The sequence below is a fragment of the Ammospiza nelsoni genome, chromosome 28, assembly GCF_027579445.1.
Source record: "Ammospiza nelsoni isolate bAmmNel1 chromosome 28, bAmmNel1.pri, whole genome shotgun sequence".
Taxonomy (NCBI): Eukaryota; Metazoa; Chordata; class Aves; order Passeriformes; family Passerellidae; genus Ammospiza; species Ammospiza nelsoni.
The window spans coordinates 2,593,821-2,841,635 of record NC_080660.1 but is presented as its reverse complement, the minus strand read 5'-3'; the positions used below and the strand labels follow the sequence as shown (position 1 = coordinate 2,841,635).

The 247,815-nt window shown below is 60.8% G+C and overlaps 24 protein-coding genes across 32 annotated transcripts; 12 read left to right on the top strand and 12 right to left on the bottom strand.

Moving 5' to 3' along the window:
* The first annotated feature begins 9,514 nt into the window (after positions 1–9,514).
* On the top strand, positions 9,515–20,979 carry LOC132084925 (death-associated protein kinase 2-like). 4 transcript variants are annotated; one of them, XM_059490219.1, is made up of 14 exons: positions 9,820–9,933; positions 10,022–10,057; positions 10,182–10,277; positions 15,048–15,151; positions 15,756–15,968; positions 16,957–17,095; positions 18,224–18,353; positions 18,450–18,498; positions 18,623–18,649; positions 18,756–18,908; positions 20,038–20,083; positions 20,192–20,281; positions 20,376–20,441; positions 20,730–20,979. In XM_059490219.1, the coding sequence occupies exons 5-14, from the start codon at positions 15,829–15,831 to the stop codon at positions 20,808–20,810; spliced, it is 921 nt and encodes a 306-aa protein (XP_059346202.1). In that variant the 5' UTR covers positions 9,820–9,933; positions 10,022–10,057; positions 10,182–10,277; positions 15,048–15,151; positions 15,756–15,828; the 3' UTR covers positions 20,811–20,979. The 4 variants fall into 4 exon arrangements, with proteins under 4 accessions (XP_059346201.1, XP_059346202.1, XP_059346199.1 ...); XM_059490218.1 differs by lacking the exon at positions 9,820–9,933 and adding an exon at positions 9,515–9,705 and having other exon boundaries at positions 9,934–10,039; positions 20,192–20,441; positions 20,730–20,969; XM_059490216.1 differs by having other exon boundaries at positions 20,192–20,441; positions 20,730–20,969.
* A 552-nt stretch (positions 20,980–21,531) lies between these two features.
* Positions 21,532–33,774, top strand: INSRR (insulin receptor related receptor). The gene is made up of 22 exons (XM_059490104.1): positions 21,532–21,625; positions 23,282–23,833; positions 25,332–25,644; positions 25,742–25,884; positions 26,023–26,167; positions 26,251–26,465; positions 26,535–26,661; positions 26,760–26,998; positions 27,086–27,253; positions 27,360–27,549; positions 27,674–27,715; positions 27,812–28,077; positions 28,190–28,326; positions 28,781–28,946; positions 30,097–30,205; positions 30,313–30,383; positions 31,032–31,261; positions 31,340–31,450; positions 31,558–31,717; positions 33,049–33,178; positions 33,254–33,388; positions 33,504–33,774. Exons 1-22 carry the CDS (start codon positions 21,532–21,534, stop codon positions 33,772–33,774), a joined length of 4,014 nt encoding a protein of 1,337 aa, XP_059346087.1.
* Positions 33,775–35,796: 2,022 nt separating this feature from the next.
* Positions 35,797–48,943, top strand: NTRK1 (neurotrophic receptor tyrosine kinase 1). Its single transcript, XM_059490107.1, has 17 exons — positions 35,797–35,984; positions 37,846–37,920; positions 39,198–39,269; positions 39,673–39,741; positions 40,012–40,166; positions 40,250–40,398; positions 40,513–40,639; positions 40,721–41,050; positions 41,249–41,266; positions 41,403–41,461; positions 42,102–42,204; positions 42,552–42,698; positions 42,789–42,919; positions 42,992–43,164; positions 46,247–46,487; positions 46,844–47,002; positions 48,562–48,943. Exons 1-17 carry the CDS (start codon positions 35,797–35,799, stop codon positions 48,745–48,747), a joined length of 2,382 nt encoding a protein of 793 aa, XP_059346090.1. The 3' UTR covers positions 48,748–48,943.
* A 5,405-nt stretch (positions 48,944–54,348) lies between these two features.
* On the top strand, positions 54,349–71,359 carry PEAR1 (platelet endothelial aggregation receptor 1). Its single transcript, XM_059490106.1, is given in 23 exon segments — positions 54,349–54,419; positions 56,349–56,441; positions 56,530–56,634; positions 58,108–58,208; positions 58,307–58,399; positions 59,599–59,845; positions 59,926–60,040; positions 60,116–60,252; positions 60,950–61,162; positions 64,069–64,243; positions 64,867–64,987; positions 66,151–66,314; positions 66,406–66,508; positions 67,281–67,427; positions 67,508–67,636; positions 68,262–68,390; positions 68,932–69,147; positions 69,236–69,348; positions 69,438–69,549; positions 69,684–69,743; positions 70,397–70,585; positions 71,207–71,304; positions 71,306–71,359. Coding segments are annotated over 22 exon segments (2,913 nt in total). The 5' UTR covers positions 54,349–54,419; position 56,349.
* A 4,704-nt stretch (positions 71,360–76,063) lies between these two features.
* Positions 76,064–80,106, bottom strand: DCST1 (DC-STAMP domain containing 1). Its single transcript, XM_059490070.1, has 14 exons — positions 80,052–80,106; positions 79,795–79,923; positions 79,574–79,713; positions 79,306–79,477; positions 79,049–79,192; positions 78,827–78,948; positions 78,594–78,748; positions 78,228–78,327; positions 78,039–78,134; positions 77,838–77,964; positions 77,606–77,722; positions 77,365–77,507; positions 76,398–76,511; positions 76,064–76,315 (listed from the first exon to the last, which is right to left on the bottom strand). The coding sequence occupies exons 1-14, from the start codon at positions 80,104–80,106 to the stop codon at positions 76,064–76,066; spliced, it is 1,866 nt and encodes a 621-aa protein (XP_059346053.1).
* A 157-nt stretch (positions 80,107–80,263) lies between these two features.
* On the bottom strand, positions 80,264–90,588 carry DCST2 (DC-STAMP domain containing 2). Its single transcript, XM_059490069.1, has 17 exons — positions 90,270–90,588; positions 88,737–88,907; positions 88,529–88,630; positions 88,235–88,432; positions 88,066–88,131; positions 87,336–87,549; positions 87,100–87,257; positions 86,854–87,018; positions 86,606–86,773; positions 86,409–86,509; positions 86,194–86,324; positions 85,985–86,100; positions 85,822–85,915; positions 85,513–85,722; positions 83,253–83,410; positions 83,054–83,179; positions 80,264–80,289 (listed from the first exon to the last, which is right to left on the bottom strand). Exons 1-17 carry the CDS (start codon positions 90,586–90,588, stop codon positions 80,264–80,266), a joined length of 2,523 nt encoding a protein of 840 aa, XP_059346052.1.
* A 3,075-nt stretch (positions 90,589–93,663) lies between these two features.
* Positions 93,664–101,790, top strand: ADAM15 (ADAM metallopeptidase domain 15). The gene is made up of 25 exons (XM_059490495.1): positions 93,664–93,876; positions 94,842–94,960; positions 95,617–95,693; positions 95,973–96,051; positions 96,158–96,234; positions 96,327–96,486; positions 96,557–96,619; positions 96,700–96,768; positions 96,866–97,035; positions 97,109–97,193; positions 97,261–97,409; positions 97,493–97,670; positions 97,816–97,908; positions 98,036–98,231; positions 98,305–98,413; positions 98,485–98,635; positions 98,704–98,781; positions 98,864–98,975; positions 99,069–99,207; positions 99,815–99,868; positions 100,124–100,232; positions 100,482–100,550; positions 100,740–100,811; positions 100,917–101,038; positions 101,651–101,790. Exons 1-25 carry the CDS (start codon positions 93,804–93,806, stop codon positions 101,676–101,678), a joined length of 2,631 nt encoding a protein of 876 aa, XP_059346478.1. The 5' UTR covers positions 93,664–93,803; the 3' UTR covers positions 101,679–101,790.
* Positions 101,791–104,131: 2,341 nt separating this feature from the next.
* Positions 104,132–108,041, top strand: EFNA4 (ephrin A4). The gene is made up of 5 exons (XM_059490068.1): positions 104,132–104,238; positions 106,208–106,500; positions 107,642–107,710; positions 107,825–107,884; positions 107,953–108,041. Exons 1-5 carry the CDS (start codon positions 104,132–104,134, stop codon positions 108,039–108,041), a joined length of 618 nt encoding a protein of 205 aa, XP_059346051.1.
* Positions 108,042–119,423: 11,382 nt separating this feature from the next.
* On the top strand, positions 119,424–130,318 carry EFNA3 (ephrin A3). The gene is made up of 5 exons (XM_059490512.1): positions 119,424–119,557; positions 126,295–126,584; positions 129,208–129,273; positions 129,406–129,483; positions 129,628–130,318. Exons 1-5 carry the CDS (start codon positions 119,445–119,447, stop codon positions 129,747–129,749), a joined length of 669 nt encoding a protein of 222 aa, XP_059346495.1. The 5' UTR covers positions 119,424–119,444; the 3' UTR covers positions 129,750–130,318.
* Positions 130,319–135,835: 5,517 nt separating this feature from the next.
* On the top strand, positions 135,836–138,973 carry EFNA1 (ephrin A1). Its single transcript, XM_059490513.1, has 5 exons — positions 135,836–135,947; positions 137,143–137,438; positions 137,525–137,590; positions 137,845–137,895; positions 138,197–138,973. The coding sequence occupies exons 1-5, from the start codon at positions 135,847–135,849 to the stop codon at positions 138,313–138,315; spliced, it is 633 nt and encodes a 210-aa protein (XP_059346496.1). The 5' UTR covers positions 135,836–135,846; the 3' UTR covers positions 138,316–138,973.
* Positions 138,974–140,338: 1,365 nt separating this feature from the next.
* Positions 140,339–142,878, top strand: SLC50A1 (solute carrier family 50 member 1). Of its 2 annotated transcripts, XM_059490508.1 has the most exons (6): positions 140,339–140,451; positions 141,047–141,124; positions 141,214–141,337; positions 141,411–141,569; positions 141,635–141,754; positions 142,546–142,878. In XM_059490508.1, the coding sequence occupies exons 1-6, from the start codon at positions 140,387–140,389 to the stop codon at positions 142,645–142,647; spliced, it is 648 nt and encodes a 215-aa protein (XP_059346491.1). In that variant the 5' UTR covers positions 140,339–140,386; the 3' UTR covers positions 142,648–142,878. The 2 variants fall into 2 exon arrangements, with proteins under 2 accessions (XP_059346491.1, XP_059346490.1); XM_059490507.1 differs by having other exon boundaries at positions 141,635–142,751.
* Positions 142,879–147,647: 4,769 nt separating this feature from the next.
* DPM3 (dolichyl-phosphate mannosyltransferase subunit 3, regulatory) lies at positions 147,648–148,419 on the bottom strand. The gene is made up of 2 exons (XM_059490515.1): positions 148,193–148,419; positions 147,648–147,956 (listed from the first exon to the last, which is right to left on the bottom strand). The coding sequence occupies exon 2, from the start codon at positions 147,948–147,950 to the stop codon at positions 147,663–147,665; it is 288 nt and encodes a 95-aa protein (XP_059346498.1). The 5' UTR covers positions 147,951–147,956; positions 148,193–148,419; the 3' UTR covers positions 147,648–147,662.
* A 438-nt stretch (positions 148,420–148,857) lies between these two features.
* KRTCAP2 (keratinocyte associated protein 2) lies at positions 148,858–152,648 on the bottom strand. The gene is made up of 5 exons (XM_059490514.1): positions 152,573–152,648; positions 151,658–151,812; positions 150,255–150,318; positions 150,006–150,072; positions 148,858–149,062 (listed from the first exon to the last, which is right to left on the bottom strand). The coding sequence occupies exons 1-5, from the start codon at positions 152,574–152,576 to the stop codon at positions 148,942–148,944; spliced, it is 411 nt and encodes a 136-aa protein (XP_059346497.1). The 5' UTR covers positions 152,577–152,648; the 3' UTR covers positions 148,858–148,941.
* A 534-nt stretch (positions 152,649–153,182) lies between these two features.
* Positions 153,183–162,631, top strand: TRIM46 (tripartite motif containing 46). 2 transcript variants are annotated; one of them, XM_059490497.1, is made up of 10 exons: positions 153,183–153,245; positions 155,134–155,389; positions 156,464–156,807; positions 157,287–157,430; positions 157,552–157,647; positions 157,771–158,024; positions 158,118–158,239; positions 160,311–160,610; positions 161,542–161,839; positions 162,171–162,631. In XM_059490497.1, exons 1-10 carry the CDS (start codon positions 153,183–153,185, stop codon positions 162,544–162,546), a joined length of 2,253 nt encoding a protein of 750 aa, XP_059346480.1. In that variant the 3' UTR covers positions 162,547–162,631. The 2 variants fall into 2 exon arrangements, with proteins under 2 accessions (XP_059346480.1, XP_059346479.1); XM_059490496.1 differs by having other exon boundaries at positions 153,183–153,303; positions 155,090–155,389.
* A 2,770-nt stretch (positions 162,632–165,401) lies between these two features.
* Positions 165,402–170,588, bottom strand: MUC1 (mucin 1, cell surface associated). The gene is made up of 7 exons (XM_059490506.1): positions 170,460–170,588; positions 169,215–169,819; positions 168,893–168,966; positions 168,651–168,793; positions 168,271–168,389; positions 168,042–168,188; positions 165,402–165,906 (listed from the first exon to the last, which is right to left on the bottom strand). Exons 1-7 carry the CDS (start codon positions 170,500–170,502, stop codon positions 165,832–165,834), a joined length of 1,206 nt encoding a protein of 401 aa, XP_059346489.1. The 5' UTR covers positions 170,503–170,588; the 3' UTR covers positions 165,402–165,831.
* A 3,939-nt stretch (positions 170,589–174,527) lies between these two features.
* Positions 174,528–181,808, bottom strand: THBS3 (thrombospondin 3). Its single transcript, XM_059490493.1, has 23 exons — positions 181,728–181,808; positions 180,837–181,043; positions 180,454–180,710; positions 180,260–180,362; positions 180,021–180,047; positions 179,678–179,760; positions 179,544–179,595; positions 179,310–179,458; positions 179,024–179,164; positions 178,804–178,881; positions 178,570–178,722; positions 178,359–178,469; positions 178,150–178,257; positions 177,767–177,926; positions 177,562–177,680; positions 177,401–177,453; positions 177,057–177,250; positions 176,805–176,983; positions 176,651–176,699; positions 176,329–176,525; positions 176,081–176,253; positions 174,955–175,094; positions 174,528–174,801 (listed from the first exon to the last, which is right to left on the bottom strand). The coding sequence occupies exons 1-23, from the start codon at positions 181,804–181,806 to the stop codon at positions 174,743–174,745; spliced, it is 2,871 nt and encodes a 956-aa protein (XP_059346476.1). The 5' UTR covers positions 181,807–181,808; the 3' UTR covers positions 174,528–174,742.
* A 1,092-nt stretch (positions 181,809–182,900) lies between these two features.
* MTX1 (metaxin 1) lies at positions 182,901–186,194 on the top strand. Its single transcript, XM_059490511.1, has 8 exons — positions 182,901–183,001; positions 183,085–183,154; positions 184,231–184,310; positions 184,439–184,531; positions 184,804–184,986; positions 185,226–185,302; positions 185,544–185,698; positions 185,816–186,194. The coding sequence occupies exons 1-8, from the start codon at positions 182,921–182,923 to the stop codon at positions 186,040–186,042; spliced, it is 966 nt and encodes a 321-aa protein (XP_059346494.1). The 5' UTR covers positions 182,901–182,920; the 3' UTR covers positions 186,043–186,194.
* Positions 186,195–187,623: 1,429 nt separating this feature from the next.
* On the bottom strand, positions 187,624–191,524 carry LOC132085128 (lysosomal acid glucosylceramidase-like). Its single transcript, XM_059490501.1, has 11 exons — positions 191,478–191,524; positions 190,476–190,584; positions 190,159–190,350; positions 189,939–190,085; positions 189,699–189,832; positions 189,034–189,206; positions 188,702–188,939; positions 188,396–188,620; positions 188,143–188,306; positions 187,937–188,062; positions 187,624–187,856 (listed from the first exon to the last, which is right to left on the bottom strand). The coding sequence occupies exons 2-11, from the start codon at positions 190,540–190,542 to the stop codon at positions 187,748–187,750; spliced, it is 1,575 nt and encodes a 524-aa protein (XP_059346484.1). The 5' UTR covers positions 190,543–190,584; positions 191,478–191,524; the 3' UTR covers positions 187,624–187,747.
* Positions 191,525–194,459: 2,935 nt separating this feature from the next.
* Positions 194,460–198,927, bottom strand: LOC132085127 (lysosomal acid glucosylceramidase-like). Its single transcript, XM_059490500.1, has 10 exons — positions 198,904–198,927; positions 198,476–198,586; positions 198,108–198,299; positions 197,887–198,033; positions 197,629–197,762; positions 197,120–197,292; positions 196,785–197,019; positions 195,909–196,133; positions 195,008–195,171; positions 194,460–194,930 (listed from the first exon to the last, which is right to left on the bottom strand). The coding sequence occupies exons 2-10, from the start codon at positions 198,537–198,539 to the stop codon at positions 194,627–194,629; spliced, it is 1,638 nt and encodes a 545-aa protein (XP_059346483.1). The 5' UTR covers positions 198,540–198,586; positions 198,904–198,927; the 3' UTR covers positions 194,460–194,626.
* A 3,543-nt stretch (positions 198,928–202,470) lies between these two features.
* LOC132085129 (lysosomal acid glucosylceramidase-like) lies at positions 202,471–206,589 on the bottom strand. Its single transcript, XM_059490502.1, has 10 exons — positions 206,280–206,589; positions 205,838–206,029; positions 205,617–205,763; positions 205,403–205,536; positions 205,150–205,322; positions 204,829–205,066; positions 204,500–204,724; positions 204,264–204,427; positions 204,019–204,144; positions 202,471–202,793 (listed from the first exon to the last, which is right to left on the bottom strand). Exons 1-10 carry the CDS (start codon positions 206,344–206,346, stop codon positions 202,691–202,693), a joined length of 1,569 nt encoding a protein of 522 aa, XP_059346485.1. The 5' UTR covers positions 206,347–206,589; the 3' UTR covers positions 202,471–202,690.
* Positions 206,590–207,406: 817 nt separating this feature from the next.
* On the bottom strand, positions 207,407–213,379 carry ENTREP3 (endosomal transmembrane epsin interactor 3). 2 transcript variants are annotated; one of them, XM_059490498.1, is made up of 12 exons: positions 213,031–213,379; positions 212,409–212,465; positions 212,195–212,305; positions 211,935–212,060; positions 211,732–211,839; positions 211,428–211,588; positions 211,231–211,330; positions 211,063–211,147; positions 210,405–210,986; positions 210,100–210,168; positions 208,968–209,218; positions 207,407–207,817 (listed from the first exon to the last, which is right to left on the bottom strand). In XM_059490498.1, the coding sequence occupies exons 1-12, from the start codon at positions 213,247–213,249 to the stop codon at positions 207,647–207,649; spliced, it is 2,040 nt and encodes a 679-aa protein (XP_059346481.1). In that variant the 5' UTR covers positions 213,250–213,379; the 3' UTR covers positions 207,407–207,646. The 2 variants fall into 2 exon arrangements, with proteins under 2 accessions (XP_059346481.1, XP_059346482.1); XM_059490499.1 differs by having other exon boundaries at positions 210,100–210,165.
* Positions 213,380–214,030: 651 nt separating this feature from the next.
* SCAMP3 (secretory carrier membrane protein 3) lies at positions 214,031–217,916 on the bottom strand. The gene is made up of 8 exons (XM_059490509.1): positions 217,763–217,916; positions 217,527–217,646; positions 217,330–217,450; positions 217,125–217,253; positions 216,830–216,989; positions 216,613–216,714; positions 216,414–216,531; positions 214,031–215,311 (listed from the first exon to the last, which is right to left on the bottom strand). The coding sequence occupies exons 1-8, from the start codon at positions 217,877–217,879 to the stop codon at positions 215,165–215,167; spliced, it is 1,014 nt and encodes a 337-aa protein (XP_059346492.1). The 5' UTR covers positions 217,880–217,916; the 3' UTR covers positions 214,031–215,164.
* A 2,427-nt stretch (positions 217,917–220,343) lies between these two features.
* CLK2 (CDC like kinase 2) lies at positions 220,344–236,710 on the bottom strand. Of its 3 annotated transcripts, none has more exons than XM_059490503.1 (13): positions 236,536–236,710; positions 232,533–232,702; positions 226,830–227,067; positions 225,120–225,216; positions 224,706–224,772; positions 224,162–224,278; positions 223,807–223,973; positions 223,324–223,418; positions 222,939–223,068; positions 222,231–222,313; positions 221,940–222,019; positions 221,713–221,803; positions 220,344–221,023 (listed from the first exon to the last, which is right to left on the bottom strand). In XM_059490503.1, the coding sequence occupies exons 2-13, from the start codon at positions 232,700–232,702 to the stop codon at positions 220,841–220,843; spliced, it is 1,518 nt and encodes a 505-aa protein (XP_059346486.1). In that variant the 5' UTR covers positions 236,536–236,710; the 3' UTR covers positions 220,344–220,840. The 3 variants fall into 3 exon arrangements, with proteins under 3 accessions (XP_059346486.1, XP_059346487.1, XP_059346488.1); XM_059490504.1 differs by having other exon boundaries at positions 225,120–225,213; XM_059490505.1 differs by lacking the exons at positions 225,120–225,216; positions 232,533–232,702; positions 236,536–236,710 and having other exon boundaries at positions 226,830–226,964.
* Positions 236,711–237,484: 774 nt separating this feature from the next.
* Positions 237,485–246,671, top strand: HCN3 (hyperpolarization activated cyclic nucleotide gated potassium channel 3). The gene is made up of 8 exons (XM_059490494.1): positions 237,485–237,795; positions 240,174–240,603; positions 240,732–240,893; positions 241,698–241,916; positions 242,269–242,415; positions 243,672–243,912; positions 244,860–245,024; positions 245,554–246,671. Exons 1-8 carry the CDS (start codon positions 237,485–237,487, stop codon positions 246,669–246,671), a joined length of 2,793 nt encoding a protein of 930 aa, XP_059346477.1.
* The last annotated feature ends 1,144 nt before the right edge of the window (positions 246,672–247,815 follow it).

Genomic DNA, 247,815 nt, shown 5'->3' with positions numbered 1-247,815 from the left:
AGGATCTCTCTGAGGATCTCTCAGGATCTCTCAGAGTCTGTTAGGGTCTCTCAGGGTCTCTCAGGGTCTCTTAGGGTCTGTTAGGATCTCTGAGGATCTCTGAGGATCTCTCAGGGTCTCTTAGGGTCTGTTAGGATCTCTGAGGATCTCTCAGGGTCTCTTAGGGTCTGTTAGGATCTCTGAGGATCTCTCAGGGTCTCTTAGGGTCTGTTAGGATCTCTGAGGATCTCTCAGGATCTCTCAGGGTCTGTTAGGATCTCCCAGGACCTCTCAGGGTCTCTCAGGATCTCTCAAAGGATCCCAGGATCTCTCAGGGTCTCCCAGGCTCTCTCAGGGTCTGTTAGGATCTCTGAGGATCTCTCAGAATCTCTCAGGGTCTGTTAGGATCTCTGAGGATCTCTGAGGATCTCTCAGGGTCTCTCAGGGTCTGTTAGGATCTCTGAGGATCTCTCAGAATCTCTCAGGGTCTGTTAGGATCTCTGAGGATCTCTGAGGATCTCTGAGGGTCTCTCAGGGTCTGTTAGGATCTCTGAGGATCTCTGAGGGTCTCTCAGGGTCTGTTAGGATCTCTGAGGATCTCTGAGGATCTCCCAGGCCCTCGCAGGCCCTCGCAGGGTCAGCACTCACCCGCGGGCAGGGCAGGGCCGCGCTGAGGAGCTCTCGGTAGGGGCTCACCGGGGCCGTGCTGTGGTGCTGCAGCAGCTGGGCCAGCTCGGGGTGGGCGCTGCGCTCGCCCAGGATCACGTAGCGCCCGTCGGGCTGCTGGTCCAGGACAAAGTGCCGGCAGCGATCCCTGCCCCTGGCGGGACATGGCACGGCGTGGCACGGCATGGCACGGCATGGCACGGGCACAGCCAACGGGAGGGGAGAGAGCATGGTGTGGCACGGCAGGGCATGGCACGGCATGGCACAGTATGGCATGACATGACACGGCACGGCATGCACAGCATGGCACGGCACAGAATGCCACAGCACGGCATGGCACGGCATGGCGTGGGCACAGCCGTCAGGAGGGGAGAGAGCATGGCATGGCACGGCATTGGCACAGCACGGCATGGTATGGCATGGCACAGCATGGTATGGCATGGCACAGCACGGCATGGCACGGCATGGGCACAGCCGCCAGGAGGGGAGAGAGCATGGCACGTCACGGCATTGGCACAGCATGGCATGGTATGGCATGGCACAGCATGGTATGGCATGGCATGGCACGACATGCATGGCACAGCATGGCACAGAATGGCATTGCAGGGCAGGGCACAGCACAGCAGGGCATGGCATGGCACGGCACAGCATAACACAGCATGGCACAGTATGGCATGACATGACATGGCACGGCATGCACAGCATGGCACGGCACAGAATGCCACAGCACGGCATGGCATGGCATGGCATGGCATGGAATGCCATGGTATGGCATGGCATGGGCACAGCCGCCAGGAGGGGAGAGAGCATGGCATGGCACAGCACAGCACAGCATGGCACGGCATGGCACGACATGCACAGCATGGCACATGGCATTGCAAGGCATGGCACAGCAGGGTATGGCTAGGCACGGCACAGCATAACACAGCACGGCACAGAATGGCATGGCACAGAATGGCATGGCATGGCATGGAACGCCACAGTGCTGCACGGCATGGCATGGCCACAGCCACTGGGAGGGGACAGAGCATGGCATGGCACGGCATGGCACAGCACAGAATGCCACGGCACAGCATGGCACGGCACAGCATTGCATGGCACATGACAGCACACCATGGCACAGCATGGCATGGAATGGCACGGCACGGCATGGCATGGCACACCATGGCACGGCATGGCATGGCACAGCACAGAATGCCATGGCACAGCATGGCACGGCACAGCACAGCATTGCATGGCACATGACAGCACACCACGGCACAGCATGGCACGGCACAGCACAGCATTGCATGGCACAGCACGACATGACAGCACACCATGGCACGGCATGGCATGGCATTGCATAGCATGGCACGGCACAGCATTGCATGGCATGGCATGGCATGGGCACAGCCACTGGGAGGGGACAGAGTTCAGCATGGCATGGCACGGAATGGAACAGCACGGCGTGGCACAGCATGGCATGCATGGCATGGTATGGAATGGCACAGCATTGCATGCATGGCACAGAATGGCATTGCAGGGCACAGCATGGCATGCATGGCGTGGCACAGCACGGAATTGTATGGCATGGCACGTGGGCATAGCTGCCAGGAGGGGAGAGAGCATGGCACGGCATGGCACAGAATGGCACGGCATGGGCATAGCCACCAGGAGGGAGGAGAGCATGGCATGGTATGGCACAACACGACATGGGCACAGAGGCAGGGAGGGGACAGAGCAAGGCCTGGCACGCCATGGCATAGCATGGCATTGTATGGCATGGCACAGCATGGCATGGCCACAGCCACCGGGAGGGGACAGAGCATGGCATGGCATGGCACAGCACAGCATGGCATGGCACAACATGACAGCACGGCATGGCACACCATGGCACGGCATGGCATGCATGGCATGGCACAGCACGGCATGGTATGGCATGGCATAGCATGGCCTGGCACAGCACGGCATGGCATGGCATGGCACAGCATGGCACGTTATGGTATGGCATGGCATGGCATGGGTATAGCTACTGGGAGGGAAGAGAGCATGGCATGGCACAGCACAGCATGGCATGACATGGAACAGCACAGCATGAATATGGCACGGCACGGCACGGGCACAGCAGCAGGGAGGGCCCTGAGCTGGCTGCCCTCCCTCAGCCCAGCCGTGGCTTTGCTCACCTGTAGGACAGGATGGAATGCGCAGCGTGGCATGGCACAGCATGGCACAGCACGGCACGGCATGGCACCGCACAGCACAGCATGGCACAGCATGGGCACAGCACAGGAGCAGGGAGGGCCCTGAGCTGGCTGCCCTCCCTCAGCCCAGCCGTGGCTTTGCTCACCTGTAGGACAGGATGGAACGCACAGCGCGGCATGGCACAGCATGGCACGGCATTGCACAGCATGGCACAGCACGGCATGGCACAGCATGGGCACAGCACAGGAGCAGGGAGAGCCCTGAGCTGGCTGCCCCTCCCCAGCCCAGCCGTGGCTTTGCCCACCTGTAGGACAGGATGGAACGCACAGCGCGGCATGGCACAGCATGGCACAGCATGGCACAGCATGGCACGGCACGGGCACAGCAGCCAGGAGGGCCCTGCGCTGGCCACTCCACGCTCTGCCACAGCTTTGCTCACCTGTAGGACAGGATGGAACGCACAGCGCGGCATGGCACGGCACAGCATGGTGTGGAATGGCACAGCATGGTATGCATGGCACAGAATGGCATTGCAGGGCACGGCAGGGCACAGCATGGCACGGCACGGGCACAGCAGCCAGGAGGGCCCTGCGCTGGCCACTCCCCGCTCTGCCACAGCTTTGCTCACCTGTAGGACAGCACGAAGCCCACGGTGCTCTCGCTGAAGCGCACCAGGAAGCAGCCCAGGGGCTGATCCTGCAGCAGCTCCTCTGCCTCCCTGCAGGAACGACACAACGACCCCGAGCCATCCAACCTCATCCCCTCGCTGCCATCCTGCTCCCTGTCTGGGGGCCCGGGGAGGGGACACCGAGCTGAACACGCCGCCCTGCCCTCCCCGGGCTCACCTGCGGCTGATGAAGCCGTGGAACCACGAGGGCAGCTCCCCCTCGGGGCCCAGCCTGCGCGCCTGGGTCTGCTCGAACCACAGCCTGGTGCGGGCACGCAGCGCCGCCCTCTCCTCATCCTCGGGCAGGGACGGCGCTGCTGGGGCTGCCCAGAAACCTGGGGGGACCTGGGAGAGCGTCGGGAGCTCGGGTGAGGACACACAGCAAGGACGTTCTGCTCACAATGTGTCAGGAGCCAGGACATCCCTCTGGCCGGCCTGGGGGGCTGCAACCCCTGCCAGGGGGCACAGGGACCCTGGCACAGAGCCCAGAATGCCCCTGTGTGGGTTTGATTATGACCCATGGAGCAAGTTAACAACCTTAGATGAAGATCAGCGAGCCACAACAGTTTAAGTAAAATAATAGTGAAGTTATCGTAAGGTGAAAAAATAGATTTTAGGGTTTTCAGAATGGGGGTTCAGGAGGCAAGATGGAGGGAACTGGGTGTGTTCAGCCTTTCTGCTTCTTCTTCTTGGCCTCCATCTTCTGCTGTGATGGTGGCACTTTTAGATTGGTTTAGAGTGGAAGCTCACTGTCTAACACAGGTGTTGGAAAGTAATTGTAAATATTGTACAGGTAGTTTTTTGTATAAAGACATAACACTGCCCAGGGGCAGGCAGAGTGCCTGGAACTGTCCTGCTGGAGGGACTTCGGCAGGGCAGGAGAAAATTTTTTATAGATAAGACACAATAAACAACCTTGAGACCGAGAACTGAAGAGCCCTGACTCCTTCAAGCGCTGGGCTGGGAAAAGAAACTTTCCCACTTTTCTTGGGGCCACTCTGAGCAGCAGAGACCCTGACACCAGTGCAGCCCCCTGAGGGTGAGGGAGCACTGGGAGGGTGAGCTGGGTTCGTGTCCACCCTGGTGTGCCCATGTCCTACCCTGCCGTGTTTACTGTCCCCATGTCCTACCCTGCCGTGTCTGCTGGGCCGTCCTGGGGGCTGCTCTGAAGCCCCCTGGGCCTGCCTGGGGGTGCTGCTGGATCCTGCCTTGGCTCTGGCTGTGCTGTCCTCACCGAGGGGCTTGAAGGTGCTGAAGAGGGGCCGGTCCTCGTCCATGGAGTGCCCTGTGCCAGGGAGAGGGGAGAGGAAAAGGCTCAGGGCAGGGGGGTCTCCTTTGGGGAGAGCACTCCAAGACACCCCCACAGTCACCATCAGCTTCACCTTGTGCTCCCCAAGCTCAGGCTCAGCACCCTGATCCTCCCCAGGCTGCAAAATTGGGGGGACAGTGACCCTGGCACCCCAGAGGAGAAAGGGGGACACTGATGTAGGTGGGGAGGAGCTCAGGAGGGAGCACATGAATTCTCCATCCCCTCTGAATCCTCAGTGTGTCAGCTCAGCCCTGGGAAGGGGTGGGAGAGGCTGAGCAGCTCCTGAGGGGCCTTGAGCTTGACCCTGAGCTGCCAACACGCAGCAAAACAACGTTAAGGCCCAGCAGAGGCTGGAGGGGGTGGAAGATGCTGGGGCTGGATGGATCTGGAGGCAAAGCTGTCAGAGGAGTGGGTCGAGGCTTTTCTGAGAGCAAGGGGATCCAACCCCCTTTTCTGACAGCGAGGGGACCCAGCCACCTTTTCAAGGGGACCCAGCAAAGGCACCCCTTTAAAAGCTCCACCTTTAACCCACAGCAGTGCCCAGCTCAGCCCTGCACCCCTGCAGGCAGGGGAAGGTGAGGAAGGTGTTGACAAAGAGAAACAAAACACCCCAAAACTGCGCTAACCCAGCTTGGGGAGTGCTGGGAAGGAGAATTTGGGGTCAGGTCCTGCCCAGGTCAGGCTGTTGGGGACAATGGCACTGTCCCCAGCTCGCTGTGCATCCCCCTGGGGCAGGATGTGCCTCTGAAACCCTGCAGTGCTGAGGTGGGAACGAGTCAGATCAGCCCTGAAACGGGCTGGGAGTTTTGCTCTGTGTGACAGTTCCGGGCTGAACTTCCCCCTTTGGAGAGGGTAAGATCTGGCAGGAAGGGCTGACGTGGCCAGGGGACCCCAATCCCTCTCTTTTCACCCCATTATTGTGCCTTTTGTCCTGCCTTTGGGCAGGGGGGCATCCCTGCACCTCTTGCTCAGGGTTCACTCCTTGGCTTTGCTGCAAACCTAACCCCAGGCCCCCAAACCCAACCCCAGCTCCCAACCCAAGGTCCTACCTGTGCTCAGTGTCCGTGGCTGGTGATGCAGGGGCAGGGGACAGGCAGGATGGGCAGGGGACAGGCAGGAGGACGAGCAGGGGACAAGCAGGATGGGCAGGACAGGCAGGGGGACGAGCAGAATGGGCAGGGGATGAGCAGGATGGGCAGGATAGGAAGGGAACAGGCAGGGGGACAGGCAGAACAGGCAGGGGACGAGCAGGGAACAGGCAGAGGATGAGCAAGATGGGCAGGACAGGAAGGGAACAGGCAGGGGGACAGGCAGAAAGGGCAGGGGATGGGCAGGGGTGGGCAGGAGGACAAGCAGGGGACAGGCAGGATGGGCAGAGGGACAGGCAGGACAGGAAGGGAACAGGCAGGGGACAGGCAGGAGATGGGCAGGACAGGAAGGGAACAGGCAGGGGGATGAGTAGGAACGGGCAGGGGGATGGGTAGGACAGGCAGGGGACAGGCAGGAGATGAGCAGGGGATGGGAAGGGGACAGGCAGGATGGGCAGGGGACAGGCAGGGGATGAGCAGAACAGGAAGGGAACAGGCAGGGAATGAGCAGGATGGGCAGGGGACAAGCTGGACGGGCAGGATGGGCAGGGGGATGGGCAGGGGACAGGCAGGGGACAAGCAGGATGGGCAGGGGACAAGCAGGGGACAGGCAGGAAGACAAGCAGGGGACAGGCAGGAGGACAGGCAGGGGGAGAAGCGGGATAAGAAGGACAGGAAGGGGATGGGCAGGGGACAGGCAGGAGGACAGGCAGGACAAGCAGGGGACAGGCAGGAGGATGGCAGGGGACAGGCAGGACAAGCAGGGGACAGGCAGGAGGACAAGCAGGACAGGCAGGGGGATGGCAGGGGACAGGCAGGACAAGCAGGGGACAGGCAGGGGGATGGCAGGGGACAGGCAGGACAAGCAGGGGACAGGCAGGAGGATGACAGGGGACAGGCAGGACAAGCAGGGGACAGGCAGGAGGATGACAGGGGACAGGCAGGACAAGCAGGGGACAGGCAGGGGGATGGCAGGGGACAGGCAGGGGGATGGCAGGGGACAGGCAGGACAAGCAGGGGACAGGCAGGAGCACGAGCAGGCTGAGGCAGCCCCGCCGCCCTGCCCTGCTCTGCCTCTGCTGCCGGCCACAGGCAGGAAGCAGCGACCAAAGCCGCAAGAGGCTTCATGTGATGGGGAAACGTCACAGGAAGGTGGCATGGTGGCCCTGCGGTGACAGGCAGGTGACAGCGGCAGCCTCGGCACAGGCTGGGCTGCGGCCAGGAGAGCACTGAGGCCACCTGGCCACCGGCAACGGTGTCATTGTCACTCTTGTCCTGTCTGCATCCTGGGACTTGCCACTGATGGGAACAGGGAGAGCAGAGCTCGGAGGGGACAGCAGGGATCAGAGGGGACAGCAGAACTCGGAGGGGACAGCAGGGATCAGAGGGGACAGCAGGCTCGGCGGGCCCAGGCTCACACCCTGAGCCCAGATTCTGTCCTGGCACGGTGCAATCCTGCACCATCCCCTTCCTCAGACTCTGTGTGCCAGAGCTGGGCCATTCTGGGCCGTTCTGGGCCATTCTGGGCCGTTCTGGGCCGTTCTGGGGGCATTAGCATCCAAGCTGCCAATGCTATGTCTGTGCCACCACGTGTCCTCTGCCACTCTTACCCAGCTGGTGCCAGGGCGAGGGCAGTGCCAGCCCCAGGGCAGTGCCAGCCCCGCTGCATCCCATGGATGGGGAATTACGGCAGGGATTAGGGCAGGGCCAGGCTCACCCATGGCACCATGACAGGGATGGGGGGGTGTTGTTTGTTGGGGGTTTATTTACAAATTATAAATTACAAATGGGATGGGACTGTTGAGGAGTTTGCTTTGAGCTGTTTTATTTTTTAGTATCATGGTTGCGATAATGGGAAGATGTCAGCAATTTACATTTTTGGCAGTAGACAAAGAACTCAATGCTACAACTCACTTTAAAAGTTTTTGACCAATCACACAAAGCAAAAGCACATTGACAGTAGTTCCATCCAACCACCATAAGCACACGTACCTCTGGTTAAAACAATGCTTTCTTATTTCCAATACAATGTCTGCTTGTGAGCCTTAAAACACAATGCACAGAGCTCCTTTATTAAGCTAAGAATTTCCTAATATAGGAAGCATAAAAGCATAAAAAAGTATAAAAGTATATCTTGCTAGATATACTTTTCTGTAGCTTAGGGAGTTATTTTAAACAAGGATTAATACACAAACCATTGTTCTATATTTGTCCTTACTTTCTACTTCTTGTATAATTTTTTTCCCCTGACAAATTTTATGGCTGCTGCTTAGCTCTAATCGCAGTTCTGCTGTTTCTGAGCCTGCCTTTTGCAGCTTCCCCAAACCCCTCAGATTTTAAGGATTAAAATCCTTAAAATTTAGGATTCCCACAGCTGAGCTGTGTGATGACTCCACAATCCCTGCCGTCCGTCTGTTAAAAACAGGTTAGAAACTGTTGTAAAATAGTTGATAGATCATTAAACATGTACTGTTAATTTTGTTATTATATTTTAAAAGAGGTTAAAAAGGTAGTTATAAGAAATATGGTACTCATGTTACCATAACACACCTCAGTGAAGTGCACCACGAGCCAGCCTGGACAGAACTGTAATGGCCAATCAAGGCCTTCAACCTTCGTGCAAATGAAGGGTGTCAAAAACTCCAGTCACTTGGTTTTAAAATTTGAAAAGTTTACTAGTAATAAAATGGTTATAAAAATAGTAATACAATTAGAGTAATAATAATTTGGACAATTTGAATTAGGACAATATGAGACAATAGAGACAAAGAGTTATGGATGTCCGGGTGCCTTTTTCTGGGCAAAATACGCCTGAAAAAGGATCCCCGTTAACAAAGGATTAACCCTTAAAAACAACAGCCTGCTGCATATTCATACATCTCTTCATGATGCATAAATTCCATTCAAATACAGGATTCTGTCTGGTCATCATAACTTCTTCCTCTGAATCCTGACAGCGCCTTTGAGGCGGGAAGAAGTTCGTTTCTTCTGGTAAGAGGGCAATAAATTCTCTTTCTCTGAAAGATTTAAGTGTCCTGTGGCTGCTATCTCACTGCAAGTCCTTTCTTTAAAAAAAGTATCGTTAAAATAGAAACACAGCATCGTTTCTATTTTAACACTTTTTATAACCTAAAACTCTATTTAACACACTACTTAAGATAATTAATACAGCATCACTTTCTAACACAACACATCTAATATCCATTTTAGTATTTGCAAAAAGCCAGTCATAAAATACATGCATTTTTCACAAGGATCCAAAAAGAAACCAATCCAAAGGGACTAAAAAACAATCCAAAGGGGCAAAAAACAGGATAAAAAGGGGATCTGTCCCAGGGAAGCTGTGCTGCTCCAGCTGCACAAGAAAACCCCAACAGCAGGGCTGCAGCATCCTCGATGGGAACACTCCTGCTTGGCCCACAAACCTCGTTGATTTAGGCCTTTTCTTTTTTATAAAAAATACTGAAATCACTTCAGTCCGGGAGCTTGCTCTCGTGTTTATCACGTCCCCAAAACCTTCAGGGCCTCCCACGTTTCTGTGGCTTCCTGTTTGCAATGCTCACCGGAACGGGGAAAGCGCGGCGTGAGAGGGGACAGCGGCTCATCCCGCCTTGTCCCGGCTGTTCCTCAGGTATCTGAGGCTGGAACCACCAGGAATTATTCCTAAAAGGCTTTTTCTGGCTGCTCTGCGCAGCTGGGGGGTTGTTTTCAAGAGGAATGCAAAGAGATCTCCTTGTCCTGAGCTGCTGTGGCCAAAGCCTGGCGCAGCTCCCGGGAATGCTGAGGCTGTGAGGAAGATCCTGGTGCTGAGGAAGGTCCTGGTGCTGAGGAAATCCTGGTACTGAGGAAGGTCCTGCACTGAGGAAGATCCTGGTGCTGAGGAAGAGCCTGGTGCTGAGGAAGAGCCTGGTGCTGAGGAAATCCTGGTACTGAGGAAATCCTGGTACTGAGGAAGGTCCTGGTGCTGAGGAAGGTCCTGGTGCTGAGGAAGATCCTGCACTGAGGAAGGTCCTGGTACTGAGAAAGGTCCTGCACTGAGGAAGGTCCTGGTGCTGAGGAAGGTCCTGGTGCTGAGGAAGATCCTGCACTGAGGAAGGTCCTGCACTGAGGAAGAGCCTGGTGCTGAGGAAGGTCCTGGTACTGAGGAAGGTCCTGGTACTGAGGAAGGTCCTGCACTGAGGAAGGTCCTGGTACTGAGGAAGGTCCTGGTGCTGAGGAAATCCTGGTGCTGAGGAAGGTCCCGGCACTGAGGAAGGTCCTGGTACTGAGGAAGGTCCTGGTGCTGAGGAAGGTCCTGGTGCTGAGGAAGGTCCCGGCACTGAGGAAGGTCCTGCACTGAGGAAGGTCCTGGCCCTGCCAGGGCTGCTGGAGAAGGCTGGAGCTGGAGGTGAGCAGTCCCAGCTCCCCATGACACACCCAGTTTGGGGGGCTGGGGGAGGTTGGGGTTCAACGGGGCTTTTTTGGGGTCCAATGGGACTTTTTGGGGTCCAAGGGGGCTTTTTGGGGTCCAACGGGGCTTTTTGGCAGTTGGATGCTGAGCTGGGAGCTCATTTTTGGGTTTTGCTGGTGAGTGGCAGCAGGACATGGGGGGACAGGACAGGACAGGACAGGACACTCTGCCCCCCCTCTACAGGAGCTCAACAGGCTGTGCCCACCCGTGCCTCAGTTTCCCTCCTTTTGAAAGCAGCTCAATGCCAGGGCATGCCTGGCAAGGCTCGGGGCAATGTGTCCCCGTGCCTTGTGTCCGTCCCCGGGGGACAAACGGACACGCTGTCCCCCCACGGACACGGCACAGAGCCAGGGGTGTTGGTCAGCAGCAGCTGCAGCCGCCCCCGGGCACGGACCCGCCCGGGATGGGGATGGGGCAGATCCGTGCCGTGCCAGGGCCGTGCCAGGGCCGTGCCAGGCCAGCAGAGCCCACCCAGGGGACAGGGGACAGGCAGAGGGGACAGGCAGGGTCCCCTGTGCGGGCTGGGCAGTGAGGAAGAGGAGCTGCTGGATGTGGAGGAAGGCTCGGGGAGGGTAAGGGGACACAGCTGGGCTGGGAGGGGGAGAGGCTGGGGGGGAGCTGGGCTTGGGGACCACCGAGTGTCCCTTAGGGCTTGGGGACTGTCCCTTAGGGTTTGGGGACCTCCAACTGTCCTTTGGGGTTTGGGGACTGTCCTTTGGGGTTTGGGAACTGTCCTTTAGGGTTTGGGGACTGTCCTTTCGGGTTTGGGGACTGTCCTTTGGGGTTTGGAGACTGTCCTTTGGGGTTTGGGAACTGTTCTTTAGGGTTTGGGGACTGTCCTTCGCGGTTTGGGGACGGTCCTTTGGGGTTTGGGGACTGTCCTTTAGGGTCTGGGGACTGTCCCTTAGGGTCTGGGGACCTCCAACTGTCCTTTAGGGTTTGGGAACTGTCCTTTGGGGTTTGGGGACTGTCCTTTAGGGTTTGGGGGACAGTCCTTTGGGGTTTGGGAACTGTCCTTTGGGGTTTGGGGACTGTCCTTTGGGGTTTAGGAACTGTCCTTTGGGGTTTGGGAACTGTCCTTTGGGGTTTGGGGACTGTCCTTTAGGGTTTGGGAACTGTCCTTTGGGGTTTGGGAACTGTCCTTTAGGGTTTGGGGACTGTCCTTTGGGGTTTGGGGACCTCCAACTGTCCTTTGGGGTTTGGGGACTGTCCTTTAGGGTTTGGGGATTGTCCTTGGGGGTTTAGGAACTGTCCTTTGGGGTTTGGTGACTGTCCTTTAGGGTTTCGGAACTGTCCTTTGGGGTTTGAGGACTGTCCTTTGGGGTTTAGGAACTGTTCTTTAGGGTTTGGGGACTGTCCTTTGGGGTTTGGGGACTGTCCTTTAGGGTTTGGGAACTGTCCTTTGGGGTTTGGGAACTGTCCTTTAGGGTTTGGGGACTGTCCTTTCGGGTTTGGGGAATGTCCTTTACGGTTTGGGGACTGTCCTTTGGGGTTTGGAAACTGTCCTTTAGGATTTGGGGGCCACCAACTGTCCCTTAGGGCTTGGGGACTGTCCTTACGGGTTTGGGGACCTCCAACTGTCCTTTAGGGTTTGGGGGCCATCGATTGTCCTTTAAATATATAAAAATAATATTTATTATATAAATAATTCAATATAACATAACATAGTGTAATATATAACCATATATTTACACTTATATATATATATTTATTATATATAGAATATTTATATATTTTTAGTGTAAAATTATATATAAAATAATTGCTATTATTCAACAATATCTATATTATCACTTGGACAAATAGGGGCTGTGGGATTTTAGAGCAGCAAACATTCGGCCATAGCACGAAGTAGCCACAAGTTCCTTGTTGCATGACAATATAAAACTTTCTAATTTAATGCCCATTTGCTACAAGGTTTATTTTGCTTTTCTAACTTATCCCCTTTATTCCCTTTTACTGCACTGTGGTTATTTTTAGTTAATGGGCTGCTGTTGCATGTATACACATATGCTTTGTTATAACTTTTAAACTTTTAACGTTATATAATCACATTGCTACACTATAGACTCTTCAACATCTTATCCAACACAGTTTCTCATTTACTTAAGGCATATTCTTACTCATAGAAACATGAATTTATGAATTTTCTCCTTAATGTCTGTGCACTTTATTTTTAACGTCAATTTTAAATTTAATTTTTAAATCAACTTTTAACTTTATATCATCACATTGCTATGGTGTAGACTCTTCACCATCTTATCGAGTTTCTTACTTAAATTAAATTCTTACTTATACCTATAAAAACATAAATTTTTGATTTTCTACTTAATATCTGTTTATTTTTACATCAATTTTTAACTTTTAATTTAATTTTACATCAACTTTTAACTCTATATAATCACATTGCTATACTGTAGGCTCTTCACCATCTTATCAATACAGTTTCTTCCTTAAATGATATTCTTACTTATAACTATAAAAACATAAGTTTATTATTTTTCTATTTAGTGTCTGTTTATTTTTACATCAATTTTTAACTTTTAATTTAATTTTTACACCAACTTTTAAATCTATATAATCACATTACTATACCATAAACTCTTCACCATCTTATCAATACAGTTTCTTACTTCAGCTTAAATTATATTCTTACTTATAACTATAAAAACATAAGTTTATTATTTTTCTACCTAATGTCTGTGCACTTTATTTTAACACCCATTTTTAACTTTTAATTTAATTTTTACATCAACTTTTAACTTTATATAATCACATTACTACACTGTAGACTCTTCATCTTATCAATACCGTTTCGTACTTAAATTATATTCTTACTTATTACTATAGAAACATAAGTTTATGGTTTTTCTTAATAATTTATGATTACAAGTTTATGATTTTTCCCTTTTTTTTTTTTTTTTTTGTACTTAATGCCTGTGTACTTTATTTTTACATCGGTTTTTGGGCTCCTGGGTGGGGATAATGGCAGGGAGGGGTCACTCACCCATTAATGTTGTCAGGAAAATTAATCCACAAACACCAGAGGTTTATGTCCAAAAATGAGACAGAGGAGTCCTGTAACTTTATTAGAATAAAGGCAGAGGCCCCTGGGGTCTCTCCAATTTTTTGGAGGACTCAGCCTCCTTTTTGTCCCAATTTCCCTCTTTCTTTTCCCATTTCTGAGGTATTTGAGAGGTACAACCCTCCTTATACCAATGATTCCCCTCTAATGTACAACCTTCCCTTTTAATTTTTAATTTTTATGGAATTTAGGGGTTTTCCCCATTGTTTCCTTCATCTTTCAATATCCAATTTCGTCTATCAGCAAAGTCTATTTTTAAAATCAAACCTCTAAAGTTTATTTTTAAAATCAAATCTCTTTTTCCATTCGTCAATCAGCGGAATCCTTCCTTTTATCTCTCAGTGCTGGTTTTATCTCCCAGCTCGTCTGTAAAGACAAATCCCTCACTCCTCTCAACGTCATGGGCAAAATAGACTCGACTTGGGGAAATTAATTGTGTTTATTACTAATCAAATCAGAGCAGGATAATGAAAAGCAAAACCTTAGCAACATCTTCCACCATGCCTCCCTCCCTCCTCAGGCTCTCCCTGCTTCTTCCAGAGGAGCAGGAGATGGGAATGGGGCCCCTTGTGCCCCTTCCCTTCCCTTCCCTTCCCTTCCCTTCCCTTCCCTTCCCTTCCCTTCCCTTCCCTTCCCTTCCCTTCCCTTCCCTTCCCTTCCCTTCCCTTCCCTTCCCTTCCCTTCCCTTCCCTTCCCTTCCCAAAACTTCCCAAAACTTCCCAAAACTTCCCTTCCCAAAACTTCCCAAAACTTCCCTTCCCTTCCCAAAACTTCCCAAAATTTCCCACAACTTCCCAAACCTTCCCCTCCCAAAACTTCCTAAAACTTCCCAAACCTTCCCTTCCCAAACCTTCCCTTCCCAAAACTTCCGAAAACTTCCCCTGCTGTGGGGGGGCGCTGCCAGGGAGTGGCTGAGCTCACCATGCTTTCATCTCTTATTAATCTGTTGTTTTTTTTTTTTAAACCCCAAATTTTGTGTTTTCTCTGCATTTTGCACCCCTTGCACACTGAGGGATGGGGAGGCTGCTGTGACCCCCCCCCCCCATCATTCCTGCTCCTGCCCCATTTCCAAACCCCCCTGAGCAGCTCCTGCAGGTCCTTCCCAAGGGCTGAAAGTCTCCAAATTTCCACCTGCTGGAAAATTCGGTGTAAACTGGGAGAGCTGGGCAGGGGCTGAGCTGTGACACAGCACTGGGGGTTCCCTTTGGGGGGTTCTGGGGGGATACTGGGGGTCCCTGGGAAGGGGCTGAGCTCTGACACAGCACTGGGAATTATTCTGGGAGCATCCTGGGGGTCCCTGGGGGGTTCTGGGGGTCCCTGGGAAGGGGCTGAGCCGTGACACAGCACTGGGGATTCCCTTTGGGGGGTTCTGGGGGGTCCTGGGGGGTTCTGGGGGTCCCTGGGAAGGGGCTGAGCTCAGATGAAGCACTGGGAGTTCCCTTTGGAGAATCCTGGGGGGTTCTGAGGGGTTCTGGGGGGGTTCTGGGGGTCCCTGGGCAGGGGCTGAGCTCTGACACAGCACTGGGAATTCTATTTGGAGTGTTCTGGGGGGTTCTGGGGGGTCCCTGCACCCCCAGGTGTGGCTCAGCCCCTGCCCAGGTGCTGCTGCTGTTCCCCCACAGGACGTGGCTGAGCCCAGGGAGGATGAGGAGGGCCAGGGCCTGGCAGGCACCACCAGTCCGGGCAGCGTGGAGGACACGTATGAGCTGCTGGAGAGGCTGGGCAGGTGAGGGGGGTACGGGCAGGTGAGGGGGATTTGGGTAAGTGAGCAGGAATTTGGGCAGGTGAGGGGATCTGGGAAGGTGAGGGGGGTCCAAACAGGTGAGTGGGATCTACCACAGATGAGCAGAAATCCAGGCAGGCTCAGTGGGATCTGGGCAAGTGAGCAGGAATTTGGGCAGGTGAGGGGGATCTGGGCAGGTGAACAGAATCCCCCCCAGGTGAGCAGGTTGCAGGCAGGTGAACACAGGGCAGGCAGGAATTTGGGCAGGTGAGGGGGGTCTGGGCAGGCGAGTGGGATCCAAACAGGTGAGGGGGATTCAGGCAGGTGAGTGGGATCTGGGAGGGTGAATGAGATTCAGACAGGTGAGTGGGATCCGGGCAGGTGAGTGGAATCCAGGCAGGTGAGCAGGTTGCAGGCAGGTGAATGGGATCCAGGCCGGTGAGTGGGGTCTCGGCAGGTGAGCACAGGGCAGGTGAGGATCCGGGCAGGTTCACTGCGGCACAGGCAGGATCCCAGCTCCATGGCAGCGCCAGGGATACCCGGATTTCTGGGTTCTCCCCCTGCCCGGTGCCAGCCCAGCCGTGCCCCAGCCCCGCTCTCTCCGCAGCGGCCACTTCGGCGTGGTCAGGCTGTGCCGGGAGCGCAGCACCGGCGCTTTCTACGCCGCCAAGTTCCTGAGGATGCGGCGGGGCCGGCCGGGGCTGGAGCGGGCTCAGGTGCAGCGGGAGGTCTCCATCCTCCGGCAGCTCCAGCACCCCAACATCCTGCGGCTCCACGAGCTCTTCAGCAGCGCGGCACAGGTGGTGCTCGTCCTGGAGCTGTGAGTGGGGTCCTGGAGGGTGGGACCCCCTTTTTGTGCCACGTGTTGGAGGTGGCCGAGCTCCCCTGTCCCCCAGGATTGTTATGAATATGAACGAGGCCAAACTTTCGCTGGAGAAAGAGGTTCTCGTTTGTTAAAATGGCTGCAAGGAACGGTGTCGCAGGCATCTTTTGTGAAAAATCCTTTCTTTAGGGTTTTTCCCCCTTCTGGGAAGCTGAGGCCCCAGAAGGGGTATGTAAACACTGGTTATCTGCTGCTGTGGAATGCAACAGGTGCACCTGTGATTGGCCCGTGTTGCATGTTTACAATTAAGGGCCAATCAAAGGCTGAGCTCCCTCTGGGACAGAATCAGAGAGAGCCCCTTTGTTTATTCATTCCTTTTCTATTTTTAGCATAGCAAGCTTCTGAGACTTTTCTCTCTATTCCTATTAGCATAGTCATACTGTAACATATATCATAAATTAATAAATCCAGCCTTCTGATCATGGAGTCGAGATTCTTGTCTATCTCTTTACCTCTGCAAGCCCGGTAACAGAATGGAGTACCCAGGATAAGCCTGAGGGCCCAAACAGCCAAAAACAAAACAGTGCGCTACCCCCAAGTGCACTGGGTTGTTCCCACAAAACAAGTTTCCAAAAAGAAGAACCCTGACCCAACTGAACTCCCCCCATTTATAGCCCACTTTGAGTCCAGGATTGGTCCATTTTGGATCTGCATGGTGAATGGTCCATTCCCAGGCTTCTCATTGGTCTTTAACACCGTTCATTCTGGACCAACTCTTTCTGCAGGGCTTCGAATGATTGCTCAGATCTTCCATCCAATCTCTCTTCAACCTCACCTTGCCCTGCCAGACTGCCCTTCCACCAAACCCTGGACCCTTCTCCTAGAACATTCTAATAATCCCCACTCTTAAGACAATTAACATAACATAATTCATACAATATAATTGAACTATACCCTAACTTAACATAACTTTTACCGATAACAGGATCAGGGGTGGGGAGCTCTTTGACTTCATTGCTGAGAAGGAGATGCTGTCGGAGGAGGAGGCCATCGAGTTCCTGGCGCAGATCCTGAGCGGGGTGGAATATCTGCACGCCCGCCTCATCGCTCACTTCGACCTCAAGGTGGGTATTGCCAGCAGGAGGGGATTATTTACAGACCACAGACGGGACAGGGCTGCTGTGGAACAGGCCTTGAGCTGTTTTATTTTCCAGCATCAGTTATGGCAATGGGAAGCTGCCAGCAGCTCACATCCCAGGCAGCACCCAAAGAACTCAATGTTACAACTCACTTTATAAGCTTCTTGACCAATCTCACAAAGCAAAAGCGCATTGACAGTAGTTCTATCTAATAATTATAACCACACGTACCTTTGGTTAAAACAATGCTTGCTTATTTAAAATACAACACCTGCTTATGAGCCTTAAAACACAACACACAGAGCTCCATTATTAAACTTGAAACTTCCTAATATCTCACTAAATATACTTTTCTACAGCTTAAGGAGTTATTCTAGACAAGTGTTAATACACAGACCGTTGTTTTATTTGTCCTCACTTTCTACTTCTTAGATAATTTTTCTGCTGACAAATCTATGTACAAATCATGGACAGGGCAGGACTGCTGGGAACAGCCCTTGAGCTGTTTTATTCTCCAGCATCACTCTCATCACATGGTTATAACAATGGGAAGGTGCCATCAGCTCACATCCCCAGCAGCAGACCAAGAACTTAATGTTACAGCTTAGTTTACAACTTTTTTTTTGACCAATCACACAAAGCAAAAACACTTTGACAGTATTTACATCTGTATAGTATATATTCTATATTGACAGCAGTTCCATCCAACCACTATAAGCACAGGTATCTTTGGTTAAAACAATGCTTGCTTATTTAAAATATAATACCTGCTTGTAAGCCTTAAAACACAATGCACAGAGCTCCATTATTAAGCTTTAACCTTCTTAATATCTTGCTAGATAAACTCTTCTGTAGCTTAGAGAGTTATTCTAGACACACATTAATATCATTGTTCTGTTTGTCCTTGCTTTTCTACAGTTTAAATAATTTTCCCGCTGACCTGTCTCATGGCTGCTGCTTAGCTCCAATCACAATTCTGCTGTCTCTGGGGCCTGCCTTTTGCAGCTTTCCCCAAAACCCTCTGATTTTGTGGATTCCCACACGTGGGGACCCCCCATCCTCACTCCCTGGAACCCCTGGGTCACCCCGCTGTGCCCTGCCCTGTTCCCACAGCCCGAGAACATCATGCTGCAGGACAAGGACGTCCCCAAGCCCCGGATCAAGATCATCGACTTCGGGCTGGCCCAGCAGCTGCAGGATGGCATCACCTACAGGAGCCTCTGTGGGACCCCCCAGTACATTGGTAGGGCGCTGGCACATCCCTGGGGGTCCCTGCACCCACCCACCCAGACATGCTCCCGTCCCCCTGATGTCCCACCCTGGCTCTGTTTGCCCCCAGCTCCTGAAGTGATCAATTATGAACCACTGAGCCCTGCGACCGACATGTGGTGAGGATCAGGACCTGGGGGGCAGCAGGCTGAGCTGGTGGGTGGGGAGAGGCCCCCCATGGGTGCCACAGGGCATGGGGGGCCCCAGGGAGGGCAGCACCTGACTCCTACCCCTTCATTTCAGGAGCATTGGAGTCATCACCTACATTCTGTGAGTATGGGGCAATGCTCTCTGTGGCTGGGGGAAGCTGAGGCACAGGGATGCTGTGGGTGCTGGTGCTGTCCTGGCACTCAGTGGCTCTGTTGTGTCCCCACAGGCTCAGTGGCCTGTCCCCCTTCCAGGGTGAGACGGATGCTGAGACGCTGTCCAACGTTGTGGCGGGTGCCTACGAGTTTGAGGAGCGCTGCTTCAGCCAGACCTCCGAGCTGGCCAAGGACTTCATCCGCCAGCTGCTGCTGAAGGAGCCACAGTGAGGCCCCATCGCCATCCCTTCCATCGCCTTCCCATCTCTGCCACCACCTACACCTCTGTTATTCCCACCTCCAAAATCTCCGTCCCCATCTTCATTGTTCCTATGGCCATCTCCATCCCATTCTGGTCTCATCTTCATCCCCATCCCCACCTCCATCATCCCCATCTCTCTTTCCATCTCCATCCCATTTCTGTGGTATCCCATCCCATCCCATCCCATCCCATCCCATCCCATCCCATCCCATCCCATCCATCATCTGCATCCCCAAGCCATCGTTATCTCATTCCATCTCTGTTTCCATCTCATTCTCATCCTCATCTCCATTCCCACCATCTCCACCTCCATCTGGTTCCCTTCTCCATCCCCACAAGCAAAATCCTGACGCTGAGCCTATCCCTGACCCTAGCCCTAACCCTAACCCTAACCCTGACCCTAACCCTAACCCTGACCCTAACCCTAACCCTAACCCTAACCCTAACCCTGACCCTGCTCCTAACCCTGACCCTAATTTGACCCTGACCCTAACCCTAACCTGTACCCTAACCCTAACCCTGATCCTAACTCTGACCCTAACCCTAACCCTGACCCTAAAACAAAACCTAACCCTAACCCTGACCCTGACCCTACTCCTAACCCTAACCCTAACTTGACCCTGACCCTAACCCTAACCCGTAACCTGACCCTAATCCCGATCCTAACTCTGAACCTGACCCTAACCCTGATCCTAACCCTGATCCTAACTCTGACCCTAACCCTAACCCTGACACTAAACCAAAACCTAACCTTAACCCTAACCCTAACCCTGACCCTGACTCTGATCCTGACCTTAACACTGACCCTGACCCTAAACCTAACCCTATGGCCTTGACCTTAACGTGACCCTGACCCTGACCTTAACCCTGACCCTAACTCTGACCCTGACCCTAAACCATAACCCTAACCCTGACCCTGACCCTAACCCTAAACCATAACTCTAACCCCAACCCTGACCCTAACCCTGGCCCTAACCATGACCCTGACCCTAACCCTAATCCTGACCCTAACACTGCCCCTGACCCCTCCCCACCCCCAATGTGGGTCTGTGGGACCAGGACCCCCGACCCCAACCCCTCCCCGTGTTCCGCAGGCGCCGCATGAGCGCAGCCGAGTGCCTGGTGCACCCCTGGATCAAGGTAAATGGCACGGGCAGGGGTGGGGGGCACGGTGACACCCTGGCAGCGGGATGGGCACACGGGGACAGTGACAGTGACAGTGGCAGTGCCACGTCCTTGTCCCCGCAGCCCCTGAGCAGGAAGCAGGCGCTGAGCCGCAGCCGTTCCTCCATCAACATGAGAAACTTCCGCAAGTTCAACGCCCGCAGGAAGTGGAAGGTGCCCGGTTGTGGGGTCCCAGCACCCCTGGGGAGCCCCCCAGATCTGGGCAGGGACCGCCGCCTCAGACCCCTCCCTCTGTGTCCCCCTGTAGCTCTCCTACAACACCGTGTCCGCCTGCAACCGCCTGTGCCGCCTGGGGAGGGAGGATGAGGAGCTGGTGAGCCCCCAGATCCCACCCAGCACGGCCTGGGGAGGGGGAAGAAGGGATGGGGGGGGGGGGGGTCTCTTTCAGTTTTTGGGGCAAGAAAGGATTTGGGGGGGTCTCCCTCCGTTTCTCTCTATGGCAGTGCCCCCTGTGCTGCAGACCCCCTGTTAGGGGCATCCCTCCCATTGCTGGGGCAGTGTGATGGGGGCATGGTGCAGGGTGGGGTGCTGTGCACTGAGGGGTGCCCTCTCCTCGGGGGGAAGCCCTGGGCGTGCCCTGCAGCCCCCCCTGTGCCTCCAGCGCCGCTGTGAGAGCGACCCCGAGGAGGAGAGGAGCCCCCAGACCGCTCTGCTGCGCCGGAGGAGAAGCAGCTGCTCCTGAGCTCTTCCAAAAAAGGCAGGAGGAGCCTTGGGGTGCCCACATCGCCCCATCCAAAGGGGCAGAGGCACTGCCAGCTCCAGTTCGGTGGTGTTGGGGGGTCACTGGGGCATCAGCACCCCGCTCCTGCCCTCCTCCCTGCTTTGTCCTAATGAGAAAAATAAATGCCACCTCCTCCTCCTCCTCCTCCTCCTCTTGTCCTGCTTCTCCTTCCCCTTGAGGGCGGCTCGTCACAGCCAGGCAGGTGCTGAGTGCCCGCAGCTTCCCCCCTCACTGCAGGGTTGCTCTTCTGTGGGGACCCCAAAAGTCTCCCGGCACCCCCGATTCACCCTGCCAGGCACAGTGACCCTTAAATTGTCCCTTCTGTGCTATTCCATGAGTTTCTGGCTGCTTTCCCGGTGTCCCCCCCCCCCCAACTGCCAGAACTACTCGGAACCTCCCGCTCCGGCTGGGGAAACTGAGGCACGAGGCAGCTCTTCCTTCCCACCCACTCGGGCGCGGGGGGGCCGCGCTGTTTCCCCCCCCCCCCCCCCCCCCTTCTCTATTTCCCAAACATGCCCTGGCCCTGGCCCTGAGAGTTGTCAGGCTAAATATTTTGTGTGCGGCAGCCGAAAACAAAAGTGAAGGGGCCGCAGGCTCCGGGCAGGGCTCCCCCCGTATCCCGGCGCTCCCCGGGCACCGGACACGGACACGGCGAGCGGGATCGGGACGGGCCCGTTCGAGGATGGGGCCGGGGGCGCTGCGTGCCCCGAGGCTGGGGGTGATGCTGCTGCTCCTCGGCCACCTCCCGGTGCCCCCCGTGTGGGCGCCCTCGGAAAGTGAGTGCTTTTGCTGGGGGGTTTCGGGGTGGGGGCAGCCTGTGCTCGGGGGTCTGCAAGGGATAAACCCCGAGGTAAAGCTTTTGGGGTGTTCCCTGTCTGGGTTTGCCCCACAATGATGCAGACACCCGGGTTTGGGCAGGAGGGGCAGAGAGTGGGAGCTCCCTACAGCTGGGGTGGGATGAAGGGAGGGGAGTGGAGTGGGGGGCTTGGGCAGAGATGGGACCCTCAGCCCCAGCGGGATGTGGGACATTGTCACAGCTCCCTGTGCAGCTGCTGGGGTGGGAAAGGTTGGGGAGGGGGCAGCCGTGGGTCCTGGGTCTCATGGCCGCAACAGGGGGTACAAGGAGGGTCTGTTGTTTGTCCTGCCTTCCCCTCTGCCTGCCACCCGTGCCTCAGTTTCCCCAGTCACCGAGGGGCTGTGGGAGCGATGGAGGAAGAGGATGAAGCACCCAAGGGACACAGGGTGCTGTGCCTGCTCCCACTGGGACCCCTACCCTCTGTCTGTGCTCCCACGGGACCCCCTCACCTTACAGGGGGACTTTGAAGGGTCAGGGAGGTGATGGTGGCACTGGGGACCCCCCTCCCCTTACAGGGGGATTTGCAGAGTCAGGGGGGTGATGGTGGCAGTGGGGTCAGTGCTGCAGGGGGACAGAGGGACCCTCAGAGGAGGGGACAGGGCTGGCAGTGAGGGGCTGAACATGGGGTGAGGGGCTACGGGCAGCTGCCAGAGCCATGGTCCCCTTGGGGTCATGGTGCCCACAGTTCATGGGTGACACCAAGAGGGGGAAATCCCCACTGGGCATGAGGTCACAAGGACATGGCCATGAGCCTGGGCTGGTAGCAGGCAGATGAGGGGTGAACCACGCACCTGATCCCTTCCAGGACCTGGCGCTGGTTTCTGGCTGGGGATGATGTCCATGAAGCTCTGTGCTTGGTCTGGCTCTTGCATCCCTGCCAGGATCAGTAAGCAGGAGGTGCTGGGGCTCCATTTCTGGGTGGAAAAGCCCCAGGACAGCCAATGTGGGGCTGGAGCAGTGCCACATGGACACCTGTGGTGGCCTTGTGTGCCCCATTACCTGTCTGGGCACGAGGGGGAGTTAACGGGGACAACTTTGCTGGAGCTGCCACTCATGTGGTAACAGTGAGTGAGGACATCCACGAGCACCCAGCAACTTGGGGAAGGAGAAAATCCATCTGCACCCCCAGACAGCTTCCCCCAGGGCTGGAACGTGATCCCTGCCCCATGTCAGCCTGCCAGGCCTCACTGGAGCTGCCACTCCCTGGGTAACCGTGAGTGGGGAGATCCGTGAGCACACAGCAACTTGGGGAAGGGGAAAAGCCATCTGCACCCCCAGACAGCTTCCCCCAGGGCTGGGATGTGATTGTGGGGCTGACAAGGGGCAGGGCAGCCTGCCAGGCCTCGTTAGCATCACTGCTGACGGACGTGCCATGCCCTGGAGAGCCGGCTGCTGCCAGAGCTGCTCACATCTCCAACTCCAGCCACGCTTGACAGGCAGCACCAGGATATTAAACCCGCCCTGAGCATCCCCTGGGGGATCCATGGGTGGGGGTTTGGGGGTGTGGTGGTGTGAGAGTGGGGGATCTGTCCCATCCTTGCTGCCACCCACGGGGTCCCCACTCTCGCCACCCCAGTCTGCGGCAGCATGGACATCCGCCACGACGTGTCCCAGCTGCGGAAGCTGGAGAACTGCTCCATCATCGAGGGCAACCTGCAGATCCTGCTGATGTTCACCACGGGCGCCGAGGACTTCCGCGGGCTCAGCTTCCCCCGGCTGCTGATGATCACGGAGTACCTGCTCCTGTTCCGCGTCTACGGGCTGGAGAGCCTGCGCGATCTCTTCCCCAACCTCTCGGTCATCCGCGGCACCAACCTCTTCTTCAGCTACGCCTTGGTCATCTTCGAGATGCCGCACCTGCGGGACGTGGGGCTGCACAGCCTGGGCCACATCCTGCGCGGCTCGGTGCGCATCGAGCGCAACCAGGAGCTCTGCCACCTCTCCACCATCGACTGGGGGCTGCTGCTGCCCGACGGCGGGGACGGCACCTACATCGTGGGCAATAAGTTGGCTGAAGAGTGTGCTGATGTCTGCCCCGGCATTCTGGACGTGGAGAAGCCGTGCGTGCAGACCAGTGTTAATGGACAGCTGGATTATCGCTGCTGGACCTCCAGCTACTGCCAGAAAGGTGGGTGGCGCTGCCACGGGGGTCTGGTTGTGCTGCTTTTTTGGGATGGTGCTGGTTTGTGGGGTAAACTGGGAGGGTGCTGGTGGTGTGGTTGTGGTTCCTCTGCTGCCGGGAGTGTGCTGTGCAGGCTGCACGGTGGGGTAACCAGATCCATGCTGTATCATCCTCCGAGGAGAGGCCAGCTCCTTGCTGCTGTGTTTTCCCAGTGCTGAGGTAAATACAGGCCCCTCCTGAGCTCGTTTTCTGTAAACAGGAGAGCTGGTAATGAAATATGTACTATAAACACAGATCCTTATCTGGGCTGCAAGCTCAGCTGTGGGCCTGGCCTGGCTGCACTCGGCAGAGGGGGTTCAGCATGGGCTGAGCCCCACCTTGTCCATCTGTCTGTCCTGCTGTCCCTCCATGCAACCCCTCATCCACCCATCAGCCCACCTGCCCGGCCAGCCTCACTCATCACATGGCTGTCCATCCGTCCATCCATCCATCCATCCATCCATCCATCCATCCATCCATCCATCCATCCATCCATCCATCCATTCATCCATCCCTTTGGTCACCCTTCCATCCGTGCTGCCATGCCTCCATCCACTCCTCCATCAACCCATCCCTACCTCCCTGTATCTCTGTATCCTTCCCTTGCTCCCTCCATTCTTGCATCCTCACATCCCAGCATCCCTCCTTCTGTCCCTGCATCCTTCCTTCTGTCCTTGCATCACATTCCTCCCTGCATCCCACCATCCCTCCCTCTGTCCCTGCATTCCTCCATCACTGCATCCATCCCCACATCCTTCCCTCCCTCCCTGCATCCCTTCATCCTTCCCTCCATCCCTCCCTCCCTCCATCACCGCATTCCTCCATCACTGCATCCATACCCACATCCCTCCCTCCCTGCATCCCTTCATCCCACCATCCCTCCCTCCATTCCCACATTCCTCCATAACTAAATCCATCTGCACATCCCTCCCTGCATCCCTTCATCCTTCCCTCCAACTCTGCATTCCTCCATCACCAAATCCATCCCCACATCCTTCCCTATATCACTTCATCCCACCATCCCACCATCCCACCATCCGTCCATCCCACCATCCATCCATCCATCCATCCATCCATCCATCCATCCATCCATCATCCATCCATCATCCATCCATCCATCCATCCCTCCATCCCCGCATTCCTCCATTCCCGCATTCCTCCATTCCTCCATCACTGAATCCATCCCCACATCCCCACATCCCCACATCCCCAAATCCCCACATCCCCTCATCCCTCCCTGCATCCCTCCATCCATCCATCCATCCATCCATCCATCCCACCATCCCACCATCCCACCATCCCTCCCTCCCTCCATTTCTCCACCCCACCCTCACTCCCCTTTTCCCCCACCCCTGGAGGATGCCACCAGCCCCCCAACCCCTTCCCCCTCTCTCCTCTCCCCCCAGTCCCAATCCCAATCCCTGCAGCCCATTCCCCATGCCCACATGCCCATCTCCCCTCTCAGTGTGCCCATGCGGGGCAGGCTCAGCATGCACAGCAGCGGGCGAGTGCTGCCACCCTGAGTGCCTGGGGGGCTGCAGCCGCCCCCACGACCGCCGGGCCTGCGTCGCCTGCCGCCACTTCCACTTCAACGGGCACTGCCTGCCCTCGTGCCCGCCCCGCACCTACGAGTACGAGGGCTGGCGCTGTGTCACGGCCGAGTACTGCGCCAGCCTGCGCAAGGTCTCCCACGACCCCCGCGACGCCTCCAAGTTCGTCATCCACCAGCGGCAGTGCCTGTCCGAGTGTCCCTCGGGCTACAGCAGGAATGAGAGCAGGTGGGGGTGTCCCCGGTGCCCTGGCACACCCCGGTGCCCTGGTGGGGCGGTGGCACGCTGGCCGGCTCTCATCCTGTCCCTATCGCCCTGCCCGCAGCATGTTCTGCCACAAGTGCGAGGGGCTGTGTCCCAAGGAGTGCAAGGTGGGCACCAAGACCATCGACTCGATGCAGGCAGCGCAGGAGCTGGGGGGCTGCACCCTCATCGAGGGCAACCTCATCCTCAACATCCGCCGGGGCTGTGAGTGCCAGAGCTGGCCCTGCCAGACCCACCCCGGGTGGGAGAGATGCTGGGGACGGCAGGGGGTGTTTTGCCTTGCAGGGTGAGTTAATGGGGAGGTGCTCCTCTCCATGAGCTCACACAGTGTGTCATTCCCAGATAACCTGGCCTCGGAGCTGCAGAGCAGCCTGGGGCTCATTGAGACCATCACGGGCTTCCTGAAGATCAAACATTCCTTTGCCCTCGTCTCCTTGTCCTTCTTCAAGAACCTAAAACTGATCCGTGGTGACTCCATGGTGGATGGGTGAGGATAGTGTGGGTTTGGGGGGGACATGTGGCCCTGAAGGTGCCCTCGCCCACTGCCTCCACCCACATCTCCTCCGCCAGGAATTACACCCTGTACGTCCTGGACAACCAGAACCTGCAGCAGCTCTGGGACTGGAGCCACCACATCCTCTCCATCCCCGTGGGCAAGATGTACTTTGCATTCAACCCCAAGTTGTGCCTGGCCGAGATCTATCGCATGGAGGAGGTGACGGGCACCAAGGGCCGGCAGAACAAGGCGGAGATCAACCCCCGCACCAATGGGGACAGGGCGTCCTGTGAGTACGGGGATGGGGACAAGCAGCAGTGCCACGAGCCTCTGCCTGAACCCTGCCTCCTCCCCACAGGCAAGACCCAGACCCTGCGCTTCATCTCCAACGTCACCGAGTCCGACCGCATCTTCCTCAAGTGGGAGCGGTACCGGCCCCCCGAGTACCGCGACCTCCTCAGCTTCATCGTCTACTACAAGGAGTCGTAAGTGCTCCTCTTGTCCCCGTGGTGGAGCGCTTGGGAATGCCCTTGTGGTGTCCTCTGTCCCTGCTGGACCCTCCCTGATGCCCGGTGTGGGACAGACCCTTCCAGAACGTGTCGGAGTACGTGGGGCAGGACGCCTGTGGGGCCCAGAGCTGGAACGTGCTGGACGTGGACCTGCCCCTGAGCAGCGAGCAGGAACCAGGGGTGACGCTGCTCAACCTCCGTCCCTGGACCCAGTACGCCATCTTTGTGCGCGCCATCACCCTCACCACGGCCGAGGAAGGGCGCAACTACGGGGCCCAGAGCGAGGTGGTTTACATCCGCACCATGCCGGCGGGTAAGGGGCTGGCACGGGGCTGGCGATGCCAATGGTGGACCCACCCCACCCCTACAGGAATGACTGACCACCCCTGTGTCCTCCCAGCCCCGACGGTGCCCCGGGATGTCATCTCCATGTCCAACTCTTCCTCCCACATCGTGGTGCGTTGGAAGCCGCCCACGCAACGCAACGGCAACATCATCTACTACCTGGTGCTGTGGCAGCAGCTGGCCGAGGACATGGAGCTCTACATCAACGATTACTGCCACAAAGGTGAGGCCAGGCCGGCCAGGGGCAGCACAGCAGCCGAGGACACCAGCAGAACAAGGGTGGTGCTGCTGAGCCAGGCGCTGCCAGCCCTGCCCGTTGCTGCCCACAGGCCTGAAGCTGCCCACCAGCAGCGCAGACACGCGTTTCGGGTTTGGGGACGGCCCCGAGGGGGAGCAGGATGCGGAGGAGAGGTGCTGCCCCTGCCGCCCCACTGACGGGCAGCTGCGCATGGAGGGCGAGGCCGAGTCCTTCCAGAAGAAGTTTGAGAACTTCCTCCACAATTCCATCACCATCCCCAGGTGCCATCTGGGGGGGTTCCCTGCTTTGGGGGGCTCCCTCAAGCTGGGTGCGTGGGTTTGCCTGGGTGGGGGGGTCCCGTGGCTGCTCCTGGCAGACCCTTTAACTGATTTCCCGCTGTCTCAGGCCTCCCTGGAAGGTGACATCCATCAATAAGAACCCACAGAGGTGAGCTGGGACCAGCCTGGGGGATCTCCCCTCCCCTAACAAATTTTGGGGGACAACCTCAGTACCTCAACTCCCCACCACATCCTGTCCCTGCAGGACCCCAAAGCAGCGCAGGGACGTGGTGGCCATCACACCTGCAGCCAACACCTCCTCAGTAGAGCCGCTGGCCCCGAGCCGCCCCGGAGGCGAGCCCAAGCCTGACTTCCAGATCTTTGAGGACAAGGTGGTGCGAGACCGGGCGGTGCTGTCGCGGCTGCGCCACTTCACCGAGTACCGCATCGACATCCACGCCTGCAACCACGCCGCGCACACCGTGGGCTGCAGCGCCGCCACCTTCGTCTTCGCCAGGACCATGCCCGAGCGTACGTGCCCAGCCCTCCAAACCCCACCCTGGCCATGCTGGGGTGTTGTTGAGATGAGGTTGGGGTCCAGGGGGTGCCCCCAGGAGCTGATTCCTTCCATGCCTCTCTGCAGTGCAAGCTGACAACATTCCTGGCAACGTGACGTGGGAGCCAGCTGGCAAGAACAGTGTCCTGCTGCGCTGGGAGGAACCCAGGAACCCCAATGGGCTCATCCTCAAGTATGAGATCAAGTACAGCCGGGAGACTGAGGTGAGAACCCCCTGTGGCATCCCCTGCCCAGCCCTGCCAGGTCTGGTTATAGGGGCACAGCACCCATTCTATCTCCATCTCCATCCCATCCCATCTCATGCCATGCCATTGATCTCACTCTATTCCATCCCACTGATCCCATTCCAATGATAACATGCCATGCCATCCCATTGATCCCATCCCATTGATCCTATCCCATTGATCCCATCCTATCCCCATCCCATGCCATCCCATCTCCATCCCATCCCCATCTCCATCTCCATCTCCATCTCCATCTCCATCTCCATCTCCATCTCCATCTCCATCTCCATCTCCATCTCCATCTCCATCATCTCCATCCCATCCCATCCCATCCCATCCCATCCCATCCCATCCCATCCCATCCCTCTCCCAAGCCTTACACATGGCTGGGGGGGATCAATCCCCTTTGCCACCCCCCTGTTGTCCCCTCCAGGAGGTCACCACTGTTGTCTGTGTCTCACGCCACCGCTACTCCAAGTATGGGGGTGTCCACCTGGCTCTGCTCCAGCCAGGGAATTACTCAGCCAAGGTCAGGGCCACCTCGCTGGCTGGCAACGGCTCCTGGACAGGGCTGGTCAAGTTTTACATCCTGGGGCCAGGTACCTGCAGGGGACACGGGGACATCAGCAGGGACCTTGGTGGGCAGGGAGGGGGCAGCTGTGGGGTCGGGGAGCTGGGGTTCACTGGGGAATTGGGCTGTGCTGCTGGGATGGACCTGTGGGGTCAGGGGATGATGCTGGAGGTGGGAGTTGTTGTTGCTGGACTGGGAAGCTGAGGGATTGAGGGATGATCCTGGCCTGAGACACTGGAGCATCACAGAGTCACAAAATCGTTTGGGTTGCAAGAGGCCTCCAAGTCCAAATGTTCCCTCAGCACTGCCAAGGCTGTCTCTGACTGATGTCCCCAAGTGCCACACCCACACCTCTGTCAAATCTCCTCAGCGACAAAATCTTCACCAGTGCCCTGCACAGCCTGCTCCAATTCTTTCCAGTTTTCCCCAATATCCAATCTAAACCTCCCTTGGCACAACCTGAGGCCACTTCCTCTGCTCCTCTCCCTGTTCCCTGGGAGCAGAGCCTCATCCTCCTGGCTGTCCCCTCCTGTCAGGAGCTGTGCAGAGCCACAAGATCCCCCCTGAGCCTCCTTTTCTCCAGGATGAGCCCCCCCATCTCTCTCAGGTGCTCCTGGTGCTCCAGACCCCTCCCCAATTCTGATCCTTCTCTGGTCACATTCCAGCCCCTCTTTCTTGTCTTGTGAGATCCAAACCTACCCCAGGATTTGAGGTCCCTCAGCAGTGCCCAGCACTCACTTTCTTCTCAGCTCTTCCTTGGGTACTAACGGATTTATAGAAACATTTTTTATTGTCTGTTATGGCAGATTCAGTTCTAGCTGGGTTTTGGCCCTTCTAACTTTCATTCTTGTCCTGAGCTCCCTCAGCTCCTCCTGAACTTTCCGCCCCCTCTTCCAAAGATCAGAACCTCTCCTTTCTCCCTGAGTTCCAGCCAAAAACCTCTGCTCAGCCAGGCTGGTCTTCTTCCCATCCTTCATCCAAGGATGCTGCTGGGTTGAGGAACTTGGGAGACTGGGGAGTTGGACACTGGGACAAAAAGGTTGAGGGATGCTCTGGGACCGGGATCTGAGCGTGCTGCTGTTCTGGGGAGCTGGAGGCTCCCCCTCTCCATCCTGGTGGTGGGACAGGTGTCCCATGTGATCTGGGGACCCTGATCCATGGGCACCTGCTCCTGGCAGCCGAGGAAGAGTCCAGCAGCTTCTATGTGCTGCTCACCGTCACGCCCGTGGTGCTCATGGTGCTCATCTCCTGCCTGGCCGTCTTTGTCTTCTTCTACAACAAGAAGAGGTAACGACCCCCCTGCCCCCCTTGGGGCTGGGCTGGGGTCTGGCCAAACCAGGCCTGGGCAGGGCTGGGGGGAGGCAGCAGCTCCAAGCCCTGCCCACCCCTGGCAGGAACCACGACGGGTACCCCAGCGGGACGCTCTACGCCTCCGTCAACCCCGAGTACTTCAGCGCCTCGGACAGTACGTGGGGACATGGGGACAGACAGGGGCCACCCCAAAGGGCCACCGAGCCCTTTTCTGTGCTGGGGTCACACTGGAGGGGATGGGGAAGGGATGGGGTGAGAATGGGATGCAATGGAGATGAGTGTGGGAGTGGGGATGGAGTGGAGATGATGGGAATGGAGATGGGGATGAGAATGGAGATGGGGATGGGAATGGGATGGCGATGAGAATGGGATGAAGATCAAGATAGGAATGGAGGTGGGAATGGTAATGGGATAGGGATGGGGACAGGGAGGATGATGGTGATGGAATGGAGATGATGGGATGGAGATGGAATGGGAATGGGAATGGGAATGGGAATGGGAATAGGAATGGGAACGGCAAGGGCATGGGGACAGGGAGGAGGATGGTGATGGAATGGGAATGGGAATGAGAATGGGATGAAGATCAAGATGGGGATGGGAAAGGGAATGGCAGGGGGATGGGGACAGGGAGGAAGATGGTGATGAGCTGGAGATGGGAATGAGAAATGGATGGAGATGAGGATGAGGATGGAGACAAGGATGAGAATGGGATGGAGATGGGAGTGGGGATAGGGACTAGGATGGTGATGCAGATGGGGTTGTCACAGTGATGGGGACGGGCCGATCCCCACTCACCCCACAGTGTACATGCCTGATGAGTGGGAGGTGTCCCGGGAGAAGATCACAGTGATCCGGGAGCTGGGACAGGGCTCCTTTGGGATGGTGTATGAGGGGGTGGCGCTGGGGCTGGTCACGGAGGGAGAGGAGACCAAGGTGGCCCTGAAGACAGTCAACGAGCTGGCCACCATGCGGGAGCGCATCGAGTTCCTCAACGAGGCCTCCGTCATGAAAGCCTTCAAGTGCCACCACGTGGTAGGTGGGCAGCTGAGGGGGAGGGAGGGGACACAGCGGGTCTGGCCACTGACACGCCAGCCCTCTTTGTCCCTGCAGGTCCGTCTGCTCGGCGTGGTATCCCAGGGCCAGCCAGCTTTGGTCATCATGGAGCTGATGACGCGTGGTGACCTGAAGAGCTACCTGCGCTCACTCAGGCCCGAAGCCGAGGTGAGGAGCTGGTCAGGTGCCAGGACAATGATGAAGGGACACTCACCCTGTGTCCAGGGGGGTCCTGGCGTGCCTCTGCTCCATCCCTGAGTGTGTGCACGGTGCAGAACAACCCCGGGCTGCCTCCACCATCGCTGAAGGACATGATCCAGATGGCGGGGGAGATCGCCGACGGCATGGCCTACCTCAGCGCCAACAAGTTCGTGCACCGGGACCTGGCTGCCCGCAACTGCATGGTGTCCGAGGACTTCACCGTCAAGATTGGAGGTGGGTGTTGGAAATGGGCAGAAAATTCTCAAATTTTGTGTCCAGTTCTGGGCCCCTCAGTTTGGGAAGGGTGTTGGGATGCTTGAGTGCGATCAGAAGAGGCAATGAGGTTGGAGAAGGGCTGGGAACACAAACCCTGTGAGGAACGACTGAGGGAGCTGGGGGTGCTCAGCCTGGAGAAAAGAAGACTCAGGGGTGACCTCATTACTCTCTATACCTTCTTGAAAAATGGTTGTAGTCAGGTGGGGTTGGGCTCTTTCTCCAGGAACTGACAGAACCAGCGGACACAGCCTTAAGGGTTGGATATCAGGAAAAAGTTTTTTACAGAAAGAGTGATAAAGTTCTGGAATGGCTGCCCAGGGAGGTGGTAGAGTCACCATCCCTGGGTGTGTTAAACAAAGCCTGGATGTGGCACTGAGTGCCATGGTCTGGTTGAGGTGTTGGGGCTGGGTTGGACTCGATGATCTTGAAGGTCTCTTCCAACCACTGAAGGAGCTGGGGGGGCTCAGCCTGGAGAAAAGGAGATTCAGAGGTGACCTTGTCACTCTCTAGAACTCCCTGAAAGGTGGCTGTGGCCAGGTGGGGTTGGGCTCTTTTCCAGGAACCAGTGGACACAGCCTTGAGCTTCACCAAGGGTTGGATATCAGGAAAAAGTTTCTCACGTAAAGAGTGATAAAGTTCTGGAATGTTCTGCCCAGGGAGGTGGTAGAGTCACCATCCCTGGATGTGTTTAAAACAAATCTGAATGTGGCACTGGGTGCCATGGTCTGGTTGAGGTGTTGGGGCTGGGTTGAACTCGATGATCTTGAAGGTCTCTTCCACCCCAGTGATTCTATGAATTCTATGAATTCTGTGAGAAGACTCGCATTGTGTGTATCTCTATACAAATCTTGAGATAAGATAAAATAGTAACTCAGAAATACCATGGAATAAGACAGACATTGTTGAGAGAAATATTGAACTAGAAACAAGTTCAAAAGATAGCCTTACAAAAAAGACTAGATACTTTAGAGAAATAAAATTATGAAAGATGCATTGTAGCAGGACCCACAAAGAGTAATTTTAGATGATTAGCTGTAAGGCATTTACAGCATGGTGTACCTAAAGCTGATAGGCCAAGAAACACTTAGAGTGTATTGTAATTAAGAAATCATTAGCTTCTGATTGTGATGGCATGAATTATAACATCTGTATTGTCTCACCCAAAATAGCATCAAAGTTTTTAAAACACCTCTCAGTTGCCCCATCCCTGGCTCAGCAAAGGGCAACAGTGGGTGAGCAGTGGCGGTGCCAGCCCTGTCTCCTTCCTCCTCCTCTTCCTCCTCTGCCAGATTTCGGCATGACCCGGGATATCTATGAGACGGATTATTACCGCAAGGGGGGCAAGGGGCTGCTCCCCGTGCGCTGGATGTCCCCCGAGGCGCTCAAGGACGGCATCTTCAACACCCAGTCTGACGTCTGGTGGGTGCTGGGCTGGTGGGCACAGCCGGGGGGGATTTGGGGATCCCCCAGGCTGAGCAGAGGTGCTCCGGGCAGGTCCTTCGGGGTGGTGCTGTGGGAGATCGCCACGCTGGCCGAGCAGCCCTACCAGGGCATGTCCAACGAGCAGGTGCTGCGCTTTGTCATGGACAACGGCGTCCTGGAGCGGCCCGAGAACTGCCCCGACGAGCTGTGAGTGCTGGGCACAGCCCCATCCTGCTGTGCAGGGCAAATCCTGCTCTCTGCCGCGCTGGGAGGGGGGCTGTGGGAGCCCCCCAAAGCCAGCGGGTGCCCCCTCTCTCCGCAGCCACGAGCTGATGTGCCTGTGCTGGCAGCAGAACCCCCGCCAGCGCCCCTCCTTCGTCCAGCTCCTGGAGCGCATCAAGGACCACATGGCGCCTGCTTTCCGCACCCTCTCCTTCTTCTACAGCGCCGAGAACGGCCATCACGGCTCGGGGGAGCCCTCCAGCACCGAGACAGATGCGTGCCCCGAGGAGGATGAGCCCCCCGCATCCCCCCTGCCCGCACGCAGGGACCGCAGCCCAGGGCAGCTCCCCAACGGGACAGCCCCGCTCTGACCCCGGGCTGTCCTCGGGCCCCGCTGGACTCTGCACCCCAAACCCTTCTCCAGCCACCCCCCGCTTGCTGGGACCCCCCCCCCCCCCGCATTATTTATTGCTTCCAAGGAGCGGGGGTGTCTTGGGAGGAGGGTGGCAGCAAGGCAAGGATGTTCCGTGGGATGCTTTTACCCCTGAAAATAAATTGGGGGTGCTCCGAGTCAGGGGGCTGCTGGTTGGGAGGAGAACACCCATTTTTCCTTTTTTTTTTTTTTTGGGGGGGGGGGGTGGGATAATGTGGGTATGGGAATGGGTAGCAGGGTTTGATATTTGGGGTCCCCCATCAATCTGCCCCGGTCGTTGCTCCCCTGGGCAGCAACCTCTGTGATCCCCACACCTTTTCCAGGTGGGGAAACTGAGTCACGGGACTCAGAGTAGCCCAGCTGAGGGGTGGGTGCCTTGGGAGGAGGGTGGCAGCAAGGCAAGGATGTTCCGTGGGTTGCATTTCCCCCTGAAAATAAATTGGGGGTGCTCGGATTTGGGGGGAGGGAGTGGGGGGCTGCTGGCTGGGAGGAGAACACCCATTTTTCCTTTTTTTTTGGGGGGGTTGGGATAATGTGGGTATGGGAATGGGTAGCAGGGTTTGATATTTGGGGTCCCCCCTCAATCTGCTCTCCGGGTCAGCAACCCCAGTGATCCCCACGCCTTTCCCACGTGGGGAAACTGAGTCACGGCACTCAGACAAGCCTGGGGTTGCCCTGATGTCTCTTCCCAGAGGCCATGCTGGCCCACGGGAGGGGCATCACTGCCCAATGTGAGCTCGAATAAAGCGGATGAAGCTCAGCTGCAGCAGTGCCTGCCTTGGGGGGGTCGCAGGGGGGCGGCACAAGGGGCTTCCCACTCCCCACCCCCCCAGCCGTATCTGCGTCCTGTGGCTTCGCCCTGCGGTGCCCAAACCGGGGGCGTTTCTAGAGAAAAACGTCAAAGCGGTGGAATTTAGGAGGATGTGGCAACAGCTCTGCCGGGAGCGGGGTGCTGGGGTGTCCAGTGGGGCCCTACGGGAGGTGACCCCAAAGGAATCGGGGTCCCCTGGGTGCCTCTGATGGGGATGAGCCTTGGGGGGAAAGGTGCGGGGCTGAGAATGTGCGGAACTCAGCGCTGGGATGAGCCGCCCCCGACGGGCTTCCCAGCGAGATCGGGGACAAAACAAGATCGGGTGGGGATGGGGAACCGTGTCCTGTCCTGTCCCACCTCGGGGAGGAGGATGAGGTGCGTCCTGGTCGGAGGGGACAGTTGGGGACAGGGCCACTGTGCCACCAAGCGTGTCCCCACCTCCAGCATCTCTGCACTTCCGAGGTGCTGGGGAGAGCTTGATCCAGGCAAAGCCACCACGCCTGGAGATTTGGGGGCTGTGACAGCTCGGGGGACAGTAGGTGGCCCTCGGGATGGTGATGAGTTCTGTCCCTTGTGCTGCAGCCCGCCCTGAGCCAGGTCCTGGAGCGGGTGTGGTGTGCGTGTGTAAACGGGAATTTTGGGGGTTTGGTGGGAATTTTGGGGGTTTAGCGGGATGGATCCGCTTGGTGGGGCTGGGGGTGCCGGTGTAGGGTGCCAGCGAGCAGGGAGGGTGGCGGCAGGGCATGGGCTGGGCACAGGCAGGGCACAGACAGGGAACGAGCAGAGAACGGGCAGGGAATGAGCAGGGCACGGGCATGGCACGGACAGGGAACGGGCAGGGCACAGACGGGCTCCATGGTCGGTGCCAGTGTGAGGAATTCCCCTCTCCCGGCTCGGAGCCTTCCCGGTGCCGGTGAATCACGGCCGGGGGTGTCGGGCCGGGCCGGGGGCGGTGCCGGTGCCGGCCCCTCCCGGGAGGCCGGTCCGTGTTGTTGCTTTTAAAGCCCCGCACGGCCCCGTGCTCGGGCTGCCGGGCAAGTGCGAGAGAGGGCGGCACCGGCAGCACCGGCAGCACCGGGACCAGAACCGGCACCGGGAGCCAGGACGGGCAGCACCGGCACCGGAGCCAGCACCGGCACCGGCCCCGCGATGCCGCCGCTGCCCGCCTGGCTCTGCCTGGCCGCGCTGCTCCTGCCGCTGTCCACGGCAGCCCCGGGCGCTGCCGGTGCCTGCCCCCGGCCCTGCCGCTGCCCCGGGGCCGGGATATTGCTCTGCCGGGAGCCCGACACCGTGAGCAGCCTGGCCCCGCTGCTGGGAAGCGGCGGCTTCACCGACGTGTGAGTGGGGCCGGGGGTCGGGGGATGGAGCTCAGACAGCGGGCAGAGCGATGGGACAGCGCGGTGGGGCTGGGAGGGACCAATCTGGGGGTGACACAGCTCAGGGAACAGGCGGAGGAGCTGGGGGTGACCGGGCTGGGGCTGGGGGTGACAGAGCTCGGGGAGCAGGCAGAGGAACTGGGGGTGACGAGGGTGAGGGATGCGGTGATGATGCTGAAGCAGCGATGGAGTTGGTGGTGACAGAGCTCGGGGACGGAGCTGATGGGGCTGGGAGTGATGGAGCTGATGGATTTGGGAGTGATGGAGGTGATGGGGCTGGGAGCGATGGGGGTGATGGGGCTGGGAGCGATGGGGGTGATGGGGCTGGGAGCGATGGAGGTGATGGGGCTGGGAGGGATGGAGGTGATGGGGCTGGGAGGGATGGAGGTGATGGATTTGGGAGTGATGGAGGTGATAGGCTGGGAGGGATGGAGGTGATGGATTTGGGAGTGATGGAGCTGATGGGGCTGAGGGTGATGGAGGTGATGGGGCTGGGAGTGACAGAGGTGATCGGTCGGGAGTGACGGATTTTGGGGAGCAGGCAGAGGGGCTGGGAGCGATGGGGATGGTGGTGGTTGTGGCTGGGGGCAGCAGAGCTGGTGGACCGGGTGGTGATGGGGATGATGGAGGTGATTTGCTCCGGGGCAGGAGCAGGGATGGCTGGATGGGCTGGGATCACTGGATGGGCTGGGATCGCTGTGGGGAGAGCAGCTGCTTGCTGGGAGGAACTGAGGGCTGCAAAATGGAGTGGGGGGGTACAACATCCCCCCAGGGACCAAGAGAGGGGCTGGGGGCAGCTCTTCACCCCCTTCTGTGGTGATGCCAACATGCTGAGGGTGCACCCACACTGTGCTGGGCAGGGCAGGGCTGTGGGGAGCCGCTTGCCCCCATCCTGTTGGAGCTGTTGCTGTGCCCTGGGGGTTGTGGGTGGGCATGCTGGGGGGGCACACCCCAAATTTGCTGCTTTGGGGCATCTACTCTCCTCCCACTCCTTCCCCTGCTGCAGGATGGGTGGTGGGGAGCAAGGGCTGGAGCCAGCAGAGACAGGAGGGTGCTGGGGTGACGGGGTGCTGCAGGACACCAAGGTGCCCCAATTGCTGGGGTACCCCCAGCCCAGAGCCCTGCCTGTGCCGCATTGCTGGGGCCTGGCTGCGGTGTCTCCGTGCCTCAGTTTCCCCACGTGCTGCGCCACAGGCGCTGCCAGCTCTTTGTTCGCTGGCTCGTGGGGTGGGGTGGCGTGGCTGGTGGTGGGGATGGTGGTCCTCGAGAGACCTCCAGCCATCCCAGCTGCTCTCATCCCATCCTCACCAAGGTTAAGGGCACCAAAACCCCCTTGGTGTGGATCTGAACCCCAATTTGCCAGCCCTGTGGTTTGGGGTTCACAGGGGCGGGGTGGGGCAGGGAAAAACCCTGCACCTGCTCCCAAAGGGGCTTTTCTTCATCTCCTGCCTGGAGAAAAGGGTGGGGGGACAGTGACAGGAGTGTCCCTGTCACAGTGCAGGACACCATGGGGACCCAAAGGATTAGGGGGCTGAGACCCAGCAAAATCATTCTGTGTGGGCTCCAGGTGGTGGCTGAGCCCTGACCCCGCACAGTTCACACTGACCGGGGGCTCAGCACCATTGGGATCACCCACTGCCATTCCCCCTTCTTCCCAGCTCAACCCAGGGGAAACTGAGGCACGGTGGGGCGGCTCAGCTCCATCCTTGTCCCCATTCCCGGCTGTGGGCACAGCCTGGGGAGTGGGAGAGCTCTCACCTCACTCTTTGGGGCATGAGGGGGTCGTGGGCTGCCACGCTGAGCCCCTTCCTTTGCCTTCCAGCGTCATTGAGAACCAGCCGGCGCTCAGGAGCCTGAGCCGAGCTGACACCAGGACACTGCGGGACCTCAGGAACCTGTGAGCACCTCGGGGTGGGGTCCCTGCACAAGGAAATGTGGGGAGTGGAGGGAGGCGATCCCCAGAGCTCCATCCCACTGCCAGGACTCACAGGGATGCTCCAAGAATGGAGAACCTGTGAGCACCCCTGGGGAAATGGGAAGAGAGAAGGGCTTTGGTGGATGGGGGGATCCCCAGAGCTCAATCCCATTGCCAGGAGTCACAGGGGACATTCCCAGAGCAGAGAACCCGTGAGCACCCCGGGATGGGGTCCCTGCACGGGGAAATGAGTGGGACGGAGTGGGGGATCCCCAGAGCTCAATCCCACTGCCAGGAGTTGCAGGGGATGCTCCCAGAGTGTGAGCACCCCGGGGATGGGGTCCCTGCATGGGGGAAATGAGTGGGACGGAGTGGGGGATCCCCAGAACTCAATCCCATTGCCCGGAGTTGCAGGGGACACTCCCAGAGCAGAGAACCCGTGAGCACCCCGGGGATGGGGTCCCTGCACAAGGAAATGTGGGGAGTGGACAGGAGGATCCCCAGAGCTCCATCCCACTGCAAGGAGTCACAGGGATGCTCCCAGAGCAGAGAACCTGTGAGCACCCCGGGGATGGGGTCCCTGCACAGGGAAATGAGTGGGATGGAGTGGGGGATCCCCAGAGCTCCATCCCATTGCCAGAATTCGCAGGGGATGCTCCAAGAATGGAGAACCTGTGAGCACCCTGGGGGAAATGGGAAGAGGAAAGGGCTGTGGTGGAATGGGGGATCCCCAGAGCTCAATCCCACTGCCAGGAGTTTCAGGGGATGCTCCCAGAGTGTGAGCACCCCGGGGATGGGGTCCCTGCATGGGGAAATGAGTGGGACGGAGTGGGGGATCCCCAGAGCTCAACCCCACTGCCAGAATTCGCAGGGGACATTCCCAGAGCAGAGAACCCGTGAGCACCCCGGGATGGGGTCCCTGCACAGGGAAATGAGAGGAGAGAAGGGCTGTGGTGGATGGGGGGATCTCCAGAGCTCCATCCCACTGCAAGGAGTCACAGGGATGCTCCCAGAGCAGAGAACCTGTGAGCACCCCGGGGATGGGGTCCCTGCACAGGGAAATGTGGGGAGTGGACAGGAGGATCCCCAGAGCTCAATCCCATTGCCAGAATTCGCAGGGGATGCTCCAAGAATGGAGAACCTGTGAATACCCCGGTGTGGGATCCCTGCACTGGGAAATGGGAAGAGGGAAGGGCCGGTGGAGGGGGAGGTCCCCAGAGCAGAGATTCTCCCAGGTGCTCACCCTCCCCTCCTTTCAGCACCATCTCCAGGTCGGGGCTGCAGCACATCTCTGCCGATGCCTTCCTGGACACCCCCAAGCTGAGCCACGTGTGAGTCTCCCCTTGCCCTTCCCCATCCCCTCCCTCCACACCGTGCCCCTGTTGGTGCCCCGGGGGCTGTGCCCGCTGCAGGGTGGCCTGTCCCCGTGCCCAGGCAGGATCGATGGTGTCCCATCACCGCCCCCGGGCACATCAGTTTCCCCACTGCTGCTGAGTGGGAAAACATCGATCTGGGCAGGAGAGCAGGCAGCTGCTGCCCCCCGGGAGCTCTGTGCTGCACCAGGAAGGGTGGGGTACCCCAAAAACGGATGGGGACCCTGTTCTGGGGTCCTGAGGGCTGGTGGCACGCCATGGCAGAGCTGGTTTTGCTTGGTCACGGTGTGACAGCCCCGGGGCCGCGCCGTGCCACCTCGGTTGGATGGGAAGGGGTGGCTGATGGGGGCTGTCCCAACAGGAATCTCTCCTCCAATGCTCTGCAAAGCCTTTCCTGGAAAACCTTCTGGCATCTGCCCCTGCAAGAGCTGTGAGTGATGAGAGAGAAGGGGGAGGTGGGTGTGGAGCATCTCCCATTGGGGATGTGCCCCTCCAGTGACACACACAGAGCTGGGGATGCAGTGAGATGCTCGGTGAGATGGTGGCTCTCACATCCACGGGTGTGGGGACAGGGTGGCACATGGGACATGTGTGACACAAAGCTGGAGGCTGGGAGTGCTCAAGTGCAGCCTTGGCTGGGACACACACGAACGTGTGGGGCCTGGAATCCTTTTGAGCTCTCTTCCCTGCTCCATCTCAGCATCGTGGTGGGAAATCCCTTCAGCTGCTCCTGTGGGCTCCGCTGGCTGCAGCTGTGGCACAACAGCAGCCGGGCCGAGCTGGGCAACCAGTCCCTGCTCTGCTGGGAGGGCAGCGTGCCCGTGGCCCTGGGCAGCCAGGCTCTCCACGCCTGTGGTACGTGCCTGGCCATGCCTTTGTCCCCTGTCCTGAGCCTGGGCACGCAGGGACACTCATGGCTCACCCTCCTGTCCCTGCAGACCCCCCGAGTGTCCACATCGAGCCCCCCGAGGTGGCGCTGAGCCAAGGGGACAGCGTCAACCTCACCTGCCACATCAGTGCCAGCCCAGCGGCCACCGCAGAGTGGGTGGTGACCGAGGTGGGACCCGAGCTGCTCGCTGTCACCAAGGCAAGCTCAGCCCCCCAGCATCCTCTGACTGGTGGGATGGGCACAGGGGGGATGCAGGAGCTGGTCAGGCTTGGGAGGTGGCATCTGCTCCAACACCCCTGGTGTTCCCCGCAGCTCTCGGACTGGGAGATCGTCCTGGAGATCAGCAACGTCTCCTCTCACCTCAACCACAAGGAGCTGCTGTGCCGGGCAGAGAACGCGGCGGGGCTGGCAGAGGACAGCGTGGTGCTGAACGTCACCTGTGAGGAGCCCAGAAGGGGCTGGGGGCTGGGGGCTGGGTGGGGGTCTGGCCCAGGAACCCACCCAGCCCTGTGTGTCCCAGTTCCCCCCGTGATCCTGCTGCTGGACACCGCCATCCCCCGGCATTTCTGGTGCATCCCCTTCTCCGTGGATGGCAACCCCGTCCCCGACATCCGCTGGCTCTTCAACAGCACCGCCCTGAACGAAGGGCCCTACATCCACACCCACATCATGGAGTACGAGCACAACTCCACCGTGCTCCACGGCTGCCTCCAGCTCAACCGTCCCACGCACGTCAACAACGGCAACTACACCCTGGTGGTGGAGAACGCCCTGGGCTGGGCCTCCCGCAGCGTCCAGGTGCGCTTCATGGACAACCCCTTCAGCTTCAGCCCCGAGGAGCCCATCCCAGGTAGGTGCCAGTGCCAGGGGTTGCATGGGGTGTCCCCCATCCTACCGAGGAGCCGTGTCACACCTGGTGGGCAGGATGGGTTGTACTCGGCTCTGCCTGCTGTCTACACTGGTGTGCCTCAGTTTCCCCCAAGGATGGGCTGCTCCCACCTGAGGGATAACGAGCGTTTCTCCTTTCTCTCCCTTTGGGCTGCTCCAGTGTCTCTGTCCCCACGGGGTGAGTGGCCAGGATTGCTGCCCCAGCTCCCCCAAACTGGGCATTCCACCCATCCTGGGGTGTCCAGGTCCTTCCAGGGCCATTTTTGGGGGGGATGAGGACCCCACACTCACCCTACACCTTCTCCCTGCCCCAGGCACCAGGAACAGCTCGCTGGAGGGGCCTGTGGAGACAACAGATGAGCACACGTTTGGGGTGAGGAGATGCTCTGCAGCGTGGGATAGGGGGACCAGGACACCTGCAAGAGGGTGGCACAAATCCACTGGGGACAGCCAAGCCAACACTCAGGGGATGTGGGTTATACAATGGGGATGAAGGACAGACTCTCAGTGCCTCAGTTTCCCCTGTGGCACCTCCTGGGGCCTGTCACCATCTCACAGTTTGCTCCCCATGCCATGGGGTGACAAAAGGGACCTGGTGGGACCTAGCCTGATATGTCCTTGCTGCCAGCAGGCCTTGGTGGCCAAACCAGCTCTCAGGGTCTGTGGGTTATACAATGGGGATGAAGGACAGATTCTCAGTGCCTCAGTTTCCCCTGGGGATTGTCACCATCTCATGGGGTTGTTCCCATCCCACGGGCTGAGAAAAGGGACCTGCTGGGACCTGCTCCTGATCTCTGTCCTTGCTGCCAGCAGGTCTTGGTGGCCAAACCAGCACTCAGGGATGTGGGTTATACAATGGGGATGAGGGACAGACTCTCAGTGCCTCAGTTTCCCCTGTGGCAGCCCCTGGGGTTTGTCACCATCTCACAGTTTGTTCCCCATGCCACGCGGTGACAAAAGGGACCTGGTGGGACCTGGTGGGACCTGGCCTGATCTGTCCTCGCTGCCAGCAGGTCTCGGTGGCCGTGGCCCTGGCTGTGTTCGCCTGCCTCTCCCTCTCTGTCATGCTCATCCTGCTCAACAAGTGCGGGCGCCGCTCCAAGTTCGGCATTAACCGTGAGTGCCCCCAGCCTGGCGACTCGATATTGGGGCTGTGACACGGGGACAGCCCCGTCCCCACGTCCCTGTGGCACCGGGCTCGGGTCACAGGTGTGGGAAGAGGGGCTGTGGGTGGGGGGACACCCGTGGAGAGGTGCTGGCTCCCCCGGGAGCGCGGGCAGCAGCTGCTAATTCACTCCTGGAATGGATTCAGCCTCTAAATGGTTTTGATCGGGCTGCCTGGCCCCCGGGGGCCGGGCGAGCAGGGGGATGCTCGGCAGAGCCTGGCACTGCCTGCACAGGCTGGGGGGAGGAGGAGGAGAGCTGGGGGACCCCCTGATGGGCCTTGTCCTTGTCCCCACAAGGCTCAGCCGTGCTGGCCCGAGAGGATGACCTGGCCATGTCCCTGCACTTCATGAACCTGGGCAGCAGCCCCCTCTCCTCGGCTGAGAGCAAGCTGGAGGGGCTCAAGAGCAACTTCATCGAGAACCCCCAGTATTTCTGCAACGCCTGTAAGGCTTGGGCTGGGCGCTGTGCTCCCCGAGCACCCCTCAATGCTCACAGCCGGGCTGGGGGGCACTGACGGGTGGGGGTCCCCCCAGGCGTGCACCACGTACAGAGGAGGGACATCGTGCTCAAGTGGGAGCTGGGCGAGGGCGCCTTCGGGAAGGTTTTCTTGGCCGAGTGCTACAACCTCCTCCCGGAGCAGGAGAAGATGCTGGTAGCCGTGAAGGTGAGGAAGGGGGCACGATGATGGGGTGAGGGGGTCCCTGGGGTGGGTGTCACTGATGCCGCGTCCCCGCAGGCGCTGAAGGAGGTGACGGAAAGCGCCCGCCTGGATTTCCAGCGCGAGGCCGAGCTGCTGACGGTGCTGCAGCACGAGCACATCGTCAAGTTCTACGGCGTGTGCACCGAGGGCGAGCCCCTCATCATGGTCTTCGAGTACATGAAGCACGGCGACCTCAACCGCTTCCTCAGGTGGGACAGGGTGGGGGACAGGAGCCCCCCATCTGCCTCCCCATCAGCGCAGCCAGCCTGCTCCCTGCTAATGCAGCCCTCCTTGCAATATTGATTAGATTAGCTGTCTGAGAGGCTTAAATAGAGAGAGATTGGCCATCAGCTGGAATAAGCAGAGACTTTTCGATTGCCCCCCCAGGTATTGCTGCTAGACGGGGGGGGCTGCCAGAGGCATCGCTTTAGTGGCCGCGCGAGGAGCTCTGAGACGTGGCTTTTATGATTATTGTTATGGGAGTTGGCATTAATGGTTCTGCCGAGCAGAGCTCCCCCAGCCCCCGGCCACGGCCGCCCCGGCCGGGCTGTCAGCAGCGCTCGGCATCAAAGGCACCGAGGGCTGGGCTCGCACGCCCCGCTGCACGCACGGTGCTGCTTTCACACCCTGCCCGTGTGCCCCGGCACACCGCCTTCCACCCTGAGACACAACCTTGCACCCCAACCCGCTGCCTTGCACCCCAGCACTCTGCCTGCTGCAGGGCCCCTGCGTGTGGACACTCGTGTGTGCCCTCCCCGTGTGTGCACAGGTGTGCGTGCCCTCTGTGCGTGTGTCGTCCCTGTGTGTGTGCACAGGTGTGAGTGCCCTCCCTGTGTGTGTGCACAGGTGTGCGTGCCCTCCTCTGTGCGTGTGTCGTCCCCGTGTGTGTGCACAGGTGTGAATGCCCTGCCCTGTGTGTGTGCCCTCCTTGTGTGCATGCACAGGTGTGTGTGACCTCTCCATGTGTGTGCACAGGTGAGAATGCCCTGCCCTGTGTGTGTGCACAGGTGTGAGTGCCCTCCCTGTGTGTGCATCCTCCCTGTGTGTGCACAGGTGTGTGTCCTTCCCATGTGTGTGCACAGGTGTGTGTGTCCTCCCTGTGCGTGTGCACAGGTGTGACTGCCCTCCCCACGTGTGTGTGTGTGCACAGGTGTGTGTGCCCTCCCCACATGTGTTCACAGGTGTGCCCTCCCTGTGTCTGTGCACACACGTGTACCCCTTCCCTATGTGCATGCACAGGTGTGTGTGCCCTCCCTGAGTGTGTGCACAGGTGTGTGTCCTTCCCCATGTGTGTGCACAGGTGTGCATGCCCTCCCCATGTGTGTGCACACGTGTGTGTGCCCTCCACTGTGCATGCACACATGTGTGCCCTCTCTGCGGGTGTGCACATGTGTGTGTGCCCTCCCTGTGCATGTGCACATGCATGTGTTCCCTCCCTGAGTGTGTACAGGTACGTGTGCCCTCCCCTGTGTGTGCACAGGTGTGCCCTCCCCGTGTCTGTGCACAGGTGTGTGTGCCCTCCCCGTGTCTGTGCACAGGTGTGTGTGCCCTCCCCATGTGTATGTGCACAGATGTGCCCTCCCTGTGCATGTGCACATGCATGTGTTCCCTCCCTGAGTGTGTACAGGTACGTGTGCCCTCCCTGAGTGTGTGCACACACGTGTGCCCTCCCCTGTGTGTGTGCACACACGTGTGCCCTCCCCTGTGTGTGCACAGCTGTGTGTGTATGTGCCCTCCCCTGTGCATGTGCACACACGTGTGCCCTCCCCTGTGCATGCACAGCCGTGTGTGCCCTCCTTGTGTGTGTTCCCTCCCTGTGTGTGTGCACAATTGCTTTATTAAGCTATTTTACACTAATCCCTACTAAATTACTTATTAAAAAGAAAAGAGAAATTTCTATGTGTTTCTATATATTTCTATATAGAAATATATTTCTCTATTTTTATATTTTATATATTTCAATATTTTATATATTTTGATATAATAGATATATTTGTATATATTTAAATATATATTTTTCTATATATTTTCTATATATTTATATATTTTTATATATTTATTTTTATATATTTCTCTACTATACTAAGGAAAAATCCATTACTGTCTCTAGACAGTCAGACACAGCTTTGAGTGACTGGCTAATCACTCAAAACAACTTTCCCCCATGTCTAATAACCAAATCTGTGGCCACAGATATATACAATATATAAAAATAGATATAAAATATATATAAATATATATTTTTCTATATATTTTTCTATATTTATTTTTATATATTTCTCTATTATACTATCTCCAGACAGTCAGACACAGCTTTGAGTGATTGACTAATCACTCAAACCAACTTTCCCCCATGTCCAATATCACTTTGGGTGTACAATCTCCATAACACATTCCACATGTGCAAAAACAGGAACAGTGAATAGAGATAATAATTGTTTCCTCTCCTTTTCTCTGTGTGGTGGTGGAGTCACCATCCCTGGATGTGTTTAAAACAAAGCCTGGATGGTGGCACTGGGTGCTGGGGTTTAGTTGAGGTGTTGGGGCTGATGATCTTGAAGGCCTCTTCCAACCCAGTGATTCTGTGCTTCTCACGGCCCTCCCAGGAAAAACGGGATTTTTTTTTGGAAAATTGAGAAGCTGTGCTCTCTCCCCACACTCCAATCAGCCCTTGTGCCCCACAGATCCCATGGCCCCAATGCCAAGATCCTGGAGCAGGGCATGGGGCAGCCATGGGGCTCTCTGCCTTCCCAGGAAAAATGGGAATTTTTTTGGAAAAATGGGAATTTTTTGGAAAATTGAGAAGCTGTGCTCTCTCCCCACGCCCCAATCAGCCCCTGTGCCCCACAGGTCCCACGGCCCCAGTGCTGAGATCCTGGAGCAGGGCTCACTGCCTTCCCAAGAAAAATGGGAATTTCTTGGAAAATTGAGAAGCTGTGCTCTCTCCCCACGCCCCAATCAGCCCCTGTGCCCCACAGATCCCATGGCCCCAATGCCAAGATCTTGGAGCAGGCCTTGCTGCCTTCCCTGGAAAAATGGGAATTTTTTTGGAAAACTGGGAATTTTTTTGAAAATTGAGAAGCTGTGCTCTCTCCCCATGCCCCAATCAGCCCCTGTGCCCCACAGATCCCATGGCCCCGATGCCAAGATCCTGGAGCAGGGCATGGGGCAGCCGCGGGGCTCTCTGCCTTCCCAGGAAAAATGGGAATTTTTTTGGAAAAATGGGATTTTTTGGAAAATTGAGAAGCTGTGCTCTCTCCCCACGCCCCAATCAGCCCCTGTGCCCCACAGGTCCCACGGCCCCGATGCCAAGATCCTGGAGCAGGGCCCGGGGCAGCCGCGGGGCCCGCTGGCGCTGGGGCACATGCTGCACATCGCCACGCAGATCGCCTCGGGCATGGTGTACCTGGCCTCCCTCCACTTCGTGCACCGGGACCTGGCCACCCGCAACTGCCTGGTGGGCCACGAGCTGGTGGTGAAAATCGGGGATTTTGGCATGTCCCGGGACATCTACAGCACCGACTATTACCGGGTGAGCTGCTCCTGCCTCCCCTTTGCTCTGGCTTGGGTTGGGAGGCCACACTCGATTTCCCTCGTGGCTGTTTTCTCCCACCCCTTCTCTTCACATCCATATTTAACCACGGAATGGGTTGGAAAGGATGCTTGGAAGCCATCCAGCTCAACCTGCAGGGATGCTTTCCAAAAGAACAGGTTGCTGGCTCCAAACCCTGACCTTGAGTATCTCCGGGGATGGGGCAGCCACAGCTTCTCGGGGCATCACCGCCCTCAGAGTAACAAATTTCTTCCTAACATCAAACCTGGGGATTGAGGGGTGAGGGAAGGGAAGCAGGAGGGTCCCTGCCGTGCTGACAGCCCTGCTGTGGGCAGGTGGGGGGCAGGACCATGCTGCCCATCCGCTGGATGCCTCCTGAGAGCATCCTGTACCGCAAATTCACCACCGAGAGCGACATCTGGAGCTTCGGCGTGGTGCTCTGGGAGATCTTCACCTACGGCAAGCAGCCCTGGTACCAACTGTCCAACACTGAGGTGAGCGAGCTGGGGGGCAAGGAGGATGGTGACAGCTCCTGGGGTACCCAGGGTGGGGCAAGGAGGATGGTGACACCCCCAGAGTGGGGCAAAGAGGATGGTGACACCCCCAAAGTGGGGCAAGGAGCATGGTAACAGCTCCTGGGGTACCCAGGGTGGGGCAAGGAGGATGGTGACACCCCCAAAGTGGGGCAAAGAGGATGGTGACACCCCCAAAGTGGGGCAAGGAGCATGGTAACAGCCCCAGAGCAGGGCAAGGAGGGTGGTAACAGCCCCAGAGCAGGGCAAGGAGGGTGGTAACAGCCCCCAGAGTGGGGTAGGGACGATGGTGACAGCCCCAGAGCAGGCAATGAGGATGGGAACAGCCCCTGGGGGTACCAGAGTGGGGCAAGGAGGACGGGAAGAGCCCCCCAGAGGTACCCAGAGCAGGACAAGAGGAGTAGCCAGAGTGGGGCATGGAGGATGGGACGGGAACAGTCCCTCTAGGGTACCCAGAGTGGTGCAGGGAGGAGGGTAACAGCCCCCTGAGGGTACCAGAGTGGGGCAAGGAGGATGGTAACAGCCCCTGGGGGTACCCAGAGCAGGGCAAGGAGGATGGTAACACCCCCAGAGTGGGGCAGGGACAACCGTAACACCCCCAGAGCAGGGCAGGGAGGATGGTAACAGCCCCCTGGGGTATCCAGGGCAGGGCAAGGAGGATGGTAGCAGCCCCCCGGGGGTACCCAGAGCAGGGGGGCTCATCTATAACAGCCCCCAGTGGTACTCAGAGCAAGGCAGGGAGGATGGTCACAGGCCCAGAGCAGGCAAGGAGGATGGTAACAGCCCCCTGGGATTACTCAGAGTGGGGAGAAGGAGATGGTAACAGCCCCTGGAGGTTCCCAGGGTGGGGCAGGGAGGATCTTCCAGACCCTGGGGATATCCAGAGTAGGGCAGGGGGGATGCTAACAGACTCTGGGGTACCCAGATTGGGGCAGGGAGGATGGTGACAGCCCCAGAGCAGGGCCAGGAGGATGGTGACAGCTCCAGAGCAGGGCAAGGAGGATGGTGACAGCCCCAGAGCAGGGCAAGGAGGATGGTGACAGCCCCAGAGCAGACAATGAGGATGGTGACAGCCCCAGAGCAGGGCAATGAGGATGGTGACAGCCCCAGAGCAGACAATGAGGATGGTGACAGCCCCAGAGCAGGGCAATGAGGATGGTGACAGCCCCAGAGCAGGCAATGAGGATGGTGACAGCCCCAGAGCAGGGCAATGAGGATGGTGACAGCCCCAGAGCAGACAATGAGGATGGTGACAGCCCCAGAGCAGGGCAATGAGGATGGTGACAGCCCCCCCAAGGGGCACCCGGAGCAGGGGCTCCCATCCCCACCCCTGTCCCCGCAGGCCATCGAGTGCATCACGCAGGGCAGGAAGGATGCTAACAGACTCTGGGGTACCCAGAGCAGGCAATGAGGATGGTAACAGCCCCCAGGGGTACCCAGATTGGGGCACGGAGGATGGTGACAGCCCCCCCAAGGGGCACCCGGAGCAGGGGCTCCCATCTCCACCCCTGTCCCCGCAGGCCATCGAGTGCATCACGCAGGGCCGGCAGCTGGAGCGGCCCCGCACGTGCCCCTCCGAGGTCTATGGCATCATGCAGAGCTGCTGGCACCGGGAGCCCCAGCAGCGCCAGCCCATCAAGGAGATCCACAGCCGCCTCCAGGCCCTCGTCAAGACACCCCCTGTGTACCTGGACATCCTGGGCTGAGCGGGCACCCCCTGGCACCCTCTGCTCCCTGCTGTCCCCCTGCCTGCCCTGCTGCCCGGGGCATGGCTTTGTCCCTCACAGCCCTGGACTGATGCCCCGAGGAGGGGGAGAAGCCTGAAATCTTATTTATAGCGCAAAATACCAGCTCACTCCCAGGAAAGGGGGGCTGGAGGGCTGTGGCACCCCTGTGTGGCTCCTTGGCACTCCCACAGCGCCAGGATGGAGGCTCTTGGCTCAGGGTGGGCAGAGCTGGGAGATCCCAGCATGTGGAGGAGCTGGAGGGGCTCAATTCTACCCCAGGGGCGTTGGGATTGCCCTGTGCCCACCTGCTCTGCAGCAAAACCAGTCACTAATAAACTGTGTCTCCCCTGCACTCCCCCTGTGTTCTCCGGGGTGGCATTTTTTGGGGAAAAGGGGGATTTTCACATCAGGGAAGCTGTCCTGGCTGGGCGAGAGGAGATGCTGTGCCAGGGATCCTCTCAGGGTGTGGATCAAGGCTCACACATGCCCGGGGTGCTGTGTTTGGTGCCCCCATCCCCAGCACACACAGGCATGGTTTGGGGCTGTGCCATGAGGATTATTTTGGGCAGAATCGAGGGATTTTATGCCACACCCTGGCCCAGGGAGCCTCCTTGCCTTGCTCTGCAGGTGGAGGATGGGACTTGGCAGCACAAACCCATCCCCCCAAAAGGGGCGACATCCCCCCTTCTGTGTGTCCTCTCCTCGGAACCAGGGGTTATCACATGCCCTGCAGCATCCACTCCATCACCCCCCCTCAGGCTCTGCAGCCGCCTTGGTAATGGTTGAGACCTGGATTTGACCATAATGGAGCTGAATTGATTCCATCTGGATAATTAGGCAGCGCAGGCAGGGCCCTGGCAGCTCCTTTGTTACCCCCTGTGACCCGAGATAAGCGGGAGGGAGGCGAGGTCGCGGGGGAAACTGAGGCACGGCGCGAGGTGGGAGCGGTCAGGGGGTCTGTGGTGGGGTCTGTGGTGGGGTTTGGGGCTGGCATGGCACCAGGCTGTGCCCAGTGCTGGTGTGGCACAGTGACAACTGGGGGAAATGGGAGCTGCCAGCCTTTAATTCAGCCCAGGTCAGGCCCCTCTGGTTCCCCTGGATCTTTGCTGCCCCGGGAAATGGGGACCTGGCCTGGGCAGCTCTGCTGGAGCTCAACCCTGCTGGCAAAGCCCCCCACGGCTTCCTTGGGGTCTCTAATCGCTGCCCACGCTGATTTATGGCCCTTTTTTCTCCCTCTTATCTAATTTGAGCAAGGAACTAGATTACAACCTTGAGCTTTTCCAGCCCCGTGCTGGAGATTGCCGCAGAGCAATGCCCCAAAAGGACCTTGTGTGGTGGTGACACCCCCTCTCCAAACAGGGTGGGCTTCCCTGTTTGTGTTTCTCAGATTCCTTCATGGCATGGCAATGCCTCAATCTCCCTCGTGGGCGTGGCCGTGCCTCAGTTTCCCCCTTAGCGCGGGCAGGGAAGAGTTAAGGGTTCACCCCGCGATCGATTTTATCCCCCCAGCCCCTCCCTGCTGCCGAAGTTTCTCCATTTCAGCGCTCCGGGGGGAGCGGTAATGGACTCTGGCAATGAGGTAATTAACGGCTCCGCTCCCTGGCGGGGCTGCCGCCCCAGCGGCACCGGGGCCTGGCCCTGCTCACCCCGTTTCGGCGGGGCTGGGGCTCCCCGGGCCCGATTCTGCTTCGTTCTGCATCGCCACTCGCATCCTGCCCTGCCTGTGCCACCCTGCCGTGCCCTGGTGCCACCAGCTCTGAGCATGGCAGGGTTGGGTTTGTGCTTTAGAATGTCCCCAAAAGCTCCTGAGGGCACCCCAAAAGGCTCAGTGATGTGTTTGGGGTCGCCTCCTGTCTGATTCTGCTTCGTTCTGCTGCTGGTGGTTGTCGCCACTCACATCCTGCCCTGCCTGTGCCACCCTCCTGCGCCCTGGTGCCACCAGCTCTGAGCATGGCAGGGTTGGGTTTGCCCTTCAGAGGGTCCCCAAAAGCTCCTAAAGGGACCCTAAGAGGCTCAGTGATGGGTTTGGGGTCCCCTCCTGCCCCATTCTGCATCGCCACTCACATCCTGCCCTGCCTGTGCCACTCTCCTGCGCCCTGGTGCCACCAGCTCTGAGCATGGCAGGGTTGGGTTTGCCCTTCAGAGGGCCCCAAAAGCTCCTAAAGGGACCCTAAGAGGCTCAGTGATGGGTTTGGGGTCCCCTCCTGCCTGATTCTGCTTCGTTCTGCATCACCATTCACATCCTGCAGTGCCTGTGCCACCCTCCTGCGCTCTGGTGCCACCAGCTCTGAGCATGGCAGGGTTGGGTTTGCCCTTCAGAGGGTCCCCAAAAGCTCCTGAACTGGGGTCCCAGTTCTGCTTTAAGAGGCTCAGTGATGGGTTTGGGGGAGCTGAGGATGCAGCTGGACCCCAGCCCTGGGAGCGATGGGCTCTGCACAGCCCCAACCACACCAAAGTGCACTCGGGGGTCTCGCTCCTCTCCTCCTCTGGGGGTCCGGGGGGGGCTGCAAAGGCATCTGAGCACTGAAGTGCCCCTGGAATGTCCCCGAGCAATATTTCCCCCCCTTGCCCTGGGGACGCCTTAAAAAGCCTTGGAAGGAGGGGTCACTTCCCCGGCAGATCCTCAGCTCCGGATGTCCCCAGCCCGTCCCATCTCCGATATCCTCTCCCAGCCCAGAGCCCCGCAGCCCCCCAGGTTCCCCATTCCCATCCCCGCTCCGGGAAGCGCCGTTTTGGGGGAGCCCCAGCTGCGGGTGGGCTCGATCCTAATGGAGACCCCCGGGCGAGGGGGGCGGGCAGCCGGGTCTCGCTGGGATGTGAAAATCGTTGGGAGTGATTAGAGCTGTTCCTGTAACGAGCAGAGCAATTAACGGCGCCTCGGGAGCCGCTAATGTGTGCTGGGGGTGGGGGGCGGCTGAGCTGCCCGTCCGGGGGTCCCGGGGTCGGGGGAGTACACGGGGATCTCGGCATGAGGGGAGGGGGTCAGGAATCCGGGATTTAATTGGGGTATTTGGGATGAAGAGGTGGGGGATGGCTGAGAATCCATCAGGGGGTGTGGGGGTGATCCCAGGATATGGGGGTGGGGTGTGCTCAGAGATCCTGGAATGCAGGGGAACACACGGCCAGGGATCCCAGGATATGGGGTGGTGTGTGGGGGTGATCCCAGGATATGGGGTGGTGTGTGGGGGTGATCCCAGGATATGGGGGTGGTGTGTGGGGGTGATCCCAGGATATGGGGTGGTGTGTGCTCAGAGATCCTGGGATGCAGGGGAACACACGGCCTGGGATCCTGGGGTGTCTGGGGTGAAGGGGTGACTCGTGCCTGCAGCTCTGGGATCCTCAAATGTGGAGATGCTGTGTGCCCGGGATGGGGGGACACTGTGCCCGGGATGGGGGGACACTGTGCCCGGAATGGGAGGGGGAGATGTGCACCTGAGATTTGGGGATACAGGGATGACGTGTCCCTGGGATGCAGGGATGCTGTGCAGGGACTGTGGGATGCAGGGATGATGTGTCCTTGGGATATTGGGGTAAAGGGATGATGTGTGCCTGGGATTGAGGGATGCTGTACCAGAGATGCTGGGATGCAGGAATGATATCCTGGGATGCTGGGATGATGTGTCCTTGGGATATTGGGGTGCAGGGACGACATCCTGGGATGCTGGAATGATGTGCCCAGGACATTGGGATGCAGGAATGATGTCCTGGGATGCAGGGATGATGTGCCCAGGACATTGGGATGCAGGGATGATGTCCTGGGATGCTGGGATGATGTGCCCAGGACATTGGGATGCAGGGATGATGTCCTGGGATGTTGGGATACAGGAATGACATCCTGGTATACAGGCTTTATGTGAACCTGGGATGCAGGGATGATGTGTCCTTGGGATATTGGGGTGCAGGGATGATGTCCTGGGATGTTGGGATAAAAGGATGATGTGTGCCTGGGATTGAGGGATGCTGTGCCCAGGATATTGGGATGCAGAGATGATGTCCCTGCGATGCAGGGATGCTGTCCTGGGTTGTTGGGACGCGGGGATGATGTCCTGGGATGCTGGGATGGTGTACCAGGGACATTGGAATGTTGGGGTGCTGTGCCTGGGGTGTTGGGGATGCAGGGATGATGTGTGCCCAGAATGTTGGGATGCATGGACTATGAGACCCTGGGATGCAGGGAGGATGTCCTGGGATGCAGGGAGGATGTGCCCAGGATGTTTGGATATCCTGGGATGGAGGGATGATGTCCTGGGATGCAGGGATGATGTACCAGGGATGCAGGGATGATGTCCTGGGATGCTGGGATGATGTCCTGGGATGTTGAGATGTTGGGATGATGTACCAGGGATGTTGGGATGCAGGGGCCATGTTACCCTGGAATACAGGGATGATGCTCTGGGATGCAGGGATGATGTGTTCTTGGGATATTGGGATGCAGGCATGGTGTCCTGGGATGTAGGGATGCTGTGCCCAGGGTGTTGGGATGCAGGGATGCAGCAATGATGTGTCCCCAGGATGTAGGGATGATATCCTGGGTTGTTGGGATGCAGGGACAATATCCTGGGATGCAGGGATGATGTACCCAGGACATTGGGATGCAGGGATGAAGTCCTGGGATGTTGGGATGCAGGAATAATATCCTGGGATACAGGGATTATGTGTCCCTGGGATGTAGGGATGATGTGCCTGGAGTGTTGGGATGCAGGGATGTTGTGTCTGGGATATAGGGATGATGTACCAGGGATGTTGGGATGCAAGGATGTGTGCCCAGATATTGGGATGTAGGGCCCACATGTCCCTGGGATGCAGGGATGACGTTCTTGGATGCAGGGATGATGTACCCAGGACATTGGGATGCAGGGATGAAGTCCTGGGACGTTGGGATGCAGGAATAATATCCCGGGATACAGGGATTATGTGTCCCTGGGATGTAGGGATGATGTGCCAGGGATATTGGAATGCAGGGATGACATCCTGGGATGCAGGGATGCCATGTTTGGAGTGTTGGGATGCAGGGATGTTGTCCCTGGGATACAGAGATGATGTCCTGGCATGCAGGGATGCTCTCCCCAGGGTGTTGGGGTGCAGGGAGGCTGTGCCCAGGGATGCAGGGATGATGTCCCTGGGGATGCAGGGATGCTGTCCCTGGGTTATTGGGGTGCAGGTGTGCTGTGCCCAGGTTGTTGGGCACCAGCCCCAGGCTCTGCCCTGCTGCCAGCCGCCGCTGCCCTGAAGCCAGAGGACACCCTGGTGCCCACATGCCCTCACCACAGAGCAGCTGCCCCTCGCTCAGGGGGTCCCTTCGCTTGCCCCAGCCCTGGGGGACAGCCCGGGTCAGGCCCTGGGGAAGGGGACACCCTGAGGGGCTGCACCAGGACGTCCCCATAGACCCCTCCCCATGCAGCGCTCTGTGAGAGCACTCCCGGCGCTGCTGCTCTGCCAAAACCCTCTGGTTTCTGGACAGAAGCGAAAAAAAAAAAAAAAGAAATTAAGGGGATTTTTTTTTTTATTTTTTTCCCTTTTCCGTAGTTGACTCCACGTCCAAACTTCCTGAGAGCAGCTCCAGCCCTCCCTCCGCTTCCGACGGCCGCGCTGCGCCATCCCGGCCGGCCAGGCCAGCCCTGCCCCTGCCCCTGCCACCGCGGCCCGGCCAGGTGAGTGCCACTGTCCCCACCGGGACACCCCGGGGCAGGGCTGGCTTGGGTGGGTGGCACCGTCCCACTGTCCCCTACCGGGCGCTGTGCGAGGGGACGGTCCCCATCGCGCTGGGGGACACGGGAGGGCGCAGGGACAGCGGGTGGGGAGCGGCACAGCGCTGCGACACCCCCTGGGTGACCCCAAAGCTGCCCCTGTCCCTTTGCCTGCCCCTGCCTCGCCCCCGTGCCCCTCTCGCCCTTCCCCAGCCCCATCCCTGCGGAGGAAACGCGTCAGCCCCCGGGCTGTGCGGAGGAAGCGCCGGGGCACAGATAGCGACATTGCGGGGGACAGCACAGTGTCCCCAGCAGGGACTGGGCAGGGCAGCTCCTCTGCCCTCACCCCACACGCTGCTTTCAGCCCCATCACCCGTGGGATGCTCCTCATCCCACCCGGAGGGCTCTTAGGGACACAGTGGGGAGGGAGTGCTGGGTCTGGGGGTGCTTTTTGGCGTTTTGGGGGGGCTCTTTCCCTCGGAGAGGAGCAGATGGGACGTGCCGGCCCCGTTTGGTGACTCCTTGCTTTTCCTGCCAGCATCTGCCCGTGGTTCCTGTTTTTCCCAGCAATGTGGGACCCCCGTGTTGCTGGAAGAGGGGGATGAGGATGGGGATGAACTCGGGGTTCCCCTGAGGATGAGGCTGGGGGTGAACTCGGGGTTCCTCCGAGGATGAGGCTGGGGATGAACTCGGGGTTCCCCCAAGGATGAGGATGAACTCGGGGTTCCTCCGAGGATGAGGCTGGGGGTGAACTCGGGGTTCCCCCAAGGATGAGGATGGGGGTGAACTCGGGGTTCCTCCGAGGATGAGGCTGGGGATGACCTCGGGGCTCCCCTGAGGATGAGCTCGGGGGTGAACTCGGGGTTCCCCTGAGGACGAAACTGGGGATAAACTCGGGGTTCCCCCGAGGATGAGGCTGGGCATGAACTCGGGGCTCCCCTGAGGATGAGCTCGGGGTTCCCCTGAGGATGAAGCTGGGGATAAACTCGGGATTCCCCTGAGGATGAGGATGGGGATAAACTCGGGGTTCCCGTGGCTCTTCCCCCTTGTCAGGGTCCATGGGAGGGAATTCTGGCAGCGGATGAGCAATTAATTCCTCCCTGCCGGGAGCAGAAGGGAAATGGGGGGAAACTTTCCCACTGACACTTTTTCCACCCCAAACCGGATGCTCTGGCCCCAAAACGCAGCGCGGGCTCTGCTGAGGGGGGAAGGACGAACCCAGGGAGCACCTTTGGGGTATCCAATGGCTGGAACAGCAAGGAAGCCCCGGTAAATCCAGCTGTGCTGACCAGGAAACCTCTGTTTCCTCCTTGGCACACGGCAGCGCTGCCCCGAAACGCTGATCCCGGTAAACATCACACCCGGCACGGCGGGCTCGGGGGTCGCCGACCCTCCCAGCCCGGCCCCGGGCTGGAAACGCTCCCAGAGCCGCCCCGGCAGAGCCAGACCCTCTGTGGGTTGAGCAAGAAGCTGCTGGATCCAGGAAAGTCAGCTGGGAATAAACACAGAGCGAGTTGAAGTGGGGCCATGCTGAGCCGTGCCAGGGATGGAGGCGCCGTGCCCGGCCCCACCCTGGCACCCCGGGCATGCCCCCCTTAGCATAGGGTGCCCGGCACAGGTCGGGGTGATGCTCCAGATGTGCCCCGAGGTGTCTCAGGATGCTGGGATGAGGCTGGAGGGGCCACCCAGGCTGCTGAGCGGCCGTGCCTCAGTTTCCCTTTGGCGCAGAGCAGCGCTGGGGGAGCAGCGGGGCTGTTTTTTGGGCTGGTTTTTGGGATGGAGGAATGCAAAGCCAGCCCTGCAGGGAGCTCGGACGTGGGGCTGGGCCCGGGGGCGGTGGGTGGGGAGCGGGAATGTGCGGAGGCTCGGGGTGCAGCCGCTCTCTCCGTGCAGGATGCTGCTGCGGGCCGCGGTGCTGGCGCTGCACGCCGCGCTCCTGGCTGCGCTCCGGCCCGGAGACCCCAATGTGTGCAGCTACTGGGAGAGGTAGGAGTGAGGGGACAGGGGAGGGGGACAGCGACAGCCCTGGGGTCTGCCAGAACCTGCAGTCACCCCGAATTCCCCCCACCCGCAGCTTCACGGCGCCGGTGAAGGAATCCTACGCCAAACCGCATGTGGTGCCCTCCAGCCAGCCCTGCCCCGGGGGGCTGGGGCTCCCCCTGCCCTGCCCGCAGCAAAGGTGGGAGCACCCCCAGAGCCCCTCGGGGACCGCAGGGTGTCCCCAGGGCCGTGGGGGGCTGGAGGGGACAAGGACAATGAGGCTGGAGGGGGACTGTCCCTCTGCAGGGTGTCCCCAGCGCCGTTGGGGGCTGGAAGGGACAAGGACAGTGAGGAGGTTGGAGGGGGAATGTCCCACTGCAGGGTGTCCCCAAGGCTATGGGGGCTAGACGGGGACAAGGACAGTGAGGGGGCTGGAGGGGGACTGTCCCAGTGCAGGATGTCCCCAGGGTCGTGGGGACAGGAGGACTGTCCCACTGCAGGGTGTCCCCAAGGCTATGAGGGGCTGGAGGGGGACTGTCCCATTGCAGGGTGTCCCCAGGGTCGTGGGGACAGGAGGACTGTCCCACTGCAGGGTGTCCCCAAGGCTATGAGGGGCTGGAGGGGGAATGTCCCACTGCAGGGTGTCCCTAGGCTTGTGGAGGAGCAGCGCCACCCCTGGGTGTCCCCAGAGCCATGGGGGCCTGGAGGGAGAATGTCCCAGTGCAGGATGTCCCCAGGGTCATGGGGGGCTGGAGGGGGACTGGAGGGAGGACTGTCCCAGCTCAGGGTGTCCCCCAGGCTATGAGGAGCTGGAGGAGGGCTGGAGGGGGGACTGGCCCATTGCAGGGTGTCCCCAGGGTCATGAGGGGCTGGAGGGGGGCTGGAGGGGAGAATGTCCCAGTGCAGGGTGTCCCCAGGGTCGTGGAGGGGCTGTCCCACCCCAGGGTGTCCCCAAGGACAGTGAAGGGGCTGGAGTGGGGCTGGGGAAGGGGCTGGAGTGGGGTTACCCCAATCTCAAGGGGCTGTCCCAATGTCAGTGTCCCCAAGCTCACGGAGGGGCTGCAGAGGGTCTGTCCCCAAGGCCGGGGCTGGAGAAGGGCAGTGCCAAGGGGCCACAGGGAGCTGAAGGGGGGTTATCCCAACACAGATGTCCCCAAGGCCCTGGGAGAACTGGAGAGGGGCTGGGGGGGCTGTCCCAGTGTAGGGTGTCCCCAAGGGCAGGGTGACAGGGGGTCTGGGAGGGCAGGCTGTCCCCAAGCCTTGGGTGGGGGGCTGTCCCCAAGGCCAGGGGGTCTGGGGGGGCTGTCCCAGTGCAGGCTGTCCCCAAGGCCAGGGGCACAGGGACACTGGGAGGGTTGTCCCAGTGCAGGATGTCCCCAAGCCCTGGATGGGGGACTGTCCCCAGGACCAGGGCGACAGGAGGGGACCAGAGGGGCTCTCCCAGTGCAGGCTGTCCCCAAGGCCAGAGGCACAGGGACACTGGGGGGCTGTCCCAGCTCAGGCTGTCCCCAAGGCCAGGGGCACAGGGACACTGGGGGGCTGTCCCAGCTCAGGCTCTCCCCAGTCCCTGGTATTAGGGCTGTCCCCAGGGCCAGGGGGCTGTCCCAGCTCAGGCTGTCCCCGGTCCCTGGCGCACAGGACAGCACTCTCACGGTGTCCCCTGGTGGCACAGGGTGCTGTACCGCACCGAGTACCGCCTGGCCGTGCGCACCGACTACCGGCGGCGCTACCAGTGCTGCCAGGGCTACTACGAGAGCCGCGACTCGTGTGTCCGTGAGTGGGGCCGGGGCTCGGGCGGGCCCTGGGGCGGTGTCCCCGCTGCGGGGTGTCCCCAGAGCTCCCTGGGGACGCTCCGTGCCGTGTCCCCCCAGCTCATTGCAGCCAGGAGTGCGTCCATGGGCGCTGCGTGGCTCCCGATCTGTGCCAGTGCGAGCCGGGCTGGCGCGGGCCCAGCTGCTCCAGCGGTGAGGGCACAGCTGGCTGGGCACTGCTGGGGTGGCACAGCTGGGGGGCACAGTTGGGTGGGCACAGCAGGGGTGGGCACGACTGGAGTTGGTGGGCACAGCTGGGGTGGTTGGGCACAGCTTGGGGGGCACAGCTGGAGTGAGTGGGCACGGCTGGGGTGGGTGGGCACAGCTGGGGTGGGCACTCTCAGCTGGGGGGGGCAGATGGGGCACTGGGCTCCTCTGTAGGGCTGGGCAGCAATGGTGGGGCACCCAAAGGGTTAATGGGGATGGGATTGGGGTGAGGAGTGCATGGAATGGGAATGGAAATGGGATGGAGATGGGGTGGTCTGGGAATGGTGTTGGGTGAGAAGAGAATGGGATGGGCATGGAGGATGGGATGGGATGGGATGGGATGGGATGGGATGGGATGGGATGGGATGGGATGGGATGGGGATGGAGAACGGGATGGGATGGGTTGACATGGGGATGGAGACTGGGATGGGTTGGGATGGGAATGGAGATTTGGATGGGGAGGAAAAGAGGATGGGAATGGGGTAGGGATGGATGGGAATGGGGTAGGGATGGATGGGAATAGGGTAGGAGTAGAGATGGAATGAGGATGGGATTGGAATGTGGATGAAGATAGGAAAGGGACATGATGGGAATGGACATAGAATGAGGATGGGGTGGGGAGGATGGCATGGCATGGCATGGCATGGCATGGCATGGCATGGGGACAACATGGGGACTGAATGGGCATGGATGGAGGGCTGGCAATGACATGGGATCGATGGGATGGGATGGGATGGGATGGGATGGGATGGAGATGGGATGGGATGGGATGGGATGGGATGGGATGGGATGGGATGGGATGGGATGGGATGGGATGGAGATGGGATGGGATGGGATTGATGGGATGGGATCAGTGGGATGGGATGGGATGGGATCAATGGGATGGGATGGGATGGGATGGGATGGGATTGATGGGATGGGATGGGATCAATGGGATGGGATGGGATGGGATGGGATGGGATGGGATGGGATGGGATGGGATGGGATGGGATCAATGGGATGGGATGGGATGGGATGGGACGGGACGGGATGGGACAGGACGGGACGGGACGGGACGGGACGGGATGGGATGGGATGGGATGGGATGGGATGGGCTGGAATGGGACAGGATGGAACGGGAAGAACCCCCGCTCTCCCCCATGCAGAGTGCGATGAGCATTCCTGGGGGCCCGACTGTGCACGGCGCTGCCCTTGCCACCACGGAGCCCCTTGTGACCCCCTGACCGGGCTCTGCTCCTGTCCCCCCGGCTTCACCGGCCCCCTGTGCAGCCAGCCGTGCCCACCTGGCACCTATGGGCAGAGCTGCCACCTGTCCTGCCCCTGCCACCACCAGGCTCCCTGCAACGCCTCCACCGGCGCCTGCCTCTGTCCCCCAGGGCTCAGCGGCCCCCTGTGAGTTGGGACCCTCCCTCTGTGCCCTCCCCTCCCCTGCCAGCCCCAGGCAGGGCCCTGCTCACCCCTGAACCCCACAGCTGCGAGGTGCCCTGCCCTGAGGGCATGTCCTGTGCCACCTCCTGTCCCTGCCAGAACGGGGGCATCTGCCACCCCTCCAGCAGCAGCACCTGCGTCTGCCCCCACGGATGGATGGTAGGTGGGCTGTGCCCCGCTCTGAACGCGCTCTCTGCCTCAGTTTCCCCCGCTGACCCCGGTGCTCTTTTGCAGGGGGAGATCTGCTCCGTGCCGTGCCCACCCGGGCGCTTCGGGCCCGGCTGCCAGGGCCGGTGTGGGTGCCACAATGGGGGGCACTGTGACCCCCTCGGGGGGCAGTGCCAGTGCAGCCCTGGCTACACCGGAGAGCAGTGAGCAGGGGAAAAATGGGGCAAAAATGGGGAAAAATGGGGGGGGGGGAAATGGGGGAAAATGGGCAAAAAATGGGGAAAAATTGGGGGAAATGGGGAAAAATGGGGGGAAAATGGGGGGAAATGGGGAAAATAGGGGAAAAATGGGGAGAAATGGGGGAAAATGGGGGGGAAATGAGGAAAAATCGGGGGAGAATGGGGGGAAAATTGGGAAATGGGGGGAAAATGGGGATAAAATGGGGAAATGGGGGGAAAATGGGGGAAAATGGGGAAAAATGGGGAAAATGGGGCTGGGGGTCTGAGGGGATGGGGGATGGAGGGGCCTCTGGATTGTGCGGGCACTGGGGGTACATTTTGGGGTGGGGAGGGGAATGAGGGGCTGGGGGCTTGGGGGTACAGGGGCTTGGAAGGCCGAGGGGATGGGGGCAGGGGGAGGGGACATTTGGGGACAGGGTGTTTTTGGGGTGGGGGCCATGGTCTGGGAGCAGGTGGAGATGGAGGTGCACGGGGAAGGGCATCAAAGGACAGGGCACATGGAGGGTGGGGATGTGGCACATGGGGACAGGGCCACCACAACCCCTTGCATGCGTGCCAGGCACCCCCAGTGTGGCAGGCAGCGACCTGGATGCCCTCAGCTCAGGGCTGGGGATACCCCAGCTCTTGGCGGGGCTGTGCCACCAGCTGTGCCCCCCCGCAGGTGCCAGGAGAGGTGCCCGGCGGGGCGGTACGGGCAGGACTGCCGGGAGAGCTGTGACTGTGCCAACGGTGGGCAGTGCTTCCACGTGGACGGGGGCTGCCTGTGCGAGGCCGGGTTCCAGGGCAGCCGCTGTGAGGAGCGGCACTGCCAGCCCGGCCTCTACGGGCTGCACTGCGAGAGCCGCTGCCTCTGCCACCCGCAGCACAGCCTCAGGTACTGCAGGGAGCCCGGCCTGGCATTTCCAGTCCATGCCGGTATTCCCATCCCAACCTGGTCTCTCCATCCCATCCCAACACCCCAATCCCACCCCAACATCCCCAGCCCACCCCGGCATCCCCAGCCTGTCCTGGTCTCTCCATCCCACCCTGGCGTTCCTATCACACCCTGGCACCCACATCCCACCCTGGCATCCCCAGCCCACCCCAAGACACCCACCCCAGCTCCCCCATCCCATCCTGGCACCCCAATCCCACCCCAGCATCTCCAGCCCACCCCAATATCCCAATCCCATCCCAACACCCCCTTCCTACCCCAACACCCCCATCCCACCCCAGTATCCCAATCCCATCCCATCCTGGCACTCCAATCCCACATGAACATTCCCATCCCACCCCAACATCCCTACCCCAACACCCCAATCCCACCCCAAAACCCCCATCTGATCCTGGCACCCCAATCCCACTTGAACATTCCTATCCCACCCCAACACCCCAATCCCACCCCAGCATCCCCATCTCACCCTGTCATTCCAACCCACCCAAACACCCCCATTCCATCCTGGCATGCCAGACCCACCCCAACACCCCAGTCCCATCCCGGCATCCCCATCCCATCCCATCCTGGCACCCCAATCCCACCCCAGCATCCCCATCCTGTCCTGGCACCCCGATTCCACCTCAACATCCCCATCCCACCCCAGCATCCAAATCCCATCCCATCCTGGCACTCCAATCCCACTCCAACACCCTCATGCCATCCTGGCATCCCCATCCCACGCTGTCATTCCAACCCACCCCAACAGCCCCATCCCATCCTGGCACCCCAATCCTACCCCAAAACCCCAATCCTACCCCATCCAAACACCCCCATCCCATCCTGGCACTCCAATCCCACCCAAACACCCCCATCACACCCCAGAATTTCCAGCCCACCTCAATACCCCCAGCCCACCCTGTCATTCCAGTCCACCCAAACACCCCCAGCCCATCCTGGCACCTGAATCCCACCCCAACACCCTAATACCACCCCAAAACCCTCATCCCACCCTGGCATCCCCATCCCATCCCAGCATCCCAATCCCACCCTGGCACCCCAACACCTCAATCCCACCCTGTCACCCCAATCCCACTCCAACACCCCAATCCCACCCATCTCCTCCCACCACCCTCCCCTCCCTCTCCCACCATCCTCATCCTCCCCTCCTTCCTCCCCCTATGACACCCCCACACCCTCACCCAGCCAGGCCTTGGCTGCATCCCCAGCAGCTCCACCTGAGGCATGAATTTCGTGCTCCCCCCTTTGCAAAGCCCTCCCCAGTACCAGCAGTGCCCTGTACTGGGAGCACTGGGGTTCTGAGCGTGCTCCATACTGGGAGCACTGGGGTTCTGAGCATGCACCGTACTGGGAGCACTGGGGTTCTGAGCGTGCCCCATACTGGGAGCACTGGTGTTCTGAGCGTGCTCCATACTGGCAGCACTGGGGTTCTGAGTGTGCCCCGTACTGGGAGCACTGGGGTTCTGAGCGTGCTCCATACTGGGAGCACTGGGGTTCTGAGCGTGCTCCATACTGGGAGCACTGGGGTTCTGAGTGTGCCCCGTACTGGGAGCACTGGTGTTCTGAGTGTGCTCCATACTGGGAGCACTGGGGTTCTGAGTGTGCACCAGTGTGCCCTGTACTGGGAGCACTGGGGTTCTGAGTGTGCACCAGTGTGCCCCGTACTGGGAGCACTGGGGTTCTGAGCGTGCCCCGTATTGGGAGCACTGGGGTTCTGAGTGTGCTCCATACTGGGAGCACTGGGGTTCTGAGCATGCACCGTACTGGGAGCACTGGGGTTCTGAGCGTGCCCCATACTGGGAGCACTGGTGTTCTGAGTGTGCCCCGTACTGGGAGCACTGGTGTTTGAGCATGCACCATACTGGGAGCACTGGCGTTCTGAGCCTGCTCCATACTGGGAGCCCTGGTGTTCTGAGTGTGCCCTGTACTGGGAGCACTGGGGTTCTGAGCGTGCACCATACTGGGAGCACTGGGGTTCTGACTGTGCACCATACTGGGAGCACTGGGGTTCTGAGCGTGCCCTGTACTGGGAGCACTGGTGTTCTGAGCGTGCTCCATACTGGCAGCACTGGGGTTCTGAGTGTGCCCCGTACTGGGAGCACTGGTGTTCTGAGCGTGCTCCATACTGGGAGCACTGGGGTTCTGAGCGTGCCCCGTACTGGGAGCACTGGTGTTCTGAGTGTGCTCCATACTGGGAGCACTGGGGTTCTGAGTGTGCACCAGTGTGCCCTGTACTGGGAGCACTGGGGTTCTGAGCGTGCCCCGTATTGGGAGCACTGGGGTTCTGAGTGTGCTCCATACTGGGAGCACTGGGGTTCTGAGTGTGCCCCGTACTGGGAGCACTGGTGTTCTGAGTGTGCCCTGTACTGGGAGCACTGGGGTTCTGAGTGTGCTCCATACTGGGAGCACTGGGGTTCTGAGTGTGCCCCGTACTGGGAGCACTGGGGTTCTGAGCGTGCACCATACTGGGAGCACTGGTGTTCTGAGCGTGCTCCATACTGGGAGCACTGGTGTTCTGAGCGTGCTCCATACTGGGAGCACTGGGGTTCTGAGCGTGCCCTGTACTGGGAGCACTGGTGTTCTGAGCGTGCTCCATACTGGGAGCACTGGGGTTCTGAACGTGCTCCATACTGGGAGCACTGGGGTTCTGAGCGTGCCCCGTACTGGGAGCACTGGGGTTCTGAGCATGCACCGTACTGGGAGCACTGGGGTTCTGAGCGTGCTCCATACTGGGAGCACTGGTGTCCTGAGCGTGCACCAGTGTGCCATGCTGGGAGCACTGGTGTCCTGAGCGTGCACCAGTGTGCCATGCTGGGAGCACTGGTGTTCTGAGCGTGCCCCCCCAGCTGCCACCCGATGCTCGGGGAGTGCCTCTGCCTGCCGGGCTGGGCTGGGCTCTACTGCAACGAGAGCTGCCCCCCGGGCTCCTTCGGGGCCGGCTGCCTGCACAGCTGCCTCTGCCTGCACGGGGGGGTCTGTGACGGGACCACCGGGCACTGCCACTGCCCCCCCGGCTACACGGTGAGGGGCTGGGGGAGAGAGGGGCTGGGGGCTGCTGGAGGGGTCTGGGGGCAATGGAGGGGTCTATGGGCAATGGGGGGGTCTGGATGGTTTGGAGAAGGGGTCTGGGTGGTGCTGGAGAGTTCTGGGGGCAATGGGGGAGTTTGGAGGGTGGGGGAGAGGTGGGTCTGGCTGCTGCTGGAGGGGTCACCTGGGCTCTGGAGAGTTCTGGGGGCAATGGAGGGGTCTGGATGGTTTGGAGGGTGGGCAAGCATGGGGGTCTGGGCATTCCTGGGAGAAATTTGGGGTCTGGGCAATCCTGGGGGAAAAAGGGGAGTCTGGGCATCTCTGGAGGAAATATGGAACTCTGGGCATCCCTGGGGAAAATATGGGGTCTGGGCATCCTCAGGGATGGGCTGGGGGTCTGGTTATCTCTGAGGGCAGTTTCAGGGTCTGGGCATCCTTTGGAGGGCAATTTGGGGGTCTGGGTGACCCTGGGGAAAGCTTGGTGTTCCCACGGGAGAATGGGGTTTTGGGGGTTGCCCACTTTCCCTACAGCACCAGCTTACCCCCAGACACGTGGGTGCTTTCCCAGCCCTGGCCAGGGCTCTGGTGTGTCCTGAACTCTTGTTCCCCACACCCAGGACGAGCACTGCTCCTCCCTGTGTCCCCCCAACACCTTTGGGGTGAACTGCTCGGGGCTCTGCTCCTGCCAGCACAGCCTGGCCTGCTCCCCTCTCGACGGCTCCTGCTTCTGCAAGGAAGGTGAGAACCCCTCCCTCTGTGCCCTCCCCTCCCCTGCCAGGGTCCTGCTCGCCCCCTGCCCTGAGGGGATGCCCTGTGCCACCCCCTGTCCCTGCCAGAACGGGGACATCTGCCACCCTCCAGCAGCAGCTGCTGCGTCCTGGTGCTCACCAGATCCTGGCGTGTCGGGGTCTTTAGCTGGTCAGGGTGACCCCGAGAAAAGGTCCAAAGTTTCTTTTCTCAGCCCAGCACTTGAAGAAGGAGTCAGGGCTCTTCAATTCTCGGTCTCAAGGTTGTTTATTTTATCTTATCTAGAAAAAATTTTCTCCTGCCCTGCCAAGGTCAGCTCAGCAAGACAGTCCAGGCACTCTGCCTGCCCCTCAGCAGTGTTATGTCTTTATACTAAAAACTACCTGTACAATGTTTACAATTACTTTCCAATACCTATCACCTGTGTTAGACAGTGAGCTTCTACTCTAAATCAATCCAAAAGTGCCACCATCACAGCAGAAGATGGAGGCTAAGAAAAAGAAGGAGAAAGGCTGGGCACACCCAGTTCCCTCCATCCTGCCCCCTGAACCCCCATTCTAAAAACCCCAAAAAAATCTATTTTTCACCCTGTGATAAATTCACTATCATTCTACTCAAACTCTTGTGGCTTGTAACTCCTCACACAAAGCTGGTAATTGTTTCCAGCCCTTAGGATGGTGTTAGTTTTTTATACTAAAAACTACGTGCATTTTATTTACAATTACTTCCCAATACCTATCACCTATGTTAGACAGTGAGCTTCTACTCTAAATCAATCCAAAAGTGCCACCATCACAGCAGAAGATGGAGGCCAAGAAAAAGAAGGAGAAAGGCTGGGCATGCCCAGATTCCTCCATCTTGCCTCCTGAACCCCCATACCAAAAACCCCAAAATCTACTTTTCCACCCCGTGATAGCTTCACTATTATTGTACTTAATTTGTCATGGCTTGCACATCTTCATCTAAGGTTGGTCATTTTCTCCATAGGTCATAATGAAACCCACAGGGGCATTTTGGGCATTTGGGTCCCTGAGCCCCCTGGCAGGGGTTGGAGCCACCCAGGACAGCCAGAGGGATGTCCTGGGTCCTGGCATTGAGGTGTCCCTGTCCCCATCCCCACACCCACCCCAGTGTCCCTTCATCCCACCCCACAGGCTGGCACGGACCTGACTGCTCCCTGCCCTGCCCCGCTGGCACTTGGGGTCCCGGCTGCAACCGGAGCTGTGACTGTGCCCATGGGGCACCCTGCGACCCCCAGAGCGGGACCTGCCACTGCCCCCCGGGCTGGCAGGGCCCTCAGTGCCTGCAGCCGTGCCCGGTGAGTGCTGCTGGCTGTGCTGCTGGTGCTGCTGGCACCGGGGTTGGTGCCACCAGCCCATGCTGAGTGCCAGCCTGTCCCTGTGCTGCAGAACGGGACGTTTGGCGCGGGCTGTGGGCAGCGCTGCGTCTGTGCCCACGCTGACGGATGTGACCCCGAGACAGGAGAGTGCCACTGCCAGCCTGGCTGGACAGGTAAAGGGGACACCAGGGCTGTTGGACCACCTTGGGGTTGGCTGGTACCAGTATGGGACTATTGGACCACCTTATGGTCCCAGTATGGGGCTGTTGGACCACCTTGTGATCCCAGTATGGAGTTTTGGACCACCTTGTGGTGTGGACTATTGGACAACCTTGGGGCTGTTGGACGACCTTGGGGCTGGCTGGTCCCAGTATGGGACTATTGGACCACCTTGTGGTTCCAGTATGGGGTATTGGACCACCCTGTGGCTGAATGGTCCCAGTATGGAGCTGTTGGACCACCTTGTGGCTGGCTAGTCCCAGTATGAATTTTTGGACCACCTTGTGGCTGACTGGTCCCATTATGGGATTACTGGACCACCCTGTGGCTGGTGGTCCCATTATGGGATTATTGGACCACCTTGTGGCTGACTGGTCCCAGTATGAATTTTTGGACCACCTTGGGGCTGACTGGTCCCAGTATGGCGCTATTGGACCACTTTATGGCTGGCTGGTACCAATATGGGGTTATTGGATCACCTTATGGCTGGCTGGACCCAGTATGGAGCTATTGAACCACCTTGTGGTCCCAGTATGGGGCTGTTGAACCACCTTGTGGCTGACTGGTCCCAGTATGAATTTTTGGACCTCCTTATGGGTGACTGGTCCCAGTAGGGTGCTGTTGGACCACCCTGTGGTCCCCATACAGGGTTATTGCACCATCCTCTCCTCAGGAGGAGCCCAGGGTGCCCTCAGCGCTGATTTCCCCTCTCCCCCCTCCCTGCAGGGCAGGAGTGCAAGCAGGGCTGTCCCCAGGGCTCCTGGGGCCGGGGCTGCCTCATGTCCTGTTCGTGCCGCAACGGAGCCTCCTGCTCGCCCCAGGACGGGTCCTGCACCTGCACCCCGGGGTTCCGCGGGCCCAGCTGCCAGCGCCGTGAGTCAGCACCCCACAAACTCCACCTTGTTGCTCCTGATCCTTCGGCATCCAGGCCAAGCTCGTTCCTCTGTCCCCAGCCTGTCCCGCCGGCCGCTACGGCAAGCGCTGCTCGCTGAGCTGCTCCTGCGCCAACGGCTCCTGGTGCCACCCCACCAACGGCTCCTGCCTCTGCAGCCCGGGCTGGCGGGGGCCCCGCTGTGCCCAGCGTGAGTGGGGGGTCAGGGGGAAGCAAGGTGCCCTTGGTTTGGGTTGGGGGAGCAAGAGAGAACTGCCCGTGGTCACCTGGGTGGTTCTGACCTGGGCAGTTCTGGTCTGGGCAGTAAGGAGCCATACAGGCCCCTGTGGATCTCCATGGTCCTGGCCACCTTGGGGCTGACTGGTCCCAGTATGGGGCTGTTGAACCACGTTGTGGTCCCAGTATGGGGTTATTGGACCACCTTGGGGCTGACTGGCCCCAGTATGGGGCTATTGTTCCACCTTGTGGTCCCAGTATGGGGCTGTTGGATCCCTCCAGTATGAGGCTATTGTTCCACCTTGTGATCCCAGTATGGGGTTACTGGACCACCTTGGGGCTGTCTGGTCCCACTATGGAGCTATTGGGTCACCCTGTGGCTGACTGGTCCCAGTATGGAGTTATTGGACCACCTTGGGGCTCATTGGTCCAAGTATTGGGTATTGGATCACCCTGTGGTCCCAGTTTGGGGTATTGTTCCACCTGGGCGCTGACTGGTCCCAGTATAGGGCTATTGTTCCACCCAGTGCTCCCAGTATGGGGCTGTTGTTCCACCCTGTGGTCCCAGTATGAGCTGTATGGTTCCGCTGTGTCCCCAGCCTGTCCCCCCGGCACCTTTGGGCTCCAGTGTGAGCAGCTCTGCCACTGTCCCCACAACGCCACCTGTGACCCCACCAACGGGACGTGTCCCTGCGCCCCAGGCACAACCGGGCCCCACTGTGAGGCTGGTGAGTGGGAGTAGGGCGGGGGTCCCCAGGGGTTATTGGACCACCCTGTGGCTGACTGGTCCCAGTATGGGGCTGTTGGACCACCTTGTGGTCCAAGTATGGGGCTATTGGGGCAATCCAATCCCATCCCATTGATCCCATTGATCCCATCCCATCTCATGCCATTGATCCCATTTATCCCATCCCATCCCATCCCATCCCATCCCATCCCATCCCATCCCATCCCATCCCATCCCATCCCATCCCATCGATCCCATGCCATTGATCCCATCCCAATCCCAATCCCAATCCCAATCCCAATCCCATCCCATCTCATCCCATCCCAATCCCAATCCCATCCCCAACCCAACCCATTGATCCCATGCCATCCCATGCCATGCCATGCCATGCCATGCCATGCCATGCCATGCCATCCCATCCCATCCCATCCCATCCCATCCCATTGATCCCATCCCATCCCCAACCCACCCCCAACCCTTTTCCCATCCCTGCCCCAGTTTATCCCTGCCCCACACTCAGGACTGACACTTGTCCCCACCAGGGCATCCTGACGTGCCCTACACCATGGAGCCAGCCCCCCCTGCAGCCTCCAGCCCCCTGGGCATGGTGCTGAGCCTGGTGGCCCTGGTGGTGCTGCTGGTGGCCGTGGTGGTCACAGCCCTGTGCTACCACCGCTGGCACAAGGACAAGGAGCGGCGGCACCTGGCCGTGGCTTACCGAGCAGGACAGACGGACACCTCTGACTACATGGTGCCAGGTCAGCATGGCGTGGTGGGGTTTGGCCCCAGCCCTGGTGGCTCTCTGGTGGCAGGCTGTCACCTCAGGCACCGCTCGTGTCCCTCCAGATGTGCCCCCCAGCCACCATGCCCACTACTACTCCAACCCCAGCTACCACACGCTGTCCCAGTGCCCGCTGCCAGCCCCCGGTGCCCAGGACAGAGCCAGCAGCTCCCTCAAGGTATGCCAGGCTGTGGCACAGCACAGCACAGTGTGGGGGCACCACTGCCACCTCCTTTGAGGCCAAGCCGTCCCCTTTTTGGGCTCCAGGTGCCTGGCACCCAGCTGTTCCCTGGCATGGAGAGACCCTACAGCCCCGAGGGCAATGCCACGCTGCCTCCTGACTGGAAACACCTTGGGGCATCAGCCCTGGGTACCAGGGGTAAGGAGGGGGTGGAGGGGCAGATCCACAGTGGGGTGGGCACCTGAGTCCCCTGGGAAGGGGCTGGGATGGGGTCACCTTCATGCTGGGGGGAAGATGAGGCAGAGAGGACCCCAAATCTGCCCCCTAAACAGGGAGGCAGCTGGACAGGAGCTACACCTACAGCCACGGCCTGAGGAAGGGGGACAGCAAAGGTGGGAGTGGGATGGAGAAAGGGATGGAACAGGGATGGGGTGGGGATGGGATAAACTGGGCCTGGGGCAGGGATGGGAAAAGGGTTGGGGATGGGGATGGGGTTGGGGTTGGGATTGGGATTGGGATGGAGTGGGATGGGATGGAGTTGGATGGGATCAGTGGGATAGGATGGGATGGATGGAATGGAATGGAATGGAATGGAATGGAATGGAATGGAATGGAATGGAATGGAATGGAATGGAATGGAATGGAATGGAATGGAATGGAATCAGTGGGGGTGGGATGAGATGGGGTGGGATCAGTAGGATGGGATCAATGGGATGGGATGGGATGGGATCAGTGGGATCAATGGGATGGGATGGGATGGGATCAATGGGATGGGATGGGATAGGATCAATGGGATGGGATGGAATGGGATCAATGGGATGGGATGGGATGGGGAAGTGACAGAATTTGCCGCGTTGTGGAAGGGACAGGGATGGGCTGGGATGGTGAAGAGTCAGGGATGGTTTGGGGATGGGCTGGAACAGGACTGGACTAGGGTGGGGATGGGGAAGGGACAGGGATGGGGCTGGGACTTTCCTGAGACACATCTGCTCCTTCTCCCCTGTGCTCCCTGCCATGGGGAGACCCCCAACTCCTTGTTCCCCAGAGCACCCCTGGGAGGGGCTGAGGGCCAGCGCCAGCTCCCTGGCCAGTGAGAACCCCTACGCCACCATCAAGGAGCTGCCCCCTGCCACTGCCAAGGCCCACGAGGCCAGCTACATGGAGATGAAATCCCCTGTGCAGAGGGAGATGTCCTACGCCGAGATCGGGCTCCTTGAGGAGCCACCACAGCAGGGTATGGCTGGGCATCCCCTCACCCTGGTGGCCCTGGTGGCCCTGGTGGTCAGTGGGGTCACAATCCCAGTGATGGGGAGTAGAGAGCCCCAGGAAGGGAACAGCCTTGGTGACAGCCCTGGGGGGACATGACCCTGGTGGCAGCAGCTCAGGGATGGGTTGGGGGTCTGGTTATCTCTGAGGGCAGTTTCAGGGTCTGGGCATCCTTTGGGGGCATCTTTGGGGGGCAATTTGGGGATCTGGGCAACCCTGTGGGAAAAAGGTGAGTCTGGGCATTCTGAGGGATGGGTTGGGGGTCTGGTTATCTCTGAGGGCAGTTTCAGGGTCTGGGCATCCTTTGAGGGCATCTTTGGGGGGCAACCTGGGGATCTGGGCAACTCTGGGGAGAGTTTGAGGTTCCTGTGGGAGAATGGGGGTTTGGGGGTTGTCCACTTCCCCTATAGCACCAGGTTCCCCCCAGACACATGAATGCTTTCCCCAGCCCTGAGCAAGGGTCCAGTGTGTGAATTCTTGGTCCCCACACACAGGACGAGCACTGCTCCTGTCCCCATGGGGACATCAGTGACCTTCATGACCCTGGGGGGGAACGTGTCCCCTTTTCAGCCTTCTCTTGTCCCCACAGAGAGCTGTCCTGAAGTGCCTGAGGGCCCCCCCAGCAGAGACCCCCCCAGCCACTACGACTCCCCCAAGAACAGCCACATCCCCAGCCACTATGATGTGCCCCCCCGTCCGCCACCACCCCCCGTCCCCACCGCTGCGCAGGAAGGACCGCTGAGGGACACAGAGGGACCAGCCACGAGGGGACAGGGTCCCTGTGGGGACTGGAGTTCCCTGGGACTGTTGCTGCTTCCCAGTGGGTGCTGAATAAAGGGTGTTTGGTGTGGATTTGGTGCTTGGTGTGGATTTGGTGTTTGGTGTTTGATGTTCAGCGTGGTGTTCACTGTATGGCTCTGGCACCGTGCTGGGAGGAAGGGGGAGACTGGTGGCGTCCCCAGGCTTGCTCTGGGTTCCCCCCAGCTCCCTCCAGGGTGTGCAGGAGGTGGGAACACAAAAGATTTTGGGTCCTACTCAAAGTATGGCAGTGCCAGGAGTCAGAGTGGGCTCACCTGTGGGGCTGCACGACTCCCACGCAAGGGAGAAGCCCTGAAGTGGCCCAGGAGGCAGAAGGAGCCATCTGGCCTGCAGAAAGGCTGGCAGAGCCCCCAGAGGGTGGTGCTTGCTTCCCAGTGGGTGCTGAATAAAGGGTGTTTGGTGTGGATTTGGTGCTTGGTGTGGATTTGGTGTTTGGTGTTTGATGTTCAGCGTGGTGGGCACTGTATGGCTCTGGCACCGTGCTGGGAGGAAGGGGGAGACTGGTGGCGTCCCCAGGCTTGCTCTGGGTTCCCCCCAGCTCCCTCCAGGGTGTGCAGGAGGTGGGAACACAAAAGATTTTGGGTCCTACTCAAAGTATGGCAGTGCCCATGGAACAGGGAAAGGCTGATGGAGCCCACGGTGTGCCAGGAGTCAGAGTGCCTGATGACACCCAGGCAGAGGAGAAGCTCTGAAGTGCCCCAGGAGGAAGAAAGAGCCATCTGACCTGCAGAAAGGCTGGCAGAGCCCCCAGAGCTCTGCTGATGGAGCCCACTGAGCATTCTGGGGGAGCAGGAGCTCCTGTGGGATGGACAGAGTGTGGGCACATCTGCAGCTGACTCAGAATAGAGCAGGGGCTTGTGTGGACATGGGGAAAGCCCAGCAGAAGCCACAGTGCTCCTGGGAGGGAGCAGGATCCACACTGCCCTGTGGAAACTCCATCAGATCCCAGTGTGGTCACTGGGAAGGAGCAGGAGCCTGCGTGGTGCCATGGAAAGTTCTGGGCACCTTGGGAGGGAGCAGAGGTCCCAGAAAGCTCAGCAAAGCCTGTCCCACATCCTGGGAAGGAGAACAATGCACAGCCCAGCTGGGCCTGCCATGGAGCAGCAGTGGGAGCAGGGACCTGCATTGTCCCACACCCAACAGGGTTCATCGGGAACTGGAGTGACAGGACAAGGAGGGAAAGGCTTCAGGCTAAAAGAGAGCAGGGTTAGGTTAGAAATCCTTCCCTGAGAGGGTGGGTGAAGGTTGCCACAGGCTGCCCAGAGAAGCTGTGGCTGCCCCTGGATCCCTGGAAGTGCCCAAGGCCAGGTTGGACAGGGCTTGGAGCAACCTGAGATATCAAATGATGTCCCTGCCATGGCAGCAGAAGGAATGAGATGAGCTTTAAGGGCCCTTCCAGCCCAAACCACCCCATGATTCCATGATTCTGTGACTCTGCCTTGGGAATGACTTGGCCCTGGGGTTTGAAGCAGGTTTCTCGGCCAGAAGTGCAATAATGAGACACCAAAGACTCGGGGAAATTCAGCTTGGCAAGTACAAGCTGTGAGCAGCAGGACTCGATGTTCTCCTGGAGAATGAAAGCTGTGGCTCAGCAGGCTGTGAAGATGACACTGCAGAATGCATCAGAGTCAGAAACACTGATTAAAGGAACAAGGGACATGTGGAATATTAAATTCACCAGTGGGGAATGCTGTGTCCACAGTGCTGCTGCTTCCATGGAAGGAGCCCAAGCCAAGGTGAACAAAAATGCTGAGAAAACCTTGGGGTTGTTCTGGTAATGGATGGAGTCCTAAACATGGGTGAAACTTGCAAAAACAAAAGGAAAGGGGGAAAGGAAAGGAAAGGAAAGGAAAGGAAAGGAAAGGAAAGGAAAGGAAAGGAAAGGAAAGGAAAGGAAAGGAAAGGAAAGGAAAGGAAAGGAAAGGAAAGGAAAGGAAAGGAAAGGAAAGGAAAGGAAAGGAAAGGAAAGGAAAGGAAAGGAAAGGAAAGGAAAGGAAAGGAAAGGAAAGGAAAGGGAAAAGGAAAGGGAAAAGGGAAAAGGGAAAGGAAAAGGAAAAGGGAAAGGAAAAGGAAAAGGGAAAGGAAAAGGAAAAGGAAAGGAAAAGGAAAAGGAAAAGGAAAAGGAAAAGGAAAAGGAAAAGGAAAAGGAAAAGGAAAAGGAAAAGGAAAAGGAAAAGGAAAAGGAAAAGGAAAAGGAAAAGAAGGGTTGTCCTGGTGTTGTGGCCTCTGGGGCTCCCAGGGTGGGGAAATGGCTGATGCAAACAGGAGTGATGTTGTCAGTGGGATTTATATCCATAAGGATTGGCGTTGGTGTTATTCATTGTAGAACTCCTCATTTGCTGTCTTCTATCTCATCCCTTCCTTCTGTTCAGGACGTAGCAGTCACCGAGCTGGAAGAATTCCCGGGAAGGAGACTGAGAGGCTGGGAGCCACGGGGGGGTGGTGTTGTCCCAGAACAGGTTCATTCACCCAGCGTGCGAGAGGCCGAGCCAAACTCAGGCGAGGTATTTGATTTATTTACTGCTCTGTGCACAGAGCGGGGCTGGGCAGCCCTGGCTGGGGACAGCAGAGAGGGGCTGGCAGATGAAATGGGAGCGCCTCAAACATTCGGCACTGGGAAGGGCAGAGGGGATGCGCTGGGGCCGGGTCTGCAGCTCTGCCCGAGGGAAAGGGAGAGCCGTGGGTGTGGTGGTGAAAGCTCAGATCTGCCCGGCCACAGCTCAGGGACTTTAAAGAGTCAGTTCAGGGGAAAGGGTGATCCCAGCAGCGCAGCACAGCCAGAGGAGTGAGGACATCACGGTCCAAGGTGCAAAGCTTTTACTTTCTTTTCTTCTTCTTTTCTTACTCTTTTCTTTTCTTTCTTTTCTTTTCTTTTCTTTTCTTTTCTTTTCTTTTCTTTTCTTTTCTTTTCTTTTCTTTCTATTTCTTTTCTTTTCTTTTCTTTTCTTTTCTATTCTTTTCTTTTCTCTTTTCTTCTTTTCTTTTCTTTTCTTTTCTTTTCTTTTCTTTTCTTTTCTTTTCTTTTCTTTCTTTATCTTTTCTTTTTCTTTTCTTTTCTTTTCTTTTCTTTTCTTTTTTCTTTTTCCTTCCTCCTTTCTTCCTTCCTTTCTCCCTCTCTTTCTTTCTCCCTTTCTCTCTCTCTTTCCACTCTTCTTTTCCCTCCCTCCCTCCCTCCCCTCCCTCCCTCCCTCCCTCCCTCCCTCCCTCCCTCCCTCCTCCCTCCCTCCCTCCCTCCCTCCTCCCCTCCCTCCCTCCCTCCCTCCCTCCCTCCCTCCCTTTTCCCTTTTCCCCCTTTCCTTTCCTTTCCTTTCCTTTCCTTTCCTTTCCTTTCCTTTCCTTTCCTTTCCTTTCCTTTCCTTTCCTTTCCTTTCCTTTCCTTTCCTTTTCCTTTCCTTTCCTTTCCTTTCCTTTCCTTTCCTTTCCTTTCCTTTCCTTTCCTTTCCTTTCCTTTCCTTTCCTTTCCTTTCCTTTCCTTTCCTTTCCTTTCCTTTCCTTTCCCTTTCCTTTCCTTTCCTTTCCTTTCCTTTCCCTTTCCTTTCCTTTCCTTTCCTTTCCTTCCCTTCCCTTCCCTTCCCTTCCCTTCCCCTTCCCAAAACTTCCCTTCCCAAAACTTCCCTTCCCAAAACTTCCCTTCCCAAAACTTCCCTTCCCAAAACTTCCCAAAACTTCCCAAAACTTCCCAAAACTTCCCTTCCCAAAACTTCCCTTCCCTTTTTTCCTTCCCTTTTTCCTTTCCTTTTGTTGTTTCCAAGTGCCACTCAGTGCCAAAGCCAAGTCACTTCACTTGTTGCCAATAACTACTGCTCTGTTTGCAAAGACCTCAGGATAACCATTATTATCCCTCTCATTACTGCACAGAGATGGAAAACAACCTCCTCCCTTTTCTCCCCTGCATGGGAGTGGGTCACAGCACATGGGAGGGGGCTGCCCCAGCCTCAGTGCCAGCCCCACAGGGCACCCCTGGGCAGGATCTGGGCCAGCATCCTCTACCAGGTGTGTGCCTGGGCACCCTGTGGGTGCCTGTCCCCGTGCCCAGGAGCAGAGTGGGGACCAGATGTGAAAGACCTGTCACAGACATCTTTTATGAAAAATCCTTTCTTTAGGATTTTTCCTCTTGAGAAGCTGAGATGAAAAAGGAACAAAATGTAAACACTGATTATCTGCTGCTGTGGAATGCAACAGGTGGATCTGTGATTGGTCTCATGTGGTTGTTTTTAATTAATGGCCAATCACAGCCAGATGGCTCAGACAGAGAGTCCAAGACACAAGCCTTTGTTATCATTCTTTCTTTTGCTATTCTTAGCTAGCCTTCTCATGAAACTTTTTTTTTCTGTTATTTTAGTATAGTTTTAATGTAATATATATCATAAATAATAAATCAAGTCTTCTGAAACATAGAGTCAGGTCTTCGCCTTTTCTCTTATCTAAGAACCCTGTGAACACCGTCACAGAGACCGAGAAATGTTAAATGCTATTAACTCAAAATTGACCTTTTCCAAGAGCAGCAGGTGCTCCACCTCCATCATTCAGTGCAGCAGAGACCCCACCTTGAGCATTCTCTGGCAGACACCAGACCCCACTTCACACCATGCACGCGGCGGATTAAAACATTTATTCCCAAGTACCTTCATCCCGCATATCCCTGCTCCTCCTCATCCTCGCTGCTCTCCTGCACGAGGTCGGGGTCTGGAGGCCCACAGGCGATGCAGGTGACCCCCATCACCCTCCAGCAGGACTCGCAGTACAGGGCAAAGCAGTCGGGTTGGGGCAGGGCTGGGTGCTGGGGGGTCTCGGGGGTCCCACACAAGGTGCATTTCTGGCGCAGGCAGCGGCGCAGCCAGGGCCAGCGCCGGCGGCACCACCGCAGCAGCACCGTCCCCTGCAGCGAGGACAGGTCTGTGTGGGCTCAAGGGACAGTGGCAACCCCACCTGGCAGCCCCGTGTCCCTGTCCCCCACTCACCAGCTCGGGAGGCAGCCGGGCTTGCCGGGCTACGCGGCCGCGCTGCAGGTGCAGGAAATGCTTCCTCTGGCGCAGGAGTTTGTTGTACAGGAACAGCACTCGAGCCTTCTCCCTCTGTGCCAGCAGAGACCCTGAGGGTCAGCAAAACCCACCCCAGAGCCACCCCCAGGCTGTGCCCAGCCCTCGGGATGCTCACCTTGGGGAGGTGGTGTTGTGGTGTGATTTCATGGTTTACCTCAGAACCCTGGGTCCCTCCCATGAAGATTCCTCTCAGGTGTGTCAATCACCTCTCCTTTCCCCATCCTGACCCCTCCCAGCACTGTCTGCCAATCCTGGAATTCCAGAAGGGCATCGAGTGATTGGCAGATTCAAAGGATGCCCTTTAACCCCCGGGGGGCATTGGGCCATCCAGGTGTCCTTTGTCCCTTTGTCCCTCCCCTCCTATACCTGGTTGGTGGCTCCCTACCCCTTCCCTGTCCCTCTCCCCAGGGTTCAAAGGAGCAGCAACCACGGGCTCAGGGAGTTCTGTTGGAGCTGGTGCTGCATTCAGAGGCCTGTGGGCCAGAAGAAAGCTCTGGATCCAAACCCTCCATCAGAACCAACTCCTTTCCTTCACCATCGTCTTAAAGTTTCTCTGCCAGAGATAAACCCAAGGAGCAGACCCTCCACAGGAGAAAGCTCCATCCCACTACCACCAGAGCTCCTGCAGGCCCGGAATTGTCTCTAGTGCCCAGCTGCAACATCTAGCTGGCCAAAAGTGTCTCTAGGGTGAAACACCACAGTTGCCACTTTTTGGTTCAGATACAGAGGCCAGACAAGCAAAGGCGCGTCCCGTCTGGCTATATTGATAATACCAATATTTTGTCACCCAAATGTGCTGCTGGTCCACCAGTAAGGACCGTGAGGGTCAGCAAAACCCCCCCCCCAGAGCCAGCCCCAGATTGTGCCCAGCCCTTATGCTGCTCACCTTGGGGAAGTAGAAGGCGGCGATGGCGCGGCGCAGGCGGAACGGGTACACCTGGGCCACGCAGAGCAGGGCCAGCAGGCCCAGGGGCAGGCAGGTGTTCAGGTACTGCTGCCTTGTCATCTCCGTGGGCCGTGGCAGGCAGACTGGGGACAGGGCACTGCTGTGAGCCCCCCCCAGGGCAGCCCCTGAACAGTTGTGGGGCTGGCTGGGGGGGAGTTTTCCATCCCTGGTAGGGGCTTACCCAGGTTGGAGGTCTCCATTTCAGACTCAAAGGAGGTGTTGAGGGCCCCGATGGTGCCCCGCAGCAGCTCTGCCATCAGGGATGTGCCCATCACATTCACGGACAAGTGGTGGCTGGCTGTGGGACGGGGGGATAGGGAGGCTGAGGAGGGGCTGGGAGGGCTGAGGGGGTCCCTGCATTGCTGAGGGGCATGGTGGGACCACGAGCTGGCCTTCCAGGGTTGTGAGCTCACCTTGGTAGGAATACTCGATGAAGGAATGATTCTGGATGACTCTGAGAATGGTGAAGATGAAGTGGTCCAGGCCACAGACAAAGAGGAGGAAGAGCAGGAGTGGGATGCACCTGAGCAGCTCCATCACCTGCAGGGAGCAGGGGAGCTGTCACAGCCTGCTGTCCCCAGCTCTGAACCCCCTGATTACCCCCAGCCCCTCACCATGTGCCGCCGCTCAGGCCGCTGCACGGCCAGTTTGCACGGGAAGACGAAAGACGGGACCTCCTCCTTGAGCAGGGGCAGCAACGTCTGTTTGTTCTGGATGAGGGGCAGGGGATGTCTCAGTGCAGCCTCTGGGACACCCCACTGGCGGTGACAGGGCTGCCCTGCACCCCTTTCCCCCTGCCCAACCTGCTCTCTGCGCCGGGTGTCGATTTGACGGAAATAGGTGGTGATGTAGCAGTTGTCAAAGCCGATTTTGCGACAGTACTGATTGGTGTAGTTGAAAGCCCTGGAGAGAGAGGATAGGTTTGGGGTGAAGGAGGCACTGGGTGAAGCCCCCAGGACCCCTCCCTTGTCTTCATGTCCCCTCCTAGACCTGCTTCCAAAGAAGGCCCCCACCTCTCTGCACCCCACAGCTGGCATAGGGGTGTCACCCCCAGCCCCTGTACCAGGTGTGACAATCCCAGAGGTGTCACCCTCAGCCCCTGTACCAGGTGTGACCATCCCAGGGGTGTCACCCTCAGCCCCTGTGCCCCTTTCCATCCCAAGGCTCACGAGATGAAGACGAAGAGGAAGGTGAAGGACAGCAGCAGGCGGAAGAAGGAGACAGCCAGGCCCAGGCGGGCGCCTTCCTGCCGCAGCTGCGAGGTCAGGTCCTCCCGCATCTGCGCCGCTACCTCGGTGCCCACCAGCATCTCCTGGTGCTCCTCCTGTGGCAGAGGGGTCAGGGGGCAGGGCAGGGCCATGGGCACAGGGGATGGGCACCCACAGGGTGCCCAGGCACCCACCTTGTAGGCAATGCTGGCGCTGAACTCCTGGCTGAGGCTGTTGACGGAGCCGTTCACCTGGTCGTACATGTGCCCGAAGTTGCCATCCACGGGGATCTTCTCCTTACACCAGTGGCTCATGACTGCACAGGTGGCACAGGGACAGTGGTGGCTGTGGCTGCCGTGCCAGGGGGCAGAACTGGATCTGCCCCTTCAAGGGAGTGTGGGGTCGGGGTCACCTACATTTGACCATGTGGCAGAGGAACCCAAACTGCATGGGCAGGCAGACGAGGTGGTTGAAGAGGGGCAACTTCACTCGTTTCATGCATTTCTTGTACATTTTCTGGAAGTGGGTTGTGCAGCGCAGCAGGCCCGTCTGGATCACAGCTGGAGAGCAGGAGGAGCCCTCAGCTGCCTGTGCAGCCCACTGCCCCAGCCTCCAACCCAGTGGGGACAGCAGTGGGATCTGGGGCAGCCGCCTCGCTTTCCACCCTGCTCACTTTCACAGCGAAGTTTGGTCTTTGTCTCGTAGAGCTCCTGGGTGCTGGACTCTTTGCCCGTCTCTGGGCGTTGCTTCAGGTCATAGCCATCATCACTGACCACCTGCTCGTTCAGCTCCATGAAGGCTTCGGAGATGTTGTGTGTCTCGGCGTTGAGTGTGTCCGCACTCTTCTACCAGGGCACACACACACACACACACAGACACAGGCAGAGGCTTGGTCCTGCTCCCCCAGCCCCCCCAGCACCCCTGCCCAGAGCCCTCCTCACCACCAGCTCCTCCATGACTTGGCGCATGGGGGCTGTAGATGCGTGCCACAGGAGTCCCGTGTGGTTGACCTGTAGCTCCACCACGCACTCCATCGAGCGCTTCGTCTCCATTAGGTTATACCAGAGGTTGGCCCCAGGTCCTGGTGGCAGCAGGGGTGGCTCAGAGCCCAGCAGCTCCCAGGAGCCCACTGGGGGACACAGGGATATGGGGGGGACCCTACCGTTGTAGATGGCAGCGAAGACAAAGGAGAGAACGTAGAGCCGACCCTCCTTGCCCAGGAACTTGGGCACCATGAGCATGTTGGCACAGCGGAAATGGGGGGACGTGGCCCAGCCCAGGGCAGTCACCCCTGTGCAGAGCAGAGAGCTGAGCCCACGGTCCCCACAGAGAACCCCCTGCTCTGGGGGTTCTGATGGTTCTCAGATGGGGCTTCTGATGGTCCCCATGCCCTCAGTCCCCTCCCTGTCCCATCCTCACCTATCAGCCACCAGGTAAGCTTCACCTTCAGCTTCTCTGATATGTCCAGAGGCATGATGAGGAAATGGCAGATCCCTGGAACACCCAACAATATTCCTCATTTTTCCTAACGTTCCTAATGTTCCAATTCTCCCATTCTTCTAATATGGCAAATTCTTCTTCAAAGACTTAAAAACTCACCAACAATTTGCCAATAGTTGGTAACAAAAACCTTATCTCATAAGGTTTGTCTCATAATCTGACAGGGAAAAATCCATCAGCTCAAAAGAGACACCCACAAATAATAATCACACATTACATAGATAATCTACTCATTACAGCACCAACAAACAAAAAAATACAAAAGACTTGTGACAGCATAATTACAGAACTTCAAAACACAAGATTAGAAGTCTCTACATCAAAAGTCCAAAAAAATCTCACCACAGAAATACTTAAAATTAAAAATCACAAAACAAACAATTAAGTCACAAAATATAAAATTCAAAAGCAATGTCAACAACTTACAAGATTTAAAAGAATTCAATTAGATCAGGCCAATTTTAGAGATCACTAATGATAAACTTACACCACTTTTCAACTTATTAAAAAGAAGCTGCAACATCAAATCTCCCAGAACCCTCACACCTAAAGGCCAAAAAGCCCTTAAGAAAATTACTAAAGCCCTTCAGCAAAAACAAGCACAACAATGTGCAATGCCACAACATGTACAAAATGTACAAAAATTTTTGTAGTGTACAAAATCAAAAATGGGATGGGACTGCTGTGGAATGCATCTTGAGCTGTTTACTTTCCAGCATCAGCCTCATTCCATGGTGATGACAAGGGGAAGCTGCCAGCAGCTCACATCCCCAGCAGCAGACCAAGAACTTAATGTCACAACTCACTTTAAAAATTTTTTGACCAATCTCACAAAGCAAAAGCACATTGACAGTAGTTCTATCCAACCACTATAATCACATGTACCTTTGGTTAAAACAATGCTTGCTTATTTAAAATACAACACCTGCTTGGAAGCCTTAAAACACAACACACAGAGCTCCATTACTAAGCTTAAAACTTCCTAATATCTCACTAGATATACTTTTCTGTAGCTTAGGGAGTTATTCTAGACAAGCGTTAATCCCTTTGGTTTTATTTGTCCTTACTTTGGAGATAAGTTGGGAAAATATAATTTATTATTATTCATTTATTTATAGTTTATTATTGATTTAAATGTCTATTCTATATATATTAATAATAGCATGTATTATTATTATTATTATTATTAGTAGTAGTAGTAGTAGTAGTAGTAGTAGTAGTAGTAGTAGTACTATATTTTTTGTCCTCAATTTTCTCCCAAAATTTTTCCCAAATTATCTCCAAATTAAGGACCATTGTTCTATTTGTCTTTACTTCCTACACCTCACACAACTTTTCTGCTGACAAACCTTTTGGCTACTGCTTAGCTCTAAATTGTTCTGTTGTCATGTCTGGAGGTGAGGAGATGAGTGTTGGGGGCTAGCAGTCCCAGTGTGTGGGAAATGGGTTAGAAAAATTTATAGAACATTTAAAATATAGAAAAAATTTAATAAAGTATAGATAGATGATAGATAGATATAGATATAGATATAGATATAGATATAGATATAGATATAGATATAGATATATGGATAGATAGATAGATAGATAGATAGATAGATAGATAGATAGATAGAGATATCTTGATATATTTATATATTTATATACAGATATATAGGTAGATAGAGATAGAGATAGAGTGATATAGAGATATACAGAGATATAGAGATATAGATAGATATAGATACAGATTTAGATAGATATATAGATATAGATATAGATATAGATATAGATATAGATATAGATATAGATATATAGATATAGCTATAGATATAAATATAGACATAGATATAGATATATGTATAGATAGATAGATAGATAGATAGATAGATAGATAGATAGATATAGATAGATAGAGATATCTTGATATATTTATATATTTATATACAGATATATAGGTAGATAGAGATAGAGAGAGATAGAGTGATATAGAGATATACAGAGATATAGAGACAGAGATATAGAGATATAGAGATATAGATAGATATAGATATAGATATAGATATAGATATAGATATAGATATAGATATATAGATATGGATATAGATATAGATATAGATATATAGATTTTTATATAGATGTAGATAGATAGATATAGGTACAGATACAGATATAGATACAGAAACCGATATAGATATAGATATAGATATATAGATATAGATATGGATATAGATATAGATATAGATATAGATATAGATATATAGATATATGGATATATAGACAGATAGATGATAGATAGATAGATAGATAGATAGATAGATATATCTTGATATATTTATATATTTATATACAGATATATAGGTAGATAGAGATAGAGATAGAGATAGAGATAGAGATAGAGATAGAGATAGAGATAGAGATAGAGATATAGAGATATAGAGATAGATAGAGTGATATAGAGATATACAGAGATATAGAGACAGAGATATAGAGATATAGAGATATAGATAGATATAGATACAGATTTAGATAGATATATAGATATATAGATATAGCTATAGATATAGATATAGATATATAGATTTTTATATAGATGTAGATAGATAGATATAGGTACAGATACAGATATAGATACAGAAATAGATATATATATAGACATAGATATAGATATAGATATAGATATAGATATAGATATAGATATAGATATAGATATATAGATATGGATATAGATATAGATATAGATATAGATATAGATATAGATATAGATATAGATATAGATATGTAGATAGATATAGGTACAGATACAGATATAGATATATACATATAGATATATGTATGTATAATCTATACAATATAGAAAATTTATAGCGGTTCTGCTGTCTCTAAGACCTGCCTTTTGCAGCTTTCCCAAACCCTGTGACTTCAGTGATTCCCCCACTCACCGAGGCCGAGGAACATCCCGAAGCCGGCTCCCAGGAAGGCTTTCCTGCAGCGGTACTGGTCGGGCCGGCTCCAGAGGAAGCGGCTGCACGGGCCGGGCAGGACCGAGAGCACCACTCGCTTCAGGGCTGGGAGGGGACACAGGTGTCAGCCCTGCCCTGCCACTGCCCTGCTGGGGACAGGAGAGGTGGCGGAGCTCACTCGTGTTGGGAGGTTTCTGAGCACGGGGTTCTGCTCCAGAATCGATGCCCGGGGGATGCTCCGATGGAGAGGGAACACGCTCGGGTGTTTCTACCACCACCACCTCCCGCAGCTCCCTGTCACGGCTCGCAGCTTCATCCTCGGAGTCAAAGGCGGGTCTGCAGGTGGGGAGAGGAGTGTTGAGGAGCAGCAGTCCAGGTGGGTGGGAAATGGATTTATAGAAAATTTTATAGAAAATTTATAATATAGAAAAAAATTCAATATAGAATATATTAATTATAATTAATTAATTAATATATATTAATTAATTATAATTAATATATTAATTCTAATTAATATACTAATATATATTAATAAATATATATAATATGTGTATATATATGTATATATATGTATGTATGTGTATATGTATGTATTCATGTATGTACGTATGTATGTATGTTATATATATCATATAAAATAACTATTTAAAATATTTATAGTACATATATGTATAATATATATAATATAGAAAAATTATAATATAGTAGAAAGTTTTATAGAAAATTTATAATCTAGAAAAAATTAAATCTAGAACGTATATATATGTATATATAAAATATATCGAAAATTCAAAATATAGAAATAGAATATAGAAAATTCTACAGAAAATTTATAATCTAGAAAAACTTAAATATAGGGTATATATAATGCAAAAAAATTTATAATATAGAAATATAGGAAATTTTAGTAAAATATTATATAGAAAAAATTAATATGGAATATATATAATACAGAAAATTTATAATGTAGAAATAGAATATACAAATTTTTATCAAAAACTTTAATAAAGAAAAATTAATATAGAATATATATAATATACATAATATATTATATATATAATATATAATATATATATTATATATATAATATATATAATATAGAATTTCATAATATAAAAATATAGAACATTTTATTAAAAATTTTAATATAGAAGATATAGGTATATATATGTATATATAATATAGAAATTTTTCAATATAGAAGTAGAATATAGAAAATTGTATCCAAAATTTCTATAGAAAATTATGTACAGAAAAAAACTGAAAAAAACTAAATTTTTTAAAATTATAGAACATTTTATAGATATTTATAGAAAATTTATAGAATTTTTTAATAGAAAATTATATATAGAAAATTTTAGCAGGTTTTTTAATTGTAGAAAATTTCACAGATATTTATAGAAAATCTATAGAAAAATTTTAATAGACAATTTAATAGAAATTTATAGAAAATTCATAAAATTTTATACATATAGCATTTTTACATTTATTTTAAATATTGAAAATTCATAATGCTTGGCAGAACTTTAGAACTGATAGAAAATATTTGAATTTTAAATTTAATAGCAAATTTTTAAAGTTTGACAGAAGGTTCACAGAGTGTGTATTTGTATGTAAACTTTGAGATAAGAAATGTTGATTTAGAAATATTACAGGACAGACATTGTTGAGAGAGAAATGGAACTAGAAACAAGTTTTAAAGGATGATTTTCCAAATAAGACTAGATATTTTAGAGAAATAAAACAATGAAAGATGCATTGTAGTAGAACCCATGAGGGGTAGTTTTAGATGATTCATTTTAAGTTATTTATAGTATGGTGTGGTTAAAGCTAATAGACTAAGAAACACTTATAGTGTATTGTAATTCAGATTGTGATTGTAATTATGACATCTGTGTTGTCTCACCCTTCTTATGAGACTGAAAATAAAAGTTTTTAAAACACCTCTCAGTTGCCCCATATCTGAGCCTGAAAAAAGTTCAATCCAACAGCAGTGCTGGAAGGGAAGGAGGACATTGCCATCCCCACAGGCAGCCTGTCACTGTAATATTTTCTGGAAAAATCCTTTTGTCAGGATTTGTCTCCTGGGAAGCTGAGAAGCCTCAGAGAAAAAGGAAAACAATTTTATCTCATTTGCTTCTCCTGTGTTTTGCTGCTTTGGGATGAGATTGTTTATCCAACAGGTGATTTTTTATGTGAATTGTTTTGACTTAATGACCAATCACCATCAAGCTGTGTTGGGACTCTGGAAGGAGTCACAAGTTTTCTTTTAGCCTTCTAAAAGTATCCTTTCTCTATTCTTTAGTATAGTTTAAGTTAGTATTCTTTAATATAATATAGTATCATAAAATAATAAATTAGCCTTCTGAGAACATGGAGTCAGATTCATCATTCCTCCCTTCGTCGGGGGTCTCAGAAAATACCACAGCAGCCCTCACCTGGAGAGCAGCCCCTCGCTCTCCTCCTCCTCCTCCTCCAGCTGCTCCTGCAGCCTCCTGGATGTTCTGGAGGGGAACGTCCAGCTGCTGATGATGTCCTTGATGCGCTGCAGCAGCTGCTGCCCTCGCTCCCTACTCCGCTGTCTCCTCACCACTGGAGATGCGTCCTCCACAGCGGCCTGCTCTGCTGTCTCCTCCTCACTCGAGTCCCTGTGGGGGCACAGAGGGCACGGCTGAGCTGCAGCCCCCCCTCCCACACCCCCTGCAGCCTCCCAGGCTCGGGTGGGCTCCCAGCACCCCTCTGCTCACAGCTCCTCATCCCCAGAGTCCGGGTAGCTCAGGGGGGCCATGCAGACGGAGCAGATGTTGTTCAGGGTTTTGTAGCAGTCACTGCAATACAGCCCTGTGGAAAATGGGGATGTCAGGGTGGAATTTTCTGGAGAGGGGGACCCCAGACTGTGAGGGCTCCTACCTTTGCAGTTGAGTGTGATGCAGGCAATGAAATCTGGCCGCTCTGCCATCCCACAGGTCAGGCAGTGTTTGCGCTGGATGCCCGCGCGGCGAGCGAGGCGAGCAAGGAGAGGGAACCTGCAAGCACGTGGGGCAATGCCATCTCAGAGGTCCTTGCCACAGACCCCCAGGGATGATGCTGCCCCTTTTGCATCTCCTGGAAGAGCTTACCTGGAGATGAGGATAAGGAAGAGCCTGCTCTTCCCAGTGTCGGCCAAGCGCTGCGTGCCCCCTCGGCTCAGGGCAAACACCGCCCATTCCCGCCGTGCCCGGATGATGTTGTGGAGGAAGGCCAGGCGCTCCTGGCATGGAGGGGATGGGGTGAGGGCACCTGGTGGCTCAGGGAGTGTAGAGGGACACACACACATGCACAGGGGACTTCTCACCATCTCACGGGATGGGAAGTAGCAGGCACACACCGCCCGGCGCAGGCGTGCCATGTAGGAACCAAAGACAGCGATGAAGAGCCAGATACCGTACAGGATTCCTGGTGGGAAGAAAACAAGTTAAGTGGGGAGGGCACCCCCCTACACATCCCCACCCACCTGGGTCGTTGAGGGTGCAGTGGCCTTGGTCTGCACACCTATGGTGATGTAGGTGGCATGGTCGGGCTCCACGGGCTGGATGAGGCAGACCTGGGACAGCACCGAGACCTCGCCCTCCTGCAGCGTGTTGAAGGCAGAGACCAGGTCCTTGTAGATCTCACTGGTGTAGCCCGTCCCGTTGACGCTGATGGTCATGGTCGACGGTGCTGTGGGCGAGCAGTTCAGACCTGGGGCCATCCCACAGCCCTGACCCTCAGCCAGCAGAGCACCCGAGGGTGCTGCTCACCCCTGGCAATGATCTCCGCGCTCAGCTGGTGCCGGAACAGGTCAAGGAGCCAGAAGATGCTGTAGTCAGCCAGGATGATGCTGAGCCCCAGCAGCGTGTGGCGCAGGAACCCAAAGAGCTGAATCCCATACTGGCTTCGCTCAGCCTTCGACAGCCACAGCGCACCTACGCGGCCACGGGAGCACCGTGAGGCCACGTCGGGGGGCTCAGGTTGGGCTGGGGGATACCCTCGAGGGTGGGACTGACCTGGGGGGATGTAGCGGCCCCTCTCCCGCCCCGACAGGGGCAGCACGGTGGGTTTGCCCTGCTCTGCACACCGCAGGTCCATCTCCACGAAGCGCCGCGTGATGTAAACGTTGTCAAAGGTGTCGTCCCGCAGGTAGCGGCGCCGGTACTTAACCGCGCTGAGGGCACGGGGGGGAAGCTGAGCACCTCCACACCAGGTCCCCATCCCCGTGGGTCATCACCAGGGCACTACTCACCGGTACCACAAGAAGAGGACGGCCAAGAAGGAGATGTAGGAGAAGAGCTCCAGGAAGCGGTGGTAGGGCTCCATGTGGTGCTGCACGGCCTCCATGATATCGGCAGACACCTCCCCCAGGCTCTTGCTGGCGTTGAGGTTGACGCTGAAGTGGTGCATGACCGTGATGTTGAACTCAAACTCGGCACGGACACGGTTCAGGGCGTCTGTGAGGGCTGCAGAGGGGATGAGAGGTGCTGTGCATTACAGCTGGATCCAGAAGAGAGGCGCAGAAAAGGACACGTGCAGTGGTTTTGGTTTGTTAATTTGAGATTTTGTTAATTTTGAGATTTTTTTGGTTAATGTGCTAAAGAGTGTGGTGGCTAATAACTAATGTACTTATTTCTTGTTGTGAGGTAGGATTAGGAAAAGAGCAAAGAAGGTTTAAAATTTTAAAAGGGTATAAAGAAAAATGTATTAATAGTAACTTAAAGAAAGAGTAAGAATTAGAATAGATGATATAATAAGAATTAGAAGAAAACTTTTAGAATACTCTTCTTCTTATAACCTTTTTTTCTTGCTCATAATGTAAAGAAATAAAATTTTAGTTAGTTTACTACTTTTTTAATAGTCTTTTTTTTGTTTGTTTGTTTATTTAGGGAGAGTGGTTTAAAGTTTTGTATCATTTCCATAGACGTCTCTCATGTAAAACAGTGACAACCCCCAACCCCCACACGGCACTGGATACTCACGGTTTGAAATGTTGGCCCGGATGAACTTCTGGATGTACTTTGGGATGGTGCAGAACATGAATGAAACTGCAGAGAGGGTGGAATCTCTGTAGGGCTGGGCCCCCATGATGGGGACACATCTGCCCCATCAACCCCATTAGCCCCCCGTGGCAGAGGGACAGGGACTCACGAGTGCTGATCATGCCGCAGAGGGCCTTGAAGGTGATGATAACGTAGCAGATGTGGAAGAGGAGGGGCAGGGCACGCTCACACCTGTCCCTGGCCTTGTCTATGTAGCGATAGCAGCTGGTCTTGGGATCCCCCAGCTCGCGGTTGCAGATGTTCCCAGCCCTCGCCAGCCACATCCAAACGTTGCGCAGGGCCCGGGCTGTGGGCAGGGAGGGGGCATTGGAGACAGGGACAGTCTGAGAGGAGGGTAAGGGGGTGCTGGGGCTGGGGACACCCCCAGGGGTCCAACACTCACCAATGTGTCTGGTAGAGTCTGTGATGGAGCGGATGAATTTACGGACACGGTCACCCAGCACCTTGGCATTCTGGCCAATCTCCTTGATTTTCCTCTGCAAGTCTGCAGAGAGAGGGGACACCTGAGCATACCCCATAGCCTGAGACTGTCTGTTCTCCCCAGGAAGGGCCCCTCCAGTCCCTCCACCTTGCCCCAGCCCCCTGCTCACTCAGCAGTGGCTCCTTGGCACGTTGCAGCCGCTCGGCCGTCTGGTTTTGGGCCAGCTCAGCCCCACACGACAGCGCCTTGGCGAGCTGGGAGACGTTGTGCATGAGATTGGTGCCAGGGCCTTGCATGGTCAGGCACAGCGCCAGCACCATGACCATCATCTTCCCCTCCTCTGCAAAGACAGGGCAAGAATCAGTCTCATAATCTGACAGGGAAAAATCAGTCTCTTAATCTGACAGGGAAAAATCAATCAGTCTCATAATCTGACAACAAAGAATCAGTCTCATAATCTGACAGGGGAAAATCTGGCTCATAATCTGACACAGCAATAATCAATCTCGTAATCTGACAGAGAAAAATCAATCAATCTCATAATCTGACAACAAAGAATCAGTCTCATAATCTGACAGGGAAAAATCAGTCTCATAATCTGACAGGGAAAAATCAATCAATCTCATAATCTGAGAGGGAAGAATCAGTCTCATAATCTGACAGCAAAGAACCAGTCTCATAATCTGACATGCAAGAACCAGTCTCATAATCTAACAGGGAAAAATCCGTCTCATAATTTGACAGTGAAGACTCAATCTCATAATCTGATAGCAAAGAATTAATCTCATAATCTGACAGGGCAAAAATCAGTCTCATAATTTGACAGGCAAGAATCAATCTCATAATTTGACAGGGAAAAATCAGTCAGTCTCATAATCTGAAGGTTGTGAATTCCATCCTCACACAGGGCACCTCTAATGTTGGTTATCTAACTTCTTTTTTGTTTCTGTTAGGGTTGGGATTGAAAGCACTCAAGATGATATTTCGTGTCTGGGTTTAGATGTTTATTATTCTTTATCTATATTATAGTCTTATAAACTGTGAGTTCTATAGTATTTTACTAATAAATTACAAAATTATTTTGTATCCATTTTTACAAGGTTGATTATCTTCTCAGTATAATCAATAATCTTAGTATTAATCTGTTATATATAAATAATGTTATGTTATATATAACTTATAATTTTATTATGAATCTGTTCTATATAACTAATCTGCTATATATAATTTCTTATTTTATTATAAATCTGTTATATACAACTAATCTGCTAAGTACAATCAATAATCTTAGTATTAATCTGTTATATATAAATAATGTGTTATATAGAATTTATAATTTTATTAATAATATCTTCTATATAACTAATCTGCTATATAGTATTTATAATCTTATTAATAATCTGTTATATATAACTCATCTGTTATATAGAATTTACAATATTATTAATCTTTTATGTATAACTTATAATCTTATTTATCTGATACATATAACTAATCTGCTAAATATAATTTATAATCTTATTTTTAATCCATTATTAATTAATTTTGGAAACTTTTTTACGGGTTCAGATCAAATGTGGTGTTCTCTTGAGGGTCTGTGTTTTTTAACCCAGAAAATTTAAATTTTTTAGTAGCTAGGGTTCTAACACATTCTTGGTGCTCAGCCAGGAGCCGGCATCCCCTGGCACCCATGGTTGCTCACTGGTGAAGAAGTGTGGCAGTGCCAGCAGCACGATCATCCGCGTCTTCACGGAGAAGGCCATGCCCAGGCCCATCCCCGCGCCCATGAAGACGGTGACGCTCAGGCAGTACCAGACATTGTGGCCCTGCACCAGCAGCACCAGGGCCCCGTAAATGCTGGCCAGCAGCAGGCCCAGCGTGAGGCCGCCCAGGCTGCGGGCGAACTCCTGGGCCTTGCTGGGCTCCTGCGGCCTGCGCTTGGCCCCGGCCCGCGGGGCCTGCTGCTTGGGCAGGCCCCGCCGGGCGCGGAGGGCTCTGCCCAGACCCGACACCAGCCTCATGCCGAGGCTGCTGCTGCTCCCTCCAGCTTTGTCTGGGTGGGAGAACAGCAGAGTGAGCGAGAGGTTTCCAGGGTGCTGCTGCACCGTTGCAGGTCCTGCCTGACGGTTTCCGTTGTGCTCGAAACCCCTCAGCAGTTTCAGTTGAGCTTTGCTCAATGCACTGGGTGCGTTGGACTCTCTGAGCTCCTCAGGGAGGGTAATGAATGCAGGGGTTTGTCAGGAAAATTAATCCACAAACACCAGAGGTTTCTGTCCAAAAAAGAGACAGAGGAGTCCTGTAACTTTATTCAAACAAAGGGAGAGGCCATGAGGCATTCCCCTGGGTCTCAAACTTCTGGGGTCGCAGTCTCCTTTTTATCCTAATTTCTCTCTCTCTTTTCCCATTTCTGAGGTACATGAGAGGTACAGACTTCCCGGAACACCTGATACCAAAGATTCCCCTCTGATGTATAACCCTCCCTTGTAATTTTTAATTTCTTATGGAAGTTAGCCTCATGCCGAGGCTGTTGCTGCTCCCTCCAGTCTCGGTGGGAGAACAGCAGAGTGAGCAAGAGGTTTCCAGCGTGCTGCTGCACCGTTGCAGGTCCTGCTTGATGGTTTCCATTGAGCTGGGAACTCCTGGGCAGTTTCAGCTGAGCTCTGCTGCACTGGGTGCATTGGAATGCAAGACTCTCTGAGTTCCTCAGGGAGAGAAATGAATACAGGACCTTGTCAGGAAAATTAATCCACAAACCCCATAATCAGAGGTTTCCGTCCAAAAAGGAGACAGAGGAGTCCTTTTACTTTGTTTGAATAAAGGGAGAGGCCACGGGGCATTCCCTTGGGGTGTCTCCAAATTTTGGACTAAGCAGCCTCCTTTTAATCCTAATTTCTCTCTTTCTTTTCCCATTACTGAGGCACTTGAGAGGCACAGACTTCCCAAAACGCCTGATACCAAAGATTCCCCTCTGATGTATAACCCAAACTCCAGCTTGGGACTCTATACTAGAAAAGCTTTTAACATGGATTTTCACACCCTGAACTCTTGCCTTCCAACTGATGCATTCATGCAATGAACAACCTTACAGCAACCCACAGCTGTTCGTGTCTCTTTGAATATGCCAGACCCAGTAAAAGCTCAACACCCTGATGTTCATCTTCCCAACAGAGAAATTCTGTATAATTACATGTCAGTAATTGCAGGTTTAATAAGCCTCAGCAGTTGTAGAGAGAAGAAACTCCAGCCAATAAATCAGTGGGGACCAGAGCCCATGGGACACTAGAGACACAAATCAGGGACATTTGGCCACACAACCACAAGATGGAGAGGAAAAAACAAGGCCAGGCATCAGCCAAAAGGGCAGAGTGGCTATTTGCAGCAGGAGAAGATCACAACCACTGAGTCAAGAAACCCACTGACCCAAAAGGAGAACACTCGGTACTCCTCCACCCTAATTAGCATGAGAAGCAAGAGACTCATTCAACCAATAGAAGAGAAAATACTAATTAATACTAATTAATGAGGAACTGTGTGACTTGCAGACCATGAATGTTTAATACTTGTTTGCTAAATGTCATAGTTGAGAAAGAGACAATACAAAGCAACACACTCCATTTTCAGAAGACTTCAAACCTGGTTTTATTTTAGTATGCATGCTTTTTATACATTCTTTCAAAACCCATAAGTTTACACTTTACTCATTGGTCAGGAAAGACAAACAAAGTGCTCATTGGAACCAGCAGTTGCAGGTTTCTCTTATTTATCCTTTTTTCTTGGTTTCTATGTCAACGACTTTGGTAGAAAATTCTTTCAGGGGTAAACACGGATCCTCTTCTCAAACTCCTCTCTGGCTCGCAGAAATCACTGTAAAACCTCTTCCACATAGAAACAGTGAACAGTTTGCTCACTTGGGGTTGCACTGGGGATTGACCCCTGCACAGAACTGAAGATCAATCAAATCCCTTGGCTCTGGCTGGGATTGGCCTCTCGCACACCAGGGGGAGGAACCCATTTCAGGAGAACATTTTGGTGACCCAGACGGGCCACAAAGCCTTGCTTGGATCATCTTCCTGCTCCCAGAAATGCAGAATGGGATGGAGCAGGACTCCTGTGGTGGGGTGGCAGCTCGTGTCTTGCTCGTGGTGTCACAGACCCCAGGCTCCTGCAGGACAGCAGCAATGCAGGCTGCAGCCCCATGCATGGCATGAAATGGGGTCTGTGTGGTCCATCTGCCACGGGGTTGAAAGAGGATATAGGGAAGGTGGAAGTGGGGGCTCTTCTGTGTGTAAAATCTGATAAACAGAAGAAGGAAACTAACATCTGTTTCTTTGCTTTAAATAGTCCTTTATGAGGACAGTAGTGTTTCATAATAAAGTCAAAGTTTTCTGTGTGGAAAAAGAGGGGGAAGAAAGCTTAAAATGAAGCAACTTCCCTTGACAAAGACCAGTCACAAAGAAAAAACAAAAAAGACCTGACACAATCTTTTCCTCATTTTTCTTCGTTTCCTGACTTATATCTGGTTTTAAAAAGGTGAAGGTGGGGATCTCTGCTGTCTGGGATGATGAAGGTGGGGATCTCTGCTGTCTGGGATGATGAAGGTGGGGGTCTCTGCTGTCTGGGATGATGAAGGTGGGGGTCTCTGTTGCACGAGGAGATAAAGGCAGGGCTGGTGACGCTGAGGGATGTGGGGGTCCCTCCTGCCCTGGGGGATGGAGGCAGGGGGCTCTGCCATTCGGGGTGGTGAAGGTGGGGGTCTTCGGTGCACAGAATGATGAGGAAAGGGGTCTCCAGAGCATGAGCTAATGAAGGTGGGTACCTCTGCACTCCGGGGTGGTGAAAGTGAGGGTCTTCAGTGCACAGGATGATGAAGGAGGGGTCTCCAGGGCATGAGATGATGAAGGTGGGTGCCTCTGCTCTCCGGGGTGGTGAAGGTGGGGGTCTCCACTCTACGGGATGATGAGGGCAGGGGTCTCGGGAAGGGGAAGGCTCCCACCCCATCACCACCGCCGCCTTGCCAGCCACCCCCAGCCCCTCCCGGCTCACACGGACCCACCCCCGCTCCGCCCCGGCCTGGGCGGTGCCGGAGGAGCGGAACGGGGCCACGGCGCTGGCAGGGAAGTTCCGCCCCCGGGCCGGGCCGGGCCGGGCGGGGTCGGTGCCGGTGCCGGTGCCGGGGCCATGCGCGACGGGAACCAGCGGGGGCGGCCGCGGCGGGGCAGCGCGACCCGGAGCGGCCATGGGGGCGATGGGGCCGCGGCTGCTGCTGGCCGCGGGGCTGCTGCTCTCCGCTGGCACCGGGAGAGCTGCAGGTGAGCGGGGAACCGGGGTCCCGAGCGGGATGCGGGGGTCGGTGGGGTGCGCGGCTCGACCCGGGCGGGGCATCACGGGGATATCCGGGAGGACCAGGATGGGATCGGGAGTTGTAGCCCCTCTGGAAGCTCGTTGCCACCTCCTAAGGATGTCCGGGGTGTCCTCCCGGTACGCTCGGTGCGCCCCCCGGGATGCGCGGTGCCCCCTCCCCGGGATACGCGGTGCCCCCTCCCCGGGATGCTCGCTGCTCTCCCGGTACCCCGGTTCTGTCCCCGGCGCTCCCCGGGCTGGTGTGGACGTGCGGAGCGGGATTTGCTGTGTTCTCCAAACCCCTTCCCGTATCCCGGGGCCCTGGGCGGGCAGGGGTTCCCCAAAAGCTGACGGGAAGGGGGGTCTGAGTCAGCCCAGCCCGGCTCCCAGCCCTGCCCAGTCTCTGTGCTGGTTGTACTGGGCAGCCGGCCGAGGTGATGCAAGGCTTGGCCGAGGAGCCCATCCCGTCCTCCCGCAGCCCCCAAACAGGGGGTTTCTCCCCAGGCTGTGCTGGGAGCCGTGCTGTGAATGTGGAGGTCCCTGTCACTGCTTCCCACCTGTCCTGGGGGGCTATGGGGGTGACGGCTGGGGGGGCTGTAATGCCTGAGTGACCAGACTTGGATGGGAGACCAGGAGGGTCCAGGGTGCAGGCTGGGGCTCCAGGATGTGCTGGGTGACCTTGGGGGTCTGGGCTGTGCTGGGTGACCTTGGGGGGGGTTTGGGCTGTCCTGGGTGACCGTGAGGGTCTGGGCTGTGCTGGGTGTCCTTGAGGGTCTGGGCTGTGCTGGGTCACCAGGAGGGAGGGTCTGTGCTGTGCTGGTTGACCCTGGGGGTTTCTGGGCTGTGCTGGGTGACCATGAAGTGTCTGGGCTGTGCTGGGTGACACAGTGGTGAGCACCTGTGCAGGTGACACAGTGGTGAGGGCCCTGTGCAGGTGACAGCTCGCAGCAGCAGCAGCAGCAGCAGCAGAGTGAGGAATCAGGACACTCCTGGTCAGTGACCCCGCGGGTGCTGTGGGATAACCGGACGCTCAGCTTGGCTGAAGCCACCCAGGTGAGCCCCCACCCACATTCCTGGTGTCCCCCACACTTGTGGCAGTGCCTGCACCCTGCCACCTCCCCTTGCCCTCTTCTCACTGCAGGTCATGTCCTGGTGCCACATCCCCAACACCCAGAAGCAGTGGGGAAGGGAGCCCTCAGCAAATCCCCTGTCCCCTCCTGATGCTGGCAGGGACATTTCTGGGTCGGGGTCCGCACCGGGTGGGGCGGAAGGGCCCGGCCCACCATAGGGAGTCTCTCCGGTGTTTCCGCAGCGCTGCACCGGGCAGGAAGAGCGGGAGGAACGGGGTGGGGGCCCCGCTCGGTCCAACCCCCCCCCTTTCCCCGACACAATGAGGCCGGGAGGGAGGGACGCTTCCTGCGGGAGGGCAGGCATCCCTTCCCCCCCCCCCCCCCCCGCCCCCCCCCCCGACCGTCCCCCCCCGACGCCCCCCCCGACGCTCCCGACCGCCCTCGCGCCCCCCAGCCCTCAGCCCCCGCCCCCTCCCCCCCCCCCCCCAGGGACGCTTCCTGCGGGGAGGGCAGGGCATCCCTTCCGACCGCTCCCTCCGGGCACGCGGCAGGGCCGGGCGGGTCGCGGTGCCCCTGGGGGTGCGTGGGGAGGGGGAAGCTTGGCTCAGGGGGTGCCCCCTTAACCACGGCCTGTGCCAGGGGGGGTTCCCCGCCCGTCTGACAGTGCTGCTGGAGCTGGAGGGAATGCGGCTGCTGCTGGAGCTGGAGCAGAACTGGTGAGTCTGTGGTTCTGGGGGCAACAGCAGGACGTGGGATGGAGCTCCTGGACCTGTGGAGGGTGGGGGTCCTGCTGGGACCCTGGGGCTCTGTCCGTGGTGTACTTAGAGTGGGGGTCCCTTATTCACTGTCTCCATCCATGCACAGGTGGGGTGGGGACCCCAGGGTGCACCCACAGCAGGGACATGGGAGGTGCTGAGTCCTCCCTTCCTGCCGGGGCGTGCTCAGGGCAGGGTGAGCTGGGGGTTCCTGCTGTGGGTGACACGAGTCTCTGGCAGGGAGCTGGTGCAGGGCACTGGGGCGCTGCTCTATTACCTGCCCGATGGCACACGGGTGATCCAGGAGCCCAGAGAGCAGGTATGGCCTCCAGTATGGCTGTCACCCCTGCTGTCCCCAGGCTGGGGCTGTCACACCCCTGTCCCCCCAGCCTGGGCTGGATCCTGAGCCCTCTTCTCTGCTGCAGGAGCACTGCTGCTACCAGGGGACAGTGCGGGGCTTCCCTGGCTCCTGGGCCAACCTCTGTGCCTGTGCTGGACTCAGGTCAGCCCCCAAGCCCAATGGTCCATGAACCCACTCCCACTGTGCTGATGGTGGGATGGGCTCCATATCCCAGCTCCTCTGTCCTTCCCCAGTGGCCGCCTCTGGCTGTCGGACACCAGGAGCTACACGCTGGAGCCAGACAGCAGCAGCCCAGGGCAGCATTTGGCATCCCGGCTTCAGCTGGAGCCACAGAGCTGCAGGCAGGGCTCCCAGCCTGGGGCAGAGGCAACAGAGCCCCCCTGGCCACAGAGGGTAGGTCACCCAGGGGTCTTGCCCCACAGAGTGTCCGTGTATCAGCACTCTGACCCCTCTCTGTCCCCAGGGCAAGCGGGCAGCGGCAGAGCAGCGCTTTGTGGAGCTGGTGATGGTGGTGGACCACGCTGCGGTGAGTGCTGGGCAGTGTCCCCACAGCAGGGGCTGCCCTTCCCACAGCCACCCCTCTGACCCCTCTCCCTGTTTCCTCAGTTCCAGAATTACCCCAGCCTACAACGCGTTCACACCCGGACCCTGGAAATTGCCAACCAGGTGGATGTGGTGAGTCACGGTCGTGTCTGTCCATGCCAGCCCCGTGCCCGGCTGTGCCCCTGGCCCTGCAGTGCTGGAGGGGCTCTGACCCCTCTGTGCCCCCCAGTTCTTCCGCCCGCTGGGAGTGCGGGTGGCCCTGCTGGCCGTGGAGGTCTGGAGCGAGGGTGACAAGATCGCGGTGGGCGGCAGCGCCCGGGCCGTGCTGGAGCGGTTCCTGCGCTGGCGCCGCGAGGAGCTGCTGCCCCAGCTGCCCCACGACAATGCCCAGCTCCTGACGTGAGTGGGGGACAGGGTGGGGACAGGGGGATGAGGCCATGGCAGTCCCCCAACCCGCTGTGCTCTCTCCTAGGGGTGCTCACTTCGATGATGTCTCCGTGGGGATGTCGACTCAAGCTTCCATCTGTTCCCCCACGCGCTCCGGGGGGGTCAGCATGGTCAGTACCTCTGTCCCCCCACCCCATCCTCCCACCAGCTGCCCTCCCTGACCCTGCTGTCCCACAGGATCACTCTGTCAGCGTCCTCGTCGTGGCCTCCACTGTGGCCCATCAGCTGGGGCACAACCTGGGCATGCGCCACGACAGCGCCGGGCGCCTCTGCGACTGCGGCGACCTCCGGCACGACCGCGGCTGCATCATGGCACCGCCCACGGGGTGAGGGCAGCGGGCAGCCCTTCGGGGAGCTGGGGCCAAGCCCCTTCCTCACCTCACCTCACAGGCCCTTCCTGCCTCTGCAGGTTGACGCCTGGCTTGAGCTTCAGCAACTGCAGCCGGCAGGACCTGGAGCGCAGCCTGCAGCAGGGCCAGGGCTGGTGCCTGTCCAATGTCCCAGAGCCCCAGGTCCTGACCGGGAGCCCCACCTGCGGGAATCGCTTCGTAGAGCTGGGCGAGGAATGCGACTGTGGCCTCAGCGTGGTACGGGGGGCTCTGGGTAGGCCTGAAGCCCTGAAGCCACCCTATTTCTCCATGGCTCTGCCCTGGGGTGTCTGGGGCTGGCAGGGTGGTTTCCACCAGTGCTGGGTGCTGGTGGCACCCACTGACTGCAGCCTCCCCACCTCAGGAGTGCACCGATCCTTGCTGCAACAGCAGCTCCTGCCAGCTGATGCCAGGGGCCGTGTGTGCCACCGAGGATGCCTGCTGTGAGGACTGCCAGGTGTGTGGGGATGGGCACCCGTGCCATGGGCACACCAGCCACTGCCTGTGGTGGGCGAGTCCCCCACCTACCTCACTTGTCTGACCATGTCCCCCTCACCCTGTTTATCTGACCATGTCCCCCATAGCTGCGCCGTGCTGGCCACGTGTGTCGGGAGCCGCTGGGCGAGTGTGACCTTCCCGAGTTCTGTGACGGGGTCTCACGGCGCTGCCCCCCTGACACGTTCCTGCAGGACGGGCAGCCCTGTGCCAGCGGGCGGGCACGCTGCTACAGCGGGGCCTGTGCCACCTACGAGGGGCAGTGCCAGCAGCTGCTGGGGCCAGGTAGGTAGAGCTGGGCCGGGGTGGGGTGCTGGCAGCTAGGTAGGGGTGCTGAGGGTCTCTGCCCCTGCTGCAGGTGCCAGTCCTGTCTCCAGCTCCTGCATGGCAGCCCTGAACACAAGAGGGGATGAACGTGGGCACTGTGGGCAGCTCCCCAACGGCTCCTATGTCACTTGCACCCAGCAGTGAGTGAGGTCCCTGTCCTTCTCCATGTCCCCTTGCCATGCCCCCTGCCCTGACCTCTCTGTCCCTGCAGGGACACCAGCTGTGGGATGCTGCAGTGCCAGCGTGGCAGTTCCCGTGGGAACAGCCCAGAAGGGTCCTGCCAGGGCACCACCCTGCCCGGGGATGAGGATGTGACAGATGCGGCCATGGTTCTGCCTGGCACCACCTGTGGCCCCGGGAAGGTGAGCAGTGGGGTGACAGGGAAGGGAGCAGGGGGAGTCTCACAGTGCTGACACCCCATCCCCTGCAGATGTGCCTCCAGCACCGGTGCCAGGACGTCTCTGTGCTGGGTGACCAGCAGTGCCAGAGCAAATGCCACGGGCACGGGGTGAGTGTGGGGCTGGGGAGCAGCTGTGGGCAGTGGGGAGCTGCCCCTCAGGGGCTGAGCTGAGCCAGTGTCACCCACCCAGGTGTGCAACAACCACGGGCACTGCCACTGTGAGCGGGGCTGGGCCCCCCCAAGCTGTGACAGCCCCGGCGTGGGGGGCAGCGAGGACAGCGGCCCTGCCGGCCTTGAGCGAGGTGAGGGACAAGGGCAGCGCAGAGAATGGAGCTTTGTGTGGTGCCAGGGGGGGTGCTGGGCACGGCGGGGGCTGACGTGCTGCTCTCCCGCAGGGGGAAGCGCCCTGCCCACGGCCCTGCTGCTGAGCGCGCTGCTGGGGCTGGCGCTGGCACTGGGGCTGTGCCGTGCCCGCCGTGCCGGCCTGCACAAGCGCCTCTGCCAGCTTGGGAAAGGCACCTCCTGCCAGTACAGGTACCGGGGATAGGGGGGCATGTCGGGGGTGTGGGGGGGGGCACGTGGGTGTTGGCACGCTCGGCTCTGCATGCGTGTGCCAAGGCACACTGGTGGCATGCAGCTGCCATGCTCACCTCTGCATGCGTGTGCCGTGACACACAGGTGACACACTCACTTCTACGTGTGTGTTGTGACATGCAGGTGGCACACAACCCTCTCTGCATGTGTGCGCTGTGTCATGCAGATGGCACGCTGGCCTCTGCACTCGTGTGCCAAGGCACACAGGTGGCACACAACACCTCTGCACGCGTTCGCCGTGGCGCATCAGCGGCCTGCTCGACTCTGCTCACGCGTGCTGCGACACACGGGTGGCACTCCCACCTCTGCATGTGGCACGCAGGTGGCACGCTCAATCCTGCATGCGTGTGCCCTGGCATGTGAGCACACACGCACACATGTCCCCCGTGGTGGCCGCCCGAGCACGGTGCACACGTGTCCCCACAGCGACCATCCATGTGTGCGTTTGTGCGTCCCCAGCGCAGGTCACAGCCCCGTCACCCCACGTCCCCGCGGCTCCTCTCGCCCCCCCAGCCCCGGGCTGAGCGCCCCACTCTTCTCCCCACAGTGCTGAGACCCGGGTGCGGTTCCTGGGTCCCGGAGCCGCAGACGGCTGGAGCGGGTAACGTCACCGCCGGCGCCCGGGCGTGGGGCTGTCCCCGAGCCGTCCTGCTTCGCAAGGCCTCCGGTGCTGCGCTCTTCCCCTGGCAGTGCCCGTGGGGTGCGGGGCAGCCCCGGGGTGCGGGGTGTCGCATCTTCCGGCGCCGAGGGGTTCGTTTCTCTTGGGCTTCTGCTGGTGTCGGTGTCGCTCGGTGGCTGTGCGGGGTCCCCCAAACGCCCAGGGCGAGCAGGGTCTCATCCTGGGTTTTCCCTGCAGGATCTCACAGCCAGAGCCCACGTCGGGCAGCAGCCAAGGTCCCCCTGCGCGTCCCCGGCCCCCGCAGTGGCGGCAGGCCACGGAGCTGCAGGTCATGCATGGCAGCAAGGTGAGGATGGGGATAGCAGGTGCCCAGTTCTTTTCAGTCCTGGAGTGCCAGCTCAGAGCATCCCACGTGTGGGGATATCCCACTCCTTGGCACACAGAGCAGCCTGGCACGGCCACTTGGCACAGCCGGGATTGGAGCCCGTCCCAGCCAGGGCTGTGCACTGAGTGAGGGGGGGTCTCTGTCTCTGCCTGGCGGGAGGGGGGTCTCCGCATGCTGCATGGCTTGCCCCCCCTCTCCCTCTCTCCGCAGCCGGCTGCCCACGGCTCAGCCCGGCCTGATCCGCCCTCCCGGCCTCTCCCGCCGGACCCTGTGCCCAAGGTAATGCCCGGGCAGGGCGGGGGGCACCCCCCAGCCCACCCTGGACCCGCTGCATGTCTGGCTGCGCTCCAGCTCTCGGGGACCTGTGTGACACGGCTGTCCCCAAACCCCTCCGGCCCAGCGGGACGCTGGTTCCCGCGCTCCCCCACTTGTCCCCCGCTGTCACACTGTCCCTCTCTCTCTGCCCAGGCCCCCCCCTCGGACAGGCCGCCCCCCCCCACACGCCCGCTGCCCGCAGACCCTGTGCTGCTGAGCGCTCAGGTAACGCAGCAGCACCTGCGTGTGGGGCTGGAGGCCATTCCCACCCCCGAGTCCATCAGGGGGTCAGCCCCTCACCGAGCTTTGACCCTCCTCATGGCCTTGCAGCCCTCAGGTCCAGCCAAGCCGCCCCCACCACAGCGGCCGCTGCCCTCGGACCCCCCGGGCCCTTCGGTGTCCCGCAGTGAGAGCCCCCCTGGGCACCCCTATGTCACCGTGATTCCTGCCAGGTGAGCACGGGATGGCTGGGAGCTCCGGGAGGTGTGAGGGGGCGATGTGGGGTGTGAGGGGGCCATGGGGAGTGTGAGGGAGCTCCGGGGGGTGCGAGGGGGCGATGCGGGGTGTGAGGGAGCTCCAGGGTGTGTGAGGGGGCGACGTGGGGTGTGAGGGAGCACTGGGGGATGTGAGGGGGCAATGCGGGGTGTGAGGGGCGATGGAGGGTGTGAGGGGGAGATACAGGGTGTGAGGGAGCAATGCAGGGTGTGAGGGGGCGATGAAGGTGTGAGAGGGCTCCGGGGGGGTGTGAGGGAATTTCGGGGGGTGTGAGGGAGCTCCGGAGGGTGTGAGGGGGGTCCAAGGAATGTGGGGGGCAATGCGGGGTGTGAGGGAGCAATCCGAGATGTGAGGGAGCGATGCGGGGTGCCAGGATGTGGCCCTGCAGTGGCTTGAGGGGAGTGCTGGTGGGGGAGAGGGGGTAGCCAGGATAAATGAGGGGCCAGAACAGGGCGGGAGAGGAGAAAGGAGAGGGTCAGGGTGGGGATGCAGAGCAGGGAACGGGGGGAGCTGCAGGGGGAATTGTGCGGACCCCACCCTCACCCCAGCGCCCTCCCTTCTCCTGCCAGGCCCGCGCCGGCGCCGCCAGAGGCCTGAGCCTCGGGCAGGGAATGCGCAGCGCTGGATCCGCGGGGAAGGCCGAACCCCGCCGGGCCCCGCTGCCCGCTCTTTCTCCCGCCACGTCAATAAACGGGCTGTGAGCCGCCTATGCGCTGCCTCCGCCGCACCGGCACCGGGGCACCGCGACCGGCACTGGGGGGGAAAGGGGCGGAACTACAACTCCCGGCAGGCCCCGCGCCGGAACCGGGGCTCCCGAGCGCCGGCGCCCCCTGGCGGGGACTGCGCGCAGCTGCAGCGGGGGCGGTGCCGGGGGCCACGTGGGCACGGGCGGGGACACGGGGGGACACACGCGAGTGGGCACGTGTGTGTGTGACAGGGCTGTTCTGTGGGTGCACGAGGCTGTGAGAGCTGCCCGATGGGCACACGAGTGTGTGAGAGCTGCTTTGTGGGCACACGAGTGTGCAAGGGCTGACCGGTGCGTACACGAGTCTGCCAGAGCTGCTCTTTGGGCACACGAGTGTGTGAGAGCTGCTCCCTGGGCACACGAGTGTGTGAGAGCTTCTCTTTGGGCACACGAGTGTGCCAGAGCTGCCCGGTGGGCAGGGACACACATGGGCAGGAGCTGCCACACGTAGGGGCACACGCGTGTGCAAGAGCTGCTTAGTCTGTGTGGGCATAGGTTTGCATGTGTAAGAGCTCCTTTAGGGGCACAGGTGTGTGTTTGTGTGTGTAAGAGCTGCTTCATGGGGCACACGTGTGTGTGTAAGAGCTGCCTGGCAGACAGAGATGTGTGAGTGTGAAAGCCACCATGTGTGCATGGTGACACAAGTCCCGCCTGGTCACACAAGGGGCTGCCACAAACACACACATGTGTGCAGGAGCTGCCCTGTGGGCACACTCATGGGCACACGCGTGTGCAGGAGCTGCCTTGCAGGCAGGAACACACATCAGGAGGAGCTGCCACACACTCATAGGCACATGTGTGTGTAAGAACTGCGCTATGGGTCTGACACACGCGTGTGCAGGCGCTGCACTGTGTGCTCGCCATGTGTGTGCAGGGCAGGGACCCACACCTGAACAGGCACAGGTGTGCAAGAGCTGCTCTGGGTGGGCACAGATGTGGCAGGAACACGTGTGAGCATGTTGGGCACACGCAGGTGTGCAAGAGCTGCCTGGTGGGCCGGTACATGGGTGTCACACATGAGCAGGGGCTGTCACACCTGAGGACATGTGTGTGCAGGAGCTGCTCCGAGGACACAAACACACACAGGTGTGCAAGAGCTGCCCTACAGGCTTGGTCACAGGTGTCAGGAACTATCACACCTGAGCACACGTGTGTGCAGACACAAGTGTGCAAGAGCTGCCCTGTAGGCTTGGTCACAGGTGTCACACGTGAGCACATGTGTGTGCAGGAGCTGCTCTGGGGATACAGACACACACAAGTGTGCAAGAGCTGCCTGGTGGGCATGGACACAGGTGTCACACATGTGCAGGAGCTGTTACACATGAGCACACGTCTGTGCAGACACACACAGGTGTGCAAGAGCTGCCAGGTGGGCAGGGACATGGGTGTCACACATGAGCAGGAGCTGTTACACATGAGCACACATCTGTGCAGGCACACACACAAGTGTGCAAGAGCTGCCTTGTAGGCTTGGTCACAGGTGTCACACGTGAGCACATGTGTGTGCAGGAGCTGCTCTGGGGATACAGACACACACAGGTGTGCAAGAGCTGCCAGGTGGGCAGGGACACGCGTGGCCAGCAGCTGCCACCACCATGGGCACACGCGTGTGCCAGAACCATCCTGTGTGCATGGGTACACGTGGGCAAGAGCTGCTCGTGGGCACAGCCCCGCGTGTGCAAGAGCTGCCCAGTGGGCCCAGGCACGCGCGTGTGCAAGAGCTGCCCCGTGGCATCTCCCCGTGCCGGTGCTGGAACCGGTGGCTGCTGTCCCGGTAACGGCGGGGGGCAGCCGGTACCGGTACCGGGGCGGTGCCAGCTCGGCTGGGGTTTAGCAGGGAGCCGGATTGGGCCTGAGCCGCCGGTGCCAGGGGCGGTGCCAATGGATGCCAGGCGTGCCGGTACCAGGGATGCTTTTACCGGGGATGCCGAGCAGCGTTGGTCCCGGTGCCGGTGGTTATTCACGGTACCGGCTCGGTGTCGGGCTGGGAGGGACACCGAGGAGTTGCCAGGGATACCGGTGCCGGTGGATGTTGGCGGTACCGGCGGTGCCGGACTGGGGCGTGGCCGCTGGTGCCGGTCCCGGTGCCGCTGGGCATTAACCGGGCTCGGTGCCGGTCTCTACGGCCGTGCCGGTGCCGGTGGGCGCCGGTGCCGGCCGCCAAGGGTTAATGGCAGTCGGTGAAGTTGCCGGGCGGCGGCGCGGCGGGATTGGCCCGAAGTTGTCGGGGCGGGCCGGGCCGTGCCGAGCCCCGCCGGGCCGCCCCGCCCGCGGCCCCCCGCCGCCCCCCGCCGCCGGCGGAGCCATGCGCCCCGCGCCGCTGCTCGGGCTCCTGCTCTGGGCGCCGCTGCTCTGGGCGCCGCCGGTGCGCGGCTTCCGCCACGGCGTCCACTGGAACGGCAGCAACCCCAGGTACCGCCGCCGCCCCCGCCGGCCCCGCCGCCTTTGTACGCCCCGGGCCCGCCGAGCCCCGGGCCCCAGCGAGCTCCGGGCCCCGCCGAGCCCCGCGCCCGCGCCGCCGCCACGGGACGGGACGGGACGGGACGGGACGGGAGGGGCGGCGGGCGGTGGGCTCGGGGGGGCGGGGCTGCTGGCCACCGGGCCACCGGGCGGGACCGAGCCGGGGAGCGCCTCCCGGTGGGACCGAGCCCCCGCGCATCCCCGACAGCAGCGAGCCCCCAGGTAATGCCGAGCGGCCCCCGGTGCGCCGAGCCCCCGGGCATCCCCAGCGGCACCGAGCCCCGGTGGGACCGAGGCACCGGGCAGCCCCGGGTGTTGTGGAGCGGGTGAGAGCCCCCGGGGGTGCTGAGCTCTGAGCAGCACCGGGCACCGCCGGTGGTACCGAGCCCCGGGCAGTGCAGAGCCGCTGAGTGCCCCAGCTGGTACAGACCCTCGGGTGCCCACGGGGGGCACCGAGCCCTGAGCACCCCCGGTGACACCGAGCCACTGGGCATCCCTGGGTGCCACCGGGCAGCGAGCACACATGGGTGGTGCTTAGCCCCGGGCACTGCCGGTGGCACTGAGCCCCGGTGGCATTGGTGTCTCAGTGACACCGAGCTCTGAGTGTTCCCTCACCGGTGGGCAGCCCTGGTTGCCCCCAGGCCAGCGGGCACTCCTGGTGGCACCAAGCCCTTGGTGGCACCGAGCTGGTGGGCAGTTCTGGTGCTGCCAGTCTGCCAGTGGTACCCACCTGTGCTGAGCCTGAAAGCCCTTGGTGGCACTGAACTCTGGGCATCGTCTGGTGGCATCAGGCTGGTGGGTGGCACTCCTGGGACTGTGGGTTTCCGTGGTGGGTGCCACTCCAGCCCACACCCTGCCATTGCTGCTAACTGGGAGCTTGGCTGTCACCAGCAGGCCAGGGTCTGGCTCCATCCCTCTTTCCAACCTCCTCCATTTTAGGAATTTCCCAGCTCGGGGCTTCTCAGGGAGCAGGAGGCAGAGTCAGGATGCTGGGGCCTCCTCCCCATGGAGGTCCTGGGCTCTGGGCCTGCTGCCCTGGGGCACACTGGCACATGATGGGCAGGGCTGGGCGTGCAGACGCTGCCCCGCTCCCATGCTGCAGATGGGAGAGGTGAGACCCCACCACCCCTGGGTGCCCCGGGAAGGGGGGCTCTGTGCGCCCCTCTGCTGGGTCAGGCAGGGCCCTGTCCCCCTGCCCTGGCCCTGCCCAGGCCCGTCCCAACCAGCGTCACCCGTGGGATGCTCTGAGTCAGCAGGAGTCTGTGCTCCATCCTGCCCTCGGGGAGCCCCCAGCCTGAGTGGGGTGTCAGGGGTTCAATGCCCCCTTGCCAGCGCTGCCATCCCGGTGATGAACATTCTGGACTCTGCCAGAGCTGTCTGTGAACGTTGGCTGCGCTGGGGCCAGCGTGGGGGCTGAGGTCTCCCTCACTTTTCCATCCCCAGTCCTAGACTCTCAGCACCACACGTGTTCACACACATGTGCACGTTCACGTGTGTGCACACATGTGTGTGCCTGCACAGCTGCTCCACCCCGGCCTGGCCGCGCTTGCCGTCGGCCCAACCCTCATCTCCGAGCATCCCCAGCGCTGCCCCCGTGCCCTGCCCGCCCCGTGCCCCCTGCCCCGGCCGCCACCCCCCGCCAGCCCCGGAGCGTCCCTCCGCACGCTCCCCCAGCGCCGTGTCGTGTCCGATCAGCGGCCGGCCGGGTGCCTGGGGCGAGGGGCTTTGTGCCCGGCCAGCGTGGCTGCACAAACCCCCCCGAGCCCATTCAGCTCCAGCGGCCTGCGGCTAATCCGAGCTGATGCCTGGCCGTGTCCGCTCGGGGTTTTTTGGGGGGAAAGCCCAGCTCCCTGCTCCGCCGGGGCAGCAGGGCACCCCTCCCTCCCAAGGGATCCCCCCCTCAGCTTCTCCTGCCCGGCAGGTTCCTGCGGGACGACTACTCCATCCAGGTGGCCATCAATGACTACCTGGACATCTACTGCCCGCACTACGAGGGGGCCGTGCCCGCCGGCCGGGCTGAGACCTTCACGCTCTTCATGGTGGATCGGGAGGGTTATCGCGGCTGCTACGAGACCCCCGGCGCCTTCAAGCGCTGGGAATGCAACCGGCCCCGAGCGCCCTTCGGGCCCGTCCGATTCTCCGAGAAAATCCAGCGTTTCACCCCCTTCTCACTCGGCTTCGAGTTCCAGCCGGGGGAGACCTACTACTACATCTGTGAGTCCCCTGGGGCTGCGCTGGGGTCAGGGGGGCTTGAGTGGAGCTCCCCAGGGTTGGGGGTCACCAGGATCCCCATGGAGCTGAGTTTAGGGCGAGTGGGGGGTCAGGGTACAGCCAGGATGTCACTGAGGTTGAGGGGAACACGGGGGCTCTGGATGATGACAGGGCTGAGGTGCAGGGGGCTGTGGGTGTCCCGAGGGTGGGGGTACAAGGGGATGGGGTGCAGGGGGTGTCTGGATGGCCTGGGGTGGGGGATTCATGGAGCTGTGGGGTGTAGAGGGGTTCTGGATGCCCATGGAGGGGGCAAAAGGGGATCAGGCTGCATGGGTGGGGTCTGGATGTCCTGGGGTCAGGGATATGTGCAGGGTGGGCTCTGGGTGCTTCGAGGTTGGGGCACGAGGGGTCGGGGTGTCCCCGGTTCGGGGTGCAGGGGGGGCTCTGGGTGTCCCTGGTTTGGGGTGTCTTTGGTTCTGGGTGTCCCCGGTTCAGGGTGCCCTGGTTCGGGGTGTCCCCGTTTCGGGATGCAGAGTGGGCTCTGGGTGTCCCCAGTCCGGGGTGTCCCTGGTTTGGGGTGCAGGGTGGGCTCTGGATGCTCCGGGGTGGGGTCACGAGGGGTCGGGGTGTCCCCGCTTCGGGGTGCAGGGGGGGCTCGGGGTGTCTCTGGTTTGGGTGCTCCCGGTTCGGGGTGCGGGGTGGGCTCTGGGTGTCCTTGTTTCGGGGTGTCCCCAGTTCGGGGTGTTCCCGGTTCGGGTGTCCCCGGCTCGGGGTACCCCCGTTTCGGGGTGCAGGGGGGCTCTGGGTGTCCCTGGTTCGGGGTGCCCTCGGTTCGGGGTGCAGGGTGCGCTCTGGGTGTCCCCGGCTCGGGGTGTCCCTGTTTCAAGGTGTCTCCGGTTCGGGGTGTCCCCGGTTCGGGGTGCAGGGGGGCTCTGGGTGTCCGCGGTTCGGGTGTCCCCGGTTCGGGTGTCCCTGGTTCTGGGTGCCCCCGGTTCGGGGTCCGGGGGGCTCTGCGCGCTACGGGGTGGGGGCGCGCTCCCCTCGTTCCGCCGGGAGGGGGCGCCCCCGGCCCGCGCGGAGCCGCCGTCGGGGGGTCCCAGGGGGGCCGCACCGGAGCCGGTGCCCGCTGACCCCCCCTGCCCAGCCGTGCCCAGCCCCGAGAGCGCCGGGCGATGCCTGAAGCTGCGCGTCACCGTCTGCTGCCGAGGCACCAGTGAGTCCGGCCCCCCCAAAACTCGGGGGGCTCCACCGGTCCCCACTGGGGGACACCGGAGCCTCCTCGTGACCCACGGGAGCCGCTCCCTGACCACCGCGGGGTTTTTTTCAGCGCCAGAGCCGGTGACAGAGGTGCCGAATTCGCAGCCCCGAGGGCGCGGGGGCCCCGAAGGTGGGTACGGGGGCGGGGTTGGGAGGTCGGGAACCGGCTCGGCCTGACCCCTGCTTGTGCCCCGGCAGATGTGGCTCCTGCCCGGGGCGCCGCGGTCCCATGGCAGCCCTGCAGCCCTTGCCTGACTCTCGTGCTCCTGGCCCTGCTCTGGATCTGACCCCGGCGCTGCCCCTGCCGGGGGGATGGGCTCCTCTGCCCCAAGGCCGCTTCCAGACTCTTCCTCCCAGCCAAACCCCCGAGCCCGTGGGGCAGCCCCAGGCCATGACCCGCCTGCTGGACCTCCGCAAAGCCGAGCTGGGGCCGGGAGCTCCGCGCTGGAAGGTGAGGGGCAGCGGCGGTTCTGGGGCGCTGGGTGAGCACCGGAGCGCTGCCCTGGAGCATCCCTGCACGGGCTCTCTCCCTGCCAGGGCCATCGCATCGCCGCACGCCGGGATTGCCGAGAGTCCCCGCGCTGGGATTGCCACATCCCGGCGCTGCCCCACCGGCCACCGGCTCGGCGCTGGGGTCCCCTCAGCGAACGCCTGCTCTGCCCCACGGCCACCACCTCATGTCGTGCCTTTCCCCACGGACCCCCTCCCCTGGGGCCCAGGGACCCCCGAGCCCCGAGCGGGGCAGCAGCTCCGATGGCGGCATCGGCCGCTCTGCCGTGTCCTCCTGCAGCGAGGACACGCTGATCTGTCTTCTGGGAAGACGCCTTCCTCCGTGCCCTCGGTTTGGTTTTAACCCTTGGTAGTGACTGAGCAATACAATATTTGCAAGATCGCTGCGCCCCGGCTGTGCCCCTGCCCGTGCCCCCCAACCCTGCAGGGGTGCCAGGGTGTCCCCTCCAGGGTGTCCCCTCCAGGGTGTCCCTGCCCCTCGCTCCCTGCACAGCCCTCACGGCCGTAATTGCAGCAGTTTGGTACTGAGTCGTCAGCTCCTGTCACCGGAGAGCTTTAATTACAGACGAGCTGCTGGTAATTAACCCCTGGTGGTGGCATGAGCGCTGGGGCAGGGGGTGAGGCGCAGTGGTCTTGGGGGTCACTCACCCAAAGCCCCCAGCCAGCACCCTGGTTCCTTTGGCCACCTTTGGGTGTGGTTGGGGTGCCCCCAGCTCTCCGTCCATCTCTCCATCTGCCGTGCACCCCATAAGATGCCCAAAATGGGGGGGTGTGGGGAGCTGCAGGGTTTCCCCCTTCCCGAGTGGAAGAGGGATCAGTGGGGGCTCATCCCATGGCACAACCGGGTCCCTGTCAGAACCACAGCTCTGCCACAAGCCCCAGCCTTGCCAATTGGCAGGAGACTTCCCTGATGCTCTCAGTCCCCCATGCCACGAGTGCAGCCCCCCACTCACCCTCCTGAGGGGCCCAAACCCCCCCCGGGGCCGCCTGCAGCAGGGCCCCCCAGCCCCTGGCCGTGCAGGCGTTGCCGGCCGCCTGCCGCAGTGGTGCCGGGCACGTCAGACAGGTTTTATGGCTTCTGCGAGAGAGAAGCTGCTTGGCAAGAGGCTGGGAGAGAAAGCATCGACCGTGCCGCTCCCCTCCCCCCCGGCTCGGCTGCCTCCCTTCCCCCGCCGCGCCCCATAGCCCTGCGTGGGGGGGTCCTCATCCCTCTGGGGGGCACAGGGGCTGCCTGGTGCAGGGGGGCATCTCCTGTGGGACCCTCCTCTCCCCAGGAGGGGTGAGAACATCTGGGGGGATATCGTACCCATGGGACCCTCATGTAGGGCGCTGGGTGGGGCATCCCCCAAAGTGCCCACCTGGGGGGTTGCTGGGGGGCAATGGGGCCTGTAGGGCCGGTGGGTGGGGATGTGGGGTGATGGTGATTGTGGGACCCCTCAGGCAGGGATTCCAGGGGGCTTTACCCTTGGAACACCCATGCAGGGATTCCAGGGGACAACCATGCCCTGTGGGACCCCCAAGCAGGGATTCCAGGGGTTGTACTCTCTGGGACCCCTATGTAGGGATCCATGGGGACAGCTATGCCCTGTGGGACCCCCATGCAGGGATTGCAGGGGGCTTTACCCTGCGGGACCCCCATGCAGGGATTCCAGGGGTCGGAACCCTCTGGGACCCCCATGCAGGGTTTCCAGGGAACAACCATAACCTGCAGGACCCCTGTGAAGAGATTCCAGGGGACAACCACGCCCTGTGGGACCCCCATACAGGAATCCCAGGAGTCTGTACCCTGTGGGACCCCCATACAGGGATTCCAGGGGGCTTTACCTTGTGGGACCCCTGTGCAGGGATTTGAGAGGACAACCACGCCCTGTGGGACCCCCATACAGGGATTCCAGGGGGCTTTACCTTGTGGGACCCCTGTGCAGGGATTTGAGAGGACAACCACGCCCTGTGGGACCCCCATACAGGAATCCCAGGAGTCTGTACCCTGTGGGACCCCCATACAGGGATTCCAGGGGGCTGTACCCTGTGGGACCCCCATACAGGGATTCCAGGGGGCTTTACCTTGTGGGACCCCCGTGCAGGGATTCCAGGGGACCATGCCCTGTGGGACCCCCATACAGGGATGCTGAGTGGGGGCATCCCCCAAAGAACCCCCACAGAAAGATGCTGGGGGACAGCTGTGTCCTGCAGGCCCCCTGTGCTGTGCCCTGCAGGAACCCATGCAGGGATTCCAGGGGGGGTTGCCCATTGCACCACCCCTTCCCCAGACCCTCAGGCATCCCCAGACAAGGCCAAGGGGATGCTGTGGGACCCCCAGAGCGGGTGCAAGCTCTGGGCCCTGTCCTTGAGCTGGTGTTGCTTGGTATGCAGGAGCTGCCACCAGCTTCAAATCCCATCGACTTCCAATGAGCAATGCCATCAATAACGGCTAATTGATGGCGCGGCCGCTCCAAATCAGATTCCCCATCCCCTGAATCCAATTGATGGCTCCGCACCCCGCAGCCGCCGCGGCAGAAATTGAATCTATTCAAGGAATGGGCTCCATTAGCCCTTCCCTTCTGTCTCGCCACCCCCCTGCCTCGGGCACCCCCTCCCCAGTGCCACCCACACCAGCTGAGTGTGGGGTGCCCGTGGGGAGGAGTGTGGGGTGAGGATGTTGGGGTGCCCCAGGTGGGTGGGAGTTAAACCTTCAGAAAGTGGGAAGGAAAAATTGATCACCTGGCAGAGCAAGCGATGGGGAATGGTGTTAGCAGCAGGGAGATGGAGAGCAGGATAAAGAGCCGTGTCGTGCCAGGGGCTGGGAGCCGCAGCAGGCACCGAGGAGGGAGCACTGCGTGGCCGTGCCCACCCCATGGCCTGGCTCACTGTCACAGCAGGGATTGTGGCACTAGGATGAGCCTGCTGACCACAATCCCTTTATTTCTGGGGTGTTCCCACTCCTGGAAGATCCCTCACCCGGCCACGCTGCCCCCACCCAACCGTGCTGTGGCCTCAAAGACCCCTCATCACCCCAGCACGAGGATAAAATCAGGTTCTGCAGCTGTCCCAGGGTGGCCAGGGGACACAGGGGACACAGGGCACGGTGCCCCTCCCCGAGGGCTGACAGGGGGGAGCACAGCCCCCCAAAGGGCAGCGGGACCCATCCCTGCCTGTTCCCCATGGGCGAAGGGCAACGGCGGCAGCGCCCACCCCGGAGCTGTCGAGAGCATCCCGGAGATGGGAAATGGCTCCGTGTCACCATGGAAACGGGGCCACTGGCTCGACATGCCGAGGGGACACGTGTGCTGAGGGGACAGGCACGCTGAGCCCTGAGGAGCAGGGCACTGGGAGCGCCAGGCATTGGGCACCATGGACTGGGCAGCGGGCAGTGGGCACAGGACCCTGAGAGCCCATCACCCACCTCGAACCAGCTCCCTCATTACCCACTCTCAGGGATGCCACCTCTTCATGATGCCACATCTCAGTGATGCCACCTCTTCATGGTGCCACCTCTTCGTGATGCCGCCTCCTTGTGATGCCCCCGTGGCCGGGCAGCCCCAGAGCCCCGCAGCAGGGCTGAGCAGGGGGTGCAGGGGCCGGAGCTGCCGTTCCCCGAGCAGCCTCCTGATGATGTGCATCGTCAAGGTTATCATCGAGCAAAACGCTCAGCGGGGGCTGGGGGGGAGCCGGCCCGCGCCGCTTAATTAACCGGAGCTGCACGCGCCGAGCCCGCTCCTGCCATAGCAATGAGGGCACGGGCACTGGCACAGGCGGGGGCTGGCACATCCCACCTGCATCCCTGGGCGGCTGGCAGAGCAGCTGGCCGGTCCCTGCTGCCAGGTGTGCCCGCTCCTGGGGCCAGGGTGGCAGTCGGTGTGTGTGAGACGGCCTGGCACCGGTGGGTGTGCGCGTGCTGGGGTGTGGGCGCAGATGTTGCCTGTGCAATCACCATTCTGGGCCAGGGTGGCTGTTTGTCCGTGCCTGTGTCCGTCTGTCCTGTCATGCCTGTGCCCTTGCACGTGCTGGAGTGTGATGTAATGCTGCTGGACAAGAATCCTGCTGGGCAATGTCAGAGCAGGGATGGGCAGGAGCTGCCCTTGCTGCCAGCTCTGCTTGGAGCTGCCGCAGACCGAGGGCCTGCATGGTCCCCAGTCTCTGCATCCCCGGGGAAAATGATTAGGACTTCAATGTGTGGGTGCAAATGACACAGGGCACCACCCCAGCACGGTGTCCCTGTCTTCAGGGCAGCCAGACAATGAGGGCAGATGCTGGGGCAGGTGCCCACCCAGGGCAGCACCTCCCAAGTGTGCCCAAGTGGGTGCTGAGGTGCCCTGTGCCAGGGTGTCACCAGGCTCACGGCCTCTCCAGCAGAAGGATGCTGTGGGGATGGCAGAGGTGGAGCTCTGGAACATCTTGGGCTCTGCTCCCCACATCCACCACGTGCCGCGCGCTCCTTTGATCCTCAAGCTGCTAACGAGCTTCCCTGGCAAAGAGCTCGTTAGGCAGGGCAGAGCCTGAGCTGCCTGACCAGCACCAGGGCAGCTCCTCGGGTGCCCAGGGACAGGGACAGGCCAGTCCCAGCCGCTGGCAGGAGGGCTGGCTGATGTGGCCGGCCCGTGGCCCGAGGCAAGAGCAGCACGGGTGGGTGGATGCTCTGAATTATTGAGCACAGGAGCACAAAGTGGCTGCGACAGCAACACCTGCATGGGGGGCATGGGGCCATGCTCTCAGCCAGGCATGGGACCCCCAGCTGGCCCAGATGGAGCAGCTGGACAGTGCCAGGCTGCAGGGACACTGCACACACCCAGGGTCCTCTGCCAGCCCCTCGGGTGGTGGCTGCCAGCAGCACAGGGCACCCCACGCCTGCCAGCAGCACAGGGCACCCCTCACCTGCCAGCACCTCCTGGTGCTCTCCTGGTAGTGCCAGCAGCACCTCCTGCCCCGTTCCCTGTCCAGCACCCAGCTCCCATCACCTGGCCAGCAGCACAGGCCTGGGGTAACTGCAGCCAGTGGAGGGAGCCCCCATTTCTGGTGAGCAATTTCTGGTAAGCCATTTCTAGTGAACCCCCATTTTCCCTGTGCCCCCAGCCCCTCGGGTGAGCCATTTCTGGTGAGCCCATGGAGGGAACCCCCATTTCTGGTGAGCCGGTGGAAGGAACCCCCATTTTCCCTGTGCCCCTAGCCCCTCTGGTGAGCCAGTGGAGGGAACCCCCATTTTCTCTGTGCCCCCAGCCCCTCTGGTGAGCCATTTCTGGTGAGCCCGTGGAGGGAACGCCCATTTCTGGTGAGCCAGTGGAGGGAACCCCCCATTTCTGGAGAGCCATTTCTGGTGAGCCAGTGGAGGGAGCCCCCATTTTCCCTGTTCCCCCAGCCCCTTTGGTGAGCCAGTGGAAGGAGCCCCCATTTTCCCTGTGCCCCCAGCCCCTCTGGTGAGCCCCCATTTTCCCTGTGCCCCCATCCCCTCGGGTGAGCCCCCATTTTCCGTGTGCCCCCATCCCCTCTGGTGAGCCCCCATTTTCCCTGTGCCCCCATCCCCTCGGGTGAGCCCCCATTTTCCCTGTGCCCCCAGCCCCTCTGGTGAGCCCCCATTTTCCCTGTGCCCCCAGCCCCTCTGGTGAGCCCCCATTTTCCGTGTGCCCCCAGCCCCTCGGGTGAGCCGTTTCCAGCGATGCATTATTGAAGCCCCCCCGTGCCATGGCTCACGGCAGGCGCCGCCTCAGCCCTGATGAATATTTCAGGCCCTGAAATCTCCTGCGCCTGCACGCTTAGCCCCGGTTCCCCCCCCTGCCCCCCCAGCTCGTTGGCTCCTTTGTTTCCCTGCGCTTCTGCCCAGCACGGTGTCACCCTGCCCTTCTCCCTGGGGACAGTCACCCACGGCCTGGAATGGGATGGGAAGCAGGCGGGCAGGTGGGCACAGCTGGTGGCACAGCCAGAGCAGCCCCACACTGCCAAGCTCAGTGCCAGCTGGGCGTTCCTAGGATGGTTCCCGTGCCCATCCCCAGCCCTCATTTGGGCGTGAGGGACTGCAGGTCCCCTGGCAGCATCACCTGGGATGGGGACAACCTAGGGCACAGCACTTTGTGGGTCTGTCCCTGGCACCTCCCTGTTCGCTGCCCCCTCTGCCAGTGCTCCCAGATGCTGATTGTGGTGTGATCTGTGTGCAGTGGCAGCAGGATATCGATGCTGCTTGTCACTCCTTCATCAGATTAGCGTCACTTACACCCCCCCAGACACCTCACAGGGGACACCAGGGTGGCACATGGCTGGGATGAGCTGAGCATGCTCCAGAGCCAGTGGGGAGCCAGGTGCTGCGGCTGGCAGCCACAAAATCCATCTCTGGTGTCCTTGTCCCTTCCCCAGAGAGCTGTGGCTGCAGTGGGGCCATGTGCCAGCCCTGCCCTACCCAAGCCTCCCACCTGGCACAGCCCTCACACCCTGCAGCACATCCACGCCGTGGTCATGTCACAGCAGCAGGGGACAGCAGTGAGGCCGGGGCTGCCCCCGGTGGATGATATTGGAGTGATCTTGAGGCCAGGAGGGAGGTTTGGAGAGGAGAGGAGCCGGCTGAGTCACCCGGTGCCGGCTGCTGACTCAGGCGCTTCCTGCCAGGTAACCTCCACTGCCGGCGTGGGCTGCTGGGACGAGGATGTGGCACAGGGGACAGACAGGACTGCCTGGCACACCACTCCAGCACCCAGGGCGGGCTAAGCTGGCAGAGTGCACGGCTGTGCTGCACCAAGTGCTGACCCCTTTTCACCTGGGCTCTCCCTGGCACCGTGGCTGCCAGCCGTGGGAGCCACGAGGAGCTGGTGGCTCTCACCTCCCAGCCGCCACCTCTGGGTGCCCACACACGCAAGGCGGGTGAGATTTGGCACAGCTGCTGGAGCCAGGGTTCCGGCCAACAGGCGCCTGGCGCCCAGGGCAGGAACCCTGCAGCTTCCTCCGGCCGGGCAGCGGGAGCAGCAGGGCTGGAGCCACGCACGGCTTCATGCAGCGGCTCCAGCAGGAAGCTGATTTCCTCTGACGGGCCTGGCACCGCCGCCTGGCACCGCTGCTCGCTCACTGGTGGCAGCTAACCCTCCTCTGCAAGGCCACAGAATCCAGCTCCACATAAATTAAGCCAGGCCGCTAATTAATGAACTTCTCCCGTGTCACTCTGTGCAGTAGGGCTCGCTCTGGTCCCTCTGGTTAGACCTTGGTCTGTCTCCTCACCAGGGATTTGGCCACCCATCTTCACCTCCCTCCATCCATGCTGTCAGCATGCCCAGGCCCAGCCCCAGGATGTCCCCCAGGGCTGGGTTTTCCCCCTGTCCCTGGGAAATGTGAAGGCTCAGCCCCCGTGCCCTCCCCGAGGCGATGCCCGCTGCGCGCTCATCAAGGCACTGGCGCGGCTCAACCATCCGTGAGGCTTCATTCAAATTTAACGCCTGACACGGGACAGAAAAGGGAAGGGGCAGGGACGAGCAGGGCTGCTGGGCACACGGTGTGTGCTGAGCGTGCCCCAGCCGTGCCAGCCTGGCAGGACAGACCGTGCCCAAACAGCATCATGGGGCTGCGAGGAGCTGCCCCAAACGCCACCAGGAGCCAGGACATGGCCATGCCAGCCCTGCCAGCTGCCTGCTCCCCGAGCCAGGCCATGCTCCCTGCTTGCCTTTGCCTTGTTCTCGCCGTGTCTGGCTGGACACGTGCCGGCACCTGGCTCCCTCGGGCGGGCCGGGAGCCCTGAGCTCAGCGCGTTGGGCCCTGCTAGGTGTGGCTGGTGAATATTTCATGCCCGCGTTCGCCGAGCCCTTTCTTGGTTACACTCCTGCCTCCTCCCCGCACTCTCACCATGTTTATTTATTTAATGAATTATTTATCGGCTCCCCCTCTCGCTCGGCTGGGCGCTGCCCCCTCCCCACCCCCCCCCAGCCCTGCGCGATGATTTATTGAATGCCGGCTCTGCTCTGCGGTTGCGACATTCTGTCACAGGAAGCCGCGGTTAAACATCAACCCAGGCGGGCCAAGGCAGGTCCCCTGCCCCGCCGGCGACACGCTCCAGCCCCTCGGGGCTCATGGACGGCAGGTGCGAGGCTTTCCCCGCCGCTTTGACGCCAAAAAATGATGGGCACAGCGTAGAGGAGACAGAGGGAGAACCAGGGATGCTCCATGCCCTTGCTCTGGACGGCTCAAGGCCTCACATCCCTCCAAGAGCGAAGCCACCAGGGTGTGTCCCCAGCCGTCCCGTTGTGCCAAAACCCCGCCAAGCCCCCTCTGCGTGTAATTCCTGCTGGGTGCTGACACCTGCACACCCCGCGATGCTCAGGGCTGTGTTCTGCCCCCCGGGTGTGTCCCTCCGTGTCCCTCCGTGTCCCTCCGTGTCCCTCCGTGGCGGGGGGACCCCCGTGGTGCGGGTGCTGACGGCGGAGCGTGCGTTGCCACGAGCGGGGGGGTTTCCATGTGGAGGTGGGTGTTGCCATGGGTTTGCCGAGCCCAGGCGTTTCCATGGTGGCAGCGCGGTGCTCCGGGTCCTCCCAGAGGTGTGCGGCACCCTGGGAGATGCCACCGCTGCTGCTGCCACCTCAGCCCGGCCCCTGTGCCCTCCCGTCCCCAGCTCTCCCCCGCTCCCACCCCCAGGCAGCCAGAGCCCTTTTCCACGTGTTGTGTTTTCTTCACTTCACTTCTTCGGATGAATAATTAATAGAGGCTTTTTTGGTCCTCCGGGCCTTTCCGTTTCCCCCTTCCCCCTTCCTGGCGGGGCTCTGGCAGGGGTTTGGGCTCCCAGTGCCACCAGTATGGATGGGGAATGGGCATGCCATGGGTCTCCCACGGTGATGAGTGGGACCAGGGGCCCTGCCCATCATCATCATCCTCTTTGTCTCCCTCATGGCTTGGGGCAGCATCCACATGGCCAAAGGGACGCTGGGGAGAAATGGGGTGGCTCTCGTTGCACACAGAGCTCCTCATAAAACTCTGGGGAGCCAGGAGAGCCCCCAAGACTCAGCACAGGGCACCTGAGAGCCACCAGGCCCACTGGGGACATGGGAACATGACATTTGGCACAGCACCACGCTGGCCACGCTCACCACACAGTGAGATAGCTGCTGGCAGGAGCAGCTCGGGCTGGCTCAGCAAGCCCAGCCACGGTTTGGGAACCTCCTGGTTTCATTCACGAGCTCCTCAAGGCTGCCAAAGCTGCAGGTGATGCACGATGCCCGCGCTGCCGGGGCACAGGCTGCTGGGCTGGGGATGGTGGGGCCACGTGGGAGCTGGAGGGGCACTGTGTGTGCCCAGTGAGCTGTGTGTGCCCACTGAGTGTGCCCGCTGGGTGTGCCCGCTGAGTGTGCCCACTGAGCTGAGTGTGCCCGCTGAGCTGTGTGTGCCCATCGAGCTGTGTGTGCCCAGTGAGCTGAGTGTGCCCTGTGAGCTGCGTGTGCCCAGTGAGCTGAGTGTGCCCGCTGAGCTGAGTGTGCCCGCTGAGCTGTGTGTGCCCAGTGAGCTGAGTGTGCCCGCTGAGCGGAGTGTGCCCGCTGAGCTGTGTGTGCCCTGTGAGTTGCATTTGCCTGCTGAGCTGTATGTGTCCCCTGAGCTGTGTGTGCCCACTGAGCTGTGTGTGTCCCCTGAGCTGAGTGTGCCCACTGAGCTGTGTGTGTCCCCTGAGCTGAGTGTGCCCACTGAGCTGTGTGTGTCCCCTGAGCTGAGTGTGCCCACTGAGCTCCATGTGCCCGCTGAGCTGTGTGTGTCCCCTGAGCTGAGTGTGCCCACTGAGCTGTGTGTGTCCCCTGAGCTGAGTGTGCCCACTGAGCTGTGTGTGTCCCCTGAGCTGAGTGTGCCCACTGAGCTGAGTGTGCCCGCTGAGTTGCGCGTGCCCACTGAGCTCCATGTGCCCGCTGAGCTGTGTGTGCCTGCTGAGCTGAGTGTGCCCGCTGAGCTGAGTGTGCCCAGTGAACTGTGTGTGCCCACTGAGCTGTGTGCCCACTGAGTTGTGTGTGTCCCCTGTGTCCACTGAGCTGTGTGTGTGCCCAGTGAGCTGAGGGTGCCCACTGAGTTGCCCGTGCCCGCTGAGCTCCAAGTGCCCACTGAGCTCTCTGTGCCCACAGACTTGCGCGTGCCCGCTGAGCTGAGTGTGCCCACTGAGCTGAGTGTGCCCGCTGAGCTGTGTGTGCCCGCTGAGCTGAGTGTGCCCGCTGAGCTGCACGTCCCCGCTGAGCTCCGCGTGCCCGCGCCGGTGTGAGCGTGCCCGTGCGTGCCCACATGTGCCAGGGCGCCGATCACCTGGCACTGGGCTCTGCCGGGCGGCGCTGCTCGGCAGTTGCTAAGAGATCCCACCGAGGACGGGCAGTGGGAGCTGGCACTCAGCTCAATCCCCACACCCAGGGGAGCCCCCACATTCCCCTGGGCTCCCCCCAGGAACCTCCACCCCACAAACCCTTGGGGTGTGGGAAGAACGAGGGCCTGCCCATGTGGGTGGGCACTTGGCCAAGTGCTGGCATCCGAGGGAGGTCAGGCCAGGCGGCAGAGCCTGGCACTGTGTCCGTGTTCCTCGGTGGCCAGGCTGTCCTGGCACATTGGCACACTCCCTCCCTCCCCGTCCTGTGCCTCCAGGGTGCCCAAACCCCTCTGTGAGCACATGTGACCCCCATGGCACTGGCAGCATCACTGAGAGGACCCTCTGGGGCGCTGAGCCCGCACCCACAGCCCCCACAGACCCACAGGGGCAGCTGCCCCACGGCCCGGAGCTCCCAACCACAGCGACCCCAATCCCGCGGGCACCTGGCCCTGCTGCCCCCAGTGTGGGTGTGCCCGGGAGATCCCAGTGGCACCGGACCCCGCAGGGACAGGCAGGGGTGCACCGAGGTGTGGGAGCACCCACGGGGGTCCCAGTGAGACCCCGATGGCAGCAGGACCCCACAAAGGTGACGCCCCCCGCTCATGGGGGTCCTGGCGCGACCCCGGTGCCACCTGGTCCTCCCGGGACCCGGCCCCGGTGTTTGCACCCGAGGGGAGCCGTAGCTCCGAGCCTGGTGCCGGTGCCGAGCCGGTGCCGAGCCGGTGCCGGGGCGGGCCCGGGGAGGCGGCGGGAGCGCGCGCGGGGGCGCGGCGGCGGCGGGCGCGCGCGGGGCGGAGCTGGGCGCCGGGGCCGCGGGGCGCGGGCGGCTCGGGCTCGGTTCTGCCTCCCTCCATTCCCCGGCATCGCGGCGGGCTCGGGCGGCGGCAGGATGGCGGCTGGGCTCCTGCCCCTGCTCCCGCTGCTGCTGCTGCTACCGGGCCGGGGGCCGCCGGGGGCCCTGGGCAACCGGCACGCCGTGCACTGGAACAGCTCCAACCCGCAGTGAGTGCGGGCGGGGGCGCCGGGACCCGCACCGGGAGGCGGGGTGGGGGGGCTGGAGAGGGTGGGGGGTGTCCCCGGGGCCGCGCGGGGTGGGGGGCGCCGCCGGGAAGGACGCGGCGGGGATCGCGCTGAAGGATGCGCTGGGGGCGGCGGGCGGCGCCGGGACTGCGGGACCCCCGGTGCCGCTCTCCTCGCGGCGCCCTCCCCGGCTGCCGGTGCCCCCGGTGCCCCTCGCCCTGCCCGTGGAGTCGGGGATGGCTGCGGCGGCGGGGGGGTGCAGCCGCCCGGCCGGTTCGTGTCCCCGCGGCCGCGCTGCCGGGCGGGGCTCGGCGGCTCCCGGTGGTGAGCACCGGGGGAGGAGCCCCCCCCGCCAGCGCTGAGCCACCGGGGGCAGCGGGGAGAGCGTTGCTGCCCCGGCATCCGTGTCCCGGTGCGCCGGGGCAGGGCAGGGCAGGGGTCCCGCTCCCCCCGCCGGTCGCGCCCCCCGCGTGTCTGGGTGCGGGAGCGGCACCGGCGGCGCGGCGGAGGCGGGGGGGCCCGACAGGTGCCTGCCGCCCCCCACCGCCTTTGCCCGGCAGCACTGGCATCCCCAGGGTGGCTCCGGGGCTGCGGGGACAGCGCGGGGCGAGAGCGGAGGGTGGGAGCGGCCACCGGGAGCGAGGAGCGGTCGGGGGTCGCTGGCCTTGGCCGCCCAGCCCCTCCCTCACACCCTGCGCCGGGGCTGCCCTGCCCTCGCCGGCGCGCCCGCAGCCGGCAGCCGATGTGGATGGGGACGGTGTGGGCTGGATCCTCTCGGGAAATGGGGGCTGCGCGCCTGTGGCGCGTCCGTGGACCCCTCCACGGGGATCTGCGCCTGCTGCCATCGCCCACCTCTCGGTCCCTCGCTGGTGCGAGTGCCCAGGGGTGTGGCGAGGACACGCATCCAGCCAGAGCATCCTCTGGCTCCCGTCGGTGCAGGGGCTCTCCCGGGCTCTCCCCCCACGCCACAGCCCTTTGTGCAGGGTGGGAGCAGCCCCGGCAGCCCCCTCCCCTGCCATTGAGATTGTGTCGCCAGGCGGAAGCTCGGGCCCCATAAATCGTGCGTGTGTGCGACGTGCCGAGGCGCAGCACAATGCCGAGGTGCCTCCACGCTCGGCGTCCATCCCCCCGCACCCCCCTGCTCTCTCCAGACCCCCTACACCCCCAACCTCATCCCCACACCATGACACCCCCGCAACACTGGCAGCCGTGCCACCCTCACCCTTATCTCTCCGTGACTCCCCCATGCCCATCACCACCATGACCTGCCGCTGCCCTGGCACCTCTCGGGGGACAGGGCGGAGGGGCTGGCAGTGCCCGGGCCGTGCCAAGGCGGGGGTGTCGCAGCCAGATGCCCGCACCCCCTGCGCAGGCGTGTCTGGCGCGGCCGCCGGCGTCCGGCTCAGGGCATGGGCGGCGCGGTGGGGGCGGCTGCGGCAGAGCCGTGTCCCAGGGACTCCCGAGCTGATATTTATTGTTAGGCAGTGCGGCAGCTCGGACGCAATTATAGCCGCACGGCAAAGTGTCTGGATTAGATAAATTATGGGGGGAATTAGGCTCCCTGGGCCGCAGCCTGCAAATCCCAGCAACCCTGCTGCAAGTGGAGCCATAAACAAGCCCAGCGCGGCCCTGCGGGGCTCTCCGGGGAGGAGGGGGTTGCTGGCTGTGGGCACTCCTTGGGCACAAATTTATTGTGGCTCCTGCCATGCTACCCTGGGTACCCCTGTTGGTGCCCTCAGCGGGATGACAGGATGAGGGGCAGCACAGGGAGCAGCCCTATGGTGCCTTGGAAGCAGGGGGTTGGTGGCATCTCGGCCCCTTTGGCCATGCAAGGAATGGTTGGGGGTGCCAGGAGGCCAGGAAGGGTCCCCAAGCAGGCAGAGCACCCCTCATGCCATGGGTTTGGGGTGTGCTGGCAGAGCCCAGGGCTGGTGTGGAGGTGGGATCCTCAAATCCTGCTCCTGCTCGGCCTGGTTGTTGGTCCAGCTGTGCATTCCATCCCTGATGGCAGCCAGCAGGCCCTGGGGGTGTGGGATGACCCTTGACTCATCCCTGCCCTCCACTCCCCAGTCCCGCCAGGAACAGGCCTGGTGGCATGGGACAAAGGTGCAGGACAGCCATGTCCACCCAGCAGCAGCTTTTGTGGGGCCTGTGACCCTGGGGTGACCCATTGAGCAGGGCCAGGGGTTCCTGAAGTGTCCCCAGACAAGCTGGGCCCTGGCATGCTGGAGGCTCTGTCCCTGCTGCGTGTCCCAGATGCCAAGGTGGGGACAGCAATTCATGGACGCACATGGCCAGTGCTCCTGACGCTGCTGCACCCCAACAATCACCCCAGAGCAGGTTGGGGTGTACCACACTGTGCCACTGACTGATTTTGGTGCTCGTACTGAGGGCACTGGGTGCCATGGAGGGGGCAGAGCGGGGCGTGTGGTGACACAGGGGTGCACAGGGTGCCTGGCTGTGGTGTGGGGGTCAGGGCCCACCTGTGTGCAGGGAGGTTGTGGCACTTTGTGCAGGCACACAGCTCGTGCAGCTCCCCCCAGCACTGACTCTGCCGCCACGCTCACCTCTTCAGGGTGGCTTTTATCTGGCCCAGGCTGTGTTGCAGGCAGCAGGGCTGGAGTGGGCTCTGGAGAGGCTTGGAGTGGGCCCTGGAGAGGGCTGGAGTGATCTCTGGAAAGCCTCAGTGCTGAGCTGGGGAGGATCTCACACAGGAGAGGAGCCACGTCCCTGCAGAGCACGTCTGGAGGGGCCCAGGCTCCTCTGCAGCAGCCAAACCCCCACAGCAGGGCAGGGCCTGGCCAGGTCCCCCCACCCCATCCATGGGCACCAGCAGGGCTGAGGAGGAGTCACCCACAGCAGGAGGGACCCGCGGGGCTGGGGGCATCCAGCAGGAGGTGCTGGGCAGCTGTGCCAAGCCAGGGGCAGTTCTGTGCCCAAGCAGGGGCAGTTCCGTGCCCGCGTGTGGAGCTGAATGTAGGGACAGTGCCAAAAACACCCTCCTAGGCTGGCTGGGGGGCTCGGCTAGCCCCCACCCCATCCTCTGCCCTGCAGGCTGGGCACACAGAAAGCCCAAGCACGCAGCCACCCTCGGCAGGAGCGGTGCCCATGGGCAGAGCGTGCCGTGCCCCGTGAGTCACGGCGCCGGGGCGGCACCGAGCCCCGGCAGCACCGGCGGCGTTCCCGTGGGAGAAGAGGCCGCGGTGTCGGGGTGCAACAGGGCCGGGGCCACCTGCTCCTGCCCGGGCTGGTAATTGAGTCACCGGTTGCAGATTGATGGTTTAATTAAAACCCAATTAGAAACCTCATTGATCTTGTTAGCAACACGGGAAGGTGCCGGCTTTAGCCGGGATTTACAGGGATTGTACGGCCGTCAATAGCGACGGGGGGCACCTGTAGGGTGCTCCTGGAGTCCCGGCGAGCTCGGGCCCGGCTCTCCCTGTCCCGCCGGGCGCTCCCCGCTCCCTCCACGTGCGGATCATCCCTCGCAGGGAGGTGCCCACCGGGGACACCGTGTGCCGGTAGCGCCCGCGCCTTGCGGCTGCGCCAGGCGAGGCCGGGGGGGCTGTGCTGTGGCTCGGTGCCACCCGTGTGCGTGGGCAGCGTCGCAGGCGCTGTCTGCCGAGCCAGCGCGCGTGTGCGCGGCCGTCTGGGCGCCGTGACTGTGCAGCGCTGCCTGCGTGGGGAGGGCTGCGCTGAGCCCCCCGGCTCCCCCGCGCTGCGTGCGGGAGGATGGACGGGCGGGTGGTCTGTCTGTCTGTCTGTCCCTCTGTCCGGCCGCAGCGGTCGATGCGCCTTTGCCTCTCGCTGTGCTGCGGGGTGACGGGAAGGGGACTCTTAAATCAATGGCACTTTTTTGTTCCCCGGGTGATGGATGGGCCCCGGATGCGCCAAAAGGACGAAGCTACTGGAGCCGAACAAAGAGCTTGGCTGTGCTGGGGGCTGTCCAGTGCTGGGGGGCACCACATGGAGGACACACCACGCTGCCCTGCTCCTCACCGCTGGCACCACCACTGCGGGGTGCTGAGCCCGGCTCTGGCCCTGCTGCCCTCCAGGCCTCTCCAGCACCATGGGGATGAGTCTCTGTAGGGTGAGGGTCCCCATGGGGGTCCGGTCCCGCCGTGCCACCGCTGCCAGGGCGTGCTGCAGTGCACCAGGCGCTCCCCGGCGGTGTGGGAGCCAGCGTGCGGCACGCAGCCCGGATTTATGGCAGCAGATGGGAGCGGAGCGCAGCGCCCGCCCGGCTCACCGGTGCCTGCGGCGTGCCAGGTAGCCAAGGTGCCACCAGGGTGCCATCAAGGGTGCCACCAGCGTCCCTCCGGTGCGAGGCTGGTGGGCACCGAGCCCGGGGCCGGTGCTGCCAGGGGACATCCATCTGCCCAGCATGACAGGCTGCTGGAAGGTACCACCGCCTCGCCAAGCCCTGCTCTACAAACGCAGTCGTGCAGAAGTGATGCTGCCCGTTCTCCTCCCGCACTTAACCCTTCGGGCACTGCCAGAGCCCACCATCCCCACCGGCCATGCCATGGCTGCCAGAGTTTGAGATTTGGAGGGTCCATCCCAGAGCAGGGCATGGCGCTTCCCACCATGGAACTGGCAGGGACCAGGCAGCCCGTGCCTGGTCTGGGATGGACTGAGAAAAGAGACTGCTGGTGAGAAAAGAGGCAGGGTCCCTCTCTGAGTGTCTGTTCCTGCCCTTCCACCCCAAACCAAGGCCCACGAGCTCCATGGATGGTGCTGCCAGCAGATCTCGGAGCACTTGGGCCGTTGCACTGAGGGATTTGGGGGTATCTAGAGTTGCTGCTCTGCAGTGACTGTGCGGGAGGAGCCAAGCGTGGCAGGGACACGGTGTTGTGACCAAAGCCGCAGCTGGGGTCACCTGGATGTGCCTCAGGCTGTGCTGGCCCTGTGGCTCTCCCCGTATGGGGCCATTCCTCAGCTTTTGGTGATGCCCGTGGGAGTCACTCCCGTGGGTGCCTTGCCACGCCAGCTGTGGCTCCTGCACCCTGCCATGGGTGCTGCTGTCCCCCAGCCCAGGGGACACTTCGGTGCCTCGTTAGTGGGGCTGTTTATCAGCAGCCACACTTCTTAATGAGCTGTGCCTTAACGAGCCCCGTCCTGGGCTCCCAGAGGGCTGCTCCTCAGCACTGGGTGCCCCGGGAGAACGGGAGGTTACCTCTCCCCAGCACCCCGTGACACAGCGTCACTCGTGACACTTCTCCTAGTCCCTCTGTCCCATAGCACAGCCGTGGGGAGCCCCAGCTGCGGATGCTCACCCCGGTGTGGAGCAGCTGCTCTTGGGGTACGCCAGCGTCCCAGCTCTGCGTCCCGCGTGGAGTTAATTGCGATTTTCTCCTTGGGGCCATTTCTTTAATAACAAGCCTTTTTCTCCCCCCCCGCGCCCCCCCCCCCTTCCCACCACATCAAAGGGGGAAGATGAAAGGTCCCGGCTCCCGCTCAGCAAGGGTGGCTGCCTCAGCACCTTCCCGGCGGAGCACTTGCCGGCGGCTGCCGGGATGGGCTGCGGAATAGCGGCTGCGCAGCGAGGGAGGGGCGGCGTGGGGCTGCGCTCCCGGTCCCACGAGTGATGAGCTCTGCCATCAGCTTTTCCCCCCGCTCCTGTTGCCCCCCGGTACCGGAGGCAGCGCTTCTTGTACCCCCGAGTTTTGCCTCCCGACACCGGTTCTGTCTCGGTCTCGGAGCTCGGCTCCGGTGCCGCGGGCGCTGGCGGAGCGCCGGGGCTCCTCCAACAGCGCCGGGGGCGATGGTGCAGGGTGGGGCGTCTGCACGCGTAGCCCTGCCCGCTGCCTGCCCAGCCCTGCCGGGGAGAGAGACCCGGGGAACCGCTGGGCTCGGGGAGGGGCTGCGAACCCCCCAGCCCCGGCCGAGCGAACCCCGAGTGATGCTTTGGGGGCGCACGGTGTGGGGTTTGCCCTGAGAAATGGGGAAAGGGCCGGGAGTGGAGCTCCACTGGGGATCTCCACGGCCACGCGTGCGGGGATGCTGCTGTCCGTGTCCTGCGGGATGCGGGTCCGGTCAGGCTCCGGTGCCGAGCCAGCTCCGGTGGTAATTAATTGGCAGGAGCAGCGGGTCAGCGCGGCGGCGAGGATTACCGCGGCCGGGATTTCCGCCGGGCGCGGATTAGGAGCCAGCGGAGCCTCTCCTGAGTGGATCTGAGGGGATTGCTTGCTCCTAATCAATGTAAATGAGGCTCCCCCAGGGCCACCCTTTACGGCATTAAGGAACTAACGGGATTAGCCGGAGCGGGGTGAGAAATCCCGGCTCCGAGCGGCGGCGCGTGCCAGGGCCCTGGTGGGCGGCAGCGGTGGGTCGGCTCTAGGCTGCTGGAAATGGGGAATGCCGAGGAATTCCGAGGAATTCCGGGGTCTCCCGCACGCCCACGGGCTGTCCCGTGGAGAACGTGATGCCTGAGGGACCCTGATGCCCTTCTGGGTGCGTCTGTGCGTTGTCTCCTCTTTGAGGCTGTTCTTGTATGCCCATCCCACCTGTACGTGTGGCTTGACGCCTGTCCCGCGCCCTCCAGGATGGGGATTCTGCTCCATTGTGAGGCTCAGGCTGCGTCATGGGCTTCACACAGAGCTTGAACAGGGGCCACCACTGCTCCCAGAGTTCGCTGCAACCTCATCAGAGAGAGAACCCTGCTTGGGGGTGTGCAGGGCCTCCCCAGCGCTGACCTCCCGCCCTTCTCTCCCTTGCAGCCTGCGGCGGGAGGGCTACACGGTGCAGGTGAACGTCAACGACTACCTGGACATCTACTGCCCTCACTACAACGCCTCGGTGCCCGAGCACCGGCTGGAGCAGTACGTGCTCTACATGGTGAACGCGGAGGGCTACCGCACCTGCAACACCAGCCAGGGCTTCAAGCGCTGGGAGTGCAACCGGCCCCACGCGCCGCACAGCCCCATCAAGTTCTCGGAGAAGTTCCAGCGCTACAGCGCCTTCTCGCTGGGCTACGAGTTCCGTGCGGGCCAGGAGTACTACTACATATGTGAGTTACTACAGGTGTGAGTGCTGCTACGTGTGAGAGTGTTACTATGTGTGTGAGTGCTGCTACGTGTGTGTTACTACATGTGTGAGTGCTGCTACATGTGACTGCTGCTATGTGTGTGAGTGCTGCTACGTGTGTGAGTGTTACTATGTGTGTGAGTGCTGCTACATATGTGAGTTACTACAGGTGTGAGTGCTGCTACGTGTGTGAGTGCTGCTACGTGTGTGAGTGCTGCTACGTGTGTGAGTGCTGCTACGTGTGTGAGTGTTACTGCATGTGTGAGTGCTGCTACGTGTGTGTTACTACATGTGTGAGTGCTGCTACATGTGTGAGTGTTACTACACGTGTGAGTTACTACATGTGTGAGTGTTACTATGTGTGTGTGCTGCTACATGTGTGAGGAGTACTACATATATGACTTCTACTGCATGTGTGAGTGCTGCTATGTGTGAGTGCTACTACATGTGTGAGTGTTAGTATGTGTGTGAGTTACTACATGTGTGAGTGTTACTATGTGTGTGAGTGCTGCCACATGTGTGTTACTACATGTGTGAGTGCTGCTACATGTGAGTGCTGCTATGTGTGTGAGTGCTACTACATGTATAAGTACTACTACGTGTGTGAGGAGTACTACGTGTGATTTACCATGTGTGAGTGCTGCTACATGTGTGAGTTACTGCATGAGTTACTACATGTGTGAGTACTGCTACGTGTGTGAGTGTTACTACATGTGTGAGTTATTACATGTGTGAGTGTTACTATGTGTGTGTGCTGCTACATGTGTGAGGAGTACTATATATGTGACTTCTACTACATGTGTGAGTGCTACTACATGTATGAGTATTACTACATACGTGAGTGCTACTACGTATGTGAGTTACTACCTGTGTGAGTGCTGCTGCATGTGTGAGTGCTGCTACATGTGTGAGTACATGTGTGAGTGCTACTACGTGTGTGTTACTACATATGTGAGTGCTGCGATGTGTGTGAGTGCTTATACAGGTGTGTGTTACTACACGTGTGAGTGCTGCTGCATGTGTGAGGAGTACTACATGTGTGAGCGCTCCTACATGTGAGTTACTACATTTGTGAGTGCTGCTACACGTGTGTGAGTGCTGCTACATGTGTGAGTACTACTGCATGTGTGAGTGCTACTACAAGTGTGAGCGTTACTACAGGTGTGAGTGCTACTATATGTGTGAGTTGCTACATGTGCGAGTGCTACTATGTGCATGAGTGCTGCCACACGTGTGAGTGCTGCTACACGTGTGAGTACTACTACGTGTGTGAGCAGTACTACGTGTGATTTACTACTTGTGAGTGCTACTGCATGTGTGTGAGTGCTACTACATGTGTGAGTGCTGCTACATATGTGAGCGCTACTACATGTGTGAGTTACTACCCGTGTGAGTGCTGCTACCCATGTGAGTGCTACTACACATGTGAGTGCTGCTACATGTGTGAGCACTACTACACGTGTGAGTTACTACATATGTGAGTGCTACTACGTGTGTGAGCGCTGCTACACATGTGAGTTACTACCACATGTGTGAGTGCTACTACATGTGTACGTTGGGCACCAGGGCAGGACCCCCACACAGCCCCCAAACCCCAGGTCCCACCCCGGCTGGGTCCCCTCAGTCCCACCCCGGCTGGGTCCCCTCTGCGTCCCCCTTGGCTGATTCCCCTGCACCCCCAAAACTGGGCAGCTCTTTCCCTGCTAAGAGTTGGAACCTGGAGCTCTGGGAGGGGTTGAAGGAGCAAAGGGACAGGGCGAGGGGGTGTTTCCATGATGCAGGGAACAGATAGGGGTGTGGGGGTGTGGATGGGGGTGCCAGGGCATGATGAGGTGCTGGAGGATGATGATGGAGGATGCAGGATGCTACTGCAGGATCGGGGTTCAGGGGCTGCTGCTGCAGGATTGCAGTGTTGGTGCCTGATGCTGGTGCTGGGTTGGGATGCTAGAGCTGATTGTTCAGGCCTGGGGTGCTGCTGCCGGGCATTGGTGCAGGATTTGGGGTGCTGGTGCAGGGCATTGGTGCAGGATTTGGGGTGCTGGTGCAGGATTGGGGTGCTGGTGCAGGGCATCGGTGCAGGATTTGGGGTGCTGGTGCAGGGCATTGGTGCAGGATTTGGGGTGCTGGTGCAGGATTTGGGGTGCTGGTGCAAGGCATTGGTGCAGGATTTGGGATGCTGGTGCAGGATTTGGGGTGCTGGTGCAGGATTTGGGATGCTGGTGCAGGATTTGGGGTGCTGGTGCAGGGCATTGGTGCAGGATTTGGGATGCTGGTGCGGGATTTGGGGTGCTGGTACAGGGCATTGGTGCAGGATTTGGGATGCTGGTGCAGGATTTGGGATGCTGGTGCGGGATTTGGGGTGCTGGTGCAGGGCATTGGTGCGGGATTTGGGGTGCTGGTGCAGGGCATCAGTGCAGGATTTTGTGTGCCATTGGTGCAGGATTTGGGGTGCTGGTGCAGGATTTGGGGTGCTGCTGCATTCCCCCAGCCCAGATCCCACCCCTGGGCAGTTCCAGCCCCCTCTCTGTCCACACCCACCCAGCCCCGGGGTGCCGGGGTTGGGGTCCCTGCCACGGAGCCCCTCTCAGCACGTTCTCTCCTTGCAGCCACGCCGACACACAACCACCGCCGGGCCTGCCTGAAGATGAAGGTGTTTGTCTGCTGCGCCTCCAGTAAGTACCCCCGTGCCCGTCCCGGGGGCGGCGAGGCTGGCCCGTGGGTGCCCCCGTCCCTCCTGAGGGGTGGCCGCATGTGGGGGGCTGCAGTGCAGGGCAGTGACCCCCGTCCCCTCTCTCCCTCCACAGCGTCGCACTCCGGGGAGAAGCTGGCGCCCACCCTGCCCCAGTTCACCCTGCGGCCCGAGGTGAAGATCGAGGACCTGGGTGAGTCAGGCACAGCCCCCCGACCCCCAAAGCCGTGTCCCCCCCCTCTCCTGCCGCCGCCCCTGGGGCAGCCCCAGCCGCGGGGTGGGGGTTCAGAGCCGCCCTGCTGCCCTCCTCATCCTCTCCTTCCCCTCGCCCCCACAGAAAACTTCAACCCGGAGATGCCCAAGCTGGAGAAGAGCATCAGCGGCACCAGCCCCAAGCGGGAACATTTGCCCCTGGCCGTGGCCGCCGCGCTCTTCCTCATGACGCTCTTGGCCTCGTAGCTCCCGGTGCCCGCGGGGGCCCGGCCAGCGCCGCCGTGCCCCCCTCCATCTGCTGCCCCTCGTGAGAGCCTCGGAAGCACGGCGAGAGCACCAGCCCTGCCCGGAGAGCGGCAGGATCACGGCAAGCACCGGACTGGCAGCTCCGCAGGGATGCGGCTCCTCCCGGCGTCCTGCCCGCAGCCTCCCCCCGGGGCTGCTCCGTGCCTGGGGGGGCAGCGCCGAGCCCCGATGCGAGCAGGGACCCCCGGGGCCGGGCAGTCTGTACATACCCATATAGATCTATACATACTGTACAGAGAGCGACTACAGAGATATTATATCTATACTGTACCATAGGCAGCGGCGCCGGCCCCGGGCTGGCTTGTACATAGTCGAACGTGTTGGATTTTCCTCGTCTTCCGTGAAGACCCGACCTATGCAAACGCACAGACACTTTTTGGGGAAAAACAGAACAAAACAAAACAGAAAAAAAACCATTCTCGATCTTTTTTTCAAGTGCTTTGGCTGGTGATTTTCATATTCTGCTCTTAGTCTATTAAAAAAAATTAATAAAAGGATAAAAAAAGGGATCCCTGTCACGGTGGCGTGCAGCACTTCCAGCCCCTCGGAGGGGTCCCAGGGGGGCTCCGGCTCGGACAGGCGCTCAGGAGAGGGCTGATCTCCACCGTGCCACCCGCCTTGCCAGGCACACCAGGCTCGGTACCGCTGGCAGGGGGACGCAGGGCACTTCCCACCGCTGCCTCTGCTCCCCACCGACCCCCCAGCGCCGGCAGGGACGCGGTGCTTCCACTGTGGCGCGGACAGCAGGAGCGCTGGAAGGTAAGGGCAGCGCGGGGGACCCGTGGCACGCAGCCCTGGGGGTGCTGGGGTGGCCTTTGGGAGCAGGAGATCCTTCCGTGCACGGAGCGAGCACACGCGGGGCGCTGGCAGCGCCATGGGAGCTGCGGCATCGCCCCTGCGGCGCGTCTGGCTGTGCCGGGCATGCCGGCTCCTGCCTGTTCCGGGGGGATCTGGCACAAACTGGCGGCTCCTGCGGGCTGGGGGGGCGCCCTCAGCTCCCCCCCAGCACCTCCAGCCAAGGGGATGTGGGAGCTGGATTGTGCCTGGGGTGGGATCGCATGTAAAGGGGGTGTTGATGGGGTGCCCAGACCCCCACAGACACAGTGGGGCACGCGTGGGCTCCTCACCCTGCGCTCTGCAGGGTTTTGTGCGTTCAATGCCCCCAGAAAGGGGCAGCAACTCTCCCCGCAGGGATGGGGGGCTGCGAGGGCCCCACTCCCCTTTGGATTCCTGGGGAAGGGGAGTCCTCCCAGCTCCAGAGAGAGCGCAGCCACTCTCCCCCACCCAGCAGGCGCTGCTGGGCGGTGGCTGTGGCTGGGTGTCCCGCCGGCCCGGGCTTGTCCGGGTGCGGGAAGAGCGGCCGAACCCGTCAGACGGGTCCCGGGAGCTCTCCCAGAGGCGCCGGGTTCGCCACGTCCCCGCCGCGCTCCGGCAGGCCTGGCCCGGATGGGGCTGAGCTCCCTGCTACGGATCCCATCCCGAGGTCCCCAGGTGCCACCAGCGTGGCATCGTTACCCACCCAGGACAGGGTGGGCACGGGGTGGGTGAGGCAGCATCGATGCCGCTGCCAAGGGCCGTGTCCGGCCAGGTGCTGATTGCCAGGGCTGGCCAAAGCACCCGTGCCAGTGTGGTGCCATGCTGGTGGCACGTGGCACAGCGAGACTGGCACAGCTTGGGTGGCCAGTGCCCTGCGGGGGTGTGAGAGCTGGAGTCACTGCCCTGGCACAGATCCCTCCTGCCACTTGCCTTGACCCTGGCACCACTTCTTGGGCATGCATGGCATCACCCATGGCTCTGTGGGCACCTGGCTCAGGTGTGCCCCATGCCCTAGGGATGAGCACAGGGGGACAGCCCAGACCCACCAGGAGTCTTCTGGGGTGCTGGCAGAGGGGATTCCCAAGCCCAGCTGCCCCAAGTTAAGTGGGGGGGCCATTGTTGGGACCCCAGTGCTGATGTTTGGGTGCCCCTTGGGTACTTTGGGCTTTCACAGCCTGGGCAGCAGATCCAGGCACAGGGGGATGTGTGCCACGTGTGGCACCAGGCTCTGCCTCACCTCGGGGCAGCTCCCCTGCCCAGTCAGGGCTCTGTGGCCGAAGGCACCAGGTCCTGGCACGGCTGGACAGCCCTGGGGCTGTGCCTCTGCCCCCTCCAGGCTGGCACCAGGCCATGCCTAGCTGCCATGCCTACCTGCCAGGCTGCACGCAGCTGGCACTGCGTCACCGCGGCCTTCGCTCCCGGCCACAAACTGGACGGCTCCTCTTCCTCCCCCAGCCTGGCAGGGTGACGTCAGCCCAGCCAGGGGCCGGGGCACTCCTCGGTGTCCCCAGCCAAGAAACCACAAACACTGTCACGAGTTTGGCGGCCTCTGGCCGACCGTACCTGCCCCACATGGAGCAGCAGCGATGTTTACAGCCTGAAACGGCTTCACCTTTGTCCCTCCATCACGGGCACCCATCCCAGCTCATTGTCACCTGCTCCCAGGTGCGTGGCCGTGACCGTGTGCACCATGTGCACACTACTGCTGGCACCCCCAGTGCTGCTGCAGGTGGGCACCCACCCTGTGCCCTACTGTTGGGTCCCAATGGAGCTAATGGGGCACCTCTAGCCCCAGTTTTTGTCTCAGACTGTCCCCAGCAGGGGACATGGGCTCGTCTTTCCACTCCTGCTCCTCCACCAGTGCTCTGGTGGTGACACTGGGTCTTGCTGCGTCCACGTGGCCTCAGTCCCAACCCCTTCCCTGTGATCTGGTGGCCCCGCTCCAGGGCTGGGGCTGTGGCAGATGGGACAGGGGAGCCCCTTGGCCAGCATGGTTGGGTGCCACATCCCAGTGCCACCGAATGGATCCAGCATGGTGCCCCAGGAGGCTCATTATACCCTGGCAGGCCCAGCACAAGGCTCAACCACCAGGGGCTGCCCAGCCCTCCTCTGTCGGTGCTCCCTGCCTTGGTTTCCCCAGGCACAGTCTGTCCCTGACGTGGAAGGGGCAGTACCAGGGTGATGCCACGACCACGGGATTGGTGCTGCACCCATCCCCGTGGCCTGCACGTGGGCTCCCAGCCGTGTTCCCAGGAGTGCTCCCCTGTGCAAGCCACGGCAGCGCCGGCGTCCCGGGAGCAGAGGCCTGGCACTGTCATTACGGATGATGTCAGGCCTGGCCACAAGCAGGGAGGATGAGAGCAAAGCAGCCTCCCTGGGAGCGAGGGGGTGGGGAGAGACAGGCTGGGGTGTAGGGGGGATATGGGGCACCCAGCCCTACAGCCTGGCCAGGAGGATTTGGAGGCACGGGCGCTCTCAGGTTGCCGTGCCGGCGCCTGCCGGAGCCCCCCGCGCGTGCCAGGGGAGCGCGGCGCGCCCGCTGCGGCACAGGGCACGCAACATTACCCACAATCAATGGATCATTATGGAATAAACAAGAGGAAAGTTGTTTTGCAAATGCGGCTGAGTTATCGCTTCACAACACGCGGCGGAGCGTCGCGCGCCGGCCGCGACACGGATGGATCCGTGTCAGAGCAAATGGGAGCCGACGGCACGGCACCGCGCTCCTGCCAGCCTGTGGCAGCGTGCCCGCGGTGCCCACCCCGGCTCTGCGCCTACAGACCCCTGTGCTGCACCTATAGACCCCAGCTGTGCACCTACAGACCCCATCCTGCACCCATAGACCCCAATTCTGCACATACAGACCCCAGCTCTGCGCCTACAGACCCCTGTGCTGCACCTACACAGCCTGGCTCTGCACCTACAGACCCTTGCCTTGTACATACAGACCCCCATCCTGCACCTACAGACCCCTGTGCTGCACCTATAGACCCCAGCTCTGCACATACAGACCCCAACTGTGCACCTACAGACCTCCATCCTGCACCTATAGACCCCTGTGCTGCATGTACAGACCCCCATTGTGTACCTACAGACTCCTGTGCTACACCTACAGAGCCTGGCTCTGCACCTACAGACCCCATCCTGCACCCATAGACCCCAATTCTGCACATACAGACCCCAGCTCTGCGCCTACAGACCCCTGTGCTGCACCTATAGACCCCTGTGCTGCATGTACAGACCCCCACTGTGTACCTACAGACTCCTGTCCTGCACCTACAGAGCCTGGCTCTGCACCTACAGACCCTTGCCTTGTACATACAGACCCCCCTCCTGCACCTACAGACCCCGGTGCTGCACCTACAGACCCTCGTTCTGTGCCTACAGACCCCTGTGCCGCACCTATAGACCCCCACTGTGTACCTACAGACCTCCATCCTGCACCTATAGACCCCAGCTCTGCACATACAGACCCCCATTGTGTACCAACAGACCCCTGTGCTTCACCTGCAGGCCCCGATTCTGCACCTATAGACCCCCATCGTGTACCTACAGACCCCTGTGCTGCACCTGCAGACCCCTGTCTTGGACATACAGACCCCCATCCTGCACCTACAGACCCCTGTGCTGCATGTACAGACCCCCATTGTGTACCTGCAGACTCCTGTCCTGCACCTACAGAACCCCATCCTGCACCTACAGACCCCTGTGCTGCACCTACAGACCCCCATCGTGCACCTAGAGACCCCTGTCCTGCATCTATAGACCCCAACTCTGCACCTACAGACCCCTGTGCTGCACCTAAAGAACCCCATCCTACACCCACAGCCCCCATCCTGCAGCCCCGGCCTCATGTCTGCACCCACAGTCCCCCATCCTGCACCCACAGCCCCATCCTGCACCCACAGTCCCCCATCCTGCACCCACACCCCATTTCTGCACCCACAGTCCCCCATCCTGCACCCACAGCCCCATCCTGCACCCACACCCCCATTTCTGCACCCACAGACCCATCCTGCACCCACACCTCCATTTCTGCACCCACAGTCCCCCATCTTGCACCCACAGCCCCATCCTGCACCCACAGTCCCCCATCCTGCACCCACAGCCCCCTGTCCTGCACCCATAGGCTCATCCTGCACCCACAGCTCCATATCCTGCACCCACAGCCCCATCCTGCACCCACCGCCCCCTATCCTGAACCCACAGCCCCATTTCTGCACCCACAGCCCCATGCTTACACCCACAGTCCCCCATCCTGCACCCACAGTCCCCCATCCTGCACCCACAGCCCCCTGTCCTGCACCCACAGCCCCATCCTGCACCCACAGCTCCATATCCTGCACCCACAGCCCTCCATCCTACACCCACCGCCCCCTGTCCTGCATCCACAGGCTCATCCTGCACCCACAGCCCCCCATCCTGCACCCACAGCCCCATCCTGCACCCACAGCCCCATTTCTGCACCCACAGCCCCATGTCTGCACCCACACCTCCATTTCTGCACCCACAGTCCCCCATCCTGCACCCACAGTCCCCCATCCTGCACCCACAGCCCCCCATCCTGCACCCACAGCCCCATCCTGCACCCACACCCCCATTTCTGCACCCACACCCCCATTTCTGCACCCACAGCCCCCTGTGTGTGTGTGTGGAGCCCCTGCCCGGTGTGGGTCACTTTTTGGGGGGTGACCCTGCTCCGTGCTTGTGTGGGTCACCTTTAGGGGGGTGGCCCTGCTCCGTGCCAGTCCCGTGTGGGGGATGGGGGGTGTGTGGAGGTGGGGTGGACCTGGAGCGCGCTGTTGTGTATGGGGAGGGCGCTGGTCACTATCAGGGCACTGTGTCCCCTTCGCGATGGGGAGGGCGGGGATTTGCGTCCCCCGGCCCGGTCCTGGTGCTGGGGGGGCGTGTTTGTGTCCCGGTTAGCGCCGGTCTCGGTAGGGAGGCTTTGCATCCCCCTGCCCGCTGCCGGTCCCGGTGTCCGGGAGTGCGTGTGTCCCCCCGCCGGTGCTGCTCTCGGTGTGGGGATGTTTTAATGGTTTCTCTCCCCCTGATCGATACCGGCGGGGGGTGTGTCGTGTGTGTGTCCCCCCCCCGCCTCGTCCCGTGTGTTGTTGATCGAGAGCGGGGCGGTGTCGGCGGAGGCGGGGCGGCGGCGGGGCCGTACATAAGAGCGGGGGCGGGCGCGGGGCCGCCCGTGGAGCGCAGCACCCGCGGAGCGATGGGGCAGCCGGGGGTGCCCCTGGCCCTGCTGGGGCTGGGGCTGTGCTGGGCAGCGGCGGCCGAGCGGCACACGGTGTTCTGGAACAGCTCCAACCCCCGGTGAGTGACCCCCGCTTCCCACCGGGACCCCCCCCCCCCCCCCAACCCCCAACACAGCAAACGCGCACCGAGCCCGGTACCGGCCGCCCCGAGGGCGCGGGCGGCGCCGCTCCGCTCCACCGGCGGCCTTTGTGCGGGACGAGGCGGCGGGGCCGGTGCGGGGGGCGGCGGGGCCGCTCCAGGTGTGCCCGGGGGGGCCTTTCCGTTCCCAGGGCCGTGCGAAGGGGCCGCTTCCTTCCCGCGGGGGGGGCGCGGCGCCAGCCCCGGCGCCGGCCCCGGGGACCGTGTTGACAAACACGGCGCAGGATGTGCGGGGGGGTTAGACCTGGATCGGGGCCCCCCCTCCGCTCACCGGGGCTGCGGGGTGACCCCAGCTCAAGCTCCGGCCCTACAGGTTCTAGGGGTGCCCCCCCCCCCCCCCCCCCCCGGCCGCAGCCGTGACTCCCCCTGGTTGTGGAGGTGCTCCCCCAGGGCATGAGCGCTCTCAGGTTCTAGGAGTGCCCCCTTGGCTTTCGGGGAGCCCCCCTCGCTCTCCAGAGCCCCAGGCTGTGGGGGTTCCCCACATTCAGGCACCCGTGGGGAGATGTGGGGCTTCCCCTCCTTCTCTGGCCTGAGTCACTCCCCTCCCCAGGTTATGGGGCTTCTCCCCCCTGCCCAGGCCGTGCCCCCCAGGGGTGTAGGACCCCCCTAGATTGTAGGGCTGTATCCTCTGTGCCCCCCCACAATTTTTTGGGTGGCTGTGCCCTCTCGGGGCCACCACAGCCGGCGAGGTGCGGACCCCGGCGTGCCCCCCCCGGGCTGGGGTGTGGGGCGCAGCTGGAGCCTCGCTGGCTGCCCCACGGCGAGAGCCGCGACGCCTCCTGCTCCGGCAGCGCCGGGCCGGGCAGGGTGCGGGCAGGCTGCGCGTCCCAGCGGGTCCCTCCCTGCTCCCGGCCCTTGGCGAGCGCTGGGAATTGGGGTGCGCTCACCTCTCGCCGCCGGGGAGCCGAGCCCGAGGGGAGAGTGAAGGGGGCGCTGCCCTTTGGAAGCTATTCCAGGCGCTGCAAGGCTCGGCGCAGGGAAGGGAGGACCCAAAGGTGCCCCCAGGCAGCGCTGCCGTGGCCAGGGTGCTGTCCCTCCATGGGTGTGGGGGATTTGGGGGTGCAGTAAAGCCCCTACCCCAGCCCTGACCCCCGTGCCGCCCCTCCCGCCGCAGGTTTCTGTGGAGTGACTACACGGTGGAGGTTCGTCTCAATGATTACCTGGACATTATCTGCCCTCACTACGAGGAGGGCAGCGTGGACCCGCGGGCCATGGAGCGCTACACGCTCTACCTGGTGGAGCTGGAGGAGTACCAGGCCTGCAAGCCCCGCTCCAAGGAGCAGATCCGCTGGGAGTGCGACAAGCCCAGCGCCCTGCACGGCCCCGAGAAGTTCTCGGAGAAGTTCCAGCGCTTCACTCCCTTCACGCTGGGCAAGGAGTTCAGGGAGGGACACAGCTACTATTACATCTGTGAGTGCTGGGGGGCTGCGGGGGGGCTCCAGGGATTCCCCATCGGGCTCCCCCCATCCCTTCCTGACCCGCCTCTCCCTTCACAGCCAAACCCATCCACCACCACGGCGAAGCCTGCCTGAAGCTGAAGGTGACGGTGACAGGCAAAGGCAGTGAGTATCACGCATCAGCACCCCCTCGGGGCCCCCCCACGCGTCCCCTCCTTCCCAGCGTGGCCTTGGCTGAGCTGAGTCACGGCCTGGCCGTGGCCCCTGGCCAGCCCGGGGTGTGGGCACGCGCAGCTTGGCCAGGAAGGTGTTGGTGGGGGCAGGGAGGGGGGGGACAGCCCACAGAGAAGCGAGATTTTGGGATTTTGGGGAGGTTGGGGTGCTGCCTTTCCCTCCTTGACCCCCTGTTTGCCCTGCAGCTCCGGCACCGCCTGCACCAGCCTCGACGCAGAAGGGGAGGATCCAGGCAGGTGTGTTGGGGGCTGAGGGCTTGGGGCTCCCTTCTGGGGTGGCAGGGTGTTCTTGGGGGCACCAGGCTGAGCCTGGGGGGGCACTGGCCTGAACACAGCCACCCAGGGGTTTGCTGGGGTAACTGGGGTTCATCTGCCCCTCCTGGGGGCTTCTGGAACTGGCTGAGTGCCACAGCAAGGCTGGTGGCAACCCTCTGCAGGGGTGATGTGCTGCTGGTTTGGGGTACAGCTTGCCTTTTGGGGTACAGTTTGTCTTTTGGGGCTGCTGGTTGCTGATGGCTCCTCTGTTTTCCCCCCACAGACGATGCAGCTGCACACGTGCTGAGGAGCGTGGGGCAGAACTCGGCCATGCGCAGCAGCAGCCGCCCCTTCACCTTCATCAGCCTCCTCCTGCCCCTCCTGGTGCCGCAGGGGCTCTGAGGTGCCCCTCGTGCCCGGACCCACCGAGGCTGTGGCCATTGGGGACCCCCGTGGTCCCCGCACATCTGCCCCGGGTGCCCTGCCCTGCGCACATCTGGGCAAGGCAAGGATTTGTCAGTATTATGGGGCTGGAGGCCCCAAAGCCATCGGAGCAGCTGGAGCCTTCAGGCTTCCCTGGCCCTTCCAGGATGCTCCTGGCAGCCAGAGGCCGAGCGGGAGCCTGGAGCTGGAGGGGCTGAGGTGCCCCGGACTGGAGAGGGGCAGGGGGCTGGCACCCCTGCCCCGCAGCTGAGCTCGCCCACCACCCTAGGGGCTTTCCCCTGTGGTGGGCTGGAACTGGAATGTGTCCTGCAGGCGGGGACGTGGGGGTGGCCAGGTGACCCCAGTGTCAGTGGCCAGGGAGCACAGACAGGCTGGAGATGCCCTGCAGCCAGGGGAGAGGGGTGATGAGAAACGCCCCGCTCCTCCCTGTGCTGCACCCCTACCCCTTCCTTCATCCCCTGGCCCTTCGCCATCCCTCCCCTCCGCTGGGTGCCGGAGGGGCCCCCCAGCACCCCCTTTGTACAGCACCCCCTTTGTACAGCACCCCCTTTGTACAGCTTTCTAACGCGGGATTTTTTATACCATTGTCGGGAATAAATAACCAAAACCACGCCGAGCTCCCGAGACCTCCCCCACCCTGCTGGGCCAAGGCTCTCCTGGCCCCCTGTGGGGGGTTGGGCTGGTTAATTAATTAATTGGCTGGTGTTTGCACGGGGCTGTTAAGTGGCCAAGTGCCACAGTGGCTGGCACTGTCCCCGGCTTTATCTGGTGACACAAAGGCCTCCCCTGAGGGTAGGGACCCCTCCCCCTGCACTGCAGTGCGATTCCAGGTGGGGGGCAGGGATTTGTCCCGGGACAAACCCCATTGGAATGTGACAGACCCCAGGGGATGGGATAAATCCCACTGCTGGTGAGGAGGGGGCTGGGCAGGGGACAAAGCCTAGCTGCACCCCAGGGACCCCCACGGGGTGACACCAGGGATTTGGGGGTCCCTGAGGGTGAGACAGTGTGGGTGCAGGGAGCTGGGATCACAGAGATTTGGGGGCCCTGGAATTGGGAACTGCAGAGAGCAAGGGTCCTGGAGAGGTGAGATTTGGGGGCACCCAAATGCATGACACCCAAATGTGGGGGACCCTAGAGATGGAGAGTCATGGAGAGGGGACACAGGGATGAGTGACCCCCAGGATGTGTGGGGGGAACCCTGGGACAGTGGGGTCACAGGGAAATGTGGATCCCAGGGATGCAGGAATTGTCCCAGGGGACATTGTCCCATGGGAATTGTCCCAGTGATGCCCAGGATGTGTGGGGACACCCTGGGACAATGGGGTCACAGGGAAATGTGGATCCTGGGGAATTGTGGATCCCAGGGAGAATTGTCACAGGGATGTGTGACCCCTCAGGATGTGTGGGGTCACAGGGAAGTGTGGATCCCAGGGATGCAGGATCCAGGGGAATTGTCACAGGGATGTGTGACCCTCAGGATGTGCAGGGGCACTCTGGGGTCACAGGGAAGTGTGGATCCTAGGGATGCAGGATCCTGGGGAGAACTGTCACAGGGATGTGTGACCCCCAGGATGTGTAGGGGCACCGTGGGACAGTGGGGTCACAGGGAAATGTGGATCCTGGGGAATTGTGGATCCCAGGGATGCAGGATCCTGGGGAATCGCTGTCACAGGGATTTGTGACTCCTGCAGGAGGCGGGGGTGGGCAGCTGGGCTCACAGGGCTGTGACACCCCCGGGCTGTGCAACCTGCACCGCGGCGTTCACCCTGGAGATGCCCAGGGACCCCAAACCTGAACACACGACACCGTGGGGGTGCTCCTCGCCCTCCATACCAGCCCCGGTGCCCTCACGGTGCCCGCGGGGCGGTCACGCCGGTGCAGCCGCCGCTGCTCCCCCCGCTCGCAGCCGGATCCCCGCCGCCCCTCCCCGGTAGTGCGTCCTGCTCCGCCCCGCTCCGCTCGGCCGCGGGCAGCACCGGCCCCGCTCCGGGCAGCACCGGCCCCGCCGCGTTCCCCGGGCTCCGGCATGGTGCTGTCGGTGCTCGCCGGCCTCTGCCTGGCCGCCACGCTCGCCATGTTCGCCACCGGCCTGTGAGCGATCGGCGGCGGCGGCCTCGGGCGGGCGGGGGCGGTGGGGAACGCACCGGGGCCGGCTCGGGGCTCGCTGAGGGCCGGGGGTGCGGGGGGGGGGCCCAGGCTGGTTTTGGGGTGCAGTGGGGCCATGGGGGATGAGGGTGCAGTGAGGACCCCAGGGCTGGTTTTGGGGTGCAGTGTGGGCCTTGGGGAGGGGGATTTGTGGGTGCAGAGAGGCCCATGGGGGATGAGGGTGCAATGAAGACAGCAGGGCTGGTTTTGGGGTACAGTGGGGCCATTGGGAATGAGGGTGCAATGAGGACCGCAGGACTGGTTTTGGGGTGCAGTGGGGAGGGCAGTAGGGGGGTGTAATGGGGGCCAGTTTAGGGGTGCAGTGGGGGCCATAGGGGTGCAGTGGGGAGGGCATCAGGCCCAGTTTGGGGGTGCAGTGGGCCATGGATGACTGGTGCAGAGGGATTGGGGGTGGTGCTGAGTTTTGGGGCTGCAGAGGGAGAAGTGGGGGGGTGCAGTGCCTGCTGGCTGCAGAGACTGGAACCCCCCCATCCCAGCACTGCCAGGCACCCAGGAGGACGCTGCCCTCCACCCTCCCCAGGTCTGACCTGCGCCAGATGTTGGCGACCAAAAGTGTGGAGAACATCCAGTTCCTGCCCTTCCTCACCACCGATGCCAAGTACAGCAGGGTTGGGCCCTGGGGAGGGGGGGTCATACGGATTTGAGGGGCAGGGGGGATCCCTCAGTGCCTGTGCCCCATCCCTGCAGCAACTTGAGCTGGCTGGGCTATGGCTGCTTGAAGGGGGACAGCACAGTGATCACCGTCAACGCCATCGGGGCAGCTCTGCAGACCCTCTACATCCTGGTGTATCTCTACTACAGCCCTGCCAAGGTGGGACAGGGGCCTGGGGTGATGGGGAGGATGAGGGACCCTCACCCTGACATCCCCCTGCTGTCCCTCCCAGCGCCCCGTGCTGCTTCAAGTCCTGCTGCTCCTGGCTGTGGTGGTGACCGGCTGTGGCTACTTCACCATCCTGGTTGACGCAGGGACACGCCTGGCACACCTGGGGCTCTTCTGCAGCGTCTTCACCATCAGCATGTACCTCTCACCACTGGCTGACCTGGTGTGTGGGGCTTGGCAGAGCTGGGGCTTGCCAGCCCGGGCCCTGCCTGACGTTTGCTCCTGCAGGCCAAGGTTATCCGGAGCAAGTCGACGCGGTGCCTGTCCTTTCCCCTGACCGTCACCACCCTCGTGGCCTCCAGCAGCTGGACACTCTATGGCCTGCAGCTCCACGATCCCTACATCACAGTGGGTTGGGCTGGTGGGATGCTGAGGGGTGCCATCCCATCCTATCCCATGTCATTGTATCCCAAACTATCCTACTCCACTGCATCCCACACAGTCCCATCCCCATCCTATCCCACCCTGGCCTGCTTCATCTGCTTCATTCCACTCTTGTCCATCCCATCCCATTTTGTTCTGTCCCTCTCCTGCACCATCTCACCCCACTCCATCCTATCCCAGCCTATCCTATCCTTCTCCACCTTCATCCCCATCCCATCTCATCTCATCCCATCTCATCCCATCCCATCCCATCCCATCCCATCCTATCCTATCCTATCCTATCCTATCCTATCCTATCCTATCCTATCCTATCCTATCCTATCCTATCCTATCCTATCCTATCCCAGTCTAACCTGTTCTTCCCCATCCCCACCCCATTGCCATCCCTTTCCCATCCCCATCCTACTGCCATCCCATTCCACTCCATCCCATCCCAGCCTATCCTATCCTTCCCCATCCCCACCCCCACTGCCATCCCACCCCATGAATCCCATCCTATCCCCATTACCACCCCATTCCCATCCCACCCCTTCCCACTCCTTCCTATCCCATCCCACCCCACCCCACCCCATTCCCCTCTCATGGCTCAGCTGAGCACTTGGCTTGGCACTGGCCCCATTCAGCACTGCCTGTGTCACCCAGCCAAGCATGATATCCATTGATTTTAATTAATTAGCTGGGATGGGGCCAGTAAACCTCCCCCAGCACCACAGGGGGGAGGGGTACACCCACTGTCCCCCCATGTCCTCCTGCAGGTCCCCAACGTGCCAGGGATCGTCACCAGCCTCGTGCGGTTCTGGCTCTTCCAGCGGTACCGACCAGAGCAGGACAAGCCCTACAGCCCCCTGCCTGCCTGAGAGGTGCCCTCAGGAGCACCCCAACTCTGCCCTGGGCTGGCCCCAGCGCTGTCCCCTTGGCCACTCCTAGTGGGACACCAGCAAGGACGTCCTGCCTCCAGCCCTGCATCCTTCAGCAAAGGCCCTGGAGCTCTCAGAGAAACCTTTGGGGCACCACAAGCCCCTCAAACCCCAGGGTGGGAGGACAGTTTTCCATGCCTATGGCCCTGCCTGGCAGCAGGATTTTGAGGGGCAGGGCTTTTGAGTGGCTTCCAGGGGTCCAAGTGTCACTTTTGTATGGATTCAAGTGCCTTTTAATAAATCAGAGACTTCCCAGTGCCTGCTTCTTGTACCTGCTGCAGAGGATGGTGCAGCTCTTGGCCCTACAGCTGCTTTGGGAGCTCCAACCAGGGGGCCCTGCTGATGGCCATACAGGGGCTGCTTTTTTGGGGGAGGGGGGCTCATTCTGACACACCCTGGGCTCTGGCAAACCCTCAGTAGGCATCAGCCCTTGTGTTGGGACCATAAGGGGACCCCAGGGATGCTGCTCTGAGCACCCTGAGGGAGGCACCCATCACAGTGTGGGGGTGAAAGTCTGTGGAAGTGACAAATAGCAACTAGGAAACTGTGGCAACAGGAATTGATGAGAATCCTTGCTAAACCCCTGTGGATCAAGCATCGATGCTCTGTCAATTAACCAATTAACAGAGATCTGGAATGAAGATAGCAGGCTGGTGCTTCAGTGGAGGGGCCAAATCACACAGCAGACACTGGAGCCTTGCAGAAGGAGACCCCCACCCCATGCAGGAGCCCCCAGGACCGAGGAGCTCATCCCACATTCCCCCACGAGGGGACCCCAGGAAAGCCAGTGCTGCCAGGGGCCTCCTCTGTCCTCCTGAGCTACAGGAGCCTTCCATCACAGTGTGGGGGTCAAAGTCTGTGGAAGTGACAAGCAGCCACCATGGCAGGAACCAGGAAACTGTGGCAGCAGCTCTCTGGTCACAGAGAGCAACAGGAATCCTTGCTAAACCCCTGTGGACCCGAGCTGGCCTGGATCAAGCATCGATGCTCTGTCAATTAATCAATTAACAGAGATCTGGAATGAAGATAGCAGGCTGGTGCTTCAGTGAAGGGGCCAAATCACACAGCAGACACTGGAGCCTTACAGAAAGAGACCCCCACCCCATGCAGGAGCCCCCAGGACCGAGGAGCTCATCCCACATTCCCCCACGAGGGGACCCCAGGGGAAGCCAGTGCTGCTCTGAGCCCCCCAAGGTACAGGAGCCTTCCACCACAGTGTGGGGGTAAAAGTGTGGAATTGATACCACTGACACAAGCAGCCACCATGACAGCAACTGGGAATCGATGGGAATCCTTGCTAAACCCCCGAGGATCGAGCAGGCCTGGATCAAGCATCGATGCTCTGTCAATTAACCAATTAACAGAGATGTGGAATGAAGATATCAGGCTGGTGTTTCAGTGGAGGGGCCAAATCACAGAGCACAAAGAGACCCCCACCCCATGCAGGACCCTCCAGGACTGAGGAGCCTCATCCCACACTCCAGCCTTAGGGTGAAGGATGCTGGCAGGAGCTGTGCTGTGCTTCTGCTGCTTGTGCACACCTCACACACAGCCTGCAAAAATCCATATAAAGGGACAGAGCTGAGCATGGTGCCAAGGGAAGGAGGACGAGCTCCTGGCATGCTCTGTCTTGCCCTGTGGAACCAGGGCTCCCCATACCTGCTCTGGGGACTTGGCCCAGCAGGGAAGAACCCCTAAACTCGGGAAAGGGCTCCCAGCTTGGCCCCCACAGCCTCGGGAAAGGGCTCCCAGCTTGACCCCACAGCCTGGGGAAAGGGCAGCTTTCTCCAGTGCCACACCTTGGCTGCCAACCGGTCGCTCCGGCTGCCCCGTGCCGGGAGCGGCTCTGACGTGGCCCCTGGTGCCAGCTCCCGGATGCCTCCGTGCAGGGAGGAGCTGCTGCCACACGGGCTGGGAGGAGCTCCTCGTGGCCATGACTAGAGGCTCTGGATCGCCCTGAGTAGCCCCTGCATGACCATAAGTAGCTCCTTGAAGGCCATGAGTAGAGGCTCTGGATTGCCGTGAGTAGCCTGCACAGGGTCACGGGTAGCTCAGAGATGGCTGTGAGTAGCACCTGGACGACCACATGGAGCCCCTGACAGTCCTGAGTAGCCTGTCAATAGCCCCTGGATGGCCACAAGGAGCTCCTGGCTGGCTGTCAGTAGCCCCTGATGGCCACAAGTAGTCCCAGGATGGCCACAAGGAGCTCCTGGCTGGCTGTCAGTAGCTCTTGATGGCCATAAGGAGCCCCCTAGCTGGCTGTGAGTAGCCCCTGATGGCTCTAAGTAGCCCCTAGATGGCCAAAAAGATCCCCCTGGCCTGCTGTCAGTAGCCTCTGATGGCCACAAGTAGTCCCTGGAAGGCCACAAGGAGCCCCTGGCTGGCTGTCAGTAGCCCCAGCATGGCTGTAAGTAGCCCTTGGATGGCCACAAGGAGCCCCTGACAGTCCTGAGTAGTTTGTCAGTAGCCCCTGATGGCTGTAAGTAGCCCTTGGATGGCCACAAGGAGCCCCCTGGCTGACTGTCAGTAGCCCCTTATGGCCATGTGTAGCCCCTGATGGCTGTAAGTAGCCCTGGATGGCCACAAGGAGCCCCAGGATGGCCACAAGGAGCCCCTGACAGTCCTGAGTAGTCTATCAGTAGCCCTGATGGCTGTAAGTAGCTCCAGGATGGCCACAAAGAGCCCAAGGATGACCACAAGGAGCTCCTGGCTGGCTGTCAGTAGCCCCTGATGGCCATGTGTAGCCCCAGGATGGGCACAAGGAGCCCCAGGATGGCTGTCAGTAGCCCCTGATGGCCACAAGGAGCCCTTGGATGCAGCTGGATTGCCATGAGCAGCCTGCACAGAGTCACAAGTAGCCCCTGCGTGATCACAAGTAGCCACTGGATAGATGCAGCCCCTTTGAATGATCATGAGGGGCCCTTGGCTGGTTGTGAGCAGCCCCTGGTGACCCTGAGTAGCCCACACAAGGCTGTCAGTAGCCCCCCAGAGCACTGCTGTGGTCCTGACCCCACCAAGGTTCCACGTGGCCAAATCCAGGGCAATGTCACCCCTCCAACCAACCACCCATGTGCCAGCGAGGGCTCAGAGCTCCCCACTCTGCTCCCACCAGCCTCTGCTGCTCAGGAAACGGCTAATTAGCCGCTCCTGCTAATTAACCCGAGTCCTCCCAACTGCTCCTTTCTGCAGAGCATTCACAGCTGCTAATTAAAATCCCAGAGTCCTTTGGCTGGAGGAGCTGGTGGCTGCCAGGGCAGCAGGTTCATGCACACGGGGTCAGAGAGCAGGAATGGGGGTCCCCAGACAGAGCCCCCCAGCCTCCCTCTCCCCAGTGATGCTCAGTGTGGTGCTGCGGATGGGCAGGGGAGTTAGGGGAGCTCTTGGGGGACAATTTAAAGGCTGTGTGGCTCACCCCACCCTACCAGTCCCTCTCCTCCTTGCTCATCCAGGGGACAGGACGAGGCTCCTCCAGCTCCCACCTGCAGGGGTGAACCACATCTGAGCCGGGAATGTGTCTGGATCCCACTTCAGAGCCAAAATCCAGAGAGCTCAGCGAGGGACAGTGGGGACATGCATGGAGACTGTGCCCTTCACAGAACCCCCAAACCCTCCCTGCACACCTCGAGATTTGAGTGATTCCCCCGGGAGAGCCAAGTGACTCCTCTGGGTGGCTTCCAGAAGCACCCAAGGCTCTCAGTGGACACTCATGGAGACCCTTCCCTTCACAGAACCCCCAAACCCCCACTGGTGAGAGCTGAGTGATTCCCCCTGGAGAACCAAGTGACTCCTCCAGGTGTCTTCCAGCAGCCCCCTAGGCTTTCAGTGGACCCCCATGGCGACCCTGCCCTTCACAGAACCCCCAAAAACTTCCTGCACACCCCAAGATCCGAGCGACTCCCACAGGAGAACCAAAATAATCATCCCTCTGGGTGCCTTCCAGCAGCAGCCATCCACACGGAGACCATGCCCTTCTCAGAACCCCCAATCCCTCCCTGCACACCCCAAGAGCCGAGCAATCCCTGCAAGAGAACCCAGTGACTCCTCTGGGTGGCTTCCAGAAGCACCCAAAGCTCTCAGTGGACCCACATGGAGACCATGCCCTTCACAGAAGCTCCAAACCCTCCCTGCACACCCCGAGAGCTCAGCGATTCCCTGGGAGAACCAAAATCATCCCTCTGGGTGCCTTCCAGCAGCCTCCAAGGCTCTCAGTGCTCGCAGCCTGGAGACCCCTGCCATGTCCCAGGTCACACCCAGCATGACCAGCACTGTCCTGGTGTCACACACAGCACCATTCCGGGTCACACACAACACTGTCCCAGTGTCACACACAGCACCATCCCAGTGTCACGCAGAGCACGGCCAGCACTGTCCCAGGTCACACACAACACGGCCAGCACCATCCTGGGGTCACACACAGCACCATTCTGGTCACACACAGCACTGTCCCCGGTCACACAGAGCACGGCCAGCACCGTCCGGGGTCACACACAGCACTGTCCCCGGTCACATAAAGCACAGTCAGCACTGTCCCCGGTCACACAGAGCACGGCCAGCACCGTCCGGGGTCACACACAGCACTGTCCCCGGACACACAAAGCACAGCCAGCACCGTCCCCGGTCACACAAAGCACTGCCAGCACCGTCCCGGGGTCACACACAGCACAGCCAGCACCGTCCCGGGTCACACAGCACAGCCAGCACCGTCCCCGGTCACACAGCACAGCCAGCACCGTCCCGGTGTCACACACAGCACTGTCCCGGTGTCACACACAGCACAGCCAGCACCATCCCGGTGTCACACACAGCACAGCCAGCACCGTCCCGGTGTCACACACAGCACAGCCAGCACCGTCCCGGTGTCACACACAGCACAGCCAGCACCGTCCCCGGTCACACACAGCACAGCCAGCACCGTCCCCGGTCACACACAGCACAGCCAGCACCGTCTCGGGCCTTTATTCGGCTCCCAGGCGCAGCCCCCGCCGCCGCAGGTCCGCCCTGGCCGCCCTGATGTGCTCCTGCAGCTCGGCCGCCGCCTCCTCGCAGTCATTGAAGGTGGCCAGGCGGTAGCCCACGGTGGCCAGCGAGTAGCAGCCGAAGGCCACGAGCAGGTAGACGGGCAGCGGCAGCAGCGCCTGGCGGAGCGGGCCCGGCGGCTGCAGCCCCGGCGGGGCCAGAGCCAGCGCGGCCCAGGCCGAGCCCAGCAGGGCCAGTCCGCAGAGCCACTGGGCCAGCTTGGTCATGGCGGCCTGAGGGGAGAGGAGAGTGGGAGAGGCGTGAGAGGAACAGGGGAGAAAACGGGAGAGCGGCAGAGAAGAAGAACCGGGAGAGACGGAGCGCCCCGCACCGGCCCCAGTCTCACCCGGGGCCTCCTGACCGGAGCGCGGCCCCAATTCCCCTTGGGCCTCCACGCGCCGGACCGAGCCCTCCCCAAAGAACCAGACCCAGAACCCGAACCGGGACCCGGGGCCTGCCCCACCCCCACCTAACTCGGTCCCGCTCCCGGTGCCGGTCCCGCTCCCCGCCCGGCGCAGCGATGACGTCACGGCAGCGCCCCGCACGCGAAGGCTGCCGGGAGTTGTAGTTCGGCGGAGCGGCTCCAGAGCGCGCCCCCTGCTGGCGGGGCGCGGCAGCACCGGGAACCCTCCGGGAACCCTCCGGGAGCCCCGCTCCGGCCCCGCTCCCGGTGCCGCAGGAAGCGCCGGGCTTTGTGGGCCGCCGCCGCGGCCGCAGGAAGCATCTGGTTTCCTGCACGTCCGGCCGGAGGGGTGCCAGGGAGCCGGCGTGGGAGCGAGTCCCGCCCGCCCTCCCACGGCTGCGGGAACCGCGCCGTTCCCACCCCCCTCCCTCCCCAGCCCCGGTGCCCCCCCCCGGGGTCGTGCGGAGGGCACAGACGGGTCTGTGATGCCCTGCCAAGGGCACCAGCCTGTGCCAGCACAGCTGGGGCTGGACCCCCACAGCCCCCTGCCCACTCCAGTCTGCTCCAATCCCGGCTCCACTCCTTGCAGATCTGGGCACACAAGGTGCCAGCAGCAAATCTGCCACCCTTGGCCACCCCTGGGCACCCCAGAACCTACCCCAGGCTCCAGGGCCACTTCCAGCCACGCTGGCACACAGCAGGGCTGGCAGCTGGCACAGGGGACAAGCAGCTACAAAGAAATGGCTTTATTGGGCAGGGAGGGGTCCTGGATCGGCCACAGGGAGGGGGCTGCCCCAGGAAGGGGCAGCAGGACATCAATTTCTCTTCCTGCCCTTGCCAACAGCCTTGGCAGGAGGAGCGACGGGCGCTGTGGACTGGTAGAGAGTGGAGGAGATCTTGTTGATGTAGTAGAGACCCACCATGGAGAAGATGAGGCTACAGGGGCACAAGGGAAGAGGCTGCTCAGCTGCTGGGGGCAGCAACATGCCAACACCTTTCTCCTGGGTCCCATCCCCCTGCCCTTCCTAAACCATTTCCCCCTGGATCCCACTCTTCTGCCTTTCCCAAACACTTTCCGCTCGGATCCCATTCTCCTGCCCTTTCTAAACCAACATTTTCCCCTTGGATCCCACTCCCCTGCCCTTCCTGAACCAATCTCCCCCTGGATCCCACTCTCCTGCCCTTCTTAAACCAAACACCTTCGCTTGGATCCCACTCTCCTGCCCTTCATAAACCAGTAATTTCCCCCTGCCCTTCCTGAACCAATTTCCCCTTGGATCCCTCTCTCCTGCCCTTTCTAAACCATAAATTTCCATTGGATCCTACTCTCTTGCCCTTCCTAAACCAACAAACCAACAACTTCCCCCTGGATCCCACTCTCCTGCCCTTCCTGAACCAATTTCTCCTTGGTTCCCATTCTCCTGCCCTTCCTAAACCAACAATTTCTGTTGGATCCCACTCTCCTGTCCTTCCCAAACACCCTCCCTCGAATCCCATTCTCCTGCCTTTCCTAAAACAGCAATTTCCCCCTGGATCCCATTCTCCTGCCTTTCCTAAAACAGCAATTTCCCCCTGGATCCCATTCTCCTGCCTTTCCTAAACCAACACTTTCCACTTGGATCCCACTCCCGCTCCTCCAAAACCAACAAATTCCATTGGATCCCACTCTCCTGCCTTTCTTAAACCGACAAATTCCATTGGATCCTACTCCCTTGCCCTTCCTGAAACAACAATTTCCCCTTGCATCCCACTCTCCTGCCCTTCCCACCAGCTCTCTGATGCTCCCTGCCCAGCCTCCTGCCCCGCTCCCAGTGTCCCCCGTGCGCCCTCTGTGTCCCCTCGGTCCCTCCCACCCCGCCGAGGACACCTCAGGACGTACCAGGTGGTCACACAGACCCTGTGGATGAGGCCAGAGGCGAACAGGGCCAGCAGGAGGCAGGTGAGGACTGTGGAGAAGCAGGAGACCCACGGTGCTGCAGGGCTGCCCCCAGTGATGGGGGAGCAGCAGAATTTCCCCCAGACCCAGGAGAAGCTCCAGGGCAGGGCTGGGACCGTCCAGTGCCACTGCTGGAGCACCCCCAGCCCTTCGGTCACCCCCACTTCCCCCCTGGGCTCCCCCAACACGCACTCTCAGGGAATATCTTGGCCTGGAAGCCCTTCCCGAAGATGAGGTTCTCCAGGTTGTTGAAGGCCTGGGTGTGGAGTTAAGGCAAACAACGGGATCCTGCTGCCCCCCATTTCCCATCCTGCCGGCCCTCTGCAGGGAAGGGAGCTCTGGAGGGTGTCAGGGACAGTTTGGGGGTGCCATGGGGGCCATGGGGTGGTGTAATGGGGCACCAGGGACAGTTTGGGGGTGCCATGGGGGCCATGGGGTGGTATAATGGGGCACCAGGGACAGTTTGGGGGTGGGATGCAGTGGGGGCCATAGGGGTGAAATGGGGAGGACAACAGGCCCAGTTTGGGGCTGCAATGGGGAGAGCATCAAGGCCAGTTTGGGGGTGCAGTGGGGGCCATAAAGGATGCAATGGGGGGAGGGCATCAGGCTCAGTTTGGGGGTGCAGTGAGGGCCATAGGGGGTGTAATGGGGAGGGCATCAAGGCCAGTTTGGGGGTGCAATGGGGAGGTGCAATAGGGAGGGCACCAAGGCCAGTTTGGGGGTGCAATGGGTGCCAAAGGGGGTGCAATGGGGGGGAGGGCATCAAGGCCAGTTTGGGGGTGCAGTGAGGGCCATAGGGGTGCAGTGGGGAGGGCATCAAGGCCAGTTTGGGGTGCAGTGGAGCCCATAGGGGTGCAGTGGGGAGGGCATCAGGCCCAGTGTGGGGGTGCAGTGAGGGCCAAAGGGGTGAAATGGGGAGGGGACCAAGGCCAGTTTGGGGGTGCAGTGGGGAGGGTACCAATACCAGTTTGGGGGTGCAGTGAGGGCCATAGGGGTGCAGTGGGGAGGGCATCAAGGCCACTTTGGGGGTGCAGTAGGGAGGGGACCAAGACCAGTTTGGGGGTGCAATGGGGAGATAACACCAAGGCCAGTGTGGGGGTGCAGTGAGGCCTAAAGGGGGTGCAATGGGGAGGACACAGGCACCAGTTTGGGGGTGCAACCAGGCCCAGTTTGGGGGTGTAATGGGGAGGGCATCAGGCCGTTTGGGGGTGCAGTGAGGGCCATAGGGGTGCAATAGGGGGCACCAGGCCCAGTTTGGGGGTGCAGTGAGGGCCAGTTTGGGGGTGTAATGGGGAGGGCACCAGTGCCAGTTATGGGGTGCAATGGGGGGCCAAAGAGGTGCAACGAGGGGAGAGTGTCAGGCCCACTTTGGGGGTGCAGAGAGGGCCATGGGGTGCAATGGGGAGGGCACCAGGTGTAGTTTGGGGGTGCAATGGGTGGATGGGATGGGGTGCAATGGGGAGGGCCCCAAGGCCAGTTTGGGGGTGCAATGGGGAGGGCAGTAGGGGGGTGCTATGGGGGCTGCCTCCCACCACCCCTGTGCTCCCGTTGCCAGCCCCCCACCCCCTGCAGCCCCTCCGGTGTCCCCGGGATGCCGTGAGGGAGCAGACGAAGAGCGCCGAGCCCAGCAGCCCGCCCTGGATGGTGAGCCACTCGGTGGAGGCCAGCTGCCGGCTGTACATCTGCATCCCTGCGAACAGCAGCAGCGACAGCAGCGACGACAGCGCCAGCGACGTGCCCGTGCCTACGGCTGCGCCCCGGGGCCGCCTCAGCACCGGGACTGGCACCGGCACCGGGGCCACGCTGTGCCCCCCTTCCCTCAGCACAGCTGCCCCGCAGATCCCGTTAACCCCGTTATCCCTGTGCCCCCAATACCCTCCTGTGCCATCACATCTCCATTCCCTGTCCCCGGTACCCCCCGTTCCCGTTAACCCCATTATACCCGTGCCCCCAACACCCTCCTGCCCTGCCACACCTCCATTCCCTCTCCCCATTGCCCCCTGCCCCATTAACCCCATTATACCCGTGCCCCCAATATCCCCCTGCCCTGCCACACCTCTATCTCCTGTCCCTATTACCCCCCCACCCCGTTACCCCCGTGTCATCGCACCTCCATCCCCCTCTTCCCGTTTCCCCCTGCCTCGGTACCCCCCGTTCCCGTTAACCCCGTTATCCCTGTGCTCCCAATACCCTCCTGACCCACCACATCTCCATTCCCTCTCCCCATTGCCCCCTGCCCCATTAACCCCAGCTCCCGTTAACCCCATTATCCCCATGCCCCCAACATCCTACTATGCCATCACCCCTTCGTTCCCTGTCCCCGGTACCCCCCGCTCCCGTTAACCCCATTATACCCGTGCCCCCAACACCCTCCTGCCCTGCCACACCTCCATTCCCTGTCCCCATTTCCCCTTGCCTCGTTACCCCCGTTATCCCCGTGCCCCCAGCATTCCCATCACCACCCCAGTCTCCGTGCCCCCCCCCGTTGCCCCCCGTGCCCCCCCCGTTACCCATGGTGCCCCCAGCCCGTCCCGGTGCCGCTCCCGGTACCGCCGTTCTGCGCACGCGCACTCCGCCCGCGCGCAGCGGGGACACGGCAGCACCGCCGGGCCGCGCCACTGCGCATGCGCGGGAGGCCCCGCCCCTCCTAGCGCGCCCCCTCGCGGCCGGGAGTGGCGCTGCAAGTCCGCGCCGTCCCGGAGCGCCCTCTGGCGGAGGGGACGGGAACAGCGCGGGGACGGGACCCCCGCACCGAGCACCGGCCCCGGTACCGGCACCGGGAGCACCCCCGGGAACATCCCCTGGAGCACTGCTGGTACCGGTGCCATGCTCATCCTGCCCGTAGCCCGTGCCCTGCGCCGCTGCCCGAGTGTCGCTCCTCGAGGGATGCCCGGGGGTGCGGCGAGAGCATCCCCGCGCGGCTCGCCCCCGCCCCACACCGGTGCCGCCCCTCCGGTGTCTCCACCGCCCTCCGGTGCCGGCGGGGCGGGCGCCGCCGAGCATGCGCGCCGCCGCCCCCCGCGCTCCCCCCGGCTCCGCCGCTCCCTGCAACACACCGGGGCCATCGCGGCCGCCGCTGCTGCCGCCGCCGCCGCAGGCACGGGCGCGGGTAGCGGAGCCATGGCCGAGGGCGAGGACCTGCAGACCTTCACCTCCATCATGGACGCGCTCGTCCGCATCAGCGTGAGCGGCCGCGGTGGCGGCGGGGGGGCGGACAGGGGTCCTCCGGGACCGGGTCGCCGTGGCAACGCGGCGGGGACCGGGGGGAAGGGCGATGCCCTTGAGGGGTGGGCGGGCAGCGGACCCACACCCCGACTCACCGCAGCGACCCCCGGGTATCCCCCGGCATCGGGACCCCCCCACACCGAGCCGCGGTCGAGCCGGTGGCACCGGGTGCCGAGAGGGCGGCCCCGATCTTGGTGCCCAGCCCGGTCCTGGCGCTGGTCCCAGGGCTCTGCTGTGGGTCCAGCTCCAGTCCCCATCCCAGCCCCCATCGCCATCCTGGCCCCCATCTCCCTCTCCATCCCAGTTCCAATCCCACACCCATCCCAGTCCCCATCCCCATCCCAGCCCCGGACCCATCCTGGTGCTGATCCCAGTGCTGGTCCTCATCCCCATCCCAGCCATCATCCCCATTCCAGCCCCGGGCCCATCCTGGTGCTGATCACAGTGGTGGCCCCCCTCCCCATTGCACTGCCAGTCCTGATACTGGTCTGATCCTGGGCCCAGTCCCAGTCCCATCCTCACACCAGGCCTGGGCCCCATCCAGGCTCTGATCGCAGTGCTGGTGCTGATTCTGCCATGCTGCTGCCCCCAGGCCTGATCCTGGCCATGATGCTGCTCCTGGTGGCAGTGCTGGCCCCAGTCCTGGTCCTGCTGTGGCCCCAGTTCCCATCCCCAGTCCAGCCCTGGGCTTCATCCTGCTGCTGGCCCTGACTTCCAGGCCTGATCCTGGCCATGATGCTGGTCCCAGCCTTTGCTCCTATCCCAGTGCTGCTCCTGACACTGGCCCTGCTCCTGGCTGTGGTTCCAGTGCTGGCCCTGATCTTGGCCCTGATGCTGATCCCAGCTCCATTCCTCATCTCAGTGGCAGCCCTGATCCTCATCCTGCTGCTGCTCCTGGTGTTTGTCCTCATCCCGTCCCTGGTGCTGGTCCCAGGCCCCATCATTGGCCTGATGGTGGTCCCTGTCCTTGTCTCCATCCCATCCTGGGTCCCAGTACTGCTCCTGATCCTGCTCCTGATGCTGATCCTGGCCCAGGTGCTGGTCCTGGCCCTGGCCCTAGTGCTGGTCCCAGGCCCTGATTCTGATATCAGCCCTGATGTCCTGATGGCCTTGATGTCCCTGTGGTCCTGACCCTGATCCTGGCCCTGGTTCTGGTCCTGGCCCTAGAGCTGTTCCCAGGTCCTGATCCCAGTCATGGTGCTAATCTCAGTTCTGGTGCTGATCCTGGTCCTGATGCTGATCCTGGTCCTGGTGCTGGTCTCAGGCCTGCTGCTCATCCTGGTCTTGGTCCTGGCCCTGATCCTGGCCCTGATGCTGATCTCAGCCCTGATTCTGGTCCTGGTTCTGGCCTTGATGCTGGCCCTGCTCCTGGCCCTGGTGCTGGTCTCAGCCCTGGCCCAGATCCTGGCCCTGGTGCTGGTCCTGGCCCTAGAGCTGTTCCCAGGTCCTGATCCCAGTCATGGTGCTAATCTCAGTCCTGGTGCTGATCCTGGTCCTGGTGCTGGTCCTGGCCCTGATGCTGATCTCAGCCCTGATGCTGACCCTGACCCTGGCCTTGGTGCTGGTCCTGGCCCTGATCCTGGTCCTGGCCCTGATCCTAGCCCTGGTCCTAGTCCTGGCCCTGGTGCTGATCTCAGCCCCGGTGCTGATACTGATCTCAGCCCTGATTCTGGTCCTGGTTCTGGTCCTGGCCCAGATCCTGACCCTGGTGCTGATCTCAGACCTGATGCTGGCCCTGCTCCTGGCCCTGGTGCTGGTCCTGGCCCAGATCCTGGCCCTGGTGCCGGTCCCATCTGGTCCAGCCCCGCTGTGTCCCCAGCGGGTGACGCTCCCGCTCTCTCCGCAGACCAGCATGAAGAACATGGAGCGGGAGCTGGTGTGCCCGGTGTGCAAGGAGATGTACAAGCAGCCGCTGGCCCTGCCCTGTACCCACAACGTGTGCCACGTGTGTGCCAGCGAGGTGCTGCTGCAGCACGGGCACCTGTACTGCGACCCCACCTCCGAGCCCACCTCGCCCGCCGCCACCCCCTCCACCCGCAGCCCCCGCCTGGGCCGCAGGGCTGTCCCCAAACCCGACCGGCTGGACCGCCTGCTCAAGTCAGGTGGGGCTGGAGGGACAACGAGGGGACAGGGATGGCTGGAGACAGCAAGGGTGGCTGAGGGGATGGGGACAGGGAGGGGTTTGGGACAGCCTGAGGGGGTGGGGGTAGCTGGAGGGGACAGGGATGGCTGGAGAGGTTTGGGACAGCCAGAGGGGATGGGGACAGAGATGGCTGGAGAGGACAGGGGTGGCTGGAGAGGGTGAGGACAGGGATGGCTGGAGGGATTTGGGATGGCCAGAGGGGTCAGGACAGGGGTGGCTGGAGAGGTTTGGGATAGCCAGAGGGGATGGGGACAGAGATGGCTGGAGGAGAGGGGGATGGCTGGAGAGGACAGGGATGGCTATAGACGGTGGGGGTGGCTGAGGGGATGGGGACAGGAATGGCTGGAGGGGTTTGGGACAGCTGGAGGGGATGGGGACAGCTGGAGTGGACAGAGATGGCTGGAGAGGACAGGGGTGGCTGGAGAGGTTGAGAACAGGGATGGCTGGAGGGATTTGGGACGGCCAGAGGGGTCAGGACAGGGATGGCTGGAGGAGAGGGGGATGGCTGGAGGGGACAGAGGTGGCTGGAGAGGATAGGGACAGGGATGGCTGGAGGGGTTTGGGATAGCCAGAGGTGATGGGGACATCTGGAGGGGACAGAGATGGCTGGAGGGGACAGGGATGGATGGTTGGAGGAGATGGGGACAGCAGAGGAGACAGAAATGGCTGGAGAGGACAGGGATGGTTGAGGGGATGGGGACAGGGATGGCTGGAGGGGTTTGGGACAGCTAGAGGAGAGGGGGATGGCTGGAGGAGAAGGGGATGGCTGGAAGGGACAGGGATGACCGGAGAGGATGAGGGCAGGGATGGCTGGAGAGACAGGGATGGCTGGAGGGAACAGGGATGGATGGAGGGGAAGGGAATGGCTGGAGGGGATGGCAGAAGGAATAGGAACAGCAGAGGGGGTGAGCATGGCTGGAAAGGACGGGGACAGGGATGGCTGGAGGGGTTGGGAGCAGGGACAACAGGAAGGGACAGAGGTGAGGATGGGTCTCTTTGCCCTGCTGACTCCATCCCCGCCTCCCTCCCACAGGCTTTGGCACCTACCCGGGGCGCAAGCGGGGCGCCGTGCACCCGCAGACCGTCAGCTTCCCGTGCCCCGCCTGCCAGCGGGACGTGGACCTGGGCGAGCGGGGCCTGGGCAGCCTCTTCCGCAACCTGACCCTGGAGCGCGTGGTGGAGCGCTACCGGCAGACCATCAACATCAGCGCCGCCATCATGTGCCAGTTCTGCAAGCCCCCGCAGCTGGAGGCCACCAAGGGCTGCACGGAGTGCAAGTCCAGCTTCTGCAATGAGTGCTTCAAGCTCTACCACCCCTGGGGCACGCAGAAAGCCCAGCACGAGCCCACGCCCCCCACCCTCACCTTCCGCCCCAAGGTGGGTCATCCTGCCCGCCTTAATCCTCCTGATTAAGGCTGAGGGGGTTGGGATTGTTCAGCCTGGAGAGGAGAAGGTTTGGGGTTACCAAATTGTGGCCTTCTGGTGTTTGAAGGGAGCTTTTGAAAGGATGGAGCAAGACTGTTTACAAAAGCCTGGAGTGACAGGATAAAGAGCAATGGGTTCAGATTGAAAGGGAGTAAGTTTAGGTTAGAAATTAGAAAAAAATTCTTGTAGTGAGGGTGGTGTGGTTCTGGGACACGGTGCCCTGGAAGTGTTCAAGGCCAAGGTGGGGCTCTGAGCAATGGGGTCTGGTTGAGGATGTCCCTGCTCATGTCAGGCAGGTTAGAACAAGATGATCTTCCAGGTGCCCTTCCAACCCGACCATTCTGTGATGCTGAGATCTGGGGTGCAGGGGTGGGACTCTCGGGGGTGGAGGGAGGTGCAGAGCCCCGCTGAGCCCTGCTGTGCTCGTGCAGGGCCTGATGTGCCCGGAGCACAAGGAGGAGGTGACTCACTACTGCAAGACCTGCCAGCGGCTGGTGTGCCAGCTCTGCCGCGTGCGCCGCACCCACACCAGCCACAAGATCACCCCGGTGCTCAGCGCCTACCAGGCCCTCAGGGTAAGGGCTCCTGGGGCCAGGCTGGGGCTCTGTGGGGAACTGGGGGCACCACAGAGCCCCAGTGCAGAGGGGAGGTGTGGGGCGGGGGCTGCTGGCACCACATCTCATCACCTTCCTGCAGGAGAAGCTGACAAAGAGCCTCGCCTACATCCTGAGCAGCCAGGACACGGTGCAGACCCAGATTGCTGAGCTGGAGGAGACAGTGAAACACACAGAGGTAAGGGCAGAGGGTGCCCGTCTGTCCCTGAGTTGTCCCTAGGCAGGGGTGGCACAGCCAGCCCGGTCCCCTCTGATCCCAGGAGGTGCCGCACGCTGACCCTGCCATGCCTGTGCCCGGCAGGTGAACGGCTCACAGGCCAAGGAAGAGGTGTCCCAGCTGATCCAGGGGCTCTGTGCCATGCTGGAGGAGAAGCGGGCCACGCTGCTGCAGGCCATCGAGGAGTGCCAGCAGGAGCGGCTGGCCAGCCTGCACGGCCAGATCCGGGAGCACCAGGCCATGCTGGAGAACTCGGGCATGGTGGGCTATGCCCAGGAGGTGCTGAAGGAGACTGACCACCCCTGCTTTGTCCAGGCTGCCAAGCAGCTGCACAACAGGTACTGGGCTGTGGGCATGGAGCTGCCAGGGAGCATTGGGACTCTCTGGTGCCCGCGGTGCCACCCTGACATCACCGCTCTCCTGTGCTGCAGGATCCTCAGGGCCACCGATTCGCTGCAGAGCTTCCGTCCTGCAGCCAACGCCTCCTTCAGCCACTTCCAGCTGGATGTCAGCAGGGAGCTGAAGCTGCTCACTGACCTGGCCTTCATCCGAGGTAAAGGCACCGGGACCCGGGCACCGGCTGTGCCCCGTGCCCAGGCACAGCCCCTGCGGGCAGAGCGGGTCCCTGCCCGCCTCGGAGCTGCAGCTCAGCCACGGCTGCTCGCGGATCTGCCGGTGCCCCCTCCCCGTCAGGGACAGCCCCCGCCCCAGCAGCCCCCAGAGATACCCCTGCCCTGCCCTGTGCCAGGGCGCCGGGGCCAGGGGCAGGCAGGCAGGGCCGTGGTGCCAGGTGAGGGCAGCAGCAGTGCCGCGGGGTGAGTACGGAGCTGCCCCCGCTGCCGGGCAGGCGCTTCCCGCAGGGCAGGAGCCGCGTGGCCCTGCCAGACCCGCTGGCGACACGTTTCAGACCTGCTTCTACCTCTCTTTGTTTATAGGCTGCGGCCGCTGCCGAGGCGTCACCGAAGTAACTGAGGCAAGTCACACCCCTGCCCCAGAGCCGTCCCGCTCTCTCTTCCCATCCCTCCATCCCTCCATCCTGCTCCCGTCCCTGGCCCCGCTCCGCCGCCATCCTCCATCCCCTCCATCCCCGTCCTGCCCGCCGGCGCTGGCAGCCGGTGGCTCTGCCTCCTCCATCTGCCGCCCTCCTCCTGCCCCCTCTCGCCACATTTCCATCCCCATCCTCACCCCATTTCCATCCCCCTCGTGCCCCATTTCTGTCCCGCTTCTTGCTCCATTTCCATCCCCTTCCTTGCCCCATTTCTGCCCTCTCTCACCCCATTTCCATCCCCTTCCTTGCCCCATTTCTGCCCTCTCTCACCCCATTTCCATCCTTTCTCACCCCATTTCTGTCCCAATCCTTGCTCCATTTCCATTCCATTCCATTCCTTTTCCCATTTCTGCACTCTCTCTCCCCATTTCCATCCCCTTTTGTCCTGTTTCCATTTTCTTCCTCGCCCCATTTCTGTCTCCTCTCGCCCTGTTTCCATCCCCTTCCTCGCTCCATTTCTGTTCAACTGTCACCCCACTTCTGTCCACATGCTCACCTCACTTCTGTCCCATTCATAATCCAATTTTCTGCTCCCTCCTCATCCCATTTCCACTCTCCTTGCCCCATTTCAACCCCATCCTTGCCGTTTCCACTTTCTTCTCATCCTGTTTCCATTCCCCCACTCTCAATTTCCATCCCAGTCTCACCCCATTTCCATCCTCTTCCACGCTCCATTTTCATCCTCTCCTTGCCCCATTTCCACCCCTCTCCTTCTTCAATTTTCTTCCCCCTCTTGTCCCATTTCCATTCCCTTTCTTGCCTCATATTTGTCTCCCCTTCACCCCATTTATGTCCAGATTCCTCTACCATTTATTTTCCCATCTGCCCCCTATTTCTCTCCCACTTTCACCCCATTTCCCTTCTCTTCCTCGTTCTATTTCCACCCCTCTCCTTATCCCATTTCTTTCCCCCCTCGCCCCATTCCCATCTGCCTCTTCACCCCAATTCCATCCTGCTCACCCCATTTCTTTCCCTTTCTGCATCCCATTCCCACCTTGTCCTTGCCCCATTGTTACTCCCATTTCAATTCTCCTTCTCTCTTTATTTCCATCTTACTCTCACCCCATTTCTGTCCTCTTCCTCTCCCATTTCCATCCCTCTCCTTGCCCCATTTCTACCTCCCTCCTCATCCTGTTTCCTTTCTCTTCCTTGCCCCATTCCCACCCTTTCCTTACCCCTCTCCCACCTGCCACCCTTCATCTCCCCTCCCCTCCCTGCCTCTGTTCCTGCCAGTACCTTCTACCACCCTCCATCCCCATCTCCTCCTCCTCCTCTTCCTCTTCCTCTCCTGCTGCCTCCACTCTCTCTCTTTCTCTCTCTCTCTCCTCCCTCCTGACTTGCACTCGGCCTGTCTGGTCCCTGGAGCCCCACAGCAGCAGCTCCTCTGTCTCCCCGACTCTCGCTCTCCTCCGGTGCCGACACACGGTCCTCCGCAGTCAGACCCCTTTAGACTCCGCTGGTTGTGCGTCCGTCCGTCCGTCCGGAATCCCGGAATGCCCCCTCCCTGCGTCCGGCCGCCTCCCTGCCCGCGGGGTGGGGGATGCTGCCTGACGCCCGCTGCCGCCTCTCCCCGCAGCGCCCGAGGCCCCCGTCATCGACACGCAGCGCACCTACACCTACGACCAGATCTTCCTGTGCTGGCGGCTGCCGCAGCACTCGCCGCCCGCCTGGCACTACACCGTGGAGTTCCGCAAGACCGACGCCAAGGCCAAGGGGCTGAAGCTGTGGCAGCGGCGGGAGGAGGTCAGGGGCACCTGCGCCCTCGTCGAGTACCTGGACACCGACAGCGTCTACGTGCTCCGGGTGAAGGGCTACAACAAGGCAGGTTTTGGGGACTACAGCGAGGACATCTACCTGCACACGCCGCCCGCCCCAGGTGAGAGGGGATGGGATCACGTCAGGGTCACCAATAGTTACCAAAGGGGTATTGCCTGCCCAGAGGGGAGAGGATCACGTCGGGGTCACCAATTGTCACCGCTCCAGGTGAGAGGGGGGTGGGATCACGTCGGGGTCACCTATTGTCACCAAAGGGGTATCGCCCATCCACCCCAGTTGAGAGGGGATGGGATCATGTCAGAGTCACCAATTGTCACCTCAGGGGTATTGCTCGCCCGCCCCAGGTGAGAGGGGATGGGATCACGTTGGGGCCACCAATTGTCACCAAAGGGATATCGCCCGCCCGCCCACCCCAGGTGAGAGGGGATGGGATCATGTTGGGGTCACCAATGGTCACTAAAGGGGTGTTCACCTGCCTGCCACAGGTGAGAGGGGATGGGGTCACGTCAGGGTCACCAATTGTCACCAAAGGGGTGTTGCCTGCCAGCCCCAGGTGAGAGGGGATGGGATCATGTTGGGTGTCACCCACCCACCCCAGGTGAGAGGGGACAGGATCATGTCAGGGTCACCTTGTCTCGGGGGGGGTCTCGGGGTGAGACAAAGGTGAGACTCCATCATCAGAAGGCATGAAAGGCACTTTATTATTAGAAATCTACAGTTCTTATAGAAACAAAGGTAGACCTAAGACCTGATTGGCCTTTAGGAATCTTCTCTCACCTGTTGGTCAAGAAGGGACAGCTGCTTCTTGTAAACATCTTTGACAAACAGATTGGCTGCTAGGTGCAGAGATTGAGATCATAATTGTTTTAATTCTTTCTCTGAGCTTTCTCACAGCTTCCCAGGAAAATCCTGGGAGAACTACGTCTCTCTCTGTTCAGAGGATATGTGATTACCACACATGGGTGCTTGGATCAACGCGGGGCGCCCCGCTGTGCTGTGCTGCTCACCTTTTTCCTCTCTGCTCCCCACAGTCCTCAACTTCTTCCTGGACAACCGCTGGGGCTTCAACCGGGACCGGCTGGCCATCAGCAAGGACCAGCGCGCGGTGCGCAGCGTGCCCGGCATCCCCATGCTCTTTGCCGCCGAGCGCCTCATGACCAGCTGCCACCTGTCCATCGACCTGGTCATTGGCGACGTGGCCATCACCCAGGGCAAGAGCTACTGGGCCTGCTGCGTGGACCCCAGCTCCTACCTGGTCAAGGTGGGCGTGGGGCTGGAGAGCAAGCTGCAGGAGTGGTTCCAGGTGCCGCAGGACGTGGTGAGCCCCAGGTGAGATTGGAGGGTGCAGTTTTGTTCCTACCTCCCCAGCTGGGTGTCAGGGGGCTCCGAGAGGGGACAGCTTTCCACTGGGCTCAGAATAAACACCTTCAGCATTGCTGGGGAGTCCCATGAATGGCCAATCCACCCAGGGGTGCTGCTGGGTGCTAAGGCACCTTCTCAGATGGGTATTGGAGTTGGATCCCCCCACCTGGGTACTCTGCATGGCAGGTGGAGAGGCCACAGGCAGGGCAGGGCCCTCCTGGGTGGGTGCCCATCCCTGGAGGTGTGGAGGGATCTCCAGCCTTTCCCGTGGGAGGACTCACCTGTCCCCCCTCCACAGGTATGACCCTGACAGTGGCCACGACAGCGGGGCAGAGGACACAACGGTGGAGGCGCCTCCTCCCTACGCCTTCCTCACCATCGGCATGGGCAAGATCCTGCTGTCCCACGGCTCGGCCCTCACGTCCCGCGACCCCAACGGCTGCACCGTGCCCCTGCCCCCGCGCATTGGCATCTGCCTGGACTACGAGCAGGGCAAGGTGAGCTTCTATGACGCCGTGTCCTTCCGCGAGCTCTGGGAGTGCGGCGTGGACTGCTCGGGGCCCGTCTGCCCCGCCTTCTGCTTCATCGGAGGCGGGGCCCTGCACCTGCAGGAGCTGGTGGCCAACAAGCAGGAGAGGAAAGTGACCATTGGGAACTTTGCCAAGCTGGACTGAGCCACGCCCGCGGTCCCCACACGCCCCCCGGGCACCCTGCGAGCACCAGGGGGACACAAGTGGCCAGGGAGCAGAGCAGAGCAGAGCAGGGGTGGCCCCGGCCCTGCCGCCACCGGGGACAGGCCAGGTGTTTGTTTTGTGGGATGGGGGGGGATGGGGACAGCTTTGCCGTCCCCTCCTCACCCTGTCTGCCTGCCCCTGGCTCCAACTCAGCCCCAGGCTGCTCTGGGCTGGGGCTGTGGGCAGGGCTGGCAGAGGGTCAGCCCTAGAGAGGGGTCAGGGAGGGGGACGGGGCTGCGCAGGGAGGGGGGTGGAAGGTGACAGTGGGGTGACAGTGCAGGGGAGAGGCCGGGTGCTGGTTGGGGTGGGGGAGGCAGCTGGGGTGGGGGAGAGGGAGGTAGGGGGAGGCTGGGCTGGAACAAAGTGTGAAGATGTTTTGTAAAATGGCTCATTTTCAACGTGGATCATCTGGCTGCAGCCAGGCACAGCCCCTGCGCACAGCCAGCGTGGGGTCCCTCCCGTGGGCTGCCGGGCACCCCGGTGCCTGCCGCCTGCTCTGCCCTGTCCTTGGGGAGCAACGTGCCTGGCCAGCCCTGCACGTGGCCTCAGGGCCACGCTTGGCTCCCGTTACACCTCTGGGTGCCCAACCCATGGCCGGGGTGGGCTGGGCCTGCAGGGTCTGGATCTGACCCGCCAGGGAGCCGCAGCACAGCCGTGGGGGCTGTGCCAGCAGTCCCACGCTGGGCTCTGTCCGAGCTGCTGTCATTTCTCCTGGGTTCTGTTACAACAAACGCTGTATTTTCATGGTTTCCTACAATAAACTGCAATGCCAGACTCGTCCAGAGCCTCCCTGGCACAGGGGGAGCATGGGACTGAGCTATCTGTGGGGCTGGAGTGTGCATGGGGGCAGGGTGACAAGGGACATGGGGAGCTGGGTTGGCTGTGGGGTCACAGGGCTATGGGGTCACGGGGCTTTGGGATTGCAGGGCTGTGGGGTCACAGGGCTGTGAGGCCACAGAGTTGTGGGGTCTCAGCGCTGTGGGGTCATGGGGCTGTGAGACTGCAGATCTGTGGGGTCTTAGGGCTGTGGGGTCATTGGGTTGTGGGGTCTCAGGGCTGTGGGGTCATGGGGCTGTGGGGCTGCAGGGTTGTAGGGTAGCAGGGCTGTGGGGTGGCAGGGCTGTAGGGTCACAGGGCTGTGGGTTTTCAGGGCTGTGGGGTCTCAGAGCTATGGGATAGCAGGGCTGTGGGGCGGCAGGGCTGTGGGGGAAGCAGGCAGTGGGGTCTCAGGGCTGTGGGATCTCAGGGCTGTGGGGTCTCAGGGCTATGGGGTCTCAGGGCTGTGTATTTGCAGGGCTATGGGGTAGCAGGGCTGTGGGGTCTGAGGGCTATGGGATCACAGAGCTATGGGGTAGCAGGGCTGTGGTGCTGGGCTGGCCTTGGGCCCGTGAGAGCAGGCTGTCCAGCAGCACGTGTCCAGAGGCGTGCACGGCACCAGGGCCATGGGGCCGGGCTGTCCTTTGGGCCGTGGCCAGCAGGTGCCAACCGTGCCCAGCCCGGGCAGTGCTGACGTGTCAGGTCCTGCCCGTGCTCTGCCTGGCCACGTGGTCACTGCCACCCCATCACAGGGGGCTCCTGGAGAGGACAGCTCTCCACTGGGCCCAGAATAAACTTCAGCACTGCTGGGGAGTCCCATGGGCAGCCAGAACAGCCTGGGGGGCTGCTGGGTGCTGAGGCACCTTCTCAGATGGGTATTGGAGCTGGACCCCCTCACCTGGGTGCTCTGCATGGCAGGTGGAGGGGCCACGGGTGGGTGGGTGCCTGTCCCTGGAGCTCGAAGGGGACGGGGCCACAGGGCTGAGCTCTCTGTGAACAGGCAACTCTTTGTAGGGCCCAGCCCTTCAAATCAGGGCCCTGTTCTGATCCCTGGGGCCCTGCCCAGGCCTGGGGGGGCTGAGGGGGGAAGCAGCAGTGCCAGGCACACCCCATCCCCTTTGGGGCTCTCTGCTAAGCACACAGCCCCATATCCAGCTGGCAGAATGGATCTGGGGGTGGGGGGTGCTCCACTGTGCCAGACACCCATCAATGCACCCCCCAGCAGTCTCGGGGAGCCCCCTGTGCTCCAGAGACCCCTTGGCTGCACCCCAGCCCAGCTCTGATAGCTGCCAGCACGTGCCAGGCTTCCTGGGCACCTGGCACAGCCACGGGCCCCACCCAGAGCCCACATTCTGTGGCCGAGGGCTCCATCAGCTGCCCAGTGCTGCTCCTGGGGCTGCTCCCAGCCAGCCAAGCTCTGGCCCCGTGCCTGCCACCACACGGGCTTTTCTTTGGGCAAGGGTTGCTTTCCTTGTTTTTCTGCCTTTTCAGCCATTGCCAAAACACTCCCAGTGCCCAGGAACGGGGCCCAGCTCAAACTGGAGCTGCCAGGGGGCCGCCAGGGATGGCTGCTCCCAAGGTTTGTGCCCTGCTGCTGCCACGCAGCCTCTTCTTGCAGCATCCCCAGAGCCTTTTCGGGGCTCAGTGAGGGTTTGGAAGAGCCTGGCTCACAGGGGAGGGGAGCAGGACACGCTGCAGGCAGCCAGGGACACACGTGCAGCTGAACATTCCGCCTGTGCAGCCACGGGGAAAGCGGGCATGTCAAACCAGACACGGTAAACCGTGAGCAGAAACTGCCAGGAGGGGTGAGAGGGACGGGGTCTGGCAGGATGAGTGACATCCAGAGGGGGTGACACGGTGACATCCCCAGCAGCAAGCCCAGCATTGCCTGGAACGGCAAACAAGAGCCACCACCCAAGCCCAGGCCACACCTCGGCGGGCGCCAGCCCTGTCCCAGAGAAGCCCCCCTGGCACACGGCTGCCCCCCATCCTTTTATTTGAACCGTGATAAATACACCCCAGCCCAGGAGCTGCCACCCCGCCGAGCCAAGCCCGGCACCAACACCCCGGAAACAGAGATATTTATATAAAATAACACCACAAAAAGAGCCGTTGAATCGCAGCGGGAGCCCGAGCCCCGTCCTCCTGGCACGGAGCAGGGTTGCAAAGCCAAGCGAGTGCGGGGACCGTGGGCTGTGTGCGGGATCTTCCCTCCCTCTCCCATCTCCGCTCGTGCAGTTCTGTCATGTGCGCGAATCCGGCTGCTCCAGAACCGTCCGGCTCCCGCTGCCCACGGCCGAGCAGCACCGGGGGATGCGCCCGGGGCCGGTGCTGCCCTCCCGGGAGCGGGGGGCGGCTCTCTGGGGCTGCCCCCTCCCCTCGGCAGCCGCGCTCCTTCCAGCCAGCCCTTCACAGGTTGTCGGAGCCGGCGGCGGGGTTGGTGTAGGTGAAGGTGCCGGACCTCGTGGTGCTGCCGCCGGCCACCTTCGGGGCAGGAAAGGTGAGAGGATTGTCAGGGCCGGGCGGAGCCCCCATCCTAGGGCAGCACAGAAAGACCTGCACCCTCTCCATGCCAACTGTGGGCAAGCAAAAATCGCATTCTCCCATTGTGGTGGGCACAGGAAGATCTGCACCCTCTCCATGCCAACTGTGGGCAAGCAAAAATCGCATTCTCCCACTGTGGTGGGCACAGGAACATCTGCACCCTCTCCACGGCCACTATGGACAAGCAAAAATTGCATCCTCCCATTGTGGTGGGCACAGGAAGATCTGCACCCTCTCCACAGCCAGTGGGTAACTAAAAATCACATCCTCCCATCGAAGTGGGCACAGGAAGATCTGCACCCTCTCCATGCCCACTATGGGCAACCAAAAATCACTTCCTTCCATTGTGGTGGGCACAGGAAGACCTGCACCCTCTTCACGGCCACTATGGAACACTAAAAATCTCATTCTCCACCATGGTGGGCACAGGAAGATCTGCACCCTCTCCATGCCCATTATGGACAAGCAAAATTTACATCCTCCCTTTGTGGTGGGCACAGGAAGACCTGCAGCCTCTCCATGCCCACTATGGGCAAGCAAAAATCGCATCCTCCCACCATGGTGGACTGCTGCCCCTATCCATGAGCACTGTGGGCACCCTGAGCCCCCATCCATGAGCACTGTGGGCACCCCGGGCCCCCATCCATGGGCACTGTGGGCACCCCGGGCCCCCATCCATGGGCACTGCGGGCACCCTGGGCCCCCAACCATGGGCGCTGCGGGCACCCTGGGCCCCCAACCATGGGCACTGTGGGCACCCCAGGCCCCCAACCATGGGCACTGTGGGCACCCCGGGCCCCCAGGGACATCCCGGGCCGCTGCTCCCCGTGCGCAGGAGGAGCCGCGGCGGCCCCGGCCGTGTTCCCGCACGATAAGCCGGCCCGGCGAGTGCGAGGGTAAATATTTACCCAGGCCCCTGGTATTTGCTCAGGGTGAGCTGCTCTCAGCGAGCCGGAGCAGCTGGACACGGCCCCGCCTGGGGGGAACACAGGGCGGCCCCCCGTGCCCAGCATCGCCTGGCAGAGCCCTCTGTGGCTCCCGGAGGCACAGCAGCAGCTCCGGCTGCAGTTTGGGAGCTGCCGGTGCGGGATGAGGGATGCTGGCTGCGGGAATCACCTCCTCAGCAACGCCTCCATCAGCTCTGCAGTGCCCCAGCGCTGCTCCCACCCACGGCAGAGCTGAGGGACGCAGCAGGGCAGGAGAAGGGCCAGGGTGGGCAGGCAGCAAGACCCCCGATGCCGGGCACGGGGAGAGGCTGCCCAAGGTCGGGGGAGCTCCCCGGAGCCGGGCCGGGTCTGCCCGCGCTGGTTGCTGCTCCAGCCAGGCGTGAATGTTACACTCACCTCCCGGCAGGGCTGGTGAGGGACGAGCTCCCTGCGCAGCGTCCCTGCCCCACCATCCCCGTCCCTGCCATCCCTGTCCCTGCCATCTCCGTCCCTGCCCTGCCATCTCTGTCCCTGCCATCTCTGTCCCTGCCATCTCCATCCCTGCCCTGCCATCGACATCGCTGCCCTGCCATCCCTGGCCTTGCCCTGCCATCTCTGCCCCTGCCATCTCTGTCCCTGCTCTGCCATCCCCGTCCCTGCCCTGCCATCTCTGCCCCTGCCATCTCTGTCCCTGCCATCCCCATCCCTGCCCTGCCATCTCTGTCCCTGTCATCTTTGTCCCTGCCATCTCTGTCCCTGCCCTGCCATCTCTGCCCCTGCCCTGCCTTCCTCATCCCTGACATCCTCATCCCTGCCCTGCCATTCCTGTTCCTGCCCCACCATCTCCGTCCCTGCCATCCCCATCCCTGCCCTGCCATCTCTGTCCCTGCCTTGCCATCTCCATCCCTGCCATTCCCATCCCTGCCCTGCCATCCCCATTCCTGCCATCCCCATCCCTGCCCTGCCATCTCTGTCCCTGCCATCCCCATCCCTGCCCTGCCATCTCTGTCCCTGCCCTGCCATCCCTGTCCCTGCCCTGCCATCCCTGTCCTTGCCATCACCTCCCACTAACCCAGGGATCCCAGCCATGCACCCAGGGATTCACCCCTGCTCCCTGGGAGCCCCCAGGTGTGGGCCCCCGGCTCTCACCTGGCTGTAGGGGTTGGGTTTGCTGTTGGGGGACACGTAGCGCCCGTGGCTCTGGTACTGCAGGTACTCAGCCATGGGGTGGTAGGAATCCTTCTGGCTGAGCAGGTCCAGCTTCCCTCGGCTCTTGCGGCGGCAGGTGCAGGTGGACTTGGGGAGAGAGAGGGGTCAGAGCTTGGCTGGTGTGGGGACAGGGACAGCGTGCAGGTGAGGGGTGAGGATGGGGCCTCACCATCAGGAGGAGGCAGGTAAAGATGGTGAAGAGCAGCAGGATGCTGACCAGGACCAACAGAGCGATGGCCCAGTCCGGGATCATGGGCGCTGGAGCTGGGGATATCACTGCTGCAGAACCTGAAAGGAGCAGAGCTGCGTGTGCACCACAGGCAGAGCTGGGACAGAGCCCTGAGAGGTCCCTGGGACAGGACACAGGGTCTGAGCCCTGCTGAGAGGGATCCTGCCTGACACAGGCACTGGGAATGTGCCCCACCCTCTGCAAGCCCCAAGCCCATCACAGCACCAAGCAAGCCCCCGTCTAAACCAGGACAGGGCAATGCTTCTGGAGCCCCCCAAGCTTCCCCCAGGCTCCATCCCCGTCCCTCCCCAGGTTCTCACTCTGGATGCTGTCCAGCTGCAGGCCCATGATGAAGCCATTCTGGTCCAGGCTCTTCCTCAGGCGCTGCTCAGCAGCGTCGGCAGTGACGGCATCGCTTCCATTCCCAAACACGAGGGTGGACTGGACCTGCACCGAGCCTTGGCTGCATGGGAGGAGACATCAGCACCTGGACTGCCCCCTGAGGGGGTACAAACCAGGGGGATACACTGCAGGACACCTCAGCGGCGCTGCTGCTGCTCACCTGTACTGCAGCTCACTGCACCCGGTGTAGGTCTGCGTGCCCATGCAGCCCAGGCAGCCAAAGACGTGTTGGAACTGGAAGGAAGCATTGAGGTCATGGCCACCTCCCCAAGACACAGACACAGACACCCCACTTTCCTGTCTCCATGCAGAACTGGCAGAATGGATGCTTCCATGGAAAGCCCCAAATTGAGGGGGGTCCTTCCCAGCACAGCCTCTGCCCCAAATTGAGGGGAGTCCTTCCCAGCACAGCCTCTGCCCCAAATTGAGGGGAGTCCTTCCCAGCACAGCCCAGAGCCTCTGCTGATGGGGCTGGGACTCACCATGGTCAGGACAGTGCGGCTCAGGCTCCTGTAATCCTCTGATGCTGGGTCACGCAGGCTCTCGTTGAAGCTCCTGTTGATGATACGGAAGGACAGCGGGACACGGACGAGCAGCTGGGCAGGACCAGGCAGCTGGGCTGAGGTTTTGCTGGGGTTGGGACCACCCTGGGTGGGAGCTGTGCTGCTCTCAGACGTTATCTGGGTGGGGAAGACCTGAGCACTGGTGCTCCTGTTGCCTTTGGTGCTGCCGTGCGTGGTGGTGGGAGCGACAGAGCTGCCGTTGGTGCCAAGGTGGGGTGCCCAGCTGCTGCTGTTTGAGGTGGCATTGGCACGGGGGATGGCTGGGCTGCTGGGGACAGGCACCACAGTGCCATTGGATGTGGCATTGCTGGTGGAGTGGTTGCCAAACTGGAAGTTCGTGGTGTTTTTGCCAGGGGACGCAGTGGCGTAGGGGAAGACAGGGGTTTGGGGCCGGCTGGCCCGTGTGCTTTTGGGGAATATATTTGGCAGCCAGGTGCTGGCGGTGCTTTCCGTGGTCATCTCCACGGTGGTCGTTTCGGTGGTTTCCATCTCCATGGTTGTCTCGGTGGTCATGGCACGGGTACCTGGAGGAAACCCCTGGAGTCAACGCCTGCAGCTCAGTCAGGGAAGGTTTCACCCAAAACACCTCGTCAGCTGGGCACTGTGGGCAGCACCACAACCCCCAGCACCCACAAGGCAAACAAGACCTTCAGCAACACCCCAAGATCGGGCACTTGTGGCACCACCAAGGGTCCAGGTGCAGCTGGCTGGGCACTGACACCAGCGCCATGCCCAGCCCTGCAAACCCTGGCATGCCACCCAACAAAGCCCCCCTTGCTGTGGGTGACAGGCTGGGTGCCCTCGTGCCCTCCAGACCTGCCTGGCCTGGCTGGGGGCCAGCACAGGCAGCTCTCAGGCAGGTTCCCAGCGGGGTCTGGGTGCTCAGCGGGACACACCTGCATTCCAGCCCGCCAGCCCCGGGCACAGCCTGCTCCAGCTGGTCCCGGCACAGCCCAGCCCTTGGCCCAGCTGTGGACACGGCAGAGGGGCCGTGCCCTGAGCCCCCAGGTACCAACACACCTGGGCACAACCAGCCCCGGGGTGCTGCACCCCAGAGCCAGAACAGGGTGCCAGGATGCCACTGGTTCCAGCATCCCCCAGTCCCCACTTTGACAGGGATCCCGCTCTGCTCCCCCTGCCCCTCACCTGTGCCCAGCCCCTCACCTGTGCCCAGCAGCAGCAGCAGCAGAAGGACAGGGAACGCCATGGGGCTCGTCCAGGGGGTGCCGGCGCCTCTCGGGGCTCGGCAGCGGCTGCTCTCCCGTTAGCCGGTGGCACACTCCTCACTCCAGGGATCCGGAACTGGCGGCTCGGCAGCGGCCTGAGCTTTATAGAGCACCTGGAGCAGGTGGGGAGGCCCCGCCCCGCCGCCGGCTCCAGGCAGGGGGGGGTCGTTCTGCCCCGCTTGGCACAGGGGTGCCACGGCGCCCAGGGGGTACCCACAGCATCAGCCCCCCAGGTTGGGTCCTTCACGCTTCCCTGGCTCTGGAGACGCCACTGGCAGCGTCCCCGTGCCTCGGGTGGGCACAGCCCCGGTGGGCACAGGACGGGACAGCAGCCAGGCATCCTGGTGCAGGGGTGGAGCAGCATCTGCCAGGCTGCCCACGCTGAGCTACCGACCCGGTGGGGGGCACGGGGGGCACAGGGAGCCCCCCAGCCCCTGGCGCAGGGAGGGGCCTCATCCTCCGGCTCAGCCCAGGGTTAATCATTAGCGGCTGGTCATCGCCTCGCCCTACACTCAAATAAGCAGCGGTGACCCCCCCGAAACGATTACGCAGGTACAGCCCAGGGCCCCACCACATCCCAGCGCCTCCCTGTAAGCTCCCTCCAAGTGCCAGGGCCCCCCCAGCAGGCACAAACCCCCATCCCCAGCCAGGACACGGGGGATGCCAGGTGCCAGTGCCCCACCCCAGAGGTAACGGGCACCGCCCGTGCCTGGGCGCAGGTGACATGTGCTCCTGGCACGGATGGGCATCAAAAGCTACTGGTCCCACTGTGCAGAAATTCCTGATCCCTGGGAGAGCCCCAGTGTCTCAGCAAGGTGCTGATTCCTGTGAGGGTCCCAGTTCCTGGGGAGGTCGTGGTTGGGATCCCCACATTTGGCTCCTGGCCAGCCTCGTGTGAGGCCAAAGTGCCACCCCAGCCATGCCAAAGGGTTCTGAGGTGGTGCTGAGAAGGGGAGCAGGGAGGGGGGACCCTGCATGCTGCAGTGATTGAGGGCAAGGGATGGATGTGCAGGTTGAGTGGGACACAGCACCACTCTGCTCTCCCCACAGCACTCTGCTCCCCCCACAGCACCACTCTGCTCCCCCCACACTCTGTTCCCCCACAGCACTCTGCTCTCCCCACAGCACCATTCTGCTCTCCCCACAGCACCATTCTGCTCTCCCCACAGCACTCTGCTCTCCCCACACTCTGTTCCCCCCACAGCACTCTGCTCCCCCCACAGCACTCTGCTCCCCCCACAGCACTCTGCTCTCCCCACACTCTGTTCCCCCCACAGCACTCTGCTCTCCCCACAGCACCACTCTGCTCCCCCCACACTCTGTTCCCCCCACAGCACTCTGCTCCCCCCACACTCTGTTCCCCCACAGCACTCTGCTCTCCCCACAGCACCACTCTGCTCCCTCCACAGCACTCTGCTCTCCCCACAGCACTCTGCTCCCCCCACAGCAGCCACAGCCTGGGCAAGCCAGGCCACGTGCAGGCAGCTGCAGGCAGGATGCAGGCAGCACCTCTGGGCAAACATTTCCTTCCCAAAAGGCCTCACCACGGGAAAGGCTCTCCCCGTGCAGTGATGCTGACCCTGCTGCCCTCTGCTCCAGCCCTAATCCCCCTCCCCACGCAGCTCTGGGGGTTTTCCCCTGAGCCAGCCATCCCCCCAGAGTGAGGGGCGCAGTTTTCCTCCTGCAGACCCCACAGAGGACACACTGTGTGTGGGGCTGAGGGGCAAGAAGGGGTCCCAGCAACTGCTCTCACCCACCAGCCCTGGGAGCAGGGGCCATTAGCCCACCCTGACCATGCCCAGTGGGTTCCATGTGCCCACCTTGTCCATGCCCAGTGGGTTCCATGTGCCCACCTTGTCCATGCCCAGTGGGTCTGTGTGTCCACCTTGTCTAGTGGGTCTGTATGTGCACCCTGCCAATGATCAGTGGGTTCCATGTGTCCACCCTGTCTGCCCAGTCAGTCCCACGTGTCCACCCAATCCATGCCCAGTGGGTTCCATGCGCCCACCCTGCCCATGTCTGGTGGGTCCTGTGTGCCCACAACCCCACGGGCTCCATGTGTTCACCCTGTCTGTGTCTTAGGGGTTCTATCTGCCCAACCCCACCCTGCCCAATGGATTCTGCGTGCCCAACCTCACCATGTCCAGTGGGTCACAGGTGCCCACGCCCACCCAGTCTGGTGGGCCCTATGTATCCACCCTGTCCATGCCCTGTATTCCCTGTGTCCAGCCTGTCCGTGCCCGGTGGATCCCGTGTGTCCGGGTCCAGTGTGTCTGTGTGTCCATGCCCGGTGTGTCCGTGTGTCCGTACCCGGTGTGTCCGTGTGTCCGTGTGTCCATGCCTGGTGTGTCCGTGTGTCTGGGTCTGGTGTGTCCGTGTGTCCGTGTGTCCGTACCCGGTGTGTCCGTGTGTCCGTGCCCGGTGTGTCCATGCCCGGTGGATCCCGTGTGTCCGGGTCCGGTGTGTCCGTGTGTCCATGCCCGGTGTGTCCATGCCCGGTGTGTCCGTGTGTCTGGGTCTGGTGTGTCCGTGTGTCCGTGTGTCCATACCCGGTGTGTCCGTGTGTCTGGGTCTGGTGTGTCCGTGTGTCCGTGTGTCCATACCCGGTGTGTCCGTGTGTCTGGGTCTGGTGTGTCCGTGTGTCCGTGTGTCCATACCCGGTGTGTCCGTGTGTCCGTACCCAGTGTGTCCGTGTGTCCGTGCCCGGTGTGTCCGTGTGTCCGTGTGTCCGTGCCCGGTGTGTCCGTGTGTCCGTGTCTGGTGTGTCCGTGTGTCCGTGCCCGGTGTGTCCGTGTGTCCGTGTGTCCGTACCCGGTGTGTCCGTGTGTCCATGCCCGGTATGTCCGTGTGTCCGTGTGTCCATGCCCGGTGTGTCCGTGTGTCCGTACCCGGTGTATCCGTGTGTCCGTGCCCGGTGTGTCCGTGTGTCCGTGTGTCCATGCCCGGTGTGTCCGTGTGTCCGTGTCCGGTGGTCCCGACTCTCCCCGTCCCCACCCCGGGCCGGTGGCCCCGAACCTGCGGCGCCCCCTGGCGGACACAGCCCCGCATGACGCTCCCGCCGCGCACCGGGACCAGAACCGGGACCGGGACCGGGAGGGGAAAGGTTACTCTACTAGAGTGAAACCGGGAGCGAGACAGGGACTGGGACTGGAGCGAGAGCGGAACCGCTGCTGGGAACAGACCGGGAGCGGCATCGGGAGTCGAGTGCAGTAATGCAGAACGGGAGTGAGACCGATACTGGAGCGAAACGGGAGCGGAACTAGGAAAGGGAGCAGGAGATAGAGCAGGAGCGGAGAGTTACCGCACCGGGAATGGAACCGGGAACGGTACCGGACCGGGATCGGAGAGGGAGCAGAAGAAGGACCGGAACAGGAACGGGAACCGCGGCGCCCCTCGCAGCTCGGGGGCGCGGGAGGAGGCGCTCAGCAGCCAGCGGTGATTTCACCTGTCCCGGTACTCCCGGGGAGAGCCAGCTGCGCTCCCGCCGCGGCCCCGGTCCCATCCCCAACACCGGAGGGCAACCCCGCGTTGCCCTTTTAAGAGGGGCCCGGTGCCGCCGCGCCCATTGTCGCCGCCGCCGCCGCCGCGGGGCGGGGGGGCCGGGCCGGTGCCGGGGCGGGCGGGATGGGGGGGGTGGGGGCACATTCCGCCGCGTTGCCGGGACAGCCGTCGCCGTGGCGACCGGTCCCTGCCGCCGAGCCGCGGTGCGCGCCGCGCAGTTCCCACGGAGCGGCCCGGGCGGCGGCGGCGGCGGCTCCGCTCCCTCCGGGGCGGCGGGAGGGCCGGGATGCGGTGCAGTGTTGTGCTCTCGCCCACCAATATTGCACTCGTCCCGGCCTCCCGCCGCCGCGGGCTGCGCCGGTGGGACCGGCCGGGCGCTGACGCAACCCCGCGACCACCGGGAGGACGGCGCGGGACGGAACCGAGAGCACGGGGCGGGGGGGACCCGTGGGAACCCCCAAAGGAGCGGGCGCGCAGGGTAGAAAACACTCAAAACTTTATGGCCAGGCGTGGGGCAAGGACCGGAGTGCCCGGGGCAGGCGTGGCGGGAGCCCCGGCACTGCGGGGCCCCGGTACTGGCAGTGCAAAGTCCGCGGGGGGCCGGGAACGGGGCCCGGCCGGGAGGAGCGGCGGGGCCCGGTGCGCGCCCGGGTGCCGCCGGTGGCGGGAGCCCGGAGCGCCACCGGTGCCGCTGGCGGGGGAGGCCCGTGCCGGGCGCGGTCACTCGCGTCCCTCCAGCAGGAACCGGCGGAAGGGCTCGAAGTCGGCGGGGATCGTGTCTGTGGGAGCAGCGCGGGGGGCGTCAGGAGCCGCCGAGAGCAGCGAGCCCCGGTAAAGCCCCCGGGCCAGGGCCGAGCCCGCCGCAGGGGCACGGGAGGGGATGCTCGGCCGGCCGCCGGGCCGGGGCGGGGGTCCCGGGGGGCCCTGCTCACCGTTGCAGCGGTACTGCAGGTTGGACCAGATGATGTTCTCCTGGGAGAAGCAGAAGACCCCCAGCCGGCCCCCGCGCATCGTGGTGTCGATGATCACACCGGAGTCGGCCACCAGCTGCGGGCCCTCGTACAGACGGACCCTGCCGGGGAACGGGGTCCGAACGCTCAGCGGGCCCTCACCGGGACCCCGCCGGGGCCAGCTCCGGGATTCCACCGGGACCCCGCCGGTACCCGACCGGCAAACACCGGGATTCCACTGGGACGCCATCGGGGCCAGCACCCGGATCCCACTGGGATCCCTCCACGAGCAGCACCGGACCCAGGGCATCCCGACCCGGGGACGGTGGCACCGGGCTGGAGCCGGGGCATCCTGCGGGAGACTGGGCCGGGGGCACCGGAGCGGCGGGATGCTCGGGCCGGGCCGGGGCCCCCCGCCGTGGCCGGGCTGAAGCCCCCCGCGCCGCCCCCGGCCCGGCCCCGCCGCCTTTGTCGGGCGCTTTGCATGTGAAAGGCGCCGGCGGGGTCGCCATGGCGACGGGACAATGGCCCCGGGGGCCCGGGGGGCGGAGGGCCCGGCGGCGGAGCCCCCCCGCCGCGGCCGCCCCGGCGGGAGCCTTAAAGGAGAAACGCGGCTGCGGCCCCACCGGGCAGGAACCCTCCCCATGGCCAAAATCCCCCCAGTGCGGTGGTCTCAGGGATGGATGCCCCCATGGCCCAAATCCCCACACTGCGGTGGTCTCAGGGATGGATGCCCCCATGGCTGGCATCCCCTCACTGCAGTGGTCCCACAGAGCTGGATCCCTCCCCATGGCCAAAATCCCCTCACTAGGGTGGTCCCACAGGGCTGGATCCCCCCATGTCCGGCATCCCCTCACTGCGTTGGTCCCACAGGGCTGGATCCCCCCATGTCCGGCATCTCCTCACTAGGGTGGTCCCAGAAAGCACAATGCCTCCTCGAGGACATCCTCCTACCCCTGAGGGGGATCCGCAAGACCCTTACTCGTGGGTATCATCAGGGCTGGTTCACTCTAGGGCTGGTTTCTCCCCAGTGACTTCCCCCCGCACTGGGGGTGCACCGTGGTGTCACAGCCCCCTCCCCAGCGGTCCCCACGCCCCCCCCGCTTACCTGATGTAGCCCACCTGGGGCCTGTGTGCCAGCTGCCAGCGGTAGGACGTCTTGTCCCTCCAGCCCACGTTCCGCGGGTCCTTCCAGAGCAGGCGGACGTGGTCGGGCGTGTGGCCCGTGTGCCACAGAGCATTGCGCAGGTGCTCCCCGGGGCCCGTCGAGGATTTCACCGCCTGCAGGCGCATGGGGGCTTCAGGGGGGGCTCAAAAGGGGGCCTGACCCATCCCGTGGGTGGGACCACCACCCACCTTGAGCTGCAGCCCCGGCTCGGCCACAGCCCGGAAGGGGGTGGCCTGCCAGTAAGTCTGCTCCGTCTGCTTCCACATCACCACGTAGAAGCTGGCGCTGTCCTGGTAGCTGAAGATGAAGCCGGCGTAGTCATCGTCGGTGATGGTGTTGACGTGGAAGGTGCCCTCGAAGTCCACCCCGTTGAAGGCTGTGTAACCTACAGGCAGGAAACGCTGTGGGGAGCCCTCTCTCCCCACGGGACTCCCAACCCACCCTCACCCTGTATGGTGGGAGTAATGGAGGGCTGCCCCAAGAACCTGTGGGTGAGTGAATATATCTTACCCACAGCCAAACCCGGGTCGCTGTTCATGGTCTGCACGATCTCCATGCCCTGTGAGGGGACAGCTGGGTGAGGGACACTCCTGGTGACCTCCCAGTGCCCTGAGCCCCCACCCTGCAGCGCAACCCCCAGAAACACGGGGCGCAGCACCCACACCTGGTTGAGCACAACCCAGTTGGGGTCGATCTGGGCGTCCCCCTCGGGGTCGAGGATGACGGTCTGGTAGGCGCGGAAGTCGGTCAGCGTCACCTCGGCGCTCTCGGGGCACGCGTCCAGCTGGTCCGCCACCGTGTCATTGTCAAAGTCCTCCTCGCAGACGTCACCCACGCCATTCCCTGGGGACAGTGCTCAGTCACGGCTGGGCTGAGCGCAGGCAGGTCCATCTCCTCCTGCCCACCCCATGCTCACCGTCTGAGTCCTTCTGGTTGGGGTTGGGAATGAGGCGGCAGTTGTCTGGGCCAGGTGCCACATAGTCCGGGATGCCATCGTTGTCATCGTCGTTGTCACAGTCATCCCCCAGCCCATCGTTGTCCGAGTCCAGCTGGGAGCTGTTGGGGATCTCAGCGCAGTTGTCCTTGGTGTCCTGATGTCCATCTCCATCACTGGGAGCAAGAACGAGGTCAGAGCAATGACAAAAGTGGGGATCTCCCCAAAGACCCCATTGTCCCTCCTGACAGGTCCCTGAACCAGGAGCCCAGTTCTGCCCCCCAGGACACAACTGGGAGGTCACCCCACAGCAGTGCCATCCCCACCTGTCCTCGTTGGTGTCACAGATGTCTCCTACCAGGTCGCTGTCCATATCTGTCTGGAGGAGAGCGGAGCCCTAGTTCAGTGCACATCCTGGGGCGAGGAAGAGGAGGCCCCACTGAGCCAGGCCCCAATCATCCCAAGCCCAGCCTGGCCCCAGCCATACCTGAGTGGGGTTGCTCATTTCAGGGCAACTGTCACAGGCATCCCCAACGCCGTCCTCGTCCCGATCGGTCTGCAGAGGGTTGGGCACCTTGGGGCAGTTATCCAGCATGTTGGGTATCCCTGCAAGGATGGTGCTGAGTGGATACCCTCCCCTACAGGATACCCTGCCCCCCTGGCACAGCCAGGCCAAGCCAAGAGCAGCTCACCGTCCCCATCAATGTCATTGTCACAAGCATCCCCCTCGCCGTTGCTGTCCGTGTCCCGCTGGTCGTTGTTGGGCACGTTGGGGCAGTTGTCACAGGCATCCCCAAAGGAGTCAGTGTCTGAGTTCTGCTGGTCCTTGTTGGGGAAGAGCCGGCAGTTGTCCTGTGGAGAAGAAGATGGGGATGTTGGCACTGTGGTAATGGGCAGAGAGGAGGCCACAGTCCAACAGTGGTCAGGACAGACAGACATCTCCAGCACCCTGAGACCATCCCCAAACCACCAGCCTGCTGCTCCCCGGGAGAAGCATCTTGAGGGACTCAGAACTGAGCCAAAACAAGAAGCCCTCCTCGAGCCACTGGCATGGCCACCCATCCAGCACAGCCACCTCCACGTTCTTGACACCATCACCATCAGCATCGTCATCACACTGGTCCCCAATGCCGTCGTTGTCAGCATCCTCCTGGCCAGAATTGGGCGTCAGGCGGCAGTTGTCCTGCAGGCACAGCCAGCATTAGGGACAGGGAGGAGATGAGGTGTGGAGCACAGCCCTGCTGTGGATCCTGCACCCCCTGGGCCTCGCCTGCAGGAGCCCACCTGCTTGCAGTGCTTGTTGTTGTCGATGCAGGGCAGGGGCTCATCTGGGTACCCATCCAGGTCTGTGTCTGGCCCACACACGTTGCCATTGCCAGCCCAGCCCACGTTGCACTGAATAAAAAAGAGATCAGGGGCTAGGAAATGCCCTGGCAGGACCAATGCTGCCATTCTGTACCCCCAACACCCTCCTCCTGCCCCATCCCCTGCTCACAGCACAGGAGATCTCCCCGTTCCTCTCAAACAGGCAGAAGCCATTGATGTCGCAGGGGTTGGAGGTGGGAGTGCTGCAGGACCTCTGGGGCACGCAGCCAGATGTTTGGTTGCCCACAAAGCCCGATTTGCAGGGCCCACACTTGTAGGAGCCCTGGGGGAGAGAAGGCAGGGCTGGGATGAGGGAGCTGAGCGGCCCCAGGAGCAAGGGAGGGAGCGGGACAGCGCTGCTCACCTGAGTGTTGGTGCAGATGGAGTTGGGGTCGCAGCCCCCATTGTTGCCATCGTTGCATTCATCGATATCTGTGCAAACCTGTGAGTAATGTGGGAGAAATGCTCACCTGGGGCTTTTCCCTGTGGGTGGCTCTGCCCATTCCTGCCCACGGGAAGATGCCCTGCTCCAACATCATCCATGCTGTCCTGCACTCAGGGGATCCCACAAGGATCCCACTCACCTGCTTGCTGGCCCTGGCATAGTCCACCCCCACGCCAGACACGGTGTTGCCCCGATAGCCCCGGGGGCAGGGCTCGCAGCGGAACCCCGGGGCTGTGTTGATGCACTTGGAGCCGGGGAAGCAGGGGTTGGCATGGGCACACTGCAACAGCAGAGAGACAGGCTTCATCCTTGGCACAGCATCCTGCAGGGTGGCTGCTGCCCCAGGGCATCCCAGGGCATTCCCAGAGGAAGCATCCTCAGCCTGGCAGTGCCAGGGCTGCTGGTGCCCCCCAGCCCATGCCCACCTCCTCGATGTCAGCGCAGTGGGTGCCGTTGCCCTCCAGCCCCGGCGGGCAGGGCCCACAGCGGTACCCGGGGTACTCGTACGTCTCCATGCAGTCCACGCCGCTGAAACAGGGGTTGGGGTTGCAGCGGGAGCGGTGCTCGTGGAAGCCTGAGGAGAGGAGAGGCAGGTGAAGGGTGACACAAAGTGGCTCTTTTGCCCCCCGAGGTGGCAGCAGGGCCTCGGCAACACTCACCGCAGACCTGGCACTCCATGATGGTGTTGCGGATCAGAGACATCTCCTTCACCTGCAAGGCAGCAGAGCAAAGAGCATCAGGAGGGTGCTGGGAAAACCCAGCCCAGGGAGTGTCAGCACCCCCTCAGTCCCACCTGGTCCCTGATGTCTTCCCGCAGCTCGGTCAGGAGCCGGTTGAAGAGGGTCAGCTGCGTGACCAGTGCCTTGGTCTGCTCACCTGCCAGCAGCAGAAAGGAAAGGTCAATCCCAGCACAAAATCTCCCAGGGCTGTGGGCCAGGACTGCTCTGCCCATTGGCACTGAGCTAGGAGAATGAGGCACCTGACAGCCTGTGCTCACACAGGGCACGTTTCCCTGTAGCACACCCCACACCCTCTGATCCCACATGGGGCACTGGCACAGGCTGTGCAGGGATTTCTGCCTCTGTGGAGCCCCAAACGCCTCACCAGTCAATGAGGGAAGCAGAGCAGGGACTTACCCAGGATGGAGGCCAGCACACTCGTCACTGCAAGGAGAGAGAAGAGGCATTACCAAATGCTGCTGTGACATCCCAGCAGCATCACCTCACTCCCGGTCAGCACATGTGCAGCCCTGCAGCTCCCACCTGTGTGGGGACACTGGGCCAGGAGGGGCAGGAACACTCCTCTGTGCTGTCACCCCCAACCTCCTTGTGCCACAACCCACACACATGACCCCAAAAGCCCCCCAGGCCATTACCTGCACTGTGGATGGACTCATCTCCTTGGAAAGGGCACTCACTCAGGGCCCCTACACGGCTCATGGACCCTCCCAGGATCAGCTTCATGGACTCTACAAACCCCTGATGCGTGTGGGGAGATGCAATCAGCATGGAGAGCTCTGCCCATCCCCAAACATGCATTAGCCAGGCTCTCAATCCCCCTGGCACTCACCTGCATCCTCTGGTAAGCCTTGACCCCTGTGCGCACCTCGATGGACTCCACCTCGGCCAGGGGGATCTCGGAGAGCTCGGGCAGCCCCACGCTGGAGTCCATCTGCTTGCAGTCCACGTAGAGCTCCACGCCGAGCGCGTCCCTGCGCAGCCCGCTCAGGCGCACGATGACAGAGTGGCTCTGCCCGTCCGCCACGTGCGCGTGCTGCAGGTTGACCGAGTGCACCTTGTTGTCCTCCCGCAGGTACCTCACCAGGACTGCAGGGCAGCGGGAAGGGGCCGTCAGCTCCCCCCCAGCACCGGCAGCACCCTGGCAGTGGCGTGTGCCCGTCGTTCTTCCCTGCAGGAGCTCAGCCCCATCCGTCCCAGTCCATCCCCACCCACCTTTGTTAATCTTCCCCACCACGGACACCTCCAGCCATCGCGTGTTGTCCTTCTTGGAGTAGAGGCCGAAGAGGGTCCCGCCCTGCTTGGGGGGCAGGCGGAAAGTGGACAGGAGGTACACGTCGTTGACAGTCAGGAGCTCCATGCGGATCTTGTGGGCCACGCTGGCCATCTGCCGAGCCTCGCTCACCAGCAGCAGGTCGATGACTGCGGGACACGAGCACCGGGGTGGCCACTGCGCCGGCAGCCGCAGCTCCGGTGCCCGCTGCGGTCACAGCGGGGGTGGGCGGGGGTGTCCCTGGACCGCCGGGCTCTGGGGGGACCAGGGAAGCCCGGGGGGCTCCGGGGTCGCCCCCGCGCGGTGGCGCTCCAGGACCGGCCGCGCCTCCTAACGGGACCCGCGGAGCCCCCGCACCGGCGGGACCGGCTGAGTCCCGGCCCGGAGCCCGCCCCGCTCTTGGGGCTTCCCTGCATCCCGCTCCGCGGAGCTCCCCGCGGGCCAGCCCCGGTAAGGGAGACACTGGAGGGACGCTCCGGGCTCCGGTACCGGCTCGGGGCGCTGAGGGGGGAGAGCGGACAGCTCGGTGCCGCTGCCGCACGGGTGCCCTCCTGCTCCGTGCAGTCGCACCGGGCAGACCGAGAGGGGCTACGGCGTCGGGGTCAGCCCCCGCCTCGCACTGCCCCGCGGCCCCGAGCCAGCAGCGGAGCCGGCGGCCACCCAGCGCCCCGGGGCGAACGTTCCAGCGTCCCCGGTGCCCGCAGCTCCCCCGGGGCGAGCAGAGCCGCTGTCAGCGGCGGTGGGACGGGGTCTGCCGCCGCCGACCCCCGAGTGCCGCCCGTCCCGCCGCCCCTTCGGGGCCGCCCCGCCGCCGCCCCGAGCCCCTCCGGTACCTTGCAGCTCCTGCCGCGCCGCGGCGGCGGCGCCCAGCAGGAGCAGCGCCAGGAGCGCGGGGCTCCCCGGTGCCCCCATGGTGCCGCCGGTGCCGCCGGTGCGGAGCGGAGCGCGGCGGGGCGGGGTGGCGCACGGGGGAGGGGCCGGCGGGGCCGGCGAGGAGGAAACAAAGAGCCGTCAATCACCGGGCGCATCCCGGGGACACCGGCGGGCCGCCGGCCGCGGCTCCGGCCCCGGAGGGGGGCACCGTGCCGGCGCGGCGCACTGAGCGCGGGGCTTCGGGGACCCCCCCGGCACTGCCTGTCCCCCCGTTGACAGCGCCGGTTCACCGGGAGGTCAGGCGGGGGGGCTGGGGCCGCCCCAGCAGCGCCGGAGCATCCCGGCCCGGGAGAGCGGGACCGGCCGCGGGGCCGCTTGTACCGGGGTGCCCCACGCCGCGGACCGGCAGAGCGCCGGGGCCGCTCGGTACCGCCGGGGGATGCTCGGGCCGCGGAGCCGCTCCCGCGGAGCTCCGGCCAAGGCGGGCGGGCGGCCCGCGGCGTCCCGGCCGTGTTTACAGCTGTTTCCCCCGGTACCATAACAACCGGCCGAGCCCGGCCCCGGGGCTGCCCCAGCCCCGCGCCCCCGGGCCGGCTCCGCGCCAGCGACCCCGCGTAACGAGGGGGTGCGGGCCATGGAGGGGGGGGCTCCCGAGCCGCACACGGGGCGTTTTCCCTCCGCCGCTGCCAGCGGGCTCCGGGCCCGGCTGCTGCCCGTGGAGAGCTGCGGGAGCGTGCGGGGCGAGCAGGGTGAGCGGTGCGGAGCTGGGCTGAGCCGTGCGAGGCAATGTGGGGCCATGCGGGGAGATGCGGGGCTGAGCAGGACGGAGCAGTGTGGAGCTGAGCGGTGCGGTGCAGAGAGATGCGGGATCCAGCGGGGCTGTGAGCACAGTGCGGGACGCAGCAGGACTGTGCGCACGGTGCGGGACACGGTGCGGGGCTGTGACACGGTGCGGGGCCGAGCAGCGCGGAGCTGAGCTGAGCCGTGCGGTGCGGGACGGGACGCGGGTTCTTCCCCAAGGACCCTGCAGACCCCACCCCACCATTCCCACCCCCGGCCCCGCTCGACTCCGCTCCATCACGGGACCCCCGGTCGGTGCCGCCCCGCGGCGGGGGCGGGCGGGGCCGCCCGTCCGGTTCCGGGTCGGCGGAAGATGGCGGCGCCCATGGAGCTGTTCTGCTGGGCCGGGGGCTGGGGGCTGCCCTCGGTGGATCCCGACTGCCTGGCTGTGCTGGTGAGCGCCGGGGCCGGCGCGGGGGTGGGCCGGGGTGCCGCGGGCCGAGCCCCGCTCTATCGCTCCGTCCGTCCCTCCCGCAGACCTACGCGCGGTTCACGGGGGCGCCGCTGAAGGTGCACCGGGTCACCAGCCCCTGGAGGAGCCCCTCCGGTAAGGGCCCTGCCGAGGATACCGGCACCACCACCGGGACCCCCACCCCATGGCAGCCCCGTGATCCCGATCCCCCACTCCTCACCCCTGCACCCTGCACGTGTTACGCTCCCCACCCCATTACACCCTCCCAGTCCGTCTTATCCCTCCTGTGGCCCCACACCGCTGACCCCCTGCCCTACTGCACCCTTTATCCCACTGCACCTCTCCTGCCCCATGGCCTCTCCTCCCCACATGGCACCATCCTACCGGGCATTGCACCCCCTGTAGCTCATCACACCCCGTCCTATTACCACCATTATCATCTCATTGCACCCCTTGTCCCATCACACCCTCCCACCCCATAGCATCCCTCATGTCCTGTGGCCCCACACCACTGACCCCCTGCCCTATTGCACCCCTCATCCCACTGCATCTCTCTTGCCTTATGGCCTCTCCTTCCCCACGTGGCACCATCCTACCCTATTACATTCCCTGTACCTCATCACACCCCCTGTCCCATTACCACCGTTACCATCTCATCACACCCCTTACCCCATCACCTCCTCCCACCCCACAGCATCCCTCATGTCCCATGCCCCTGACTGCACCCTCTCATCTTACTGTACCCCGTTGTGTGTCCCCCCACCACTGCACTCCCCTCTGTCCCCTCACACACCCATCTTCTCATCCCCATCCCTGTCCCATCACACCCCCTCTTGCCCTATTGCACCCTCATGCCCCACCACATCCCCTGTCCCATTGCAACCCCCATCCATTGTGACTCCTGTCCCATTGAACACCTTCATTGCACCCCCTTTTTTCTGTTCCCCCATGCATCACTGCACTCTTACACCCCATTGCAACCCCTGTCCATCCCCACCACACCCCCTTGTCCTGGAACATTCCCCATTTCCCATCACACAGCTTCTACCCCCTCCCCTGTGCTGCTCTGTCCCAACCTCACCTCACACCCCTGCACTGCCTCGTGCCCCTCATTCAGGCATGGGGGTCCATCCCCCCATTGCAGCCCCCTGCACCCCTCCCCTGCCCAGGGCACGGTGACTGCAGCCCCTGCTCACTCCCCCTGCCCACAGGGCACCTGCCCGCGCTGAGGACACGGGACGAGGGCACCATCTCCAAACCTCAGCAGATCATAACCCACCTCAGGAAACAGGTACAGAGGGGCTTGGGGCTGCCCTGCCCTGGGCTGCTGGATGCTGGAGCCCCTCAGGGAGGAGGTTGTGTCCCCCATGGATGGGATTTGGGGTATCCCATGGGATTAAATTGGCGTTTTCTCTGTAGAAATACAACGCTGACTACGACCTGTCAGCCATGCAGAGCGCGGACACGCTGGCCTTCGTGTCCCTGCTGGAGGAGAAGCTGCTGCCAGTACTGGTGAGGCTGCAGGGAAGGGAGGCTTGCTGGGGATGGGCTTTGCTCCCTGGAGCTGTGAAAGCAGGCTTGGGTGTGCCCAGCTGCCAGCAGCAGCATCCTGGGGTAGGAGTTTGGGGGTGGCAGCCGTGGATTGTGCATCCCAGGCTGGGGTCTGCCCTTAACCCCAATGCTCCTGCAGCCCCTCGTGCTCTCCAGGGTGGCTGTGCCAGGCAGGGGCTCTGGTGTGCCAGCAGCTCTGCCGTGGCCAGGCTGTGGATTGTTCTCCACCACAGATCCACACCTTCTGGGTGGACGCCAAGAACTACGTGGAGCACACGCGGAAGTGGTACGCGGAAACCATCCCCTTCCCCCTCAACTTCTTCCTGCCCAACGCCATGCACAAGCGGCACCTGCAGCGGCTGCAGCTCATCTGGGGGGATGACTACATGGAGGATGAGGAGAAGCTGGAGAAGGAGGTGAGGGATGGGGTCTGGGCACAGTGGGTCCTCACAGGGAAATCCCTGTGAGGCTGTCCTGGGGTGGCTTCATGATGCTCGTATCCCCATTTGTATGTTTAGCCCAGAAATAAGCTTTGCACCTTTAAGATTGGCTCTGAAAAAATCCAAACTGGGGTGTGGGTTCCCCCCTCCTGCTCCCCTGAGCACTGTGGTGGTACGTGGGCAGGTGACAACTCTCTGTCCTCCTCCTCCTGCAGCTCTACCGGGAAGCTCGGGAATGCCTGACACTCCTCTCCCAGCGCCTCGGCTCCCAGAAGTTTTTCTTTGGAGACTCGTAGGTGGCCAAAGGGGGGAGGGGAAGGGGCCTGAGAGCCCCCACACCCCAGCAGGGCTGAGGCCCCATGGTCTGCAGGGGAGCTGCAGCCACTTTGAGGGCAGAACAGGGGACAGGGCACTGTCCCAAGGAGGGAGAGCCACTGTGCTGTCCCCTGGGGGTGCTGGGGCTGGCGGTGCCTGGTGGCTCTGGGTGGCTTTGGGTGGGGACAGTGGCCCAGACACTGCTCTCTGTGCCCCAGGCCGGCCTCCCTCGACGCCTTGGTCTTCAGCCGCCTGGCGCCGCTCCTGAAGGCGAAGCTGCCCAACGGGAAACTGCAGCAGCACCTGAAGTCCCTGCAGAACCTGTGCAACTACTGCACCTCCATCCTCAGCCTTTACTTCCCCTGGGACGGAGGTGAGAGCCATCCCCCACCTCACCCTGCGGCTGTGGGGTGACCTGTCCCCGCAAGGTGCATCCCCACCCTCCCAGGGTGACCCTTCCCACCCACACCCCTGCTCTGCCCCCCTCCAGGTGACCCCCTGAGCGCTGCCCCTCGGGCTGCAGGCACGGACAGCACTGAGGCAGAGGAGGACCCCCACAAACGGCGCAAGCAGCTGCTGTCAGTGCTGGTGGGGCTGGCGGCCATGCTGGGCTACGCCTTCCTCAGTGGCATCGTCTCCATCCAGCGCGGCAGCGTGGGGCCGGCCGGCCGGCAGCCCATCGCCATGGGGGAGGAGGAAGAGGAGGAGGAGGAGTGAGGAGGAAGAGCTGTGTGACTGTTCCTTCCCAGCCCCTGGAACTGACTGTTTTTACTCTGTGGAAGCCTGGCAGCATCGCTGCTCCTCTGCTCTGTGTGCCGCCACCAGGAGCCACAGCCCTCTCCGTGGGAGCGTCCCAGCCTCACCAATAAACCTCCCTCTCTCCACCTGCACCCTTTCGTATTCCCAGCACCCCCAAGGCCCTTCCCAGTTTCCCCAGTTGCCCAGGTTGGCGTTTTGCAGCAGGCACCAATGTGTTCTGGCTGTAGTTCTGCCCCTTGCTCCAGCTTTGGGTCTTGCAGGGGTCCCAGAGGGGGGATCTAAAAGCATCTGTGGCATCTGAGCAGTGTCCCTGTCCCATCTCCAACAGCTCTGGGGCTGAGCCCCACATTTCCCCTGCATCATTCCCCTGTGGCAGCGCTCAGGGCAGCGCAGACAGCAGCTCTGCAGCACTGATACCTCCCCTCCACACTGCTGCCAGCCCGGCAGCACAGCCGAGACACAAAACCAGAGCCAAGGGCAGCCGAGGCTGCTCGTCAGGACACGTCCCCAGCCCAGGAGCACTCCCCGCTGCCAGCGGGACACCCGGAGCCCCGCTCCAGCAGCCGGGATCCCTCCAGCGCTGACATCTGTTTGCATTCCAGCACGCCTGCCAGCGCCGGGGAGCTCCCGCAGCTGGCACAGCTGGGAGCGCATCGCTCGGGCTGGGAGCGGGGTCGGGGGCGGCCACCTGGGCTCCGTCTGCCCCCGCGGTCCCACCGGGCGTGGGGCTGGTGCCGCTGTTGGCTGCTCTGCGGCTCCGGTTTACGATGCACGGATGGAAAGGCGGCGCGGGGCCAGGCCGGCACAGAGCTCTCGCTTGTTTGGCAGTCGCCAGCGGCATCCCAGCCCTGCTGCTGCTGCGGCGGCTGAATGTCCCCAGACTGCGCTGCTGTGCCCCCCACCCAGGCACCACCAGCGGCACCCCAGCCCTGCTGCTGCGGCGGCTGAGTGTCCCCAGGCTGCGCTCCTGTGCCCCCCCAACCCGGGTGCAGTAGCCAGGGGCCCCCACGCTGGGCTGGAGCAGAGCCACGGTGCTGGGCCAGCTGCGGAGCCTCCCCCATACTGGCCCAGTTCGAGGGGCCCCACTGGGAGGGGGTGAGTCAGTGCAAACCCCTCTAACGTCACTCAGGAACTATGTGCCCCGTGCTCCCGGTTCCCATTAGCTGCAGGGGCTGATGGCTGCTCCAGCAGGAGGAGAAAGCACAGCTCTGGCTGGGGAGAAGCTGGGGCTGCCGACGCCAGAGCTCTGCTCTAAATCCCGGCTGCGTGTCCTGACTGCAGCTTTGGGCCCTTCCCTGCCTGGGGGGTGCTGCAGTGGAAGACAGGAGAGAGATGCCACCCGTTATGGGGACAGTCCCCTGCAGCACCAACCCTGTGGGATGGCCCAGGAACCTCAAATCTGCCTCCTCTGGCCCCTGGCATAGTCCTACCCACAGAGCTGGCACCAAGGGGAGATCAGGGGTTCATGCAAGTTTGTAGAAAACCTGTTGATTTTATGAAACATCTAGAAAAGCACAGGCGTTGCAGCCCTAGGGTCATACAGGTCCTCTGGGGCACAGGGGGCTGCAGGGAGTGTGCTGCACCACCAACCCCATTGGAGTCTTCTCTCCAAGCTGCCACCAGCAGCGTGTTCCTGGCTCTGGCACCTCCCTCCCATGCCAGGCTAGGCTGGCTGCTTCCAGAGGAACGTCTGGATGGAGTCGCTGGGAGCCACGGCCTCAATGAAGCCAACGTGTGGGTCAGAGATCCCAAAGGACACGTCCGTGGGGGAGCTGTGGGGAAAGCAAGAGGGGATGGGGGCTCAGTGGGCTCAGTGGGGCCTTTTAGCAGGGATCAGAACCGAGCCACTCACCGGTTCAGGACCACCAGCACAACAGCGCCGTCGGGGCGCAGAAAGGCAGAGTGCTCCAGGTCACACCGGTGGCACTTCTTGGAGACAGCCAGTCCCACCCGCTGGGAGCCCTCGGGGATGAACTTGCTGTGGGGACAAGCTGGATCAGAGTGTGGTACTTAGGATGTGGTACCTGGAGCCAGCAGCCTGTGGCCCCCCCGACCCACCTGAAGTGGCCCAGGTGGTAGAACATGGGCTGCTTGTAGAAGACATCCTTGCTGCTGTCCACGATGACGGGGCTGTCCACGTAGTTCTTGCTCCAGTTGGGGCCTCCCTCCATGTCCAGGGCCAGGTTCCAGTCGGTCCACCCTGTCACGTAGTTGTTGAGGTTCTGCAGGGCAGAGGGTGGTACTGAGCCACGGGCAGGCCCAGGGGCTGGCCAGGGTGGCCAATGTGTCCCCAGCTGTCACCAGGCCCTACCGACAGGATGCTGTGGCTGTACTTGCTCCCACGCTCCCAGCCACCCAGGACCACCCTGGGCTCCCAGAAGTAGGAGCCTGTGGAGGCCTCCGTGGAGAGGAGGAAATAGTCTGGGAAGAGGTGATGGGTGATGGAGAGCGTCAGGTCGATGGGTGCCAGAAAATCCAGGTACCAGTGGATGCCGATGCCGCTGATGTAGCTGGCAGCCACGGGGTCTTTGAGAACCTGGCAGGAGAAATGGGTCACACCAGTGCCCAGGGCTGGGAAATCTGCTGTGGGGCCAGAACAGCTGCTGTGGGCACTCACCACCTCGGCCCAGTAGGGCAGCATCACCCTCTGGTCATCCAGGATGATGAGCTGGACGTGGTGGTGGGAGCTGTTGGCCAGCGCCGGGCCCAGGTCCTGGGCAATGAAATCCCTCTGGTGCTCAGGGGAGAAGCCCAGGCACTGGAAGGGGTAGAAGACAATCTCACCAGCCGTGGGCTCGTTCCCTGCTGTCACTGCCCAGAAGGTCAGGTTGTGCTTGGCGTATTCATCCAGGAACCTGGCGTGGGGTAGAAGGTGAACGGCCCCGTCACGCCTGTGCCAGCTCCAGGTATGGCATCCCTGGCACCCACCACACTCCCGTGGCCCCTCACCGGATAAAGTACTTGGCCCAGGCCCGGTGGTACTTGTCCCCAGGGCTGCCCTTCAGTGTTCCTCTCCCTGTCATTGCTCCATTTGTCTTCATCCACACCGGGGAGGTCCAAGGGCTGGCGTACAGAGACAGCGGCCGCTTGGCCACTGCCTGCGCTGCTTGGAGGATGGGGATCTAGGGAGAAGTGGGATGGCACAGAGATCTCTGGGTCTGTCCCAGTGCTGGACAGCAGGAGGAGTCACCTCCCTCCCCAGACATGGGAAGGTGTTCCCTTTCCCCATCCCATCCCATCCCATCCCAGAGCACAGATGAGTCCTCTCCCTCCCCATTGGAAGTGATCCCCTTCCCCTTCCTATTTCATCCCATCCCATCCCTTCTTCCCCACAGCTGGAAGGATGAGTGCTCTCTCTCCTAATCAGCAGGATGTGCCTTTCATCCCCTGTCCTTTCTGTCCCATCCCATCCCCTCCCATTGATCCCATCCCATCCCACTGATCCCATCCCATCCCTTCCACTGATCCCATCCCCTCCACTGATCCCATCCCATATCTCATCCCATCCCAGCCCATCCCATCCCATGGATTGGATCCCATCCCATTCCATGGATCCCATCCCATCCCACCCAGGCAGCAGCCCCAGTCCCTCGGACCCTTCCTGCAGGATTCACCTTCATGTGCGTGTCCTCCTCGGTCAGGTTGAAGTGCCTCAGCTCGAAGTCGCCCTCGGCGTCGGCGTAGGTGTACAGGCGGACGGAGAAGTCAGTGCTGGCCATGGGCACACGCACCAGGTTGTACTCAATGCCTGAGGACAGGGCAGGTGGTGATGGGTATCCTCGAGTTGCATTTGGGGGCTCCCCAGAACAAATCTCAGCTGCCAGACCCCAACAGCTTTGCTGCCCTGGGCTCACCTTCCTCGGAGAAGTAGGAGCGGATCAGGTGGTTCTGGGCAGCCTTGGACAGGGACTGGATGTTGATGGCAGCTGCGTCAGTGATGGAGCCACCAAAGCCCTTCACCTTCTGGTACCTCTGTGTGGTGTCCAGGGTGAGGTGGAAATCTGTGGGGACACACAGTGTCACCAGCCCTGCCACCTGTGAGAGGACAGACCCTCCCACAGGCCAGGGTGGTACCTGGGCTCTTGGCGTTGTGCTGGAAGCTGCCCTCGCTCCGCTCCAGCCTCTTGCCAGCCTTGCTGCTCTCATATTTGATGTAGGAGCCAGGGGCTGGCAGGACCAGGGGGTCCAGAGTGTCACAGTACGTGGCACTGCAGGCACAGACCAGCGAGCCATGCCCAAAATCCTTGGCATCACAGGGACGGCCACCTGCAGCAGAGGAAAGACCAGGTGGGCACTGAGGGCTGTGGCAGAAGTCCAGCTCATCCCTTTGACCCATGACAGGCTCCAAATCCGCCACCCTCCAAAGCCCAGGGACAGGTGCCAGCACATACCTGTGACCTGCAGGGCTGCCTGTGCCAGCAGGAGCCAGCCCAGGACACTGGCACAGCCTGGCCCCATGGCACCTCTGCTGCAGCGGCTCCGACGATGCCGATGGACACGCTGGGAGCAGGGCAAGGTGTCAGCACCCAGAGCTGCTCAGCCTGGCCCAGCCACACACAGGGACACAGCAAGAGCCCCAGCATCATTCCCCTGCCCAGGGGACTCCTAGAACCACCCCCTGCCAGGGCTAAGCCTGTCCTGCCCTCTGCTCACTGCTCCAGCCTAGCACCCACCTTCCCTCCCACCCCTCCAGAGCCCACCAACAGTTCTGGCCATGTCCCAGGTGGGGGTGCCGCCCCCCAGGTGTGGGCAGCCCCCAGGTGTGAGCCTGCTGCTCCTAGCTGCCCATGCTGGCTGTACCCAGCAACTTTGTTCACTCCCATCAACTCCCTCCCACTCCTTCTCCTCCTCACCGTTCCACAGCTGTGCCATGCCATGCCATGTCATGCCATGCTGCATCACCCCATGTATCCCCAGTGCCCCCCAAGCCATGCCCAGGAGCAAACAGCTCCACACTCCCAATCCCACAGGTCTGGAAGCTGGACCTTGTCCAGCCAGAGTGTCTGGGGCTCCAGCTCCTGGCATGGAGAGTCCCACATTCCCCTGTTCTTTCAGGTGCTCACACCCTGTCCTGTCCTTCTCGTGGTGCTGGGCAAGGAGCCTGTCAATGAGAGCACAGGAGGAGCCACCTCCAAGCCTTGGGACCCTGGTGCCAGACTGAGGACACCTGGGGACCTCTGCCAGGGTGGGATGGTGCCCTCTTGTAGCTCCTGTGGGATGTGGAGCGGGGCCAGGCAGCTGTCCCACCTCCATTGCCTCCCACTCCTGCCTGGGAGTGATGCCCAGCTTGGCCAGGGCACAGCCTCAGCACTGTCCTGCTGCCCAGGGCTGTCCCATGCCCATCCTGATGCCCATCTCTGTCCCCATTCCCACCTCGGGCCCAGGGGACTCACCTGCCTCCAAACCACCTCTTGCTGCTGCGTCTCTGTGGCAGCGGTGGCAGGTCCCGTGTCCTAGCTGAGCCTGGTGGGAGGGGACGCTTCTGGAGGAGCAGGAAAGGTGAGTTTGGAATGGGACAGCTCATGGGACTCGGTGTTTGAAGAGGAGCCCGGGGATGATTTTGCAACCTGGCTCCAATGAGCTTTCCACACACCGCAGCATTTGCAAAGCTCTCCTGAAACCTGTTCCAGTGGCCAGAGGGAAGCTGGGGAGGCGAGGATGCTCACCAGCCCCCCAGGTGCCTCCATCACCCCTCACAGCCAGGCTTGCCCTGCTCTCCTTGGGAAGAGCAGCTCTGTGTCCTTGGAACACCTCAGACAGGGCAGGCTGTGCCCACCCTGCGTCCCTGCTCTTGGCAGCACTTGGGCTTTGTGCCACCAGTCTCACCACCACGACCTGTGTCCCATTTGTGGCTGCTCCAGGACCTTTCCTGGCATGGGCAGAGGCAGCAGCCGCTCATGGCAGGGATTCCCGACCCCTCCTGGTGTGGGCACAGAGCGGGGTCTGCCCCCCAAGTCCCCTCGCCCCCGCCGTGCCCCACAGGCCGGAGCCCCACGCCGCAGCGGGCTGGGTGGAGCCGGCAGCAGCGGTTTATCATCGGCAAAACAAGTCTGGGCTCCACACCGTCTAATTTGGGATCCTTCCTAATTACAGGCATCTGCTCCGCAGGAGAAACAGGAGGCGGGCAGAGGCACGGGGAGGAGGAGTGGCAGCTCCTCGGGGTCCCCTTGGGCAGCTGGTGGGGGTGGCCAGGAAGAGACCCCCACCCAGGGACCACCATCCCTCACTCAGTGTCACATCATCAGCCAGGAACCAGGGTCACAGCCAGAGTCACAGCCCCCTGTGGGAAATAGCAAAGGTGAGATGATTTGAAAGCTTGAAATGCAGGCCTTAGAAACAGAAAGAACAGAGCAGCTGCAAAGTCTGAAAGTAGAAAATGTTAACGAGTACTCTTAGTACTTTTAGTATTTTTAGTACTTTTAGTTATTGGCTAAAACAATTGTCTTTAGCAATGTGCTCTTGGCTAGAAAGTTTTTCAAGCGCTCTGTAACAAAGAAATCTTCAGCTGCTACGGGCTGTACATGAGCTTTACCTTCCTATTTTCTCAACCATGTCATGAGGGTGATGCTGCAAATAAAGCTCGAGGAATGTACCCCAGTAGTCCTATCCCATGAAGAAAACACACCTCCCACCCAAGGCCCTGCTCCTCCTGCTGCCCCCGTAGAAGGGATCCCCCAGCCCACGCTGCAGGCAGTGAGGATGATGGGGGTGGTTCTTCAGCCTCACCCCACCCCTCTCAACCATCTTGCTGTGGTTCCAAACAGGCAGGAGCAGCGAGCCAGCCCAGAGGGGCTAGGCTAAAGCCTTTCCCTGCAGGTTTGACCCCTGGGCACTGCTGAACACCAAGGGGTGAGGGTCCTGTATGGGCCATCATCTTGGGAAGGGGACATTCCCAAAGTGTCAGGAATGGTGTGGCAGCAGGACCTGGACACTGATGAGGTCACACCTCAAATCCTTGGGGTCAGTTCTGTGCCCCTCATGAGGGCTGGAGCATGTCCAGGGAAGGGGATGGAGCTGAGGAGGGGTCTGGAGCATGACCTGAGAAGGGGAAGGAGCTGAGGAGGGGTCTGGAGCATGTCCAGGGAAGAAGATGGAGCTGAGGAGGGGTCTGGAGCTCCAAGAGGAGCTGGGGGGGGTTCATTCTGGAGAAAAGGAGCTCAGGTAGGACCTTCTGGCTCTGCACAATTCCCTGACAGGGGGGACAGCCAGGTGGGGGTCAGGCTTTGCTGCCAGGGAACAGGGAGAGGACAAGAGGAAAAGGCCTCAAGTTGCATCAGGAGAGCTGTGGCATTTCCCAGGAGAGGTTTAGGTTGAATATTAAAGAAAATTTCTTCATGGACAGGACTGTGCAGCCCTGCCATCAGCTGCCTGGGGCAGTGGTGGAGTTGCCATCCCTGGAGGGATTTAACAAATGTGTAAGGAGCAACTTGGGGACGTGATTTAGGGCTGGCCTTGGCAGCGCTGGGGGAACTTGGGTTGGAATTGATGATCTTCGAGGTCTTTTCCAACCTCAAGGATTCCATGACTCCATTCTATGATTCTAAGCACAGGCAGCCAGACCCAGCTGCCGTTGGGGCCAGCACTCCCCAGGAACATGGATAAAAGCACAGGACAGGCTGGTGTGCTCCAGGAACAGGGCTGGGACGGAGCCCAGTGCCACCTTCACACCACACTCCAATAAACCAGCTGAAAAGCCTCTGGGTTTTTCATTTTCCCCAACCTCAGCAGTTCCGTGGCTCTCACACAGGGGCATTGGCCAAGGAGAGCTCTGGCTTTCTCATTCCTGCACTTCAAAGGTGCTGGTAACGTTGCCAAAGGCACAGGGAATACTGTAACTGGTATTTAGGGAAAGCAAACAGGACGGGGAGGTCACTGCGGGCTGCGGCCTGGGTTGGCCACAGCCAGAATAGAGGGGACTCTGTCCACAGGCCACCCTGGAGAGGTGGCACCAGCCTAATTTGTCCATAAGGTTTGGTGGATGGGCACACTGATATCATTTACTCTGCCTTTCCGACAGCGTCTGACATTTGGATTTTTTTTTTTTTAATCCCCCCCCCCCCAAAAAAAAAAAAAAGTAGGCTGGGGAAAACCAACAGCACATATGGAACAAATCAAGGGCTGGCAGCAGCAGAGGCTCCAGCTGCAGGGATAAACAAGGAGCCACCCGCAGGCCACGGGGGCAGGAGCCCCCGGGGCAGCCCTGGCCCCGGCGAGGAAAACCGAGCGATTTCCGAGCGCGCAGAGGAAACACTGACGGGAACAACGGCGCATTCCGGAGGGAGCGCGTCATGGCTTTACTTGGCGCCCGCCGCACACGCGAAGGTTTCAAGGGGGCCACGTGTGGAAGTGTGCTCCAGGAGACGGCACTGAGGGAACTTCCAGGGGGATGGGAAGTGCCGGGAGGATGGGGAGAAGCAGGTCCCGGTGCCAGGAGCGCACAGAACCCCTCGTGCACTCCCATCTTCTTCTTCCACCCTTGAGGGATGCTGGAAAGGGTGGATGAAGAGTTGACCCCCAGAGTCCCCCAGCAGTCCTCTGGCTGTCACTGCTGGCGCCACAGGTAGGTCTGGATGGAGTGAGCTGGAGCCACAGTCTCAATGAAGCCCATGGCAGGATCCCGGATTCCAAAGGGCACATCCCGGCCAAACCTGAGGAGAAAGAGAAAGGCTGAGCAGGCACGGCTGGGGCTGAGCACCACCCTCATCCCTGCCTGGGCTGACCTGTTGAGGACCACCAGGACTAGGGCACCGTCAGGGCGCAGGACGGCCACGTGCTCCAGCTGGCACAGGAGGCAGCGGCGGCTGCTGTGCAGCCCCACACGCCGGGAGCCCTCGGGGATGAACTTGCTGTGGGGAGAGAACCAGCAGAGGGGTTCTGCCCCTGCTCTGGGGCTGGTGGCCGCACCTGAGCCCCCCCGACCCACCTGAAGTGCCCCATGTGGTAGAACATAGGCTGCTTGTAGAAAACATCCTTGCTGCCATCCACAATGACGGGGCTGTCCACAAAGTTCTTGACCCAGTTGGGGCCTCCGTCCAGGTCCAGGGCCAGGTTCCAGTCGGTCCAACCGGACACAAAGTGGTTCATGACCTGGGGGGGCAGGGAAGGGGCTGAGTGGGGGTCCCCCCAGACCTGGGTTGGGGGTGTGAGGGCAGAGTGAGGGCTGTGAGAGGGCGGTGTGAAGGCAGTGTGAGGGCACTGTAAGGGCAGAGTGAGGGCACTTTAAGGGCTGTGTGAGGCCTGTGTGAGAGCAAAGTGAGGGCTGTGAGAGTGGTGTGAGGGCAGTGTGAGGGCCGTGTGAGAGCAGAGTGAGGGCACTGTGAGGGCTGTGTAAGAGCAGAGTGAGGGCACTGTGAGGGCCCTGTAAGGGCTGTGTGAGGGCACTGTGAGTGCCCTGTAAGGGCTGTGTGAGAGCAGAGTGAGGGCACTGTGAGGGCTGTGTGAGGTCACTGTGAGGGCTGCGTAAGGGCTGTGTGAGGGCACTGTAAGGGCAGAGTGAGGGCGCTGTAAGGGCTGTGTGAGGGCACTGTAAGGGCTGTGTGAGGGCTGTGTGACGGCAGAGTGAGGGCACTGTGAGAGTGGTGTGAGGGCACTGTGAGGGCCCTGTGAGGGCAGAGTGAGGGCCGAGAGAGGCCTGTGTGAGGGCTCTGTAAGGGCTGTGTGAGGGCACTGTGAGGGCTGTGTAAGAGCAGAGTGAGGGCATTGGGAGGGCTAAGTGAGGGCCGTGTGAGAGCAGAGTGAGGGCACTGTGAGGGCAGAGTGAGGGCCGTGTGAGGCCTGTGTGAGGGCGGTGTGAGGGCGGTGTGAGGGCTCTGTGAGGGCAGTACCGTCAGGATGCTGTAGCTGTAGTGGTCTCCTCTCTCCCAGCAGCCCAGGGACACAGCGAAGCGGAACATGAAGAAGCCAGTGCAGGCCTCAGTGTAGAGGAGGAAATGGTCAGGGAAGAGCTTGTGGGTGGCCTCCAGGGTCCAGGCAGGTGGGACGATGGCATCCAGGTACCAGTGGACGGCCAGGCCAGCCACGTAACGGGCAGCTGTGGCATTTCCCAGCACCTGGGGAGCAAAGGAGATGCCTCACACCCAGGCTACCCATGCCTGAAGCCTACAGGGATGGACTCATGGACTCCATGTGGTCTCTCAGGGCCACCTCTTGTCCCCTCCTGTGGGTGCCACACCCTGCAGCACTGCACCCTAGCATGGATTTGGTGCCCCAGCATGGCTTTGGCACCTTGCTGGGTGCAGTGCTAAGGGGGTGGGCACAGGTTTGCCCCTCAGTGGGCCCCTTGCCCCCACTTCTGCCTTGTCCTCCCTCCACAGCCCCCTGGGGTGGTCCAGCCCTGCAGCCATGGAGGGAAAGGAGGAACACACTGCCTGGCTTGAGGCTGGGACAGGAGCACATTTTACTTTCTTTCCTCCTTGTTTAAAGCAATATCCCCAAACAGCATCATGGGTGGAAACCAAACCAGCCAAAACTCTGCCCAGAAAAGGTGCTGGTGCCCAGCAGCACCGGCAAGATCCGGGGATCCAGGGTGTGGGTGCCACCTCCTGTCCTCACTCCCGCCAGGCACAGGTGGAGGCGGCCGCTCCGGCAGACCCGGTTTGCTCCCACTCTCTCTAGGGCTGGGAGAGGCCACGGCTCCATCTCCCAAAGAGCCTGGGGCTGGGCAGCGAGGCGTGGGGGAAGGAAGGGGAGCTGCTCTTCACCACTTTGGCCCAATGCGGCAGGTGGATGCGCTGGTCGTCGAGCATCAGGAGCCGTGTGCGATGGGAACTGCGGGCCAGCGCGGGGCCCAGGTCCTGCGCGATGAAATCCCGCTGCTGAGCGGCCGTGAAGGCGATGGTGGGGGCCTGGGGGGGCGTGAAGAGCCCCGCCAGCGGCTCGTTCTGGGCCGTCACCGCCCAGAAAGTCACGTTGCGTTTTGCATATTCATCCAGGAACCTGGAGAAGGAAGGGGCAGAATGAGATGTGCTGCCCCCTCACCGCACCCCACTCCCCGATCCTCCCGCTGTCCGTCCCAGCCTGGTTCCACAGACGGTACTTGATGAAGTAGTTGGCCCAGGTCTTGTGGTACTTGTCCCCGGCCTTCCCCTTCAGAGTCCCCTTCCCACGGACGTCCCCGTTGCTCTTCATCCAGGCTGGGGCGGTCCAGGGGCTGGCAAACAGCAGCAGCGGCCGCTTGCTCATGGCCAAAGCTCGGCGCAGGAGGGGAATCTGTGAGATGGGGCAGAGGGACGGAGTCAGCTCCAGCTGCAGCTCCCCAAAACCACAGAGCCCAAAGCATGGGAGAACTCAAGGGACCTCAGCAGGGACTGGCAGCTGGCAAGCACCACCCCCCCGGCACAGCGCCCTGGCTCCTCACCCTGCCAGTGCCAGCTGGGATGAGCCAGGACGTGCCCCGGAGGAGGTGCCAGCTCCCACAGGCTGTCCCCATGCACCCTGCCACGGTGTGCAGGGACAGCAGCACCTGGTCCTGGGGGTCCCAGCACACGCAGGAGCTCCAGCGCGAGAGGGGACAAGGTGCTGATGGCAGCGGCTTCAGCCTCCCACCTTCATCTCCACGTCCTCGTCCGCCAGCCTGAAGTGCTTCAGCTCATAGTCCTTGGGGACATCATCGTAGCTGTAGGGGCGCACGGAGAAGTCGCTGCACGCCATGGGCACCCGGATGAGGTTGTACTCGATCCCTGAGGAGCAGGAAAAGCGTCAAGAGGCACCGGAGCGGGTGACGATGTCCCTGCAGCGGGGACAGGCACAGCCACCTCTGGTGACCCCAGGATCTGCTCCTACCGCCGTGCCCTCACTGCTCACCGCTCTCGGAGAAGTAGGAGCGCAGCAGGTTGTCCTGGGCCGGCTGGGACAACTTCAGGATGTTCATGGCAGCAGCATCCGAGAGGGACCCTCCGAAGCCCTTCACGTGCTGGTACAGCGTGGAGATGTTGAGCGTCAGCAGCAGCCCTGCGGGAAGAGCCCGGCTCGGTCCCTGCTGCCCGGGGACCCGCGGTGGCACCAACACCCACCAGCGGCGCTACCTCGGGTGCTCATTCTGCTCTGGAATTTCCCCTCGCTCCGCTCCAGCCGCTTCCCGGCCTTGCTGCTCTCGTATTTGACGTAGGAGCCGGGGGCTGGCACGACCAGGGGGTCCAGCGTGTCGCAGTAGGTGGCATCGCAGACACAGACCGGCGAGCCGTGCCCAAAATCCTTGGGCATGCAGGGTCGGGCACCTGCGAGGCACGGGAGGGTGCGGGTGGCTGCCAGCTCAGGGACGTGTCCCCGTCTGATCCGGGGAGATGTCACTGTCCCCGCGCTTGGCATCCCGGGCACCTCCTGGGCACCCAGCCCCGCGCTGCCCCAGGGTGCCCAAGCCCCGCTGCCACCCCCGCGATGTCCCCGCTCTCACCTGCCACCTGAGACACCGGCAGCAGCAGCAGGAACAGCCAGCCCAGGATGCCGAGAGCCCGCATGGCCCCTCCGCGTTCCCCGAGCTCTGGAAGGTCCCGGGGAGCAGCACCTGCGGCGGGGACACCCTCAGGCACGGCAGGGGGATGGAGGGATCAGCCCCATCTCCCCAACCCCACGGAGCTCCTGTCACACCCTGCATTCCCCCCAAACCCCCTGATGTCGCTCGGGGAGCGTCCATCCCTGCCCGGAGCCCGCCCGCCTTCACCCCGGCTGCTCCCGACCTGCGCTGCCGCCAGCCCTCCTCCTCCTCCTCAGCAGCTGCAGCCTCCCCACCTGGCCTTTACAGGGAGCTGCTCGGAGACCTCCCTCCGCAGCACACCCTCTCCCACCCCCACAGCTCCTCCTTGCTCCGCTCCCGGCCCGTACCTGCCCTCGGGCGAGGACCGCCGATCACCGGCTCGCCGGGTCCCCTTCGCCCTCCGCTGCCACGGCAAGGAGGGACAGGGACATGGTGCTGGCAGCTGGGCCTCAGTGAAAGGTCCAGCCAGCACAGGGAAGGGTCACAGAGACCCCACTGAAGGAAGAATTGATTATTTTGTCAGGCAGGTCTGGATCATCACCCTGAGAGCCCAGCAGAGCCAAGGGCAGGTTGATGACACAGCTGTCTGTCCTGCTGGGCACCTCCAACAGGACATCCACGTATCCCTGCCTGCCACCCTGCTGTCCCCACCGTCCCCCAGGAGCCACAGGGCCGTGCAGGAGGGTCCAGGACACGCAGGTAAGGTCAGTGAAGGTGGCTGCACAGCTCAGGGCAGCACAGGGCACAGCAGGGGTGGCCACATGGGAGCTGGGGCTGTTGTCATTCCCTGTCCAAGCCTTTGGCATCACTCTCCCCAACTCAGCATGTGCTGGGTAAGGTGACAGCAGTGACAGCAGTGACAGCAGTGGCACAGTGACAGCAAGCAGGCAATACCCCAGCCCCTGGGCAAGCAGGGCTGCACTCCAGCTGTCAACAGCAGTTAGACCCTCAAAGGGGACCCTGCTGTCCCAACACCAGGAGCAGAGCCCAGCTCTGGTGCTCCTGTAGCACTCCCTGCTCCTCCAGGAGTCACCCTCCAGCCCAGCAAGCCAAGGCTGAACTGGGCCAGCTCACCTGGGCACACAGATCCTGCCTGGTGCCACCACCCAGAATGTTCCCCCTCACTGTGGGGACATCCTCAGCATCCCCACACAGGCTTGGTGTGGGAATGGAGAGTGGCCACAGCTCCCAGGCACAGCTCCCAGCCTGGAGCATCAATCAGCTCAGGGCTGCCCTGCACAGGGTTAAACTGCTCCGTTAGCTTTCCCTCCATGGGTGGAGCAGCACTTTGTGAGTAATTTTCTCCATTTCTGGCATATCAGATACAGCTCTGGGGCAAATCAATTCATCAAATTTCCTCCTAGCACCAGCACTGCCCTGCCATGGGCCCTGCCACAGTTCCACCCCTCTGCTGGGAGCTGAGCCATGAGACACCTGGAGGCTCTGGGACAGGGGCAGATGGGGCCAGGCAGCCCCTGGTGACATCTCACGGGGCAAACAGGTACCCCAGGAGGGAGCTCCTGTCCCTGTCCCGCTGCACTGTGGCTCTCCCACCTCCCAAGTGTGATTAAGGTGTGACCAGACTGCTACACCCAGGCTAATGAGCCCCAATTTTGGGGAGGGATTAATAGCTCCTGAGGCAATCAGCCACCTTGGAGCTCACTTCCAGCCATCCAGGATGCCCCTGCTCACCCCTTCCCATTCCAAGCTCCAGTTCTTCCTGCCCCCCATCACCCACAGCCCCCCAGCTGGCTCAGGTCCCACAGCTCCTGGAAGCAAAACACTGCGGAGGCTGCTGAGGCTCATCCTTATCAACAGCAGCTGATAAGAGCGCCCTGCTGAGCAGGAAAAGTGAGACCCAGGGGCCGGGCAACGCCTCGCATGGAGCTGCTGGCACAGCAGATGCCAGGCAGCCCCACCAAGCCCCCAAAGCTGCTTCTTGTGGCCCATCTCCAAATAGGGGGAGCTCCTGGGGGTCGCAGGGGCCTTGTGACATGGTGTGAGCACCCTTTGCAGTGCTCAGATGGGCTTGTTCAAGGAGGTGGGACCAAAGGAGCCACCAGAGGAGCCAGAGGGTGAATTTTGTCCTCAGAAGAGCCAGAGGGTGAATTTTGTCCCTAAGCCAGGCCAGTGTGGATGGGGACACAGGGACACGGAGCTGGGCTGAGTCACCTTTCAGGGGATCACGACTTTGTTGATATTTATGCCAAAGAGCCTCAGTATGGCATCACAGCAAGTCCTTCCCAACAGCGAGACCCCAGCCCAGAGCACGTGGGGACAATCCCCAGGGTAACCACTGGTCTGTGGGACCCCAGCATCCCCTAACCACCGCCAACCCCACACGAGCCAAGGCTTTGCACAAGAATTAATGAGCAGAGCCAGGCCCAGCGACGTCGGAGGATTCGCCCCCGCTGCGTTTATCCCGGAGCCAGTCGGTCCTTGAGCACCGAGCCGAGCGCAGGGACCGGGACACGTGGACCGGGGTGATTCAGCATCCGGCCACAGCCGTGAGCAGCGGGGCAGGTAAGCGAGGAACAGGTGGGGGAGCGGCCCTGCACCGGGAGAGGGATGCTGGCAGCGGGGCGATGGGGATGGGGCTCGCTGCGCGATCCTGGAGAAACATTTCCCTCTTGTGGACGAACACAAACAGCCTCGGGGCAGGAGCACGCTGCTCTCACAGGGCTCTGGCGACAGCTCCCGGAGGTCCCACGAGCAGCATCGCTGTGGCTCCGTGGCGTGCCAGTGTCCCAGGGTGACACTGTCACTCAGCGGCCACGCCTGGGCTGCGCTCAGCCCACGCAGTATCGCGGCTGTCAGTCCTGACAGCACCCCTGGGCACATCCCACCTGCACGGAACCCCGCCGCCCTGAAATTATGACCTCCCTGCCCTAATCTCCTGCTCTCACACCCTGCCAGCTCCCACCCTCCTTCCTGGGTGCGCCCACACTCTGCACCCACTCCCGCTCCTGCCCCCGCTTGCTCCAGGCACCCCAGATCTGTGGTGGGTGCTGAGCCCCGGGTGCACCCCCAGTTTCCTCACCATGGTGGGGACCCCTCGTATCAGCCCCCATGGGGAACAGCAGGCTCCAGGCAGGGCTGGACAGCCTCTCTATCCCAGAAAAGCACCAGGGGCAGCTGGGACTGCCCTGACCTCAGCCAGAGCTGCCTGGGACCCTGAGGCCTGGGTGCACCCCCAGTTTCCTCACCATGGTGGGGACCCCTCGGATCAGTCCCCATGGGGAACAGGGAGGCTCCAGGCAGGGCTGCTGCAGCCTGGGCAGCCTCTCTATCCCAGAAAAGCCCCAGGAGCAGCTGGGGCTCAGCCAGAGCTGCCTGGGACCCTGAGCCCCCCATGCTGCCATGTTCCTGGAGCTGGCCCTGCCTCCAGCCCCGGCCTCAGGACCTTGGTCTGGGGGAGATGTGACCCACAGAGCCCCTGGCCTGACCTCAGGCTGCAGGTGGCTCCAGAGTGGCAGGGAAAGCGCAGAAAGCTGAGGCTTGCCTGCAATCCCTGCTCAGCCCTTCCATGGAGGGTGGGTGTCCAAGTGCTTTGTGCCTGCTCCTGATGCAGCACCCAGAGCATTCAGGGTGACTCCTGAGCCACCTGCTAGCTCCTCAAACCTGTCCCCAACAGCAGCAGGAGCACAGCTGGGCTTTGCTCAGCCCCAGCCAGGCAGCGCATGCTCAGAGCTGGGACAGAGGCATGCCTGGAGCATCTCAGCAGGGTCTGAGGTGGGCAGAAGGGCAGGGGCTGGGCAGGGAGAGGGGCTGGGCAGGGATAGGGGGTGCCCACGACGCTCCAGCTGCTCTGTGCTGCTCGCCAGGCTCCAGCAGGCTCCACGCCGGGGCGGCACCCAGCCACAGTGCCCAGGAGCGGGGGAGGGACCCAGAGCTTTCCCTTCCAGCCGCATACATCAAGGCAGCATCCGTGTTTAATGTCGGAACAGCAGAACACAGCGCTCACAGCCTGTGGGGTCTCCATCCTGGGGGGCACCGTGCCCCCGGCCCTCCTGCACACGCTCAGCGTCGCCGGCCTGGCCCATTCTGGCTCTGTCACAGCCCTGGGGACGCTGCCCCGGCCCGAGCCCGCGGGCAGCTGGGGCTGCACGTCCGGCCCCCGGCGCCTCGGCCCCATCACTGCCGCTGCCACACGTAGGTCTGGATGGAGTTGGCCGGAGCCACAGCCGCCAGGAGGCCCACGGTGTCCGCCAGCCCAAAGGTGATGTCCTGCGGGGACCTGCGGGGTGACAGCAGGGCGGTCACACCTGCAGCACCTGCACAGGGCCCAGAGGGCTGGGGTCCCATACAGGGGTGGCAGGATGGGGGGTCACACACAGGGGTGGCAGGATGGGGGTCACACACAGGGCTGGCAGGATGGGGGGTCACACACAGGGGTGGCAGGATGGGGGTCACACACAGGGGTGGCAGGATGGGGGGTCACACACAGGGGTGGCAGGATGGGGGGTCACACACAGGGGTGGCAGGATGGGGGTCACACACAGGGCTGGCAGGATGGGGGGTCACACACAGGGGTGGCAGGATGGGGGGTCACACACAGGGCTGGTAGGATGGGGGTCACACACAGGGGTGGCAGGATAGGGGTCACACACAGGGGTGGCAGGATAGGGGTCACACACAGGGGTGGCAGGATAGGGGTCACACACAGGGCTGGCAGGATGGGGGTCACACACAGGGCTGGCAGGATAGGGGTCACACACAGGGCTGGCAGGACGGGGGTCCCACACAGGGGTTGCACGACAGGGGTCACATATGGGGCTGGCAGGATGAGGGTTCCACACAAGGCTGATGGGACAGGAGTCACACACAGGGGTGGCATGACAGGGGTCCAACATAGGGGTGGCACGACAAGGGTCACACACAGGGGTGGGAGGACTGGGGTCCCATACAGGGGTGGCAAGATGGGGGTCCCACACAGGGCTGATGGGACAGGGGTCCCACATGGGGCTGGCAGGACAGGGGTCCCATACAGGGGTGGCAGGACAGGGGTCACACACAGGGGAAGCAGGACCCCTGTCCCAGATAAGGCTGATGGGACAGGGCTCCCACACAGGGGTGGCAGGACAGGGGTCACACACGGGGCTGGCAGGACGGGGGTCTCACATAGGGGTGGCAGAATGGGGGTCACACACACAGGGCTGGCAGGACAGGGCTCCCACACACGGGTTCCAGGATGGGGGTCTCACATAGGGGTGGCAGGATGGGGGTCCCACATAAAGCAGGCAGAATGGGGGTCCCACAAAGGGCTAACGGGACAGGGGTCCCACACAGGGCTGGCAGGACAGGGGTCCCACGTACAGCTAACAGGACAGGGGCTGGCAGGACTGGGGTCCCCCACAGGGCTGATGGGACAGGAGTCACACACAGGGGTAGCAAGACAGGAGTCCCACACAGGGCTGGCAGGACAAGGGTCCCACACAGGGGGGCCAGGCTGCATCACCCACCGGTTCAGAACCACCACAACCACAGCCCCGTCGGGGCGCAGGAAAGCCGTGTACTCCAGCGCTGTCTTCTTGGACTCTCTGGAGGCGACGAGCCCCACGCGCTGGGAGCCCTCGGGGATGAATTTACTGAACAGACAAACGAGAAACAACCTCAGGGAGACCCCAGGAGAGCTCCTCTGGAGCCAAATTCGCCTTGCTTCTCCCAGGACAAGGCAGCTTAGCACATGTTGTGGGCTCCAACCCACCTGAAGTGCCCCATGTGGTAGAACATGGGCTGTTTGTAGAAGATGCCTTCACTGCTGTCCACGATGATGGGGCTGTCCACATAGTTCTTGACCCAGTTAGGGCCCCCCTCCAGATCCAGGGCCAGATTCCAGTCAGTCCAGCCAGCCACAAAGTGGTTCAGATTCTGCAACAGCACAGCTCAGATGCCTGCTCAGCACCACCAACCCTCCCAGGGCCCAGCACGCAGGGGCCTCACCGTCAGGATGCTGTGGCTGTACTGGTTCCCCCGCTCCCAGCAGCCCAGAATCACATCCCGCTCCCAGAAATGGGCCCCGATGCACGCCTCCGTGGCCAGGATAAAGTAGTCAGGGAAGAGCTCATGAGTGGGCAGCACTGTGTCCTGTATGGGGCCAATGAAGTCCAGGTACCAGTGGATGCCGATGCCGTGGACATAGCGAGCTGCCTGCTCATCCTCCAGGACCTGGCAGGGAGAAGAGTCAATCCCATGGGGCACAGAGGCTCCACAGACAGAGCACTCAAGTCCCCCACAAGGACAGGGGCTCTTCCCAGGGTCACCACACTCACCACTCTGGCCCAGTGCGGGAGGTGGAGCCGGTTGTCGTCCAGGATGATGAGCTGGACGTGGCGGTGGGAGCTGTTGGCCAGTGCTGGGCCCAGGTCCTGGGCAATGAAGTCCCTCTGCTGCTCAGCTGTGAAACCCAGGCACTGGAAGGGGTAGTTGTTGATCAGCCCGGCCGTGGGCTCGTTCTCTGCTGTCACTGCCCAGAATGTCACATTGTGCTTGGCATATTCATCCAGGAACCTGGCATGGAGGAAGGGGTGAGCCATGAGGAGTGCTCAGCGCCACCACTGAGAGACCCCAGGTATCTCCCAGCAGCTCCTCACCGTACAAAGTAGTTGGCCCAGGTCTTGTGGTACTTGTCCCCTGCCTGCCCCTTCAGTGTCCCCTTCCCCACGTAGGACTCGCTGGTCTTCAGCCATGTGGGGGAGGTCCAGGGGCTGGCGTACAGCGACAGCGGCCGCTTGCTCATGGCCGAGGCTCGGTGAAGGAGGGGGATCTGCAGGAGGAGGTGGAGGGGCCGGCTCAGCCCAGCCCCTGTGACCCTCCATCCCCTCCCTGCTCCCTCCCACCGCTCGCCTTCAGCTTGGTGTCCTCGTCCCGCAGGGCAAAATGGGTGAGCTCGTAGTCGTAGGGGACGTCATCGTAGGTGTAGGCATGGAGGGAGAAGTCACAGCTGGCCATGGGGAGCCGGATGAGGTTGTACTCCAGCCCTGCCAGCACAGCGGGACACGAGGTGTCCATGATGTCCACGCTCCCTGCCACCATCCCACCTGTGTCCCCCACGTCCTACCCTCCTCAGAGAAGTAGGAGCGCAGCAGGTGATCCTGGGCTCTCTCCGGCAGGGATAAGATGTTGATGGCGGCCGCGTCGGTGATGGAGCCACCAAAACCCTTCACCCTCTGGAAGCGCTGCGTCATGTCCAGCCTGAGGACGACATCTGCAGGGAGGGGAGCCCAGCATGACGGCGGGTTGCTGCAGGGTCCATCCCATCCCTGCCATCCGCGGCAGTACCTGGGGCGCAGAGTTTGTGCAGGAATTTCCCCTCGCTCCGCTCCAGCCGCTTGCCAGCCTTGCTGCTCTCGTATTTGACGTAGTAACCGTGGGCTGGCAGGACCAGGGGGTCCAGCGTGTCACAGTAGGTGGCATTGCAAACGCAGACCATGGCATCACGGCCGAAGTACTTGGGGCTGCAGGGCCGGGCGCCTGGGGGGCACGGAGGGTGGTGGGGGCAGCCTCAGGGACGTGTCCCTGCCCCAGGGGCGACACCACTGCCCCTGTGCTCCACATCCCGGCACCTCCCGAGCACCGAGCTGCCCAAGGACCCCCGGACACCTCCCGGGCATCCCCGGCCACGGACTCCAAAGGTATTCCCAGCTCCTCCCGTCCCATTCCGGGCCGCCGCGGCACCCCCATCCCCGGACCCACCGCGTACCCGCGGGTTCCCCTCGCTCACCTGCGGCCCGGTGCACGGCCAGCAGCACCGCCAGCAGCCGCCAGCACAGGGCACCGACCGCCCCCATGGCCCCGCCGCTCCCGGTGCGCTCGGAGCCGGCCCGGCTGCACCGGCTCCGCCGCCGGCCTTGCCTTTAAGGGCGCCCGGGCAGCTCGTCCCGCCCACACCCGGTGCAGGAGCGGCACCGACTCTGGGCGGGCCTGGCCCCGGCCCTTCCCCCGCCAACCGGGAGAACCGCGTGGGAACGGGGTCGCTTCCCCCCGGTGCCTCCCCGAGAAGAGCAGCCAGTCCCGGTCCTGGTGCCGGTTGCGGTCCCGGTCCCGGTCCCGGTTGCGGTCCCGGTTTCAGTCCCCGCTGCCTCCCCAGGCCCCGACGGCACCGGTCGCCCCGTCCCGCGGAGCCGCTACCGGGAAACCGGGAGCCGGCACCCCGTGACCGGTCAGCTGACCGCCCGCCCCGCCCCGTTGGGCCCCGCCCGCCCCGTGACACCGGCGCCGTGGGCGGCGGCGACCACCTTTATTCGGTCTCTAGCGAGGGGCAGCGGCCGCGGGAGCGGCCCCGGAGCGCGGCCCGGGCGCAGCCGGGCGGGGAGGAACGGGCACGGCCGGCACCGGCACCGAACGGGGCGGAGGGCCTGGAGACAGGGGACAGAGCAAGGGACAGGCGTGGCAGTTCCGGGGTACGCTGGCACAGGAGGCCAGGGACCGGGCCAGCACTGGGGACAGGGCAGGGGACAGGAAAGGTCGTCCTGGAGGACAGGCACGGCTGGCACAGGGGACTGAGGATGAAGCCAGCATGGCCAGCCAAAAGAACAAGGCAGAAGACAGGCACGGCCAGTGGAGGGGACAGGGGACAGGCATGGCTGGCACAAGGGACCGGGGATCAAGCCAGCATAGCCAGCCAAAAGGACAGCATGGCCAGGGCAGGGGACAGGCACGGCCATGCCAGGCTACAGGCACGGCTGGCACAGGGGACAGGGGATGGCCAGTGCGTGCGTCAGGCACAGCCACAACATGGGACAGGGCAGGGGACAGGCGTGGCCATCCCAGGGAATAGGCACAGCTGGCACAAGGGACAGGGCAAGGGACAGGCATGCCCAGAAGAAGGAACAGGACAAGGAACAGGCATAACCATCCCAGACAGGCAGATGGGGACAGGCACAGCTGTCCTGGCTCCCCACAGACACCCCAGGGGACCAGCCCCGAACCCCAGCCCTGCTCGGGGAAGGGGCTCAGCCGAACCCCCGGGGCAGCAGGGCAGGGCCCAGCCCCACCAGGGCAGCAGCAGCAATGTCCGAGCAATGTCCAGGGCTGAGCCCAGAGCAGGATTCCCTCCCCAGAGCAGAGGGTCCGTGCCAGGCCGTGCCCTCAGAGCGCGCTCTCCTTGCAGGCCCCGCTGAGGCTCCGCGGGCGGCCGCGCTCCAGGCGGCGCGAGGACAGGAGCCGCCGCAGGGACGACGTGGAGCTCAGGTCCCCGCAGCTCTGCAGGTGGATCCCTTCGTGGGGCCGCTCTGCACCCGGCCAGGCACTCCAGGGAACCTGCAGGGCATGGGGATGGGCTGCAGCCACAGGGATGGCAGCCCTGGCTGTGTCACCCCTGCCCATGGTACCCTGCCCGTAACACTGCTGCGCATGGCACCCCTGCCTGTCAACCCCTGCCCGTGGTACCCCGGCCCGTGGTACCCTTTCCCATGGCACCCTTGTCCGTGGACCCCTGCCCATGGTACCCCTGCCTGTGATGTGTGCCTGTGGCACCCCTGCCCGTGGCAGCTCTGCCTGTGCCACCCTTGCCCATGGCACCCCTAGCCCTGACACCCCTGCCCATAACACCCCGCCCATGGCACCCCTGCCTGCGACACCAGTGCCCATGGCCCCCCTGCCCGTGGCAGTCCTGCCCATGACACCCCTAGCCCTGACACCCCTGCCCATGGTACCCCTGTCCGTGACACCGCTGCCCGTGGACCCCTGCTTGTGGCATCCCTGCCTGTGACACCCCTGCCTGGGGTACCCCTGCCCGTGGCACCCCTGTCCATGACACTCCTGTCAATGACACCCTGCCTGTGAACTCCTGCCCGTGGCACCCCTGCCCGTGGCACCCCTAGCCCTGACACCCCTGCCGATGGTACCCCTGCACGTGACACCTCTGCCCATGGTACCCCTGCCCATGAACCCCTGCCCATGGCACCAGTGCCTGTGCCACCCCCCTGTGCTCAATCCCCCCCACCCCAGCACGGCTAGGCAGCACACGGGGCAGGAGGACAGAGGTGACAGGGATGGCAGAGGCGTGCATCACGCGCCCACGCTGGCATTTGGGACAGGTTGGTTCCCGTCGAGGCCTCCTGGGCTGCGCAAGGACTCCCGTAAAGCTGAGCTGTGGGGATGTCCCAGCAGCTGCCTCCGGGTGCAGTGACTCAGGGGCAAAGCCAAAGCCATTGCAACAGGGATGATTTTCCCACCTGTGGCTCCAGTGGGGATCAAGGAAAAGGAGCTGCCCCCCAGGAAGGGCTGGGCAAGGATGGTGCTGCAGGAAGAACGCTCTGCCTGCAGCCAGGGTGCCCACACAATGGGGGTGCAGCAGGGGAATGAAACAATGGAAGGGCCAGGGTGGAGGTGTTGATGGGAAGAGAAGGGAGGGAGAGCGTGGATGGGAAGGGGGAGTTGCCCATCCCTTGTGGCTTCCAGAACCCACCTGTTTGTGCCCGTGGAAGCTGTGCCCAGACACCTCCACGCTGCGCTTGGGTCTCTGCAGGAACCTGGCCACCAGCCCACGGGTGCCCCGGTAGCCCTTGAGGTCCCCCAGGGAGCGGGTGGCCGTCTTGGACAGCTGCTGTGGCACCTTCTTGGAGGGTGGCAGCTTGTTCTTCCCCACGGAGCCAGCCCGGAGCAGCGGCGGGGAATCACAGTGGGAACGGTGGAACAGGCAGGCCTCGGAGCACAGCCCTGTGGGGAGGGTGCTGTCACACTCAGGACACTGCTCTGGCAGTCCTGTCCTTGTCATCGGACCAGGGACACTGCCCTGATGAACCTGTCCCCATTGGTGTCCCCAGGACACTGCTCTGGCAGTCCTGTCCTTGTCATCAGACCAGGGACACTGCTCTGACAGTCCTGTCCTCACTGTCAGACCCAGGACACTGCTGTGGTAGTCCTGTCCTTGTCATCAGACCAGGGACACTGCCCTGATGAACCTGTCCCCATTGGTGTCCCCAGAACACTGCTCTGGCAGTCCTGTCCTTGTCATCAGACCCAGAACACTGCTCTGACAGGCACAGGACACTGCTCTGGCAGTCCTGTCCTCACTGTCAGACCCAGGACATTGCTCTGACAGACTCAGGACACTGCCCTGATGGACCTGTCCCCATTGTCAGACCCAGGACACTGCTGTGGCAGTCCTGTCCTCGTCATCAGACCAGGGACACTGCTCTGAGAGTCCTGTCCTCATCATCAGACCCAGGACACTGCCCTGATGGATCCATCCCCACCATCAGACCTGGGACACTCCTCTGACAGTCCTGTCCTCATCATCAGACCTGGGACACTGCTCTGATGGACCTGTCCCCTTTGTCAGACTCAGGACATTGCTCTGACAGGCACAGGACACTGCTCTGATGGACCCGTCCCCACTGTCATACCCCAGGATGCTGCTCCCAGCAGACCTATCCTCAGAGCCCTGGGGTCCTGCTGTGTCCCATCCCCAGTCAACAGGAGCAGTCCCACCTCTGGTCCCCACTGTCCCAGCCCCAACAGGCTGAGTTCAATCCCCAGAGGGCTTCAGACACCCCTCTGTGCCCCATTTCTCTCCCAGTACACCCCAGTGCTCTGACCTGTATCAGCGGAGGAGTCAGACACGGTGTCCTCCAGTGCTTTGGTATAAAGTACTTCCCTGAAATCTGCTGGGAGCAGAGAGAGCCCTCAGGCCTGGGCAGGTGTGCACAGCCCAAGCAGCAGAACCCTCCAGCACCCCTGCTCCCAGCCCAGCAGACCTCCCCTGCTCCCCCCGTTCCATCCCAGACTGGCTCTAATCCCACCCGGCCGCACAAAACCGCAGCCAAACCCTGCGGCACATCCCGGCCGCACCGCACAGACGCTGCCACGCTCCCATCCCATCCCGGAGGTCATCGTCACCTACCAGCACGGCCGGCCATGGGGACACCGGGGTCACTGTGCGACCTCAGCAGCGGGCGCGGGGCCATCCCCGGGGCCGGGGACGAAGGGCACGAGGTCTCGCTGTTGCGCCGGGGGCGGCGGGCGGTGGCGGTGTCCGTGTGGCGGCCACCCCCGCGTCCCTGCAGCGAGGAGCCCTTGTCCTTGAGGCGCACCTCGGGGAAGCAGGGCCCGGCACAGCGCACGGGGCCCACCAGCCGGTTGCAGCTGTGGGTCACGGCTCCCCCCACCAGGACGCCGCCGCCGTCGGGGCCGGGCTCGGCGGTGGAGCACGAATAGGAGCGCTCGCCCCGCACTCGGGGCTGGGGCATCTCCTCGAAGGGGCCCTGCAGGGCCAGCGTGGGGCTGCGGGCGTGGTGGCTGCACTGCACGCAGTCCACGCTCAGGCAGTAATCGGCGCGGCTGCGCTGGATGGAGCGGAACAGGACGTAATCCACGGAGCGCATGGAGCCCTGCAGCTCCAGCAGGCACGAGTCCTCCGAGGGGCTGCTGTCCCCGGGGATGTCCATGATCTCCGACATGATCAGGGAGCCGCTGTCCATGGAGACTGCGAGGGGAGAGGATGGGCACGGCTGAGGAGCTGCCAGAGCCGGCCCTGCCATCATCCTGGGGGCGGCACTCACCTTCCCCGCTGAGCACGATGGAGGGGACGCGGTCACAGGTGCAGGCGTGGGAGCCCTCTGTCAGCTGCGAGTCGAACAGGGTGGCCTGTGGGGCAGCAGGCACAGGGCTCAGCTGAGCTGGAGCCCATCGTGCCCAGCCTGCTCTGCTCACAGCCCCACAGCCCCCACCTGGCTGTCTCCCCGCAGCCCCATCACTGTCTCATAGGATGGGGGGAAATCGGTTGGGTAGAGGGGCACGGGGCTGTCCATGGAGCCGTTGTAGGTGATGCTGTGGAAACAAAGCAGAAAAGCCACTCTGGGTGGGACAAGCCCAGCCTGGGGACGCACAGACCCCCCTGTCCTAGCAGCCTTGCTCCCAGTGGTACCTCTGTGCATCCGTCTCGGAGCTGCAGGTGTACTCAGGTGGGTAGTAGGGGGGTGGTGGCACTGGGGGCACAAACTCCTCGAAGTCCATCATGCTCTGCAGGAAGGTGTCAGGTGGGGACGTGCATTCCAATGTCACAGAGCTCGAGCGCTGTGGGACCAGCTGCAGGGAGAGGGAACAGGGGAGAGCTGGGACCTCCTGAGCTGAGATCCAGCAAGGGATGGGCATCCTGGGCTTTAATCTGTACCTGGCTGGGGCCAGGTCCTGCCCTGACACCCCAGGGACCACCCCAGCCTGGGACTCACCACATGGACAATGTCAAGGGAGAAGATCTGGATGCAGCACACGACAGCAGAGAGCATGCAGATGATGGTGGAGAAGATGGTCAAGCCACAGACACTGAAGAGGAGATCCTGGGGAGCAGTGGGGTGAGCTGCAGAGCCCGCAGAGCCATGGCCGGGGCTGCGGCCGCTTCCCAGGGAGCCCTTGCATTCCCCAGCTCCTCCACCTTGAGCGCCACACGGATGCTCCGGCAGTTGGCGTTGGGGAACATGGTGAGCTGCTCGCTCTGCTGGCTGCAGGGGGCGGGCGGGGCCTCCGAGCGGGCCTGGCAGCAGACACACGTGTCCCTCTCCTGGCGACAAGAAACACTGCGAGGAAGCTCCGGATGCCGTGCAATCCCCCTGAGAGCCACCAGTACATCCCCACCAGCTCCGCAGAGCCCCCCACAAGCCAGGCATGAGCCCGGGGGTCCCTGCTCAGCCTCACCCTCTCGCAGGCCTCCAGGGTCTTCACCAGCTGCGCGTTCTGGCACGACAGGATGGAGCCGGCGAGGCTCAGCATGACGCCCAGCACCGAGAGCAGCGTGAAGAAGGCGATCTGCAGCGGGAGGAGAGGGGCTGCCGGCGGAGCACCCGGGGGATGCTCGGTCTCCCCACCCTGGGCTGCCCCGCCTGCGGAAGGGTGTCCCCCCAACACCTACCACCAGGGTGAGCGGCCGCTTCCAGGAGACGATGCCGACCAGCCCGGACAGTGCCAGCTGCAGGTGCACAAGGCCCGGGGTGAGCACAGGGAGAAGGCTCTGTCAAGCACAGGGGCCAGAGCAGCCCCTGCCCACGGGCAGAGCCCCCTGGTCCCCGCAGGCCTGGAGCCAGCCCGGGAGCAGTGGGGCTGTAGGAACAGCCCTGGCGCCACGAGATGGGAGAAACTGCTGATTCAGGGCCTGGGGACTGCGGGCTGCTCTGGCTGGGCAGCAAGCAAACCCAGGCCAGCATCCGTGCTGCAGGGTCACCTCGGGGGACCCCGGGTGCTGCCCCCACCCCAATACCCGGCAGCCAGAGCAGAGCCCCCATCGCCACCCTGTCCCTGCCCTGTGGTCACTGTGGTGCCCCCACACCCCTCCCTGCGGACCCCAGACATTCCCCCACACCCCTCGGGGGTCCCCATCCCTCAGAGTCACCCTGGGAGAGCCCTTGGGATTCTCCCACAATGCACCGCGGCAGGCACGGGCAGAGGCTGGGGGAGCACCGGGGCTGCCCTCCCCTGGGACCGGCGGCCGGTTCGGCCCCCGGGGAGCAGCGCAGCCCCCTCGGCCCCGTACTCACCGAGAAGCCGGCCCAGGACGGGCAGGAGTGCCGGATTTTGGTGGAGGGAGTGATGGTGGCCGCCACCAGGCTGAAGGTGACGATGAGGACGCCCAGCACGGCTTGCACGAGCCCCAGGACGAGCAGGACCTGCAGCCAGCCGCGCTGGAGGCGGAGGTGGGTGAGGCTGCGGGAGCTGCGGCCGGTCAGCGAGCGGCTCGAGTCGCTGGGGGAGGGCATGGCCGCGGCGGGCGGCGGCTCGGGGCCGGCCCCGGAGCCCCGGGGCAGCCGGCGGCACCGCGCCAGGACCGCGGGCAGCGGGAGCAGCCGCTCTGCGGGAACGGGCCGGGCTCCACCTTTCGGCCTTGCCGGAGGATGCTGACGGCGGCTCTTCCCTGCCCCGGGCGGGGGGGCTCGGGCAGCGCCCACGGCCACGCGGAACGGAACCGGCCTAGAACCGCCGGCCGGGCACGGAGCGCGGCCCCGGGACCGCCGCCGCCTCCCTGGCCGTCGGTGCAGCGCCGGGCCCCCGCCGGGAGATCATCCCGCCCCGCGGGGACCGAGAGCCGCCGCCCGGGACGCGGCCCCCGGGGCAGCGCCTGCAGGCGGGAGCCGCGCTCCGGACCGGAGCATCCTCCGCTGGCGGCGGCGGGCGCAGAGCCGAGTCCCGGTACCGCTAAGGGCGGCGGGCGGCTACCGGCGGTCCGTCCGCCCCGCGCCCCGCAGCCGTGGCGCCGCACGGAGCGGCGGGCGGGGACGCCGGAGCGGCGGGAGGCTGCGGCCGAGCATGGCCGGGGAGCGCCCGGGGCCGCAGCTGGAGCGCCGGGAGCGCCGGGGCCGGTCCCACACAGGCCGGCGGGGCTGGGCCGCGCCCGCGCCGGGGCCGCCCCCGTGAGGCACGACGGGAGCTGTAGTCCGCCCACAGCGGCCGCGCGGCACGACGGGAGCTGTAGTCCGCCCACAGCGGCCACCGGCAGCGGCCCCGCTGCTCCCCTCCAGCCCCCCGGGAGGCGCACGGAGATGGCGAAGGAAGAGAGTGAACCTTCATTTATTCCTTAAATAAACCGGGAGCGGGCGGGAACAGCACACGGGGAGCAGCGGAGGAGGCGGGGACGCCCGGAGGAGCCCCGGTTCCAGCGGGACCGGGAGGGCACCGGCCCCCACGGCTGAAGGCACAAAGCCTCTCGCCAGCCCCGGAGCATCCGAGAGGAGATGGACTGAAGCAGAATGCGTGAGACCTGTCCTGGGGACCCCCAGGGACACCAGGGCAGGGGACAGAGGGCAGGTAAGGGGGGCGAGGGGCTGCACACCGGGGCTGGCTCAGCCCCCGAAGGCCTTGGCTGGAGGGTGCTGGGGGCAGCAAGGGGGTCACAGTCCTCGAAGCGGGTGGGGAGGGGGCTGCAGGAGCTGTTCAGCCCTCCCTGGAGGCAAAGGGGTGCCATGTAAACGCCAGGGCTGCTCCTCGGCACCCAGCCTGGCTTTGGGCTCCACACGGGCGAAAGGCAGGATCCCCACAAGCAGCAGCTGCCCGAGCTCTGCCTGTCCCTGCCCTGCTCTCCTCATCCCTGGGCCTGAAGAGAGGGAGAGGATGGGGAAAGGGACAGGACAAAAGGACGAGACAGCCTGGGGAAAGCACCAGCCCCATCCTCATCCCACTGGAGCAAGCCCCAGGAGGAAGAGGGGGATGACGTTCTTGGCAGAGCATGGGGGTCCCCTGGGCACACGGGGGGGGGGCAGGGGACCCTCCCACACCCTAAAGGAGCACAAGCGTCATCACCAGGTGGGGAAACAGGAGAGCACAAGGAAGGCAAGTGACCGTTCCAGTCCCTGGAAGCAGCATCGCAGCCATCTGGGGAGGCTCCTGCCCCCAGCAGCTGGTGCTGGGAGGGAGGACGACGGCTCAGGGCTCCCCACCCTGCTCCCCCCAATCTGCTGAGAGGAGGGGACCAGCACAAACCACAACAGCCTCTGTCCGTGAGGAAAAAGGGGGTTAAGAGCAGCAGACGATTCAGGCACCAGCACTTCCAAGCTGGGATGAGGCAGCCTCTGAGAGCCGATGGGGATCCAGTGAAAGTGCGACTCGGGTTTCCTCTTCCTCGGCCTTCCTCTTCCTCGGGAGGAGCCCCGGGGCACCGGGAGGGGCAGGGCCCACAGGCTACGGGGCACGGAAGGCGTTGGTGGCCGCGCCCGCGGCGGCGTTGGCCGCGGCCGTGCGCACGGCCTGGTTGGAGAAAACGCCGGCAGCAAACTCCTCCTGCGCCTTCTGGAAGCTGGCACCCGTGCGGCGGTACAGGGAGTGGATCTGGGGGCAGCAGGGAACGGGGTCAGGGCTGGAGGCCCAGGGAGACAGAGCTGTGATGGCCCAAACCTCCCCAAAAAGATGGCTCAGGCTGCAGGTCCCAGTTTAACAGAGCTGTGACGGCCCAAACCTCCCCCAAAGGGATGGCTCAGGCTGCAGGCTCCAGGTAAACAGAGCTGTGATGGCCTAAACTTCCCCCAAAAAGGATGAGGGATGGCTCAGGCTGCAGGTCCCACAGGAAACAGAGCTTTGATGGCCTAAACCTCCCCCAAAAGGGATGTCTCTGGCCGCAAGTCCTGGGTAAACAGAGCTGTGATGGCCCGAACTTCTCCAAAAAGGAATGAGGGATGCCTCTAGCTGCAGGTCCCCAGAAAACAGAGCTGTGATGGCCCAAAGCTCCCCAAAGGGATGGCTCTGGCTGCAGGCCCCAGTTAAATAGAGTGGTGACGGCCCAAACCTCGCCCAAAAGGGATGAGGGATGGCTCTGGCTGCAGGTCCTGAGTAAACAGAGTTGTGAAGACCCAAACCTCTCCAAAAAGGGATGAGGGATGCCGCTGGCTGCAGACCCCCAGAAAACAGAGGTGTGATGGCCCAAAGCTCCCCAAAAGGGATGAGGGATGGCTCTGGCTGCAGGCACCAGTTTAACAGAGCTGTGATGGCCCAAAGCTCCCCAAAGGGATGGCTCAGGCTGCAGGTCCTAAGTACACAGAGTTGTGATGGCCCAAACTTCCCCCAAAAATGGATGAGGGATGGCTCTGGCTGCATGTCCTGGTAAATAGAGTGGTGATGACCCAAACCTCCCTCAAAAGGGATGGCTCGCTACAGGCCCCAGTTAAACAGAGCTGTGATGGCCCAAACCTCCCCAAAAGGGATGAGAGATGCCTCAGGCTGCAGGCCTCTGGTAAACAGACTTGAAATGGCCCAAAGCTCCCCAAAAGGATGCCTCGAACTGCAGGCTCCCAGTAAACAAAGCTGTGATGGACCAAACCTCCCCAAAGGGATGGCTCAGGCTGCAGCTCCTAACTACACAGAGCTGTGATGGTCCAAACATCCCCCAAAAAGGGATGAGGGATGGCTCAGGCTGCAGGCTTCGATCCCAACCCACCTTTTTCAGCATGATGATGCCCAGCACAGCCACGGCCGTGAAGGACAAAGACACCAGGATCATCATCACTGCCACAGCCTTGTTAGTCCGCAGTGCTATCAGGCTCAGGATCCAGCCACTGCAAAACAAGAGGCTGTGGCCCCCAGGTTCCCTCTTCCCCACCCACCTCTCACCCTTGCAGGGTCAGCACACGGCCCACCTGAATCCCCAGTTTGGGATGCCGATGGCCTGCAGCACATACATCACGTTCTGGGCAAAGAAGACGAAGAAGAAGACAAAGAAGTTGAAGGAACTGTCGCTCCTGGGAGGAAGAAATGAGTAAGGTTAGGAAGCTCCCAAACCTTCCTTAAAGCAGGAGAACGGGGAGCTGGGGGTGGAAGAGCCCATCCTGCAGGTGCCCGGGGCTCGGGACACACCTGAAGGCTTTGTACATGGGCCGGTACCAGCAGACAAAGGAACAGGGCGTGTAGAGCAGAGCCCAGAGGATGGAGAGGCCAAACCCAGAGCCGGACGTGGGATCCACGCAGAACCAGGCGAGCGAGGACAGGAAGTTCAGGAACAGAGCAATGGTGCTGGCTGAGGGACAGGACAGAGCTCAGGAGCCCATCCAGGCTCCCCCAACTCCACAACCACCTGTTCATCCCAATTTCCCAGAGCAGCAGCACCCAAATTCATCCTTCCAGCTGCTGCCAGGCTCTGCTGGAGACTCACCCATCCAGAGGTAGTACATGGTTGTCACTGTCTTCTGGAAGTCAGCCGGGATCTCCACGGGGATGTCCTGGTAGAAGCACGGCTTCACCGGGCAGAAGGACGGCAGCGGGGGCCAGTTGTTGAGCCTCGCTGCGGAGGGAAGAGGATGAGGAGGAGCCAGGAGGGCTCCGGGGGGGTCCCAGCCCTGCCCAGCCCCGCCACTCACTCTGGGCACCGCCGAGGGCCGCGTTCTGCAGCTCCCGCTCCCGCCGGTCCAGCTCCTCCGCTTTCCGGTTGAGCTCCTCCTGCCGCTTCAGCAGCTCCGCCGTGGCGGCGGCGGCCGAGGCCTGCGGAGAGGGGGGACACGAACCTTGGGCTCCGGCCGGTGCCCGCGTCCCGGCCCGGCGGCGCCTCCCCCCGTACCTGCGAGCCGTAGGAGCCGTAGTTGCGGGGCTCGGTGGGACTCGCCTTCCGCGGGGGCTGCGCGGCCGCCGGTACCGGGGGCGGCGGCGCTACCGAAGGGGTCTGGAAGGGCGGCGGTGGCTGCAGGGGAAGAGGAGAGGGGTGAGACCGCGCCGGTAGCGGGGAGGGCTCCGGTGCCGGGAAGAAGATCCGGTACCGAGGCAGGCCCCGGTGCCCGGGCAGGCCCCGGCGCTCACCGCGTCGCTCTCGAAGGGGTTGTAGCCATCCAGCACAGCGCCGGGCCGGGCCTGCAGCGCCGCGGGGTCCTGGAAGGGGTTGTCCGGGAGCACCGCGGGGCCGCCGCGCTGGGCCATGGCCGGACCGGGACCGGGAGCGCGCTGGACCCGCGGGACCGGCGCCGCCGCCGCCGCCAGGCCCCGCCCCTGCCCGCCGCTGATTGGTCCCGCTGAGCCGTGACGTCATCGGGGAGACCCCCGCCGCAGGGGGCCGCTGCGCACGCGCCGGAGCCGCGCCGGGCGGGGCGCGCGCGTGACGCGGCCACGTGTCCCGGGGTCACGTGCGGCGCGCCCGTCCCCACCCCGGCCCCGGGCCCGGGACCGCGTCACCCCCCAGTGTCCCCGCATCCAGTACCCATCGCACCCCGGTGTCCCGGCATCCAGTACCCATCGCACCCCGGTGTCCCGGTGTCCATTACCCATCGCACCCCGGTGTCCCGGCATCCATCACCCCTCCGTGTCCCGGTGTCCATTACCCATCACCTCCCCGTGTCCCGGTATCCATTACCCATCGCCCCACCGGTGTCCCGGTATCCACGGCCCACCACCCCTCAGTGTCCCGGTATCCAGTACCCATCACCCCGTGGTGTCCCATTATCCGTCCTCCATCGCCTCCCGGTGTCCCAGTATCCCGGTATCCATCACCCATCACCCCACCGGTGTCCCGGTATCCACTGCCCATCACTCCCCGGTGTCCCGGTGCCCATCGCCCCCGTTGTCCCGGTATCCACCGCCCATCACCCTCCGGTGTCCCGGTATCCATCGCCCATCAGCCCCCAATGTCCCGATATCCATTACCCATCACCCCCCGGTGTCCCTGTATCCATTACCCATCACCTCTCGGTGTCCCGGTGCCCATCACCCCCCGGTGTCCCTGTATCCATTACCCATCACCTCCCGGTGTCCCTGTATCCATTACCCATCACCTCCCGGTGTCCCTGTATCCATTACCCATCACCCCCCGGTGTCCCGGTATCCAGTACCCATCACCCCCCGGTTCCCTCACGGTTCCGGGTCCCCACCCAGCCGGACCTGCCGGGACAGCGGCTCCTCCTGCGTGTCCCCACCCCCGGTCCTGCTCCCTGCTCTTACCGGGCAGCCCCGGTACCGGTACCGTTCACCTGCTGCCCACACGGCCCCCCCGTCCCCCCAGGGGTCGCTCCAGCAGCTGTCACCGAGCCGGACCCACCCCGAGCCCAGCCAGGGACTCAGGCACGACGAGCACTCGGGGAATTCCTCCTGCGTCTCCTGGAGCTGTTATTTATAGGAATCTCCCAATCCTTCCCCTCCAGCTGCCCATGGACTGCACACTGAGCCCATCCCAGGTCCTGTCAGCATCCCGGGAGCAGGACACGCACTGTCCCCGCCCTGTCCCCTCCCCGTGCTCAGCGAACTGCTAAAAACACTCTGCACAGACTGAGAGTGACATCTGAACGCCACAGGTGAGCTCCCACCTCTCCCAAAGCTGGAGCTGCTCCTGGCAGAGGTGGAAGCTGTGGATTTGGGGTTTGGACACCAGCATGAGTTTGTTCTTTTCTTGAAGTTAAGGTATGAATCAGATAATTTAATTCTCCTCCAGCCTCAGTGTGGGGGCTGGGCGCAGGGGCAGTGGGACAGGAGGCAGGGAGGGTCACAAGCCCATGGAGATGGCTCAGTGTCACCCATCCTGAGGTCCATGGAGATGGCTCAGTGTCACCTTTCCTGAGGCTCTCACAGGCCCATGGAGATGGCTCAGTGTCACCTTCCCTGAGGCTCTCACAGGCCCATGGAGATGGCTCAGTGTCACCCTTCCTGAGGTCCATGGAGATGGCTCAGTGTCACCTTCCCTGAGGCTCTCACAGGCCCATGGAGACGGCTCAGTGTCACCCTTCCTGAGGTCCATGGAGATGGCTCAGTGTCACCCTTCCTGAGGCTCTCACAGGCCCATGGAGATGGCTGTCACCTTCCTGAGGCCCATGCAGATGGCTCAGTGCCACCCTGAGGCTCCCCACACTCACTCCAAGTGAAACCAGACATTTCCTTTCCCCTCTGCATGGGCACAGCCTGATGGTGCCACAGCAGAGCACATCTGTCACCCACACCCCAGCGAGGCTCTGGCCCTGCCATCAGCTGTGACACAGCCCAAAAAACACCCAGGGAACAGCCCAAACCAAGGCCCAGCCTCCCTGCAGAGCTGGGAAGAGTCCAAAAGACACAGCCAGCCCTGGGGTGGGTGTAAGACAGCTGGATGTGGGCTCCTGACAACCCCAGCTAAGGCTGAGAGGTTCCTTCAGGTAAGAGAACCCCCCCCTGTCCCTTCACTGCCTCCCACCCCAACACTGGACCCTGAGCATGAAGAAAAAGCCAATCCCTGGTTTTCTACCCCACAAAACAGCATCTACTCAGGTCCAGCTGCAGCCCTGAGGGCCAAAAGCAGCTCCTACTCAGTGTAGGTGGATACAGCTGGACCACAAAGTTCCTTTCACCCCTCTCCTTCCCCCCACAGGGCACAGCAGAACAACCCCAGGATCAGCAGCTGTCAGGCCAAACCCAGACCAGGTGCTTTATTCACTTCATATTTATTTTTCACAAAGACTGTACAAAATTCTTATAAAACTCTGGTGTGGGGATGGGCTATGACATTGATCCAAAAAATAATTCCCATGCAGTCCCACCAGTTCCATAACTTACAAGGAAACAGATAAGCTACAGAGAGCTGCGAGTCCTGGAGTATTTACACCGAGGAGGGGCAGGAACAGGAGACAAAGCAACACAAGACAAGAGGTATTTACAGCACGGACACACAGACCCCCCTCACCTCACAAGAACAGCAGCAGCAACAGCAGGTCAGGCCCGTGGTGCTCCTAGGCCGACAGAGAATCTGGGCTATTTACAGTATCTCACATATTAACAGCTTTACAAACGTGTCCAGGAAGTTCATCTCATGTTTATATATATATATATATATATATATAAAAAAAAAAGCACCAAGTGTCTGAATAGAAATCACACAGGCCTCCACGGGGGCTAGAATCCGAGGGCTGGCTGGCACCTGTGGCGTCACCGGCTGATGTCCCGGCTCGAGTCCCACATTTTTGTGCTGGGCTCCATGCCCAGCATGTCAAAGAAGGGGTGCTTGAGGGCCTCAGCCAGGGTGACACGCTTGGAGGGCTCGTACTCCAGCATGCTCTCGATGAGGTCGAACAGGCGGTGATGGTCCTCAGCCTCCGAGGTCAGGTATCGCTGCAGGTGGAGGGGAAGGTGAGGCTCTGGTTTGTTCACACCATCTCTCAGCCTGGAGCTGAGCTCTGAACTCCTCTCTATCCACAACTGACAGGTTGTCACACACCCTCCCTTCCCTGGGAACTTCCTGAACTTTCCATGCTCTCCTTGTCCTCCACTTGACATTAAACTCACACAGCTGCAGTTTCCTATTGCTGGGACAGCCAAGGCTCCCCTCAACCACCCTTCTGCTGGCCAGACTGAGTTCTCCTTATCTTAATAATGTGTTGAAAAGTATTTTTAATTCTTATGACTTAATCCCTGCTGATTGTCGAAATGTGGCTTCCCTGATTTTAACCAATTCACAATATCTTTTATGGGAGTTAAAATGAAAAAAGCTTCTTAATAAATTGGTTGAAAGATATGCAAATACTGCTTATGAGGATATAGATGTTACCCAATTAGCAAGACCAGAAAATCAAGCAGCAAAATTGCCTCAGCCTGTATTAACAGATATTAAAGATGCTGCTAGAAAAACTTTGTTTTCATTGAGCCAGCTAGTACACCCATATAAATGCTTATACTACTATCAGACAAGGTGAAAATTCTACAGTTCTTTTTTAGATAGATTAACCCAAACAGTCAAAAAGCAATGTCAAACTCCAGGCTTGCCCAGAGGGAGAAGCTGAGGAGGGGCCAAGCTGCCTCACCCGCAGTGGTTTGCAGTTCTCCCGAACGTAGCGTCCAGCTGAGGTGTTCTCGTCCCAGTCCAGGCGGCCGTGGTAGAAATATTTCTGTTTCCTGTCAGAATAAAGGGACAGCAGGTTACACAGCAGCAAGGTGCCAGCCCCAGTGGGACACAGCTGGGTGGCTCCAAAGTGGCATTTCCCCCAGGGTGAAGCACTGCCCGTGGAGCAGGAGGCCTGGCTTTGCTCACCTTGTCTTGCGGACCATTCGAGAAGGAATTGGCCCCAAAATCCTCTCCATCATGGCCAGGTGCTCCCGGTTGTCGTGTGTCTGGGAGGGAGAAATGGAAAGGGAAGGCATGGAATAGATTCCAGTGGTTCTGCCTCCAGCCCTGGGTGTTCCCCCACCCAGAACCCCCATCCTGGCCAACACCTTGGGTGTCTCCACAGGACTGCAGGGATGGAGGGACCCCCATCAGTCTCAGGGAAGCAGCCAGCATCCTCTCACCAGGTGGGAAGTACCCACACCACACAGTTCTCACCTGGAAAAGGGTGAAACCCACATAATACTCAAAGATGATGCAGCCAATACTCCACACATCACAGGGCTGGCTCCAGCCAAGCTCTGAAAAACAATGTTGTTTAAATAAATGATCCAGTTACAACCCAAGAGTCCAAATCCCTCTTTCTTTTAAAAATAAATAACTAATAAAAAAATAAATAACATCCTATTCCAGCCAGGCTGCTGGTGCTCTGCTTTCAATACACTGCCCAGCTGATGGTGGATCATGGAATCACCAACTCCAACCTGTGACCAATCCCAGTCCAGGACACTCAGTGCCACATCGAGCCACTCCTTGGACACCTCCAGGAATGGGGACTCCAAACCTCCTTGGGCAGCCCCTTCCAATGCCTGACAATCCTTTCCAGGAAGAAATTCCTCCTGATGTCCAACCCTGGCACAACTTGAGGCCATTTCTCCTTGCTTCCTGGGAGCAGAGCCCAAACCCTCATGAGGAAGCTGTGGAGAGTGAGAGGATCCCCCCCCCGAACCTCCTTTTCTCCAGGGGGAACAAACCCAGAACAATGACAGGGCTGTAACCATGGAGGTTCCAGGAAACAGCACTGCAGAGCTGTTAAATCAATGTCCCATCTCCCAGGGCAAACCCAGAATGTTCCTGAATGATGTGGATGCCCAACACTCCCCATCCCAGCGGGGTACAAGGGGCAGAGACCCAGGGGCACCTTACCCAGGATGACTTCAGGGGCTCTGTAGTGCCTGGTGGACACGATGGTGCTGTGATGCTCGTGGTCAAAGGTGGCACTGCCAAAGTCCACCACCCTGATGGCCGTGCTCTTCACGCTCCTCTCATCCCGTTTCTGCAGGGGGGACAATGGGATCCATCACCTGGCAGCCCCTCCAAACCCTGCTTTACCCAGCTGAGGGCACCACGGGAGGGGAAAGCTTTGGCAGCCCCAAAGCAGCTCCCAGCACAGCCATGGCTCACTCAGCACTGCCTGGCAGGTCATGCAAAGCCCTCAAGGACTGCAGGGAGCCCACATCCCCTGGGGCTGTGTCTGACCCCTCAGGGACACCAAGAGGAGAGCCAAGTGAGGCAGTGTGTTATGTGTTACCTTTTCCAGGTTGTAGGAGAGCTCGTAGTCAGAGTTCACAAAGAGGATGTTCTCTGGCTTGAGGTCAGTGTGGGTGAGTTTATTGTCATGCAGAACTGAGGGAGAAAAGAGAGTTTGGGTGAGGGGAGAGAAGCAGAACAAGGCTGCACCCCCCCAAAAGCCATCACTGGCACCAGTTTAAGCCACATTTCAACCTGGGAGTGAACAGCCAGGCAAAGCCCAGGCCATGATGCTTTACCAGAAGCACAAAGATTTATTGTATTGATCGCCAGAAGGTGCAGGGGGGTGGATGCTGGAGTGCTCTGAGCTACTGCCAGCCCACAAGCACCAGAAAATGAAGAGGATTCATTCCCAGAGGGGCAGGAAGGCTCAGGCTCAGAACCACAGCAAAAACTTGTTGCTCTGGGCCACCAGTTGCAGAAGTGCAACCTACTCAGCTCCCCAGGTGAGCCCAAAGCACAGGAGAGCAGCAGGAACACTTACACTTCACAGCCTGGCACACCTGGAAGGCCATGTGCCGTACTTGGTGGATGGGGTAAGGCAGGTAGTTGTTATCCTTCAGGAAATCAAAGGTGCTGAGCCCCAGCAGCTCGAAGGAGATGCACATGTGGCCGTGGTAGTCAAACCAGTCAAACATCCTGACACAGAGACTGACAGAAACATTCCAGTTGGGAACAGCTCTGCAGGCTCCTCCTTTCCCTGCTCAGTCTGTACCTCACAGCAAGCCAAGATGCTTCCAAAACTATCCAGGATCACCTTCAACCACACAACACCCAGCACCCGTTCCACCCCAGCCCTGAAACCAGTCCTTCCTGCTGAACACCAAGAGCACACTCACTTTGTGTTCTCAGGATCCTTCTCGTTGATTTTCTCCAGCACGTTGATTTCCAGTCGAGCAGCCTCTTTGTATTTCTCCACGTTTTTAATGATTTTCAGAGCAACGCGCGCACCACCCCTGTGGGAGAAACAGGAAGAAAGCACCAGGTGAGCCCTGAGCAGGTAAGAGGGACTGTGCCCTGTGAAAGGGACCTTCTGACCAGCCTCCCTTGCTCAAGCAGGTTAATATTAAGGGGTGTCCACCAAAGGTGTCCCTTTCCCTCCCTACAAAACAACCCTGTGGGAGAAACAGGAAGAAAGCACCAGGTGAGCCCTGAGCAGGTAAAAGAGGCTGTGCCCTGTGGAAGGGACCTTCTGACCAGCCTCCCTTGCCCAAGCAGGTGTGTCCACCAAAGGTGTCCCTTTCCCTCCCTACAAAACAGCCCTGAAGCTTCCCCCAGCACATGGGCAACACAAGGAGGGTGAAAGCCTGGAGCAGCAGAGAATATTGAAAACCAAGAGAGTGATTTTCACCCCCAGCTGTGGTCTCCCCTTTCCCCACATACCTCCGGTGATCCATGCACTGCACCACTCTGCCGAAGGTCCCTTCCCCCAGGGTGCTGATAATCTCATCTGGGAGGGAGAGAAGGAGAGGGAAGGAGCTGAGAGAGGGAGCAGGACCTGGCTGCAGCGATACACAGGGCAGAGGAGAATGCATTGCAACACCTAACCTGCACACAGCTGGAGAGACCGGAGCAGCGGAAGGCTGACACCGGCTGCACAAGGCAGCTGCCCTAATTTCCCTGGCACTTCAGTAACAATACACAATATAAACGTAGCTTTAACAAAAGGGGAAGGAAAAGGAGAGGGTTTCTCTTTAATAAACAATGAAAATAAAATGAAACAGAAAGATAAGACAGATCTGCGACTGCGATGGGAGCTTAACTAGAGAGCTAAATTATGTTACGATTTGGCTGTACATCTTTCTTGTAGCCAGTCGCCGACGCGATAGATCAGATGCCCCTCGTCGTCGTCCTCCACACTCTTGGCCCTTCTGCTGCTCTGTCGACTCCGCTGCTGGCCCAGGCAGACAGGGAATTCATCATTCACCAATCAGATTTTCAAACCAGCGCAGCAGCAGCCAGCGTCACGCATTGGTTGGTTTGGAAATTCACATGGTTGTTTGAGGAGGGGTTGCAGGAGGAGATTCCCAGCCAATTCATACGGCACAGAGGAATATATAACGATAGGGATATTGCAAGGGAACATGTCAAGATACAACACACTAGCTCAGAAAAGAAAAAAACAGTTTGCTTTTCGTTGTAGCAAAAAAAAAAAAAAAAAAAGGAAAAAAAAAAAAAGAAAAAGGAAAAAAAAAAAAGAAAAAAAAAAGAAAAAAAAGAACCTACAAACAGCCCCAACCCAAACCAGTGTGACAGCAGAGCTGTCAGAGTGAGGGAGCTGAGGGGCATGGAAAGGGCTGGCTGTTCTTGCTCCCACAGGGGCTCAGAGAGGAACAGCACCGGCCTTCGGGTCCTGGGGACTGCCTGAGCACGCCGCAGAGCAGGGGCAGCAGGAGGCACGTGCTGGCTGGCAGGTCCTGCACAAGCCCAGGCTGCCCCCACAGGCACCCCTATCCCACTCCAATAACCTCCCACACAGCTTCCCCCAGCCCCGACACTCAGGGGAAGATGAACTCCGAGATTTCAGAAAAGCAGCTTTAGATACAATGATCCATCCAAAATGGAAAGTTCCCAGTGACTGCCTGGGGAAAGATGGACACTTCTTCCTAGACCCTCCCCCAAAGAAGCTGATCCTGGAAGGACTAACTTCCAGAAGAGAAGCAGAACCCAACAGGGAACTGGGACAGCCCTGGGATGAGGCAGATAAGAGGTTTATGCTGGAGAAGAGAAAATTCCTGCCTTCGGTTCCTCAGCTAAGTATCCCCATACTTGGGAGCAACCAGCCAGCAGACTTGGGACCCAAATCCAGCCCCCAATCCCCTCCCTGGACACAGAGCCAGAACAGACCAGACAACACTGAGAGCTCCACACACAGAGCAGAGAATGTGTCTGGGGTCTAACAGAAGTGGAAGGTGAACAGCAGAACAGACAAGAAGAGAAAGCCAGGGATGCTTCCGGGAAGAGCCTGGGATGGTTCTGCCTCCACCTGAGCTGAGTGCTCCAAAAGCTCTGCTCCTCCACAAAGCCCACATCAGCTGGGCCCAGCCAGGAGGATCCTGCTCAGAGCCAGGGCCCGAAACAGGGACCACAGGGGCAGTCACCTGTCCCAGGCTCTCTGGGGCTGGGACCAGCTGAGCGCTGGCTCTTCGAGCCTTGCACAAACCCTGCCTGGCTGGGGCCCCTCCATGAGCATCACGGAATGGGAGGAGATGCAGCACCACCCTGGGGACCCGCCAGCCTCGCTGGGCACTCCTGTCCTCCCACTGAGAGAGGACCTGAGCCACCCGTGCCCAGCTGGCACCGGGCAGCGCCAACCACGGCGCGCAGGGACGCGAGCAACAACAACGCTCTGCGCCAAAACTCCTCCAAATAACACACACGCACACACCGAGCTCAATCCGACTCCGACAGAGCATTTAGAAAGTGAATTTTTCTACTTACCCAGCTCAGCACCTGGGAGAGAGAGAGCAAGGTTACAGGGCAGGCACGGCACAGCAGGATACTCACCGATGAGGAGCGGCTAAAGGACCGGCTGCGGCGCCGCCTCCGCCTGTGCTTACGCCGGCTGCTTTTGCAGCTGCGGTAGCTGCCCTCGCGGTCCCGGGAGCGCCGGTACTCGTAGGAATGCTGCCGGTACTCGGGCTCGTAGTAGGCGTCGCCCCGCTCGCGGCTGTAGTCGTTGCGCCGGTAGCTGTCACAGTAACGGCGGTCGTAGGCCCTGCGGTCTGCCGAGTGGTCGTCGTAGCTGGGCACGGGGATGGGGACAGGGGAGGGGTTAGTCCTTCTAAGAGGGATCCAGAACAGCTGAGATAGCTCTGAGATAGCCCAAATGGTATAAAAGTAGCAGGGTGGGTTCTGTGGGAGTGGTGGAAAAGGTTTAATGAAAGGCGAAATTACAAAACTCTTACAGAGAAAAATCTCGTGCCCCTGGCTTGATTTTTGCTCTCAGAGGAACCCAGCACACCTGAGATAGTCCAGCTACCCCAAATGGTAGAAAAGTAGCAGGATGGGTTCTGTGGGAGTGCTGGAAAAAGGTTTAATGAAAGGCGAAATAAAGAAGCTCTTAGAGAGAAAAAATGCTTGCCCCTGGCTCGATTTTTGCTCTCAGAGGAACCCATCCCACCTGAGATAGACCAGCCACCCCAAATGATATAAAAGTAGCAGGATGGTTTATGAGGTAGTGTTGGAAATGGAAAAAGGGTTAATAAAAGGCAAAATAACAAAGCTCTCACAGAGAAAAACTGTCCCTGGCTCCATTTTTGCTCTCAGAGGAACCCACGCACCTGAGATAGTCCAGCTACCCCAAATGGCAAAAAAGTAGCAGGATGGCTTCCAAGGTAGTGTTGGGAAAGGGTTTAATGAAAGGCGAAATGAAGAAGCTCTTACTGAGAAAAACCTCTTGTCCCTGGTTCTGTTTTTGCTCTCAGAGGAACCCACACACCTGAGATAGCCCAGCTACCCCAAATGGTAGAAAATTAGCAGGATGGGATCTGAGGTAGTGTTGGGAAAGGGTTTAATGAAAGGCGAAATAAAGAAGCTCTTACAGAGAGAAACCTCTTGTCCCTGGCTCGGTTTTTGCTCTCAGAGGAACCCACACACCTGAGATAGTCCAGCTACCCCAAATGGTATAAAAGTAGCAGGATGTGGTAGTGTTGGAAAAAGGTTTAAGAAAAGGCGAAATAACAAAGCTCTTACAGAGAAAAACTGTCCCTGGCTCCATTTTTCCTCCCAGAGGAACCCATCCCACCAGAGACAGTCCAGCCACCCCAAATGATATAAAAGTAGCAGGATGGCTTATGAGGTAGTGTTGGAAATGGAAAAAGGGTTAATAAAAGGCAAAATAACAAAGCCCTTACAGAGTAAACTGGGCCAGGGGAAAGAGGTTCTTGCACTCAGAGGAACTCAGCATACCCTGGGAATGGGGAAAGGGGAGGTGTTAGGCCCTCTCAGAGATCCAGAACATTTGAGATAGCCCAGCTACCCCAAATGGCAAAAAATTAGCAGGATGGGTTCTGTGGTAGTGTTGGGAAAAGGTTTAATAAAAGGCAAAATTACAGAGCTCTTACAGAGAGAAACCGCTTGTCCCTGGTTCTGTTCTTGCTCTCAGAGGAATCCATCCCACCTGAGATAGCCCAGCTACCCAAAATAGCAAAAACTAACAGGATGGGCTCTGAGGTAGTGTCGGAAAAAGGTTTAATAAAAAATAAAATAACAAAGCTCTTACAGAGAAAAATCTCACGCCCCTGGCTCGATTTTTGCTCTCAGAGGAACCCAGCACACCTGAGATAGTCCAGCTACCCCAAATGGTATAAAAGTAGCAGGATGGTTTATGAGGTAGTGTTGGAAATGGAAAAAGGGTTAATAAAAGGCAAAATAACAAAGCTCTCACAGAGAAAAACTGTCCCTGGCTCGATTTTTGCTCTCAGAGGAACCCACGCACCTGAGATAGTCCAGCTACCCCAAATGGCAAAAAAGTAGCAGGATGGCTTCCAAGGTAGTGTTGGGAAAGGGTTTAATGAAAGGCGAAATGAAGAAGCTCTTACTGAGAAAAACCTCTTGTCCCTGGTTCTGTTTTTGCTCTCAGAGGAACCCACACACCTGAGATAGCCCAGCTACCCCAAATGGTAGAAAAGTAGCAGGATGGGTTCTGTGGTAGTGTTGGAAAAAGGTTTAATGAAAGGCGAAATAAAGAAGCTCTTAGAGAGAAAAAACGCTTGTCCCTGGCTCGATTTTTGCTCTCAAGAGGAACCAAGCACACCTGAAACAGCCCAGCTATCCCAAATGGTATAAAAGTAGCAGGATGTGGTAATGTTGGAAAAAGGTTTAATAAAAAGCAAAGTAAAAAAGCTCTTACAGAGAAAAACTGAGCCAGGGGAATGAGGTTCTTGCTCTCAGAGGAACCCAGCGCACCTGAGATAGCCCAACTACCCCAAATGGCAAAAAACTAACAGGATGGCTTCTGAGGTAGTGTTGGAAAAAGGTTTAATAAAAGGCAAAATAACAAAGCTCTTACAGAGAAGAACTGAGCTGGGGGAAAGAGGTCCTTGCTCCTGCTGAAACGTCCCACAAAAGGGATTATCTCCTTTGTTCTCTTCTTTTTCTAGTGAATTACTGTCCAACAAATTACCTAGGCTGGACCTCTTGGCCTCTGTCCAATTGGGCAGCCCCAGGTCTGAGGTGAAGTCCCAAAGGTCCTGTGAGGTGTCTTTGTACCAAATTGGGAGAGGAACTTCTAGGCTTTTTGCTTTTTTAAGCAGACAAAGAATAATTTGGTCATTCCATCAGCATGGAGCACATTCCTACACTGGGGAATGTTGAGGGGCTGGAGTGGACTTGAAGACCATCATTGCCTTGTCCAAGTCTGGCCTAGAACACTGACAGGGTTGGGGCAGCCCCATCCAACCTGTGTGCCAGTGTCTCACCACCCTCACAGGGAAGATCTTCCTCATTGTCTAGCCTAAATTCTCTCTCTTTCAATTTGTACCCATTACTCCTCATCCTGTCACTACAGCTCCTCATGGAGGGTCCCTCTCCACCTTCCTTGTAGGCCCCTTTTAACACTGGAAGGTGCTGAGAGGTCTTCACAAAACCTTCTCTTCTTCAGGCTAGAAACTCTCCCAGCCCAAATTTTCTCACAAACTTCTCTTCTCCAGCTGGAAAACTCTCCCAGCCCAAATTCTCCACAGCCTTCTCTTCTGCAGGCTAGAAACTCTCCCAGCCCAAATTCTCTCACAACCTTCTCTTCTCCAGCCTGGAACACTCTTCCAGCCCAAATTCTCCACAACCTTCTCTTCTCCAGGCTGGAAAACTCTCCCAGTCCCAATTCTCTCACAACCTTCTCTTCTGCAGGCTAGAAACTCTCCCAGCCCAAATTCTCCACAACTTTCTCTCCTCCAAGCTGGAAAATTCTCCCAGCCCAAATTTTCTCACAACCTTCTTCTCCCCAGGCTAGAAACTCTTCCAGTCCCAATTCTCTCACAGCCTTCTCTTCTCCAGGCTGGAAAATTCTCCCAGCCCCAATTCTCTCACAGCCTTCTCTCCTCCAGGCTGGAAAACTCTCCCAGCCCAAATTCTCTCACAACCTTCTTCTCCCCAGGCTAGAAACTCTTCCAGTCCCAATTCTCCCAAAACCTTCTCTTCTGCAGCCTGGAAAACTCTCCCAGCCCTTCTCCATGAGGAAGGTGTTCCAATCCTCTTAACAACTTCCCAGCCTCCTCTGGACCTGTTCCAACAGTTCCACATCCTTGTTATGTTTGGAACACCAAAACTTTTGCAGTGCTTTGAGGGAGCCCAAGGCAAGAAGCCATGAGCTGCCAACCCTTGGCATAACAAAGGGGACAGAGATCTGTGTCCCAGCCAGGTGAGGGACACTGAGGGACCCCAGATCTTCCTGTACTGAAACTGTGAAGGGATAAAAGCTCAGAGGGTCCTTTGTTCAGGACCCCTCCTTGAAGGCACCAGCTAGAGCTGTTTCTTTGTTATTGCACCAAGATTTTTAAGGATTGACATGTCTGAGAACCTGCTGTGAGAAACCAGGGCTGAGCCAGTAAGGAAACTGGTCTGACTGGGAGTGTGGGGTGTGTAGGGAGTCAAACAGGGCAAACATTGGGTTACTGAAGGCTCTGCTGTGAAGGGGCTCAGTCCCAGCCCAGGGGGTGCAGTGGCACTGCCAGAGGGGCTCTGGGTGCCAGACAGGGAAGTTCCCATAAGAGGGGAGTGAGGGGCTTTGGTGACAAGCACTGCCCAGGCTGTGACAGCTCAGAGCAGCCCAGGTCACGTGGAACCCGGCTGAGAACGGATGACTCGGCCGTGATTAAGGGACTGCAGCATCTCCCTTAATGAGCAGAGACTGAGGGAGATGGGCCTCGTTAGTCTGGAGATCACCGAGAGGAAATCTCATTATTGCACATCAGTATCTCCAAGGCAGGTGCCAGGATGGTGCCAGACTCTTTGCAGCGGTGCCCAGGGACAGGATGGGCAGCAAAACCATGAACTAAAACACACCATGCTCTACCTCAACACAAGGAAGTTGTTCCCAGAGGGTGGCAGAGCACTGGCACTGCTGCCCAGGGCAAACATGGGATTTCCCTCTCAGAGGACACCTCACATCAATATATCAAAGGCAGGTGCCAGGACGGTGCCACTTTTCAGTGGTGCCCAGTGACAGGAAGTTGTTCCCATACAGGGCTGCAGAGCACTGGCACAGCTGCCCAGGCCAAGCATGGCACCTCCCTCTTTAAGGACATCCCACATCAGTATCTCCAAGGCAGGGGCCAAGACGGTGCCAGACACTTTTCAGTGGTGCCCAGTGACAGGATGGGGAGCAAAACCATAAACTAAAGCACGTTCTACTTCAACAAAAGGAAGAATTTAGTCCCACAGAGGGTGGCAGAGCACTGGCACCGCTGCCCAGGCTGAGCATGGGGTCTCCTTCTCTGAAGAATCCCACATCAGCATCCCCAAGGCAGATACCAGGATGGTGCCAGACACTTTTTTAGTGCCCAGTGACAGGATGGGCAGCAATGGCCATAAACTAAAACACACCACGTTCTACTTCAACACAAGGAAGAATTTCTTCCCATGGAGGGTGGCAGAGCACTGGCACAGCTGCCCAGGGTGAGCATGGGATTTCTCTCTCTGAGGACATGCCACATCAGTAACTCCAAGGCAGGTGCCAGACACTTTTCAGTGGTGCCCAGTGACAGGATGGGCAGCAAAACCATAAACTAAAACACACCACATTCTACCTCAATACAAGGAAGAATTTCTTCCCATGGAGAGTGGCAGAGCACTGGCACTGCTGCCCAGGGTGAGCATGGCACCTCCCTTTCTGAAGAATCCCACATCAGGATCTCCAATGCAGGTGCCAGGACGGTGCCAGACACTTTTCAGTGGTGCCCAGTGATGGGAATTTGTTGGCACAGAGGGTTGCAGAGCACTGGCACAGCTGCCCAGGCCGAGCACGGCACCTCCCTCTTTAAGGACATCCCACATCAATATCTCCAAGGCAGATGCCAGACATTTTTCCAGTGGTGCCCAGTGACAGGAAGTTGTTGGCACAGCAGCCCAGGCCAAGCACGGCACCTCCCTCTCTGGAGCCATCCCAAACCCACCTGGCCGCGTCCCTGAGCCCTGGGTGACCCCAGAGGTCCCTCCCAGCCCAGCCCCCGTGGCACCCCGTGCAGGAGGGCAGCTGAGAGCCCCTCTCACCTCCGGGATCGGACGTGGTAGCTGTCCTCCCGCCGGTGCCGCCGGTCCCGCTCGCTGCTGCTGGACCGGGACCGCGTCCGCCGCCGCTTGTGCTTGCGGCTCCGGTAGCGCTCGTGGTAACTGCCGCGGCTGCTGCGCTCCGACGAGCGGTACCTCCGGGAGTGCGGCATCTGTGGGGACAGCAGGGACACTCAGGGACCCGTGGGGACAGTGGGGGGACAGCAGAGACACCCTGGGGACAGCAGGGACCCCGTGGTAACTGCCGCGGCTGCTGCGCTCCGACGAGCGGTACCTTCGGGAGTGCGGCATCTGAGGGGACAGTGGGGACACTCAGGGACCCCATGGGGACAGCAGGGGCGCAGCAGGTACAGTCAGGGACCCGCGGGGACAGCAGGTACAGTCAGGGACCCGTGGGGACAGCAGGTACAGTCAGGGACCCGTGGGGACAGCAGGGACCCTGTGGTAACTGCCGCGGCTGCTGCGCTCCGACGAGCAGTACCTTCGGGAGTGTGGCATCTGTGGGGACAGTGGGGACAATGAGGGACCCGTGGGGACAGCGAGGGGACAGCAGGGACACCCTGGGGACAGCAGGGACCCTGTGGTAACTGCCGCGGCTGCTGCGCTCCAATCAGCGGTACCTTCGGGAGTGCGGCATCTGTGGGGACAGCAGGGACACTCAGGGACCCGTGGGGACAGTGGGGGGACAGCAGGGACACTCAGGGACCCGTGGGGACAGTGGGGGGACAGCAGGCACCCCATGGGGACAGCAGGGACCCCGTGGTAACTGCGGCTGCTGCGCTCCGACAAGCGGTACCTTCGGGAGTGCGGCATCTGTGGGGACAGTGGGGACACTCAGGACCCGTGGGGACAGCAGGGACCCCGTGGGGACTGCGGGGACTGTCAAGCACCCGTGGGGACAGTAAGGACTGCGAGGCACACATGGGGACAGCAGGGACCCTGTGAGACACTCATGGGGACAGCAGGGACAGTGAGGCCCCCATGGGGACAGCAGGGACGTGTGGGCATGGCACAGACACTGTGAGGACAGCAGGGACCCTGTGAGGTCAGCAGAGACCCTGTGAGGCATCTGTGGGGACAGCAGGGACACCATGGGGACAGCAGGGACAGTGGGGCACCCTGTGAGGCACCCGTGGGGACAGCAGGGACCCTGTGAGGACGGCAGGGACACTGTGAGGCCCCCATGGGGACAGCAGAGACAGTGAGGAACCCATGGGGACAGCAAGGACCCTGTGAGACTCCCGTGGGGACAGCAGGGATCTGTGGGGACAGCAGGGACCCTGTGACACCCGTGGGGACAGCAGGGACCCCGTGAGGCACTCGTGGGGACAGTGGGGACCCCCTCTCTGCTGTGAGGCCCCCATGGGGACTGCAGGGATCTGCAGGGACAGCAGGGACCCTGTGACACCCGTGGGGACAGCAGGGCAGCATTAACAGCTGCATGGGACAGGAATCCAACGTGTGTGAGTGTGCCAGGGGATCTGAGAGAGGAGAGCAAACTCTGAGAGACCCCAGAGCCCCACAGGACAGGGTGAGACCACCCATGGTCATCTTGCCCCGTTTTCTTTCCCAAAAAAAGAACCCTGGTTCTCCTTCCCAGGTTTGTATCCCTTCCTCACACCCACCTCTACTGCCCACAGCTCCAGGAACAGCTTTTGGACCATTTCTCTTTAAGCTGCTCAGGAAGGAGGGAAGCAGCACCAAGGAAGGTGAAATGAAGCTCTGGATGTCACCAGAGCCCCTGAGCAATGTGAGAAATGGATTTACAGAAAATCCTCAAAGCCTGACAAAAGTTTCAAAAGGTGGCCTTGCAAACAAGACTGGATGCTTTGGAGAAACAGAACTATGAAAGATGCCTTGGAGTGGGACCCATGAGGGGCAATTTAAAATTATTTGTTTTATTGTATTTACAGCATGGTGTGGCTAAATAAGCCCAAAAAATATTCTACTGTATTGTAATTAAGAAATAGTTCATTTCTGATTGTGATGGCACGAATTATAACATCTGTATCGTGTCATCCTTCACATGAAGCTCGGAATAGAATAAAAGTTGTTAAAATGCCTCTCGGCTGCCCCATCTCTGGGTCAGAAAAAGGCAAAATCCAGCAATGGATGCCCAGAGAGCAGCTCCTCAAGAGATGCTCAGGTTTCCTGCCAAGTGACACCTGCACTGGGACAAGGGTGGGGAAGGGTCTGGGGGTGTTGGGGCTGTTCAGCTGGGACTGAAGGGAGATCTCAGGGGGCTGCAGCTTCCCCAGGAGGGACAGCTCTGGTCTGTGCTCTGTGTGACAGTGACAGCACCCCAGGGAATGGCTGGGGCTCTGTCAGCAAGGTTTAGGATGAATACAGGAAAAGGTTGTTCCCCCTGGGCACTGCTCAGGCTCCCCAGGGCTGCCAGAGCTCCAGGAGAGCTTGGACAATGCTCCCAGGGATGCACAGACTGGGATTGTTGGGGTGTCCTGGGGAAGGACATCAGGACGTGCTGATGCCTGTGGATCCCTCCCAGCTCAGGAGATTGGTGACACACATCCCTCTGTCCATGGAGAACCACCAGGAGCAAACCCTCCCTTCCCAAAGGGCACCAAGAGAGCCCTGAAAACCCTCAGGGGGTCTCAGCTGCACCAAGAGAGCCCTGAAAACCCCCAGCTCTGCCCTTCTGGAGGGGCTGGAACCAAAGGACACCCACAGAGCCCTGCAGACGCTCAGTTCTGTCCCTCTGGGGGAACATGAGAGGCTGGAGCCAAGGGGATCAAAAGGGCACCAAGAGAGCCCTGAAAACCCTCAGTTCTGCCCTTCTGGACAGGCTGGAACCAAGGGGAACCAAAGGGCACCAAGAGAGCCCTGAAAACCCTCAGTTCTGCCCCTCTGGAGAGGCTGGAACCAAGGGGAACCAAAGGACACCAAGAGAGCCCTGAAAACCCTCAGGGGGTCTCAGCTACACCAAGAGAGCCCTGAAAACCCTTTGCTCTGCCCCTCTGGAGGGGCTGGAACCAAGGGGAACCAAAGGACACCAAGAGAGCCCTGCAGACCCTCAGTTCTGCCCTTCTGGAGAGGCTGGAGCCAAGGGCATCCAAAGGACATCAACAGAGCCCTGAAGACCCTCAGGGGGTCTCAGCTCTGCCCCTCTGGAGAGGTGGAAGCCAAGGGGATCCCGAGGTGAGACGGCACAGTGGGTGCAGCCCCTCAGACCCTGCCAGACCGTGCCCCACAGCTCTCAACCATTCCCCGCACGCATTTCGGTTCCAAGCACAATTCGTGGAATCATGGAACGTTAACCGGGTGGGACCTTCAAGCTCACTCAGTCCCACCCCCCTGCCATGTGCAGGGCCACCTTCCACCGGCCCAGGCTGCTCCAAGCCGGCATTAGACACCGCAGGGATGGGGCAGCCACAGCTCCTCTGGGCAATCTGTGCCAAATTCCCCCATCCAAAATGCCCCCGGCTGCGTCCCCGTCCCCGCCCAGCGCTGACATCACCGCCAGGGCTCGCACAGGCCGAACCGGCCCCGGCGGCGCGGGGTGATCGGGGGTACGGGCTCGGTACCGCCTGCACGGGGGGCTTTGCCCGGGGCTCCCCCCGGTTTCCAGCCGCGGACTGAAGGGAGCGCGAAGGCGGCGCTGGCGGCCCGCCAAGCCCCGGTTCCATGGAACGAGCACCGGGGCTGCGTTCCGCAGCGGGGCTGGAACCGCTTTGGGGACGGTGATGGCGGCCGCGCCGGGCGGGGCCTCCGCCGTGCAGGCCCGGAAGCACCGGGACACCGGGAGAGATGGGCGGAGGGCGGGGCGGCCTCGGCGGGGAGGCCCCGAGCCGGTCCCTCCGGGCCATCCGGCCACGCCGCCCTCACGGGGACACCCAGGCCGCCGATTCCCACCGCGGCCCCGCCGGGAACGACAAACCGGGCCCGCCCCGCGCCGCCCTCACCGGCCGCGGCCTACCCACCCCGCCCCGGCCCGTGGGGCCCCGCACCGCGCCGCGCCGCCACGTACCGTCCTCGCAGCCAGCCCGGTGCGCTTGTCCCACAGGAAATCCGTGATGGCGGCCGTGGGCCCCGGGCCCCGCTCCAGCTCCTGCCGCCGCCGCCGATCCGGGTCCTGCCAGCCCGCGGGGCCGCGCACGCACGGACGCGATCACGTACGCACGCACGTAGGCGCGCGGAGCTGCGTCACAGCAGGTGGGGTTAGAGGCGAGGGGCGGGGCCGGTTCCGCACGGATCGCTCTTTAAGCCACGCCCCCTTTTCGGACCCGGCGGCGCGGGCTGGGCGAGGCCGAGGGGCGGGGCCGGGGTAGATTGCCCCGCCCACCTCCTCCCCGAAGCCACGCCTCTCCCTCCTGACGGCGGCGGGGCCCTGCCGAGGGGCGGGGTCAAGATATGGGCGTGGCCTATAGTGATAATCCCGCCCCTCGCCTCCAGGAGCCCCGCCCCGTACCCGCCCACCGTCTCACTAAGCCACGCCCCCTCGTCGTCCTGCTGCCTGTGATGGGCGGGGCTACCAGACAGTGACCACGCCCCTTGTGTCTAGCCCCGCCCTTCTCTCCTTGAAGCCCCGCCCCTCTCCGTTCCCTCCGGCGGTACCGGGGCCGTACCGGGGGGCGCGTTCTCCTTCCCGAGGCCCCGCCCGCCAGCCCCGCCCCACCCCGCCCGCCGCGGGGTCCCGCCGCCACCGCCGCTCCGGTGCCGCCCGGGCCTCGCCGCTCCCCGCGCCGCCGCTACGGTGCCACCGGCGCTTCCCGGCTGCCGGCGGCCGCCGCGCCCGCGCCGGAGCGTGCGCAACAGGCGGGCGCCGGCGGAGCTCCGTGAGCGCTCGGTGAGCGAGTGGCCGCGGGCGGCGAGCGAGCGCCCGCCCGCCCGGGGCCGGGCATGTGCGGCGGGGCGGCGGGCAGGGCGCCCGGGCAAGGACGTTTGAAGGAAACGTGAGGCGAGGCGGCGGCGGCGGGATGGAGGCGGCGCCGCGGCGGAGCCCCGAGCCGCGGGAGAAGCCGCCGGTGCTGGACGGGGAGGCGGCGGGGGCGCCCGCGGGGGCGTCGGGCGCGGCCCCGGCCTCGCCGGCGGCGACGGAGCAGATCGTGGCGGAGGGCGAGGCGGCGGCGGCGGGCACGTTCGTGCAGCGGCAGCTCGGGGCGATGCTGCAGCCCGCCGTGAACAAGTTCTCGCTGCGCATGTTCGGCAGCCACCGGGCCGTGGAGATCGAGCGGCAACGGGTGAAGTCGGCGGGCGCCTGGATTATCCATCCCTACAGCGACTTCAGGTGGGACCGCGACCCCCGCCCCGACACCGGCACCGAGCCCCATCCCGGCTCCGGTGCCCGCCGCCGCTGTCCGTGGTGCTGAGCGCGGCCCCGCCGCCCGCCACCGTAGGGGCAACAAGTGCCGGTAGCCGGGGCTCCGCACCGGCCCGGGGAGGCGGCTGCCACCGCCGGAGCCCGGGGCCGCGCTGCCACAGCCCCTTCCCGTCCGGGGTTATCCCGCCCGCACGGACGGCTCCGTCCTGCCCGGCTCCCGCGGGCTCCCGGTGCTCCCCGTGCCCGGGGCAGCCCCGCTCCGCCGAGCCGCGGGGCTCCGCTGACCCGGCCCCGGGCGTGCGGAGGCGGCGGCGGGGGATGCTGGGCTTTGCCTGCCCTTAGAGCTCCCCCTCGCCCTTCTCGATGCTGTTTTTAATTCGACCCGGAGCCTTCATCCCCCCGGGACGCGGCTCCCCGCGGCTGGAGCGGGGCCGGTCACCCAGCGAGGAGCCGGGCCCGGCTCTCGGTGTCACCGGGATCATCAGCGGGAGCTCGGGGATGGATGATGTGGGAGGAACTGGGTGTCACGGGGATGTTGAGTCATATAGGGTGGGCTTTCTCCGCGGGGAACGGAGCTGCCAGGCAGTCATCTCCCGCAGCAAGCTGTGACATGGATGATGTCCCCAGCCTGGGGAGCGCAGCCAGCGCCCACTGTGGGTCCCTGGCACCTGTAGCCATCCCCCCTCACCCCTCAGCGGGTCCCTTGCACCACCCCAGCGTGACACCCAGCCCTGAGAGCCCCTTTTCCAGGGAAAGCATCCCAAAGTTTGTGAGCCTGGAGCTTTCCAGGAGCAGTTTCTGCAAGCAGAGCCGTGAGGGGAGCTGGCAGGTACACAGACAGAGGGATTACTCCGGTGTTTATCACATTAGGGAGATACATAAAGGCCATGGAGATCAGGGCCTCGAGTGTTCAGTGTGACACTCAGTGAAGGACAAGGCCTGTCCTAAAGAGCTTAAGCCTAAATCTGAAGTGAGAGCTCCAGGCAGGCTTGGGCAGCTGCAGGGACAGGCAGCTTCCTTGCTCGGCTTCTCAGGGCACAGCATGGAGGTGCAGGAGGAGATTCCTCAGCTGGGTCAGGCCCTTTCTGCCTTATTTCCTTCCCTGGCCCAGCAAATCCTGGCCACTGGCACGAAGGTGTTATTTGGGAGAGGTTCCTGACCCTGGGGTGGCTCCTGGCCCTGGGGTGGTGTCTGGATCTGACCTTGGAGTGGCTCCTTGAGGAGAGGGTGCCTCTCCTTACTCCCTTCAGGCTTTGGTGCTCTCTCTGAAGGAGCCTCTCACTGCACCACGACCTCCTTTCCCCTTCCCCTTCCCCTTCCCTTCCCCTTCCCCTCTCCCTTTCCTTTCCCCTTCCTTTCCCCTTCTGCAGAGATCCCAGTACCCGTGTCCCACCATGGGTGCAGGGTTGGAAATCCCCAGAGGTTTCTGCCACCTGCAAAAGCTGGTTTGGATTCGCTGGGCACTGAGAGCTGCCCTGAAATCACCTTTGGAGATCTGAGCCTACACCCACGGCCAGGGCTGGGACTAACAGGGGATGCCTGGGGACACCTAAAGCTGGGCTTGCTTTCCCAAGGCCCCGTGAGGGTTCTGATGGGGGATCCCAGGAGTGACAAATCTGGTGGAGGAAGTCGTGATGTGTCTGTGTGAAGCATGAAAACATCCCGGTGGCATTTGCATGTGACCAGGGCTGCTGGGTGTCCTGACATACCCAGCTGCTGCCGGCATCTCTTGGCTTTCCCTCCCTGCCAAACTCTCAGTCAAAGGAGGTGGATGAGGAGTGCCCTCATCCTGCCCTGTGCATGTGGCACCTCCTGTAGGGCTGGACCCTCCTCCCACCTTCCCCTGGTGCCAGCATGGTCTCTCCTTGCTTGGCTGCTGCCTGGCTCACCACAGCAGCCTCCCTGATCCTTTTGTGCTGTCCCAGGAGCTCGGCTCTCCGTTTGCATAACCAGCAAAGCTTATCCCAAATCCTGCTAAGCCAGCTCGGGTGGTGGCAGGGAGACGGCGGATGACAAGGGAACCTCAGGGGAGCAAAGCCCACATCCTCTCTGAGCTCTCCATGGGGCACGTGGCAGCTTTGGGGTGGGGGCATGGATGGGCATGCACTGCCCTGCAGCAGAGAGAGAGACAGCCAAGCTCCTGCACCCCCCATTCCCACACAGGGTGATTTCTGCACCCCAATTCTGCTCACATCTGTCCCAGGGTGTTAGTCATGTGTGTGGGCAGGCACGTGTGTGTGTGTCTGCTCAGCACCTGCCTCTCTGCACTCTGTCAGACCCTAACTTTGATCCTGGGTTAATTGTCTAACTGTGTCCTGCCTGTCCCACTCCTGCATTCCCCGCAGGTTTTACTGGGACCTCATCATGCTGCTCCTGATGGTGGGGAATTTGATCATCCTGCCCGTGGGCATCACCTTCTTCAAGGATGAGAACACCCCTCCCTGGATCGTTTTCAACGTGCTGTCGGACACTTTCTTCTTGGCTGACCTGGTGCTGAACTTCCGGACAGGCATCGTGGTGGAGGACAACACGGAGATCATCCTCGACCCTCACACCATCAAGATGAAGTACTTGAAGAGCTGGTTCCTGGTGGACTTCATCTCCTCCATCCCTGTTGACTACATTTTCCTCATTGTTGACCTGGAGACCCAGGTGGACTCTGACGTCTACAAGACGGCGCGGGCGCTGCGCATCGTGCGCTTCACCAAGATCCTCAGCCTGCTGCGCCTGCTGCGCCTCTCGCGCCTCATCCGCTACATCCACCAGTGGGAGGAGGTGAGAACCCCTTGGGGGCCTCCTGCTCGGGGTCCCAGGCCAGGCTGGGGGTCCCCAGCTGGAGGGCAGAGGGCTCTAAAGGCTGTTCTAGGAGTTCCTCTGCAGCTGTGCTCCTGCGTGTTCTCCAGATCTTCCACATGACGTACGACCTGGCCAGCGCCGTGGTGAGGATCTTCAACCTCATCGGGATGATGCTGCTGCTGTGCCACTGGGATGGCTGCCTCCAGTTCCTGGTGCCCATGCTGCAGGACTTCCCTGAGGACTGCTGGGTCTCCAAGAACCACATGGTGGTGAGTGCCCAGGCTGGGATGGTTCCTGGTGGGGAGAGGATTTGGTTCCCTGTCTCCCACCCCAAGGCTGGAGCTGCTGGGAGAGGTGCTGGTGGTGAGCATTGTCTCTGTGGTCACAGCTGTGAGATGGGGCAGAGGGGACCCCTGCATCACCTTCCCATCTCAACCCAGCTTGCTGGAATCAGGGAACAGGACACTGGGGCTCCTGCCTCCTTCCCAGAGAGGGGCTGGTGCCTTTTTAGAGCTTCAAAATCCTCTTCATGGAGGAGAATTCATCCCTTGGGGAGGGAACAGGACACAGGGGCTCCTGCCTCCTTCCCAGAGAGGGGCTGGTGCCTGTTTAGGGCTTCAAAATCCTCTTCCTGGAGGAGAATTCATCCCTTGGGGAGGGAACAGGACAGTGGAGCTCCTGCCTCCTTCTCAGAGAGGGGCTGGTGCCTTTTTAGGGCTTCAAAATCCTCTTCCTGAAGGAGAATTCATCCCTTGGAGAGGGAACAGGACACAGGGGCTCCTGCCTCCTCCCTAGAGGTGCAGGGTGCCTTTTAGGGCTTCACAGTCCCCTTCATGGAGGAGAATTCATTCCTTGGGGAGGGAACAGGACACTGGGGCTCCTGCCTCCTCCCCAGAGAGGGGCTGGTGCCTTTTTAGGGTTTCACAGTCCTCTTCATTGAGGAGAACTCATTCCTTTGGCCTTGGAGGAGCCTTGGTTTCTGGACTCCCCAGCTCAGGGAGGTGGGACTGGGGGGGTTCAGCTGCACAACACCTTCCACCAAACCCCTCAGCAGCGCCGTCCCTCACCTGCAGAACGACTCGTGGGGCAAGCAGTACTCGCACGCCCTGTTCAAGGCCATGAGCCACATGCTGTGCATCGGCTACGGGCAGCAGGCGCCCGAGGGCATGACCGACGTGTGGCTCACCATGCTCAGCATGATCGTGGGGGCCACCTGCTACGCCATGTTCATCGGCCACGCCACCGCCCTCATCCAGTCCCTGGACTCGTCCCGCCGCCAGTACCAGGAGAAGGTCAGTGGGATCAGGGAGGGAGGGCCTGGGTGCTGGGGAAAGAGCCCTGGCACAGCTCCAGAACCAGCTCGGCGCAGCCGTTGTGCCCTTCTGATGCCAGAGGTTGGGATCTTTGGCCTTGCCGCTCTCCCTTGGGTTGTTGGAGGTGGAGAGTGGGACCATATTGGTGTCCATACCGGGGGTCACTTCAGTGTGGCCCCACCCTGCCCTCTGCCCCCTGCATCCTCTCCTGTCCTTTGCCCCCGTTTTGTGTCAGGGCACTGGAGCAGGGGTGTGTGTACCTACACCACTGAGGGGAAGGGACACATCGCGCTGCCAGCTGAGCCCTGTGTGACTCCCCTTGTCCCCACAGTACAAGCAAGTGGAGCAGTACATGTCATTCCACAAGCTGCCCGGGGACACGCGCCAGCGCATCCACGAGTACTACGAGCACCGCTACCAGGGCAAGATGTTCGATGAGGAGAACATCCTGGGGGAGCTCAGTGAGCCCCTCAAAGAGGTGAGGGCAACAGGTTTGATGAGGAGAACATCCTGGGGGAGCTCAGTGAGCCCCTCAAAGAGGTGAGGGCAGCACTCCTGGGCTGGGATCTGGAGGGCAGAGGCTGGTGCTGGCAGGGGCCAGGCTCGGTGATGTCCCCACTTATCAAAAGAGGACGACCCCTGTGTGGGGAGAAATGATGAGAAGGACTCTATAATATCGGAAGGTTAATTAATTATTTTATTTTTTTTTTAATTTTATTTTACTATATTTTACTATATTATATCATATTACTTTACATCTACACTGAATTTTGCCAAGTACTCAACTCCCCACTTATCAAAAGAGGATGACCCCTGTGTGGGGAGAAATTATGAGAAGGACTCTATAATATCGGAAGGTTAATTAAATTTTTTTTTTTTTTTTTTTTTTTACTATATTTTACTATATTATATCATATTACTTTACATCTACACTGAATTTTGCCAAGTACTCAACTCCCCACTTATCAAAACAGGATGACCCCTGTGTGGGGAGAAATGATGAGGAGGACTCTATAATATCAGAAAATTAATTAATTATTTTATTATATTTTATTGTATTATATTGTATTACATTATATTACATTACATTACATTATATTACGTTATATTACATTACATTACATTACATCTAAACTGAATTTGCCAAGTACCCAACTCCCCACTTATCGGAACAGGATGACCCCCATGTGGGGAGAAATTATGAGAACAACTCTATAATATCAGAAATTATTATATAATATAATATAATATAATATAATATAATATAATATAATATAATATAATATAATATAATATAATATAATATTATATTATATTATATTATACTATATTATACTATATTTTACTATATTTTACTATATTTTACTATACTATATTTTACTATATTATATTTTACTATATTACATTACATCTAATCTGAATTTGCCAAATACTCAACTTTGTGCACAAGTGCTTAAAATCTCATGGCTCTCAGCCAACAGTCCTGACATATGAACACACTTGGCCCTGATCGGCCAAGGAAACAAAACACCACCACTTTGGGTAAACAACTTTCATATTGCATTCTACTTTTGCACAAACACAGGCACAGAAAATAAGATAATAATTGTTTTTCCTCGCTCTGAGGTTCAGAGAATGTGAAACCCAGAAATATTCTTGGGGAGAATTGTGCCTTGCTTTTCTCTGTGAAATGTGGCCACACCCGCTGATCTGCTCCTCATCCTCACCCCGCAGGAAATCATCAACTTCAACTGCCGCAACCTGGTGGCCAACATGCCCCTGTTTGCCAACGCCGACCCCAACTTTGTGACAGCCATGCTGACCAAGCTGCGCTTCGAGGTCTTCCAGCCTGGCGACTTCATCATCCGTGAGGGCACCGTGGGCAAAAAGATGTACTTCATCCAGCACGGCGTGGTCAGCATCCTCACCAAGGGCAACAAGGAGACCAAGCTGTCTGATGGCTCCTACTTTGGGGGTGAGGCTGGGCTGGGGGAGCTGGTGGACAGAGTAGGGGCTAAAAGGTGCCTGGGAGGAAAAGCTGGGGCATCCCTGGTGTTTCTGCCCTGGGAGGAAAAGCTGGGACATCCCTGATGTTTCTGCCCGGGAGCAGAAGCTGGGGCATCCCTGATGTTTCTGCCCTGGGAGGAAAAGCTGGGGCATCCCTGGTGTTTCTGCCTGGGAGGAAAAGCTGGGGCATCCCTGATGTTTCTGCCTGGGGCATCCCTGATGTTTCTGCCCTGGAGCAGAAGCTGGGGCATCCCTGATGTTTCTGCCTGGGAACAGAAGCTGGGGCATCCCTGATGTTTCTGCCTGGGGCATCCCTGATGTTTCTGCCTGGGAGCAGAAGCTGGGGCATCCCTGATGTTTCTGCCCAGGGCATCCCTGATGTTTCTGCCTGGGAGCAGAAGCTGGGGCATCCCTGATGTTTCTGCCCGGGAACAGAAGCTGGGGCATCCCTGATGTTTCTGCCCAGGGCATCCCTGATGTTTCTGGCCTGGAGTAGAAGCTGGAGCATCCCTGATGTTTCTGCCCTGGGCATCCCTGATGTTTCTGCCTGCCCTTCTCCTCTGGCCCAGTGCCAAAGTCTTGGCATCCAGTTAAAGTGCCAAAGTTTTCACCCCAGTTCTCTCTGGCTGGGGCAGAGGGAGCATCCACAGCTGGCCAGGGAGGAGAGGAGGTTAGAGCAGAACATCTGAGCCGGTTTATAGGATACAGGCACAGCTCTGGGAGGGAAATAGGCCAGGCCATCACAGCAGCCACACCTGGGGGTGTCTCCATGGCCTGGAGAGGGAGGGAAATGCCTGGCCAAGGAGAGAGGCTGCGGGGTCTGAACCGTGCTCTGTGCAGGGTGCTGGGATGCTGGGCAGTGCTGGGGGTGGCTGGCTGGCCGTGTCACCCTGAGGGCAGCCCCTGTCCCTGCAGAGATCTGCCTGCTGACGCGGGGCAGGCGCACGGCCAGCGTCAGAGCCGACACCTACTGCCGCCTCTACTCCCTGGCCGTGGACAACTTCAACGAGGTGCTGGAGGAGTACCCCATGATGAGGAGAGCCTTCGAGACCGTGGCCATGGACCGCCTGGACCGCATAGGTGAGGAGGAGGAGGGACCCCCTGGGCTCAGCACAGCCACCTCCGCAGCCACCCCCAGGATCCGCATAGGTGCGGAATCCCAGAACTGGCATGAGTGCCCCAACCCCGTGGGTCCCAGCAATGAGGATGATGGGGAGCATGAGGAAGGAGCCTGCCCTCTCTTTCCCCCCCAGCAAGATCCAGGCAGTGCCATAGGACAGGCTTCCCTGGGGAAATGTAACTGCACTGCACGGTCCTTGCAGTGTTTGCAGTCATGATATCTCACGGCTCTCAGGCCCACATGGCCCCAGACCCAGCTGCTTGTCCTCACCCTCCCTTGCCTGTGGAGGACAAGCAGGACCCCATTCCCCAGTTCCTTTGGAGTCAGGACTCTCCTGTTTGTCCCTGCTGCTTCCACTGCTCTAATCTAGACCCTTCCCAGGGTCTTGCTTGCCCTGGAAAGCTGGTGAGGTTTTATTGTCCCTGCCCTCCACACTGTCCCCAAGAGCCCACCCTCCCAGGGTCGGTGACACTCCTGCCTCCCCTCCAGGCAAGAAGAACTCCATCCTGCTCCGCAAGCGAGCCGAGCACAGCTCGGGGCCCCTGAACACCGAGATGATCCAGCAGATCGTGAAGCACGACCAGGACATGGCCCACAACATCCAGGACCTGCAGCAGATGGCGATGGGCCGGGAGCTGAGCGGCAAGCCGGTGATTTGGGAGCCCCTGGTGCACGCACCCCTGCAGACAGCCGCCGCCACCACCAACGTGGCCATCGCGCTGACCCACCAGCACAGCCTGCAGGCTCACATCTTCCTGCCGCCCTCCTCCATCTCCAGCCCGCTCTCTCCCGAGGCCACGCTGCTCACCAAGCCCGTGCGCCGCTCCCAGCCCAGCCTGGGCGGCTCCCGGCCCTCGTCGGTCAGCTCGCCCTCCGGGGCTCCGTCCCACCTGCAGACACCGGCCGCCGGTTCGCCTTCCTCGCCCATGGTCCAGCCCCAGGTACCGCTGGAGAGCGGCGGGGCCCAGAGACCCGGCTCGGGGGCTCAGCCGCTTCCCCGCTCGGCGCAGAGGGCGGAGATGGCAGCGGGGCCCAAGCAGCCCCCGGGCGGCCCCCAGCCCCAGCTCTCCCGCTCCCGCGGCGCCTCGGTGTCCACCTCGCTGCTGCAGCAAGCGGCGGGCGCCGCGTCCCCCAGCTCCGAGCAGGCGCTGCCGCCGGGGAGAACGCTGCACTACAGCCTGTCCCGAGCCACCGGCTCGCACATCTCGCTCCTGATGCATCCCCAGCAGCTGGTGAAGCACAGGAGCATCCAGGGGCTGCCGGTGGGGCGGCTCACCCAGGATGTCCGGCTCCTTTCTGCCTCGCAGCCTTCCCTTCCCAACAAAGTGGCGCAGCAAGCCGACGGGAGCTCCTTGAAGCAGGGCAGGAAATCTGCGGGGAACCTGGCCCGCAGGTCCTCGCCCTCGGTCGCCGGACTGCCGGCCAAGCCGTGCTCGGGGGTGGCGGCGCACTCGCAGCCCCCGGGGCCGCTGCCTCAGCCCGGCCGCTCCACGCCGCAGTCGCCGGGCCCCGCGTCCCGGCCGGCGGCCGCTCCCTCCCGCAAGGGCTCCGTGGCCTTCAGCCCCGAGGTGGAAACGGCGAAGCCCAAACTCCCGTCCAACATGTGAGTCCTGTTGGCGGCCGCACGGGCAGGAGGGAGCCGGGAGAAGCAGAGCATCAGCCCCGCCGGCTCGGAGGGGAAATGAGGTGAGAGGCAGCAGCCGGGGCCATGGAGGGGCTGTTTCAGGCACGGGGACACGGCAGGGATGGGCATGGGGCCGGCTGGATGAGGAGGGGGCTCTGCTGACTGCCCCTCCTTGCTCATCACCATCTGTGAGTTCTGCCCTCCCGCCGGAGGCATAGGACAGGTCAGATTGCCCAAACTCTGGCCTTTCTGGGGAGCTCAGCTCCCCAAAACTGCCCCTCGGGGGCTGGGCCCCCCACGCTCTGTGCCGTGTGTCCCACAGCCTGTCCTCGGGGCCAGGCTGACGATGGCAGCTCCTCCAGCTTGTCCTCTGTCACAGCAGGGGCTGCCCGATGCCCACCTCGGTCCCCAGACTGCTCTGCCCAGCCCCTGCTCAGCCCCTTTGCCTTCAGGGTGAGGAGGCAGAGGCACCCCCTGGTTCCTCTGCCAGGGTGGAGGGAGGAGGCTGGAGCCCATGGCAGGGGTGTGGGGGCCCAGGGGCGGCGCTCCCCCTTCCCAGAGTGCCAGGACCACCTGGGGGTCCTGGGCAGGGCTCCCCTGGTGTGACGAGTGCCAAGGGGCAGCCCCCCAGTCCCTCTCCCGTGCTGGTGGGACCGTTTTGCCTCAGAGGTGCTGAGTGCCAGCGAGGTTGGGGTGTGCTGCTGGGCAGGGCTCGGCCCCACACCCGGGCACTTAATGGGGGCAGCCTGGGGGGATTCTGCTGCCTGCAGCTCCAGGAGGATGCTCAGAGGGTCAGTCCAAGGGGAACCCTCTGTGGGTCCAGGAGGATGTCCAGGTCATCTGGGATGACCCTCCTGTGGCTGCAGGAGGATGCTCAGAGGGTCAATCCAAGGGGAACCCTCTGTGGGTCCAGGAGGATATCCAGGTCATCTGGGATGACCCTCCTGTGGCTGCAGGAGGATGCTCAGAGGGTCAATCCAAGGGGAACCCTCTGTGGGTCCAGGAGGATGTCCAGATCATCTGGGATGACCCTTCTGTGGCTCCAGGAGGATGCTCAGAGGGTCACCTGCAGGGCCCGCACTGCCTGTGGCTGCAGGAGGATGCCCAGCCCGGGCTCTGCTCCCCTG

Excerpts from the sequence above, each read along its gene's own strand:
- EFNA3 (XM_059490512.1), top strand. The coding sequence starts at position 119,445 with ATGGCGGCTGGGCTCCTGCCCCTGCTCCCGCTGCTGCTGCTGCTACCG. Across the intron at positions 129,274-129,405 it reads GTTTGTCTGCTGCGCCTCCA|CGTCGCACTCCGGGGAGAAG; the intron begins GTAAGTACCCCC and ends CTCCCTCCACAG. Across the intron at positions 129,484-129,627 it reads GGTGAAGATCGAGGACCTGG|AAAACTTCAACCCGGAGATG; the intron begins GTGAGTCAGGCA and ends TCGCCCCCACAG.
- DPM3 (XM_059490515.1), bottom strand. The coding sequence starts at position 147,950 with ATGACCAAGCTGGCCCAGTGGCTCTGCGGACTGGCCCTGCTGGGCTCG.
- LOC132085127 (XM_059490500.1), bottom strand. The coding sequence starts at position 198,539 with ATGCGGGCTCTCGGCATCCTGGGCTGGCTGTTCCTGCTGCTGCTGCCG. Across the intron at positions 198,300-198,475 it reads GCCGGTGTCTCAGGTGGCAG|GTGCCCGACCCTGCATGCCC; the intron begins GTGAGAGCGGGG and ends CGTGCCTCGCAG. Across the intron at positions 197,293-197,628 it reads ACGAGGACGTGGAGATGAAG|ATTCCCCTCCTGCGCCGAGC; the intron begins GTGGGAGGCTGA and ends CCCATCTCACAG.
- LOC132084925 (XM_059490218.1), top strand. The coding sequence starts at position 15,829 with ATGCGGCGGGGCCGGCCGGGGCTGGAGCGGGCTCAGGTGCAGCGGGAG. Across the intron at positions 18,354-18,449 it reads TGGGACCCCCCAGTACATTG|CTCCTGAAGTGATCAATTAT; the intron begins GTAGGGCGCTGG and ends GTTTGCCCCCAG. Across the intron at positions 20,084-20,191 it reads TGGTGCACCCCTGGATCAAG|CCCCTGAGCAGGAAGCAGGC; the intron begins GTAAATGGCACG and ends TTGTCCCCGCAG.
- HCN3 (XM_059490494.1), top strand. The coding sequence starts at position 237,485 with ATGGAGGCGGCGCCGCGGCGGAGCCCCGAGCCGCGGGAGAAGCCGCCG. Across the intron at positions 237,796-240,173 it reads CATCCCTACAGCGACTTCAG|GTTTTACTGGGACCTCATCA; the intron begins GTGGGACCGCGA and ends CATTCCCCGCAG. Across the intron at positions 243,913-244,859 it reads TGATGGCTCCTACTTTGGGG|AGATCTGCCTGCTGACGCGG; the intron begins GTGAGGCTGGGC and ends CTGTCCCTGCAG.
- DCST2 (XM_059490069.1), bottom strand. The coding sequence starts at position 90,588 with ATGAGGCTGGTGTCGGGTCTGGGCAGAGCCCTCCGCGCCCGGCGGGGC. Across the intron at positions 87,550-88,065 it reads CCGGGCCAACATTTCAAACC|CCCTCACAGACGCCCTGAAC; the intron begins GTGAGTATCCAG and ends TCCCCTCTGCAG. Across the intron at positions 83,180-83,252 it reads TCAGAAACCTCCCAACACGA|CCCTGAAGCGAGTGGTGCTC; the intron begins GTGAGCTCCGCC and ends GTCCCCTCCCAG.
- EFNA1 (XM_059490513.1), top strand. The coding sequence starts at position 135,847 with ATGGGGCAGCCGGGGGTGCCCCTGGCCCTGCTGGGGCTGGGGCTGTGC. Across the intron at positions 135,948-137,142 it reads TGGAACAGCTCCAACCCCCG|GTTTCTGTGGAGTGACTACA; the intron begins GTGAGTGACCCC and ends CTCCCGCCGCAG. Across the intron at positions 137,439-137,524 it reads ACACAGCTACTATTACATCT|CCAAACCCATCCACCACCAC; the intron begins GTGAGTGCTGGG and ends CTCCCTTCACAG.
- NTRK1 (XM_059490107.1), top strand. The coding sequence starts at position 35,797 with ATGCCGCCGCTGCCCGCCTGGCTCTGCCTGGCCGCGCTGCTCCTGCCG. Across the intron at positions 35,985-37,845 it reads AGCGGCGGCTTCACCGACGT|CGTCATTGAGAACCAGCCGG; the intron begins GTGAGTGGGGCC and ends TTTGCCTTCCAG. Across the intron at positions 39,270-39,672 it reads ACCCCCAAGCTGAGCCACGT|GAATCTCTCCTCCAATGCTC; the intron begins GTGAGTCTCCCC and ends CTGTCCCAACAG.
- LOC132085128 (XM_059490501.1), bottom strand. The coding sequence starts at position 190,542 with ATGGGGCCAGGCTGTGCCAGTGTCCTGGGCTGGCTCCTGCTGGCACAG. Across the intron at positions 188,621-188,701 it reads TGCCCTACTGGGCCGAGGTG|GTTCTCAAAGACCCCGTGGC; the intron begins GTGAGTGCCCAC and ends TTCTCCTGCCAG. Across the intron at positions 187,857-187,936 it reads GTGCTGGTGGTCCTGAACCG|CTCCCCCACGGACGTGTCCT; the intron begins GTGAGTGGCTCG and ends CTTTCCCCACAG.
- EFNA4 (XM_059490068.1), top strand. The coding sequence starts at position 104,132 with ATGCGCCCCGCGCCGCTGCTCGGGCTCCTGCTCTGGGCGCCGCTGCTC. Across the intron at positions 106,501-107,641 it reads GGAGACCTACTACTACATCT|CCGTGCCCAGCCCCGAGAGC; the intron begins GTGAGTCCCCTG and ends CCCCCTGCCCAG. Across the intron at positions 107,885-107,952 it reads AGGGCGCGGGGGCCCCGAAG|ATGTGGCTCCTGCCCGGGGC; the intron begins GTGGGTACGGGG and ends GTGCCCCGGCAG.
- MUC1 (XM_059490506.1), bottom strand. The coding sequence starts at position 170,502 with ATGGCGTTCCCTGTCCTTCTGCTGCTGCTGCTGCTGGGCACAG. Across the intron at positions 169,820-170,459 it reads GCTGCTGCTGCTGGGCACAG|GTACCCGTGCCATGACCACC; the intron begins GTGAGGGGCTGG and ends GGTTTCCTCCAG. Across the intron at positions 168,189-168,270 it reads TTACCTGCCTCCTCCTGATG|TCCACCTGCACCTGCCGCCG; the intron begins GTGAGGCCCCAT and ends TCTCTCCCCAAG.
- SLC50A1 (XM_059490507.1), top strand. The coding sequence starts at position 140,387 with ATGGTGCTGTCGGTGCTCGCCGGCCTCTGCCTGGCCGCCACGCTCGCC. Across the intron at positions 140,452-141,046 it reads GCCATGTTCGCCACCGGCCT|GTCTGACCTGCGCCAGATGT; the intron begins GTGAGCGATCGG and ends CACCCTCCCCAG. Across the intron at positions 141,125-141,213 it reads TTCCTCACCACCGATGCCAA|CAACTTGAGCTGGCTGGGCT; the intron begins GTACAGCAGGGT and ends CCATCCCTGCAG.
- CLK2 (XM_059490503.1), bottom strand. The coding sequence starts at position 232,702 with ATGCCGCACTCCCGGAGGTACCGCTCGTCGGAGCGCAGCAGCCGCGGC. Across the intron at positions 225,217-226,829 it reads CCTTTAGCCGCTCCTCATCG|CAGCGGAGTCGACAGAGCAG; the intron begins GTGAGTATCCTG and ends TGCCTGGGCCAG. Across the intron at positions 224,773-225,119 it reads CGACTGGCTACAAGAAAGAT|ATGAGATTATCAGCACCCTG; the intron begins GTACAGCCAAAT and ends TCTCCCTCCCAG.
- MTX1 (XM_059490511.1), top strand. The coding sequence starts at position 182,921 with ATGGCGGCGCCCATGGAGCTGTTCTGCTGGGCCGGGGGCTGGGGGCTG. Across the intron at positions 184,311-184,438 it reads TAACCCACCTCAGGAAACAG|AAATACAACGCTGACTACGA; the intron begins GTACAGAGGGGC and ends TTTTCTCTGTAG. Across the intron at positions 184,987-185,225 it reads AGGAGAAGCTGGAGAAGGAG|CTCTACCGGGAAGCTCGGGA; the intron begins GTGAGGGATGGG and ends CTCCTCCTGCAG.
- THBS3 (XM_059490493.1), bottom strand. The coding sequence starts at position 181,806 with ATGGGGGCACCGGGGAGCCCCGCGCTCCTGGCGCTGCTCCTGCTGGGC. Across the intron at positions 179,459-179,543 it reads CATGGAGTGCCAGGTCTGCG|GCTTCCACGAGCACCGCTCC; the intron begins GTGAGTGTTGCC and ends TCCTCTCCTCAG. Across the intron at positions 179,165-179,309 it reads ACTGCGCTGACATCGAGGAG|TGTGCCCATGCCAACCCCTG; the intron begins GTGGGCATGGGC and ends CTGCTGTTGCAG.
- INSRR (XM_059490104.1), top strand. The coding sequence starts at position 21,532 with ATGGGGCCGGGGGCGCTGCGTGCCCCGAGGCTGGGGGTGATGCTGCTG. Across the intron at positions 26,168-26,250 it reads GGTGACTCCATGGTGGATGG|GAATTACACCCTGTACGTCC; the intron begins GTGAGGATAGTG and ends CTCCTCCGCCAG. Across the intron at positions 31,262-31,339 it reads CCTTCAAGTGCCACCACGTG|GTCCGTCTGCTCGGCGTGGT; the intron begins GTAGGTGGGCAG and ends TTGTCCCTGCAG.
- ENTREP3 (XM_059490498.1), bottom strand. The coding sequence starts at position 213,249 with ATGCCCTCCCCCAGCGACTCGAGCCGCTCGCTGACCGGCCGCAGCTCC. Across the intron at positions 211,331-211,427 it reads TCCGAGACGGATGCACAGAG|CATCACCTACAACGGCTCCA; the intron begins GTACCACTGGGA and ends TTGTTTCCACAG. Across the intron at positions 210,987-211,062 it reads CATCGTGCTCAGCGGGGAAG|TCTCCATGGACAGCGGCTCC; the intron begins GTGAGTGCCGCC and ends CTCCCCTCGCAG.
- DCST1 (XM_059490070.1), bottom strand. The coding sequence starts at position 80,106 with ATGCCTCTGGACATATCAGAGAAGCTGAAGGTGAAGCTTACCTGGTGG. Across the intron at positions 79,714-79,794 it reads CTTCGCTGCCATCTACAACG|GACCTGGGGCCAACCTCTGG; the intron begins GTAGGGTCCCCC and ends TGCTGCCACCAG. Across the intron at positions 77,508-77,605 it reads AATGGAGACCTCCAACCTGG|TCTGCCTGCCACGGCCCACG; the intron begins GTAAGCCCCTAC and ends CCCTGTCCCCAG.
- TRIM46 (XM_059490496.1), top strand. The coding sequence starts at position 153,183 with ATGGCCGAGGGCGAGGACCTGCAGACCTTCACCTCCATCATGGACGCG. Across the intron at positions 153,304-155,089 it reads TCCTCCGGGACCGGGTCGCC|CCCCGCTGTGTCCCCAGCGG; the intron begins GTGGCAACGCGG and ends CATCTGGTCCAG. Across the intron at positions 157,648-157,770 it reads AGACAGTGAAACACACAGAG|GTGAACGGCTCACAGGCCAA; the intron begins GTAAGGGCAGAG and ends TGTGCCCGGCAG.
- ADAM15 (XM_059490495.1), top strand. The coding sequence starts at position 93,804 with ATGGGGGCGATGGGGCCGCGGCTGCTGCTGGCCGCGGGGCTGCTGCTC. Across the intron at positions 98,414-98,484 it reads TATGTCACTTGCACCCAGCA|GGACACCAGCTGTGGGATGC; the intron begins GTGAGTGAGGTC and ends CTGTCCCTGCAG. Across the intron at positions 98,636-98,703 it reads CCACCTGTGGCCCCGGGAAG|ATGTGCCTCCAGCACCGGTG; the intron begins GTGAGCAGTGGG and ends CATCCCCTGCAG.
- KRTCAP2 (XM_059490514.1), bottom strand. Across the intron at positions 150,073-150,254 it reads GGCCAAGATATTCCCTGAGA|TCCTCACCTGCCTCCTGCTG; the intron begins GTGCGTGTTGGG and ends GCTTCTCCACAG. Across the intron at positions 149,063-150,005 it reads AGGGTCTGTGTGACCACCTG|CCTCATCTTCTCCATGGTGG; the intron begins GTACGTCCTGAG and ends GTGCCCCTGTAG.
- LOC132085129 (XM_059490502.1), bottom strand. The coding sequence starts at position 206,346 with ATGGGGGCGGTCGGTGCCCTGTGCTGGCGGCTGCTGGCGGTGCTGCTG. Across the intron at positions 204,725-204,828 it reads TCCCGCACTGGGCCAGAGTG|GTCCTGGAGGATGAGCAGGC; the intron begins GTGAGTGTGGTG and ends TCTCCCTGCCAG. Across the intron at positions 204,145-204,263 it reads TACCACATGGGGCACTTCAG|TAAATTCATCCCCGAGGGCT; the intron begins GTGGGTTGGAGC and ends TTGTCTGTTCAG.
- SCAMP3 (XM_059490509.1), bottom strand. The coding sequence starts at position 217,879 with ATGGCCCAGCGCGGCGGCCCCGCGGTGCTCCCGGACAACCCCTTCCAG. Across the intron at positions 216,990-217,124 it reads CATGTACTACCTCTGGATGG|CCAGCACCATTGCTCTGTTC; the intron begins GTGAGTCTCCAG and ends CCTGTCCCTCAG. Across the intron at positions 216,715-216,829 it reads CCCATGTACAAAGCCTTCAG|GAGCGACAGTTCCTTCAACT; the intron begins GTGTGTCCCGAG and ends TCTTCCTCCCAG.